General features: G+C 37.1%; 19 protein-coding genes across 27 annotated transcripts; 8 read left to right on the top strand and 11 right to left on the bottom strand.

Moving 5' to 3' along the window:
- Nucleotides 1-5,999: 5,999 nt before the first annotated feature.
- On the bottom strand, nt 6,000-25,778 carry LOC142981892 (uncharacterized). Its single transcript, XM_076128032.1, has 4 exons — nt 24,774-25,778; nt 24,127-24,628; nt 22,974-24,052; nt 6,000-6,056 (listed from the first exon to the last, which is right to left on the bottom strand). The coding sequence occupies exons 1-4, from the start codon at nt 25,251-25,253 to the stop codon at nt 6,000-6,002; spliced, it is 2,118 nt and encodes a 705-aa protein (XP_075984147.1). The 5' UTR covers nt 25,254-25,778.
- An 11,425-nt stretch (nt 25,779-37,203) lies between these two features.
- LOC142981421 (Fanconi anemia group J protein homolog) lies at nt 37,204-98,260 on the top strand. 2 transcript variants are annotated; one of them, XM_076127331.1, is made up of 19 exons: nt 37,204-37,804; nt 38,019-38,130; nt 72,264-72,416; nt 82,459-82,554; nt 85,052-85,193; nt 86,947-87,136; nt 87,514-87,747; nt 88,561-88,680; nt 89,023-89,108; nt 89,554-89,681; nt 91,222-91,335; nt 91,784-91,854; nt 92,456-92,629; nt 93,037-93,206; nt 93,944-94,037; nt 94,479-94,592; nt 95,072-95,196; nt 96,094-96,220; nt 96,656-98,260. In XM_076127331.1, the coding sequence occupies exons 1-19, from the start codon at nt 37,421-37,423 to the stop codon at nt 96,743-96,745; spliced, it is 2,724 nt and encodes a 907-aa protein (XP_075983446.1). In that variant the 5' UTR covers nt 37,204-37,420; the 3' UTR covers nt 96,746-98,260. The 2 variants fall into 2 exon arrangements, with proteins under 2 accessions (XP_075983446.1, XP_075983445.1); XM_076127330.1 differs by having other exon boundaries at nt 86,887-87,136.
- On the bottom strand, nt 78,007-81,737 carry LOC142981423 (putative fatty acid-binding protein). Its single transcript, XM_076127334.1, has 4 exons — nt 81,657-81,737; nt 80,156-80,325; nt 79,731-79,841; nt 78,007-79,005 (listed from the first exon to the last, which is right to left on the bottom strand). Exons 1-4 carry the CDS (start codon nt 81,727-81,729, stop codon nt 78,949-78,951), a joined length of 411 nt encoding a protein of 136 aa, XP_075983449.1. The 5' UTR covers nt 81,730-81,737; the 3' UTR covers nt 78,007-78,948.
- Nucleotides 98,261-98,291: 31 nt separating the features above from the next.
- Nucleotides 98,292-108,057, bottom strand: LOC142981422 (uncharacterized). The gene is made up of 11 exons (XM_076127333.1): nt 107,897-108,057; nt 107,386-107,662; nt 106,880-107,042; nt 105,396-105,472; nt 104,585-104,715; nt 103,959-104,104; nt 102,647-103,539; nt 101,721-101,884; nt 100,816-100,925; nt 100,488-100,586; nt 98,292-99,887 (listed from the first exon to the last, which is right to left on the bottom strand). The coding sequence occupies exons 1-11, from the start codon at nt 107,927-107,929 to the stop codon at nt 99,815-99,817; spliced, it is 2,166 nt and encodes a 721-aa protein (XP_075983448.1). The 5' UTR covers nt 107,930-108,057; the 3' UTR covers nt 98,292-99,814.
- Nucleotides 108,058-108,305: 248 nt separating this feature from the next.
- Tango2 (transport and golgi organization 2) lies at nt 108,306-110,730 on the top strand. Of its 3 annotated transcripts, none has more exons than XM_076127600.1 (7): nt 108,306-108,409; nt 108,967-109,115; nt 109,388-109,498; nt 109,574-109,694; nt 109,903-110,124; nt 110,266-110,364; nt 110,528-110,730. In XM_076127600.1, exons 2-7 carry the CDS (start codon nt 108,974-108,976, stop codon nt 110,667-110,669), a joined length of 837 nt encoding a protein of 278 aa, XP_075983715.1. In that variant the 5' UTR covers nt 108,306-108,409; nt 108,967-108,973; the 3' UTR covers nt 110,670-110,730. The 3 variants fall into 3 exon arrangements, with proteins under 3 accessions (XP_075983715.1, XP_075983716.1, XP_075983717.1); XM_076127601.1 differs by having other exon boundaries at nt 108,403-108,541; XM_076127602.1 differs by lacking the exon at nt 108,306-108,409 and adding an exon at nt 108,469-108,635.
- On the bottom strand, nt 110,722-112,132 carry Slimp (Seryl-tRNA synthetase-like insect mitochondrial protein). The gene has a single exon (XM_076127599.1). The coding sequence runs from the start codon at nt 112,130-112,132 to the stop codon at nt 110,783-110,785; it is 1,350 nt and encodes a 449-aa protein (XP_075983714.1). The 3' UTR covers nt 110,722-110,782.
- LOC142981592 (zinc finger protein 593 homolog) lies at nt 112,122-112,876 on the bottom strand. The gene is made up of 2 exons (XM_076127604.1): nt 112,692-112,876; nt 112,122-112,468 (listed from the first exon to the last, which is right to left on the bottom strand). The coding sequence occupies exons 1-2, from the start codon at nt 112,801-112,803 to the stop codon at nt 112,122-112,124; spliced, it is 459 nt and encodes a 152-aa protein (XP_075983719.1). The 5' UTR covers nt 112,804-112,876.
- A 424-nt stretch (nt 112,877-113,300) lies between these two features.
- On the bottom strand, nt 113,301-148,935 carry Chc (clathrin heavy chain). The gene is made up of 29 exons (XM_076127433.1): nt 148,796-148,935; nt 148,539-148,647; nt 146,783-147,008; nt 135,368-135,622; nt 134,511-134,699; nt 132,857-133,111; nt 130,999-131,195; nt 129,234-129,414; nt 128,545-128,738; nt 127,775-128,001; nt 127,239-127,410; nt 126,387-126,665; nt 125,795-126,013; nt 125,082-125,224; nt 124,589-124,723; nt 123,909-124,131; nt 121,550-121,724; nt 121,066-121,220; nt 120,473-120,697; nt 119,706-119,946; nt 119,013-119,170; nt 118,517-118,684; nt 117,953-118,102; nt 117,451-117,693; nt 116,983-117,097; nt 116,470-116,636; nt 115,900-115,986; nt 115,544-115,670; nt 113,301-115,276 (listed from the first exon to the last, which is right to left on the bottom strand). The coding sequence occupies exons 2-29, from the start codon at nt 148,578-148,580 to the stop codon at nt 115,155-115,157; spliced, it is 5,070 nt and encodes a 1,689-aa protein (XP_075983548.1). The 5' UTR covers nt 148,581-148,647; nt 148,796-148,935; the 3' UTR covers nt 113,301-115,154.
- A 439-nt stretch (nt 148,936-149,374) lies between these two features.
- Nucleotides 149,375-157,196, top strand: Ufd1 (ubiquitin fusion-degradation 1-like). 3 transcript variants are annotated; one of them, XM_076127319.1, is made up of 7 exons: nt 149,375-149,526; nt 149,598-149,718; nt 150,570-150,724; nt 151,512-151,641; nt 152,037-152,179; nt 152,617-152,835; nt 153,201-157,196. In XM_076127319.1, the coding sequence occupies exons 1-7, from the start codon at nt 149,524-149,526 to the stop codon at nt 153,363-153,365; spliced, it is 936 nt and encodes a 311-aa protein (XP_075983434.1). In that variant the 5' UTR covers nt 149,375-149,523; the 3' UTR covers nt 153,366-157,196. The 3 variants fall into 3 exon arrangements, with proteins under 3 accessions (XP_075983434.1, XP_075983436.1, XP_075983435.1); XM_076127320.1 differs by having other exon boundaries at nt 149,395-149,526; nt 149,604-149,718; XM_076127321.1 differs by lacking the exon at nt 153,201-157,196 and having other exon boundaries at nt 152,617-152,841.
- A 92-nt stretch (nt 157,197-157,288) lies between these two features.
- On the bottom strand, nt 157,289-158,406 carry Arpc4 (Actin-related protein 2/3 complex, subunit 4). Its single transcript, XM_076127322.1, has one exon. The coding sequence runs from the start codon at nt 158,282-158,284 to the stop codon at nt 157,778-157,780; it is 507 nt and encodes a 168-aa protein (XP_075983437.1). The 5' UTR covers nt 158,285-158,406; the 3' UTR covers nt 157,289-157,777.
- A 564-nt stretch (nt 158,407-158,970) lies between these two features.
- Nucleotides 158,971-165,887, top strand: Rab35 (RAS oncogene family member Rab35). Its single transcript, XM_076127394.1, has 4 exons — nt 158,971-159,193; nt 159,285-159,584; nt 161,127-161,275; nt 162,776-165,887. Exons 1-4 carry the CDS (start codon nt 159,142-159,144, stop codon nt 162,878-162,880), a joined length of 606 nt encoding a protein of 201 aa, XP_075983509.1. The 5' UTR covers nt 158,971-159,141; the 3' UTR covers nt 162,881-165,887.
- A 40-nt stretch (nt 165,888-165,927) lies between these two features.
- Nucleotides 165,928-168,152, bottom strand: LOC142981457 (uncharacterized). Its single transcript, XM_076127392.1, has 3 exons — nt 167,800-168,152; nt 166,736-166,863; nt 165,928-166,367 (listed from the first exon to the last, which is right to left on the bottom strand). Exons 1-3 carry the CDS (start codon nt 168,014-168,016, stop codon nt 165,954-165,956), a joined length of 759 nt encoding a protein of 252 aa, XP_075983507.1. The 5' UTR covers nt 168,017-168,152; the 3' UTR covers nt 165,928-165,953.
- A 351-nt stretch (nt 168,153-168,503) lies between these two features.
- Nucleotides 168,504-169,891, top strand: ox (ubiquinol-cytochrome C reductase complex subunit oxen). Its single transcript, XM_076127396.1, has 2 exons — nt 168,504-168,711; nt 169,773-169,891. Exons 1-2 carry the CDS (start codon nt 168,571-168,573, stop codon nt 169,809-169,811), a joined length of 180 nt encoding a protein of 59 aa, XP_075983511.1. The 5' UTR covers nt 168,504-168,570; the 3' UTR covers nt 169,812-169,891.
- Nucleotides 169,892-172,570: 2,679 nt separating this feature from the next.
- Lztr1 (Leucine zipper like transcription regulator 1) lies at nt 172,571-187,996 on the bottom strand. 2 transcript variants are annotated; one of them, XM_076127390.1, is made up of 17 exons: nt 187,749-187,996; nt 187,018-187,173; nt 186,577-186,748; nt 186,039-186,175; nt 185,406-185,520; nt 184,787-184,950; nt 183,995-184,165; nt 183,362-183,503; nt 182,616-182,779; nt 181,923-182,098; nt 181,059-181,254; nt 180,273-180,433; nt 179,432-179,607; nt 178,883-179,009; nt 177,789-177,946; nt 174,966-175,144; nt 172,571-174,482 (listed from the first exon to the last, which is right to left on the bottom strand). In XM_076127390.1, exons 2-17 carry the CDS (start codon nt 187,158-187,160, stop codon nt 174,467-174,469), a joined length of 2,397 nt encoding a protein of 798 aa, XP_075983505.1. In that variant the 5' UTR covers nt 187,161-187,173; nt 187,749-187,996; the 3' UTR covers nt 172,571-174,466. The 2 variants fall into 2 exon arrangements, with proteins under 2 accessions (XP_075983505.1, XP_075983506.1); XM_076127391.1 differs by lacking the exon at nt 172,571-174,482 and having other exon boundaries at nt 175,019-176,944; nt 187,749-187,993.
- Nucleotides 187,479-193,559, top strand: LOC142981458 (ran-specific GTPase-activating protein-like). The gene is made up of 5 exons (XM_076127393.1): nt 187,479-187,721; nt 188,126-188,306; nt 188,408-188,599; nt 188,803-189,037; nt 189,788-193,559. The coding sequence occupies exons 2-5, from the start codon at nt 188,295-188,297 to the stop codon at nt 190,024-190,026; spliced, it is 678 nt and encodes a 225-aa protein (XP_075983508.1). The 5' UTR covers nt 187,479-187,721; nt 188,126-188,294; the 3' UTR covers nt 190,027-193,559.
- Nucleotides 193,560-195,735: 2,176 nt separating this feature from the next.
- wbl (endoplasmic reticulum protein 29-like protein wbl) lies at nt 195,736-198,914 on the bottom strand. Its single transcript, XM_076127640.1, has 2 exons — nt 197,972-198,914; nt 195,736-197,787 (listed from the first exon to the last, which is right to left on the bottom strand). The coding sequence occupies exons 1-2, from the start codon at nt 198,521-198,523 to the stop codon at nt 197,575-197,577; spliced, it is 765 nt and encodes a 254-aa protein (XP_075983755.1). The 5' UTR covers nt 198,524-198,914; the 3' UTR covers nt 195,736-197,574.
- Nucleotides 198,915-199,469: 555 nt separating this feature from the next.
- LOC142981375 (uncharacterized) lies at nt 199,470-204,790 on the top strand. Its single transcript, XM_076127262.1, has 6 exons — nt 199,470-200,413; nt 200,713-200,802; nt 201,417-201,601; nt 202,635-202,773; nt 203,597-203,727; nt 204,173-204,790. Exons 1-6 carry the CDS (start codon nt 199,555-199,557, stop codon nt 204,731-204,733), a joined length of 1,965 nt encoding a protein of 654 aa, XP_075983377.1. The 5' UTR covers nt 199,470-199,554; the 3' UTR covers nt 204,734-204,790.
- A 188-nt stretch (nt 204,791-204,978) lies between these two features.
- On the bottom strand, nt 204,979-214,143 carry LOC142981374 (uncharacterized). 3 transcript variants are annotated; one of them, XM_076127260.1, is made up of 13 exons: nt 213,985-214,143; nt 213,613-213,905; nt 212,135-212,297; nt 211,598-211,794; nt 210,726-210,864; nt 209,684-209,811; nt 208,834-209,077; nt 208,475-208,756; nt 208,274-208,402; nt 206,883-207,178; nt 206,226-206,367; nt 205,701-205,834; nt 204,979-205,180 (listed from the first exon to the last, which is right to left on the bottom strand). In XM_076127260.1, the coding sequence occupies exons 1-13, from the start codon at nt 214,082-214,084 to the stop codon at nt 205,031-205,033; spliced, it is 2,397 nt and encodes a 798-aa protein (XP_075983375.1). In that variant the 5' UTR covers nt 214,085-214,143; the 3' UTR covers nt 204,979-205,030. The 3 variants fall into 3 exon arrangements, with proteins under 3 accessions (XP_075983375.1, XP_075983373.1, XP_075983376.1); XM_076127258.1 differs by having other exon boundaries at nt 204,981-205,180; nt 208,274-208,756; XM_076127261.1 differs by lacking the exons at nt 204,979-205,180; nt 205,701-205,834; nt 206,226-206,367 and adding an exon at nt 206,687-206,743 and having other exon boundaries at nt 208,274-208,756.
- Nucleotides 214,144-214,499: 356 nt separating this feature from the next.
- Nucleotides 214,500-238,420, top strand: LOC142981376 (retinaldehyde-binding protein 1-like). The gene is made up of 5 exons (XM_076127263.1): nt 214,500-214,656; nt 227,698-227,810; nt 233,362-233,556; nt 235,973-236,225; nt 237,229-238,420. Exons 2-5 carry the CDS (start codon nt 227,719-227,721, stop codon nt 237,586-237,588), a joined length of 900 nt encoding a protein of 299 aa, XP_075983378.1. The 5' UTR covers nt 214,500-214,656; nt 227,698-227,718; the 3' UTR covers nt 237,589-238,420.
- Nucleotides 238,421-239,028: the final 608 nt, after the last annotated feature.

Genomic DNA, 239,028 nt, shown 5'->3' with positions numbered 1-239,028 from the left:
GCGGGCCAGAGATAATCACAAGATACAAATATAGGTACATACTTACATAAATCACGCTTTTTTTTCCATAGAGGTAGGCAGAGACCAAAGACCTCTTGCTATGGTCCCTACAAACTATATCGGTCAAAATAAGGATAAAAGGTAGTAAATTCCTCAAAGTTTGAGCGCCACTGTTTCAGAGGTGTCACGTACGTAATTGGTGGTATCAGATCGTTCGCCCACTTAGTATTTCGTATGCTAAACTAGTTTGAATGAGGTGCAACGCGAAACGGCTCGCTGATCTACCCGCGATATTCACCAGATAGATCAACGAGATAGATTAACCACTGGTTATACTGAACCATTCATAAGTTGAGCTTTTAAAGCGTTTTGTTTGTCGTTACATTTCGCTATAAGCATTGCGGCACTTATTAATGGAATTCCCAAGTAGTGGTTAGAGGGAAACAGATTGAAATGTATATAGAGGATGTTTGGTTAATAGTCAATATGAGGCGCCTATAGCCAGTTGCGCTCACCGGTCGGCAACCCTTGGCACGGTCATTCCATAAATGGGTGACCGCATAGTTGAGCTGGGCGTCTCCGTGCTTCAGAGGGCACGTAAAAAGTCGGTCCCGGCTGTTGTCTACTAAGATAACAGTCGTTAAGCCATGTCAAAGGCCTCTCGGGCGGCTTGAACAACTTTGACATTTGGTTGACCACTAACTATACGACCAACAAACAAACAAACAATATGAGTAAGGTCTTAACAGATTTTTTTAGGTATTTGTTTGTGACATTGGTGATATTTTTATATATAGACTGTCTCTGTACTGTAGTCAGTAGTGTATTCGACTGCTGATCATAAGGTCTCGAAATCGATTCCCGGGTCGGGAAAAGTGCTATTGGCATTTTCCAATTTTTGTATGAATGTTTCTCAATAGTAGCTCATTTCATTCTAAATACATCTTAAAAAATAAAATTGTTGACGATATCTGAGATAATATCAGTTGACCACGTAGAGGTGCAATGTTATGAACAGTGGAATGTAACCTGCGGTTCACGACACCTGCGCTAACTCGTGATCGTAGATAGCAGTTATCTATCTTACTTACTCAGGGTTAGGCTACACTAAAGAAAAGAATAGAGTAGCGTTATTGAAATACCTACATTATTTTGACAAGACCTATTCTATAATATAAAGCGTTAACTATACAATATTTCACAATATAAATCCATAGCAATATTATCAATGTGAAAGTCTGTCTATCTGTTACGTAATTACAACCAATCGACTGGGCTAATTTTGATCAACTATAACGTAGAGTTAGTTTAAGATCTAGGATCTAACGACGGCTCTTTTTTCCACAATATGCTGCGCTCCAGTATTTTATCTAGGATTTTACGAAAACTCCTTTTTTTTTTTAAAAAAGACCTTAGTGAATGAGACCTATACAAAATTCATCCAAATTAATACAGCCGTTTGGTAGTAATACGTTGAACAGACAGACAAACTTTCGCTTTTATATACAGTAAACAATGCATTGTACCCACAAACGTTAACATTAAGAACAATGACAGTAGACAGCAAGGCGTTTTGATAATCTGCACGGCACACGAATGCTAAGTACACAGGTTCATTTCATATTCCCGGGCCGTGCGCTATAAATAATGATAAAAACTTACTGTACACTTGTATTTACATGATTATAACTGCTATAGTATGTGTCAGTTAAGTTTATTTGTCAGAAAAGACGACCAGCTGTTAAAATGCTGATAAAAAGATGCGTAGGAGAGAAGTGAGTGCCTCTGACTCTTCCCTCTTCCTCTCTTCGCGTACTGGCTTGTTGTTATAGAGACTGACAATTTAGCAGATAGCTTTCGCTTGCACAATGTAGGTAAAATATGACACGGGAAACCCAAATGAAGATAGCGGAATGACCTGAGGAGCTATCACGTATCTCAGTTGCCAACTATTTGAAAACTACTATGTTGTACATTGTATTCTCCCTTAGAATAGAGTGATTAACACGCTACATCAAAGGAGCAATGTACTTGCATACAAGGCTCTCTACTGGTTAGACTATTAGGTTCGTACTTTTATCTAATAAATAATTAAATGTTACCGAAAGTAGCCCCCAGAAACCCACCGCAATTAGCCCCATAATCTAAAGCCTTATTTTGAATTAAATTGTAATCATATTAATCATCAAATCGAAAGCATAAAAAGGTGTCACTTATCCAAAAAAATATCTTCAAGCCAAAACACGGAACGCAAACACCTCTAAAAGTTCTGAAACTTTATCCTATTCTTAACATTTCTACCAAATACCGGGAGGAACATTTAATTTATTTAAAAGGAGCCGAAACAAACCCTTCTCTTAACTTAGTTGTCAATTATAAATTCGGCGTGAAAGAAAATTTACGGTATTCCGATTCCTACCGCAAAATCGAAAAAAATACCGGTAACAAGCTAGAGTGGCCCATTATAATTAAATGTTACGGTTATTTGGTGATGCCGTCCTTGTCTTTTGTGTGTGAAATGTGTATTTCTGTCTCTTTCTCTCGTGAACGAAGTGTTGCCACAAATCACTTGAGACAATGAGAGGACAGTTCGTTTGCGAGCCATGGAGTGAGGAAACTGGATAGTCCATGGCGAATCTCTACTATTTATTTGACTTTAATATAATCTTCAACATTGTGGTACACACCTTCAGTTATCAGTAAGTATGCTACGTACACACCTTCAGTTATCAGTAAGTAGCATACTTACTGATAACTGAAGGTGTGTACCAACAAGGTGTGTGTAGTGAATAAAAATAAATAGAGGCATTATATAAATGTAAACTATTAGGCAAGGATCTCCTCCCAGAAAGAGGGGTTGGCTAGTCCTTGAATAAGGTGACCACGCTGAGCTAGTACGGGTTCGTGATTTTGGGTTTAAGTTGTAGCAAAGGGTGCAAAGTAATTTGAAAATAGAAAAAAAAAATATTTTTCAAGATCGCATAGATCTGGTTTGTTTTGATTTATCGTATTATTAAATTAATTTAAAGAACTTTGGTTTCTTGAACAAAAATACTGTATAAAATAATTTATGTATAAAGTATCGTCACCGGAAGAAAGAAAACAGGATGTCATCATGCATAGATTATAATCTACTACACGTAATAAACCTGATTTGCTTCAAGTATTTTTTTTTATCTATGGCAAGAAAAAAGTGGGCAGTCTAGTTTTTTTTTTGGTGTTGGCAATAATAGCCTTAGTCCTTACCTACAATATTGTTATAATAAATTATAATCTATCCCTTTATGTAAGTGGTATAATAGTGCAATTTGTGTGTAAATGATAGACATAAATAGATTTTAAGTGAAAGTATTTGTATATTCCTTAGTTTACTGTGCAGTGGACTTTTTTATACGTTAACAACTTTTGTGAAAATACCTACATGGACAAATAAACAGTTTGATTTGAATTTTATCCAATTTCGAGGAGGAGTTTGAACGTGGAAGGAAGACTAACAAACACATTGTCACGTACGTATATGATAATTTAATTTCTACCCGCAACTTCGTCTGCTTTAAAAGATTTCCGGGGACAAAAAGTATCCAATTTATTTATCCAGGTTATAAGTCATCAGTGTACCAAATTTGTTTAAAATGCGTCCTGTTTTGTTTGCTATATTTCGTGAAAGAGTAAAACATCTATCCATACTTACGAACTTTGGCATTTATAATACTAAGTAGGGTAGGACGGAAATTGAAAATATAAACTGGTAGGTGTAGGTTTGTAACGTCGTCAAAATTAAAATCAATTCAATTGTTCATTTAGGCCAAATATTGACACTTATGATAGTCGTTACGGAAAGTGGGTAGAGCCTTATGAGAAGAGCTAGCAAGAAGCTATCGGCCAATCTTTTCAAGCGCCAAAAGATTTTGTGTAGGTTTGTTTGTTTGTGGTTGATTTACAAAAATGCTCTTTCGATTAGTGAGAACAGGTATAGTTTATCTTTAAAAATGAGAAAGTTAGCAATGTGCAAAAGATGTTAACTTACACGAAGAATATTGCAATACTGGGATATAAGTGCACTCTAATTTCTTAACTTACTTCGACAAAATGGGCCTTATTCCCTTTTCCCTAGAGGCACGGAATTAATACAAGGAGCGTCATTGTTTCTTATCCAAGTGAACCATGGTCCTTGTTCAAAGGTTACCGATTTCGTTGGTTCGCAATTAATCGCTGGACCTCGAGGGTGTCGGCAGGTGAGGCGACTCTACCTCTATTTATCACCATTAAGAACTCAACGTCAATCCACCGCGGATTCTTCAAATACTTTCAAATTCTACGTGCTAATTGTTTTTAGCTTAGAAAATCTTTTCTCGCAAAGAGTAAGTAACGAGCGGATCCACGGGTTATTATAGTTTTGAAAGGCCGAAGTTTATGCTTTGAGATTCAACTGAGTAATAGTAATCTAGTTTTTAGTAATAATTCCTTTATTCTAGTAATGATGACTGCCTACGTGGCGCAGTGGTTTAGGTCACCACGCCGCTACCATTGCATCGGGAGGTCGTGGGTTTGATTCCTATACGGGACAATTATTTGTGCGATCCACAAAATAATTGTTTCGGGTCTGGTTGTACTTTGCGTCCGTTGTTTGTATGTTTGTAAAAGTCCCCGCAACAGAAGAACAATAATTCTTAGTCCGGGAAAAAATATATAATTAAAAAGAACTCTGCCTAACCTCCGCTCCAGTACATAGTCTACAACAGAACAATAAATAAAGCAATAAATAAAAAACTACAAATCAATGGAATGCAATGATATTAATTGTATTGTAATTGCATAGTTATTGCATTTCTTGCCGCCGTTCATAATGATGATTTATCTAAAGTACTTAAGAAGGCAAGATTGTTTTTATATAGTTAGTACCTAAGTTTATGTTAACGTTAATATAAATCTATATGTTGTCATACTTATAATATAAATATGACAAACTGTATATCTTACTGTGCTTGTACGACTTAACTACTGTGCCTGTTTTCATATAATATAGCACGAAAATAGACTAACTATCCTAGATTTTTTAAGAGAATTAAAAAAATTACGATAGGCGGTCTACTAAAATTTTATCTTATACATAATAATACAAAATTCTCGTGTCACAATGTACATTCGCCAAGGTTTCGGAGGAATACGGACTCCTCCGAAACGGCTTGACCGATTCTCATGAAATTTTGTGCGCATATTGAGTGTGTCTGAGAATCGGCCAACATCTATTTTTCATTCAGCGATAAGGGTTGCCCACCCCTAATATTTTTCCTTAAATTTTATATTATATTTCCATATTTTAGCTAGTCTATTTTTACGTTTTATTGCTACAGGGATAGAGTTGTGAAAAAGGAGCCGGAATTAACTACCCGTATGTCAAATTCCATCATTTTGGTTCAAGTGTGTTAGCAATAAAAGCGTCACAGACGGACAGACTTCATCTATATTAGTAGTATAGTGAATCAATTTGCGTTAGCGTGTGAGCAAGTGGTCAGGTAGGCGGTGTTTAATAAATACTGATCGATTGCTATCACTGGTTCAGTTCAATTGTTCATTATTATGACAATTAACTTGTTACTTTGTAGTTTTAATAGAAGTTTGTGCTAGTTCGTGGCCCTGGGTTTGTTCGTGTGATAAAGTATTTCCGTGATTGGCTTAGGTATTTATGAAATGTGTAAATATGTATTTGGAAAGTAATTTTGTACATAAGATTGTTACTTATTCGGATTTTCAAAATGATCTAACTCGTAGGATTTTTAATACAGCTCTCTCTGACTGCCTCTGTAGCTTGGTGTGATGGAACTGCCGCGCAGAAGTCTTGGATTCGAATCTCCTTTCGAAAGTGGTTTTCAAGATTTTCTGAAAATTAAATATTTTTTATTACATTTTAAGATAATATAATCCTATCATATAGTCAATATACTTAGTCATATTTATTTGTTCGGTGTTGGTACCCCCGCGGCTGCTAGATGTCGTCACTAGTGATCCGTTCTATCGCACGTCCAAATGTCTCCGAAGATGTTGCAGTCAACATCCTGTATAAGACAAAAGTGGCTTGTCTTATAAAACAGCGAATTGCGACTATTGATACGGAGTTATATCGGTTTCAGGCACTTTTATTGGGCTTTTCTAAAAATATATCGTACATAGTAGCCTGAACAAACATGCCCGGTTTATTGCAATACACTTACCCCCTATTATGTATATGGGATAAACCATAGCGCAATGCAGTTGTATAATATAAGGTGTGAATAAATAGATCAAAAATAGATATACAAATGCCTAGCTGTGTATCTTTTGCACGACTAACCCCCGGTTTCTGAGGTACGTTTAGCGGTAGTTTATATATTCAATAGCGTTTAAACTCATATGAATAAATCATTTTGATAAAAATTTACCGAGACCTGAGCTAGTACATAGGCTATTTTCTTTTAAGACCCGATAGTTGCGACTGTTAGATAACTAGTCAAAACTTACTATGTCTTTAAAACAGTTTCGCCTGCAACATAGACGTATGGCGGCAAGTCGTGAGCGCTACACAACGACACATCACGACTCGGGGACGTGACGTGCTCTCGTACGTTACGTTACATTTCAACTATAATAAAGTCTTTAGTCTTATTGATGTTTATTTTACTATCACTACATAAATATTACTAACTAACGCCCCGACTTTGTCCGAGTATGGTACAATGTTCTCCCGTTGATTCCAATTCTATGGGAATTTTGATTACATCGATCATAGGATCAATCCCTGTCCCGACAGTTAAAAATATATTTGAAAAACCAGTTTAGTTGTTGAAAGCTTATTTTGCGTAGATACATTTTGGTGGTTCATTTTTATTTATATAGATTTTAACGCCCTCCTTGTCGATATTCATCCTTGGCGTCCAGTTTCATTAAACCTTAGGCCCACAGGTACACTCTCTATTACATCATTCTCATAGCCCGGTGGAACAGATAATTGACACGACCAGCGTGACGTTTGGCGCAGGGCCGAGAGCTTTACGTGCTCTCCAAGACATGGAGGTCTACAAACTTCAACTTCTTAACTCTGGGCAATTCACTAAGCCTTTAAGAGACATACATAAAAAATACAGTACCGTGACCCAATTCTGTACCACCATCGACTAATGACAACTGGCTAGCTATCAAGGAATTTTACATGAAAATCTGATCAACGCCTCTAGCGGGTGTCGTGAGAACTATTTTCGCAGTACACTTTAATTGTCAAACTCTCGATACTCGATAATCGCGCTACCGAATGAGTCACCTAATAGTTTTAAATCAGCATTTTCCGTTGCCAAATAATCTGAGTAACAATGCATTAATTCATCACATCCCAGTTTTTGCATCCCAATTGTTTAGTCCACCAGTCTTGCATACGAACACATTACTAAGAAACTAATCGCACGGCAATTTAGATAGACATCCTGTGTCATTCCCACTACTTTGTCATGCATTATGTATCGGTTTTTGGGAAATATGCAACAAAAAATAAGGCAATCGAAATTATTCCCTACATACAGACAAATGCTGATGATCAAAAAACTACTTTGTGGTAGTCCTTTGCAAAGTGGAGGTTAAGACATTTGGAAGAAAAGTAGCGAGTTGAATCTTTATCTCTGAGAAAGTACATACAAATAGGTTCATCTGTTTTCGAATTATAGAAGGACAAACAAACACACATTAAAATAAATAAAATAAGTGTATTATATATACCCACGTTTGGCCATTTATAATGTTCCTATGCAAAAGGGGGTGAGTCTATTGCCATATACAGGGCACATTGCTTAACTCTGGGCTACTATCAAAGGGTACAATTTCAATGAAGTTGAATGTTTTTATTGAAAAGTTATTTAATCATTTTATTTACTTCATCAGGTATTTTTAAATGTAATCTAAAAATAGTAAAATTATCCCTAATATTGTTTATGCATCTCCATTGACCTTACATCAATCGCGATGCGCTCACGACGGGTGGCCCGATCTATTTCCGACAAGTGCCGAGAATTGCCGAGCGCTCCCGACCGCCAGATCTTGAGATAGTCTTAATTAATGGCTCTACAACCCCGATACTCGTCTAAAACATGTTAATATGTGCACAGATGCATCTTATCGAGATATTAACTCGATTCTGACTGTTAATGTTAAAGATACAATCGAGAATAAATAAAAATGATGCAATTTTAGTTAAGAAAATTAAATGTTAGAGCGTTAAAGAAATGATTTTTGCAGGCTTGGATGTATGTTTTGGAAAATAATATACCGTGAAAGAAACGATTTTTGAATATTTTTTTTTCAAAAACTATGCATAGACCTTAGTCCTTTAATATAAGTGCCTATCTTTCCAACAAATGAAAATACCTCTTGAAGAATAATTTGGTTCTTTGAAAACTAATATTGAGAAACAGTCAAAAAGTTCCTATGGTCCATCATACAAATATGTTGTTCTACCATCTCTGTGATCCGTACTCTACCAACGACACCCAACGCAACTTCTTCATCGTATAATATCATGATCCCTGCTATACAAATATAACGTGCATAGTAAACACAATTGAAATCGCTCAGAGTTCAAATCCAAACAGCAGCCGCGCACATAGCCACTGCCACAATCCGTCAAGCGACCACAAATAAATCGATCGCAGTACAGTGTCGACAAAAAACATAAGTAGGTAATTTTTACTCAAATCAATCACTGAGAAAAAACGGTCGGTGTTTGCGGGTAATTCGCTAAAATTCCACCAAGAGATTTAGTATCGAGTCCCGTGCTAACTCCCAACGATATAATGAGGGAGTCTCATTGTCCTCTCTTAAAAAGACCAGATAAATAACCAAATGAGAATGGAAAAACGGCAAAAATGGTAAAATAAAGGCTTCAATTGGACAAAGGCGCCGAATGAGTATAATTCGTTGAGGATATGCACCAATCGTCACTGTTTTGCTCTGTTTTGTGGCGGCGTCCTGACGCGACGCCGAGTGCCGATAAAATTGTCACGCTCAGCTCTTTGACTCCAATTTTATTGAAATTTTGTTTCGCTAAAGATTTTTGTTTTGGTTAGCAAATTGCGTGAGTGCGAATGATGATCTTGGGCCTGGGACTGGTATGTGCTAAAAGTGTGGTAATTGTTTGCAAGTTTTACGCAAAGTAATTAAGTTCTTTAAATTGAAACGAATTGCAGAAGAACAATGTTATTTGTAACAAGTACTTTAACACAAATCTCATTTCATGTATAAAAAGCACTTAAAATAGTTACACTACTTAGTTGTTATTAGGAGATCAGCGTAAAAATACAAGACGTGTCTTCCAATGGAATAATACCTTCTTTCAGATGCATAAAATGGCGTAATCAGATTTTAGAACTATGGTATTAATCAAATCAACCAGATTTTTTATGACAACATCAAGCGTAAGTAACCTTTACTCTTCCCCAAAATCAAACTCAAAAAGACAATCTTCAAATAAACAAACAATATCAAAAATACCAAATCAAAACAAGCAATTTAGAGCCCGTGACCACAATCGCCCATGACCAATCGTCATCTATTGCGCGTAACAGGTCCACTTTGTATTCAACGCGCTACTACAATAAATGTACAAATATTTGTCGCCGAACATTTGGCGAATTCAAATAAAACTGTGACTAAACGCCCTTAGATCCCTTCAAGACCGGTCAACGAGACAACAAGGGGGAAAAACTACTTTATACACAAATATTTAAGGTTGATTTTCATTTGAGTTAAACGGTGATAGCTTATTTCGGACCGTTACTGACCGTACGAATTTCAAACTTACCTTTTCTAATAACGAGATATAATTTTGAGTAACAGCGACTCTTAGACTATATACACGTACACGTACAAAGTAAATTAAACTTTACCCTTCAGATATAAAGTCGAAAATCGCTTGTTAAGTTTTCAGATGAAATTTCGGAGATAGAATTCGCAACGGGTAATATTGTTCGGTAATATTGGCCGAGAGATAGTGGGATAAGATTTATTCGCCACGAGCCCGTCACGGTGGTTTTCATATCAAAATTAAATATCTCTGAGGGAAGGAATTTCGCGGATAATACGTGTTTTTATTATTGTGGTTATTTGTATTGACACTGTGTTTAATTAAACGTTATAGGGTAGGGTAGTTCTACTGATATTTTATTGCGAAAGTTTGGTTGAATGGTTGTTACTTTCTGGGAAAACTACTGGATGTATGTATTTTAACTCGATGGCCTCCGTGGCACAGCGGTAAAGGTGGTTGTCACAGCAGTCCGGAGGTCGTAGGTTCTATTCCCACAGGGAATAAACATTTTTGTGAATCACAAATAAATTATTGTTTCGGATCTGTTTGTACTTTACGTGCGTTGTTTTTATGTTTATAAAAGTCCCCGCGACACAATATTAATTCTGAGCGAGTTTTTTTTTTAGTAATGCAATTGCGTTCTATGTTCAAATAGTCTATAATATAGCCTTTTTTAGCCTTGATTTTGACTTATAAATTAATAATTTAACAAAATTATTTTTACGTTGACGAAATTACGAGCAAAAACAAGATATCGAAATACGATGACGATTATTTAGAATGTAGGTACTAAGGCAAACAATTTTTGTACCTATATTTGTAGGTAGTAGTGACGTCACCGTACTGACAATTTCCGTGTCCCTAGGTTATATAAAAAGTCAAGATTATGCAGTATTTGAACAGCGCATTGCAGGGATTACTTTGTTATTTCTAAACGACTTCTGTTACTTAGCAGCAACTTTGATTCATCAATCAACTATCTTTATTTAAAACTAGCTTTTACCCGCGACTTCGTCCGCCACCTGATATTTCCCTTGGGAATGCGTCATTGCCGCGGGGTCAAAAGTAGCCTATGTCCTTTCTCGGGTATCAAAATATCTCCATACTAAATTTCATGTAAATTGGTTCAGTAGTTTAGGCGTGATTGAGTAAAAGACAGACAGAGATACTTTCACATCTATACTAATATACTAATAACTATAATAAAGCTGAAGAGTTTGTTTGTTTGTTTGTTTGTTTGAACGCGCTAATCTCAGGAACTACTGGTCCGATTTGAAAAATTCTTTCGGTGTTAGATAGCCCATTTATCGAGGAAGGCTATAGGCTATATAACATTACGCTACGGTCATTAGGAGCGGAGTAGCAACGAAAAATGTTACAAAAACGGGGAAAATTTTGACCCATTCTCTTAGGTGACGCAATCGAAGTTGCGTGGGTCAGCTAGTTTATAATATTAGTATGGATTAAAAATGCGATATATGTTCACGGCTAAAATGCTAAATCAATTTTGATAAAACAAAATGGTAAAGTCCATCCGTTATGCAGTCAGACGAAACGACCAAGGAAATTCGAACGAGAAAAATCTATGACTTTTTTCAAAGCCATACTCTATGAGAATAAAGTTAACACGAAAAATGCTGTCAAATATAATTACATTTTGGTTTTAGACAACGAAGACCAGCAGTGGTTGAAGTGGGATAGAAGCATCTCCTAGTATAGGAGGAGACCTTGCCCGACAGTGAGGCAGAAATGGGTTAAAATTTAGGTGAGTGGATGTTTGTTACTCTTTCACGCACATACTACCGATTACGTTAAAATTTGGTATATAGGTAGCTGAAGACCCAGAATAACACATACTTTTTATCTCGAAGTTCCCGAGAAATCGGAATTTACACGGGAAGGTTTTCCACGCGGACAAAGTAGCGGACGGCCTCTAGTAGATACATAAATAGCCCGTTGGCACCATTTTCATATTGTATAGGGACAGCGATCACACAGTTTAGCAAATCCTTTACGAATTGGCCCCGGTTGAGTCAGTGTCAGAGATCAGTATCAAACAATAGGTGGCGACACCGCACCGCAATGGGCTGCCGGCCACAAGGCGCGGCCACACAGTCAGCGGCCGTCACGGCGCACGAAGCGCGACAATGCGGCAATATTCACGCGCCATCGACGCCGCCTAATGACTGCGGACACTTCGCGTATTGTACACTGCGGCTGGTTATTGTGTGAAACGTCAATTGATGGCTGATTGCTCGTGTGGTCTCCAAGGTCTGTCTGGTTTGATAGGAATCTCTTTTATACGTGTTTTAGAGACGGAAAACAAGAGAAATGATAAAGTTTGAAATTATAAATCAGTGAAACAAAATTCGAATTATTTTACTGTTGATAGAATCCGTCAAGAATGATAAAAACTGTGAGAAATGACAATCTTTAAACGCTTGTCCCTTGGTCTGAACTAGGAACATATGTATGCCAGTCTAGCCGTTCTATTAGGTTGTATTTATTTTTGTATAAAAAGTTATACTTGACCCAACCATTTCATATTTACTTCTTATAATCTATCCCTAACTAACAATCACAAAAATTACAAGTCTTTTCCGTTCCAAACAAAATGAGTAAGTGTTTCCCAACAGCTCATCAACGTACACGTATCATGCACGAACAATAAAACGTATAATTTTCTAAAATGAAGTAATAAACGCATAAACACCCATTTCCTAAGGAGTAATGACGTCACGGCCGGTGGGCGACGATTTTACTGGCCATGTGACACTTGAGCACAGTGCACAGTGCACAGCATGTGTGTGTGCTGTGTGTGTGTGTGTGTGTGTGTAGTGGAACGCAGGAAGCGCGGCAATATTTATTAGCGTTTGATTTATGCATCGTCAATATAAGGCGCGTCGATGCGCTCCGCTTGTTTCGTGGACACACTGTTTTTGACAGATATTATTTTGAATTTCGATGTTTCTTTTTTTGTCTGCAAGTGTCAAAGTTACTGTAACTGCCAGTGCCAATTTTCTCTGTTCAAGCGTCTAGTCTCTAAGGCACTGAAGCGCCTACCAATACATAATTTCGAAGCTTTAAAGCTGAAAATTTATAATCCTATTAGGTATAATATGATTTTAGATGGTATTCTTGGTAGTGATCTCATAACCCAGGTAACTGGGTTGTGGAGGTCCTATAGGCAGTCGCTCCACGTAAAATACTGGTATTCAGCTCATCCAGTAAGACTGGAAGCAGACTCTAGAAGACAGAAAGGCTAGACTTATGAGATGATAGTAACTAGTCTCCACAAAACTTATTTTACGTAATCTTTCATCATTTGAAGAAACATTAGGCATAGGCTACATAATACCTTATACACATACACTTATAAATTAGCCATAGATAACCCGAACAAAGCCGAAGCCTCTAGTATTAAAATAATTCGTAACGTCTGTGTGTAGTCAGTTTTCACGCGTCGCTGCGACTATTAATATTCAAATTGGTGAGATCTGTCGCCGTCCACGCGCGGTGAGAACCTACCATTATTTATTTGTATCATACAACGGAATAATACACGAACATACGGCATTTTTTATCAAATGGAGATAAATTTAATTTCAACCACTTTTTAATAAGAATTGGTTGGTTATCAGGTGGAATTTTAAGAGCCGTTTTTGTGAATTTGCCGTCTTTTAACCATCGGATAGAGTATCTAACACTTAACCATAAGCCGTTAAACTAGCCATCAAACTAACAACAGACAGATTTCTGGACGAATTTTGATGTTCATAAGAGGTTTTCAGTAATTTGATGGCAGTTCCGCTCATTAGTCGGTAGCCATACAGTGGGTGTAAGCAACCCTTGGCGCGGACATTACTAAGATGGCTGTCCATTAGGGCAATGTATATCGCTAACTTCTACACATTACTTCATCCGCTTGAAAAGATTTTCCCAAGTTTTATCCATTGCGTTCCATTCCAGTTTATAAACAATCTCTATACGAAATTTTATAAACATCTGATCAGTATTTTACACATCACACCCTTAATTACTAACTTTCGAATTTATAATATTAGTAGGAAATAGGACATAGCCATCCCCTAACTAGCTAGGGGTATAAAACTAGGGGTTAGTAAGATAAGTGTAACGTTAGTAAAACAGTGAGTGTATCGTGTTTCACTCGACGGACAATGGCCATGTTTTTGTCAACGCACATTTAGCGCGAACACAACGTTTTATAACCTATAATTGTACAATGTTTATTGCTATGTTAGGAACAGGGGATACGTGGAGTCGCTGTTGTGAATTTATTTTTAAACTAGCTTATACGTGCGACTCCGCTCGTTTAATTTAGTTAAAGGAAGTGAATCTTCATTTATCATCAAGCACATTTTCTTAAATATTTGGTTCTGCATTTAGCAATGAAAATGTAAAAAGCAGTCACAGCTTTTTGTGAATTAAGTAGCCTATGTCTCTCTCCATGATTATTTATCATCCGAGTTAAATTTATCAAAAACGATGTAGGTAGATGTTAACTTTTAAAAAGACGGACTATTTTTCTATTTTTAACTACAAATTCGAAGTTTTTATTGATATTTGTAAACAAAAACGAAAAAATCAATCATTTTATAATATCATGACGTTCACTTTTTGAGAGATAAAAATAAATAAGTATTTGTACTAACACATTACAATTGGTACACTAACATTTTTGTCGAACACAGAACCTTCCTCTACCCAAGTCGGTTAAAATAATACACAAATGGGTGTATTTCAAACACCTCTATAGGCAAAAGCGAGCGATAATTTGCGCACAAAAAGTTAAAGACACGTTATAATTCGTGCAAGGGTGCTTTTAAACGGTTATTGATAGTTATAGTTACTTTAACTGCCACGTTAACAGGTGCTGGATAACTTGAGTTTTGTACGACAGCTTTAGGTTACGTTATGTGAAGATTGTATGAACTAAAGAATTGTTGGTTGTATGAATATGAGGGAGTTGTGGTGAGATATAAATAATATAATTTGTATATAAGCAAGAAAGCGTTAAGATAAAATTCTGTTTTGTTATTTTACTATACCCTTATTACACCTTAAGAAAACAATTTATTTATTTTTCTATCTGTACACGTCATAAACACTGAATTAATTCTAATGACATTTTCCATATTCTATTTTTCAACAAAATATTCTAGTATCGTTTCATTTTAAACTACGGTGATTCTAATTAAATGTTGCGTTTTTATAAAAAAAAACACACTCTTAAAAACCATTTTGTCACTGGTAACCTCAAGCGCAAGCAGTCTTTTAACGAATTACATAACATAAGCTAAATATGTCTCAATAGTATAAAGTGACAACTGTCATCGTAATAGAAGGTGTTGCCATATATAGAAACAATATTACCCTTTTTTATTTGAATGTAATTATGTAATAAAACAAGTAATATACGCTCCATTTGGTTTATTAATTTTTATACTATTTCACTTGCGAATATCGACGTATTTTAATAGCTTCAGCTAAATAAGTAATAATTTTGTATCGTCAGAATTATACACATATACATTTAACAGTCCTTTTTATGTTCAAAAAATTGTAGACGAATTTTTGTTTCGTTTTTTGGCTTACGACGCAATGGTATCAATTTGACCATCTCAACATCTGCATAACGGATACTGTTATATCAGACCGACTGCCTATCTGACCTCCACAACCCAGTTACCTGGGTTATAACACGATACCCTTCGGTAGGACTGGTTGTCAGACTTTCAAGCTTCTGACTAATATTAACGGCTGTCAAAGATCTTTGAAAATGATAGCCGGGATCCACAATAAAAGGAGCCTTCCAAAACACGGAAGATCTTGAAATGTATAAAATGGTCACCCACCCACAGAACAACCTCGATAAGCGTAGCTTTACCTTAGAGATCGATTACGGCTGTTGTTAACGAAACGTTAAATATATAGGTATATAGTTTTAAAAATAATAAACAGTTCGTCTCCAACAACTCTGCTCTGAATTGTCATAATAGATGTTGAATGTAAATGATTTGTTACAAACAAAACCATGTGAAAACGTCGGATCAAAGGATTGATTGTGAAGCAATTTGCCATTCTCGCACAATGCATTCATGTATTTACACAGAAAATTGTATTTAACACATCATTATGAGGGAAAAACTACGCAGGGCTGACACTCGCTCCCAGCGGTATTATAGAACTACAAATATGGATTTGTAGATACACTTTCCATTTAGTTATTTTCTAAGAACACTTGCATTGATTAGTAGGTAGTTTTAAATGATTATTGTACGTAAAAACTGTACTGTTTTGTGTTGGTTTGTTAAACAAACACACCGCATTACACTAATGCGGTGCGTTTATTTGAAGTAATTAGGGTTAGGCTTTAAAGAAGCTTTGATAACCGTATGGTAGAAATTGGTACCTCCGACGCATTTCAAGTGGTTGACAATTTGACTTTTTGAGTTGTGAGCGTGTGAGATAGAAATAACTATCACTTGCTTTTAGGCATGCAAGGTAAACATCGTGATGAAACCTTACACGCCTTAAAATTTGTTTAATATCTACATTTTTTGAAGATTTGAAAAATCCCTAACCCGCACTTGATGACTTAAACCAGCATGGAAGACTCAAGGTCTTTATTCGACTTGGCGAAAATTCTCCGTATAATATCGACGTCGCGAAAATATACGCTGTAGCGAAAAATGTTCTTTCGTAATTACGCGCCAGCCCTGGCCACACAAAAGCGTATTAAATGCACTGAGTGATTTTTATGAATTCAACGAGAATAGTCGAGAGAGTGTGGTCGATATAAAAGATGTTACTGTTGCCTGTCACGCTAAACTAATTATAACTGTAATTGTACCTAGGAAAAACTTGACGACGTGATCGCTAATTAGCTATAAGACCACACACCATATTACAGCGACGTAGGTATTATTTTCTCTCTAGTCGTATGATCAGTGGACCACGTAATCAAAGTAGTTCAACCCGCCTAAACTTCTGGTTGTCTCAAGTTGAAGCGCTCATAGCCAGTTGTACTCACCGGTCGGTAAACGATCTGTGGGTTAAGCAACCGTTGGCGCGGTCATTCTATAGATGGGTGACCGCATAGTGGTATTTGAACTGAGCGTCTCCATGCTTCGGAGGGCACGTAAAAAGTCGGTCCCGGTTGTTGTCAATTAAGACAACAGTCGTTAAATCATGTCAAAGGCCTTTCGGGCGGCTAGAACAACTTTGACACTAGGTTAGATAGTTTACAAACCGGTCAGCACAACTGGCTATGAGCGCCTGCTGCGCAAGGATCACGGGTTCGGATCAAAAAGTTATTTCCAAGCTTTTCCGCCAATTGTTCGGATTTAGAAAGTTTAGGTGGCAGATTATGCCTTTGAGAGCACGTTAAGCTTGTAGGTCCTATGCCTAATCTTGTTCTATAGTCTGGTGGGTCAGGTAATCTCGTGTGGGATACCTTTCCCTCCAGAACACAGGAGCTTTATTAATTTTCTGGATTTCCCACTTTTCATTATTATTTTACTTTACTTTAGGCAGGTACAGATGACCTGCCTATCTACAGATAGGTTACTGTAAATGCTATCTACGGCGCTTCAAACACCGACGAACCATTTTATTTACGGATATACCATAGACATTAAAAAATTTACATTCCTAATTTGAACATTGACAAGGTTCGTTCGTTCCAGTTCAGTGCACACATTCGCGACAAAATATAGCCTCAACCCTCGTGGGAATCGATTACGTATCGATACGAGTTGTAAATCGAATAATCGTTACCGATGTTACGATAACGATGTTTATAGGAATCGGTTTATTTGAATTTTAAAGGGACAAAGGTGCATCATAATTGTGATACTTATCTATTTAAGTACAGTTCCTGTGAAACTGTGTAAAGAGCAAATACTCTATAGCACTTGGGAATAAAGTCACTTCCTATCTTTCTATAAGTACAATTATTTTCGATTATCTAGCCAGTTAAGCCGTTTCTGAGATTGTATTCAAAGAAACAAACAATTTTTTCAGTGTAAGAAGGTACATTAGATGACACGTAATTTATTTTCTAGATCGTTTATAAAGACCAAGAAAACTCCATTATGTATGTCTTTCTTCCACTTATGCCAGAGAATTACTCTATATTTTATTAGAAACTCGGTTTCTGAGTACATTTAGCGGTAGTTTATCTATTCAATAGCGTTAAAGCCCATATAAAAAAACGCTATTGAATAGATAAACTACCGCTAAATGTACTCAGAAACCGGAGATAAGTGTTATCAATTTCATTATTTAAAATCGATTATATCAACTGAAATTTCTTGAACATAAATACGCAATCTTCTTCTTCTTATCGTATGGTTAGTGGTCAACCTAGTGTCAAAGTTGTTCAAGCCGCCCGAAGGCCTTTGACGTGGCTTAACGACTGTTATCTTGGCTGACAACAACCGGGACTGACTGTTTACGTGCCCTCCGAAGCATGGAGACGCGCTGTTGAAATAGCACTATGCGGTCACCCATCTATGGAATGACCGCGCCAAGGTTTGCTTAACCCGTAGATCGTTTACCGACCGGTGAGCGCAACTGGCTACGGGCGACTAATACGCAATCAATCACGGTACAGATCACCGGCGTAAACTTGTCAAACGTAAGACACCATGGTGAATCTCCCGCGGAGGCTGTGAACCACGTGATCAAGCCGTCAGACCTGGTCCGAGGGTTACTTAAAACAATGATAGGATAGAACACACTGAGCCACCGAATCAATATTGGGGATCAAACGAATCAACTGTATTTGTTTAGAGATGATATAACCTCCTTTTTATGGGCCAGTCAGTGATCGTCCTGGTGCTGCAAGATTTTTGAAGACTATAGACATTAAACATGATGTATACAATTAATTGGTTGCCAATTTATCTATATATCTAAGTACGTATTGAGAAATACATAAGTATGTTTATCAGTTATTTGATTACAATAGTACAAGCTCTGCCTAATTTGGAATCAAATGACCGTGTGAGAGTTGTCCAATCATATTTATTATTTATTTATACTATTTATTCATTTTTTGACCAAACAATCATACTAAGATTCGAAAAGTAAAAGTCTTGTTTGTTTGTCTGTCAGTTTCTTTAAATCTTTTGATACGATCATCTCAATAAAATCCAATCCGCCCCTATAAGAAATCGTTTCGTCTCGAGAGATAAATATGTAATCTTAATATAATTGCGTCCCGGCCGGTCAAACATCCCTCGTTCATTTCCCGCCCCTATTGACTCTCGCTCTCCGCTCGGCTTGTCACGACACACGACAGTAATGTAACACTGTGTGTCATATGCTACTGGTTTTATAAAACTTTACTACATTTTATTCAGAGATTGGTAGTGCGGCTGCTGATTAGGTCTCGGATTCGAGTCCCAAGCAGTGTCTGGGGTTTTCATTGATATCAGAACTGAATTTGACCTTTGCTTACATTGATGATATAGATGAAAAACACCACTCTTATCAATTTCTTAATCCAGCAACGTGGTAGAGCCTTAGAATGTGTCATTTTGATAGATTATAAGCAACGGACACAAAGTAGGTACAACCAGACTAAACAATTTATTTGTGGATCGCACAAATAATTTGTGGGAATCTCAGTGACCTAAAGCACTGCGCCACGGAGGCAGACTTTTTTTGTTCTTTTTTTGTTATAAGAAAGCGCCTATGGTCAATGACGATTGTCTATGTGCTCCTCTCAACCTTAGGGTCGCCACTAAACTGGCATATGACGTCACAAACAAGACCGCAACTACCGTCAGCTGCAAGTGATGGAGTGGGTTTCATGCGCTCCATGCGTCTGACGATGCGTTGCGTTAATTGACACGTCTCCCCATGCGTTTGAAACACACAGATACTTTGCTTGACTGCCTCTGTAGTCTGGACGGGATATGACTGTTGATCTCGAGGTCTCGGGCTCGATTCCCGTGTCATCTCAACTTTATATTTGATGTAAAATTTTTTTTTTAGTTTACACCTTGGCGCGATCATTTCATAGATGGGTGACCGCATAGTGGTATGTGAACTGGGCGTCTCCGTGCTTCGGAGGGCACGCAAAAAGTCGGTCCCAGTTGTTGTCAATTAAGATAACAGTCGTTAAGCCACGGCAAGGCTTCGAGCGGCTTGAACAACTCTGACACTAGGTTGACCACCAACCATACGATAAGAAGATAAGAAGAAGTTTAAGTCGAGTCAACGGTGTCATAGTCGCCTCATTTGTCTCCTAGTTGGTTTTTAATCACTGTTAAAACATATTGGTAGAAACCCAGGGTTTGGTTGTGTTCTCAGTCTAGGCTCACCGTTACTAGTTTAGCCAAATACATTGACTATATTTTGTAGAAATTTTACACTAGAATAATGATACATAGATATATTCTTCATCGGCATTTACTTTACGCAGACGAAGTCACGAATCAAAAATAATGCCTTTAAATGTTTTAAAACCTAAACACCTATTCTTTTTAACTGAAAGATCTTTCCACGTAAACGAAGTTGCGTTCGAAGCTAGAGTCCGTAAAGCCATCGACAAGTCTTCACCTACGGGGGTGCGTTAATTTGATGAAGTTTTTATAGGGTGACTAGCAAACCCGGCGAACTCCGTTTCGCCACCAAATGGCTTCGTTTTATGTAACATTTCGTTTTGTGATTAAGAGATGAAGAAACATTTTTTTATGTTTTATATTTGAAAAGGAAAAAAATATTGCATTTCACAACAGTAATGAATTCATTTTGAATACAAAAATGAAGTGTCATTTAGTTGAACTTCTCTAAGTATATGAAAGTGAATCCAAAGTAAATACTGAATCGAAGCGTTATACGTGTCCGCAAATTATTCGAAGATTCATTGAAGTGCTCTTTGGTAAACCACATTTTTTGTTTTTTGGTCTGACGTTAACACAAACAAAGCGGATGGTTTACCAACTCGTGAACACGCAACGTATAACTGTCCATGTGAAAAACAATGATTCTCTAAATTTATCCCGCAAACACTAAGCGATTGGCCTTGCGACTTGTTAATTGTCATTGCGAACGCAAGGCGAACTGGAAATTGTAATCGTTTGAAGTCAAACGGAAGATCGGTCGGAATCATTGGTATTCGAGGAATACATACATTTTCACCTGCGTACTTTCCGTTAATGATGGTTGCCTCAATCAAATTCGACATAAGTCTTTTTACCGCAAGTCGAGTACCGTTGCAAAGTCGCGGTGGATTCAAATTACGCAATATCATAATAACTGTACCAACTTTGAGTTGCAAGTTATGTGGTGGAAATCCTGGTAACTCCAGAGAGTTCAAAAACTCCGTCGGATAATTTACTACTTCATCGAGATTTGTTATAGAATCAACGGATTTGTATGTCACCAAATCGCCTGCTATTTTTGATTGAATGGTGAAATTCAGTGCGTGTACATCATTATTCTTTGCGGCAAGAATTGCTCGTTCACTTAACCAAGCATAATTCTGATAATTCTCACTAATGTTTGGAAAAACATTTTCAATAAGAGCTAATTGAGAGTCTACAAATCGACAAAAGTCGTTGGTAAGAGTAATTAATCCAGATGTCGCATCAACTGGGACTTTTCCATTTCCAACAGCTAACAATTGTTTGGAAAATTGTGCAGCACTTTGATCATTTTGAAGTTGAACTCTCATATTAATGGTTAGCGATAATGTTTTTACGTTATTCCATAAAGGTGATGCCTTCAGGCAAGCATTCAATTCATCTGCAGGCGTTCCACGGGGAATTACTGGCAAAGTCTGCCTGAAATCGCCTGCCAACAATATCATCAAGCCGCCAAAGATGTTGTTATTTCGCCGAAGATCCTTCAGTGTCAAGTTAAGTGCTTCAAGTGATTTCTTATGTGCCATTGTGCACTCATCCCAAACAATGAGCTTGCATTGCATCAACAATTTTGCCATTGCACTGGATCGGGAAATATTGCATGTTGGAGTATCAATTGTGTTTAAATTGAGTGGCAACTTAAGCGCAGAATGTGCAGTACGACCGCCATCTAGAAGAGTCGCCGCAATTCCAGATGATGCTAACGCCAAAGCTATGTCACATCTTGATCGAATAGTGGCCAAAATCAATGAAATGACAAATGTTTTCCCTGTCCCTCCAGGTGCGTCCAGGAAGAATAGACCACCAGTATTATTGTCCACCGCTTGTATTAATGTTTCGTATACTTGTTTTTGCTGTTCATTCAGTAACGGCACATTATTTTGAACAAATTCCTGAAATGTATCAACATTGTATTGCAGCTCTCGATTTAATTCTTGGTTGAATGCATCGTGCATCGATCGATTTGGCGCAATCATTCCTACTTCAATCAGTAGCTTGTTTGCAATAGTCAAGCATTGATCCTCAATCAGAATCAATCCTTCATTGTAGATTTCATCGGTTATTTGCATGTCAGGATTATTCGTTTGAATGCGCAAACGATGCAAGATATCTTCACATATGTCGTCTTTGTATTTGTTCCATAACTGCATTGGTTGTGAAGGAAAACATGTGGTGATGATAATTGCGAACAGCGTTCGTATTTGGTACGCATTTGATGAAACAACTGAATCGGCAAGTGTTAAATCCCAATGAGAATCGTTCTCCAGCAAACCCAATAGTTGACATGCTTCTCGATATGTTTGGCATTGGTGGCCATTCACAGTTTTCAAATGCGCAAATGATTTTGGTCCACGTACATTTACCAACAGCAGTCGCAAATAAAAACATTCATCATTTCTAGGATGAACAGTATACATACGACCTAGTGCATCAGAGGAAAACACCTGTGGCCAATCTGGAACTGGGGTGCCTTGTTTGCGACGTTGGAATTTCTTTGTTGATTGATTCCAAGTGTAATACTTGGGCATTTCAACGTACATCAGCGTCGCTGCGAATGGATCTGTTTCACACATTGAAAAGAAGCTAGTCAATGTTGTCGATGGTGGTCTCTCAGCTCGTTGTGCGGCATTAGCCTCAGTGAAGTAAACTCTTTGGCCATTTTCCAAATGCACTGCTAAATGTACAACTGTGGGATATCTTTCATGAATTTGAAATGACAATAATCGCCACAGTGCTTCATTAGTACTGACGTATCTGCCCATTTGGAAGTTGCTGATTTCGTCATTCGCATTTTCCGACGCAATACCAAACACAGCCATGTCGCTGCCTTTTGTGACGTACTTGCACAAATATTTGATTGATTTGGCCGAATGACAACTCTCAACGTTTGCATGTGTTTCGAAAATTCGTGATAGCAGCGGGCAATATGGTACAATGAATTCATTTCCGATCTCAATCTCTTGATTTTGAACTTTGACTTTAATAGTTCGACCATTATCTTCTTTTGAACGCCGACGATAAACTGGATATCCATCGTGCCCTGTGACTGTTTCAGCAACTAACGGTCGCGGATATCGTTTTGTGCACTTTCCATCAGCCATGCAAGGCGATAATGGATTCAAAGCACCGCACGGTCCATGCACCATCTGCGTCGTCACAATGTCGTGTAGATGGGGATCAGTGACTGGATCAGGAATTTCAGCTGATATGATGTCATCCACTTCATTTGAATGTAATTTGTTCAGCAACCAAATTAGGATATGAGCATGCGGTAGTCCACGCTTCTGCCATTCCACCGAGTACATATAACAACGTGTGTCACCAAAAACTCGATACTTAGTAAGCACATCCATCATAACCTTGAGTTTTTGCTGAAATACTCTGGCGATTATGTCATGGCGATCTTGCGGTTTTTGTCCCGGTTCCATCTCACGTTCAATTTCCATCCACTTCGGATTGCAAGTGAACGTAATAAACAAATCCGGAGTTCCATAATTTCGCACGTACGTCATAGCGTCTTGAGCGTATTCGTGCATGTGGCGTGGGCTTCCGATATATGATGATGGAAGAATCGTCAGACGTCCAACATTCTGAACATCGCCATCTGAATGAATAGCATCACGCAAGTGTATATAGTCCTCAGATCGTAGCTTTGCCTGATTGTATCGAATGAACGCTAAACGTTCGGTCTCGACTTTGACATACATGTCGACAGCGAATTGCTGGAATAGCCGACGGCACTTCAGAATGACATTCTCCTCATGTGTACGAATCATCAAACGATACGCATAGTAATTCATTGCGCTTAGATTTTTATTCGTTGATACACCTGAAAATGCAAAATTAAATGAATTGTTAATAGAAACCAATAATAGCAATATAATTAGTGTGTGAATATTTTACCTGTAATTGGATCGACCATCTTCAACGTGATGTCGTATCCGTCTTGCCCTTGCCAATAAATGATTGGATATTGTAACGCATCGTACAAACGATGTGTCTCGTTTACACGATGCATGATATTGCTTCTTCGCTGAACGACAATGTCTCGCGATTTAGTTGGATCGCCAACAATAATTGCAGCAACATCATTAACGGTGGGTGCATTGAATCTTCGCACGTGTTCACCTGTTGGGGTACAATCCGCTCTTATGACAAATTTGTGCGTATCCGATGGCATTTGTTCCAATGCTGTTTTGAACATATTAACCACAGCGTTATTAGCGTGAAAAAAAGCTTGCAAATGTTCTATAATTCGTCTCTTTAACTGTTGTGTTCCCTGTATATTGCAACGCACATTCAGCTGATCCACCATCGACGAAATAAAATATATTTGCAGAAATTGATGCGGCTCATCCGGTGATGGCACCATTGAACCATGCAAATGATATATTTGTCCTTGTATCTGTAATTGCAAACAATCATTTGTTGAAGAATACGGTGTAACTTCTGATCGTGTGATGGTGTAGTGTTTGGTGTATATGTAGTTTTTATTGTTGCAATTCATTTTGTTAGTGTGAGTGATTGGTTCTGTGTGTTGTATCTTTTACCTTGCAAGTCGGCATAAAGCCGCCTTCTCGAATGATATTAGCTCCAAAGGAAGTCATGCGAAAGCAGTTATTGTATTCAAGGATGTGTTGAAGAAAATGGTAGGAATCGTGATCACTTCCATCGAACAATTGTTTCAGTGGCTGTGGTGGTGTAAGTAATGGATCCAGTTTGACTTTTCCACTTGCGCAACACAATCCAGCCGTTTCTCTTTTAAACTTTAACGCATTACAATATCGGCATACAGTCGTCATTGGTCCAATATCTAAATTTTCATCATTACTGTAGTTCGCAGTGGGATCATATTGGAATGCCAAGCGATTGTATGATGCCAATGATCTTCGTGTGCTCACGCGCTGTCTTAATCGGGCATTTTCTCTTATTATATTTTGTCTTACTTCGCTTAAGTTCTGTGAATACACTTGTTGCTGGCTTGCATGTCTTGTGCGGCGGCCGATGTTCGCACGTCGTCCTCTAGGCATTTTGGACTATGGACAGAGTAGTGAATTTAACCTCAAATGCACGATCCACATAATTTACACAGTTTAACTTACCACCTTAAAGACAAAATGCCTGCTGTTGAAATCGAATAAAAATCTGCACAATACACGTAATTGATTTGTTGGTTTCCAATTAAAATGTTAGGAAACGAATAACTTATATTTTTTACTTTTTTGAACACAATACCGTTTTTTCACATGAAATTCTCTGTCAAACAATATATCACGCACCGGCACCATCTACAATGAGTAGCTGTCAAATAAAAATATTAAAAGAAATACGATACAAATATTGGTATGTAGTACATGCTATGTATCAGAGATGGCGCTGTATGAGAAAAATGATTTTCTCTGTTTTTTCGCCTTTCTGTTGAATTTTTTCCTGAATTTTCTTTGCTATAAACCTCGCGGAGCTCGAGACCTTTCCAACGAATCCAAAACCGTGGAAATCGGTTCGTGCGTTCTGGAGTTATAGCGTCAGGAAGGAAAACCCGACTTATTTTTATATAGTAGATAGAGGCATCAGCTGTTATACTATTATCGTAATGGCGTCGCTAAGTACCTATACTATCGGTATCTTTCACGATTTCGATGGATAAAAACTGTTAGCGACTGCAATGTAACCTGCGTTGAAACGTCGGGTATTAGAAAAATGCGTGTTCATCGTTATCCCGTATTCTATTATTATATAATACTAGCTGACCCGCGCAACTTCGCTTGCCTCCAATAAGAGAGAATGGGTGAAATTTTTCCCCGTTTTTGTAACATTTTTTACTGGTACTCTGCCCCTTTTGGTCGTAGGGTGATGATATATCACCTATGTCCTTTCTCGGGTATCAAAGTATCTCCATACCAAATTTCATGCAAATTAGTTCAGTAATTTATGCGTGATTGAGTAGCAGACAGACAGACAGAGTTACTTTCGCATTTATAATATTAGTATGGAAGTATGGATAATGTAATGCGAAAGTTTAAAAGTTAGGATGAACATAGTTTTTTATGAATAGTATGTGGTCGACCTAGTGCGAAAGTTATTCAAGCCCGATTTTGACTAGGCTAGACTGTTAAATAACACTTAATAACAATGTTAAAACTGTGTTTTTTAGTAGCAGTAGTATTTATTGACTTCTTATATTTTTGAAGAAAAATGTGCATCGCTGCTTCGCTATAACTTGCTAGCAATTAATAATAATATGTATGTCCGCCTTAATTGCCATATAATATAAATACAATTAAAGCACGTGGACTAATAACTTTATAATGTCTGAATTCACACATTTCAAAAAACAACATCACTCCTTTCAGTAAAACATCACTTACAAACCTATAAAAAAAAATTGTCGTAAAAAAAGTACTGAACATGGCATTTAACAGCAAACGTTTAGAAATACAACTCAATTATATTTAGCATGTAAGCCTTATGCGACCAGGAGCGAACCAGGTGTTGTACTGCCATTAATATCAATTGAACATTGACCATCCAACACCAACATAAAAAGACCTCCCGCACCCTCACATGCCAAAAGACCTAAAGAACTTTACGAAGGAAATCGAGAGCTCTACTTAAACTGGCCGCGAAATATTTTATGAGGCGTTCGCCGTCGTTCAAAGAGTAATGCGATTCTGATACTAATGCCCTTCCGTTCGAATGCTGTCGATTTCGTATTAAATGGGAAACGATATATTTCGCAGTGACACGTATCCCGAATTATTACTGTGTTTAACATATGTCAATTTTGTAGCATTTTAATACGCGATCAGTGAATGTTGTGCGATTTCACCTGTCGTTTAATGTAGATTAACGGCTGGTATTACGATCTCTGGACAAGTTCTGGTTAACTTAACAAGTAATAACTGTAACTTAGTATGTCCCAATGCTAAGTAAGGGTTTCCTCTCGGAATGGAAGAAGGGTTTAGTCTTGAGTCCACCACAAGTGCGAGTTTGTATCCTATGAAGAACTAAGTCGGAGAACTCTCAAGCATACAAGTTTTCGTCACAATTTTTCCTTAGAATAAGCGATATATTGCTCTAATACACTTATAACTTGGAAACGTCGCTAATGTCCTGCCTTATAAATAAGATAACCCTGGATCTCTTTCGTGGAAGAAATAAAAATTGGTTTGAGGAAGACAAAATTAAAGTTGCAACTTATTCTAAAGTTAACTTTTCAAATGAACTAGCTCTCGTTAGAAAATTGGTCAGTGTGTGATCCCCTTTTATTAAGTTAATGTCACGCATGGATGTGCCGTGACTGAGGGACATAACGGCAGCGTGACACCAGCCATTGTCACGGACATACATACACGCTGTGACCACGCGTCACACGTAAACTGGACAAGTTTTAGGGCCTTTCCAAACTTTGTCCAGAGGCCTATATTATGGTCGGTGAGACTGCACATCACGGCTAAAGATGTCGTTGTTTTTAGATAAAGGAAATTAAAAAAATATTTATTTTGTTAATTATTAATGGACACCACACATGGATGGACATCGTTGTCGAGGCCGACCACGACGATGGTGGCATGATGATTTAACAGCATTTGCGGGTCCATCGTGGCGGAACTTGGCACAGGACAGACAGATTTGGAAGGAAAGAGGGGAGGCCTTTGCCCAGCAGTGGGACACATAAGGGGCTAATAAAAAAAACAAAAAATATTAATATAACAAGACAACTAAAAATTTACTAATCACAATCAAACTACCATTATACATAGTCACCGTTCATTTTCTTAAGTGAGCGACGCGTACGCAACACCTACAGGTTTGGTAACGTGCTCTTTACGCAGTAGGTAGGTATAATAAGTATGTGGCACAATAGGCTGACTCACTGTAAAATAGGACTAAAATTACATTGGTGATACGCGGTTGTATTTCATACACCTCTGACTATACCCTGTACGGTAACAGACGTGATGCTATATGTATTTAACAACAAACTAAAATGTCTCAACAGTTTCCCAAATTGTATATATCCTAATCCTCTTTCATTACTATAGGTAGCAGACCACCTTACGGTCATATCATTGTTTGGCGCCTCTCAACTCATTCATTTATCCATCCAAAGCACAGCACATTGTCCCATGCAATTGTATCGAATAATACAGTGGGCGCATAGCTATTCTATTCGATTAATGTCCTTGCGCTATCGATTATCGAATAATTTATATCGATTCGTGTCCGCTTTGTTTGGGATTTGATTTTAAATGTTGTCTTTTGTATCGAGTGGGTGTGGGTAAATAAAGAATATGAAAGGGAGGCCTATTTTGGATGACAATAACTGCACGTAGTATAATGCGTTTGTTGGTGGATATTAATATTAAAGTTGTATGTACTAACTGTAGGTCTAGATTTTAATTTTATGAATATTATTTCACGTAATCGCTGCAATATAATGTTTAGTCTCTCTGAGGCTAATTTGTTACCTTTTTACTCGATTGAGCCGTAATTTTAGCAATCAAATTTAAGGTATAAACTGAAACCGAATTTAACTAAGAGGAACTAAACAACAGATTTTCTACAAGCAGGAAACAAAACTCATATACAAATAAAAGAGATTGTTGCAATACAAAAAAAGTTCTAAGTTAACTAATAGATACTATCAACAACATGTGATGAAGTTTTGTCGAAATAAACTGATTATTCGGAAGTTTGGGAGGTCGCGTGAGCGGGCTGGTGGTGGATAATGGCGATGTGATTATCTGCCACCAGGGGGCGCTGTTCTTTTTGACGTTTGTGCCATGTCGATACCCGTAAATAAGTCGATTGTTTTATTTTTTTATCGATATTTCATTATTGGTTTAGTCGAATTCGATGGGTTTGGTTTAGTGTAGTCTTTTTGAATTAATAGTGGGTTAATACTTCTTTATGTAAAACAACTTCTGCCTAGATTTTAAAAAGTAAGAATCTTACATAATATTTTTGTGATTTAAGGCTATTCAGGAACAAAGATACTTGTTTTTCTTTATTAAACATAATTTTCTAAAATAAGCTTCACTTTTAAGTTTAATCCACAAATTGGGTACCCACAATTTTTTTTGGAAATACCTACGTTCATCAATTTAGGTCTTTTTTTTCAACAAAAAATCTCAAAATAATCGACTAAATTATCGATAACAACACATAAACAACCCAACACTAATACATATTTAGAAAAAAAAAACAGCTTTAATAATTCAAAATAGGAAAAGTTGGTGAAAAATGAAAAATTTCGTGTCACCGTCTAACGAGCTATGTCTGTCAGTGTCGCGGAGTTTTTGTTTTTTTAAATGAGGCAAACGCATCAGCTATTATGCCTAATGTGAGGGGTGATGTTCCGTGCACGAAACTATTCTTTTGCCAGTCGTTTTAAAACTAACTGCCTACGTGAATAATATAGATACTTAGTTAATATTATACCTACGAAAATGAAATTTTGTGCAAGTCCAAATCGTACCAAATCTTTGGTCTCTGCTTAGTGCCTATCGCTATGGGGAAAAGGCGTGATATTATTTATGATTGTATTTATAACATTTTGCTTGCGTTATCACACCTATGATATTTCGTAGTTATGTAGACTCAAGGCCTAACCCCTCCCTCATTACGGGAGGAGACACTTGCCCAGCAGTGTCACAGTAGTAGGTAAAATTTATTATTTTACTTTTTCAAAATGATTTTTCCCGCGGCTAAAAGACGATGACAGTTTTTACGAAACGTTCTGTAAATTGTGTAGGTTGGCGAGTATTACATAGCTTTTATAATTACATGTCACGGATCTACAAAAAACGTGTTATTATACTAGTTAATACACAATACAGACTATAAACTAACCCATAATAGGTAAACATCATTAAGACACAATTTCATTTATTAACCTATCATTTCGTAAATAATTAAAAAGTCACAAGCGACACTTTTACACTATCAACGTTTTTTTATCCAATGATCCGTGAATGTTCGTGTGACGGGGTGACCAAATAAAGATAATTATAACAGGTATAAAAAGTATGTTATCTATTACGATAGCTATCGCCGACCTACAGGGTTGAGAGCAGGTGCAACCACCTCCATAAGGCGGTGGTCTCACTGATGCATAACAGCGAATTAATTATTCTTAAGCGTTTTATAAAATACTGTTCTCTTTCTTTAAATAATTATCTCAAAACGTTAAGCCCTTATTTTCATGACTACCAATACTTTAGAAGGCTACTTCGATAGGGTTAATCCATACAATCGAAAGGAATTTCATGCGGTTTTCACAAATAGAAAGATATTATTTTCGGGGAGATTTTATGGGTATATAGAAGAATTTCCTTGAAATTTGCCTTGAAAATAGTTGAAAAACTTGGATCACCTTTTTTCTATTGTTTATATATCACTGCACTGTAATGCAAATCCCTCAGTAAATATCACGATGTTTCATTTTATTATAACAAGCCTGTTAGGTATATAGGCAAGTGTATGAAGTACACACAATCTTAGTCTCTTGTAATCGGTGGTGAGCTGGACCCTATAGGGCTATTTTTGCTAATTCGCACTTATTCAAACAAGTGAGTGCTCTATCATAAAGTTTATGAAAATTAATACATACCTATGGTTAAGGCTTCATTATGATTATGAATCCTTTATTTACCAAACAAATAACGAACGATAAATCGCTAGTCGCTCCATCGGCCGCTATCATCGCGACCACAGGTCTACCACCTCGGTGTACAACATATTTTGAGCCTCAGCAGCATAGTTACATTACATTAGCACTACTAGGAACTGTCGTTGCTACATTGCAGTCGCTCTACTAGTTTTTGCCGTTTCTTTTCCCGCGGTATATTATACCCGTTGTGGGCGATGGCTGTTAAATCTTTGGAATAGTTTCCGAGTGAGAACACGGGTAAAAACTTGGACATTGCTGTTTAAGATCACACTGAACGACTTAGTACATTGCTTGGTGGTAAAGAGGTGTTTATGGCACAGTACACAGCATTTTTTGTAAGGCTTGACTTTCAGTACGGGTTGACATCGTTGTCGAATAAATAATCTTTTATTTCAGACTTTTAAGAGTTCGTATGTCTCGATTAGAATAAAATAAAATTGAAAGCATAAATATTTCTCTTTTGCACGAACTTATCACAATTTTACCACGCTAAATGTAATCAAAATTAGTTCAGCTGTTTAGTTGTAGAAGTGTAATAGTATATAAATAACACGTTTATAATTATTGTATTATTTCCTTCTTATCACGTCGTAAAGAAATTTTACCAAACCTTTCCCACAAATACTGCGACAGCATGAGAAGATGATTGTTCACATGTTACTCTTTTACTCAAAAACGACTAAATAGATTTTGGTACACACATATGGGTAGTCCACAACTTGAATTAACAGAACAACATAGGATTACTAAACTTTAACCCGATGATTTTTCTAAGTGGCAAGTCTCAAGCAAGAAGGTAGTGATAAAATAAAATTAGACTCTTTTACAATATACAAATTACTAATTCTACTTTTATATTGTAAATATATTGTATAATTGTAAATATTTTGTTTTTTGTTCATTATTTCTAGTTTAGTTTAGTTTAATGTTAAAAGTTATTTATAGTTTAGTTTTGTATAATATTAAAAGTATGTTATAATCTCTCGTTAATAAATTTTGTTCTTATATACAAATCAGTTAAACATATTATTGTTGAATTATTATTTCTATATATAGAAACGTCACCTGCATTCGTAAGAAGGCATGGTAACGAATTACCCATGTTCGGTCAAGCTAAACGATTATTGTGCAGCGCGTATGTCAGGAACAGGCGTCGGCTCGAGGGGACACGGCGACATGTTACCAACAAGCTAAACTTCGTTGGGGTTACTTTGTTTCCATAGTAGTAAACCAATTCTACTAAGTTTTCACTGGTAACAGTACCAGTTAGGTTGGTGAAGAATGACTACTTTGGGTTCGGTAAAATAAGGTATATGAAAAGTTTGCGTCCAGTTTGTGACTATACTTTATTTGCTTCTGACGCTGTGTTCACGTGTCAGAATTTATAATAATACGAGATATAATTTGTAGGTTGATGTTGCTCTTCTGCGACGAATTATATCATACGGTCCCGATCCCTACTGGCTAGTACTCAGTAGTGTAAGTCAAGTGATGCCTCCATCTTTGCTAAACTTCTAAACATACAAAATTCATAGAGCAGTAATGCATTTTTTTTTTAATGTTCCATTTTCAAAAATTATACGCTAAGGAAGCGTCTGATTAGAAACACGATGCGTGTGCCTAACAACAAAGAAATTAGTCGAGTTCACGGTACACTAGCCAACACTACGGTCCGACTGAGGGTAGCTTAGTCGATTTATAACGCACGGCCGCGCAAACTGAATCGAGTGATTGCTGAACTGAGCGGCGGACGAGCGCGGTCACACGCAGGAATACTGCTAATGTCAATAATATAATTGAAAAAATAACATTTGCACAAATTGCGTTACTAGAAACGTAAGGTTGAAGAGAACTTTGCTTTAGTAATTTAGGTGTCGGTATAAATCCATACTTTAATATTATAAATGTGAAAGTAACTCTGTCTGTCTGTCTGTTACTCAATCACGCCTAAACTACTAAACCAATTTGCATGAAATTGGTATGGAGATATTTTGATACCCAAAAAGAACATAGGCTACTTTTTACCCCTGGAAAATGACGCATTCCCATGGGAAAATTCAGGTGGCGGACAAAGTCGCGGGTAAAAGCTAGTTCAAAATAAACAAATTCAAATAGTAATACATAATAGTAACTCTGTGAATGTCCTAACGCTCCGACTGTAAATCCCGGGATTTCGTCAATGTGAGCATAGGGCCAAGAAAAGGTTAACATTTTTTAATATTTTCTAGAACTGTTGAAAAAATTGTTGGGGGAATTTGTAAGGCAAAGTTACCTTCGGACGACCTTTTCACTATATTTCTTGATCTCTCTCCTGCTAGGAAAATGGTCACCATAATATGTCTAATCTAGTATCGCTCTAGCGTCTTAAACATTAATTAACAATCACATAAGTTTTATCACACGTTCAATTCTCTAGATAAACGATCAAATTAACAAAAGCGAAATGATCATCCTCCAAATGCTATAAAACGTAAACAAATAGTCACAGTGGCATGTTTACTTTAAGATATCAATCTTGAGCGGCCATTGGCCGTCGAATCCGCGCGAACCCCAACTGATAATGTTTAGAAGTATAAATGAGCTCGATACCGAAAGTTTTGCCATCAAATTAAGTAGAAATAACAACGACTATAAAAGGTATAATACGTAGATTTTATTACAAGGTAATAAGGTTGATGTTTGTGTAGCTGTTTGTCTGTTTATTTTGGTAGTGGTATCGGTTGGAGCGACATACGTTGATAAAAGCGCGCCTCAGATACGCAAGCAATAAAGCATGTCAATAATTGGGAGGGACGCACTACTGTCCCGAGATCACGACACGTACCCAAATGTTGACTGTTTACAAAATAGTATTGTTATTGTTCTTTTTGCTAGAAATATTGCTTCCTAAATCTTTTGATGGTGATGAAAGTGTCTAAAACATCTAATGTTCGAGACGACATGTTTTATTCACGTTTCAAAGGTATCTGATAAAGATTGCAGATACTTTTTACTGAAGAAAACAATATAATTATTGGTGACTGTCCTATTGATAGCAAAGTGGGGTATTTTTCCTCCAAAATGCAGTAAAACTGGCCTTCAACCAGTAGCGAAGCTCTGATTAGTTATATAAAATTGATTTAAAATAACAAAACCCTGGGCTGTATAAAAAAACCAGAGATTATACGACATTTCCTAGCAGCGGTCAGTTTCTTCATGAAAAGCAACAGCCTGAGTAAAATTGAAAAATAATTAAAATTTGTCATGAACAACTTTGACTGAAACTTTTATTTTACCCCTGCTGTTACTTTTTATGAAAAAAACTGGCTGTAAGACAGTAGGTATCTATGTAAAAGTAATTCCAATATTGTTGCTAGTATCCAGTTGATATCGTATTATGAACGTAACCCGGCGTCGTGGCGAGGGGAACACGGTGTGCGTCTTCACTCTGTAATTTATGACATCTACCAATTTGTAGGAATCGTATTAAAATGCGGACGTAAACTGTTGAATGGCCCGAAAAATGGGGTGACATCCCTACACAATCGTTCTCTTTAACATTGTTTATGCATTTATTATTTTATTGGGCTTCCCATTTATATTATTATCTGTAGAAAAATGTCGCATGTGTCATTCAAAGAATTGGGTATCAGTAGTAATCTTGGTACTAAGTACAAGATAGGTACTTAACGTAACGAGTATCTACACATAGGTACCTATGTGTAAATTGGTTTAATAATGATTATGGTGGTTCATGGTGTCATCTATCCATCCATTGTTATGTCTCATTGCTTAAATAGTATGACATGAGGCAATAATTTGGTAAATAAAAGGCAGTAAAAATACTATAATTTCATTGCAATTTTTTTGCAAATTTGAAGACCAAATCGAACGAAAAATTATTTCACTACCCAATTTTTTTCCTGATAAAATAAAATATCTCCAAATTAAATGGAAGAAACGTGACATATTCACTAATTGCATTGGCTGAATATCGTAGTGTCGGGTTATAAACCAAATTATAACGCGCCATAACCTCTGCTGACAACTCACTCGTGTAATGGCGCCGAAATTTTGGCGGGAGTTGCGAAACGCAACAGCAACACCCTATACAGCCAGACACTTTGACTAATACCCAGAGCGTTAATGGTGGGTGAACGATAAAATACATTTATGCATTTTTATTAACGTACCAATAGATACATATGTATAGTACAAGCACTCTTGTAATTTTGATCAATTCACTTAACAAGTAGGTAGGTAATTGTCATCTTTAATCTTTACAAAGAGGAGCTCGTGGCTTAGTTAACAACAGCCGCACGGATCGATCTCTGAGGTTAAGCTACGCTTGCCGAGGTTGTTCCGTGGATGGGTGACCATCTTATACATATCGAGTTCCTCCGTGTTTCGGAAGGCACGTTAAATTGTGGGTCCCGGCTGTCATTTTCGAAGATCTTTGACAGTCGTTAACAGTAGTCAGAAGCTTGAAAGTCTGACAACCAGTCTTACCGAAGGGTATCGTGTTAATACCTAAGTAATTGGGTTGTGGAGGTCAGATAGGCAGTCGCTCCATGTAAAACACTGGTATCCAGCTGCATCCGGTGAGACTGGAAGCCGACTCCAACATAGTTTGGAACAAAGGCTAAGCGAATATATAATCTTTACAAAGTGCAATATGTTACACATTTCTCCATTATCGCCCTACGTTTTACTGTTCTTGATAAACTCTAAAAGTAGGTACCCTAATCAATAGGTAGGCACTGTAGGCAGCACGGTATATACCTACATGTTTTCTTAATATTTTCGATTTCATCAATAAATAAGTACATAAACTCAGTTAGAATTAAAGTTTTCCAAATATTTCCTAGGTACCTATGAAAGATATAGATAATATTGATAATTAGTTGAAAATTTCATTGTAATGTTGCTATTACCTACCATTATTTAGTAACACATATCGCAGTTTGGGTCCGGGCAGAACATTGTCATAGAGTTCTCCAAGAAGAATACATAAGTTTTTTTTTTAATTTAATCTCACTTGTAAGTATTAATTACTCTTTTTCAGTAAATCTTCTTAAAAATATACCAAGCTTTGTACAGGCCACAGGTACAGGCCACTTCCGAAAAAACCGTGGAAATATGAAGAAAAAACAAAACTTGTAATTTGTCAGAAACATTTCATCCTTTCACCAATTTATACAAAATTATTAAAAGTAAAAAAAATATTAAACAAAAAATTATAAAAATGTGCTGGTTGGGTTGGGCAGTAGCACTTTCTTTGATGTCATTCATTTTTAACACACCAAAAGAATGAGGAGACTAAGTTAAAATAAAAAAAAGAAGAGAAAGAAATGTTCCTACTGTCAAAAAAATACTAATTTATTCGAACTAAGTAAGTATACTTACCTGATTACTTATATTACTGAATCAAGGCAAGTAGCATGTTACTTTTGTTAGAGAGTCAGTTTGTTATGAGGCGAAATTTTTTTTTTTTTTTAAATACAAATTCGTAGGTATAGCAAAAATTCTGTATTATAGAACCATACCTACATTATTTCGGGCGATATTGGTAAATCTTGAGATTAAATGCGCTTTGGGTTTGTACAGTAATGTAATTACTACATAATATACATAATATAATATGTATGGAGATAAGTGTAAATTTCATAATAGTATCAATGATCTACGAGAGCCCTGGTGATTATAAATGTGAGCTTTAATAAAAAAATTAAATTCAACCAAACCCGTTTTTTATTCCAGGTAATCGACCATCAACAACTGCATGAAAAAAAATGAATAACACAAAATATTGGTCAGTAGTAAGACCAATGCGAAAAAATATATATTTGAAGTAACAGTTTATCGTAATGTTTGTGCTAATAAAACTTGTACAAGTGTTTGTTTTCGTAAATAATATGTATTCTAGTAAATAGCATTGTTTTATTAAATTTAAGTCGTTGAACAAAACATTTATATGATCTTCTTACCAACTTATGGCCGTCGTAAGACTTACTCCGGGTCATTTATTATGCATAATTTCGTGCAAATCGTTTGGCTGTTTTTACGAAAAAACGGAACAAACATACAAACGAAGTCGGTTCGGTACATTTTCTTGAAGCCGGGACGCGGAGAGCTGTCAAATCAACAAACAGAACCAGAATCCGCCACAGCAAGTTTAGTGTCAAAAATAATAATCGATCTCTCTTTTTTTGGCGTTGTGAAACGGTATATTTATCCCACTCTAACCTCAAAACATGCTTAAAAAAGCTCGCCGAGTCTATGGATCTTGACACGCTGTCATTTTGACATTGACAATTTATGAATACTCTCAGCTGTTATCATCGGTTTTATTTTTATACAAGACATGTTAGAATTTCCTGTTTGTGCATGTTTGATATGTATGAAACCAAGAAGACCGAACTGCAATTAAAACAAAAGCAGTAATCTTAGTGAATTATCAGTGCCGAGTCGGGAACAGCAGTGAATTTGTAAAGCGCGGGAACGCAGTATCTGTTTGTTTTGGTAGTGTTTTAAATCATAATAATGGAATGTTACGAGATATCTGACGATGATGATAGTTTTAACGTGTCTGAGTGTTCTGTAACAGCGTTGAAAGGTCCCAAAAACGAGGTAATAGCATTAAGTAGTGACGATGACTCTGAGGAAGCGAAAGAACTGAACCTTAAAGATTTACCTGAAGTAATTGTTAAAAAACAAGCTATAAACGCCTTATTTGCTCCTAAAGACACGCTCAAAGAAGATGAAAAAATTAAAAATGTTAAGAAGAAAGATATATTTGAAGAAAACAATGGTAAAACTGCAGAAGTGGAAACCAAACCTTCGCCTAGTAGAGAGATGTACTTTGCCGGTGTTAAAGTTACCTTACCAGTGTCTCCATATCCAAGTCAAAAGAGTCTTTTGTCTACGGTAAGAAAAAAAATACAATTTAAACAGATTTTTTTACAGTACCTAGTCATTTTTAAACAGTATTTATTTTCAAAACTATTTCCATAAATTTGAAAATAACTATAATTTGTCGCCATTACAAAGATATTGTAATAAGTAAGCTCTTTTTATTTCAAGTACGCATACAACTTAACTTCTGTGAACAGTTGATAACGTAGTACCATATGTCCCACAGATGATAAAAGGTCTGAAAAAGGCAGAGAACTGTATACTAGAGTCTCCTACGGGTTCTGGCAAGACACTGGCACTACTATGCGGAGCTCTCGCTTGGCAACAAGCAGAACATAGTAAGTTTGAAATATTATTTTTTAGATTTAAACTATTATGCAGACCTTAGCGTTATAACTGGCAGTCTTGTATGAATATAAATGAAGAAGTTTTTATAGAAATCATAGTATGCAGGTTGTGGTCTGTCTGCCCTGAGACAAGGTGTGATTAGATATACTTATGTATTTATTTCTATGAATTTCAAGCTATGTTAGTTTACACAATTACATAAATTTTTATCTGACTTTGTAGTTTCCTGTTCTACAAAGCAGATAATCTAAAGGACTCTTATTCACTATGCCTAACGCATTATTGTGACTTAGACTTATCTAGAACGAATTAGTTGCATCGGAGAAGTTTAAAAACGACACCAGCGGTGTGCATTAGATCTTGTGTATATGTCATTTGAATTATGGTGACCTAAGGTCTAACACATCCCTCATCCCCTAAAATTTCACATGCCAATTGCAGACAAGATAGGATGAACTTTCAAGATATGAGACCACTACGTACCCTATTTTGTGTGAATTAAATTTCATTTCATTTCATACATAATCCTTGCCTAGCAGCAGGACTGTCATGGGTTAACACCAGAATACTTTTTTATTAAAATCATAATATATGGATGCATATGATTATCAAGGAGGTAGTTATTGAATGTACCACATGTTTGTATGGTGATCACTGGGTTTTATAATCTGATTGAAATGTATTTAAACCTGCAGAATAATATCTGTTGTATGCCTGTAATTTTAATTTTATTCTGGTATTTAGTATTTGTTCTTAAAGCGACAACAGTAATACATCATCTGTGAAAATTCTATGTGTCTAACTTTCATAGTTCATGAGATACAGTGTGGTTACAGACACCCTTGGTACAGAAACTGTAAGAAGTATATTAAGTTTTATGTTAAGTCAGTCTAGACACAATATACTTAAACATTGTAACAATCAGTTACAAAAACCCTAGATTACTTGGTTGACATAATTTTGCAATTTCTTATGGAATGTTATAATATTGTTAATGATTATCGGTTTACCAAACAATTAACAAGTTACCAAAAGAAAACTATTGCGCTTACAAATCGATTAATAATCGGTGGGTTAAGCTACCCTCGTCGCGGTCATTTTATAGATGGGTGGCCGTTTAGTGTTTTAGTTTAGTGGTATTTGAACTATGCGTCTCCTTGCTTCGGGGCGCAAATGCATCGTAGAAGTGGGTATATTGATAAGTTATCGTTATCGATTATTCGATATCATTGTTCAAGGATTCAACGAGGTGCCGCAATCAGTGTTGCCTGTATCGCGTCGCATATTAATTGTAAAATTTAGCGGGAACTACCTTTAGAACTACATAGATTGGCGGCTTGACAACGAGATTTGCATTTTTCATTGCCGATTACAAGTAAAAAAATGATAAGTTGGTAATCTGACGTCTCATAGAACTGTTGGTTCAAAATCTTTTTATGCGACCAAAACATACGTTTAAGGGTTTTTTTTAATGAATAAGTTCTGTAGGTACCTACTACTAAGTTGTCCATACATATGTAGGAGGTGTGGTAGGCGATCAAAGAACGCCACATAAATGTACGAAACATTATGTCATAACTTGTCTATTAACAACAAAAATCTAAACAACCAATAATACTTAGGTGCTATAGTGCAGAAGTAAACAGCTCGAAACCTACATGGGTAAAACTTTGTGAAATGCACAAATACTTGAAGCGGTTCACGATCGCCCATCATTTGTCGAAATTGTCGACATGACGAAACGATCGCGGAACACCAAATATTTCCGTTTTAAAGCCAAAAGCGACAATTGATCATAAGTGTTCGCGTGTCTTGAAAGCTTGTAGGCTTAGTGCACATAAATCATTGTGCTTACTGTCGCACGACCGTCCCCAACAGCCTAACACGAAAATTGCGCTTCACCAATACTGAATGCATTTGTTGCATGCAATCCTCTACGTTTTTATAGAGGCGGAGCTGACTATTCTTTAAATTCGATGTATTTTACTAAAATATGGCCTTGCTTTTTTGTTTGAATTTAGAAAGCTGTATTATGAGACAATTATACTAGAGATACAAGTGTGTAGTATAAGATGTGCTAAGAACGATAATATACGCGTTATCATTAGGCATTATAAAAAGAGTTTTTAAAGAACCGAATATTATTCGTTCTAGAATATGTATGCAAGTAGGTACAAGACTGCCTCTGTAACGTGGTCGGTTCCGTATCCTACTCCAGATCATGTAGTTAACGGGTTGGGAAAGGCACTATTGTTCTTCTAAATAAAATGTTTCTGAATAGTAGCCCGGATTTTGGTAACATGTTCAATCTATGGCAATAGGCTTCTATTACATGGGGTAACATTGTTGATAGCGAAACGTTGGTGTCTTCCATACACTCTGCATACACCGTCGGCGTCATATTATGTGCTAGCTTTTGCTCGCCAATTCATCCGCGTGGTTTGTGTCAGACAAACACTAGGACAGGATTTTCATCAAAAATTTTCATCCTCCTTGGGCTAGAATTGATCAGAATCCTTTTTTAGCTGATGCCTACGTCATAACATCTACCTGCATGCCAAATTTCAGCCTGATCCGTCCAGTAGTTTGGCCTGTACGTTGATAGATCACTATGTCAGTCAGTCACCCTTGAGTTATACGTATACATGTAGGTTTGTACACTTTGTACTGTGTGCAAATTTCGCTTCACTCTCGTATATTACCGTTCGTTTCGTGAAAATGTTCACGTACCCGCATATCCGTGACGCGGGCACAGTCATTGTAATGCAGTTTTACACCGAAACTTGCGCACACTCGAACTTTGCCATCACTACAATATTTCGTCACGAACCAGCTCGAAGAGTTACGTCATCGGACGTCGGGACTACTTCAACGATATGTTAAGGGTATTTTGTCAATATCAACGCGAAAACCATGTACTTTGAGTACTTACTTCACAGACTATATAGTCTTTATTCGCTAAAACTGCAGTGATAAAGATAGGTATAATAAGTTGGCACCTTCCCCGCGAGTGGTCGAGGTTCAAACCCGAGATAACACTGCAATGACCTTTTGCAGTTTTGTATGAATTAGAAATAATGATCACTTGCCCCAACGGTGATTGAAAACATCGTGCAAATTGTATCAAAATTAATTTTGTAGTTTTTACTTTCGATAGTAATAAACGTCATACGACCATCCTTGTAAATGTCCCTTTATTATAATACCAAATAAATGAATTATGTACAAATATTGACATTGATGTCCGTTTGTGATTGAGGTTCATTACATAAAAACGAGTAGAACACCTCAGTTGTCTGATAAGAGATAAGGACTTGGTTGCGTAAATAAAATATAACAGATTACGTTGTACTTCACAGACTATTGTTTACGTCATGGTGTTACAATATAACACGTTTTTTCTATTAATGGCAACATCTTTTTACTAGTACATTTTTGTAATCTTATGTACCTATAACTTTTGTTCAGTTCGATCCAGAAACTATTACTTAAAACATAGACCTTTGTATCTTCGAGTATTTTGAGCCACCTTGCGTATACATACGTATGTAGGATGTTCTGAGAGTGGACTTGCCTTGCCTTTACTTTGCACATACATACATTAGGCAACCATGTAACTCCCGCGCAGTTGCCCGGTTTCAGTAAAATTTACCAGCAAATAGGTACGCGCCGTGCCTAAAGATCTACGGGTAATTATCTGACGCTAAAGTAACTGTTTTTGTGACACCACTGCCAAATACATTTTATTACAAAAAACTCAATATGTTTACCGCCAAGTAAAATATATTTACCATCTTTATGTTCAATGGCATAAGTACACATATACCCCGGAGAGTGGCAAGTTAATTATTTGAAACAAACTATTTGCGTGTCGAAAAAATACGACACCAGTCCGAAATGTACAAAAGTATATTATATACATGCGAACTAAGACGCTAGCGAAACTAGTTTAATGTGTACGAACAATTTTATTTCTTATTCCATAGGGGTATTAATTTATTGATGTTACATACTCAATGAGTTGTAAGTACTCTCAAGTATTTCGCACCCGCTTGTCAACGGTTTTTGTATCACTCGACTAAGATATTATCATTGAATTGTCCTCGCTATTACAAGCACCATTAATTTTATCATTTATAGTCATCGCATGTTCTTAAATTATTTAATGTAATATTGTTTGAAATGTTAACTAAGCTGCTAAGAAGCGGGTGTCATGCTTCTGCTGATTACCACTTAATTGGTCCTTGTTCGATTTCTGAGACAAATCATATGCAATTATGCCAAGAAATTGAATATTTTCGGACATTTTATTAATCAGATATTAATCCAACGCAAGGTTAATTAACGCAAAAGTGAAAGTTATCACCAGTTATGCAAGTAACCTAACCTTGGTTTATCTACAAATAAAGACGAACGAATAATTCACATTACGACTAATAATTTTCAAACAACATTAGAGTATGATAAAAGTTTGAAACAATCCGGTTGACATTTTAAAAGACGGCCGACAGTCGGTGAGAAACGCCCGACCGCGGGGCATATGGTTTTGGCGGGAGACAACCGCCACCATTTTTGGTCACGAAAATTTCGCGCCCAATTTTCTTCGTGTCAGCATTTTTGACGGCTCAATCGCGAGTTCAGTCTGGAAATCGGAGCACGGAAGTCTATGGGAAAGTTTTGACAGCTCCCTGAATTCGGCGACCTGCTGCTCTATGACAACACGATGAATTATGAATGCCTTTTTTTCTGCAAGGCCTTGATAAAAGTTATATAATTATGCATTTCAGTGATTCAATGTTATCTTTCTTATATAAAAATGTGTTGCTAAGCGCAAAACTCAAGAACGGCTAAACCAATTTCACTAATTATTATTTATTATTATATTAAACGTTAGAACTCACCTCGGTGTCTTAATATAAGTACGACAATATTTTCTTAGTATTTTTTTATATGAAGACCACCGCAATGAAGCGCTCGATGTTTGTCTAAAAAAAGTTAGTATTTCATCAATCACGCCGATGTTTACAGTATTGAGGGAATTTGCTCAACATTCCTCCACCCCTATCGCATTCACTCGACGACACCTAAAAAGCTATCTTAATCCAGAACGCATCAATTACCTCTGCGTCCCGCAAACCGCGCGACTTGACACGACGCCGCCCCTAGACATGTCTTTGAATTTCCTCTCCCCTTCTCCCCTGTCTCCCTTCACTTTTTCCCAGTATTTTTTCGTTCCGCGTAGCTGGCAACCCTTCTGCTAAATTGAATTAGAATTTGGCATCTACGACGCGTTTGCTACCCAACCGTTTTAGACGACAACTATTCTATAAAAATATGTTCAACATAACTTCCAATGATATTCTCAGCAACTCCAAATATGTAAAATTATGAGATTGTTATGTGCATCCTCCACTTTCAATACTCATTTAATATTGCCAAGGAACATAAAGGAACTGTTTTATGACATAATGGCCGCTTCTTGTGGCGCACATGTGATTACATCGTACGTTGGTACTATCCATGCTCAATATGGCAAGTATATTTTTACTTAATCTCGATCTTAACGTCTCGTGCAAACGTCGAGAGAGCTCGTTCTATTCCGGCACACCTCTCGAGCCGCCGCCCGCTTCCATAAATTGGCCTCTGCAGTTGCTTACTCTCAATCTTAATGTCAATTAGCCTAATTTGCATCGCGAACATCCAGGGCTGGTGGGAACCAGACCTTCGGAATGAAAATAAAAAGGTCTTAAAGTTAAACATTATAATTTTCGTACTTTATGGCGTAAATATATGTAGGTGGGTCGTTGTTTAGTTATGCATGCGGGTCGTTCGTTGTCGTGGGCCAGCCCTACGTCCTCGCTCCGGTTTATCACAGCAGCATCGGTTACCTCCCGCGTCGCGTTAATTCCCGGCAAGGGTTGCCGCCGATGTCGTCGCGTCGTAAACTTTATTTACGGCGCCGCCGGCCGATTATTGCCGCGACGTCGCTCTTCGCCGGCTCATTTGCATAGAAAATACGCGGTGGAGCCGATGATCAGTCCCCGCGGTTCGTATATACGTTTCCGGATGCTCGATAGTGCGATAGTTGGGGCGCTTGCTGCCAATTGGAATATTGATTGGCTGCAGTTGTGGAATTAATACGAACAAACGATACGAGTGCCAATTAACTTACTGTTTTAAAGAATATTTCAGTTGCGGTTAACAACGTTATAATATTGGTGGGTGTATCTCGTCACATTAGTCTGTTCGCACGAAACAGAGTATTGTTTACTGTTTTATAGAATAGCAAAAGCGAGGCGTCCCGAGGCTCGCCTTGCATTCTTCCATGTAAGGCGTGTGCAAGCGAGCTGGTTTCACCGCCTGTGATTTATTTATTGACTAACAAAGAAGACCAGAACATTGAGTGTTCTACGTCTTCGAGTCATCTAAAACTTACCTTTAAACTTGTATACTTAAATAAAAATATGAAGATATGTTCGAAATGCAAACCCACACGGAATATTTAATAAGAAATGCTTAGTGACGATAGAGTTTAAGTCAACCAATGACTTTAAACGTATGCAAAATGACATGCAATGCGACTCTGCGAAACAAATCTTCCTTCGTCTGTGTCAAGAAAAACTCGAAACTGAATTAAATCGATTCCAAAGGATAAACCATTTGAAGTAATAAAACAGCTCTATCTGGTCATTCCGTTCGTTTTCTCAGACTACCCACATAATGTAATGGTACGACGCTGTAACATCCCATTACATTGTTGTCGGTGTTAGTCCGTATGCTAATAGAGAATGTCGAAACACAGAGTTTTTCCAACCCAAGCCATATCATGTCCTGACGATAAATATACCTATGGACGATACGCGCGATTTTGATGCGATACTTTAAATAATAATAAACGTATTATTTTTTAGCGTAGCTGTATTTTTTTTTCATGCAAGTAGTGAAAACGCTGAACGAATTTTATGACTTGCGCAGACTTAGGACTTCACCCACTGAAAAATATCTTAATCACGAACAAAATTGACTTCTAATAAGTTTTTTCGATATTCTATACAATAAGAAATGTATTATGAAGAATAAAAATAACACGTCAGGAAATTATTCTTGATTTACACAAGACCTTAGTCATTTTATAGTCGTTTAATGTATGCATTAGGTGACATAAAGCCTGTATGATAATGCCTGTATAAGCGGTTTGAATTTAAAACTAGGTACAAATAAAGCTATTAAAGTAACGATTGTAATATTCCTGCATTCAGTGTCTTATAAGGAGAAGATAGTGGTAGCAGGTGTTAACATTAATCATTACTTATTTTACACGCTTTGAAAAGTACGAACTTTTGAGTTTTTAATTTCTTTCCTTTTTTGATTTTCTCCAACATAACAAGACGTATTTATTCTATACGATTAATCGATTCGTATAGCACATAAAGTTGCCACAAAATTTCTCTAATGATGTGGATCTTTACAACACAGGATTAGATTTGATGGAACGAGATCTTAGAAACATCTACTCAGTCTCATGGCACGAAAGCGTGCACTATCGACAATCGTGTAGTACATGCATAGTTTTATCGCTCACGGAAGTCGGCCCGTGCCGTGACAATAAAAGGGGTAGGCAAATTTTGAATATTTAAACAGTCATTTACTTTGTGAACCGTAGAATAAAAATAAAAATGAACCGATGGTTACGTTCGATAGTATTTTACGTGGCTTCCGTTATATTTTACTTCGACTCCATTCACGATTTATCGATAGCTGTAAAACGTAATCTTTGCGGTGCGATCTTTATCTATTGGTGTGTGGAGCACGCATTTAAATGTACCAAGATTTGTGTAGTACATGTATTGTGGCCGCGGTTGTAACCTACACGATCCTTACAATGACATTTTTTTTTTTATATAATATCAAAATCTGAAGTTTTCTATCCACTCTACATAAAGGTGGAGAAGAGTTGCGTAGACTACACAACTCATTACAATTTTTTTCTTAACTCCATCATGCCATAGATGTTACAAGACATTGTTTTATCTCGGGTTTGCTCACCATCCCCTATCAACATTCAAAACTAACTTTCATACATTCATTTTGTCATTCTGCGGCAAGAGGCTCCTCTCGATACCGTCCATCTTGCTGACGAAGTGCGTGTTAAGAACTCGACGTTCTCTTTAACAAAGGTTTAGGTCTTCTTCATCTTAGACGGATACATCACTTTCCATCAGGAGAGTTACGATCAAATGCAAACATTTTAAACAAGAAACATTTTAATACAGTCAACAAAAGCTCAAGGAAGTTTCAATAATTTCTAATACGCACTAACCTGGAGACAAATATTATAAGTTTATAATAAATAAACAAATCGGTAAACACTTTTAAATAGCCAATAATAACGCATGCCTTATCGCGTGACTTCGCTCATTAAAAAAACTGTTTTCTATAATATAAAAATGAACAGTAAATGTGTTTAAAAATCACCCATTTTGTCTCCTATCTACCCGTGTCGCGTGATTGACGGTAGAACGATATTTTAAAAGAATAACCGTTATCGTGATTCTTAATTTGTTTTTTTTTAATATTCTTTTCGGCTTGTTTAGTTATTACTGGCATATAAGGGAGTTCATTTGAAATATACTATGTTTATTTTATAGATACGAATCGATATGTTCTTTCGATTTAAATAAGTATTTTTTTAGCTAAGGACATCTATATCTTTTTCAATGTCAATGATGATGGTGATTTGAAAGTAACATTGATTAGGACATTCAGAACTTTACAAACTACAACTGTTTTGTTACAGTTTAAGACACAACAGAAGATGTTTATTATACATTTTTCTTCGCTTCTAGAATATTTGCGAATTACAAAATAACATTTTCTTTACAGCAGATTAAAACCTTTAAAAACCTACTCGAAAATACACAAAACAGTACTTATTCTAAACATTACGAACGCATTTGGTTCACATGAAATACATAACAGCCCCGAAACACATTTTCGACCCGACGTATTCGAACCCAACACAAACGCATACAAGGCTCACACCACTGAGCCAGTCTTACTTATAACCACAATATATTATGGAACATTACTCGATTACGTATAATTTATTGCGTGCCGGTTCATATCTAGTCTAACGTAGTCACCATTAAACGAAACAATTTATTACCTTCATTCGTACTTATAACAATTGATGTTACACTAACTATTAGTATTCTAATAACTAGTCCAGTTTCGAGACTACAACGTACTTTACCCGGGTTATTTATAAACGTGCGACCTAAGTAATGTCATAGGACTCTCCCTTGCACTTAGACATTGTCACGTATTTCAATAACTAGTCCAGTTTCGAGACTACAACATATGTATTTTATCCGGTTTATTTATAAACGTGCGAACTACGTCATGTTGTAGGACTCTCCTTTACACATTGTCGCGTTCCTAAGATTCTTTTGATTAGGTATGAAGTAGTCTGTCTTAAAATGTAGTCTTAAATTTTTTTTTAATGTTCGTTTGTCTTTCACGCAAAAACGACTTAAGGGAATTAGACAACAATCAGCTCAGACGTCAGAATTATACATAGGCGCTTTTCTTCTAAAATGAAATCCTTTTTGAACCGAAATTTAAGCCTTTAAATTTAAACTTTCTTCTCCCAAGCTATGTAAAGTGCTGAAATCGCACTTAGCGTGGTGGATCCAAAGCCTAGCCTCTCTTTTATTCTGAGAAAAGACCCTTGCCCAGCAGTGGGACAGTACAACATGATGTATTTTGTTCCACAAAAGCTGTATTGTGTATGCACCATTAAACACTATTGTAGTATGTTAGTAAAATCGATTACAATTCTTCTAAACTACTCCTTTTTTTTCTATAATAGTAGATACACATTGAATTCCGATAGACGTTACCGCGTAATCGATTCGAAAGAAAATTATAAGTCGCAAAGTCAATTACATATTTACAAAGAGAATACATGGAGTTCGCATTTTCTGATAAATAGTTCATTTTTAAATGAAAGTTATCCGTTTGATATTGTCGTAGGTGACTTAACCATCAGGAACTATGGGAACTTGGTAGATAAATTGCCATTTAAGAATTGCCATAAGCGGCATTATTTGCCCCAACCCACACTTAGCCCGCGTGGTGGACTCAAGGCCTAACCTCTCCCTCGTTTGGGAGGAGACCCTTGCCCAGCAGTGGGACAGTAATGAGTGAAATAAAAATAAATAATAGAAATTATACTTAGCCAAGCCTGACCTGATCATCATTGGCCTGTATTCATCTATTGCAGATGATTGAAGTGGCGTCAGTAGAATTAGTGCACTTTCGTTCGTGCTCAAAAGGCCTATGCGGGATTGGCAACCGCGACCACATTTACGGCAGGTAATAGTGCCGCATCTTCCTCAGGCCTTATAAACATATATAAATAAATGCTATTCGCAAAGAAGAAGTTAGTTTTCCTCGCGATCAGGCACCCAATTTCCATTCAAATTCTTGGTGAGCATAGATACACTCTCAGTCATAACATGATGGGGCAAAAGACAGCCCGACGAGATTTCAAGCGCGGTAGATGCGGTAGTTACATGTGGGTTTCCGTATTCTCCAACGTACAGAGGTCTACCGCCGAGTTCCATAAGGTGATGACTGAAAAGCTTATTCTTGGAAATTGGTCTTATTTTAAGGTAGTAACAAGCTTACTATTTGACCTGAGTCTTATTTAAAACTAGTTAACTTTCAAAACTACAGTTGCTCACAAAATCGCTCAGCCGCAGGAGTTTTATAGGAAAACATTGCTATTAAACCATGATTAAACACATTTATTTTGATATGCACGTATGATGTCTTTGCAATAATGTTCTAGTGATGTGAGTTTTCAGTCAAGAATTGTGCTCATGTACATTTTAGCGCGATTCCATCACACAATTCAAGTATTCGGCGCGATTTGAAATAATCGAAGAATGTTCGTTAAAGCGACTTCGAGCGTGGCTTCAAATATCTATTGGTGGCGTTTACAAGTCATTTAAATTATGTACGGGAGACGTTCGTTCCGTGAGCCCTGACGCTTAACCCCGCTAATCGTTCATTTCACGAAACTATTTGCTTTTTTAGGGTTACATTTTCAAACCCTTTTTGCGGTTTCACTTTTTCGATAACCCTACGTATCGATATATGTGGTAAAACTAAATTTCTTGCTGCGACTGTTCGCTATAAACTCAAAAATTGCTGAATCGTTTTTCACCAAGAGAAGAGTATTGGTGTGATTTGGTAGAACATTTGAATATGATTGTTGAAGATGTTTAAGTTGCGAGTTAGAGCGATTAATGTCTGCCGTTTTGTAATGCCATTCTTCAGTAATTGTATAAAAATAAATAAAGAAATATGACACCTGCTAATACGTGATAGCTCAATGGTAACCAGGATATCTCCACGCAGACAAAATCGCGAGAAGAAAGTACATAGACATTTTTCAATAATAAAATAATCAGTTTCATGTTTTCAACTTTGTTCAGTTCATCAAAAGGCATCAATAAGCTTGACAGACACGGAATTTCGCATTTATAATCTTAGTAAATATGGATATCAAAATATAATGGCGATATAGTACATTCGGTACGCAGGTAATCAACTTACGGAACCCCACCAATCAAAGCAGACAGTCCCTGACATATTTTTTAAGCATTTTCTTTCTCGAATCGCATTCGGAATGGTAATTTTACAGTTTTGAGCACGTCAATCTATTAATGTGATGGTTTGGAACCTTTCGTGACTTGCCTTAAATACAGAACTAGCTGACCCGCGCAACTTCGCTTGCGTCACCTAAGAGAATGAGTCAAATTTTCCCCCGTTTTTGTAACATTTTTCGTTGCTACTCCGCTCCTAATGACTGTAGCGTGATGTTATATAGCCTATAGCCTTCCTCGATAAATGGGCTATCTAACACTGAAAGAATTTTCCAAATCGGACCAGTAGTTCCTGAGATTAGCGCGTTCAAACAAACAAACAAACAAACAAACAAACTCTTCAGCTTTATAATATTAGTATAGATTAGAGTTCCGTTTAAAAAAATGTCCTACTATAACCGGTTAATGTACATTCTGGCTGTTTCGCGGTACATTGCTGATAGCTGATTTATATTAGGGGTGACTTTTATAGTTTTTATTCCTTTGATAGTATCGATAGTCTTATATTTAAAGTTGAAGGTATCGTGCTAAGGTTGTATTTGGATGGAGTTTAATTTTATGTTTTAAGTGCAATTTTAATGGTTGCATTCAGTTTGTGGTTGTTGGAAACTATTTTGATGAAGTATGCTATGTCTTTAAATAATAGGTGGTTCAAAATATCTTATTCGAAATTATGAGATTGTTTATTATTGTACGTAGAATGTCATACGCATATATCGCACTCCCGGTGCAACACTGTCACTTTTGTAAAAAAAAAACAAATCTATAGATATGTTATAAAGTCATTGTTGTGTGAAGTGTCAACGTTTTAAATGCTTCTCCTGAAAAACTACATTTTTGCATAAGTGACAGTATTGCACCGGGGATGCGATATACTATTATTTAAAGAAAAGTTTTTCTTTACTTTTACTCGAGCTTAAGTTCTTACCGTTTCTTTCTTAATTACTCTTACGTTTTCCAGACGGAAACAGCTTTATTAATTTTAATTTTTTTTAGTTAATAATATTCCTAGTTTCATTTTTATTTAACTATTTTTTTTACTTTTTAATAGACCGTTAATTAACTTAAAGTTTAATACGTTAATGTACCCTCTCTTTGATCCTCGTACCGCCATCTAGTGTCAAGTAGCGGAACTAAAACTCACTAACAAGAAAATAATAGAGAATTGCTGGTAGTTAGGTAACATACTTTAGTTTAATGTTTTTTGATATTTTTATTAATAAAAAATAATATATAACTAAAAAATTACTTTGGACAACTCACACATTCGTCTGAGAGCTTTTTGTCTTTGAAAATAGTAGTCAACCGAAATAATATTGTCTTTGATTAAAATACTAGACCCAAATTCGTTAGTAATGCTAATTTGTATCAGTTTAATATTAAAGCTAACTTTTATTTATTCTTGAAACAACAATAACATAATGTCTAAAAGGTGTAGCGGCAATATCGTATCTTTTAAATAAAATACCCTCCTAGGCCATGTTTGACTGCAACAGCTAGCAGCACGAAGGTCCATGGGCCTACTATCTATACTAATATTATAAAGCTGAAGAGTTTGTTTGTTTGTTGGAATGCGCTAATCTCAGGAACTACTGGTCCGATTTGAATTTCAATGTTAAACAGCCCATTTATCGAGGAAGGCTAAAGGCTATATATCATCACGCTGAGCCCCGCAAGCGAAGTTGCGGGGGTCTGCTAGTACTTTATATTAGCCTAGCCTCTCTTCCAACTATGTTATAATAGGCTTCCAGTCTCACCGGATGCAGCTGGATACCAGTATTTTACATGGAGCGACTGCCTATCCGACCTCCACAACCCAGTTACCTAGATTATAACACTATACCGTTCGGTACGAGTGGTTGTCAGATTTTCAAGCTTCTGACTACTGTTAACGACTGTCAAAAATCATTGAAAACGACAGCCGGGACCCACAATTTAACGTGTCTTCCGAAACACGGAGGAGCATAATATATAAAATGGTTATCCATCCACAAAACAAACTCGGCAAGCGTAACGAAACCTCAAAAAATCAAGATTCGTTAAATTTTAAGGTGTTTGTTTATGACCTTTCTCTATTTCATTTTGACATAGAGAAGGCAGTATCAATCAGATAAGCATGCTTTATGTTATTGTATCACAGTTCTACCGTCATTTTATAACTGATAGAATTGTGATAAGAAATAAACGAATACTTACCTACTCTTTTTAGATGAAAAGGTCTCTGCGACCTCAGTTTTCTAACTGGCATTCGCTAAGAATTTCTTGACTTAAAAATTATAGAATAACATTATAGTAATGGGTACCTTTTTTATACCCGTTACTGTCCCACTATTGGCCAAGAGTTTCCTCCCGAACTGAGTGAACCTTTAGGCCTTAAGTCCACCACGCTGACCAAGTGCGGGTTGGGGACTAAATAATATCTATACTAATATTATAAAGCTGAAGAGTTTGTTTGTTTGTTTGTTTGTTTGAACGCGCTAATCTCGGGAACTACTGGTCCGATTTGAAAAATTCTTTCAATGTTAGATAGCCCATTTATGGAGGAAGGTTATAGGCTATATATCATCACGCTACGACCAATAGGAGCAGAGTACCAGTGAAAAATGTTACAAAAACGGAGAAAATTATGATTCTCTTATGTGACGCAAGCGAAGTTGCGCGGGTCAGCTAGTATTATAATAAATTTCAACCATCAGTGTCCGGGCAAGGGTCTCCTTCCAGAATGAAGGAGGGACTAGGCCTTGAATTCACCACGCTAGCCAAGTGCAGGTTGGTAACTAAATCAGCCTAGCCTTTTTTACAAACTATGTTGGAGTCGGCTTCCAGTCTCACCGGATGCAGCTAAATACCAGTGTTTTACATGGAGCGACTGCCTATCTGACCTTCGGTAAGACTGGTTGTCAGACTTTCAAGCTTCTGACTACTGTTAAAGACTGTCAAAGATCTTCGAAAATGACAGCCACAATTTAACGTGCCTTCCGAAAAGCGGAGGAACTCGATATGTGTAAGATGGTTACCCGTCCACAAAACAACCTCGGCGAGCGTGGCTTAGCCTCAGAGATCGATCCACGCGGCTGTCGTTAACTAAGCCACGAACTCCTCAAATGGTGACTAAATTACTACATAATAATAAATTATACGATAATACATTGACAAAGTGTCATACAAGCTCGCCGCCGGTAGCTGTACGCAGCTGCTCGAGTTAATATTTGTAATTAAATCGCATTTATAATTATTCCACGACGGGCCACCGCATTAAGTAAATCTTTAATTTATGTACGTTTCATGTTCACACTTACGATTGATGTACAAATAATTACCTAACTTTAAATGAACTTATTTTTTTATGGTTTACCTCAGCTTCTGCTACGATGAGGATTATGAGATCTCGTGTTCTATTACCGGGTCGGCAAATGCTATGGAATTAGGTATTAAATTTTATTTTTGAATATTACTCCGATCTTTCTTAAGGTCACAGTTGCCCTGTTACAATACTGATGACCAAAAACGGATGTATTCCATGTGCCTCTGCATATACCTTTAGGTATATCGGGCAGAATTTTATATTATGAATTTTATTATTTCGGTCTTCAAGAAACAAATACGGCATTTTGTTACATTTTAATGACAACTTACTATTTAATCTTACCGGACCGCACCGATTAGATTAAAAATCAAATTTGTTAATAGTGTTAATTTCTCTCCAAGGCCAAAACTTTTTTTAAAGTACCTAAACGTCTTCCCGAGTTGGTATCCATCCATCCATCGCTAGATGACATTTATATTTGAGAACTACTTGTACAATATTGTGTATAAACAATTAATCGAGTATCCTATTAATAAAATTCTATCATCTTTTTACATAGATCTATCAAAATAACTTAAAAAAATATAAAAAAAGCTCTCATTACGATAGTGGAAAAGAAATGTTAGAGAGCTTCAATTTTATAACAGCGCCATCTCTGGATTTCGCTACGCACTAACTCAAGTACCCTTATGCTAAGACGCCATCTATTAGAATGTGTACGAACTACTTAGAATTTCTTGTTTCTGACGCCCAATCTGCGGTACGGCTTGAGTGGCTTGAAGGAACACAATGAGATGATAAATTAAGATCTTATTTATACTAGGCCAACCCAGTGGTTGGTTTTATTTTAATTTCTTTCGCTTTCAAAATTAAGTAAGCGAGTCCGACCCGTAAGTGCGAGTCCAACTCGAAAATTTCCGTAACGTCATCTATAAAAAAACCGCAAAAATATCACGTTTGTTGTGTGGGAGGACCAAAATGCTGGCCTAAACATTTTTATATACCTACCTACTATTAAATAAACGTTAATAACAGTATTGGCATAGAAACTGTCACAAACTGAATATGACAAGGGAGCATTTAGATTTAGGACACATCGGTAAGATTGGGCAATCTACTATGAGTTGGCCATGCTTTACACGAAAAATATGAAGAGTGGAAATAAGCTTATTTTACCGAACAAATATATGTTTTCATATTGATAAAGGTTGAAGATGCTTTCACATGTATTCCATACTTCGTCCGTTACTGTAAGTAGTCCACATTAAATCTCGGGTCTTCAAGTAGCTTCGTGTTGAATTTCATAGATCTCAATGTAGGGGTTTTAAAGTGCAACCGTAACAGACAGACAGACAAACTTACGAATTTTTAATATTCCATCACAAAATGAAATCATCTGTCTCTAAAAAAATAAAAACAACTGCCTCTGTTGAACTGTCTGTTAGACTGCATCTAATTATTTCTATTGAATATTGCATGTGAACAGAATTCATCACATCTACTTAACATCGGTCCCAGTAATAACACGCACCCCTTTACAAAAAAACCTTTTGTCAGCACACAATTGGCAATTTGGCATATCAATGGCGCCAACCTATGTATTAATTACAAAGCGGACCGACAACCCTGCTTAACGTCGTTCACAAGTACGGCACACCCCTAACAAACGGACCAATCGTTTAAGCGAAAATCGACATTAATAACTGCCACCCAAATTTCAAATTTGAACAACGTTCTATAACGGATTTACATTTCAAAGAGATGACTTCGACAATTGAATTTAGACTTTATTTTGATGAAATTAGAGGTGATTTTAGTTTGGGACTGTCAAATAGCCAGGGGTGTGAATTAAGATATTATAAAAGGGACACAATAGGGGGGAATGTGACACGAAAAGCGCTTAGTGTCAACCTCATATGTCTTTGAAGTTTCATGTAAAATAGAGTGGGTTGGAGCGTGTGTGCTATTTATTTAGTTGGTGCGACACAGGCGAAGCTGGGCGTTGTATATTGTGATACACGTCACAATGACATTTTACTTTGAAATTTACCCTTTGTAGTTCACAGATTTATTTATATTATTATCTGTTTTAATGTGTGTACCCGGATTTCGTGACCGTTACTCAATATGTCTGTTTTTAAAGGGTGCTGAACTATTAAACGGATTTTAAATAAAAATTCCGAATCATGGAGACAGATAGCGAAGCGTGATTTTGTTTAATACGACGTGGTGCGTAGCATAGTATAAAATACAAAGTAGATTTCCACGTTCTTTACATATCGACGATGAAGTGCCAATACCTCCTAACTGTCATTTTGTCGATTTTTTTATTTTTAATGCGTTGGACATAAAATTGCATTTTGTGTGTACTCCTCAAGACACCTAACTAAATATGTTGATAGTTTTGAGAGAAAATGCTAATAGAAATAGCTGCTAAGTCAATGTATGCATTCAGTTAGCAAGACCTCCTGACATTAGATACATCCTAAATTCAAGTGTAAAAAGCTTCTAAATTACTTAACGAAATTACTATAATAAAAAAATACTAAAAAGCTTCTAAATTACTTAACGAAAAATAAAAATGTGACGCGTTTTTTTCTTCTCCTGTAAAATGGTGATTTTGTAGTTAAGAGGTATTGGTACTTCATCGTCGATATGTATGCTTAGATCTTCGGAATCGATGAACGTAATAACTTTACTATTTATACAAAAAATAATTTACAATGCAGATTTACATCCGGACTGAGTTAACGAAAACTTATTAGAGGTTATGATGAGGATATGTTATTTATTACAGACTGAAACATTTTATTAAGCACTCATTTGTTACCAAAGAAAATACGAAACCGTGACGTCACTACACAGTATTTCTGTACTAAAACTAGCGGACCCGACAGACGTTGTCCTGTCTACACGTCTTTAATTTGAAAATTTGAAACTTTTTTAAATAAGCTAAAACATTGTCAAGCGGACAAAATTGTGAATCTAAACCATTCTCAGATCCCCTTGAACACACACAAAAATTTTATCAAAATCGGTCCAGTCGTTTAAGAGAAGTTCAGTGACATACACACTTACAGAAGAATTATATATATAAAGATGTGTTTTTGACGTTTCATAAAGAGTAGCTGATTTGACTGGTTGTCAACTGGCCTAGTATTTTAGCTACACCAATGATATGACCACAATATCTTACTAGTAACTGAAAGAATCTGAAAGTATTCCGTATTTTTGGAATTTTCTTCCTACTAATATTGTAAATGCGAAAGTTTGAATCTTTGGACGTCTGGTTGTTGTATTTATTACTTTGAACATAAATATGATAAAATATGGTAAACAGATATGTCGTTTATGACTTGAATTCACATTGTAATGCTTGTAAACCCGAAAAATCATTTCACGCGAGCGAAGCCGCGGGCTTAAGCTTGTATTATATATTTGTTAAATAATGAATGTCCTTATGGCACAGACTGTGAGTGCATGTCGTGCGTCAAGTAGGGAGGGAATTGAATCACTCGGCACTCCACGTCACTCACACTCGGAGGAGTCGGAGGGGACACTCGCAATCAATCGTGAGGATTACAGACGCAAGGCATCTATATAATACATTATATATTTATCCCTATATAGTTACGTCAGGCATGACAAATGAATACAGAATACTTAATAGCCTAGGCATCATACAGTCACAAGTTTTTTTTGACTGGTTAAGAGTTTTGACTACAACATATACAAATGAATTTGACTCCACGAAGAGCACCTGCCAAATATATTGATGGGTGCTCTTCGTGGAGTAGCCTAGGTGCTATTCGAACGGGTCTTCTAGATGAACTACCTCCTTAAAGTCACCAATTTCGTACTACGAACTTAATAATTGTTGTGTACTTTTAAAAATATTCACATAAAGAACAAGATTTTTCAGTGCTACTTATCGGCCATTAAAATCGGGACATTTTAATGGCCGATAAGTAGCATTTTGCAACTGTGTGTTACTAATCCGGCACCAGCGTCAATAATTAAGAAAAGGAATGCGTATGATATAGATGTAACAACGAAGGCTTCCATCCATTTCGTCACCTGAAATCTCCTAAATCTCTTGTTTCTTATCTTACACTTGTGTTCAGACTTTCAGGCCTATTCGGTTCGGCATTAATCGGCCTATCCGGGCGGCTAAACCGAATATAATATAATATATAATAGATTGCAGATGAACCCGATCGGCACAAGCCGAACAAGTGAGTCGTGTTAATTATGTTTTTAGATAAATATTGCCGAACCAAACGGGTGTAGCAAGCCTGTATAAATTTGTGTGTCTGAAAGTCTGAATACAGAAACAAGCCGCTGCGCTAATCGAATAATAAAAACAAGAGACGAAGGCATAGAGTGCGGGCGACGGCTTCCTTCTTTTCTATCATAGAATTTATACTTATTTCGTAAACAGAAAATTTTATATTTTCCCAATAACGAACGTAAAACTTAAATTAGGTTCTAACACCTTGGCGGCGTAGCCTTCTTTAAAGCGAAAGTGGTTTTTGTGACACAAATATCTCTGAAACTCGAATATCAATAAATGATCAGTTTGTTGTTTATATCACTAATATAACAACCGTTTATTGAATTACCAATGATATACGCACAATGAAACTACGTTCGACTAAAGAACTATAAAAAATAATTCAGTTGACATTAGAAGGATTGCAATGTAACAAATAGAATATTGTCACAAAGTCGACGCTCGCCGACAATAGGCGCTCGACTCATAGTTTTTTTGTCAGATGTAATAAAGTTTAATCCGAAAATCCCCTCGGGCAAGTGGATGTTGTAGGCCAATTATTTGTGGGTAAGACGCTCCTTCAACGGCGCTTGGCACAAACTTCTGTGGAGAGGATTTTACCATTATTATTTTACTGATTATACTTGATATACTGATATTGATAACTTTAAGGATCGTCAGTTTGTTATTTGAGGCGCCCATAGCCAGTTGCACTCACCGGTCTGACAACGATCTGTGGGTGAAGCAACCGTTGGCGCGGTCATTCTATAGATGGGAAACCGCACAATGGTATTTGAGCTGGGCGTCTCCGTGCTTCGGAGGGCACCTTTAAAAGTCGGTCCCGGTTGTTACCTACAAAGACAACAGTCGTTAAGCCATATCAAAGGCCTTTCGGGCGGCTTGAACAACTTTGACACTAGGTTGACCACTAACCATATGATAAGAAGAAAAAGAAGAAGTTTGTTATTTCGCTGATTGTTGGTAACGCCTCGCATGATCAATTATTGTATTAATCACATTGAAAGTCTTATGGTGATTGAAAAGATTGGCCGTGAGTTTCTTACTAGCTCTTTCATAAAGCTCTACAATTCCGAGCTAGTGTTAGATTCAGTAATCATAACGACTATCATTAAAGTGTCAACATTATTGGCCAAAATTAATAAATGATTGGATTTTGATTTGGCCATCACGGTCTGTGTAACCTGCAACGTCAAGTATTCCAAGGTGAAATGCCCGTATAATATAGTTTATACTACACAATACTGTGTATTGCACAATATATCTGGATCGTATAGAGTGTAATGTCCAATAATTTCGATAAGTGAGCCTTTCTTCACACATATGCGGTTCGGCATTAATCGGCCTAGTCATACCGAATATATATTATGTGAACCCTGATCGGCATAAATCAAAACAAGTGAGTCGAGTCGGTTTTGTTGTTCGACAATTATGCTAAAGCGAATATGTTAAGGCAAAATTCGTTCTGCAGTGTCACTGTAATCGCAGTTATAATATTAAAATGTGTAGATCAGCACTAGCTTTGAACCAGGATTTCACGAAAGAATTCTGGTTAAGCGGCTGTTAGACATTACTGTTGATATTGTGACTGATTATCTTCGGGTTTTAACTAATTGGTGTTACACTGGATCAAACTTAACAAATAATACACTAAAACCTTCCTAAAAAACACTATCTGTTGGTGAAAATGTGAAACTGAGTAGATTTTGAGTTTATCGCAAATAGTCAGATCAACTGATGATACGACTTTGTTTTTTAAATATTGTAGTGAGTGCTATTACAATGTGTAAAGTATAAATAGCCCATACATGATCAGAATTAAACAAAACATTTCATCTATTTATATTTAATTAAAAATTTGTAAAGTATTGAAGATACGAAATCTTAAATTTTACGAAACTCTGTCTCTGCATTGTCACAAACCTTATTACTTAAAAATAATATTATCACACCGACTCCAATCCTGTCTATATTCCAAGTTGCGCGAATCAACAAAAATGTCTTCCTGCTTTCCCAACAATTCCTTAGTTCAATGGCTCATTCATTGTTATCGACTGCACGATTAAACGCAACGACAAAAAAATCGCAAATGATATCGGCACAAGTTCTAGTGTTACTTCAAATGCTCTTATTATTGTGTTCATCATGGTTGTATTTGCAGGCAAACTTTACATGCTGTTTATTCGACTTTTTATCTATAGAAATAAGGTTTATTTTGCTTTGATTTTATGTATTTGGTTGTTGGTTTGGTTGTTATTCATTTTAGATTCCCGTCGCAGATAGTATTTTGACATTTTCATCCCATTTTGGTGCATTGTCACCGGCGCGCTTCGGGCTAATCGTTTGAAACGACAACGCACTGTTGTTGTTCGTCCAGCGTTTTGTTGTATTATGTGTTTAGCTATCAGTTCCACAAACTAAGTGCTTTTTTATACCATTCGGGTTTAGTTTTTCTGCTCGGAATTCGATTGTTATACTTCGCTTTGGTTAGACGATACTTTTGAGTGAAATTGACTGAAATAAAACCAGTCGTGTCTCATGAATGCAGTTTCTATGTTATTTAGAATCTTTATCTAGTTGTAGATCAGTTTGTAGGTAATAAAGTTCAAGGTAAATAATATACTCTACTTGAAAATCGCAACATAACGGTCTAAACCCATCCAGGTGCGCTCAAATAAAAGCATAAAACAACTCTCAGCCAACAAAACGGTTGATGTAATACAAATTATAGTAATAACCCAATGAAAAGGCGCCAAAGTACAACAATACGACTCAGTTGAAAATATTCTTATCCCTGAAATGAGATTTAATAACGTTTTGTTAGAGCCCAATGCTCTTTTAACAAACCTCTTTGTCGATCCTATTTGTAGCATCGACCATTTTAACTTGATCTCCCATGGTCTTAACATTTGTAGGCTTTCGTTGTTGTCTTGTAGCGTTTAACAGTTCATCTTATATTGGTAGTGTGTCAACAGCATCTTCCGTTTGATAAGTTGGTTTTTGTTATTAAAAATCTTTGAACACAATTGCGCTGGATTCGGGTGCTTCGGTATTGTTTGGAGTTGAGCCGATCTGTACGTTTTTGTTCGAATTGTATAGTAAACAACCCTTTTGTGAGTGATTTTATAAATTTATATTATAAGTTTTTTGTATCTGGGCTGTTAAGATATGTTCATGATTATTCTTACAATCGTCTTGCCGACTGACTGAATCATGGATTATAAACTCCGCGATTATTTCCTGCCCGGTACTGAGTTAAATACATTGATAAATTTAGCAGTAAAGATGCTATTTTTGCACTACTTATAGGAATAAGTACAGTAAAGTATAATGAATGTTTCGCAATCTTTTTTTTTTCTAGTACCAAATATTTGTATATCTGACGTTTGTATCTACTCTTTCAGTAAAAAACAAACGTGATAACGCAGTATTTGGAAGCCACAAACATGAGAGAGTGTATGTTAAACAATATGAGCACATAACTAGTTTGATGCGGTATTTATTTGGGTTGTCTGGAGCTGCGGCCGGGTCCGAACGCCTCGGGCATCAATATTGTCCCTGTGTTCCGTCCCTCCCGGATTACTCGTGTGTAGGTGTCTCTTCTGCGAGAGTGGGCGATACTACGGTATTTTGGCTATATATTCGCTGTACTGTAAGCCAATGTTTACATAAATGCGGTGGAAATTCGTAACTAGGAATGTATCAGACTATTGAGATGAGAGATTAAGACTTGGAGAAAAATAAAGCGTACTTAATTTCAGCATCTCGAAAAACAGTCTTGAAGTCCAAGCGTAAGAGTCTCCTCCGTCGCAAAAAGACAACGCAAACAGAAAAAAATCCCGTAGCAAATTACTCAAAAAATAAACTACAAATAAAGTAACGTACAACGTCAAAATTAGGCGCGAAATCGCTCACGAGCACTCGCAAAAACCTCGTTAGCAGACGCCATATTTGTTCGGCGACAGGGAGCACCCTCTATATACACAAGCAACACACAACAGTGTCCTCTCACACATCACTTCTGACCAAAAATCACCTCTATTTTACAGGCTATAAGGTTGATATTCATATGTATGTGAGTTCTAAACGCAAGTTGGTCTTTAGGGTGTATGTCGGATAGGGGTGTGGGCAACACCCCCGGTGTCGCGTTGTACGACGCAATAGCTCGTATGTGAAATGGATATGCAATACGATATGTGAAAGTGATATTTATGGGTGAACGTTTGCCAGTTCTTTCAGAATTTTTACTTTGAAGACTACACCACACTCTTCAGTCTCTCGTTATCGCAATTTCTTTAGCTTCAGACACTTCAAGAGAAAAATTATGCTGTATAATACGGGCTAAAAGGTGCAAATATTAATAGGATTGGATTTTTAATATCTACTTATAGATATTGCCAATACAGTATGTACCTTAACGTTTCCTTTACGTGTTATTGATTTCAAAATAAATGGCATTGCTTTGCATTGCTACTACAACATTCAAATGTTTATAACTTTAACGTAAACATCTGTCCACGGCACTATATACAGAAATATTTTTTAGCTTTAGTCATAGATATCTTAACCTAAGTAATTTTTTACCTCTACGAAAAAGAATATCAGATTAAGATCCTCATTTAAGCCTAGCAGCTAGGCATATTACAAGCTTTCGAAGATGTTATCTAAATGTTATTACTGGTTAAAAGAAGCTTACAGTTTTCCTTTAGCTATTGGTTGCTAACTACTAAATATTGTCAACTAATGGTAAATGGGAATTTCATATATATATATATATTGCCTAATATGAAATCCAACATCAAAATGGAATGAATCTAAAACGAATAGTGTGAAAAGCAGCCAAGGTATTTCCAATAAGTATCGGGGGAAGCTACGGCGTGCGGTAACGAGAAATTCCTGCGTGGAAAGAATTAAATACTTGTAGACAGTAGCTATAGGCCAACAACTTAGTAGGGAGCCTTGTGTGCAAGGTTCCCGGCCGGGGGAATAATACATAATTCAGATTTTTTAACTACCTGCAAGCCTTCGCAGCTGAAGATGGCCTGTTTGATACAGCTATTTTATTTTGGAATCTAGCTTTTACCCGCCACTTCGCCCGCGTGTGTGACTTACTTACTTTAGGACTGATTTTTCATACAAACTTTCATTCCCAAATTTACCCTCTTGGGGGTAGAATTGAAATCTATCGAAATAGATCAAAATTAGATTGAAGAGCGATGCCTACATTATGACATCTGCCTGCATGTCAAATTTCAGCCCGATTCGCCCAGTAGGGCTATGCGTTCACTATGTCAGTCAGTCAACTTTGAGTTATATATATTTAGATACATAGAACTATTAATTATAATCTAAATAAATCTTGCAAAATCAAGGTTCTGTATCATCCCGGTTTCGTATCGATTGAAATTAGACCCTTCAATCTTTACTCCTGAGGCTTGAAGGCCCACCCACATCGATAAACTGTTTACGATTGTATAAGAGCCCAAATTGTCCGCTGTAAAAGGTTTCAAAGAAACATTTATTGCAGTTTTATAAAAAGGCCAGGTTTCACCACTTGATTAAGGTACAAATAGTTTATCATAAATTTTGACAGTGGATTTAATATATCTATTGGATAGGTTACCAGACGCTTTTCCATAATTGGTTAAATTGGTCCCCAGTTTAGTCCTTTATCTTATTAAGACTTTCGGGGTCGATTGAAAGAAAATTAAAATTTTCTGATTATTCTGATATTAGATACGACTCTAGCGAGTACTATTATACTAGAGTGTGCACTGCACGAATTTCTTTTTAATTCTTTACAATTACCAATACCTATGTACTATATTATTATTATTTATTTATTTATTATTATTAAAACAGTGTTTCTTACATGAAACTTATACTTATGGTCCACAAAACTGTTTGAACAGTTTGTCTGTGGACACGGTCGAGTCTCATTTAATTATAGCAGTACTTAAGATGTACATATATGTATATATTGTATAAGAGCTTTGATTATATATTATAAGTTTATGTATTATAATGTATTTATATTGTATGTATAAGAGTAATATTATATGGTTCAGTAGCTTGTGTTTTATACATGTATATTTGTATATGGTTTCATAAACCGGAGTTTCATTTCCTATTTCTGGGATGAAGTCTTAGGGATTAATTTTCAAATACAAGTAACCTGTTTGATCCCAGATTTTTAACTATATCATCAATGTCGGCTGTGAAAGCTGTGAAAGCACAACAGGCAGAATTTTACGTGTAAAATATCGATGTAATCATCTGTCCAATACAAAAAAAATATTGGTTAAAGAGATCCAATGTCTCACCATATTTGGACTGCTGAGCCACCCTAACGCAGAGAGGACGAATTAATTCCAGCAATTAATGGAGGGTTTAGGACCGTGGTGATCCCCCTTCGGTAAATTCAATTATTGATGCCTCTACAGCAACGCAACGCTCGCATCGTTCGGCTCTCCCAAACCGCGGGGCGGGAGCTTTTTGCTGATTTTACTGACGCTATTGTGAAATTTATATCAGTAAATAATTACCGGGTCAATAATAAAAAAAATATACTTACTGAAAGGGATTGTCTTCGCCAAAGTCTGCCTTTATACAAGGCTAGGAAACGCTTCGTGACGATGCTCTCCTGCACTGAGTGATTAGGTACTTATTATTATTATCAACCCATATTGTCCCACTGCAGGGCAAAGGCCTCCCTTCCCTCTTTCCACCTATCTCTGTCTAAAGCTATTTCGTGCCAATCTTTAGTATGAGAATGAGAGTACAACTCATCTCTATTCTATATACTCACTATTTCTAATCCCTACACGCATAACTTCATCATATAATATGTAAAGTCTTGCTGATTTGCCTTGAGCTGAAACCCTCGACCACTTACATAGTACACGAATGCTTATACCGCTTTGCTCAGTAAAAACGAGTGCTCGAAACTAAAAAAAAATGTAAGCCGACGCCAATTAAACGGATAGTAAATTTTGTAAGTAAAAATCGGACACTCGTAGCATCAAGTAAGCGTCTAGGTAAAAATTTCCGAGCCTAAAACACGAAACACCAGTGGTGAAGCCGTGTGGCGTATAACAAGAGAAGTAAGGCAGGGTACAGAAGCGCGGGCCGAGCGGCGACAGAGCCGAGAGCTCGCTAATTGCCACTTGAGCGCCAATTACGACGACGATACGCCAACGATGCGCGGTGAGGTCTTGCCTTTTGTGCCTTTATAATATAAAATAATGAAGGTAAAATGTGAGGTGTACCGATGTAAATATGTATTGGTCATTATGATTGTAATGTATAGGTTTGATTACTCCTCCGAGCTTCGGAGATAATGTAAAGCCGTCGGTCCTGCGCCACACTTCGCACTGGTCGTGTCGGTTATGAGAGTGAGGGAAAATAGAGTGTATCTGCGTATTGTGCACACACTTAGACACTTTAAACAAAGTTCTGCACCGTTAGCTGCTTATATGCTGATTTCAATTAAACTGGCCGCCGTAGCCGGATATCAGCTTGGAAGACAGTAGTATAGGTTTCATTGAAAAGCTGTTAATAATAACTGCTTATAGAATAGGTATAACATGTTTATGTCATTTACTTGTATATCACTATATAATCAACATGTTAAAGTGTAGCTAATTCTAAAGCAAAGATAATTGAGAATATAGTTATTTACACATGTATGTAACGTATTTATCATATAAAACTACCCGCTTGAAATAAAGACACGCTTAATTCCGTACCAAGTCACAGTCTGACTTGGAGGGTCGGGAATGAAGAGCGAGCGAATGTGAAACACTTGAGCCGAGCGCGGATTACGTAGCGGGAGCGAGCCACTTTCCACAGTACGAGTCGACAAAAGATGTCGTTATGCTGAGCGCTTACGATCGTGTGCACGCAGCATGCCACTCGAGAAACCCTCTTTAAAAAAACTTAGTACCCACCGTCTAATGCTGCATTTACTTGTGTATTTATTTTTGTTTATGTATTCGGTTTTATGTACAGCTCGTTCAATCTAATAACGAGGCGCGCATAGCTTGATCAATTTCGATCTTAGCTATACCTAATAATAATATAATCTATACTAATATTATAAAATGGTAGAGTTTGTTTGTTTGTTTGAATGCGCTAATTGCAGGTAATTACTGGTGCGAATTGAAGAATTATTTTACTTTTGGATAGCCTATTTATTAAAGAAGGCTTTAGGCTATATCACGCTACAACCAAAAGGAGCAGAGCAGCAGTAAAAAATGTTACAAAAACGGGCAAAATTATGACCCATTTTCTCTTATGTGACGCGAGCGATGTAGCGGGGATCAACTAGTTTATAATATAAAGTTTCACATATTTGGCCGTCACGGCATGCTATATTAAATAACATTTTTATGTGTTATAGATTCATTAATCATTTTAGAATGGGTGGAAAAACCTTGATGCAGTCATTTTAGAATAGGTGGTTAGTAGTATTTGAATTGAGCGTCTCCGTACTTCGTTTGGCACGTAAATAAAGATAACAGTTGTAACACCATGTTGAATGCCTAAAGGATAGCTTGAACAGCTTTGACACTAGATAGACCACTAACCATACGGTAAATGCAATTTGTAATTATGCAGTTATGATATATTATATATGTCTATGTCTAAAAAACTAAACTCATGACTAACGTGTTACCCGATAAAGTAATATGCTGGTTTCAATTAAACACATTCAGAGAGCACTTTATCTAAAAATTACGCTATCAATTGCAATTGAAACTAACTTAAAGACTTTATTGTACTAATAGGAAGATAACATTAATCGTAGAAAATTATTATTTTCTTGTTTAAGCTTAAACTCATGTTGGTATTTTAATTGTTAATAAACAAAGCATGCTAAACTAGCTTCTGCCCACAGCTTCTGCATGAAAATGATTCTAGTAAAGTATAAATAGTTCTATGTGTTAAACATTCCAGATTCTCAAACATACATAAATACATCCATACATCCACCCATCCTCATAAACTTTCACATCTACAATATTAGTAGAATAGTATGATTTATGTTGTCAATAACCTTATGTCTCCATTTTAAATAGTTTGCGGATATTCAGACATTATAAAAATATGATGTTACATAATTTTCCTTCGAAAACAATCTCGTGTTATTGAAATATAACTACTAATAGGCCTTGACTTATTGAGTTCTTGGCGTGATTGAAATGTGCGTTCTGCAAATTCGTTCTACTTATGATCGTTATTCAAGGTTATACTTTTAACAGGTATTTGCGAAGGATTTGGCCATTTGTCAAACTGAGTTTTAAGACACTATAGCGAGTAGAGCAACTATTTACTTAGCGAAATGGACCTTACTTTTAAAATGCCCTCTGGCTTACTAGTGACTACGTAGTGGATGTAGAACGCTTTTTACTTTTATCCATTATAGATTACTTACCCATACATAATCATAGTACACAAATCATACGTCATAATATCAAAGTAAATACAAAATAGATTCAAAGCTAAATGATCAAAACATTTGAACGTTAAACGCGTAAGTACTACGATGAAACTCATAAACTACGCCATAAATAATAAACAGTACATAAACAAATCAAAATCACAAAGTGATGCGCGAAACGAAATTATACGGAACCCGTCCATGAATAATAGATGAAGCGACAGCGTGATCCCTATGTAGGTATCATTACTAGCCTCTTGTGCGTAATTAATCGCTACGGCTACCCATGACGAGGCTTGCTTTATTAAATTTTAGCGCTTTCCGACCCCCGGTGGGGTGCCATAGAGGGGTGAGTGGGGATGAATAGACCCATCACTTTTACTATTCACTGCGGACGGTGGATTAGCGAGATGAATTTCCTGATCCCCGAGGGGGTATAAATTGTGCGTGCCCCCCCCTCTCACTATTGATGCGGATTTGCTCCGATTGCGTCGCGATTATTCAGCGATCGTTGGAGATTTTTTGTTACCGAAATGATAATTAAATATTTGACGAGTACCTACCTATTCACATTTCTGTTTTGTTTAGGAGAGGAGGGTACGGCGGTGTCGATGTCAGCTCGATGTTGTATTTTGATAGAGGTTGTAGATAACAATCACAAAGTATGACGTGACTTTAGTTTATTTTCATTTTGTTTCGACCATTTGACTACTTACTGTTATGCTTTTTATGTTTAGTGGCATTCTGTGTGAAATTGAATCAATTTATGAAATTTTCATTCGTTTGGTAATAGCATAACGTGAATCGATATAATGCGTAACACAAAGCTGACATGTGCAGTGTTTCCTTTGTGAATATCCATAGCAATTTGCGATGCTAATCAAACTTTAATACTAATGGCCAATTCAGATTTGCAGCGAGGCTGACAGGACGCCCTTTTATATACGCTCGCATGGGTATGTGCGACCGCCCATACACACATACACGCCCGAGGGTGTAATATTTTTCACCCCAACAAAAACATACCACCGTTTTAGCTGGAAGCGAAAGTTTCGCCCCTTTGTCCAAGCACAATACAATACGCGTTCGTTATATTTTTTTTAATAAACCGGCTCGGTAAAGCACAGAATCGATGGCCGCCGGCGAATAGCAACCGAATCACACAGTTAATTATTGACACATCCGTTTTTTATTCCCCGTCATCAAAGCTCCATTGTGGTCGCCTAATATTATTCCTTTTGTGTGGCACGTTACTGAAACTGGCTATTTCCTTACCTTTGTGCCCTGTTACGTTTTGGGCACGACGTTGCCTTTGTTCCATGAGAATTATTGTTCTAAAATTACTGGTTATCAATTTTCTTGGAGTTCTCGTGCTCGGCTGTATCGGACGTCGTGTTTGAGGGTTTTAAATATATTATCGTTCTACTTGATCACGTTCATTCAATATGCTTATAGAAATGTTTATTCGACAGATTTTATAGACAAATATCACACGCAAGCTTTAACAAACGATCATATCGTAAAACATGCTGACAATTAGTGGTATTCGATTACTGCAGCAGAAGTAAGAATATTCGGAACAATCTAGAAAATACTAATAAAAATGACAAAGATACTCAATGATATGGGACACGTGAAAGAAGCATGTTACCCAAAATACTTTTATCTTTTAGGTCATATTTGTTAGTACCACGCATATTTAATACTGTTCATATAGACGAAGGAAAATGACTGTTTGCACAAACAAACATATTCAATTGCTTTGTATATCAATATGAAGGTTAAGTTCACGAGGATATGACAAGTTGGAAGTATCTCGAATAAAACAAAGCTAGGGCAGTTTTTAATCAATGATCTGTCGATGGTCGCAACGGGCTGTCGCGATGAATAATTGAATAATTTTTGTGGTAATGAAATGCGAAGCGGCGCTTACCGGCGACGGGACTACCTACCCCGATCTAGATAAAGGGTTGTATCGCGCTCGACACGAAAACTAACGGATACGATCGCTTTCCGATAACGTACATCGAGCACGGAAACTCGAGCTCTTAAAAAACTGCCATCACCAAATAAAAATCGGTTGAAATATTTTACGACTTTTTAAAAGGTCTTTGACAGCATCGATCAATAATATTTTATGACTGATTCCCAACTCGTTGTAAAGTCACCTTCGCAACCGAATATACAAATTTATTTATAGTCAATAAACGTATTAAATTAGTTTGGTGGGCTATAAAGATATGTTGATAGATATTTTGAGAGCCTAGTACGTAAAGGTAACACTCTAGGTCCTAACATAGCTGTATCAAGCGATTGTATTACTCAATGTAACTTGACTATTGATTGATTTGCAATAATTTTGAGAAGTTTTGTTTTAATCAAACTATTTAGCGTGAGTTTATACATCCGTGAAGAAAGGCGTCATCTTAGAGAAATACAAGTTTGTTAAAGTAGAAACTAGGGTGTTACTCTATTTTTTAAACCATGATAACGATAACACTAATTCGTACTACTTAATAGTATTTTTTGTCATTGCCTAGATATCAAACTCTGGTTTAAAAAACATTACTGGGAAATGTTGGACTACATCTACAAGATAAAAACAGTAATTATTCAACGACCTAGTCTTCGATCTAGTCACAGAATAAAGTCTACTAAAATAAGGTAACTGGAGGTATTATTGTTGAAATCTTAATATGACGATGTGAGAAACTAGCAGGAACACTCACAAAAATCGTAATCCTTTTGATTAAGTCGCGGCGGTAAACTCAAAGGCAGTGTAGGGTTTAGGTCTTTTCACAGAATATGAAAGCGTGCTATATGGACGTGGTGTAACGCGATACTCATACAAATCGGTGCAACCACAAAGCTTTGCCTCCGCCGCACTTCGCCGCCAATCATATCACCGTGCTATTCAAATATTTGAATCGTCTTTTTAAGTTTTGATTGTAGAGCTGCAGAGCTATCGACGTTATTGAGATGAGATGTTAGAAGTGAATGTAACTCAGATTTTATTGAGTAGTCTGATGTATGTTGGTTCAATTTTACTCATTGTTAGTTTCATCTTATTGCTGTTTTCGGTTAATAATTAAGAGTTTTGGGTGTGTGTACAAGTAAAGTTTTTAATTACGTTGCATAAGAACATAGATACTTTTATTCTTGACAGTTTTTCAAAGATTGTTTGAAGTGTTAAGTCCTGTCATAGCAAATGTAGCTTCTCATATCTAGTGAAAACTTCATCTGCTGAGTAGTCGTAAAAAATTGTATATTCGTCAAGAATTACATGCAAGTTAATTATTAACTGTGACTGTGAACTGTAATTTTAAGTGGTCAGAGTCGTTGGAAAACTTTGCAGTTATTACTAACCACTAAAGTCACTTATTCTCCTATTGGACATGATTTAGAATAAGGAAACTTTTTAATCGACGACACTTGGCTTTCAGAAACCGAAAATAAATCTCGGAGTAACAAGATTTCCTTACAATTTTTCTGCATTGATACTTATTATTTGTAATATCTTTGTAACTTAATATGGTCGTAGATATGTATAGTTTCCCTATAGCTGAGTCGTAAACTAAGCTTATCACCTACACGTAGTCTTAGCTGAACACAGTTTATCACGATTTATATAACCTAAAAATCTAATTAACGTTCTTTTATCTTGTCTTTTATCGTGACTCGGTGTAAAATAAAAGTCTTGACTACTTAGTTTGAGATCGGAACTTGAGTAATGCTAGGCCTCTTTAGCCGACGTTTATAACTAACTCACAGACCGTCAGTCGCTGCCTTAGCAATCTTTTTAATGCTTGTACTTCTCTTATACCCATTATTTTTATTTAGAGAGTTTTCTTTACAATACGTTGCCATTATTGAAAACCGCTATTGATACATAAGAATGTCGTTAGATATACCTACACAAAGTAACAACGCATCTTTGAGAATCTTTGTTGTAGCAGAAAAAAGGATCGCAACATTTTCCAAAATTGAAACGTAGCTAGTGGTTGTGTTGGGCAACTTTTCATGTCTAGCCAGGCTCGTGTAATGGAAATGACAAGTCTAATGTAACAAGTAACAACTGAAAACATCCCGTCGGACGGATGTAACAAAGCATTCATTTTCTGATGGCGGTAATCTCGCCGAAGGGCGGCATTGTTCGTCATTTTCTCTGCGGGCCTATATATTTTTTTTTCGTATTTTCTTTTCGAAAAGAATAAAAATTGTGAACAGTATTGTCGCGGCTGAGGCTCGCGCCGTGATCGCGCAAAAAGGAGCCCTGGATGACAACGAAATGACGGGAGCGTCCGCGGGTGGCCCCCTCCCCCCGCTCTTGTAAAAATGTCGCCGAGGGAGGGGCGGCGTGCCTACGACAAGACGGCATTTTTACACACCGCCACCGAACTGGCAGATCCTATACACCAATTTGGGATCAACACAAATTGAGCCGTGACACGTCGGGCGAGGCTCGAGATTGCCGCGAGGGGCTCCCGCTTGACTTTTTAAAACACGAGCCGTGTTTGCGATAAATCGATAAGTATATACGGTACCCGCCAGCGCCAGAGGGTACAAATTGCACGGATTTTACAATTCTTTGTGTTGACACGCTGAAGGGTGGGGCGTTTAGCGGTTTCCGACCGATGTTTTAGGAAATATTAAATTTTCGGTTTTAATTCCCATTCGCCATTTTCGTTTTAGTGGGTACTTAACATTTCCCTCGCTTTTGTCCATATTTCAATGACTATTTCATCCAATGCTACACGATTTGATGATCAGAGTATTTGTAAAATATTTTTACAAGCATTTATTAATAAACTACCCTGGTAGACCAACTCTTGTCTCACTGATAATACTTAAAATAACGATTACAAATCACAACAAATAATGCGTGTAGGATTTAAATAGATATAAAAATCTTAATTACAAATCGAATTATTAACCTTATTTTTGTTCATACAAAATATGGACACGAGCTTTTTATTAGGTAGATTGCACCGGCAAAGTTCAACAGATTACAATGACCCAATAATCTTCCAGATTTCAACCAAAAAAACAATAGCTTAAACCGCTAGTTTCATGACATGACATGACATACAGACACTATCTAACAGTTCATGAGATCGACGATCAGAGAACGCCACTTGCATTCTTACAAATTTCCCTTGCTTCATTCACATCCATACGTCTGGTCATACACCTTCGAGTAAAAAAAGGGTGTAATATTATAATAAACTACTACATTGCAGTCAACACAATTGATAAAGGTTTATTTTAGTTTTGCAAACTTTTATCAATTGTGTTGAAAAAATAATCGAAACTAGTTCAAATTCCCACTGTCAATGTTACCCAAATGATTCAAAGTTACCCAAATTGACCTTAGTAAGATAATTACAAAGACCGTCTATGATTGTCAGATCGTATAAGTCAAGAGAACGCTAAGCAGCAGGCCGAGTCATACTTCGCGGCACATCCTCAGCTGCAGCATAAAGACGTGACCGACTACATCGCCACGCCGACCAAGAGGAATGACGTCACTGTAGATGACCTCTTCACGAAGATACAGTTTGGTAAGTAACAACTCATTTACCTGTATTTATTTATAGCAGATGTACTTCTACTAGGAGCTTTGTCAGCCTCTAAAAGGTAAGGTCGTTAAGTATTGATATTCCATATTCTGTGAGCTAAGTGTGAAGAAAGACAGTTTTGCATTAATTTAGTAATAAATATACAGTATAAACACTCATCTTTAAATACTTTCTTTCTAATATCAAGAGGATTTCAAATTATATTAATACAGGTGTTCTACTTCGGGTCATGATCTATCACCTTAACTTTAATCTGAGCTAAATCGGCGATTTAAATCTGAATGATAAATCTGAATCTGAAAGCGTAAAAGAGTTTATTCTTTATTTTATCGGCATTCAATTTTTGAAAAAAGCATGAATGAATTTGTTGTCACTTAGAGAAGAGCACAAAAAAGGAGTGTACTAATCTGCTATCAGAATAAAAAAAAACATTATTACCATCTGCTAGCCAAAGTTTTCCTCCAGGAAAGAGGAAGACGTCAGACCTTCGATCAAATTTTGTAACAGAAATAATTATTTCAGTACAACAGAGAAATCTTCACGCATCAACAATCACTACAAGTTAAAAAAAAACACAATCTTACGCAAAGGCATCAAGCGTTCTGCCTCAATGCCTTCCCATATTCAAATTATCAGATCTGTCGATCAACGCGCGAACAAAACGCTATTACGCCTATTACCCGTTTTAATATTACAACTGTAAGGGCATTGTTACAAGTGCGCATCTGCTACTGTGCACCCTCGATTGTGTGCAATCGGCGTTAGATTTCATATCGAGATCAGTTTTTGTAGAACCTACCGCGAGGTTTTGGGGAACGGATTTTTATTTCGTGTTCCGACTTTTGGTACGAATGGACGTTTGCAATTATTTGGTACAATTATTCTTAGGTTCTTGTTATACTTATGCCTAGTTCCTGAGGCACATTTGGTAGTTATTCTATTTCTTTCTTCTCTTTCTTTAAAGCTACTACTCCCGCACTAAGAATTGCTCTTGTGCCGCGGGGACTTTTACAAACATACAAACAACGGACACAAAGTACAACCAGACTCGAAACAATTATTTGTGGACTGCACAAATAATTGTTCCGTTTGGGAATCGAACCCGACCTAAACCACTGCGCCACGGAGGCAGCCTTAGTTTTTTTGTATGAGATTAAACGCTATTGAATAGATAAACTATCTAACTGTGACTACACTAACCTGTGGGAGGCTATTGAATAGATAAACTACCGCTAAATGTACTCAGAAACCGGGGGTTAGTCCGATAACTTAGTTGAAAACCTTGTTTGCAAGGTGTAGGAGAATTTAGAACACCAGTGATGCAGGCTCATGCAGACGACCGTGCCTGTTTGGTACAGCTTCCTGATTTTGAAAATAATCATTATAATTTAGAAAAATCGTGCATGCTTAATGCTCTGTACCAAGTTGTCGGACTACAGTTATGTGGTGTTTTAATACATCTTACATTTCAAAGGGTTTACTGTAATTTATAAGTGTGAATAATATTTAAGTAAAAATTGTTTGATAGAAACAAGATTTCTGTGTAAAACAAAAATACCCGCATAAATAAGCCAATAAGTGTCAACGTTATTTTCAACAAGCGTTATATCCAAAATTGTTAATTTATTTATGTTCACATTAATTTTATATGTCGCCCGGTTGGTGTGACGTCATCAGTACAGGTTGTGTTTGTGTGCGTGTGCGAGCGTCGTCCAATCGTCACCTTTCGCGTGAATTGTAGGCGGGGCTTCACACCCAAGCTGCGACCACCACACGATCGATCTTATTTGAGACTCGAAAAAATACTAACCCGGTTTGTCACGACCCGTGTTAATAACCTATCGCTAGTCAAGACTACTGTGGTTTACTTAATTGAAGTAAACTTAAAAATGGGGTGCAAATGGGTCTTCACGTGATGAAAGTTTTATGTTTCGGTACTTTTTTTTAACTTGACGTTTTGGCCCAGTTGTATCGGCTTTGTTAGGTTAGGTTAGGCTTTAGGCCGATTTGCACGTTTTCATTTGCTTTGTATTATTATGTGTACATGTTGCAATAGTTTCTATGAGTTGAAAGCATTTTTTGCTAATACTGTCCAACTGACGAGCTCAAGCCGAGCCATTTTTTTTTAACTTCAAAATCAATAAGGTCATAATCATCAGTCGTTTTTTCTGCCCTTAATTTGTTGTTTTGTGTATTTTCAGTAATGTTTCAATTAATGTCCTAAGTTTCAAAACTATGGTTTTTATACATAAAATTCTCTTAAACTTAACAAACAGGGTATTGTAACCTTTTAAATTCTCATCTCGTTCAAGATCCGTATAATAATTAAGTATTATGTGTACAAACGCGATAGTTTAAAACCTTTAATAGGCTACTAATTTTCAAAAACATCCATCCAGAGTTATAAGTTTGAACACGAGCTTCACCGCGCAATATCTAGTATCAAATACACTGAATTAAGTGATGTGTTTCCGTCAATTTATTATAGGCCTATAGCAATGCTCACCCTTTCTGTATGTTAAATGTTATTACAAATAGGGTCTTAAAGACATTATTCGCGAAATAATATGTTCAACTATTTGTATTTGTATTAATTTGTAGTGTCTTGTTATGTGTTTTCTGTTGCTTTTATATTTCGACAAATTAGTAGAGAGCCTTGTATGCAAGGTTCTCGGGTAGTTGAAGTTTACAAAGTTTAGAATTTGGTACTTCTTATGCCCGGTTTCTGATGATTTAGCAGTGGATTATCTATTCAATAGCGTTTACTATATGAGTTTAAACGCTATTGAATAGATAAACTATCGCTACATGTACCTCAAAAACCGGAGGTTAGACTAGTCTCTGAGATGCTTATGCAGCTAATTATGAATGATTGAATTCTAGAAACTATAGGAAACGTTTCTCTGCTGATATAATTCATTGATAAATCGAATCAAATAGTCTTAAATGTACATTTTGTTACCAAATTCTTTACTTGAGGAATAATTTCGCCGTGTTTTTGACAGATTGCATGGAGAATTTTAAATTATTTTTTATACATAAACATACAGTATTTGTCGTACTAATTTATACAGCACAACAAATATCGACTTAACATTTTCAAAAATACGACCGTATACTAGTTTTTATCCGTCAACAATTAAGTGTTTTTAATTAAGATATATTTATGCAAATACCTTATCGCTAGTTTCTATCGTTTGAGAGCTAAGACCTGAAATCAAAACTGGTCAAGTCGATATATTTGCATACGCCTCTATGGATATTTTTTAAAACTCCGAAACCAAAGTGGTTTCTTCTTGATGTACCTATTTAAGGAAAATCTTAAACCTATATGAAGGAAGGACGGAAGGATAGGAACTGAATAAGAAATCGACCTGCTACGCTTCCTGCGTAAACATTAGTAGCTACAATTACTGATAAAATGTAATGAATTTAACTCATTACTGTCTATTGTCCGTGGATTTTTTATTGGACGTGTTTAGGCATTGAGTACACCACGCTGACCAATTGTGGATTAAAGACTTTACATCCCTACAAGAACTATTTTAGAAATCTATCGACTATACGTGTTTTGATCCCAATGTTTTCCTTTACGACTATAACAAGTGATCATTATTATACACAAATACAGTACAAAGCAACAAAACCGAGTCTTTACATCCATACCTAAAGTAAGGTACACAAAAAGTGAAAACGTGACATTTCCCTTCTACATTTAGCCACCTAAACCGTTTGCAAACAGCATTGAGACCGGGACGCGAGTAAATGAACGAGGGGCCGGAGGGGGGGTCCTAAACAAAAGGTGCGATGCCCCCCCCCACCCACTGCCACATCGACCCGAGCCGAAGGGTGGTGGATGTGGTGACCATGGTACCACTCGCGTTTTTATCTTGGGATAATTTACTTACTTTTAAACAACCGTAGACGTTTAAACGAGTGTCTAAAGTGCTATTGAGGGCAAAACTTCGGCTACATTAAACATACACTATCTATATTTTCGGCTTATCATTTTATGAACTGATTTGCTAGTTTTGCTGTCACCTTTAAAAACGCTGAACTATTTTTGCGTAAACTGGTGCTTCCTTTTCATGAATTAATTCGTTTAGACGCATAAAAATTGTAGTGCCTTAGCACTTTACATGCGTTATTTATTGTCTTGTCAGGATATTCTCAGCAGCAATCATTCTCTACATACATAATTGGAGACCGCAACTATTGTGATTTAGAAAATAACTGCCTCTGTGGCGCGATCGGTAGTATATGCGACTGCGGTGCGAGAGGTCTCGGGTTCGAATCCTGGGTCGGGCCAAAAAGTCTTTTCTGAGATTTTCTGTTAAGAATTTCTTAGAGATTGCCCGGAGTTAGGAAGTTGAGGTCGAAGACCTCCGTGCCTCGGAGAGCACGTAAAGCCGTCGGTCCTGCGCCTGACCTCTCACTGGTTGTGTCGGTTATTCGTCCCACCAAACTATGAGAGTGATGGAGTAGAGAGTGTACCTGTGTATTGTGCACACACTTGGACACTATAAACAAAGTCCTGCACAGATGGCCAGGTTCAATGAAACTGACCGCCGTAGCCGTATACCGGCTAGGAGGACATTATTATTTAGAAAAGTTGTTAATGATTATATCCAGCCTCTCATCTTGGCCTCGTGTCTATTTATCTCTTTTAACTATAACATACGTAGCAAAAACTATATTTGTTATTTCGCCTAAAAGCTGATATTTCGTCAATTTTGTTTGAGTAGTTGTTAATCACCGGTGTTCCAATAGGGGCTACAGTCACAGTTCACATCATTCCAAACTGCGACTCTTCCTCCAAAAACTACATATTTAACTAACTCTCACACATACTGTTTGTTTATTGAGAAAATCAAGTAAAAATACAAATTGTCCTGCTAGTACAGTTATAATGTACACACTAGTCGGCCGGGGTGGTTGTGCTTTTTCGCAGCGCGTGTCACTTGTGCGGAGGGCGCGGGCGCGGCGGCCGACACTGCGGGCGTCGGGATCCGGCGTCCGGGCGCCGTTGCCATGGCGACGACACCGCGACACCCCACACACCCCTACCCACCCCAATCAAACTCAACGACAAGCCAAAAGCACCCTTAACAACAACTACATACGAACCATTGCTCACTTATATACTAGACACATAAGGGGTCGACTACATAAGACAGTACGGTCAGGCGATGTAAATAACGCGAGATAACTTGAGAGGGTCTAATGGAATAGGGAATCGTGTTTTGGAAAGTGCCCCGGAGAGAATGTTCTGGGTTGTTAGCTCACGATAAGGGCCACCATCCATGTTAAGTGAAAGTCGATATGGGGATTAAGTTTGCCGAAATTTGATTATACAAACGTTCCTTTCATAGTTGATAAATTGAGATTTATAAAGTAATTGTGCTCTTTCGTTGGGGGTTGTTTAATGGTTAACTTTATGGAAATATTTTATTCATCAGTTTCGGCTAGATTATTTGCACAGACATGTCTACTTATTGACCAAATTGATTCTATCTAAAGGTGATACCGACCGTTGAAGAGAAAAATAACAAACAAGTAATAGTTTCGAATATTTATTTTGATAAAATGGTTACGATCATTTTATTACTACAGCTCTCTGTAATGTTTACAGAAAAACTGCAGAATACTAAAAAATACTATTTGTGTTTAACGGGCAGTTTAACATGTATTTTGGAGATTGAAATAGTTTAACCAATAAACTTTTTACTGTCCTTTGAGCCTACTCGTTCATAATAAATCATTTTAGCACAATAATTCTACCTTATTTTACGCATAGCATTGTTTACCTACTGCTTTCATTATTAAAACTACTAGTGACTAGAGTTATTTATATTTACAAGCATACGATTATGAAATAATAATAACATTAGATGTACAATTACTGTGTTCCGTGCTTACACGCTAAGCACTGAAAAGTTTTGCAGTATTTTGTCACTTTCAAACTGTGTATTGAAAAAGATTACTTTAACTTATCAGAACTTACACGGCGTACCTTGCTATGAAATTAGCAACTTTATTACGTGATATGGCTTTACAACTGAATTTTCAATACGACGCTGTCCCACTGCTGGACAAGGGCTTCCTCCCAAACAAGGTCTCTTAGGTCTTGAGTCCATCACGCTGGCCGAGTGCGGGTTAGGAAGGAGCGAGGCTTTGTTGTATGTTCTCAAGAAATGTATGTTTTCCTTCACCGTTAGAGCAAGTGATAATTTTTAATACATATGTAACTGCAAAGTCATTGGTGTGTTGCCTCGGGTTTGAACCATCGCCGACCACTTGCGTGGGAAGTGCCAATATAAAACACTATGCTATCACTGATTTTTTTACTCACTTACAAAAAATACATAAACAAAAATACTTATTTTTTATATTCTACTACATGAATATGAAATAAAAATCATCGCTCCTATCGTACCATCTAGCAAATAACAAATTTATTTTGTCAAGTAGTATAGATTAGCCGTTTCTGACGGCTGTACCTACTCATCTTGAATTATTCAGCAACATAATATCTCTTGACCGTCTTGCTTAGACCCTCCGCGGTTGTTGTCTGTAACAAATATCAATTATAATTATGAATAAAATATACTTAAAAACAAATAAAATCCTCGCGTTGACTACAAAATTGCTTCTAATAGTTTCTACATTGAATACAAGCGGAGTAAAATACGTGTCGAATATAAATAAAATCGGATCGTCGTCTGGAACATGGTAAAATTCTCATTGAAATGTAGCCTAATTTTTGATACTCTCCTCAAATATCTGCATACGCTCAAAAATTAACTCAGTAGTTTAACCGAACAGACAGTTTCCGAACTTCTGCGTTTATATTACTAGATTGGGCCCGCGTCTCCGCCCCCTTGAAAAGGTTTCCTAAGATAAAAAACATACTCTACGTACTAATCTACATTATAAACTATTTGTTTCGGCACACAGAGTATTTTTAAAATCCATCCTATAGTGTTAATATTTGTACTATTATTTAGTGGTTTGGTTTTCAAATTCAAATTCAAATTATATTTATTTGCAGAAAATATGGTACAAGAGGTGGTTTACAATATATGTAAATTAGTTGGTAGCACATATTTTGTCATGAAGAAGACATGCCAATATTAAGCACGCATTAAGCGTATCTACATATTTCTAAAACTTATATTAATTGATACTTTAATATCTAATATATTCTTTTTTTATTTTTAGCGCCAGAGTAACAAACATTTTCAAAAACTTTCTTATTTATAATATTAATAGTAGGTACCTATTATGTATACTTACCGTGGTCATACTATCAGCGTGGAATTCTCTCACATGCGTCGATTCTCTTCCATCAGAATCTATTTGTTTATGTGTCATTGTATTACCTTCTATCGTTATAACTGATTTCACCTGAAAACAAACGAACTTTCTTAACAAATCAACGTTAATGGTTATCCAAACGTTTATTCTTGGTAGATAGTACCTAAAGACATTAACATAATAAATAATATATCAACTATTGCAATAATTTCTGTAGTTAATTCAATGGTGTCAATAACAAACATACAAAACTTTTTAAATTATAAGACATACAAAGTATAAATTAAGTTTAAAAAATTAACAATTTCTCAAATAAAATCCCGTTCAAATCGATCCATCTATTTCTGAGAAAAGCCAAAACAAACAGACAAAATCCCATCTAATTATTTATTTCTTATCCTTACCTTAACTCCATCGGGTCTCAGCTCTTCAAACTCAACCCCACATTCGAAAACGATGGTAGAACAAGCCAACGGAGATACGAAATTAAAACTGTAGGTATTATCCTCGTTACGGGTTAACTGTACCGTCTGTTTGAGGGTTAACGCCACCTTTCGTGCGATGTAGCCCAAACCTGGAGACAAAAAAGACCATTCTATTAATACTAGGTATCCTATTATGGAAACCTAACTCGCTGTTACACTGTTTTTTAAGTGAAACTAATCAGAGGATTAATTCAAATTGCTTTCGTTTTAAATCAACGTTTGATCACGCGCTAGTAATTTAAAACTATGATTTCGACACAGCTCAAATCCTATTGAATTCGTGTTTGAGGATCATAAGCCGTCATTTAAAAAATATTTGAAATACTGCTGTACGTAAAAAGTTCACTAGGAATAAGTAAATAAATAGATTTAACCATTTAATGTCCCACTGCTGGGAAAGAATGAGGAGCGATTTTGTCCGAAGATCTGTTATAATCTCTCAGGTATGCAAGGTTGCATCACGATGTTTTCCTTCGCTTTTGGGACAAATATAAATTATTTCTAATACACACGTAAAAGTCATTGGTATGTTGCCTCGAGTACGAACCCTATACTATTAGAAATATGGAGCTCATCTTTTTTTCTATGCGGCTTTATATTGATTTGAAAAATAAGTGTAATTAGCCTACATTCGATGCTTTTTAACGTTTTATTTAGAGTAGGAATAATCGTTCATCGACATTTTGTGTGACAATATTAACGACCATTTGTCCTCTGTTATCAAAATATATATTGTTTTCGTGATTAAGTAAGTAATATTAATTACTTTAACGTCATCAACTAATTTCGCTACAAAACAATACACTATAAAGAACTAGAGATAATCACTGCACTGTTATTGCACTAAATCGTAGCTTAAAATACTAAAAACAACATCAAATTATGCCTATTTTCATAAGGGTACCAAAAACTGGCAATTGGTACGATACTTACAAACTTCCCTTGCCTCATTCGCATGCATACAACAAAACATTTATGTTATTATTTGATTGCAATCCATATATTTAATACAATATGTGTTACTTAATTCCGTGTATTCAGAGGCCCAATTTTTCTCAGTACTACGAGTAGTCAGTCAACCAAAATAAGATGTATGCGCGCGCGATATTTTTATATAAACTTTTTTTTATATTGGAACGAGATCGGCTGTCAATCCGAATAATATTTCAAATAATTTTTATTACCACTAGGTAACTGCATATGTTATAAAAATTTACTACACTTTACTTTTACCCCTCGAAAATATGCGTGGCAATGAAAATAGAACTCATTCAGAGTTATTTCAGGTTATGTAAACTGAATTTTGCATACAGATTCTGATTTGTATGCAAAATTCCAATCGAATGCATCCAGTATTTTCGCGTAATGATAATTTAAAACAAACATACAAAAAATTATCCAATACAAAGTAAAAACTCACCAATGTATATAAAATAATCTTCTAAGTTCTCTGAGTTAGCAAGAAGATATTTTTTATTCAGAAATTCGTCCATGTCACACGGCGCACAGACATTAAATGATATGAAACATTATCTGTGACCGATAACTGTTATCATATACATATCTGGAAACCGTTATCGCCGTTTAATTTATTTCGTCACATATTATTTACGAAGAGGCATGCTCTGCATGTTTTCTATACATTATTTATTTATTTATTTATTCGTAGAGGTACAATAGCTTAATCTTATTTGACAATAAGTTTGAGTGTATAACTTAAAGCCAATTTTAGGTCTTCACTTTTAGTTGCACAATTATAAAAATATATAGCGTTCTTTAAGTAAGTTTAAGATATTAACAAAAAACAAAAATAAGAAAGCGGGCTTAGAGTATAAGTATTGCTCCCGAATGTTTCGAAACTAACAGACGAAGTTTAGTTATTATTATAATATTAGGCAGAGTATTAGAGACACGGTTGTCCAAACAATTTAAGTACATGGTCTGGTCTGCTCCTGACACGATCATACTATTGAACTTTAATAAGATCTCATAGTTTCGATGATTACTTTGTGCTAGACCGGGCGGCCAAAATGAGCGTTTTTGACATATTTGCCATAGTTTTCTAATGCCTAAGTTACATATTTTAAAAGGGTATGAACTGTTTTTTTTTTCGGGAATGTGTACTCTATCTCTGTAACTGTCTTTATGTCGGTACAGTATCCGAACTTTTATACGTAGTTTGTTACTAAAAGTTTGTAAATTAATCCGGCTTATCTTTGCAGGTGACAGGAGCATATATCAAAATCCAGTAAATGAGGGGGAGTCATCATCATCTCCTTACAAGCGGCCAGCTCCATCCAAGAGCGACCTCGACGACAGTAAGCACAATACTCCGGTCCTATCTACTCTTATCAACTACCAAGTGTGTTAGACGTATAGCACACTACAAATCCTACTAATATTATAAATGCGAAAGTTTGTGAGAATGTATGGATGTATATTTGTTTGTTTGTTACTCTTTCACGCAAATACTACTACTGTTTATTTGCGTGAAAGTTACTAGTTTTTGGCGTGTTTTAAAACGTTTAAATTAACTTTTGTTATAAATCGATTCAGGATTTTTTGCGAGAGTTACATACTACGCACATTTTATAATTTAGCATTACATAAAGTATTTATGTTTGTAGCTGTACGCCTTATGTTATAATTCTTTAATGTCGTTACAATTTCTTTATTCCATAACTATCTTAATTGATCTTTGGTTTAGTACCTACCAGGGGCGTAGCTTTTGTGAAAAATCTTTACCGCCAAACAATATAAGGGCCCCAAAAGTATTTTTTTATACGGGATCCCGCCAATGCACGCTACGCCACTGGTACCTACCTACTTTCGCCAATGTTTTATCAATATCAAACAAATCTTCGGACCTAGCTTAGAAACAAATGAAACCACGGTAAGAAAGACTTCAAAATTGTATGCGACGACGTTTAATTTTCAATGAATTATAGAAACGATGCAACTGTAACGGAGGGAGTAAAAGTAATTATAAACAGTGTAACGAGTAACGAGTGTAATGACAATGTCTCAGGGGCCGTGTGTGAAGGAATGCGTGTTCATAATGCTGTTCATTAGTCAGACAGTCTAGCCTCATTGTTTCCTCGGAATTAAACCGGAACACGTTCAGCCTACGTTACGCCATACGCTTCACTTTTATTATCTAACAAATTGACTCATAATTTTCAACCTAAATCATATTAATTATATTCGTTAAACTATAAAAAACCAAAGAACTGCGTTCTGTAGGCCTAATTTTAGTACGATTAATAGTTTGGCCAATGTTTTTCTAATTTGTTGACAGATAGCAAAAACTTAGTTATAATTTGGTGAATTATTTCAATCATTCTTCATTCTTTCGTTTCTCTTTATATGTAATTTTAAGTGGTGATATCAGCATCTGTCAACCGTTTAGGCCTACTTTTACCATTAACTTAGATGTATTTTAACCCGTGTTTGTCCCACGTCTGAGAAAGGATCTCCTCCCTAATGAGGAATGGGCTAGGCCTTGAGTCCACCAAGCTGGCCTAGTGTGGTTTGGGGACTATGCATGCCCTCAAAAATTGTGTTAAACAACTTTAAGCGTGAAAGATTTCATCTAGTGAATGCAATCCCGATCCCGCGGGATCCCGATCTCGCGAGATCCCGTGTATTTTTTCGGGATCAATCCCGAAGCATAATATGACGAGATCCCGTTCGGGATTGTCGGAGAGGGCATTTTCAGCAGCTGGCTACATTGCAATAGACTTAAGATGCCGATTAGAAGCTCGTACTATTGATACACTTTGTATTTTAAGAGGCTTCTTTCAAAATGCCATGTGATTACTTTTTATTTTGATCTCCTGGAGCTACACCTACTTTTTTGATTATGTTCATGTTATTACACCTGTTAATTATGTTACGTTGTTAGTATTATTAAAAAACAAAGGCTTTTATTTTCTTTCAAATAATATTTTATTGCATTCACCACACTATCACACACATATTACATTAAACAAGCCGTTCGAATTGTATTAGTTTTACTTACTAGACGGGATCCCGAAAATCTCGGGATCCCGCGGGATTGATATTTCTGATCGCGAGGGATCTCGAGTTGACGATCTCGAGTCGGGATTGCATTCCCTAATTTCATCACGTATTCCTTCAACGTTTTTATTAGGTACATTTAAAATATGTGTTAACGAGTTGGTAAATGTCGCAACGTAAGCTCATTGTACATCGTAGTTTATAATGCGCCGGCAAGACAAAGGACAGGCGGATCGTGGAGCTATGTACTAGCTATGACATTTCCGGAATTGTATTAGGGATGCCGGAGACGCGGCGTGCATTAGTTATACTTGTGTATAATTCGCTGAAGGGTTAACTACGAGTTAATGTGGAATAAACGACTGTTTAAAAGTTGTAGTAATCTTACTGACGTTATAAAAGTGCAAGTTTGTATGTTTGTATGATGTGTGTTACTCAATCACGCAAAAAGAACTGAATGGATTTAGATTACCTAAATGCCTAAGTCTTTTTATTTATTTTAAATTTTAAGGCATTTTCAGTTACCCCCAACTTACACTTGACCAGCGTGATGAATTCAAGGCCTTATTAGCCTTTGTCATTCTAGAAGAACCTTGTCCACCATACAATAATGTGTTAAAACAAAAAATATGAGCTACCTTGCTACTAACGCACAGACGCGACAAATTTATGTCACTCTTCTTTTTACTGGCACTTGGCCAGCAAGGCCTACTCCCTCCCTCGTTCGTGAAGAGACCCATGCCGAGCAGTGGGACTTCCATGGGTTAAAGAATAAGTTGATGACTTGCTCTCCAGGTACCACGGAAGGTCTGGTGAGCATCCACAAGAAGGCCCGCCATGGCTCCGTGGAACGTGAAGGTGACTGCACTATGACTTTACCGGTCACACCTGAGAAACCTATACCAAATGATAAACAAGAAACACCTGAAGAAGTACGGTATGTATATCATAGAACATTATTGTATTATAGTCCGATAACTTAGTCACTTTGTAGTCAGAAGCTTGAAAGCCTGACAACCAGTCTTACCGACGGGTATCGTGTTATAACTGGGTTGTAGAGGTCTAATAGGCATTCGTTAAATTAATTATCGCTTTAGTAGGAATATAAGTGGAAATACCACGTAATTATGCAGTTTTGAATGAGAAATGATTTTTAGGAAGGTGTTGGGTTAATTTTTTATAAATCGGAACCAAAATCCGACGAAAATTTAGATCTGAATACATGCATGCACGAATCATTTAGTTATTAATGCTTGTGGAAATAATGGAACGTTTTTTTTTAAAACGCTGAACAGTTTTTAGTGAGAATGAATGCATGTTTATTTTTTTATTTGTCATTGTGGGAGCAGAATCTGTTGAGAATTGTTATTATAATAATATAAATTGGGGATTACTGTACAAACTGGGTGAGTGTGCTGTGGGATGAGCATGCAAACATTATAATGTGCTTACATATTTCTTATATTGTACTTATTTTTTAAAGAATAATGTAGCCATCGATTTTTAATAGTATTAATTGATATTAGTTTTGGTATACATTCATTTATTATTTAAATAATTTTGTAGCCGCTTTTTTCTTGTATGCCATGAGCCTCGCTTGAAGGTAATTTAGTTTAGTCTAGACGTCGAATAAAAATAATAAAATAGTCGAATGATAAAAATATTTGACTCCCAGCGTCAACTTTATGCATGCTATACATGCATTATATCACGCCTTTTCTCATAGGGTTAGACAGGAATCAAAGAATTCCACTTGGTACGATCCGTACAAACTTCATCCAACTTCAAATGCATATAGCTGCATACAAATATAGCATATATTTCATTAAAATTATAACAGTAGTAGCAAAAACAGATATGAAACCATGTGTTATATGAGTATAGAAACTCCTATATTTATTTTAAACTCTGCTTACCTCTGTGGGAAAATGGCATGATTTTATATGTATATAATAAGTATCCGTCTCCGTGCCTCGGAGAGCACGTAAAGCCGTCGGTCCTGCGCCTGACCTCTCACTGGTCGTGTCGGTTATCCGTCCCACCAAACTATGAGAGTGATGGAATAGAGAGTGTACCTGTGTATTGTGCACACACTTGGACACTATAAACAAAGTCCTGCACAGATGGCCAGTTTCAATGAAACTGACCGCCGTAGCCGTATATCGGCTAGAAGGACATTATTATTATAATAAGTATAAATGTATACTTAAATAGTAGAAATGTAAGACTTAATTTGCTAAGTAGATATTACATTTGCATGTTTAATATAAGTAGTGTCATCAACTGTGGCATCTTTACTTTGCCATATCAACTCTACCTACTGAAATATAAAGATATTTTCATAAGTAAATTTTTTATAGTTAAATTAGTAGCACTTTATCATCATCATTAGCATAGCTTTTCATACGACTATATTGAAGGCTTCAGCTGGATATCAGTATTTTACGTGGAACCACTGCCTATCGGTACTATAAAGTAGTAATATATAATATTAAACATTTAACTAAGACAAAGTTGTAATTAAATATTGTATAGGTAAAGCTACCAAAGTAAAGATTCCACAGTTGACTGTAGGTATATTATAATAGATGCATGGCGTGTTGGGTGTTAACAGTGGTGGTTGGTTACAGGAAACTGTACAGCCTGGTAGACAACCTGAGGGTCCGCACATCGATGTTTGTTGATTGCAGAGTCCCCACCATCTACTACGGCGCTAGAACACATGCACAACTGCAGCAAGTTATTAAGGAGTTTGGAAGGACTACCTACGCTAAACAAGTGACGATGAGCGTGCTCTCGAGCCGAGATAAGACCTGTATCAGAGAGTTCGACAGGAGTATTTACGCGTCACGGAATGATATGTGTCGGGCTTGTACTAAGGTAATCTTTTAATCTTTTTAACAGACTATATAAGCTTAGCCTCTCTTCTAACTAAGTTGGAATCGGCTTCAAATGGGCTGACTTGCGCATTTTTAATATAAGGTTGGATTAGTGGATACGAAGGTCGCCGCTTGCGTGTTAATTTAAAATTAAATTGAACCTTGATAGAAAATAGAAACCTGTTCTACTACCGATCTTTGACTTTCTCAAATCTGATTTTAAAATGTCTCGTTTAGCCGTGAATGCGAACACACCTACATTAAGTATAAGGCCGTAAGTCCACTCTTGTCCAGTGCAAATTAGGGGTAATAAACATGATGCTCCCTCCCCATTAGGGGCAAAAACAATTTTCTTTTAAATAAAACACATTTCCGCAGTCACTGAAAAACGATGAAATAAAAAAAGAAAATGCCAGCAGTTGCAAGTTCTACGACAATCGCAAGGCGTTGCACCACGGGAGCCTGCCGGCTGCCTTCGACATTGAAGACCTGGTCCGAGTGGGCAAGGAGAAGGTGGCCTGCCCCTTCTACGCGGCGAGGGAGATGGCTAAGACTGCCAACATTATCTTCTGCCCTTATAATTATTTACTTGATCCAAGCATCAGAAGTAGCGTAAGTAAATAATATACATCCCATATTTCGCCCTCTACAATTTTTGTACCAAACTGAACGTTTGGCGCATTGGTTAAAGTGGCCACCTCGCCACCCGCTTGTAGTGGGTTCGAATCCCACGTGGGACAAACATTTGTCTGACTACCACGAGTATCTGTCTCGAACCTGGTTGTCAATTTATTTTATCTATAAGTATGTATTTAGAATAATATAAGTATGTGTAACGCGAGAACGTTTCCGAACGTTCGCCATAACGGTTGAACATTTCCGAATGTTCGCCGGTCTCGCTCGCGTCCGGTTCCGCCACGCCATACCACGCGTCGCTCGCCGCTCGGGCAGTCAGTCGGCCTACCTCGCTCTAACGCGGCGCATACGCACGCGCTCTCGAATTTGATGGTAACTGTAACCTCTTATTGTTATCTCTTATAAGGTATTGTAATTTCTGTACAGTGTCGCCTTACTCGAATATACCTTGTTGCTACTAAACGTCTTAAGAACTTTATTTAACAACCTCCCTTATATATGTTTATTTATCAGTTATTTGGTTACTATCAATTTCTGAGTCACAATATTTATCGGCAGTAAACAAAATAGAAACAAAGTTTATAAAACTCTTCCATTAGACAACGCACAGCCAAAATTAAAGGGCTTAGAAAATTTAAATTGGGTATGAAGATTCCTTAGAAAGTGTAGAGGAGCACTTAGAGAGAATTTTTGGAAATTACCCCTAAAGGGGGTGAAATTCCAGGCGGGCAAAGCCGCGGGTGAAGAGCTAGTTCCTTTAATAAGTGAGATTGTGTTGTGTATGGACAGATGCAGATAAACCTGAAGGACAACATAGTGGTGATCGACGAGGCGCACAACGTAGAGAATGTATGTCGGGACGCCGCCTCCTTCACATTCACACAAGCCTCAATCAGCAACACTCTCAAGGTAACATCTTTATTTATCATTCTATAGCTAATTATTATTAGATACTTATATACGATACTAGTGAACGCGTATAAGTTACGAAAAATAATACTGACTTTCGTCATCTATTTTAACCCGCTAGGGGATGAAGGGGGCACCAATGACCTCAAAAGGTTATTTCATTTTATTTACTACGGCAGATTCTTATAATAAACAGTACCTACACGTTTATTCATTGATAAAATACATCAATTTCAAGATTTTTTTTGACAGAAAACCACTGCCTTGTATTCGTTTAACGTGTTAAGAAAACCGGTACACAATACACAAACTGAATTTTCAGATATTTCATGATATTTTCAGGAATTGGAGCACGTGGCTAAGTATCGTTATACAAGCGCGCCTTACATTGATGAACTGGTCATCACAATGAAATCCTGGGACGATTGGTAAACATTTTCTTTTTATTACAAAAAAAAATATCAGTTTCGACACAAGTATACTTTTATATGTTGACGATAATTTAATTTACTGCAAGAAACATACTTTTTCATTAAAATATCTGTATTCAAAGATTATGTCCTTATCCAGCACTTGCCGTATCCCAATAATTTTGTCGACTGCCTCTGTAGCGCAGTGGTTTAGGTAGCCACACTGCCACCATTGCGTCGGGAGGTCGTGGGTTCGATTTCCAAACGTAACAAATATTTGTGCGATCCACAAATACTTTGTGTCCGTTGTTTGTATGTTTTTAAAAGTCCCCGTAACACAAGAGCAATTCTTAGTGCGGGAGTAGTCTTTAAAAAAAAGATAAAAAAATTACACCTGCCTACACTTTCGAGTATAACAGGCGTGATATGTATTCTAGTGTCTTATAATAACATTGTATTTCAGGTTCAGAAATCAGAAGCCTCTGATAGCGAAGCAGCCAATGAACAATAACGAAAAAGAGCTGTGTTGGTACGTACGAGAGTTCGACAATACGTTGCAGAACCACAACATTGGCTATAGCAAATTTAAAGGTTAGTGATCAAGTTTAATATCCTTGTATAGTTTGCATACCTACGCCCGGGGGAGCGCTGGGGTATGTGGGGCTCTCCGAACCAGAAGGGCAAGGCCTACCCACTAAACCACCAAGGTGTTGCCTCCTCGCCGCTTAGTGCCGAGGCCACGGGAACGCCTTTAGGCACACATCCGCGGCCCCGACGCGGCCGTCCACAATGTGGACCCGTCCACAGTGTGGGACGACACCCCAACACACGGGTGCCGTCCCCCCACATGCCCCCTAGTGCAGTGGCCAGAAAACTCCCCCGAGTTCGCCAGCCAGGGGGCCTTCGGAAGCCGGGACAGGCCACGCGCAGATGCGCAGCATGTCCCGGCCGCCGGCGGCGGAAAGTTGTGTAGGCCGCCGCCACCTCCTCGTCGACCAACGAGCCCGAGAGTGGTAGTCTGCCCACTCCCAGGCCCTGCGGTCCCACCACCAGCCGCCATGGGTTAAGAGCCGGGTCCGACCGCCCGACCCCCGACTCCCCACGGCAGCCCCACCATTGCCGCATCACGCGGTGCGGCCCCGCCCAGTCGCGGAGGATAGGGTGCCCAGCAACGACACACTAGAACACCTCTTCCTCCGCGACTAGCCCCTCCAAAACCAGCCGGACCTACGTCGCCTCGGCCCAGCCGGCCGGCCGCTTTGGTCCCCCGGGTTAGTGCGGTACCGCCCACACAGGGAAGCGGCCTCTTCAATGGGTCTCTCTTCGCTTCACCGCGGCCGAAGTGCGCCCTCACCTCAAGGCTCACGGCTACTAAGCCCCCCCACCACAGCAAGGTGGAGACCCGTCGGAGGAGTGCATACCTATCCTGGGATTCCAATCCCAACCTTTAGTCTGCCTTTCCTTTATTTCATTATTAAATCACCAGTAGTAGACATATATTATTACATTATCTTTAAATATACCGAAGTGGTATAGGTTGACACGCATGTGGTCAACGGTTCGAACCCAAAGCAACACACCAATGACTTTTCCAAGTTATGTGTGTATTAGAAATATTAACACTTGTTCTAGGGCTCCTTCATAAACGAGGGAGAAGTCAGGCCTTGAGTCCAACGCGCTGGCCTAGTGCGCGTTGGGGACTTTGCATGTCTTCGATAAATACAAGTCATTAGGAATACATTAACTTCGAATTTCATGCGTAGGTGAATGCTTTGAATACTGAACTGATGATGTCGTCCTGGCTTTTTTCGGTTACGGCGACCATTTTCATTAAAACGAGCCAACTGTGCAGGACTTTGTTTATAGTGTCCAAGTGTGTGCATAATACACAGGTACACTCTCTATTCCTTCACTCTCATAACCCGGTGGGTCGGATAACCATCACGACCAGTGAGACGTCGGGCGCAAGATCGACGGCTTTAAGTGCTCTACAAGGCACGGAGGTCTACGACCTGAACTTCCAAATTCCGGGCAATCTCTGAGAATTTTTAACTGAAAACTCAAAAGAGACTTTCTATTGGGCTATAACTGCATGGTGTGTTAATTAATGATTATTTGTTGTATCGTGCAGAGTTCGCGGAGAACAGCTCGCTAGTATGTCGTCGACTGCGGGACGACCCGCGCACTCTGCAGGGTGTGACGCAGGAGTCCGGCGCGCTACTCGAGGGACTCGCCATCGTGCTCGGTACTGTCAGCTCAACAATTATTATTACTTTACTATAGTCTTGAAACGTAGTAGAGAGTAAAGTTGTTGCGGATGCCGATTTTTAGAAATCTACAGATGCGAATGCTTATGCAAAGTTTTCATTCCAAATATTGGTTGCGGATCCGTATGTCTGAATTAATGCGAATGTTCTGCGTTTGTGGATGCGGCTCACCCCTAGTAGAGGGCCTTGGCTTGCTTGATTTATCTAGACTCCAAAATAAAAAAGCTTTATAGAACAGGTTACCGTCAGCTGTATGATCCTGCGGGTCATTGATCATCTTAATTCTGAATTTTGTATATCTCCGCTTGCCTAGAACTGCCATACAATACTCTACTAAGTTGTACAGTTATAACCCGCGACTCCGTCCACCTACTGCCAGCATATAATAATAGAGTTAATAAATAACTGACCTGAATAAATCTACAGGTTATTTTTACCGAGAGGAGAAGCAACGTATGGATGACTACGCTCCCATACTGAAGGAGGCAGACGATAAGGTAAGTGCAGTAGTTATGTTTAAACAGATATTAAGCTTTTTTATTATTGTATTTAAAGATATTTAAAATGCATTTATTTAGTAGATTTCTAAAGGACTTTCATATGTGGTATGACATATTGACGACAATTGACCTCTTTTTATGTCCTCTTTCACATAGTCCATTCATCTTCTTTTTCGTTTTTTACTTCACTCAAGTGCTCGTTTACATTCATACCCACTCGTTTTGTAATATAGCATTCTTCTTTTTCATAATATGCCTGTGTAATCCCTTTTCGTCACGATGTTAAAGTAAACATGTCGTGAAATCTTTTCTTGGAAGGAAAAAGAGGTAGCAGAAACCATGAATATTGTGCAAATGTGACGCTTTAGGAAGGAAAAGAATGGACTTTCTAGGCTGCGGTTACTCCAAATCGGAAGATTATAGGCTACAACCGATGGGGTATAACAAAACTGAAAAATTTTGCTCCATCTCCTAACATTTAAAGTAGCAAAGGAGGAGGGTGATATGATATAAAGGATGGATCAAGCGTGTCAGCCGGTTATTAGCTGGCACCTTTCCCGCTAAGATTAAATAAGACAACACATTTTTCCTGTGTCAGTTATCCGTGCGCCTGCTGTGCCTGCACCCGGGCGTGGCCATGTCGTCCGTGGTGCGTGCGCGCAGCACCGTGCTGGCGTCGGGCACGCTGGCGCCGCGCGGGGCGCTGCACGCCGAGCTGGACGCGCCCTTCCCGCACTGCGCCGCGCCGCCACACGTCGTGCCACACAGGCGGGTACGGGGTGCACCACTATATCTACTTAATACCATGTCCAAAAGCACGGTTCTATTCTGTACGGTCCTGTCGTGTAAATGTTTGACATTTGAAATGTACAGCCAGAATAGTTCCTACGACGCCCGCTAGAGGCGCTGATCAGATTTTCATACGACATTTCTGAATTGAACTACGGAAGAGTCGAATTCGCCACGTTACCGGCGCGGTACTGAGCACCCATACCCAAAATACGCGCGAAACTCACACTCTTATAAACATAACGTTCACCGTTTAACGTTTTCGTTGTCTCTGAAAATAATGAAGGAACAAAATAGCTAATATTGAGATCTCAAATTCAAATCCTGGATCGGGCCAAAAAGTCTTTTCTAAGGCCTTTTAACCCGACTCAGGAAGAGTTGTTTGTCCAGGTGTGGGTGGGCGTGGAGTCGTCCCGGCAGTACGCGGCGGGGGACCGGCGGTCGCGGGCCGAGGCCGGCACCTCCCTGGGCGCGCTGCTGCTGCACGTGTGCCGGGTGACGCCGCACGGCGTGCTGTGCTTCCTGTCCTCCTACTCCTATATATACGACTTTATTAACACGTTAGTACTTTCTCCTATATAACAAACGAGCTGACCCGCGCAACTTCGCTTGCGTCACATAAAAGAGAATGAGTCATAATTTTCCCCGTTTTTGTAACATTTTTTACTGGTACTCTGCTTCTTTTGGTCGTAGCGTGATGATATATAGCCTATAGCCTTCCTCGATAAATGGGCTATCTAACAGTGAAGGAATTTTTCAAATCGGACCAGTAATTCCTGAGATTAGCGCGTTCAAACAAACAAACAAACTCTTCAGCTTTATAATATTAGTATAAATTAGCTTTTACCCACGACTTCGTCCGCCACCTGAATTTTCCGATGGGAATTCCCATTTTCCCGGGGTAAAAAGTAGCCTATGTCCTTTCTCAGGTATCTAAATATCTCCATGCCAAATTTCATGAAATTGGTTCGGTAGTTTAGGCGTGATTGAGTAACAGACAGACAGACAGAGAGACAGAATTACTTTCGCATTTATAATATTAGTATGGACTAGCTGACCAGCGCAACTTCGCTTACGTCACAAGCAAGAATGGGTCATAATTTTCTCCATTTTTTTAAACATTTTTCGTTGCTACTCCGCTCCTAATGTTTGTAGCGTAATGTTATATAGCGTATAGCCTTCCCCAATAAACAGGCTATCCAACAGTAAAATATTTGTTTGTTTTAACGCGCTAATCTCAGGAACTGCTGGCGCGAATTGGAGAATTCTTTGTTATGTCAATTGTGTTATATTTTAGGTGGAAACAGTCAGGCGTGTGGAAACAACTACATGATCTGAAACATGTGTTCGTTGAACAACGTGGAGCGGCTCAACATGAAGAAACTATGAAGGTACAAACACTAAATATTCCCCTGTTTGTCTGTCAATAATAATGTCTTCCTGACCGATATTCAACTTTGACTGCCTCCGTGGCGCAGTGGTTTAGGTCGCCACGTCGATACCATTGCGTCGGGAGGTCGTGGGTTCGATTCCCACACGGAGCAATTATTTATGCTTGCGTCGGGAGGTCGTGGGTTCGATTCCCACATAGAGCAATTTTATTTAAGTATGCAATTCACAAATTATTGTTTCGGGTCTGGTTGTACTATATACGCTGTTTGTAAGAGTCCCCGCGACACAAGAACAATTCTTAGTCTATTAAAAAAACAAAAAAAAAAAGACTTTTTTTACCCGACCCCGGATTCGAACCCGAGACCTCTTGCTCGGCAGTCGTATACACTACGGACCGTGCCACAGAAGCAATTAAACGATAGATAATGTAATATTTGCAGGATTATTACGAGTGTGTGGAGAGCAAGAAGGGCGCGTTGTTGTTAGCTGTGTACCGCGGGAAGGTGTCCGAGGGGATGGACTTCAGAGACAGGCAGGCACGGGCCGTCGTATGTGTATGTAACTAGTCTTTATTATGCTTGTGTTCATGAATATGTTACTGCCACAGTTGATGTCTTAATGCCATGATAAATTTCGTGAAATTTGGTTCATGAAAAAAATGCAATTTGGCTGTTTCCGTGGCACAGTGGTTAAGGTCGCCACACCTCTACCATTGGGCTCGATTCCCACATGGAACAATTATTTGTGCGATCAACAAATAGTTGTTTCGGGCCTGGTAGTACTTTGTGTCCGTTGTTTGTAAAAGTCCCCGCGACACAAGAGCAACTGTTAGTGTGTAAGTTGTCTTAAAAAAAGGAAAAAAAATGATATAGTAACGCATTTCGCTGCTTACCGCTGAGTTGGTTCCGATGAAATTTTGTTTAGCGATAGTTGCAAACGCGGGATCCCCCGGTCATTCCTTAAGTGGTTAAAAAAGGTATGAAAGGGGGGGAAGAAAAGAAGGTGTTTTTTAATATAATATTTTGTTTATCAGGTGGGCATACCGTTCCCAAATCCAACGGACCCAGCGGTGAGAGCGAAGAAGGAGTATAATAGGAAATATGAAAAGAGCCGAGGCTTGCTGAGCGACAATGAATGGATGAAACAACAAGCCTTTAGGTAACTACCATTGACTTCCGGTTTCTGAGGTACATTTAGCGGTAGTTTATCTATTCAATAGCGTTTAACCTTATATAAACATGACAGATTGTATAGATAAACTACCGCTAAATGTGCCGCAGAAAGACGCCTTTAAAAACTAAGTCAACTGTTTCTCAATGAATCAGCCTAGCCTTTCTTCCAACTATGTTGGAGTTCGGCTTCCAATCTCACTCGATGTAGCTGAATACCTGTATATTACATGGAGCGACTGTCTTTTGGACCACAACCCAGTTACGTGGGCTATAACACGGTATACCTCGGTAAGACTGGTTATGAGACTTTCGAGCTGGTAACGTCTGTTAAAGACCTCCGAAAATGAAAGCCGGGACCCACAATTTAACGTGCCTTCCGAAACATGGCGTAACTAGGTCTTTGAGAGCCTTCAAGAAATGTATTTAACAAATTTTAGGCATCCAAAGTTTCATCACGATGTTTTCCTTTATAATATTGGTCGTGAGTTTCTCGCTAGCTCTTCTCATAAGGCTTTCCCCTTTCCTAGCTAGTGGTAGATTCAGTAATTGTAATGACTATCATAAGTGTCAATATTTGACCTTTTATTATAATCCATACTAATATTATAAATGCGAAAGTAACTCTGTCTGTCTGTCTGTCTGTCTGCTACTCAATCACGCCTAAACTACTGAACCAATTTACATGAAATTTGGTACGGAAATATATTGATACCCGAGAAAGGACATAGGCTATGTATCATCACGCTACGACCAAAAGGAGCAGAGTACCAGTAATTAATGTTACAAAAACGGGGAAAAATTTCGCCCATTCTCTCTTATTGGACGCAAGCGAAGTTGCGCGGGTCAGCTAGTAGTGGATAAAGGGAACATATTGTGTGAACAGGGCACTGAACCAGGCGGTGGGTCGCTGCGTGCGGCACCGCCACGACTGGGGCGGCGTGGTGCTGGCGGACTCTCGCCTGCTGCAGGAGCAGTACGGACAGCACCTGGCGCGCTGGCTCCGGGACATCGTCAGTATTACATACATACTAGCTCTTTTATTCTCTTCTTAACCGACTTCGTTCTCAACTCGACAGTTTTTTCTAACACATACACAATCTCTATTATTATTTTTTCTCTAGTCAATTGCTAGTTAGAGGCCGTCCATTAATCACTTGATGATTTTTATGCTTTTTGTTACCCTCTTGGTGATATAATAATATAAGGTTTAAGACCAAAGAAGTTTTAGTACCTACAAAATGTTGTGTCTTTAAATATTCGGTCAGTGGGTATAAAGAAATTGATTACAGAAATAAGCTAGCTTGTCGTCAAGAGATGAACTAATTTTATTTTTTTATTCAATGTAATCCCCCGTGATTAATGGACGGTCCATCAACTGGTTGTCTAGTTGTTTCATAATTTGTACGTGAATATTCATTAATTATTAATGTAAATGTTTTGTACAGTTGGACGACACCAGACAGAGGCGGGAAGACCTCGCTGATTTCATGACACGAATGACGAATGAAGAAGAGGAGGAAATATTAACACCATAGCATTTATAGTTAGTTATGTTATAGAGCTCCGTAACTATAGTTTTGTTATTTATAAAATGATCACCCATCCACTGATCAACCTCGGCAACCGTAGCTTTACTTTTGAAGTCTTGGCTGTTGTTACTTAGCCACGAATCTAACGGATATACGAATTATTAAGTGGAAAGTCATGTCGCTTTTGAAGATAAATGAAGTCTTTCGCGTATAAATTTTTTATTTTTATTTAACGTAGTCAATTAATTGTGTGTATATTTTTCTGTGTGTTATTTTATTTGTTTATCTTATGGTTAAGAGACCAGCAATTGTCATTCAGCAAGTATCAGATTTTAAAACTCGCATAAATTTTTAATTTAACGGTGCGATTTTCTATAAGCTAGCAAAGATCTTTTTAAAATTTTGTATGAAAAGTTAAACAGCGCCCCAAGCGGATTGCGCGAGAACTATTTATTTGAAGTAATATTAATATGTCAATCGCTACTTGTTAAACTGAGTTTTAAGTATTGCTTTATTGAAACTCACAATTATCATGACAGTTTTAGCTATATTTTTATATTAAATGACTAAATTGTAAAACATTTTGATGTATAAAATACAGATTCGTTTTTCGCTAGACGATGGTTATGCATATTTTTAAGTCAAACTTAGATTTTCTTACAAATCAATTAAAATACTGTAATTAACAATTAAGCAAAATTGACGAATTTAAAATAATAGTGTAAAGTTAGTTAGCTATATGCAGCATTAGAGCCAATTTCACAACTTGTAGGGTACCTAAGTGCCATATAAATTGTTGCAAATTGCAAATGTATGAAAAGTGACAAAATTTCATTAGATAAGCTTTCCACCACTCATCCAGAAGTTGTGTGTGACCGGCTTAAACTTGAATATTTTGAATTATTTTGTACTTACCTAAAAAACAAACGTTTTGGTTTTTGACTATAAAATTGTGATCTCATGACATAATCTGCGTTAAAGCAAATTAGTCACAATGAATATTTATAAAATTAATCACTCATGTTACCCTCTGGTGAAAATGTTGTTTTACGTAAAACGTTAATAAAACGATGAAAAAATAAGGGGATGTCTTGAAGAAAGAACAGGTGCGTAGTACTCGTAACCGGTGGTCCTGTATGACAAGATGTATGGATGTGATTGTTGCAAAAGAAGTTTGTAAGGAACGTAGAAAGTGGCGTTCCTTGGTCTCTGCCTACCCCTATGGGAAGGACGTGTGAATTTATGTATGTATGTATCACAGACAAATATTTTAATTGTATTTTTACATACGTACGTAACATCATGCCTGTTACATCGAAGGTACTGACAGAGGTATATAAAATACACTCACGTCTCGCCATTAACATACCCGACATTTTTTTTACCAAACTTTATTTATATGTGTTTAAATAAGTGTTTTCTTTGCATGTAAGTTGTGGTGTTAAATAATAATTTAAATATGCATTTGTACAGTTTGTAATGAAATAAAAGCCATATATTTGTAACTTGTTTCATTAATTTATTGTTTAAACACGATATATATAAAATAACTTAATTTCTATATAAGCCTGTTGCCAGCACTATTTATATTTAACTATATAACAACGATATCTTAGTATAAAACGACTGAACCTATTTTAACGGCAGTTATGGTGATATAGTTCGACAACTATGTAGAGAGTCTTGTATGTAAGGTAATGTAAACATAAGTAAGAATTTAGAACGACATTCACCTGTACACCTATGCAACGGGCTACGGGCAACTGCGTGTTTGCTACGGCTACTTTATTTAACCCTTTGACCGCCACGGTCGGCTATACTCGACAAATCAGATCGTGCTCCCGACTCTTTCGTCGGCAAATGTCAATGAAAATATAGCGTCATTAGCACGTGGCGGTCAAAGGTTTAAAGGTATACAATAAATTGGGTAGTTGCCTGGGTTAACGAAAAATTATTCAACTCGTACTCGTAAAAGGTTCATCTAAAATGCTCAGACTATGTAGCTTTTTTCGTAAATAATGTTGAAATTGTAATTATTACAGACTGAAACATTTTATTAGCCACTCATTTGATATCAATGAAAATCTGCAATAGTGACGTCACTAGGCCGTATTTCTATACAAAAAATTGTTTTTGACATTTCATAAAGAGTAGCTGATTTGACTGGTAGGCAACTACCGTTTAATATTAACGAAAAAAAATTACATAGCCTGAGCATTTTAGATGAACCTTATATGACAAGTTTAAGAAATTTTTGTTAACCCAGTCAACACATCAAATATAAATAGTTCATTGCGATGCTCTCTAAGTTGTAGGACTATATTTTAAAGCTTTTGCAAGACCAACTGTTATATTGTCTTAAATCATTATGGAGACACAATTTTCTCGGCGAGAATAAGGTTATTTTAATGTTTATATTACGCTAAAATCTTGACATGCAAGCTTAAATAATACTATGATGAGTAATCTCGAAAATTGAAGCTATTGTAATGTTCTGACATGTATTCGGCCAATTTTTTTGGAACTGGCCACCTAGGTAATTGATTTAGTATGCAAGAGTGTGTACAATACACAGGTACTATGTATAATCTATCTTATGCCTGTACATCACTAAGAAGTTATTGACTGAAAACCTCTGAAAAAACTTTTTCGATCGATGCGCCAAGGCGGTAATAAAAAAAACATGTGAAGCAATCGTGTAAGTAAAAACTCTTACTGCTTCCCCTTACAGGAATTAATAGGTTTGAGATGAATAATAAATATAATAATTAATTCAACTATTTGTAGCACGCGCCAAATAACTGTGCCTGTCTGAATATAGCAACTAGCCACTATCTACTATCGACAAATTTTGTTCGAAAACTCAATCAGCGCCCCTAGCGAATGCTATAGGAACAAATTTGAAGTAAATTTTAATGTCAAACTTTAGATACTTGATAATAAAAAACTGTAAAAAATTGTGTTAAAGCACTTCTTGTCTAAGTCTCGTTTTTACGCCTTGCCTTTCTCGCAGTTCGTTGCTATATTCAGAGATACAAAGTTATTCGGCGCGTACTATTGTTAACTATCACAGTATCAGACCTCCTTCAGTTCCTTCTTGACTTCTCTGCTTTTGCCTATATTCTGGCTGTTCGTAGCCCGAGCTTTGCTGTAAATTAATAAATAAACAGTTTATATATAGCAATAAATATCTATACTTACTAATATAATAAAGCTGAAGAGTTTGTTTGTTTGTTTGTTTGTTTGTTTGAACGCGCTAATCTCAGGAACTACTGGTCCGATTTGAAAAATTCTTTCAGTGTTAGATAGCCCATTTATCGAGGAAGGCTATAGGCTATATAACATCACGCTACGGTCATTAGGAGCGGAGTAGCAACGAAAAATGTTACAAAAACGGGAAAAATTTTGACCCATTCTCTTAGGTGACGCAAGCGAAGTTGCGCGAGTCAGCTAGTATTGCAATAAAAGGTATGATTTAATTTGGACTCTTAGCAAGAGTCAAGAGTCATTAAAACCTTGTTTGCTTGTTGCTCTTTTTTTAAACTTCATTATATACAAGAGAGATTGAATAAAATTCATAATTCATTCAATATTATCATTTAGAAAAGGTGTGTCAACCAAGTGAGTGAAGTTCTGTTCCCCTTGTTAGGGTATAATATAGCTTGTATTAAGAAGTAACAATCCTAATTGATCTTAATGCTCTTATAAATGAATAAAATTATGTTTAGTGATGTCGTTATATACTTACTTGCAGGCGCTGGAGCGCATGTGCCTGTGTAGATGTGAAACATGAAGGTATCCGCGATTGCACACCTCACACTTGAATGGCCGCTCGCCCGAATGGAATCTGCAAATTAACATAAAAATAAATTCACTATTAAAAATAAAAGAAAATAACAACTTATACAGTAAATCTTACATATAGACCTCCTTTTAATTAAAAGATATACCTGTGCTAGGAGGTGACGTTTTTCAATGGAAAACTGGCTGTCAGACTTTCAAGCGTCTAACTACTGTTAATAACACACTATAACACACTGTTAATATAAGTAGTAGTGTCGTTGTATATTTATTACCTGAGATGCACGACAAGGTCGCCCTTCTTGTAGAAGCGCTTGCTGCAGCCGGGCTGAGTGCACGAGTGTGTCGCCACGCGCTCGTGGTCCCGCGCGATGTGCGTCTGCAGCTAAACAGGGAAATATAGATATTAGATATTGTACGAATAACATAACATAATAACAAAATAGCTATACTATGAAACTATGTGGTCGTTTCCACCGATACTAAGCTATGTAGCGGTGCGAGTAAGATGAAGATGCGTCGTCGCAAAGTCGCTCAGCAAGGAAGATGCGCAGCTCGAGCCATGTGTTGATAGAAGAGAAGCTGCGTACACATCAGACATAGCAAGCATCTAGCACACATCCTTCCATATAAAAAACATTAGCCCTCTTTACACACACACATACACACTCAATCGGCATGAAACAATAATCGCGCGTGAAAGAGCGTGCGTATAAAGGCTGTGCAAGGAGAAAGGAAAGAGTGCGCGCCGCGCGCATCTGTCAAGCCCGCGAAGAAAATCGCAAGCAAATAGCGCGTCGTCTTTCCCGTACGTAATCCTGTACGCGTCTAAGAACGTGCGATAGAGCGTGTGTGTAAAGGCGGTTATTGTCTTAATCTGAATCCGTTTCCACCAGTGCTAAGCTATCAATGAATATGATTAGTGTATTACATATGTATTTGACAGCCTCCGTGGCGCAGTGGTTTAGGTCACCACGCCGCAACCATTGCGTCGGGAGGTCGTGGGTTCGATTCCCACACGGGACAATTATTTGTGCGACCCACAAATAATTGTTTCGGGTTTGGTTGTGCTTTGTGTCAGTTGCTTGTATGTTTGTAAAAGTCCCCGCGACACAAGAGCAATTCTTAGTGCGGGAGTTGTCTTTTAAAAAAGAAAAAAGGAATATGTGTATGTACTGACCCGCCAGGCGGCGCTGTAGGTGTGGTGGCACAGCGGGCAGGCGTGCGCGGGCAGCACGGCGGGCGTGTGCGCGGCGCGCGCGTGCTTGTTGAGCGACGAGCGGTAGCTGAAGCGCGCGCCGCACACCGCGCAGCCGTGCTGGCGCAGCGACGCGTCGTGCACTCCTGACACACACAAACTTTATTAACTCCTGTATTTTAATAAAAGGAAATCTCCTACTGCTAGACAAGAGCTTCCTCTCGAAGTAAGGAAGGACCTCACTACCTATAATCCTCAGATATATTAAATACTATCAGAATTTGAGCAAGATACGTCTTTTCATTATTTCAAATAAAGGCTCCTACACAACGTGCACGTAGCGGCATGCACAGCCGCACAAACGAGCCGCCGGCATGTGCGTTGCCGGGATGCGCCGTTACGCGCGGGTTACGAGCTTGCCGGTGGAATGCAGCCCTATTTGACACACCGACGTACCGCTTTTTTTACTTTTAACATATTAAGTACGTTTAGTTATCAGCACAAAGAAAAAGGTGTAGTCTTGTTTATTAAAATGTACTTCGTAAATGTACAGCAAAGGAAATACTAAACGTAACAGTTTATTTCAATTATTGTGATATTTGAACTCACACTAGCGTTCTATGGCACTGTCACAACTGGAATAATGATTGGCGGCATTGTGCGGCTTGTATTGCCGGCGGCACAGACTGCAGCACCCTCAAGAGATCAGCTTATGAATTTAGTTCATGGCAAAGATAATATTTATACCTAATATAGTTTACGAACTGGTACATGCAGTGTATCCTACAAAATTACCTTCTACTACTACTATTCCATAACAACTGTGATATGAAGTATTCATTAAATTTAGAGGGCCTATGAAACTACATCTTCGTAGTTTTTTTTGTACGATTATAAAATAGACTTACCTCTATGAGATTTATAAGTATCCTTTTTACTAAACACCTTGTTGCACTTCCTACAGACAAACAACTTTAACACTTTTGGTTTGATCTTCCTCGGGGGCTTCTGTTCTGTGACCACCACTTTATTTACCTCTTGTATAACTGCACTATCTATCTGTGGCGGCTCAGTAGTCAAAATTAACGGTTTAACATCAACTACCGGCTCCACTGGCTCCTGTTTCAATAACCTACATATATTTTCTTGGTTTTCTTGCAACGCTATCTCCTCTCCAGGCTTATTAACTAACTCTACGCCTATATTTAACATGTCTGTCAGCTTTTCCGCATCAATTTCACTATTTAAACTAATTATAAACGTGTCATCGTGCTCAGTAGATATATATTGCACACGATTCTCTCCAATAAGCTGGTTTAAATTCGCAGCTAAATTAGTACTGGCTTCCAGATCGACGTCGCTTTCGAAGATAGTGGCGCATTCAGCCACAGGATTGTCTATTTCATTCGCTCTAGGGATATTTAAAACATCAGTGTTTAGTAATTCATCGGTGAAGTCAAAAAGTATCTCTCCATTTTTGTCTTGTGCGTAGTCCATATCATTCGTATTTGTGTTAAAGATATGGCTGGGTGGTATGCTGTCGAAGTCTAAGTCATTGTAGAGTAGTTCTTCATCGGAAATCTGGAACTGGTTGATGTCTTTGAGCAGTTCTATCTGCATAACGTGGTCGGGGTGTTGGTCTGTTTGGTAGTACACGCTGAGGGTCTCGTTGTGAGCGCTCATGGTCATGTAGTCATCTTCAGCTGATAGGATGTCGTCCACGATATTGTCTACTATTCTGTTAGCGTCGCTGTTTTGATACTTGTCATCTTTGTCCTCTGATGAGGAGGTGTTGTGCTGTCTGTAAAGAAACCATTAATAAATTGTCTAATATAAAATTGACTGTTGTATAATGAGTTGAAGGGTTGATGACTTATTTTTCCTATATATCCTATATATTATATGTCCTATAGATAACTTATTCCATGCTCGTCTATCTTACCTTAACAATAAATAACAGTTACAATTAAAAGTTACGTAACGCTACGGATATGTACATTTTATTCTGAGTTTATCTGCCAAAAATGAGGTGAACTAAAACGTTTTTTCGCTAAATCTATCCCCTAATCTGACGTCACGTGAATCATCTGCAAATAGATTAGTTAAGCATAATGGAACATTTGCGGAGGTAGTACCATGTAACATCACTATTTAGTTTCAAAAAATGTCTGCAGTACTGCTGCTAACTTCAAGTCGGTCGAGATGGATACGTGCACGTACCTGACAGAATGTTCTAAAAGTGCGCTCTTGTACTGGAAGCTGAGGCCGCAGACGCGACAGTGATGTCTGCGCACCGTCTTGTCCAGCGGCTCGTGAGGAAACTTGTTCAGCGGACACTTCGCCACGTGACGCTTCTGAGACGCCAGCTACACATACAAACATACATACAACATTTTAAACAACACTAGCCCTTTATCTGGCAAGAGAAATAATTATGAAAATATGTAATTGCATCTTGATTTTTTGATGCATTTTCGGCATCACTAGGAATAGTAAGGACATGGAAAAATAAAAGTGGTCTCTAATTCATAGCAAAACATTTTTTAATTGCATTTCAGAGTGCAATAAAGTGACCAGTATACGGCGATAGGCTAGTCCCAGATAACGTGGGACTAACACCATTAATGGTGAAATGTGGATATATTTTATATAACTGCCTAAACGCCTCCCACTGCTGCCTGCAATCAATGTCAAAGACCTTTGGGTTCACACATCTTTTACGCGAAATTGACTTTTCTTTAGTGTTAATTTATTTCGATTTTGTTTTTATATCATATCGCATTTAGATATAGCCGACAAAATGTTTCTTAATTCTTTAAACTAATACATGAATAGTAAATAGTGACCTGTTTAAATCGATGCCTACATCCAGGACAACAGAAGGGTTTCTCGTCGCTGTGCTTCAGCATGTGGCGACGCAAGTTGGAGCTGTTGTTGAACCGCATGTCACACTCCTTGCACGGATACTTCTTAGAATCTGAAACATAATGACACAATGTAAAAAGGAAAGGAAAAAGGAACCAAGCATATAAAGAACCAATTTTTATTATTTTACTAGCTGACCCGCGCAGCTCCGCTCACGCTTTCTTGTTTTTATTTAATACCGCGCATTTTCAAATTTATTACACCTTTTATACCTCCTCTGGACTTCCACAAATAATTCAAGACCAAAATTAGCCAAATCGGTCAAGCCATTCTCGAGTTTTAGCGAGACTCACGAACAGCAATTCATTTTTATATAGAATCATTAGATAGATAATATAGCACCTAACAATTATTTTTTTTATTTCTATGAACAATTTATGACAATTGTTCATTCTCAAAAGTCGCATGACATTCAGTGGCGTATCGTGCATTGGCGGCACCCGTATAAAAAAATCTTGGGGGCCCTTATATTGTTTGTGGGTAAAGATTTTTCACAAAAGAAAATGATATTAATTAATAATAAAAAATATAATAATTATTATTATTTATTTTTCCTTACACACTTTTGGGCCCCCCCGTGGGCTGGGGCCCCCGTATAATTGATACGGCAGATACGGCGGTAGCTACGCCCCTGATGACATTACAGTTTTGTCAATTAAATACGAAATTCTAAAGTAAACTTTAACTTTATTGAGGAAGGTGTGAAAATATGTTTTATAAAACTAAACTTACTGGCATGAACTTCTTTATGCTTCTTTAAGTCTGAGGGCTTGTAGAAAGCCTTCTCACACTCATCACACTTGTATGGTCTGAAACAATTACATTAATAAAATGCATGCAAAACACAAAATACATGTTCGTTGATTATATATTTATGGTTTGTGGTTGTCAATAAAAAGTTATAAAACCCTTAAAAACACTTTCACATATAAAAATATAGAGTGAAAATAAAGAAAATATTAATGAACCAAAACTATTATTACCAACAATAGCCTTAAAATCTTAGTCAATGTAATTTGGCAATAAATGAGATATTGTAACCTTTAACCCGCGAGCACACGCGCTATGAGCATTTCCCTCACGGTGAATTTAAAATTCCCAACATTTATCGATTTATTTGTCTACGATTGTCATTTTCCCAATAGCTGAGTTTTATACTTTCCCCGTCCCGTGCATAACGGTTTTTTTATGTTAGTGTGCATCCATCGGTCAGTAGAGGTGGTTTGTCTCGGCGAGTCTCGTCGCGCGGCATTTTGCTCATCGCGCGACTAACAGCGTAAGTACTAATTTTTAGTACCTTTTTTTTTTCCTTACAGTATTATACCTTATTTAAAGTCTTTTTTTTATATTTTATTGTTAAATACTGGTGAAATATGAGTTTATTAAGCAGTTTACATACAAATATCAGATATTTTTTACAGATAGATTGAAAAACAACTAACTTATTGAAAGTGATGGAGAGAGTGAGCACAGCGATCACAACACTGATACTGAGCAGTCATCTTTCTCATCCTCTTCAACAAATTATCAAAAGATTCACAAATGAACGTGGCTTTTCAGAGGATATGAAACCTGACGGTGTGCGATCTGCGGGATCTGTCCAAGGCGTAAAAATAGCACGAGAAAAAAGACATACATTACATGTAAAAAAAAAAATGCACTGAACATGCTTTTACTTTGTGTGACATGTGTAAAGCTCGTGCATTTGATAAACATAAATGATTTATTGTTAACTCCTTAATTTTTTGGATAAAAGTTTATTTTTTTTAGTTTATACCAAAATTGCACTTAAGAAATGCCAATTTAGTTCCTGTTTTTGTAATTCAAATATTATAGTATAACTAATGTTAAATATTAAAAATAAATATTTAATTTGATTAACACTTTCTTTTTATTATAATTAAGCAGTAAAATATATAAAAATACTATAAATTGTGTATTTTTTGGTTATTTGTAAACGTGAGCAAAATGCTCTATACGCGAGTGGTCGTGTAAGTTTTAAAGGCGCGAGTGCTCCCGGGTTAAAACATGAACTGTATATAAGATATAAGACCTGTTCTGAATATTAGTAGGTATTAGCCTGAGAAATTCATGAGTTCATGTTTATGATTAGTTTCAGTTCATAACTCATTGTTTAAATTAACTGCAAAATAATAATGAGTGTTGATGATGCTGAAAAGTGACATACAAGGGCAGACAATGTCAGCCTTAAATACCTATGATCCAGATGTTTATGAAACAAGTGCTGCTGCAGTTTATAGAGTGCTTCAAATGCCATAGCACAGTGTGGACATTTCCATATCAGTTCCAACGGCTTATGTATCAAACTGTGCTTCATCATCTGTTGTTTAGTTGAAAACTTGAGGTTGGGACACTTGTCTGAAAAAAAAACACAATATTAAACAATATATTGTCTTATGACATTTGGTTGTCTGAAATGATGTATGGAATGAAAGCACTAATTAGCGTTATTCTACCAAAATAAAGAGTAAATAATACTACAGTACAGAGTACACAGTAAATAATAGTACAATGTTTTTTCATGTCCTATTTATGTACCAAGTTTTTTTAAAATTATTGATAATTTGGTTTTTATGATGTGTGTTGTCTTACACATATTTCTTTACATACATAGGTATTAAGTAACAAATATATAAAAGTAGCGTTACGCTGTTCAAATAGTACTTTTATAATATTACAACTATTTTATAACTGTACTCACCACAGAACCAAAGGTTTTCTTTAGAATGTACTCTAAGATGACCATAATACTTCTTGGCATTGTCAAACTGTTTCCTGCAGATCTCACAGTGTAAGGTCGTGGGACCATTGAGGTCTGGCTCCTCAAGAGGCTCATCCCCCGACAAGAACTGTGCCAACACATCGTCGGGGCCTAATAACGCATTATTCGGCGGCAACGACGGATTTAAAACGTCGTACACTGAACTCTCAGTCTTTAACTTGTTAAATTCTAATTCGGGTGTCTCTGAGTCCACGAACTGCAATGATATTTATTTGATGTGTTAGTAATAACAATGGACGTCGACAATATTAAATTCGTTACTTTAGGACGTATTAGGAACTATATAAGCTTATTGTATTGTAAAGGCAGTCAAAGTATTAGTAAAATAATTCACGAGTATGTTATGACACAAGAAACTTAAAAAATCACCACAAGCACCAAGTTAAAAGAGAATGCAATAACATACATCGCGAAACGAAATCACACTTACTGGTAGACTAAAAAACGGTAAATTAGAATCCATTATTGAGGTATTATCTATCACAGAAGGAAAACATAAAAAATATGTCGTTCATTACAACAAACTGGAAGAAATTATTGCGAAATTGATTCCATTCAAGCGTAAAGTTGGGGTTTTTGACAGACGCTTTGACAATTTATTTTGTCGAACTAGAGGTGACCATGTGATTTAGGGGAGATTGTTGCACAAAGTCAACTAATTTATATAGAGCATAATCTAGTTACAATACAATCGGATATATTAATGTACAGTTGGTACAATTAGGTCTCAGCGGAAAAAACAGCAACATCCTTCTAGAGTAGGTACCCACATCGGCATTGAAACACACAGTACAGTGTACACTTAGCTTTATACCATAAAGTTACTAAAAAATAAATACCTAGTCACTAATTCGTGGTACCAACTTAATGATAAAATGTCAACATTTCAACTTTCAACACATGTTTATTTTTATTATTTATCAGCTGATTCTATAGTTCAAAGGTGACTATCTGGTTATTGTAATATTGTTAAATAAATATAGGCGGGATTTCATTCAATCCTTATGTGATGGTGAATTATCTAAAGACAAGGACCTTTCACTACTTTTGTTAAACTTACCTAAGCGGCACATAGGTATTTTAATTCATTTATCATGTAAGGTCTAAAGTATCGCTGTTTACCATCACACTATAATATTATTTTCTTGCACCCACCGGCTATAAGATATGTAAGTGACAACACTGCTCACATGCATTTTACTGCCCCTTTATGTGCATTTTCGTAATTCTACATAAAAATAATAATCACCCATAATCATCATCATACCGTAATCATAACGTATACAACTTTACCGGCATAAAAGAACTGTAGAGCGCGACGATGAGAGCTGTTGCTCTAAGATCACTCGATAGGTAGAACATTCAATTGAGTCCTTTGAACTAGCTCTACATTCAGAATGCTTTCTTAAACACTTACTTTTGTTCAAGTAGTTTAGCGACTAAATACTTAAGTTAAGGTCCAGTTTGTATAAAAATATTCTGGTTTCCTAATTTTTTCAGATAAAAGATGTGCATCCTCTTTGCATACAATGGAGCCTGTGACGACAATAGTGACTATAGCTTGGTACTTATATCAAATAGAGATGAATTCTATGATCGACGGACACAGCAGATGGAACAATGGAGTGAAGACACCATCATTGTCGGAGGTCTATAACACTCATTTGTAAATGTAAATAAAATTATCATTCATGACCATGTTATGTGTAATGTGAGTGTAGATTTATTTAGAGTGTTTGTATGCATTATTTATTTATTCCATACCAAATTTTCATGTAATGAAGAAGAATAGTATGTTCCAAATAACTTTGTGTTTGTCTTCTTTGCAATGACTAGCTGCTATATTTAGACAGCTTGTATGATGCATGCTATGGCTTTCTATCACAGGTTTTACATTAAATTGACAATTGTTTTTATCCAGGTAAGGATCTAGAAGTTGCTGATGGAGGAACATGGCTTGGGATAACACCCACTTATAAAAAACTAGGTGGATTGCTAAACTTGCCTGGAGTTAAAAAAGATAATGCTAAAAGTAAGTAAGGAAAATCTGTGGTGAAGGCTAAGGGCAAAAATAGTTTTTATATTTGACAATTGTTTTTTTTTTTAGGTAGAGGAAAAATCGTAGCAGACTATGTAAGAAATAATGAGCCTATAGAGAAATATGTTGAAGGTATAAAAAACTACACAAAAGAATGCAATGAATTTATATTTGTATCCATTGAATTTGGGTATGTTTCTTTTATTTTTTTATGTATTATCCCACCTACTATGCGCCACTCTGATCACAGATGCAGTTTAATTTTATCACTTGATGAAAACAATTTTTTTAAGCATGCTTTGATTCAGGACTTGAAAAAATACACTCACCAACTAAAAAACGTATTGATACTAATTGTACAAAGAAAAAGCTATATTTTTTACAAAATATTGTTTCAGAAAATCCTCTCCTATAATACACTCATACAGTAATGGCAATGATCAACTGAAACTCCACGATGAAGCTGTTGTTGGCTTCGGCAACAACTTGCCTGATGAACCACTAACAAAAGTCGAGGCTGGCCGAGTTCAGATGGAAGAAGTCTGCAGAAAGTTTAATAAAGAAACTATGGAGAAAGAACTAATTGAAAATCTTATTGCACTATTGAAGTCTGATGAAAGGTAGGTAAGTCCCCATCCCACAATTGGCCAGCATGGTGGACTCAAGGCCTTACCCCTTCCTCATTATGGGAGGAAACCTTTGCCCAGCAGTGGGACATTAATGGGTTAAATTATTGTTTATTTTACTTTTTGTTTTTCCAGACACCTTCCAGACCACCAATTGGAGACTCGCAATCCAAAGGCATATAAAGAATTAAGTTCTATTTATGTGTGTATACCACTGGGAAGATATGGCACAAGGTTTGTATCACAGAGCACTTTTTTAAAATTGTAGATCTGTCTTAACACAGCTTGAGCATATAGAATGCATATATTTTATCCTATAATAATACCTACATCTTTTAAAATCTGTAATCATATTATCTGAGTGGTACATATAATTTATTTATTATTTTTTATTTAGGACCCACACTATAGTGTTGCTTACAAAGAAAGGTCGACTTTATGTTTGTGAGTATACTCAACAGATGCCTATCGACCCAGCTAGTCCTAAATGGGACAAAACCGAATTCACATTTGACTTAAATGCTACAAGTCAGCTTTGAATACCTGTACTGTACAAAATGATTATAAAAAAGTATTAAATAATAAAAGAGATTATTTCAAATACAACTGTATTTTATTTACTTTTAACAGGGTAATGTTCGAAAATAATTGCTCACCAATTGTGAACTTTGAATAAATCTGGTACAGAAAAATCAACATCTTGTTCCAAAACACAAGCCAAAAGTTTAGGAACATTCAACAATGTGCCAGACACTATGTGAGGGAACTTACTCTCCTTGTTTTCGACATATGTAACTAGTAATCTTTTGCTAATAAAATCTCCACTCAAAGAGACATTTGCTATTTCCACATAATCTTGTAAAGATGATGAGTACATCTCCACTATTACTCTATGTGATTCCCACATTAATAATTTATCAGATGATATTGCACTCAAGCGAAAATGATATCCAAGTGGACTGTATAATTCTTTCAATGTTTCTATCAGAGCATCAAGCAATTGGTCTGATTCTGTGGCAGTTTTTGTCATTCCAAACATTTCTATTACTGAAGATTGACTGACATGAAATAAGCTGTCTTCATCCGATGGAGCTGGAATATACTGCCTTCCCATTGTAAAGTATTTCAATGGAAAAGCTTTAGGATACAACACATTCTTAGCATGGTAGGCCAAGAAAGAACACAAAGATGCACCTCCAGTTAAATGCAATCTACTGTCAATATTAACTTTAGAATCTTCATCATGATGCAATATAAATGTACTGTCTGAGCTTGTATGGTCTTTACCACATCCCTCCACTATCAAACTCTTCACAAAGTCTGGATTAGAGAACTGTATGAATTTATTTTGCCTCAATATTCTGTTGAAATAGAATTTAGCGCCAAGTTCAAATATGGCAGCATCTCCTTTCAAGTAGTAATTTTCATTCTTTTTAAAATCAATGATATTGAGTTCTTTGCCAATTTTAAGATGGTCTTTGTTATTCTTTGGACAATTCAAGTGGGTATACAATATTTTGTTGCTGCCATCTGGTGTGCGGGAGTGTAAGCTGTTTGGTAGTTTTAACACCTCAATCATGGCAGCTTCTTCAGCCGACCATAAAGGAACTTTCAACTTCTTTATATTATCTTTCAGTAAGTCACTTTGAATTTTAAGCTTTTTAGTGGCATCACTATCCGGGTCATTCTTGATCAACTTTCCCAGCTCTCTTGAAACTTCATCCTTCCTTTTAATATACTCTACTTTTTGTGCATTAAGATCTTCATAGAATCGCCAGAGACTTTCTACTTTCTCTAACTCAATGTTGGCTTTCCTCCTGATCAATTCTTTCTGTAATAATTCTCTCTGTTGGATTCGCTCAGGAAAGTCTATATGTGGTGTAAGGAATACAAACTGTTCAGTAGCTTTTGCACCATTCACAAACAGTGCAGAATGTCTTAGTGATGTGATTTTACTGTCCCACACTTTACTTAGTACATGGCTTAATGTTTTACGGATCATTGTCGATTTTTTCTTCTACTTTTTTCTTTTTATTCGGACTGACGTCGTCTATGATCGCATCGCCATCATCATCTATTTGTTTATCAGTATTCTGTGTTACTATTTTCCTTTTAGTAGGCTGTTTGAAGTTGCCGTGACCTGCCGCGCGTTCAGACTCCTCTATGCTGTACGGTTCCAATTCTAATGCTTTCAGTCTTCGTTTGTGTACTTTCGTTTTAAAATGTTCACTCAGTGCCTTCTCATCAATGAAATACCTCGCACAATGTAGACAATAGTGTTGTGCTGCTCCAGGCAGATCTAAGTCCACACTTTGATTCAGTAACTTATCCGAATTGCCTGAAAATAAAGGAAGCAGTTGTTAACGATACGCTACAACTACAAATATGATACTATGAAATCTCTCCAGTAATAAGAGAAGTATTTCTCCAGAAATTTCATTAAGAATAACTTTAACCAATCTAATATTTAAAATCTATGTGGGCTTGTTACAAAATGTTATGCTATAACCTCAAAATCAAACGAACCATGTGACGGCACTTATTTTTTAAAGAACACTAACCTTCTTTTAAATCGTCATCTATTTGGTCAAGATCCTTCTTCCTATTTCTTACTCTCCACCGTTTTTTGAGATGAGTGTCACCGTGGTGGTACTTTTTCCGCTTGTATGTCATATTATAGTAACAAAATAACAACACGTTCAATAATGCCTGTGTGTTCAAAAATTGCGCCTGTGTGCATCTGTCATCTGACAGTTGTTTAGACAGATGACAGGTAGGTATCATAGAGCAAGCCTACAATGTTTTACATTACAGATCTTGGGGTTTTGAGTCGACTCAAATTCCATTCACAACATTCTGGTAACGTTCCCGGTGCAGTAATACGACGCGTGGCGCGATTACCATCTTTTTCTATCTAGAACGATCCTAATTTACCAATACTGATTCGATATTCATGTGAGCGCTAAGTTACATACATATGATGATTTTAATTTTTCTCTCCGAGCTCTGCTGACTCGTCTGCCGTGAGCTGAATCTTTGGCAATAACCCCAGAGTATCAACTTTACCATAGGTGGTTTGTGGGAAACTTGATATTTGTAACTAGATATACTAATGTAAAACATGAGCCGTGGTCTTAAGGCAGTCAGGGAAGGGAACAGGAAAAGAAAAATCAAATTAAGTTTCATTTATTCATATAATATAATCTTACAATAATAAAATTCAGGGAAACAGTATCATACATGAATAAATACAATGCTAATAATAAACAATGAACTTTCTTTCTGTATTTTAAGTTAATAAAATTTCAATTACGAAAGAAAGAAAAAACGTAATACAATAATCGATAGATTGTAATAAATGTATCGATCATAGTTAATGATAGGAATGATTTGAATGAATCATTTAACATCAATGATTATATTATTTGCAACTCGCAACCGTTTTACATGACGTAACAATAACTGCTACCCTAACGGCGTGCACCGGCTGCCGTTACCGTTCAATGTTTAATAAAAATATTCTCTACAAATAAAAGAAAGAATGGGTGTCAGGCGCCGGCCGCCTGCATCACTTAACTAACTAGTGAAGGCATATCAATGTGTAGATGACAACCAAACTAAGCACTCAGTAGCTTGCACACGTCCATGCACACTTTACACAAAATAACGCAATAACACTAGTACCGCCTAAACTAAACCTAAACGTATCTAGATATTCATTTACCGTATAAACCGCATCCGGTAATATATTTCAATTTTCAACTGGCTCGTATCAATGTGGAAATCATTATATACATATAACAATATTTTTATACTTTGATGTTAGAACATTTTGTATAGCTATTGGCGAATTCAACCCAATTATTGCACGACAACTATGTTGGGCAAAACAAGATCTGCTCAGTCTATTTCATACATTTTATATTTTACTATTTAAAACTGTTTATGTTTATTCTTAATAATTTTCGACGACATAATTTAAATTAATAACAAACATTATTCTAAATTGCTAATTTCAAATGTAATCTTTTCAAACATCGTTTTCAATATTGAATAATAATAATCTGTCGTGTTGTACCACTATATACATAAACAAAGGTATATTACATGTATATGCGAGAGTGGCGATATAACACTACTGTCGGTCACACGATTGTTCATACTGACGTGACTGCTACTACACATACACCAAGTATTTTACAATTCATTTATTTTATCTAGTGTTCCACGCATAGGATTGTAACGATAACATACGATCACTGTTTAAGTATATAAACGTCTATGTGTTCCGTCGTGAAGTAATATGTATAAATAATTTAGATAGCTACATGTCTCGTTACAATCCTACAGAATGACAGTTACATGATTGCTGAACATATAATCGATTAGTAATCGCATTAACATATTAATGTGTAAGTGTTACTACACGAATAGTTAATATTATCGACGCAAGCGACAATTTCGATAACCTCTATATAACTCTCATACACGATTAAAAAATAAAGCACTTTGTAGTAATGAGAGCTACTTAGCAATCAAATATATTAATATAATTTGTACAGGCTAACAATATTTAGTTCAGTAAACTTTCAGTGACGTGCGGGCTCCGCGAGTGCCTCGTCGCACGCCCCACCGGTCATAATACTTTTATATATTTTTTACAAGGATATCTGTGTAAAAGAAATTTTAGGCCTCGGCGTCTATCCTGGACCGCACCGTATCCACTAGAAAACACGATTCATTACCAACATTAAAAATGAATCTACGATTTACTGCTTTATATTCGTCCAACTAAGTCGAACGGATGAGTTCGTCGAGTATATAATATTTTCTAGCAAATACTCGGCTACAGGCTCGCATTCACTAGAGACAGTCGCGTATGCGGCCTGTTTCACTTCACACGGTACGGCCATCTCTATTGAATAGCGGCCATATAACCCGTGGAGAAACTTAATCTAGTTCATAAGACGTGGGCGTGCGTGTGTGTGTGGGGGGCGCGCGGGGGGCGGGGGGCGCGGGGGGCCCTACATGCCGTACCCGTGGTAGGGCGCGGGGGACGGCGCCTGCGCGGCGTAGGCGTAGGGCGAGGCCTGCTGCGCCGCCACGCCCACGCCGGGGACCACGCCGGGGTACTGCATCGACGGACCTGCGGGACCACAATTCACTTTTGATAACAATATAAAAGACGAGCAAGTGAGAAAACCAATATCAATGAATACTTAAAAATCAGGCCTAAAATTTTTAGGCTACACTGAATAAAAATCAGCCATTATCTCCAAGTCATATTAGAAAGGAAATTAAAAAAAATGGATCATATAGAACTCACAGACATGAAGACTGCTAGAAAGTTGTGTATGAAAAATGTACAAATAAATAAACTAAGTTTGTCAGTCATGCACATGTGTGTACTCACCGGCAGTCAACATAAGTTGTGGCTCCATGATCATGGCAGGCTTGGCTTCGTGTTCCGCACTCTCCGTGCTACGCTTAGCGTCGGCTTCTTCGAGCTTCTCTACCTTCGTTGTTAGCTCTCGGACAGTCTACAATCAAGTAAATATTCATGAAGTATCTACTTAGTCATATTAAGTTACTATACAAAGCAACATGTAAATAAAGATGTACTCTGAAATTACAAATGTATTATTTACACATGACATGAATCATTGCACATGAGCTAATCATTTGTAATTTAAAATTATTCAGAAGTGAAATTTCTTTAAACAAATAATGTAACCTATGAAGTTAGTTTGTAATTAACATTTTATTTACCTGGATAAGGAAAGGCATGGCGAAGTCCATGATGTTATGTCTCCACGCGAGCTCGATGACAACGTCGGGTTTCAATAGGTCGTAACACTGTGAACACAATAAATATTGTTTAATATACTGTCACTGTTGACAATATTGTATTAAATAAGTCCCAATCAGTTTGCTTAACACACTGATTGTTTGCCAACCGGCGAGCCCAGCTGGATAAGAGCGTAATAGATGGTTTGTGGTTCACTGACTGTACAAACTGGGAGTACACTCGGACGAGTCTATTACCATGTACCGAGTACGTTACTAGACTCCGAGCTATAGGATTCTGCCAGACCCAGGAATCTAACCCGAGACAGGACTGTAGTCGTTTACACTAACATTCGACTTCAAATGCATGCATGCATATAAATATCATTTGGCGATTAAAAAGCGTAGCCAGGAGTTTCTAGCCAGCTCTTCACATTGGCCGTACCTTCCGAACTGGCGGTAAATTCACATTCTGTATTATTGTCTGTCAGAAGTGTTTTTTGCATTTGACCTAAATAATTTAATTTCTTAATAATATAGTGGTGTATATACCTGGTAGAGGCAGGCAGAGAAGCACTCATAGTTGTCGCGCTCCAAGAACCAGTTGAGCAGTTCCTCGGCCACGTCGGGCTGGCGCGACTCGGCCGCGTACTCCATGGCGTCCGCGTACAGCGCGTCCTTCTTGCACAGCTCCACTGACTGCTTCCATCTGTTGTTGCCTGGGGGACAAACGCAATATTAGTATATGACATCATATGACGTGTAATTTCTATCAGGCTACGGAAGTTAGTCTCATTGAAACCAGTCAAGACGTGTGCTTATAGAGGACACTTATCTTAGGGGTGGGGGATGCCGGTTAATGTTTGGCTGCCAATTCAACCATTCCCGATTCTTTGTGTCAGAATATCAATGTTATAGTGACTCCGTATTGGTTTGTGTCATTGATATGACCCAGTCAGACCGTGCCCTCTGTGGCACAAAAGTCTACTTTAGCTTCCTTACTTCGGGGAGAGTTTCCGTAATTCAAAGATATTAAAATGTATGTATTGTTGTATTAATAATTACCTTTGTATAGGTATGCGGCGATTCTTCTGAACTCAGTGAGTTCGTGTTTTTCTAATTGTTGCGCGAGTGCGATGGTGTCGAAGTTGTCAAATGCGTCTATTGACGTCCTCAGGCCCTGCAATAAACGTACACATGTTTACATATTTGGTACATAAATTACCTACTTTGGAGATGGCAGATGTGTCATCTTCCGAGTAATAAGTAATATATTATTTTTTTTTTTAATTATTACTGTCTTCTACTAAGAAAGGCGTGTCTTGTTCCTTTAAGAGGGTTAGACCTTGAGTCCACAAATCTGACTAAGTGCCGGTTTTGGGACTTAACATGCCCCTAAAAAAGCGAATAGAACTTAAAAGACGTTAAATTCTGCAGTAAGAACAAATCCAAAGGTTAATCGTTAGTAACAGAGTTGTCGATCTCAGTTTAGAGGCGATAGTATTCGTCATGTGTTAGGGAGAGACGTGGTACCTGGTAGTCCTCCTCGTCGATGAGCAGCGAGTTGAGCGCCTCGTTGACGGCCTTGTTGTTGAGCGACTGCACGGAGCGCAGGTAGGCCTTGACGAGCTGCAGGTGCTGCGCGCGGCTGAAGAACGTCACGGCGCGCGTGTGGTCCATGCGCGGCGCCAGCACCAGCAGCAGGTCGTTCAGCAGCAGCGGCTTGTAGTCCAGGTAGAACTGGATGGCCTTGTAGTACAGCTCCATGTTCGCCACCTGCGACAAAACAAAACATCATCAGAAATTATAGCGAAAACATCCCAGTTCCGGGCACACGTGTCCATCCGAAGAAGATATAGGCCTAAAGCCCAACAAATGGGCCAGATAAAGGACCTATTACTCACATATTTATTATTATTTCATGCATTATAGAAAACAGGAAAATTAAAATATATTTTTCGTTTTATGTTCATTCACATCTTTTATAACATCAAAGTCACAAATGTGATGATATAATGCTGTGTGTGTGCTGTACCTTGGTGATGATGTCCTTGAAGTGTCCCTCGCGCCAGGCCTCGGTGGGGTGCTGCATCATGGTGAGTGCGGCGTTGTCGTACTCCTCGTACTTGTCGTACAGGAACACCAGCTCCGACCACAGGTGCGCTTGCTCGGCCGCGCGGAGAACCTACAAACAATATTAAATTTGACCATTCAAAAACTACAGTGATGATGTAAGAGTTTTATTTAGATTCAGTGTCTTAGTTTGAGTTTTTAATCAACACACAGAAACACTTCTGAAGTACAGATTTATATCTCCCTAATTCTTCTATTTCGTGCAAAAAAAAAAACATTAAAATAAATTATTTTTTCCTTTTATTAAAGAGAACTCCCGCACTAAGAATTACTCTCGTACTCGGGACTTTTACAAACATACAAACAACGGATACATTGTAAAACCAGACACAAAACAACTATTTGTAGATCGCACAAATAATTGTTCCTAATGGTAATCGATCCCACGACCTCCCGACGCAATGGTAGCGGCGTGGCGACCTTAACCACTTCGCCACGGAGGCAGTCAGTTAAAATTATTCTTTACCTTAGGAATGTTAACTCTGGACCAGAAGAGTTCGAGATGTTCCCTCATCTTGGCGGGCTTGTACTTGGAGTAGAGGATGGCCAGCTCCGTGAACATGCCCATGTGAGCACGTTCTAGACCGAGAGCGGCCTCTAACAGGCTGATCAGCTCGTCGAAGTGACCGCGGTCCTGGAAAATAAATCATAATTATATGTAAATAGGAATTACTTTGGTATATTACCGTTCAACTGCTAAGCATCTATCTTTTTTCGGCCACTGAACTAATAGACTTTTCAAGTATTATAGCTTAGCAAATAACATTTTCTGCTACGCTTTAGCGCTAAACAGTCAGACGGATGTTAGGCAATATCAGACTGTACTTTTTAAATTCAAACTACGGCGTCATCGTTCCTGATTCGCTAGTTTGTAATTAAAGAGCACAACTTAACGTGAACTCGGGTCTGACTTGCTCGGATTCATGTATGTTGGGGTAAGGAGGTACGTAAGTGGCAGGTACCTGGTAGTAGTTGATGAGGTCCTCGAGCTCGTCGGCATGCACCACGATGTGCAGGCCGCACATCTGCGCCAGGCGGAACTCGCCCGCGTCCACGCACGCGAAGCACACCTCCTTCCACGTGCGCGTGGAGTTGGCCTTGCGCGCGCTGTCCACCGCGCCTGCACACAACCGAACCAATTACTTTAAATACTAATATAACAAGTCTATTTAGTTTTCGGAAAGTCTGTCGGTGAGGACAGGCAATAAATTTGAGGTTCCGTTTAAAAATGACCTCAGAATGACAGAGTTTCGACTACAACACACGCAAGTTACAATCCACACTTATCCTAATGGACTCTTAGATCCATTGCCTAGTAGCAAACAAAAAATTGGGTGCCTATAAAGATATGTAGCAACAACATCTAATCATAAACTATCCGTTTAGTTTGTCGCCTCCCACCAATAAATCCTACTAATATTATAAATGCGAAAGTTTGTGAGAACGTATGGATATTTGTTACTCTTTCACGAAAATACTACTGAACCGATTACGAAATTTAGTATAAAGGTAGCTGAAGACTCAGAATAACACATAGGCTACTTTTTATGCCGGACTTCCCGGGTATCAGGATTTACATGGGAAGAGTTTCCACGTGGACGAAGTCGCGGGCGGCCTCTAGTTAAGTATAACGTGAAAAGATTGCGTCTAGTTACCCTGGAACTCCTTGAGGTGCACGAGCGTGATGGCGAGGCGCGCGAAGTTGCTGACGTTGTTGTAGAGCAGCTTGGCGGCGTTGTACATGTGGTCGTCGAAGCAGCGGTCGCCGATCTTCTGTATGTCGGCGTGGTTGGGCCCCGAGATGAACTCCTCCAGGTCCGCCAGCCGCCCCGTGCGCGCGTACGCGTAGATCAGCTCCGACTCGATGTACGACTCGCGGGCCTTCTTGCGGGCCATCTGTACACACAAGTGTGATACCATTACTGAGTAATCCGATATAACCGTACAATTAAGATAACTATTTATATATTCCTCTCGTCGAATATTTTATAGTATTATTGACTTAAGCCAAAGATACACTAGATGTCCTCACGTCGCCATCAACAACGGGTGATGTTGTGCGATCTTCCCTCGACATACTAGTCATCCCTATTACTTGTAACTATGGACATAAGTCGCGCAATATCGCTAGATAGCTAGCGAACTCGCCCGGATTGGCACTCCCCACAGCTATACATATCGTGGGACATATTCTGGTGTTGGAATAAAAATGGCCCTTGCTAGGTTTTGGTTTTGGACAGCCGATTTGTCCTCAAGTGTCGTCTGTTTTTTAACCCCCGACGCAAGAAGAGGGGTATTATAAGTTTAACGCGTGTGTCTGTCTTTCTGTGGCATCATAACTCCCGATCGGATGCAGTGACTTCAATTTAGTTTTTTTGTATTAATTAAGGGTGACTTATTTAAGTGAAATGAATTGCGTTACCTGTAAGTATCTGACGAGGTCCTCCCAGGACTCCCGGTTGGTGGCGGTGTCAACAACGTCCATGTAGGCGGAGGGGTCATCGGCCTTGATGTAAGAGTCGATGGCCTCCTTGACCAGGCCTTGCTGCAGCTGTGCCTTGGCCAGTTGCGACCAGACGCCCGGCTCGTTGCATCGTTCCGCGAACTCGTATGCGCGTTCCAGATCCTTCACTTGCTCTATCAACACCTGGAGCAAAAAACCACTGTTATACTAGTTTGTTTTTACCGTTTTTTGTGCTAGTTTTACTGATTAATACATCATATACAGTGAACTTACATTCTAACTCAGAATAGATACTCATTTTCAACACACAAGTATTTTTCCTGGTGAGATTAATACCACACTCGGCGCGGTTAATATTAAGGCAAGATGGCTACCGTACGCAGAAATGCTTTTATGGAAGGTATTTTTTTTGTCTAAACAAAGTGAAAAAGCAACGGCATGATACTGAAGACTCACTTACATTGAGGGACTAATCTGACTTAAGTTGTTTGTCGAATAAATTATTTTCATAACTTTTAAACGTTCAACTAATTTTCAGTGTTGTTTCATACCTGAATGGCAGAAGTGTTGACGTCAAACTTCTTGAAGATGGCGAACGCCTCCTCGTAGAGTTCGTTGTTGATCGCAATGTTGGCGATGTCGGGCGCGTCGTAGTTGTCCAACCGGTTGATGTACTCCATCACGCGGCTGCGGTCCGCCTTTATTGCTGTAGTCAAAGTTTATTTTAAATGGTGTTCAAAATGCTTAGTAGTAATTGTAATCATGTATTTTTCAGTGAGTTGATTGTCAAATGTGTATTAGTTTAGTTCTTCTAGCCAATAATCAGCTATAACGGTCAATTTCATTGAGACTAGTCAACTGCACGGCGGCAACTTTATTTGCATAAAACCTAATATCAAGTTTTTGAACTATACTGGGATTTTAGAAAAGTTAAGTTTAAGAAGTAAGTTTTGATCTATTTTAAGTGAATTTCACTACTATGAAAAGGCAATCCGTAGTATACTTTACAAGGGTAGAATATTGTTGTATACTGACCTGTAAGTATGAGCAAATTCTGCAGGTTTCTGTGGTCAGAGAACACCGAGTTGTCGAGCACGATCTTCTCCAGCAGTTCGATCAGTTCGTTGGGCAGGTCGGCCGTCATGAATGCCTTCACCGTCACTGAGATGTCCTCCGGGTCTTGAGTCTCCGATAGAGCCGTTTGTACCACCTGGAAATTTGAATAAATTAGTAATTTTGAATTAGATTGTCGGCGCAAAGATTTTTTTAACATAAATATAAGTGTTTTTTTTTCTCGTTTGGCAACTCGTTGCAATTCTACTGACGATAACGAATGTATAAAACAGTGTACCCGACGGGGTAGCCGCATGTGGCCGTGAGCGCTTCACTAATATTGAAGTGATTGGATGAAAGTTTAGTTTAGATGAAGTTGTTAAGGTATGCTCTAGCAAAATGATATCTGTGCAGCTTGAATATGTAGGCAGAGTTTATGTTCTATCAATAAAGGTGGGTTTCCCTGTCCAGTAAGCTTGTACCTGGTCGATGAGCTGTCGCTTGTAGGGGTTGGCCTCGGCCAGCACGTCGAGCCACAGGTCGGGGTCGCGGCGCCGCACCAGGTAGCGCGCCTGCGTCTTGAACAGCGAGTTGTCGTTGCACACGGCGATGAGCTCGCGGTCGCACTGGCCGCGGTGAGCTAGCACGTACCTGGTCGATGAGCTGTCGCTTGTAGGGGTTGGCCTCGGCCAGCACGTCGAGCCACAGGTCGGGGTCGCGGCGCCGCACCAGGTAGCGCGCCTGCGTCTTGAACAGCGAGTTGTCGTTGCACACGGCGATGAGCTCGCGGTCGCACTGGCCGCGGTGAGCTAGCACGTACCTGGTCGATGAGCTGTCGCTTGTAGGGGTTGGCCTCGGCCAGCACGTCGAGCCACAGGTCGGGGTCGCGGCGCCGCACCAGGTAGCGCGCCTGCGTCTTGAACAGCGAGTTGTCGTTGCACACGGCGATGAGCTCGCGGTCGCACTGGCCGCGGTGAGCTAGCACGTACCTGGTCGATGAGCTGTCGCTTGTAGGGGTTGGCCTCGGCCAGCACGTCGAGCCACAGGTCGGGGTCGCGGCGCCGCACCAGGTAGCGCGCCTGCGTCTTGAACAGCGAGTTGTCGTTGCACACGGCGATGAGCTCGCGGTCGCACTGGCCGCGGTGAGCTAGCACGTACCTGGTCGATGAGCTGTCGCTTGTAGGGGTTGGCCTCGGCCAGCACGTCGAGCCACAGGTCGGGGTCGCGGCGCCGCACCAGGTAGCGCGCCTGCGTCTTGAACAGCGAGTTGTCGTTGCACACGGCGATGAGCTCGCGGTCGCACTGGCCGCGGTGAGCTAGCACGTACCTGGTCGATGAGCTGTCGCTTGTAGGGGTTGGCCTCGGCCAGCACGTCGAGCCACAGGTCGGGGTCGCGGCGCCGCACCAGGTAGCGCGCCTGCGTCTTGAACAGCGAGTTGTCGTTGCACACGGCGATGAGCTCGCGGTCGCACTGGCCGCGGTGAGCTAGCACGTACCTGGTCGATGAGCTGTCGCTTGTAGGGGTTGGCCTCGGCCAGCACGTCGAGCCACAGGTCGGGGTCGCGGCGCCGCACCAGGTAGCGCGCCTGCGTCTTGAACAGCGAGTTGTCGTTGCACACGGCGATGAGCTCGCGGTCGCACTGGCCGCGGTGAGCTAGCACGTACCTGGTCGATGAGCTGTCGCTTGTAGGGGTTGGCCTCGGCCAGCACGTCGAGCCACAGGTCGGGGTCGCGGCGCCGCACCAGGTAGCGCGCCTGCGTCTTGAACAGCGAGTTGTCGTTGCACACGGCGATGAGCTCGCGGTCGCACTGGCCGCGGTGAGCTAGCACGTACCTGGTCGATGAGCTGTCGCTTGTAGGGGTTGGCCTCGGCCAGCACGTCGAGCCACAGGTCGGGGTCGCGGCGCCGCACCAGGTAGCGCGCCTGCGTCTTGAACAGCGAGTTGTCGTTGCACACGGCGATGAGCTCGCGGTCGCACTGGCCGCGGTGAGCTAGCACGTACCTGGTCGATGAGCTGTCGCTTGTAGGGGTTGGCCTCGGCCAGCACGTCGAGCCACAGGTCGGGGTCGCGGCGCCGCACCAGGTAGCGCGCCTGCGTCTTGAACAGCGAGTTGTCGTTGCACACGGCGATGAGCTCGCGGTCGCACTGGCCGCGGTGAGCTAGCACGTACCTGGTCGATGAGCTGTCGCTTGTAGGGGTTGGCCTCGGCCAGCACGTCGAGCCACAGGTCGGGGTCGCGGCGCCGCACCAGGTAGCGCGCCTGCGTCTTGAACAGCGAGTTGTCGTTGCACACGGCGATGAGCTCGCGGTCGCACTGGCCGCGGTGAGCTAGCACGTACCTGGTCGATGAGCTGTCGCTTGTAGGGGTTGGCCTCGGCCAGCACGTCGAGCCACAGGTCGGGGTCGCGGCGCCGCACCAGGTAGCGCGCCTGCGTCTTGAACAGCGAGTTGTCGTTGCACACGGCGATGAGCTCGCGGTCGCACTGGCCGCGCTCGTACGCCACGCACGCCAGGTGCGGGTCGCGCTTCTCGCAGTAGCGACCCACCACGCGGGAGTCGTACCTGCACACAAAACAATCAATCATGTCTACTGATGCCATATCCAGTTCAGTGTCCCAGTGTGTGCACAATACACAAGAACACTCTTTTCCATCACTCTTACAGCCTGGTGGGACGGCAACCGACATAATCGATGTAAGGTCAGGCAAGACCGATGGCTTTACATGCTCTCAGAGTAACAGAGAGCACTAATTTAACTTCCTAACTATGTAAAATTCATTAAGAAATTTATGGACGGAAAGCTCACGAACAATAAACACCGCTATGCAGTTATAGATGCGTCACGTAGGTAGGCGATTTGATGAACTATACTCGGGCCATTTCAAACGTGCGAACTAAGTCATGTCATTTTACCGGAGTCTCTCGCTCGCACTTACACATTGTCACATTCATTTCATTCTTTCGATTATGACGTAGTTCGAACGTTTGTAACGGTCTGGTTATAGTGAATAGTACTAACCATTGGTTCTCCTTGAGGAATCTCTCAGGGTTGTTGTTGGAGTCGATGTATATCTTGGCGAGCGCGTTGTGCGTGGCGGGTTCGGTGCTACCCTCGTGCACGCGGGTCTCCAGCCACGGGAGTAACAGCTTAAGTCTGGACAACAAATATATAAGAAAATAAGACATTTTGGTGAGAACCGTCTCTCATTAGCAGTACTAGCAACAAAAGAAAGCATATGTTTGTCAGAAGTTAATACCGAAAAGAAAGAAAGGTATCTTTATAGCAAAGTAATTGCAACTGAATGTCCGAATTTCGATACTCCAACCATCACATAACTGGCTACTAACTAAGACAGGGACATTTTCAGTACCGATCTGCTCGTACATTTGAAGTAGTTCTTTCGGACGCTAAAGGCTTTTTTAGGAAACCACCCCCTGAAGCAGCTTAAGGGGATAAAACTTTGTACGTAAACATAGTCGCGCGCGTTAGCTAATAGTAAACAATAACTTGCCTGTTTCTCTTCTCGACCTCAGCGACCAGTTCGTCAGTGGAGAACTGTCCGCGCACCACCAAGATCAAGTTCTTGATGATGTCTTCAGCGCAGTCCACGTCCAACAGACCTCCCACTACTACGGGCAGCCGAGACGGGTTCACCTAACAAACACACACATACATGAGCTACGTGATCAATATCTTTGGACAAAATAACTATCCAATGAGTAAGATGTTACCCATTGGATAGTTATTTTAATCTTTTAAAGATAATGAAAAACCTGTATTAGGAGTATAACAAAACATTGATGTTTCTGGCAGAAATGGTAAGTGAAAATTCAGATAATAAAATTTAACAGGCCTGTGTAATGAAAAAGTTAAGTGAAGAGTCTCTCTATTTTTCTCGTTCCTTTAAATCAACTGCTGTTTTTAGAAAACATCAGTGTTTTTTTTTCTGAAACATTGGTTTCGTACAATTTTAACTGCTATAGTGAGGACGTCAGCAAAGTACCTTCTCCGTGGCGCAGTGGTTTAGGTTACGCCGATACCACTGCAACGGGAGGTCGTTTCCCACGCGGGACAATTATTTGTGCGATCCACAAATAATTGTTTCGGGTCTGGTTGTGCTTTGAGTCCGTTTTTTGTATGTTTGTAAAAGTCCCCGCGACACAAGAGCAATTCTTAGTGCGGGAGTTGTCTTTTAAAAAGAAAAATGAATAAAATTCAACATACCTTTTGCACATAAATCTCAATGTACTTCTGCAAGCTGTTCCTGTACAGGTAGAGTACAAGATCGTGCACAAAGTCGAAGCGATCGCACACGATGATGAGCGGCAGCTGGTCCGGCAGCTTGGCCTCCTTCAGGAAGTTCTTCACGCGCTCCGCGTTGTAGCAGTTCGATTCCCGGCAGATGCGCTCCACTTCTTTGATCTGACCGGTCTTGCATGCCGCCTGGGGAACACGTTATTGTTATAATACTAGCATAAATTGTTTTGTTTTTGTAACTAAAATCTCTTCTTTGTCTTAGGTCGAAACTTTAGGCAACTTTTAACATAATGCTGTCATAGCGCGAGAAATATTTTTATTGATACAAAAGTAGCATAATAAAAGTTATATTCAAGTCTAGTACTAGCTGATCCGCGCAACTTCGCTTGCGTAACATAAGAGAGAATAGGTCATAATTTTCCCCATTTTTGTAACATTTCTCAATGGTACTCAGCTTCTTTTGGTCGTAGCGTGATGATATTAAGTCTATAGCCTTCCTCAATAAAAACTCTTCAGGTTTATAATATTAGTATAGATAGGTTGATAAATTGATACATACCTGAATATACTTGAAATGTACTTCAGGATCTTGACTGAAGTTGACAATAGAGCCGAGGAAGTAGAACAATCCTTCGTACGTCTTGAAACTTTCGAACAGTTCTATGAGAGACTTAGTGGTGAGTTGTTCATGGTACTTGGTGGCTATTTGCACGCAAATCTGCAGGTTCTGACGGATGTTGGCTTGGAGCATAGCTTTCAGGCACTCTAGGGAGTCTTCCACTGACAAGCTGCCGAAGTAAGTGACTAACCAGTCGGCTGGGAGAAGATGGGTGTGCACCTGTTGAGGAAATTAAATTTTTATTTATACATATACAAGTTTTGTTCTGTGGTTCACACACGTGCATGCTTGCTATTGAATAGTATGTTTTCAAATGCTGCAACCTATGTCCGTCCCTATATTTGGAAGCACGGACCCTATGTCGCTCCTTAGAACAAGTATATCTTTTTTTATGAGTCCTACTTGAAGTTCAAGAACGTTTTGGGTTACTCTCTTTCTGCGCTGACGTCGACGGCGTACGTCGGTCAAGCGCATGAATTAACACGATAATGCATGACAGTGTATAGCGATGCTGACGTTGACCTCTATTTTTCTACACCATACGTAGGCGACAGTTCGCTCGACCGAGGTACGCAACGAGTTCAGCATTGCAGGATGGTGTTAAGCTAAGAAATGGTGACAATAAGTAGTAGTGTGTGAGTACGTACAACAGCACGCTTGATATCGTAGAGGTCGGTGTAGTGCTCGAGCGCGCGCTGCAGCAGGCCGGCCTTCTCGCACAGCTGCGCCACGTGCGCGCGGTCGTAGTGCGTGTGTGTGTGTATGTGTGTGTGAGAGAGAGACAGTACGTACCACGGCACGCTTGATGTCGTAGAGGTCGGTGTAGTGCTCGAGCGCGCGCTGCAGCAGGCCGGCCTTCTCGCACAGCTGCGCCACGTGCGCGCGGTCGTAGTGCGTGAACATGGCGTTGCCCAGGATGGCGTCCGCCACCTGCGGCGCCGACATCAGGTTCATCTCCAGCAACCTGCACAACGCAACATACATAATCGAGTATAGAGTAGAAGTTCCCTACTTCAACTGTCTTATACAGCCAGACCTTTGCCACAAACGTACGTAGAACGAAAGGCCGTTTAGAGGTATTTGAGTATAGCGTCTTCGGGCTTCGAAAGGCTCGATAAAGGTCGATTTCGGTTGTTGGCAAATATGATGAGTCTTTAATTCAAAAGCCTTAAACCGGTTGGAAGAAGATTGACAGCAGTTTAACCACAAATTACAAGCGATCTGATAGTACCGTATACATAAGTTCTTCTCTAACAATAGTCTTGTTTCGGTATTGTAAAATTGAAGTACTTTTTTCAAAGCTAATATGAAACATGCACAAGCTGTACCTAGTTTGCAATGGTCCTTCCTCAGGGCGGTTGTTCTTGAGCGCATCGAGTAAGAAGGCAGTGCATTGTTGAACCATGTTCTGTTCCATGAACACATCGACTATCTGGTTAATGTCGGCCAGTGGAGGCTCTTCAGCTACCAGCATGCCGGCGAAGCCAGCGCCTTGCTCCGGGTTCGTCCTCATCACGGAGCGAAGGAGGTAGATGTAGTCTGGCGTGTAACCGACCTGGGAAAATGTAATTTTGTATAAAATATTGTTTGTAACTGATGCTTGTTATTTGATGATTTTGCATTTTATACCTTAGCTTAGTACTCAATGTGAAATATAAAACAGAAATTTTTAAATAACTAAATCCCGTTCTATGAGACGAATAGATTTCTATCACGTTATTTAATTTATATGATGCAGGTAATAATTTAATATCTGATAACTTTGTATGGTTATACCACGGCTCAAATTAAATTTCGGAACGAATGAAATTGTAGTGAGCAAGAAACATCTCATCGAATATTGGTTGAATTATAGTAGACTCACGTTGTTAGGTCAGATTGTTTATCTATATAAATAAAAATGAATCGAATGTACGCGAATAATTTCAGAACAAGTACACCAAATTGGATTATTCGTTTTTAAACGTGATCATAGTACTCAGGACACGGTTTTTACAGGATCGACGGGATCCATATTCCCACTAGAAATGGGACTACGACTACGACTAGAAAGTCGAGCTGGGCCGCTAGTTTTTAATTAACATCATGTGTAACTAACCTTCTTCGCATAGAGAACGATTTTCTGGAACTGTCCAGTTTCAGCGAAGCACTGAATGACCTTGCTGGCGACGTTAGCTCTCAGGTACACGGACAGGGCGAGCGTGGGGTCCACCTGCTTCACCAGGTCTCCCAGCTCCTCGGAACATTCCAGTTTCTCCTCTTTTAACCATTTCTCAAGCAGCTGTTTGCGTCCTACAAAAGAAAACAATGAAAATATTACTAACACTGTAATTTTATTGGCTTACTAAACAAGGATATGATTGTGAACTATACTTTTATTTACAAAATATTCAAATCTTTATTTTTAGAGGGGAGTCCTTTGCCCAGCAGTGGGACACATAAGGGGCTAATTAAAATTGACTTCGAATTCATTACATACTGTCGAAGGTGTATCTTTTCTTCCATATATTTGTATTGTGACAGAGAGACAAGGCTCATACGCTATCAATGGCTAATTCTTGTCACTTACGTTACTTCAATAGTCAGTTACAAGAACCGATTTAATAAAATCATATAATAAGTAATTAAAACTACGAGAATAGGCTTCAGAACCTCTCGGAAAATCGATGGAAATTGACTAAAGCATTCATTTTTTTTTTACCTAACCAACCTAAAAAAAGAATGAAATAAAAAATTAAATATATAAAATATAAGGTTTTTTTTTTTAATTTTTATTGTTACACGTACCTTGCAAGAGCACAGGGCGGCACAGTTCAAGGGACTCGAACTTGTTGAGCTGCGCCTGGTCTAGTAAGATGCCGAAGTATTGCAACAACGGTGACGTCTGTCCCGGCTGCGTGGGCACTTGCTGGAAGCGCTGAATCGTTTGCGGAGTACGTAGGATGCCGCGGGGAGCCATCGCTGCCACCTGAACAAATAACATTATAGTTTAAATATATTTTCTTATGCATTTATTACATGTTTGTTTTTTAATATTGTCATGTTTGATAGTAACATGAAATCGAGAATCGAACCTAAGGCAACACACTAACGACTTTCTAAAGTTACGGGTGTATATACTGTGTATCAAAAATAATAATCACTTGTTCTAACAGTCATTGGAAAAAATGTTAAGTCAAAAAATGAGTTAATGGTTAAACCAAATTTAGTGAACGTGTTAGACTAGTCAACACATCCCTCCCTCATTTCACAAGGTGATCTTTACCCCAACAGTGGGATAGTAATAGGATACAAATCGTATTCAAATTGGCATAGACATCATCTCAAAAAATCTAAGCACAGTCAAAATACCGAACCACAAAAAGCATAGCAGAATAGTAGAATATATTTTGGCAAACTGTTTGTATAATAAACAATGGACTAAAGATATAACAGTACTGACACTTGTCTTTTGTGGTAGTTCATCTCGGCATTATATCATACAACAATCACTATTATTGAACAGTCGCGTTGTTCTCACGGCTCATACGCGTATGACGTGTCTTAGTTTCAATGACTGTATTTTATAATCGGGATATTTGTAACTTTGAGCTTCAGCAAATAATTTAATGAAACATTTAAAACGGCAATGTCTCTAAAATATATGTTTAATAAAAGCGAAATACGATAAAACGCTCACTTAAACAAATAAAAAAAAATTGTAACTTAATGGTAGCTTAAAAAAAAATATTTCAGAATTTAAAGTTTTTGAACAGCTACAAAGCTGCAGGAATAAATTAACGCCTCATCTGAGATACGTTAAAAAACCTCCCATCGCCATAGATTAGATTCAGGTGCTAGCAAAAACTCTTACTGAAAAGGATTTTTTGGTTACAATAATCATTATAAAAAATAGGATCTACAGCCTACCTACAAAAGGCGTTAAAAAAGCCATCTTCATAGTACTACGGTGCAGAACGGTATGACGTCACATATCGACCGCTCCGCCCACCTAACTACCGCTAGTTTTATTACTCATGCCGCTGAACAGCTAACGACACGACCGTATGAATGGAGCATCACCGCACAAAACATATTTATAGTACCGTGTTACTTTTTATATTTATTATAGACTTGTTGTGGGGGCTTTTTATAGATTTCCAATAATATACTTGTTTCGGTATTGTTATGTACTTGCTTCAGAATGCTTGTTTGTACCTACGATATTCATCTACCAAGTTGAATTGGTCGACCAGAGGAGGGTGCTTTTGTGGTTTGTTATTTTGCCACACAAATAAGATTAGCAAGGACGAATCAGGTCTTGAGGGGCCCTAGAGTTGACCGAGTCCACCTACCCTCGTGCGTCACGTCGTACCCTCACAATGAATTTCTTTGAGTCAAAAGCCACGTAACAGCCATTTTTTAGTATTCTCGGAACTTCGAAAAGTCATTGTCCACACCAAACCTTTTGAACAATCGACCACTTTCGCGTGCGATGGTTTCCTTTAGGCAATCGTCCGCAAAACTATGATAATACTTGCAAGTGTAGCTTAAATTTAAGTAATAATATTACCTTAGCCGCTTCCCCATACTGTCCATTAGTGAAGAGCATGTTGAACTTCCTGACGAACAGCTCCTCGGCGCCGGCGAGGTTGTTCCTGACGGCCAGCCGCAGCGCCAGCTCCGGGTTCTGTAGCACCGTGTTGATGTACGGCACTATGGAGTCTTCTTCAACCGTCACTGACAGCACCTGGCCTTTGCGGTTCACGCCTATAAAGGGAATAAAGTCAGGTTGGTGGTTATTTAAAAAGGTAAATATTGATATTAATTTTAGGGGGTCAAGTCAAATGGGCAAGAACGACTTCTCAGCGTCCTATTGTGCAAAATTGTTTTATTTTATTAGTTTCGACTAGCACGTAACAGATGGACGGGACACCGAACAAACAACCTTCCCCCACTTCCTTTTTTTTTAAATTAATTAATTAAGTAGCGTTTTGGATTAAAAACATCGAATCATGATGTCGATTGCTCCAGAAAATAACATTGACATAAAAACCGTGGACAGAACCACGGGCAAAAAGTAATATGTATTGATTTTAATATTATATATCACTTACAATATGATACTTCGCTGTGCGCATATTGTACCAAAGTTGCATTAATTAAACGTGGCAGTCAATGATATGTGACTCGTCATGTCTTGCTATTTAAGGAGTGGTCGTTTTACTACGAGTAGGTAAACTTATTGGCATCTAATACCATCTTCTTTTAATAATATTTCAAAGAGAGAGACAGAGAACCAAACGCATCGAAGAAAAAAGCAATAAATGAGAGAAGCTTGCTTGGAGATCTGTGTCTATAATAAATTATCACTGTATAAAGATATTGGAACAAGTCAAGGACCTTTAAACTGATGTGATTTACCTTCGCTTAAATAGTCTCGAGGAAGAAAAAGACCTTTTACAACAAAAAAAAACATCCTAAAACTTGCATTTAGAACGTTTTATAGAATACCGATAATTTAAAAACTAAATATGTCCAAACTGCACTTGGCTAGCGTGGTTAACTCAAGGCTTAACCCCTCACTCATTACGGGAGGAGAAAACCCAGCAGTGAGACATTAATAGGTTCAAATTTAATTCAAATATGCCAGTCGTTCTATAAATAAATATCATAAAGATTTTTTACGCCATGACTAATCAATTATGCTCGTACAAATCTATAACACAATGCATTATAATTCATCGAACTCTTAATGTAAATAAACATATTATTATTTATTATAATAGTTGTTTTATTATCCTAAGTACCGCCAGACGGTATAAACATATGTGATAACCTCTTGTATACGTCTGCCGACCTCAATCAAGAAACTGGTATTTTGTCTGAAATTCCGTTTTTGTTATGACGTAGAATGTGCGATAGTTCAAAACGCGATTAGTAAAAACATTACTGGGTTTTGCTGTTGACAAAATATTGGTTTATTCGGAAAATCCAATGGATATCATAAAGTCAGATATGACGTGTATTTAATATTTATTTTCATGTCGAATAGGTATGCCAATGATAAACGGCAAAGTGGCCTATAAATTTATTTTGCAGTGAAACTTGTTTGGATCAGGAATGGTAAAATGTTCCAAGTAATCGTCCTCCCCGTTAGTTCCTAGTTTATAGGGGAGAGTTCGTCTACAACCCCATTATATATAATCTAAATAAAATTAAATAATCTAAATAAAAACCCCATTATATAAAATCTAATTTCTGCAAAACATGACACTTGACAGGACTGCCGTTCCTAAACCAATATCCTTGCATTAACAATAAAAAACTACATACATTTCTCAGGATCGAAACATGGGGTTTTCTCTGATTTTCGCCTACCAGCTCAAGAAAAGGGTGTTTTTTTTAGTAAAATATCAAAATCAACTCACCAATAATACCGCCAGTGGCTTCATGGGGTGCCGTCACGAAAATAGTGTCAGACGAGATCCTGTTCATGTAGATACACGTGCCCGTCTCAATGTCATACATGTGTATGTACCCGTACTTGGTGATGAGGTATATGACGTCATATTTGGGCGACACTTGCATGGCGACAGGGAAGTCGTTCTGCGCTTCAGCTGGGAAGAATACGTCAACTGCTTTCTTCGGGAACGGCTGGTTACCCGCGGGTGTTTGGCCGACCTCTGTGGATTGATGATTGGTTATTAGTTTCATTCGTATGAAAGGTACTTAAATCATTGTTTTACTTATTACTAGGCACAAGTTTCTTCCGGAATGAGGGAAGGCTTGGCTTAGGCCTTTAGTCTGTCAAAGCAAAAGATGGATACAAAAGAATTATCTTTTTACATATTTGACTCTAAATAATTGCTGCTATAATTTCACAGACTCTTCCTTTAAAGTATTTTTTATCATCTGAATTAGATTGCTAGCAAGCTAGCTCTATACATATTGGTTGTATACTTTTTATAGTAAGCTAATATTCAAAATAACGTAAGTAATAAAATTTGAAAATAGAACATGCGATTTCCCAAAGGGCAAAATTTTTAACGTCGGAGGCGACATTTTCAAAATTGCATATTATTATTCAAAAGTCTCTCTTCATTTAAAAACTTGTCATACGTATCATGAATATGTGATCAAAATTACTAGGTCAGACAGTCGTCAGTCGCGTCATGTAATATTATCCAACAAACTATTCATCTGTGTGTGAAAGATTAAAACTTGCATCATCATTATGTACTGTGACGTCATCGACTGTAGTTGACGCGACTGCGAATAATGTACGCAAGATATTTTTATTTAGGTAAAATCTTCTTTATTTGAACACTATAATAATATGATTTACTGATCCAGTTACTAAAATTCGTCCCTATCTTTATCCCTACGCAGCTGAATTGTCCTGATTGAAGGAATTCGAAGCGGACGATGCCGCGAGTATTCAATACATGTAAATCTCTTCAGTTTTTATAATTATATTAATAAAAAAGTACATTATAATTGAGTCTGTGCATGTGTTATTTATAATAATCTTTCGTAGTAGCAACATTTCCTCTCTGCGTGAACAAAAAGCTACCATTGATATTTCTTACTTATTATCTCGAGCGATTACTAATATATAACAAATGCCACGTTATGTCGTATGACTCATAACTTACTGATATAATACTATTTGAAAACAATATACAATATCAACTTTGTACTACTTATTTGCTTTGCTTTTATAATATTGTTTCCGCACACTTTATAAAACTTATTATAAACCGTATACGTATCTATACGTGCGAATGTTTGAGAGTACACGTTCGTATACGAGTATTGTGTGTGCTCACAATTCATGTTTACGTGTCGAAATAAAATAGTACAAGTATAGTAAGCTTCATTTAACTATTTATATATTCTGACTATATTGCAAATTGATGAAAAAAATCTGTAGTACAAGAGACTTATGCAAGGAGTGTGATGGAGTAAGAAGGACGTCACCGTTAGTATATTTCCATCACATGCACTCCTTGCCTATATTTCTTTATCTACGTTCAGACACACAGAGCCTGGCCAAGTAAATTAGGCAATGAGGCAACTCACCTATGATATGCAGCTTGCCGCCCTGAGCTGTTCTGACGGCGAAGCAAAACAGTGTGGAAGGCTCCGCGTTGCCCTCCGCCTTGAAGGTGGCGAACGAAGCTGCGTGCCCCTCAATGGGCTGTGAGCACTTGCGCTCTACTGAATAGAGCTGCATAGCACCCACTACGCGGTTCTGCTGAGCTGAGATACCTAAGAACAAATACGAAACATACTAAAATAATACATACACAATACACAAATATTAGTCAAATTGTTTATAATACACGCAATAAATAAATACTAGTCAAATTGTTTTAACAATAGACTTGTCCGTCAAGTTTCCTTTTCTAAATGCTGTCATTTATATGGAAAACCCCTCTATCTCATAAAGCCCATAGCTTTAAAGGGATTAAGGGTGTACAGGAGTGTCCATCCAATTCAGTTTAAGACAATTTTGAGCAAGATATTTACGAAGATTGCAGTGAGTAAGATTTGTGGTAAAAGAGTACCCTCAAATCGTTTTGATATATTCGTATTCATACGAATATGTAATTTTGATATTCCACAATAAAATGAGGACGCCGCGCCGACTAAATTGAATGTGAAATGGAAGGAAACTCAATAATCGACTTTTATATAACCAAAAGCTACTACAGCTTTACGAAGAAAGATTTATGCCACCGAATTTCTAAGGTAAGTACACTGTCGGCTAAGAATCTTCTAGAAAGTAACCTGACAGTTAAGTTAACCATCTACATGTACTGGTGAAAATAGTAGTAAAGTTGATATGAGTTAGTGTCAGACTATAATCACACAGCAACCATTAGAATACTCACAACCTCATAACTGGTTCCTTCATCTATAAAATCACAACTTACCGACTAGCAGCAGCCATTGTTGTTTCGGATCAGTCCTGTAATTGATGATCTGGCAGTCAGCAAGTGAGGAATGCCTGTCAAACATCTTTACTGGCGTAGAGTCACCCTCCATGGACCAATGGTACACGGACATTTTCGTGACCAACGCCAGTGTATTTAACGAAATCCACTTCCAGAAGACAATGTCTTCGGTCATCGTGTGAGCCTTCATTTTAGATTTCATTTCGATGTTGAAGATCTGGAGGGTCTTTTGAGCTGCTGGCAGAATAAAGAAATTATAATTTAGACGCTTTCTTCACAAGTGGGTTGGTCTTATTGTTAATTTATTGTGATATTGAACCGTAAAGGAACTTAGAATGTGTTGTGAACTTTAGTATAGCCGTAGATTGAGTAAAGAAGTTAAATTGACTGAGATTGCAGGTTTGTTCTAATGGACAGGGCTAGTAAATTATAATAGAGTATAGAATCGAAATCACAAACTGTGTCATGTACAATCTGTGATATATACCACAACAGTACCTTCGTTCAACGACTACCTTTAATGGCATATCATGAGGTTTAGGAATAAGGATATCAGGTCTAAGACATATATACAATCACGCTTCTCTCCCATAGTGGTACTCAGAGACCAAAGAACACTATTTGCTACGTCCCTACAATCTAACCCTGATCCATACATCTTGTCATCAAGTCTATTAATTAAGAACAAAGACGGCACAAGTATAATTATGTAGCAAAGTAATCTCTGACAGGAACATTTCAAATAAGATTACACCTCAAACGGAAATATTGGGAACACGTACAATAGTATAAGCTAAAGGAAAACACCTAAGTGGGACTAAAAGGCATTAGAGGCACTTTCCTAGCGGTTTTCCGTTACTAAGTCTCGCCCACGGACGCCCACGCACGCGTTCGATACCTAGAGGCACTGACATATTGTTCGAAGAACTAAGTATTTTTCAAAATGTGAGACAGGTAAAGATTTTAGAGGTGGTATGTTTTTACCGAGGAAAACTGAAGTATTATAGGGTAAAACACCATTTTATTTTAATGCATCATCATTAAGGAATTGCTTTAAGGTACACATGGGTAAATGACAATAGTAGCTAATGAAATGTCGCACCATGTTGAAAGATTTTTCTTGATTACCTTCTTACTTGGGTCCCACATCATAGGGCATTGATCACCCATTTTTTTACTCAAATTCAAACTTATTCATCTAAGGTCTCAATTTCTCACACAGAATTCCACATTGACACTACGTTTTATCCCCAATATTTTACGACTTTGAACTAAAATTCACACCAACGAACATAAAACTAGCGTAAAAGTCGAATGGTACACGAAAATGGAATCAGACATAATAGAAAGTCGATATGCAGGTATCAAACTAAACAAATACGGTATACGTAACTTGAGATATAATAGCTGCAAATGTAATGATAAATGCAATTCATTCGGTCATACTATGAGTAATACAAATCCTTTTATTGCAGTTCACATACACGCAGGTAGAACTTAGCTCAAAACTAAACTAAAAATGTCCGACTTCTTCCTGGCTATTTAACTTTATGTGCCGCCTACACTTTAAAGTCTTTAAATACAGCGAATGATCAAGACTTAACCATTAAATGATATAAACGATGAGCTAAGAAAACATCGAAAACTGTCAGTAACAATGTTGAAAATTATGTTGTATCCGCCGAGGTCTACTAAACTCTGGTAGCTGCTAAACGTTAGAAGTAAACTACCATCAACCAACAGTAGATAACTAGACCAATAGTTTAAGACCAACAAAGAAGCGAGACAGGAAACAATATGTCATTACTCAATCCTTTCTCCTCAAGAGACGTCGGTGTGCAACTGTGCAGTGACACTAAGCGATCCAGATTATATCGCGTTACGGGCATGAGCCGGCAAATTGGCCAGCACGCAAGTTCCGTACGTTTACATAACACAGACTGTACGGTGCATTCAAGTTGTTCACTCAACTCGTTTCATGTTGAACTAGACACTGATTCTCTTGAATCGTTCTTACGTAATACGATTGATCTAAAGCAGACGATTGATCTAAACTAAAGGCTATAAACAGAAAAGTTTCCGTTTGAAAGCATTCAGTGTCGAAGCGGAAGGGCTGAATGAATATTTAGTGGGTAAACCCGACATTTATGGAAGTCTTCAAAATCGTAGATGTCGTAAATAGGACTGGGTATATTTTAATTGGACGCTCAAAGACCGTTTTAGTACCCACTGATAGTGGTCTGGTTAGCTTAGTAAATGGAATCCGGCCAGACTTTTCTTACATTTTATATTACTTTCCATAGTATATTTTCCCTTAATTCGTGACATCCTTACTAAAGAAAAAAAATGTTTATTTAAGAAATAATAGAATAAGACATTCACACGCATCAACTATTAGCTTATAGCTTTTATGTAAGTTAAAGTCGTCATTATTTATTGTTCATATCGATAAGAAGTCATTTAACTTCGTTTTAATCATTTCCAATTGTCCGATTTATTTAATGACTCATATTGCCTATTACCTATCAATAAATATGGTTTTCCCTAACAATACGCAATTATCCTTATTTAATTGAACCATTCCGCTGATCGTTCGGATGTTTCAGTTTATTTTTAATAGCTGACCCGCGCAACTTCGCTTGCGTCACTTAAGATAATCATAATTTTCCCCGTTTTTGTAACATTTTTCACTGTTACTCTGCTCCTATTGGTCGTAGCTTGATGATATATAGCCTATACTATAGCCTTCCTCGATAAATGGGCTATCTAACACTGAAAGAATTTTTTTAATCGGACCAGTAGTTCCCGAGATTAGCGCGTTCAAACAAACAAACAAACAAACTCTTCAGCTTTATAATATTATAAGTATAGATTATAATTTATTTTATCACCTAAAGCAGATGTATTACCGTTATTATGTTGTCTACTATAAATAAACAAAATAACAACTTATTTCTATATCACTACTGGGCTTGGGTCATTTCCCGGAATGAGGGAGGAAAAAGGCTTTGAAATAGTACCTACAATTTACAATAGCATCCAACTTGAAAACTTAAAAGTATGCTCCAGTCCTAGTTTTATATAAGCTACAGAATTGCGAAAGTTTAATTACCAGCTGCACGATTTCTGAAGATTTATCGGTTAACATCAAATAAAACATTATATTGGATAGGTTACCCAACACTTATCCGTAAGACTGTCTCCAAGAACTTCGATTACTTTAAATACAAACGTATTACTTATTAATTCTGTTATCACCTTCAATGCGTACATTGCGCCGCGTTAGTAACCCACTAATCGATAAACTGAAACACCCTCTATATTAAGTTATAATCGCATGACGCCCCCTAAGCTACAGAACCTTCCGTTTTATTTCAACACTGAACTAAACAGCTGATTGATATAATATAACGCATTTCATATTTTTTATGAAGAAGAAGAAGATTGTAGATAAATCAAGGTCAGGTATTCACATTGAGAAGGGTCGTTTGAATTTGGCAAGTAGGCCTCTTAATACTCCTTATACACAAGGATACCAAAAAATAAATGTAACCCATTAATGTCCCACCGCTGGGCAAGGGTCTTCTCCCGTAATGAGAGAGGGGTTAGGCCTTGAGTCCACCACGCTGGCCAATTGCGGGTTGGGGACTTTGCATACCTTCAAGAAAGTCGTATTAAAGAACTCTCGGGCATGCAAGGTTGCGTCACGTTTTCCTATTCAAGGATAATAATTAATTGAACCAAAACCACCACCTACTGTAGGGGGAGGACTATACAATAGTAGGGCTCCTATAGTTATGTATTGGATAGATAAGCATGTGTCAGTTTACTCATAAGTCTAATTAAACTTATAATGTTTGATCCAATATCAAAGAAAACTATTAGTAACCTAATATCGACTTATTGTCATGACAGTCTTGCTAACATAGCATCTTAGTATAGTCCAATACTTTATCGTTGAGCAGTAATAAGGTCAGTGAATTAGGTCGACACGTCAAATGTCAAAGTTCAACCTTTTAAATTGTGATATCGTAAATTCACCCCTAATTGCGGAAATTGCTTTCCTTCGACTATCGAATACCGAAGTTATTATGGCATACATATGTTTTTAAAAGGGAAAAACCCGTATAGTTGGGAATAAATGTATGTTAAATTACTATTAATGACATCTATACTACCACAGCTGGACATAGACGTAATCCAGTGATTTTATCTAAACCAGTTATAGCCTAGTATTACACGCTTTATTGTTTCTTTTTTATAAAATGTTGTTTTTTGTTTTTAAACCAGAACTTAATACAGTTTTTTTCGAAGGGTACCTTTTCGGATACTTACCCGACTTTTCAAGGGGAAGAGCCGAGTTATGTGGTGCTGGCACTAAAAAACACCCCGGTAACCTTTTTATGACGTATGGAGGGAGGAGCTCCGGGACCTAAAAAACCTCTCCAGTGAGAACTTAATACCTACCAGTATCTACTTCTTCAAGAAACTGGAAATTTTGAAATGCAAAAAGTGAAAACCATTTTGATCTCTCTCTTTTACTCATTATTCCTATCACTTCTAAGCCGGATATATTCATCCGTATATTCCTAGTTGGACCCATCGATCTACGGGATCTACCTACTTATCGTGACTTATGACGTCACCATGAGCATCAAACAAAAGGTTAACGACCTCCATTGATTGACAAAGGTCGTGAGAACGAATTTATTAATGTTTTGTTATCACTTTGTAAAGGAACCGATTTGTAAAGGCATCACGACTTTCCCCGTAATTATGTTCTAATTTTAGAATGATAAATTACTGAAACTGAAACGGCCATATCAGAAATTACGTAGAACGGTGAAGAAAATATCTTGAGATAACTTAAATATCTGAAATTATTGGTTTTATAACTTAAGAATTATTTATACACGTATTAAAAGGGATCCTTCGCGTTAGAAACGAAATTTTCATGGCAATTTAGTAGGGTTTATTAGTAAGACAAATACATTTAAAACCATACATTATTTTGCGTTTATAATAGTAATAGGTTTATACTAGTTTATCAATATCTATCTAGATCTGCGTTTAATCATGGCCTGAGTCATGTTTATAAAAGTTTTGGTGACTAACATACAATTTAAATACTAGAAGAAATAATTATTAAATAGTCGTTTGGTAGACATTCATTTATAAGGAAATCGCCTTGCATAATTACGCTTCTAGTCGCGTCAATTTATGCATTCTAGACAATAGCTAAAAAAATGTGATATTTGCTTAATAGAAGTTTGCTTACACAAGGTATAGCATTACTGTAGTATCAACTAAATTTAATATCATTATTACACTGCGTCTACGTATCAATTTGCTGATGCTTAATCAGCGTATAGATCAAAATACACAGACATGAAGAAATTATGTTTCCTAAGATTTTTGTAATCTACCGACCATTTCTGGTGGAATAAATAGGCAATATTTGAGAAAAAATATGATTATAGGAGGCACATGATTAAGACTGGAAAGTGCGCCCTTCTATGTTGTATGCTATAATTCTCATATGACTTTCAACCTGTGCTCAACCAGCTGCTAGCCAGCGTGGTGGACTCAAGGCCTAAGTCTTTCCTTACTCCGGGAGGACACCCTTGCCCAGCAATCGGACACTAAGATTAGACTAACTAGAATAACTTTATTTTATCAAAATCGAATCATTTAATAATTTCCGACACTAGTTGACACCTGGATGATCATAACATTTACTGAATCTATCACTAGCTCTGAGGGCAAGGCAGAGACTTATGAGAACAGCTAGAAAAAAACTCACATAGGCTTTATTTTTCTATACCTACAATATCTAAATTTCCCAGTTAACATTGTACATAATCCCTAACAGTGTACCTACGTCACAGTTCGTGACGGCCAGTAGTCGACATCACACTAACGTGTCAAAGACTTTCACTTTTACAAGTCACTATCTAACAACAGCAGACACCCGCGTTTACGTACAGCGGCGAACAAATCAATGAAATACGGAGGTCAAGGATGTTGGCAGACCGTGACGTCATCATAATTATCACTTTAGCCCTTAAGTGTTCACAGGCTGGTGTTATTTTAGATTCTTTATGAATATACTTGTGTGACAAGATGTATGGATGTGAATGAAGCAAAGAAAGTTGGTATTGATCGTACCAAGTGGCGTTCATTGGTCTCTGCCTTTGGAAAATAATGTATGTATGTTTGTAAACACATTAATTTATTTATTTCTTTGATTCATTATTAGATTATAATTATTTTATTATAATGTTAATGTTTATCTTACAATGTTCTATAACTTACATGTTTAGTATAAATATGCTGTTAATGTAAGGCGGTAATAAATAAATAAATTAAATAAATAGTAGCTTTCTTTACTGTTTGTTCTAATGATCTTTATAAAGTTATAATTATTCTATACTTTGGTTGACACCTTGATTTTAAAGAAAGTATCAATTTAAACTTGTTTTATAAAAATAAAAGACATTTTTTATAAACGTAATATCGCGTTAATATTTTCCAAAGGCGTTGTTAACACTTAGTTCCAAAAGAAGCCTTGTTTTACTTCTCTTGAACAACTCATAAACAATAGAAAAGTTTGCAACTTTCTACAGGAATAAATAACAAATATTGTTGTTTGTGAAAATAGCGTAAAAACACTGGGAAGGAGACGTATTATGTAACACTCGATTTCTTTGGCTTAACATTATTATTAAGTCCAGTGGAGTTCTCCATACTATTCCGGAAGGTCAGGCAGACACAGACACACATATTTTCATCCCATAGAAGATAGGGCAACCAGGCAAAGATATACAGGTTTTTCGGTTAGGTATCTAATCGTTTTATCTCATCCCACTGCTGGGCAAGGGTCTTCTCCCACACGAGGGAGGGGTTAGGCCTTGAGTCTACCACGCTGGGCAAGTGCGGATCGGGGACTTTTCATGCCCTCAATCGGCTTTCACTGAATTTTCGTCATATCCTTATATACTTATTTTGCTTCATAATAACACGGTTAAATAAAAGTACTACCCAGTTTTCTAAAAGGAAATTATGCCAAAATATATTTCTCTCGTAACTAAAACTGAATAGTAAGTGAGTCGGAATTGAACCGTGAACACTTTACACGAGGCAGCGGTGCGATGATGCGCGGATGTACTCGCAACCTGTCACTTACGTTACACAGCCGACCTTTACACCCACTGGGCTGTTGCTACCTTTCGTATTCAACAAAAAAAAAAACTTTTTTAATATGGTAGATGTACACGTGGATTCCAATTGATACAAAAAAAGTTAATTTTAATAAATTTCAAGCGAGAATACTACTGTTATTAGACAACGTGCTAGCTATCGGTAAGTTTAAGATAGCCTATTTAATAGAACTAGCAGAGGAAATAAAAAGACAATAGGCCAATATTCGACAAGTTCAACAAACAAAGTGGAGTTCAAAAAAGGGGAATATTCTATAACTTCTAAACTGCCATTGTTCCCATTGATATAATTTATTGTGGTTATGAAAAACAGTGACGTAACATCGAGTTTGGCGCACGAGTTAATTCAAAATAAGGTCACATAATTCGCTTGTCATCTCATTGCTTTTGTTTTGTGATATAAGCACAAAACTTACAAACCGAGGATAATCCCCTAAAAGTCATATTTCAACAAGACTAGTAGTCATACCTGGTAGTTTAAAGGAAAATACAGTTAAAAGGTCACGGGACATGACGTCAGACTTTTAAGACAATGGGAGTAACATAACACCATCCACAGAAGAAGGATTTAAACCGAGAAGATTCCATATTTTCCTTAACATTCAGTCTAGCTATCTATCTCTTTCTTTAATACCACGATGTATGCTATCCGTTCATCAAGTATTTAAAACTATAATCTTAACACTTTCTAAGGTACAAAACCTTAGTAGTCAATAATTCCATCTCGAGAGCCTTCACATCACCGAGTGCATCGACTCCGTACTTCATAAAGTTATTTTGTTATTGCCACTTCCGTTGGTGCTTTGTGCCAAGAATACAGATCCATGTATAATACACATGAACGTGAGTCACTGCCAGAACTAACACTGTGGACGCCTCTATGCGTGATGTAATCAATAAATGAAAACACCGCACTCGTTTTAATAACTGCGTGAAATGCCCTTGTCTCCTAATACGGAGAGAATTTTAACATAAACGTGTAGCGACGCAGTCGACGACACGACTTCGCAATATTAAATTTCACGTCGAATACATGAAATTTTCATCAGCAGCGCGATATTTTACTTATTTGGAAATTAATAGGCTACGATTTGGCTTTAAATTTTCTTTTTTTTGGGAGTAAAGTGTGGCACGGTGCCCAAGGCCGGCGGCATCTTGAGTCCGCAGTCTGTGCAAATCGAAGTGGCGGCGCAGATTCTCACACGATCCAAGTAAATGTAACGTTGTTACTGGTTTAATACTTGGCAGGCTAAGGATTCATTAACAAATAAACTGAGAAGAATTTTAGTATAGTTTAAATTTAAGGAAAGGTATTTAGAAATAACGAATCAGACACAAACAAAATTAATCACGCTTTCTAACCATCAATAATTTAATCGGTCAGAGGCCTTTCTTATCGAAACAGCTAATGAAGGACATCTAGCAACTGATAGCCTCTACATCAATTTACTTACGAAATTCAGACTATATACCTGTCTTGAAACAAAACAGCTGTCTAAATAAAATATATGACGATAAAGTATGTTTCAGAACAAAAAAAAAATTAGTAAGATTTGTTATCTATAGAATAAACACGTCCGCTGTCTGTTTATTATTGTGCCAACAGAACAGATAAAACAATGGATTTTTGTGTTCGCATCCGAGATATTTTACATTGAAATGTTTTGTCATTATCTCTTTACATTTATTGTGATTAGTTGAACGAGTGATCTGTTGCCGAGGCTGGCTCATTGATAAGTGTATGTGAATTCGCAGGTTTGGGATTAATGTCAAAATAATGAGCTGTTTAGAAATAAAGATCAATGCTGAATGAAAAAGAAAGATATCCTAGAAAAACAATAGAATCTGAACTTAGCTATCAGTGCATTATAGTGTTGTCATTATAAAACTTCGAATTTTACACAACGTCATCTCCGGGCATTTGTGTGTTACCACGAAACGCTTATTTATCTAAACGTATATTTTTTCACGAATTCACAGAATTAGATGTACAAACAATTTGATAATTTGTGAAGAGAAATATAATGTTATCTTAGACGAACAATGACTATAACTATGTTGGTATTCTTTGTCAGCGGGTCTTGTCTCAAATATGGAAGGACGTGTAAGTAATAATTTCAACTCTTTATATACACAATGAGAATAAATAACAATAGATCTATTTTTAGCGTTCATCTAGGCTATAAATAGACATAAATATATAGCGAAAAAAATACATAGAACAGTAATGAGTGCTTAAATATTTAAATCGTTACATAAATTACCATAATTCATAGCAACAACATAAAATTGTACATTGCAATTCATTCATATTCGTCAAACGTCTATGAACTCGTTTGAACTTGAAGACATAAAATCTTATTTGACCTCTTTTGAACTGTAGTAATTAAGATTTTTGTATGCATAAAATCATCAGCTACTCTTTACGAAATGTCAAAAGCAAATTTTTGTATAGAAATACAACACAGTGACGTCACAATGTCCTAATTTTGTTGGTATCAAATGAGTGTCTAATATAATGTTTCATCTATCTTATTTACGAAAGAAATATTTAGCCTGAGCATTTTAGATGAACCTTTTACGAGTACAAGTTTAATAATTTTTCATTAACCCAGTCAACTACCCAATTGAGTACTTGCTTATGTAGGTATGGGAATAAGTTGTATGTGATTGTGTACAGGGAAGCGACGCGTGGGCCGACCACCCACTGCATGACATATGGCCTGCGGGATGAACCGATCGATCGAAGGTCATGGTGAACATTCTTTTTGGAATAATTGGAGCATATTCCTTTATGCATAAAGTCACTTGACTTTGAAAATATTGAATGGTAGCGCATCAACACGGGTTCTTATTTCTTATGAGTATGAATAATTTCTTCGCGAAACTCTGCTTTCTTACTACATGACTGTTTTAATATTATTCTTCCTAAAATGGTTTTATTTATGTAAAGAATTCGTTAAAATCATAATAAATGTATGACAACAACTTATTTGTCAAGGATCCTTTTGCCAAGATTTGAAAGCATGATCTTGAAATCTTGAGATATTGCGTATCAATTGGTATATGGTAATACCATTAGCGACAGTCAGTGTTGCCATGACAACAGAACGATGTCGTAAACTCTATCGCTAAAGTAGGTGTTCTCGTGGTAGGGGACCGACTCGGTGACCCATATCGCACTGACCGGAGCAAACAATTATTTGTAAAATGTGAATCGGACTGCACTTAATTTGTTTTTTATCTTCTCTCTTAATGCATCTAGTAGATGTCGTTTAATTAATTTAGTTTTTTTTTTATTTACAGAATTATATTCCACAAATTCAAAGTATAACCAGCTGGGGCATAACGGTACAACTAACGAGATGGTGGACTCATTTATCTACACAAAAATATAAAGATTTGTAATGGAACATCCAAATGTTTTTTTCATATTTCCTAACAGGCTAGATAAATCTTTGCCGAGGAATGTGACGTCTGCAAAAAAGGACGAACTATTTGCTAACTATAAAAATAATTAAAAGTTGCCTGACACAAGCTAAGATTCTAAGAAGAATTTCTATATAAGAATTTAATATTACTATGTCAAAACCCACAGGGATAAACACAACTTCTGTTGGCTGTAATCGGATAAATATACAAATTACAATAGTCGGGTCGTTAGCAAGCGTCAATATTTTTAATGACTGAGATAGCGGGCGCCGACAGAAGAGGGGGCGGATACGTAATGAGATTATGTACACAACATTGTGCTGGACTTGCGAGATTTGCTAACAGCTGGCCCGAGAATGAAAAAAAAAACGTACCATAAGTGTAATTTTTACAGCTGTTTTTTAAATTCCTATATTATTAAATAAGCAGCTGTCCTTAACAAAACTGATGAAAAATGTTAGCAATATTTGTGAACTACAATAATTTGAACACATTTCATCCAAATGCATATGAGACCTCCAAATTTATTGGCACCCACCAAGGACTAGTGACTTGGTGACATAATATGTAAAATTCATACCAACAGTTCCTTCAGCAGTTCAATACACAAACAAAATCAGTTACCCCCTTATTCAAACGTATTTAGGCACATCAACTACAGTGACTTTTGCTTTATTTTTAAAAACTGGCCTATTTTAGATGTTATGAGTAAAGAGGTAACAAGAAACTAGAATTGACATACCTTCTACTCCTGCCTTTCCTTTGAGAGCAATGACCTTGCTGGCAGGGTTCATGATAGCGGAGTCGGCGCTGATGGGCCGGCGGATGGGGTTCGTGGGGTCTGCCATGTCAATGATGACCACCTCGGCCGTCTCACCCACTTTCTCGCGGACACAGATGAACTTGTCCGACTCCATTGTGAGTGTGTTGAAGGATATTGAGGCTGGATTGATACCCACATTTGTGAGCTGCAACAAATTTATTGTTTTATGTCACATGAAAGTATATAGACTATTTAATACGCACTAAGAGTTCATTAAGGTCAAACATGGGTACATTAGGCATAAATAATAAATGCCATGTCTTTAAGGACATATAATGGAACTACTCTTCACTGTTAACAGTTAATAATAACAACAAAACTTTATTTCACAAACATATATTATGACAGATATATGTAGGTTGTAAATTAAAACATCACAGATTTCCACTTGTATACCAGCAAAATCTGAATAAAACAAGCAGTCCAATGACTGCCTATTATTTAATTATTTAAACCTATAGGCTTGTTACTATGTGTTCAGAATGAAGGAACTAGTCTTAACATTGTCTGCATACTTGCTTTATGAAGCCTTCTAACTATTATTTTCACACTTATTTTTAAAACAGCTTAAAGTTTCATTTGGTTCTAATTCAGTAAAAGAAATTAAACATAATTTCTGAGAACTATGTATCACTTGAAAATGTAATATTATGATAGTTTTGAAGTTAAATGCTATTTCTAAGAACTAGTTATCACTTGGAAACTTAGTAATATTCTAATCACAAAAGGTTGTTACAGGGAATGTCCCTAATCAGGAACTTCTGATACTAAAACTAAAATGGAAGTACTTTCATTAACAGGGTTATATTATTGTATAATAAAATATGGGTACATCCTATCATAGGCAGGATGCAATTCCACGATTACATTTATAAATAATTCATTAAAATATATTGTTATATCAGTGAAGTTCAATGTTTTGTTTCATAAGGATATAATCTACTAATATAGTCATCTGATAATGAGAGATAAGGCCAATGGTATTTTTTCTATGACTAAATATAATTTTGTTCATCAAAAACTACAATGTTTTAATAAGTATTGACATTATCATGTTTTTTAAAGAAGTTAAGATAGTAAAGATGCTAAATGTCAGCCAATGTTGTATTATTATATGTAGGTAGTTGTGAGGTGACTCATATAAGATTATTTACATGTTCTGACATTAGGGTATTCTCTCAAAAAATTACCAATGTTAACACATAATCTCCTGTCACAAACCCTATTAGGTTTCTTCAGATCAGATTCTAATTGGATTAAAATTTGTTATTGGACGTATTTGAGTGACAACAGCAGAGTTATGCCATGTTAAAAATATCACAAAGAGAGAGCATTATTACTGCAACTTTGACTCATTCATGATAGTAGTATGCGTATCCTAGTTAACTTCGACCTCAATGAATGAAAATTTGGCATTCGCTCGCAGACCATATGATCCAGACGGGAATGTGGAACAAATCAATACCGGCCGCTCGTCCCGTGGGCTCGGCGGATAGGGGGTGGTAACTGTCACTGCGATAATTGCGCAATGCCATTATAACCGCCACTAAACCCCCACGCACAACAAAGAAATGCACCACCGTACCCCTGAGACTTCTCCCCGCCGTAAACTGATAAATTGCTTCCTCAGAGGAAACGCTATCGGCAAATCCAATAAACCGATGGGCGTACTCACCTGTAAGTGCTCCTGAAAACGTATCGGTAATACTTGCGCCATCGTTGCGTTTACCCACGCCCCAAATAAAACGAATCGGATAACAAGCGACCCTTTGATATCACCAACTCTGAAAAAATTTCACAAATCAATTCACTGCTGTCTCATCCGAAAACACTTTTGACAATCAACATGGCGTTCATGATCGTAGAGAAAATGACAATGACCGGAACGCGATAAAATTAATTATAGACAACGATTTAACTGAATTTACTCACAATTTTTAAATACTACATTAAGATAAAATGGGGGTCAATGAGTTTTGCTATTTCGGAGAAATATGACGAACAATCTACACCCGCGGCTGCCACATATACAAATGAATGAAATGGCAGATAATGTCAGAAGAAGACAGCAGTAACACTGAATTTTTACTGCTGCGTTCAGAATTAGAACTACACTAGAGACTATGGTATGCCACTAAAAAAACCACAACAATAAAAATATGTAGGTACTTTTATTTACAATCATGGTTAATTCAAAACTTTTCTCAATTTCAACCTTAACTTGTAGTTAGTTATCATTTTACTAGAAACCAAATTACCAATGAATATCAATTTAATTGCTTTATAATAATTTTCTTATCGCATTTTCTATATGAGATTTGAATATAATTAAATTAATTTAGCTTATTGCCTAATCGGTGCTTTAGTATCTTGCTTTTTTAGAAATCTTAAAACTTGATTGATTTATTTGAACGCAGACCTTAGTGACATTTACGCAACTACGTACATATTTAGCGTAAAATTTGCATTCTTTCTCACTCAGTTGCGAGAAAATTAGTCCTCTGTCTCGCTTTAATACTACAGCAGTCAAATTAACTGACTGGTTATAAATTTGACAAAGTGTCAAATCACAACAAAAGGTTGACTTGAATTGTTTTGAGTGTGAATTGCATGATTTGCATTTATTTTTCGAACCAACAGATATACCAAAATCATTCACAATGGTAAATTTAGTGGGCGTATACAGTGCTTCATCGAGTATTTTGTTAAATTTGCTTAACGTACACTACCTTAGTTTCAGTTTGGCTTCAACATGTTTCACGAGATCAGCAGGCCTTTTAACATGACCTACAAGTGTTACTCGGTTTCTATGTTACCTGGAAATGAAAGACAAGATGTGGAAAGAGGAGGAAAGAGTAAGGAGCAATTCTACGATATTAGAAAATTGAAATTACGGGGAAGTTGGGTGGTAGTGACCTCATGACACATACCAATTTAGTGGCTCGTTCAGGGATTTTGTGTGGAAATAAAAAACAAACAATAAGAAAAAAAAAACAATAGGGGATCAATAGCTCCTTGTTTACGCGCACCCCCTCAGTATCTTTTGTGTTTGAATCTAATGAGTGGAGCACTCAGAAATTCAGAAATGTTTTAGATTCTTAAATAGCTTCAAAACGTAAAAAAATCTGATAAGTGCAAAAATATTTTGTTTATTATTAGCTCTTGAGACTAAATAACATTATGTAAACGAGCTGGAACTAAACACATTCATTTAATGTGTAGTTTTGGAACAAAATCTTGAATTATTTGTTTTCAAGATTTGTCATGATAGCAAACTTATATCAAATAGAAATAATTGATTTTCATCAATGATTATTTAAGCATAATACCTTAATCAATCAATTTCATCATTAAACTTTGTAAATTGTAATCTATTGTTATAATAGAATCAAAATGAAATAGTATTAATGAGTATTTCTGCACAGTCTTCATTTTGAAGTAAATCCCCAACAATTTTCACTTTTGAATTTGGAAATAACCATGACAAATGAAGATGTCACAGACTCAACTATAAATGCCTTAAAATCTTCTTCATATTTCTTCTTCCAGGATTTCCAAACTCTATGATTAGTTGCATATAGCCATCAAAGACCATCACAAGTTGAAAAAATAATTCTCATAATTGGATTCTGCCTACCTTCTTGGGAATGAGGCATACTTTGATACATTTACAAAAAATAGTTACATGAATTGTTTTTTTTTTCAGTTATAATGCCACCTTCAGCCCTTGAACAGCTTACTAGACTGAATATAGAATACCCAATGATATTCAAGCTCACAAATAAAAAGACTAAAAGGATCACCCACTGTGGTGTCCTGGAGTTTGTGGCTGATGAGGGAAGAGTGTATCTACCACATTGGGTAATGTATTATACAGATTATCTATACTACTAACAGCTTACATTATGTTTGGATGGAGAAGGTAATATCTGAAACTAAAGCACTAAGCCTCTTATTCATAAACACACTATAAACCTATTTTAGTTAAAAAGCTACTATAACATTATTTTTCATTTCACTAAGGAGTGAAAGAAACAAAACACTTTATAGGCCTTTCATAACTTCTTATTTTTATGAATAAGAGGGTATGTTTTTATCTTTATTAGCTTGTTAATGTAGGAATGTTAAAGGCATTTTTCCCCAACCTATACTTGACCAGAGTGGTGGATTCAAGGCCTAACCCCTTTCTTGTTTAAGAGGAGACACTTGCTAAGCAGTGGGACAGTTGGTTTAAAAAAAAGGGCATTTTAGTATGCTCTGCAGTGGGTCTAAAAACTTGCATATACTTGATGATAGGTAATATTGAAATTAAAGTGTATGTGTAATATCTATTGATTGATTGGCAATTGCTGCTATACATATAAAGTAATAATAAGGTTTAAAAATTTTGTGAGCAGCAACTCTGCTAAGTAGAATAGGTCTTTCATAACAGACACAGAAGATTGAACCTAGAGCTTGGACTATGCTGATAAGACAACTGATAAACATACAAAATATATACATCTAAATACACATACTTGTACAGGTGAATTTAACCGGCTCAAAACAGATAGAATTAAAACTAAAAAGTTATTATTTCATGATATTATGTCATTTCTATGCAGATACTATGTTATTGTCAACTGTACTTACTACTATTTTCTTACAGATGATGGCCAACTTAGTTCTAGAAGAAGGTGCATTACTTCAAATAGAAAGTGTATCTTTACCGGTTGCAACATTTTCAAAGTTCCAGCCTCTATCTGAAGATTTCCTAGACATTACTAACCCTAAAGCAGGTAATTACCTTGACACAGTACGCTATTATTGAATTAATTAGTGAATCACTTCTTTGTTTACAAATTCAAGTAGTTGCTAATTACTATTTGGTTTTCCTTGTGTCTGTCTTATAATATATTATAAAGAAAAATAATGTTGGTGGTTCAGTGATTACTATTCTGTTATTACTGAGAGCATGGGTTCAATTCCCACAAGAAAAAAATATTTATGTAATTTTATACATTTCATTAATTTGTTTGTGTTAGTTGATTTTTTCGGATCTGGTCGTAATCTGTCAGTCTTTTATTCGCAAAAGTCGATGCGACATAAACATAGTTCTTGTACTGCAGTTGTCTTTGAAATCTAAAGATTTGTCTTTTGTATGTATGATTTAAATATGAGTTATTTGTTTCAGTATTGGAGAACTGTCTACGTAACTTCTCATGTCTAACTACGGGCGACGTGATAGCTATAAAGTATAATTCTAAAGTGTATGAGCTATGTGTGTTAGAAACTAAACCAGGGAATGCAGTTATCATTATAGAGTGTGATATGAATGTATGTATATTTTATGTTATTAAGTTTAAATAAGAGTTTATGATTTTATATTCTTACATGGAAAGAAGAAACTATAATTGTTATATAACATTACAACTTTTTCAGTGGACATTTTCTTAAAAATTTTCTTTTTTCCTGCGCTGAATCGATCGCGTACGTCGGTCGAACGCACTGTCGGTTACGTATAACATAGAAAAACACTCACACACGTAAACGGTTGTAATATACAACATTGTGTATATTCATACGCTCGACATACGTACGCCAGCGTAGGAAGAAAGTAACCCTTATCCTGCGTACAAAACTAAGACTAAGTAGTTCTAGGATAGACTAAGCTGACGCTAGTGGCGCCACTTCCCTTACAAATTTGCTAGACTTTCCTGAAAAACATATTGCTAATCTAATTACTATATAATTATATATTTACCCTCTTTTAGGTGGAATTCGCACCTCCTGTAGGGTATAAAGAAGATGAGCACATTCACCGGTCAGGGGAGGACGGTGCTGGCGTGGGCATGGATGAAGACCCGTCCAACCTCATGCCCGAGCCGGCCGGCTTTATTGCCTTCAGTGGAGAAGGCAATAGACTCGACGGCAAGAAGAAGAAGCTGATCAGCGAGAGCGAGAGTGAACCTGGCGCTTCGCAGTCTAGACAGGTATGATATTTTACTAGGTTAACTATTATATGAGTACAAACCCTATAAACTTGAGCTTGCTTGGGCACATTGAATAAGGGCACATATCCTACTTCCGTATGATATCCGAATAAACGTAAAACCAAAGGAAGGTCGATTGTGTTAATTTTTGTTGTTGAATGCGATTCAAATCGGATACCGTTACCGTTTTCGAATACCGTTCTGATGTTAAATTACACAGACAAAATTCAGCTTTGCTGGGTAAAAAATTGCTTTTTTTGCTTCCACCATTATCTTTCTTTCTTCTCTCACCACACACCCTCTTAAACTCTCACCGTCTTTTTAATTCTCAACAGCCAAATAAATAAATAATGTGATTGTTCCAGCCTTACGTCCGAGGTATCCCAGACTACGACTACGTGATAGGCACGCTGAGGTTCATCAGAAACTCCCGTCCGACCAGCGCGAAGGAAGACGCGCCGTCCGACCAGCCCTTCGAGGCCTTCAAGGGCGAAGGCTTCACGTTACGAACAGCCAAGTCTAAGAACTGAATAGTTAATGTTAGATTTTTTACTTATTCATAGTATATTGTGTGATTTACGGACGAGGTAATATACAGAGACCTTATTCTCGACAGAATTAAATCGAATCCGATTGAAACGAATTCGAGCTTATGTCAAAAGTACTTTTAAACTCCAAACTAGCGCGTGATCAATCACTGGCTTAAAATGAATATAATTTATTAGTTTCACTTTAAACCAGCGTTCAATCACGCGCTATTTTAAAATTTAAAAGTACGATTTGACATTACCTCGAATCTAATTCAATCGAATTGGAATTCTTTTCTGCTAAGAGTAAGTCAGCAGTTCCTGCTTTATGACTGTGTGTGAAGCTTGCATTATTTAACTAACTTCCGTGTACTGAAACATGTCAACTAAAGCAATACTTAAATATTATGCTGTCTTTGTCACTTTCATTTGTATCGTAGCGACTGAAATACTTTTGAGCAGCACTTACAACTTTAATGTAATTTTTTTTCTTACATCTGCTTACACATTTACTAATGTCAAGTAACTTGGATCACTTTTACTCTAAACCACAAGAACTTAATGCGCACATACATTCATAAACTGCAAGAACTAAACTGATATTGTAGTTGTTCACGTCGCGTTTATTTATCACTTAATAATAATTTATAGTCAAAATACAAACAGGTTTTCAATAAACATTCCTTGCGTGCCTTCAAATTGAACAGTTTGTTAACTGTGTCCCAACTCGCTAAAAACGCGACTAAAGATTAATAATGTACCTGACAGTCGTGCCTTTCTCCTCTGTGTAAATTATATAATGTACCTATTCAAAGCCGCTGGCTCGGCACGTAAACTGTAGCGCGATTCTCTACAGTCAGTCAAGTCGAGTACCTAGTTTGACATTTAAAATGAACTTAAAAATTTGTTACTACGACATCCACTAGAGGCGCTGATCAAGTTTTTAAGTAAATGGTTAGTCGTCTCGTATAATTGTCGAGTCTAACAATTAGATAGAGAGCCTAGACATACACGATATACTATATCTAATGTATCTACAATATAGGTATTTCCAAATTAAATAAATGTATCAAGCAGGCCATTGCGCATATTGCCTACTTGATATTCTAAAGTCCGAGTTAACTACAACTCCGTCGACCACGAACGGCTACAGTCGATAGTAGTAGAAATCGCGCTACTAATTAAAGACGATAAATATAAAGGTTGCTAGCAGGCCTGTTTATAGTTCCATACATATGTATATCTCGCGGCCCTTTTCTTATCCACCTTTATTCGATAAACTATAAAACTTATCTCTTGACAAAAACAAGTCGAGATAATCGTAAACTCCTAAACGTAAATTTCGCACTTCGCATTTAGATAAACTTATCTTAACGATATTACTTCGTCCGTAGAACACAAACTGTAGAATGTTTTATAATGTTGTGATTGTCCATGAGCATTGAAGCTTGGCGTTCAAATACCTTGTTGCAGTTATAACAGGTTTTAAACAGAACACCTGGTGTAATGTTCAGCCTTGTATGGACTATGCATTCACTCATTCAGCAGCAGTACATACCTGCAAATACAGGTACAGAGGTTAATTCAGGTACGAACTAGTAATCCTGTAAAGTTCGTACTAGGTACCTGCAAGTACAGGTACAGAGGTTAATTCAGGTACGAACTAGTAATCCTGTAAAGTTCGTACTAGGTACCTGCAAGTACAGGTACAGAGGTTAATTCAGGTACGAACTAGTAATCCTGTAAAGTTCGCACTAGGTACCTGCAAGTACAGGTACAGAAGTAATTACAGGTATGGACTAGTGGCCCAGTACAGTTGCTACAAGTTTGAATTAATATGCCTGTTAATACCGTGCGGTAAATAAATTTGTGTGTCTAAATATAGCCGCAAGTAGCTGCGAAAACGTAAAAACGAGAGATACAGGAGAGGTTTTGAACGTGATGGAGACCTAATGATGGCGTCAATTCGTTTCGTTATCTGCAATCTTCTAAATTGCTTGCTTTCATTCTTCTTTGTAGCGGTTTGCGGCAATTTTCAGGCACACAAAGTTATTTGCCGCGTTGAGATGAATGTTTAGTCCATGCATCACTGAACGTTTTGATAAAGAGCTGTGTATGTGTTAACTTTGAAGGGTAGTATGCTAATATGAGAACGAGTTTTGAAATTTGATGATAAAACCTCGCGTTGACCGCATCTGTTAAAAAAATTGTCTGAAGTTATATTATTACACTTTTCTTTCACATCGAACTGCAACTCCAAGTACAGACGTTATTGAGGTTACAGTTCGAATTGTGCGAAGAGAAGTGGAATCCCACTAGGATTCCCATAAGTGCTAGCGCCCGAACTTACATATGCCAATTAAATGTTTTTTTGTTATTTATCATGTCTTTATACCTACTATCACCCGAAAGAAAATAGAAAGTTCCGTACAAAGTGGCAATAAGTACAGCTAAATTTAATGCTAACAGTGGAGTATTTACTTTTGAACTACCTCAAACACCTCTGGTGAAAATGTGACCTAGCAATATTTAAACAAACTCAAATTGCAATAATGCATAGATCTTCTAATCACAAACCACTTTGCAATTCTTTGGATGCATTAAACAGCTAATATACATGAATATACAAGGGGGCTTGCCGCTTGGAGAAATTCGTAATATAATGTAGTTTCAGACAATTTTTTACAACTTATAATACGCCTCTGCAGCTTACAGCAGTAAAATTCTAAATAGCAATACTATTAGTTGTAGAAGAGCTAAAATTATACAATTATAATAATTGAGTCATTTTTTAATCAGCATTAGGAAACTCGTGTGGTGTTGCAAAGTATTGAAGTTTCACTAACCTTAGGGCCTAGCACCTTAATGACCAACAAAGACCCATCTACGAAACCAAGTCAATATGGTGATACAGTTATTAATATGGCTTAATACTGGATGATAGAAAAGCAGTGGGAAAATAGCTCGTTTCAAGTACATGCATAGATTTTACTGCTGGCTCCTCTGTCATGCAGATATTTTTGAGCTAAATCGGTACATTTGAATGTAACATACTTTGTGTCAATCCTTCATGATGCTGTCATCCAGTTGGAGCTTAAGTTACGTATCCACTGTTGCTTTACACCAAATCCTTACAGTATATACACTGTGATTCTGACCCAGTTACTAAGCAACAGAGCCTTACGGTTGTACACTCCAAACAGACCAGTGGTAACTTAATAGATACTTATTACAGGCATAAAATGTTACAAGCCCAAAAAATGTATCAACATAGAGACCAATATAGCAATACATCACAAATAATTGAGTCATGACTGAATGCAGACTGAACAAGTCATATTTTTTGTTGTGATTTCAAATGATTTATTGAAGTTTTTGGTATTTCGTCAGCTTATTTAGTACTAGTAGTGGGACTAATGAGTTTGGTTAGACCACATGATGTAGATTATTAATCATTAAATTATTTCAAAGTGTATATTTTGTGATGAAAGTTTATTCATGTTGTGTAACTGTCATGTGGAATTTTCTAAGCCCTATGGTGCACTAGCAGTTAACTGAAGAAATAGCTAACTACTCTTAACTTTTAATATTCAATCCTCTGAAAATTAATAGTGGTTAAATGTGGTTATATCACAGGCAACTGCAGATTCAACTACTGCTAGTGCATAAGAGGCTAAGAACAATACTTCAAAATGTTATGTTTCATTATTACATCTCATTTTTTGCCATTTGCTCAGTTGAATATAAAATTGGATTTCTAATTATTGTTTCACAATTCCCTCATTTGTTATAGTGAAATGAAAATTATTTAAATAAACATCCCATTTAAAAGTGTATTTGCTTTTATTTAACCTCCTTTCCTACATACATTTGTTATTTGAAACAGTACCTTGTATTTAGTAAACAGTGTGAAATGAAGACAAACATTGTTAAAAAATATTTTATTACAAATTTATAATACAATTAATCATTTACAAGTCAAAAGGAAATGCTTTAAGTCCATAAGGTTTTTGGAATTATTTTTTTATAATATAATCTATATTTAACTTAAAACTCACTATAACTCACAATATTTGAAATTAATGGGACCATTTAATATAACTAGAGTTACTATATTAAGCTAGAATAACTTTGATATCTTTACAGACTTAAAAGAATACTGCTTAAAATTAAAAAACATTACCAACATAAGAAACTCATTGGATACCTTATATATTGAGTGTACAGCTTCATGTGTATGGTAATAGTACATTAGGACTCCCATACAAAGGGACTGTATTAATGAATGCCCATAAACAAACAATAAGGCTCACAATATCAGTCATAGGGAAAATAACACTAGATCACCATTAGCACTAAATTATTACTTGACGCTTCGTGTTAGTCATACTTCGACGTGAGCACAGACGGTACGCTTAGAACCGCTTCAGGAATTCCTCTGAACAAATCCTGGCGCGAGCGTTCACCGCCAGTTTCATTTCGCTTATTTCCTTATCGATCTCCTCCATGAAATATATCACGAAATCAACCAATTTATGTTTAAACATCTGCTCGGTATGGAAGTTTGTTATTAAGAAACTGATATGGTATCCGTCCACCGGTTTCCGCCTCAGTACGATAAAGTTTTCCGCCCTCATCATCATGAAGCGCATAAACTTTTTACACAATATCTTTTCGATCTCGTCCGCTTGTTTAATCATAATGCTGACCCTTATAGAGTTAATTGACGACTCAATCAACACTTTCTCGTTGGCGTTACGAGAAATTATCACTGGATTCAAAAGTAGCTCTTTGCTTGTTCTAACCTCGACCTCCGGTTTGTTGTATCTCTCCACTACTTGTGACGAAAAGTGTTCTAAACACATAGCCGCTGTAAGCGTGTGCCGAACTGCAGTTAAATAAGGTTTCAAAGTAGCCGACATTATATCGAAATATAATAAAATTTAGATTATCCGTACCACACCTAAAGAATTTGACACAATATTTGACAGTTTTGACACATATATTTGATTACTCATACAAAATCGCTGAGACACACATCACAAAATAGGTGCGTCCGTAAGTAATAGCAATGTTGCCACGTACGTACGTAACTACCTACCACCTACCTACCCTATTTACTTACTTACAAAACAAAACTCTTTTATTTTTATTTTACATGGAATCAAATATTTTATCTATTCCGTAATGTGTTTTAACGCGAATATGATCTCAAACTTGACCACTGGATAGTCAAAATTCAGTATCTTATTAACCACAACGGCTGGTAGAATTCTTATAATTCTTATGATCATTTTACACCAGAGAGTTATTTATAAATTCAATCTCGTTCACAAAATTCGTTCACGAATCCTAAGCCCATCCCATAAAAAAAAACATTCAAAGTTATATTGCACGCGGGATTGCACGAGTGAGCAGTCCGTTATTTTCAAGAAAATAATGATTAATTCTACTGCGTGTCTATATATAAAAAATAATATTGCAGTCCATTATTATTCCTAATATTCATATTTGTGAAACTTGATAAATTAACGAATTTTAATTTACATAAAAGTTTGTTATCTGCCATAAACAACAAATTATGATTTTTCCTTTGTCAATTTTTTTTCATCTGGTAATTGAAAACAATGATGGCGACCGAATGTAAAGTGATGAGAGTTTAACGATAACGGCATGAGTTTTATTAACATTTCTGTAGTTAAAGTTGTTCTAAATACATTTATAACAATACTAGTGAACATATGACCAATTAGTGTAATAGTTATAACAATCAGAAACCATGGCGCGAGAGTTTGACCACCTTTTCAAATTGCTGATTATCGGTGACAGTGGTAAGTGGGCGAGGCTTGTGATGTTATAACTTTACAACCGATATTTGGGTCTGTGCAGCTTACTCAACGGTGTGATGTTGATATGTTTTAGGTGTGGGTAAGAGCTGTCTTCTCCTGCGGTTTGCCGACAACACGTTTTCCGGTAGTTACATTACCACGATAGGGGTCGATTTCAAAATAAGAACTTTAGAAATAAACGGTGAGCGAGTGAAGCTTCAGATATGGGATACGGCGGGCCAGGAGAGGTTCAGGACGATCACGAGTACATACTACAGGGGCACCCACGGCGTCATCGTCGTGTACGATGTCACGAACGGGGAGTCGTTCGCCAATGTCAAGAGGTGGCTACATGAGATTGAACAGAATTGTGATGTTGTTAATAAAGTCTTAGGTGAGTTGCTCTTTTACGTAAATTAACTCATATTACGCTTACTTGGTTCTAACTGTCAAGTCAGTCATATGATCTCAAGGATAAATACATCATCATTAAGTTATTTGATCACAACAAAAGCCTAAGAAGTCAATAAAACTAAAACAATTACAAAGCATTGGTACACTACATAACAAAGTACTGGCATGACATTAAGATGAACAAAATGTTAAAACTATAAAAAGTATAAGTATATAGTCACAGTCTAATTACTGTGACACAGACAGTTAATTCTTTTAGGTAATGATTATATAATTCAGCTTTCTAATGACTTAGTTAAGCCATGGTAATGTTTAAGTAATAATATACAATTTTTTTTGAATAAATTTGCTATTCTGTGCATAATTTGTTTGTATGATTCATTTGTTATCTGTTGTAGTGATTCCGGAAGAATAAAATAACTACAAATTTAAAGGATAATGTGGATTTGCTTGATACAGTTTGAAGGATATAAACCATTTAGTATTGTATTTTTGGATTTGAATTTTAAAGAGGAAATTGTGTTGTTAAATGTGTGGTTAGGTATTTCACTCTTGTATCATAAATGGATGATTAATTAACCAGCAGGGAATTCAGAAGTTTAATAACTTTTCTTGTTGTAGGGTGTAAAGTCATTATTACTTTGCAGTGACAGGATATTTATTTTACCTATAATTTTGACACAATATATTAATATACAAAAATTGTTTAAAACTTTTACACATTGTTTTTACATTAGTAGGTAATATTGATAACAAATATCCAACAATATAACAAGTACAAGATCTTTTTCTGAATCTATATGCATAAAATGATGTCATTTATCTAAAATCATCATACAAACATATACATATTTTAAAATCAACGTTCAAATACTATTTCTTGACGATAAAAATACTATGTGTTCTACAAAGCTTTCTCACAATGAACGCAAGTCTATAAAACATAACATGTGTTGTCCATACAGTTAATATAAGCCCTTAGTCATCGCTGACAGGCTGTAGGCTATTTATAGCAACCCACTCTCATATGGCCACAATGAAATTTTGCTTATCCCTTTACGAAATTACAAAAATAATAACTGATTCAACAAACTAGTTTAGGTACCTTAGACTTGACTAGTTTGGAGATTCTGATGAGTGTGTTTATAAATTTGTAGTAATGTAGAATTATGGATCAAATTTTATTTGTATTATGTTTGTTAATGGTTGCAGTTTTTCATTAAACTAAATTTATCAATATTGGCATTTGTATAATAGTGAATATTTGTTTACTCATTTGATTTCAAAACCATACCCTAATATTTTTATCTAGAGTGCAACATCTGATCATCAAAAGCTTTAATCAAATAAAAGAAAAGCATACTAATAAGTATGTGCATATTATTATTTTTGAGGAAGATTGTATATTTGTTACTCTTTTTATCATATAGGGTCCTGTTCTGGTAAAACTTTCACAGTCAAAATTGCAGGTAGAACCAAGCGTAAAATAAATATACTAATGCATAGTTTAATTTCATTTCAGTTGGTAACAAGAATGACTGTCCGTCGAGAAAGGTGGTGGTCACAGAGGACGCACAGAGGTTCGCCAATCAGATGAACATACCGTTGTTTGAAACAAGCGCAAAGGAGAACATCAATGTCGAGGAAATGTTCCTTACTATTACGAAAATGGTAAATAACTTTAACTTATATTCAACATAGACGCTATGAGCCTTGCTACACACATATTCGTGTCGGAACGGTCGGTTCGACAGTATTTATCGAACTCCAAAACCGGCTCGGAGCAATAACTGATCTTTTTCGTCTTGTGCCGATCGGGTAGTTCCTTCTGGCCCGGCAAGGTCGAATATTGTGTCGTGTGTAGCAAGACTAGCAAGTCTTAGTCCTATTGATGAACACATTCAATAAGATTGTAGAAGCATCACAAATGGCTTATTAGTTACTAGCTCACCCGCGCAACTTCGCTTACGTCACGTTAGAGAGAATGGGCCAAATTTTTCCCCGTTTTTGTAACATTTTTTACTGCTACTCTGCTCCTACTGGTCGTAGCGTGATGATATATAGCCTATAATCTTCCTCGATAAATGAGCTTTCTAACACTGAAAGAATTTTTCAAATCGGACCAGTAGTTTCTGAGATTAGCGTGTTCAAACAAACAAACTCTTAAGCTTTATAATATTAGTATAGATTGTTAGATTACAATCTCTAGCACATAGATTTATGTATGCACATTTAAAGAAAGCTACAATAATTAATTATTTATTATCAACAAAATTGGTGATATGAATAATTTTAGAGTTGTTTGCAACATTAGTCCTAAATAGAAATATCAATTTAATTTTTTTTCGTAACACATTGCCTCGCTTCAACTCAATCCCAATCAGAATTGTTTATTTTTACATGTAATTAGTCATAAGTGTAATGGTAATGACTTATAATATTACTTAATTATTTTCCTTCCTTCACAAGAAAGAACGAAATTTATGATAAGTAATTATATGTAAATATTGTGTTATAATTATGCATAATATATAGAGGTAGGCCTTCATAGACAAGCAATGATTAGTGCTAATGAGACCTTGCTCTATTGTTCTATATCTATGATATGCCATGGTGAAGGTTGAAAATTGTTACCAGATAACTGGGTTATTTTAAGTGTACTTTATCTGTTGAATATTCATAGGTAGTTTATAACACACATTATAAAACAAAGTCGACTGCCGCGTCTGTCTGTCTGTTCGAGATAAATTAAAAATATACTGAACAGATTTTCATGCGGTTATTACCACTGAAAATCTGTAAAAAGTCTGGGATTTCGTAGCTATGTTTGCAGTTTGATTTGTGATGAATAACCCAGTGTTACCAGCAAAGTCGCTAATAGATTATGAAATAAATGAATGAATTAGAAGACCATACATGGTTTTCTACGTCATCAAGTTTTGCCGTCATATTTCGGTAAATTTTACATGAAACAGCAAATATTTATGTACGAAACCTTCCTCATAATACATTCTGGTGAAAACCCATTCATTTTTAAGCTTATCGTGGACACTTCACCATAACAAAGAGGAAATAGATAATTGAATCATTCATCCATAGTAGCCAATGAAAGATAAGTGTACAATAAATTGCTAAATTTATTCTAATAATATATTATTATGTTATTTCCAGGTACTAAGATCAAAGCTTGAAATGAAGGAGAGGCAAAACGTGACATCAAACGACACCGTACACCTTAAGAAGAATCACAAAACTAAAAAGAAAGCATGTTGCTAGTGGTATGCGAGACGCCATTGTGCCACGGACAATGTTCTCTATGCTCAAATATGCAGAGATTTGCCACCTAGCAGGTTAAACAGAGGTTACGATGATTACAAAACTTTGTGGTAACACATCTTGTAAGTGAGCTTAAGATATGCAGCCTAATTAAAACATCTATAACAATGTCACTGCAATAATAATAAAAATGCAATTGTGTATGAACTGCAATATGGTATAATATTTTTTTATTTCATTGTTAAGTGGAAATGCTTTTTGTATTACACAGACTATTTACATTGACTGTTGTCTATATGTGCTGAATTATTTATCGACATCACAATGTTTAATAAAAACATAGCAATATTTAGAATATGGAACAGATGCACCAAGAGTCGATGTGAAACTAGCTAAATAAGAGGTAATTTAAATTAGGAATTTGAAACATAGAGCAGAATAATTTTTTAACATGACCAAATAGTTTTATCATACTGCCAAATACTCGAAAGTGTATAGGCCAACTTGCTAGGTTGAACAATCTCATATTTTAAGAGCATGTACATACTATGGATTTATTTACTCCAAAAATTATTAGAATATTACGAATGCCTAGATAATGAATGAGTGTAATCTAATTATCAAAATTAATGTGATGGAGATGAAGTTCGACGAATGTTAGTGTAAGGAAGTATACCATTAATGTTATTTTTTATTAAATGATAATCATTGAATAGTAATGAATTTTTATGGGTCACACGATGAGTGTGCGTATAATGCTTTCAACGTCCGTGAATTGCCGCAACATGCATTGGCGTAACGTGCCAGTCAAGGCTGAAGTAATTAGAAATGAAAACGCAGAGTTCGTGTATTAATTACATTTAGGTTCAATTTGTTAGTTTCAGAGTGTTTATTTGTTAGTTGCGTGACTGCGTCAAGAGGCATTCGTCTGGCGTTTACGCCCTTGTATAGAATACTCACGCGTTGCCGACCACGTGGCACTTGCACATACATTACTATGAGATGAGGATCTCATTCGTGACGTCACGATATCAAACGCTTCGCACACAACGGTTCATTAAACACATTATTTAAGAGTATTATTTTATAAATTGCCATTTGATATCATGTTCTGGCACTTGTGAACTTTTTGCATTTGTGAAGTATTGTATGGAGAGCGAAATTAGAGAGTACAATAAACATGTTTGTGCTTGAGGGACGCAATGTGCAGCTGAATGTGCTATATTTTATATATAGGTGTAGCCAAACAACTGATACATCCTGGTAAACGATTATAAGGTCCGCTTGGTAAGATTTCCAGGACGCGAAGACGATATCGCTCTTCGATCGCCTGAGTAGTAAAACAGTCAACCGAGTGTCCTCTGGCACTGGGTCTAGGTTCTGTTAGTTTTTTAATACAGCTATTTGTGTTCTAGTTGTTTGGCGACATCTATACAAAGCACAATAATCAAGACAACTTACATATTTATATGACTTCTAGTTTCACTCTTCATACAATATTCTCTAATGCACTTATGAATGGGTTATCCAGTGTGTTTCAGTGAGATATTTATATTTTTTATTCCGATATTGGCTCGATGTTTACAGTATACTGTATCCTAAATTCCAAATTATTTATTTAAGATGTCTAGGAAATTATTTTAAAACATTAACTTCACACGAACCGTTATTGTACAATTTGTGTTTAAAGTACGAAATGTATTCATACAACTATTGGTACATATCAGAATTTAATGAAAAAATAATGTTATAATATAAAGTAATTCAGTCGAAAAATCGGTGATTTCGGATCTCTGATTTCGAAATGCATACCATATTGTTTACTAAACGAGGTTATTTCTCAGGTTTTGTTAGACAGCTAATGTTTTACACTGATAGTTAATTCTCGATACCTCGTGAAGCAATGAAAACAATAATTAAAATATTCGTATTGTATTATTAACATTTTTGTTGTATTCAAAATGTGTGGGTCATGAAGAAGTGCAGTCACCTAGTTTTCGGCTAGCTCTCAACGAGATTGCATTTTATGTATGTTTTAATTGAAAACTAATCAAACTGTCTGTCTATTATCTGTAATATCTTGTATCTATAATGTCCGAGAAAAAAAATCTGTACATCATCTCATGTCATCTTTTTGACAAAGAGACATGAGATGTAACGACTAACGATTATAAGTGACGATAGTAAAATTGTCATATTATATTAGCCTCATGGCTGAATACAAATTGTGTTCTACTGTGCATGGAAATTATATATTATATCTTAAATATGTACCATTTGTCTTTCGTAAATTAAGTTCGAAATAAATCGTTTTATTATTTTTAAAACGTTATATCTAAAAGACGAAAGCGAAATGTTATAATTGATATTATAAGAGAACATTTTTAATTGTAAACTGTAATGGATACTGAAAAATTAAAATGCGTCGGAAAGTTAATTCGATCAAAAATAAAAGTAATGTTTGTCTTCCCCGTGTTGATTGTAGTCCTTTGTTTCATGTCATAGCCGAGTCACTACTTGTGTTATTGACTCCACACAGTAGCTGTCACGTTCATTGCATGAACAATATGTCGAGTGCATCGACGCTAGTGTGCGGGGACCATAATACGTGATTTAACACATTTTTACAAGCCTACATGTATCGCAAAATATAGTTTTAGCTTCGGACTGAATCTTATTTAACTACAGTATATAATATTTTGTGGCATTTTTATTACTTTAAGAGTTTTCAACTGTTTATTTCGATTTTAAAATAATGTATACTTGTCAGGAACATCAAAAATTCATATTGTGTGGGAAAAACCAAACAACTGGTTGTTGACTATCATTCCGTACACAAAGTTTGTACAACATTTATGGCGTTTTTATTATTATTTAATAAGCGTGTATGTAACACGCCATTACTCATTATTATTTATAGAAAGTATTGTTCATGAGTCATCATTTTGTTTTAATACATAGTTGTAAATATATCCCCTATTTTCATCATAATAAATTCAGTGTTTTATTGCTCCTGGAAAGGTCAGATCAAGATTAAAACAAAAATGGGTAGTATAAAAACATAATATAACATTTATTCCATATCTTTCTGGCTTTGAAGAGGATCGAATTTGCATTCTCCTTCGCTAATTGTATCTGTACTAGGTATAGCAGCAGTGTATTGTTCCAAACTTTCCAAATCTAATGCGTACAATATTTTATTTATTTCATATTTAGCTCTAGATTGTAATGGCGGGGAGAGTTTTTTCAAATGTGCTGCGATGTATAAACCGTAATTAGTGAGTTCATCAGACGTGTCGTTCTTATCTCTCATCGCTTTTAAAGTTTTGAGTGCTTCGTTGTAGAATGAAATAGTGCATGTAGTGCTTTGAGGGTTTTGTGCGACGCTCGTAGTGTCCTTGCCGTTGTCAGTGCTTGTTACTGCTTGACGAGACCCTCGAGCTGAAGCTGCCGGCGGTGATGGCGGACTGTTGGAAGAATCTTCATCCTGGAATAATATGCCTCAATTACTGACTGAAGCAATTGTCTCTTCTCATCTCTGATGTGTTACGCGATGCTGCATAGTATATTTTGTGCTTAGGTTTACTTAGGTAGTTTAGTTGAAAAAACCATTAGACTAGGGAGATTGTCTTAATCTTAAAATGGTGAATTTATATTTTGACTATTAAATGTGAATGTGTGAACCTTTTTTAAATATTTATTCAAAGGGAGATTAGTCAAACCTGAACATATAGCCTTATATAACGAACTTAAATGGAATTTTAAAGCGGTATTATCTAGAACATTAAAATAGTTGATTAACAAAGATTTGCGTAGAATTATGTACAAAGGGCCTTATAGTTAAGAGATACTTACGTCGGATCTAGACTCCTGAGTCCAGAAATTCTGTAGATAATTAGTCAGACGTTTGTTACGCGACAATAACGCATCCATTTCACTGTACGCGTACCATTTGGTCACGTATGGGGTATCACTCGTGCATTCTATGGATAAAAAACGATTTATTATCAATATACATAATACGCTACATAGTTAATAATATACATTAGATAATACAAGTTTTCAGGTAGCTCATTGTAACTAAAACATTATTGTTTTTTGCCGCGTTATTCGTACCTACCTACCCGTAAGTGGGTAAGTAACCACAGGTTCATGTACATAAGACTTGTAATTATCTCTTCAGGGAGTGGATGATTACGTAGGCTTAATTCAATAATCTACTTTTATACCTTTGTAGGTATTGTTGACGAAGAACTGGCGACCTAATTATGAGTATTTTTTTGTAGGCACATAATCAACAAATAAGACACCTTTGACTGGTATAAGGAGACCCGATGACTTAGAGATTAACAAAAAGGTTTTATCATGTTTCAACTAAAGATGGTAATTAAAATGTCTCTATGGCCTAGGCGGTAAGGTAAACTACGTCTGCTAACTACGAGGTCATGGGTTCGATTTCCAGGTCTTTACTGATTTATTTCACAATATTTCTCAGAACTAGTCTGGAGTTAGGGGTATTATTTCTGTATACAGATAGGTTCGTCCTCATTTTATGGGACTTACATTGTAGATGGTGGAAAAAAGGTGCATTTCATACATCTCTACTAGCATCCTCGGGTATGGCAGGCGTGTTGTTAAATATGTATAATGATTTAAATAAGAACTTACTTACTGAACTTACTTAATGAAGTGTTTATAAACAATTCGATTCGAAACATGAATGTTTTGCTAATTTTTGCAAAACATTCAACATGTTTCGCACTTGTGACAGTGTTGATCAACAATCATTGCCAATGTCATTTTACGAAGGAATTAATTAGGAAATGACACGTTGGATTATTGAAATATGGAATGCTAACATTTTTAACACGGTATGACGTAATTGCAATAGAAATACATTATAATATCAAAAAGATAACCTGTAATTTTTCTTCTTTCCCGGCTATACTGGTTACGGAGAATAACCCACTTAGTGTTCACTTCTTTAGGTGGTATACCCATCAGTAGAGCTACTTCTTCTATAGCCTCTTGTCGTTTTCTCTTTATTTTATACTCTGGTGATTGATAGTCCCAAAACGCACGTCGTTCTTTTACCAAATTTATAAAATGCAGAATTGTATCTCTACTCCACTCCATAATGATCTTATAAACGTAGTTACTTAAGATTTATGTTTATAATACTATATTGATTTGTTTTATGTAACACAAAACACGTTTTGAAAAACAATGTTTCACAAAACAAACGCGTTACTCACGACACTCACGTTTTGACATTGAGTGAACAACTGAACAATGTTTTTGGTTTACCGTAACCAATCAAAAACATCAAAACATTATCCTCTCGTCTGGCAACTTTTGGCGGGAAATGTAAAGAACAATTCGAATGCAATAAACATAGATACCTATCTAAATACCAAATTAAGCCTTATTGCATAAAAGTACATCTTAGATATTATTTCTCAAAAAATAACCGTCTAACTTGTTTAACGTTCATTTTAAATATTGTAATTCCTACCAAAAGAATAGACAAATATTAAGACGGCTCGCAGCTAGTTTTATAATAATCTGAAAAGACTTAGTTTCAAACACTAAAATATTTTGACAGTTGACAAAAAACTGGAACAGATTTTGTCTATAGTTCATTTTAGGCAGTTCGACAAGGAAAGCAATTTTCTTGAAAATTAACCAAAATGTCTTTGTGGGCGACTTTAAATCGCACTGTGTTCAAGCGCACATCCACCTTCTTCTTGGCGGGTGCTGCTGGCACTTTCTTCTTCGAAAGAACCTTCGATGTCATCTCAGAATCCATATTTGAGAGCATAAATAAGGGAGTGAGTATTTTGTTATGTAATTTCTACATGAGCTTCCTTTGATTTGATTGTTATTTGTAAAAACTGGAATAACCTTTTAGGAAAGTGGTGATTGAGTGAAAAGATTCGATACGTAAAAGTTAATTTGCAAGTAACCTCAATTTTATTTTATTTCTAACAGGACTTACCTTATATTCATAATTTGTCATGAAGCAAGAAAACTAATAATTGAGTCCTTAAACATCTTGACCTTGATGCCACCAGCAGTACTTCACTATGGAAGGCTCTGGATATTCTATGAGTTGCAAACTGAATGTCAAGAGGGAGTTTGAAGATTAAAACTGTAAATGGTTACTATACATTCTTGTATGTGTAAGTCAATGTTAGCACCATTGACTAGTCTATAATATATGCAAAGTATTTCACTGTCAGTTGATTAGAAATCCATAATTAAATGTGTAAATTTACTGTAGAGAAGTTAATTATAGAGTACAGAAACATGATTATCATATTTTTTTATGAAAATTGGTAGTCCATTGATTGATTACCATAATTTGGTTGAAGTGTAGCAAAGAGTGTAAGGTCTTTCATATTTTAGTGTTTTTGACTATTGCTTACTTAAAAACCTCAAGATATTAATTTAAACATGTAATACATTATCAGTTACTATAATAACACATATTTTATTTACCTACTTTACATAAGGTTATCCTAATATGGAGAAATTTATGAATTAATTTCATACAATCATTGTTGATACTTATATTTGACAAGTAATTAATTAATTCTGCTCCTAGACCTATGTACAATAATATTGTGTAATAGTAATGTATATATTAATTATCGGCAGCCTCATCAACATTAACTGTCTTACTAATATCATTGTGCAAGCTCATATTAGTAATACAGTGTTTTATCCCTTTCAATCTACTTTTAAACTGTATATGAGTGAAAAAGACAAAACACAACATCAGAGCTTACACATTGTTTTTCAGTAAGACAGTATTGTATTAGTAAAGAAAAAGACATTTCTATTGATAGATTTCATTTTTAAAGTTTCTAATACTTTTTTTTTCTTGCAGAAACTCTGGAAGGACATCAAGCACAAGTATGAACAATAAGAAAAACCATAGAGATCATTAAAATGTTTAATTTATTAGATAATTGTTAATTTACTTGATTAAATCCATTTAACAACAAATATTGTTTTTATTTTAAATCTTTTATATAAATAATATTGATTACATTGACTAGATAGTATTAAAACAATTAATTCTTATGGACCAAGATCCCAGAGCTGCCAGACCTACGTCATTTTAGCAAAGCTGAAATTTTGAGGATTGTTAGTATAAAGGGTCTGTTAAGAGGTATGCACATCCACTACCTTGAAAGCGGGGCCGTTTCTGAGGTAGCGCGGAGTGAAGGTGCGTAAAAAACGACCCAACCTACGTTATAGTAGCAAAGTTGGTTTTCAGATATGTTATTAATGATATTATGTAGAATTAAAATTGACTATTGCCAGACCGTTTCCCGGGGCCATTACTTCTGCCAGACGCCTTAAATGTTGTCAAAAAATGAGGTCAACTACGTCATAGTAGCAAGCCTAAATTTTATATATGTTATTAAAGGTACAATTTTAAGACCCCCTGTATGCGGACAGACCATTCCGCAGGGCCCTTTGTCCCCTAGACGCCATTAAACTTTCCCTATGAGTGCGAGAGTAAGAGCATTATTCATACGCATAAATGAAAAACAATTGAATTAAAAAAATAAAAATTGAAAAATTATTGAATACTAGCTGACCCGCGCATCTTTGCTTGCGTCACTTAAGAGAGATAGGTCAAAATGTTACATAAACGGGTTATGTAACATTTTTCACTGGTACTCTGCTCCTATTGGTCGTAGCGTGATGATATATAGCTTATAGCTTTTCTCAATAAATAGGCTATCCAACAGTAAAATATTTTTTTATTCGCACCAGTAGTTCCTGAGATTAGCGCGTTCACACAAACAAACAAACTTCTCAGCTTTATAAAATTAGTATAGATTAAAAGTACTTGGAGTGTTTAGGAAGATAAGTAACATTATTTTGGGAATTATTTTAAAAATAGATATGGTTTACACTATTCACAAAAATTATGAAAAAGAAATTGTAGTCATTCATCATCATCATCATTATCTGTGCTCTTACTTCCCTCATCAAATTGAATATTTAAATCATCTCCACCATCGTCTTCATTGTTACTTGAATTCTCTGTAAAAAAAAATGTAGGTAATGATGTTGAAAACAGTTACAAGTAGGTATATTGAAATAATTTATAGTTAAAATAAAATACCTAATTCGTTTTCAAGTGATTCGCTTACGAAACTTGGCAATTGGTCACCATCAAACCACTTAAAATGATAATGGTTATCCTTTAGAACCCACCCTTTATTTGCTGGGCTTAAAATGCTAGGACGCTTTATATGAGGATTACTCCAGACACCCGCAATATAATTTGCTCGTCGAAATTGTTGAAGCAATTCAGATTTACAAGGAGGTAAATTACTTGCGTCGAATTTTTTTACATTTTGCCGGTGGAATTTCTCATTCACATCGCCGACTGTATACGTGTTAATGAAAAGTTGTAGCCGTGCAGCATCTACATCAATTAATCCGGGAACATTATATAACTCGCAGATAAATTTTTGAATTACATTAAATATATTTTGTTCCTTCGCTTTATCAATAGATAATTCAACTTCTCCGAATTGAACAAAAGCTTCTTGATATTCTGGCGATTTCTTCAAAATTTTAAATGGTCTGAGCTGAATTGATGTAGCATTTTAAGCCCAGCAAATAAAGGGTGGGTTCTAAAGGATAACCATTATCATTTTAAGTGGTTTGATGGTGACCAATTGCCAAGTTTCGTAAGCGAATCACTTGAAAACGAATTAGGTATTTTATTTTAACTATAAATTATTTCAATATACCTACTTGTAACTGTTTTCAACATCATTACCTACATTTTTTTTTACAGAGAATTCAAGTAACAATGAAGACGATGGTGGAGATGATTTAAATATCCAATTTGATGAGGGAAGTAAGAGCACAGATAATGATGATGATGATGAATGACTACAATTTCTTTTTCATAATTTTTGTGAATAGTGTAAACCATATCTATTTTTAAAATAATTCCCAAAATAATGTTACTTATCTTCCTAAACACTCCAAGTACTTTTAATCTATACTAATTTTATAAAGCTGAGAAGTTTGTTTGTTTGTGTGAACGCGCTAATCTCAGGAACTACTGGTGCGAATAAAAAAATATTTTACTGTTGGATAGCCTATTTATTGAGAAAAGCTATAAGCTATATATCATCACGCTACGACCAATAGGAGCAGAGTACCAGTGAAAAATGTTACATAACCCGTTTATGTAACATTTTGACCTATCTCTCTTAAGTGACGCAAGCAAAGATGCGCGGGTCAGCTAGTATTCAATAATTTTTCAATTTTTATTTTTTTAATTCAATTGTTTTTCATTTATGCGTATGAATAATGCTCTTACTCTCGCACTCATAGGGAAAGTTTAATGGCGTCTAGGGGACAAAGGGCCCTGCGGAATGGTCTGTCCGCATACAGGGGGTCTTAAAATTGTACCTTTAATAACATATATAAAATTTAGGCTTGCTACTATGACGTAGTTGACCTCATTTTTTAACAACATTTAAGGCGTCTGGCAGAAGTAATGGCCCCGGGAAACGGTCTGGCAATAGTCAATTTTAATTCTACATAATATCATTAATAACATATCTGAAAACCAACTTTGCTACTATAACGTAGGTTGGGTCGTTTTTTACGCACCTTCACTCCGCGCTACCTCAGAAACGGCCCCGCTTTCAAGGTAGTGGATGTGCATACCTCTTAACAGACCCTTTATACTAACAATCCTCAAAATTTCAGCTTTGCTAAAATGACGTAGGTCTGGCAGCTCTGGGATCTTACTCTATTAATCTAACAATCACTTTATATTCACAGTACCTAGAACATTTTTAGATTCTAAAATAGATCTTATTTATTTAATCTTTTAACAGTTTTTTTCCTACACTATACTGACACTGCTGGGTAGGGTACTCCTGCTGAAAGAGGTAAGTAAATTCCTTCCCTCTTTTGTGTGTGGTGGTATGCCTACAAGGAATAGGCCTTGAGTCCACCACGCTGGCCAAGTGTAGGTTGAGTGGTAGACTTTATATTCCCTTTACAATTTTTAATTTCAAGACAGATTACCTACATTCTGTTGTCAATATTTTCGACCTTTAGCTAGTTTTAATAAAACTAATAGGATTTGATCCAACTGCTGGGATACAAAACAAATGCCTTATAAGTAAGTTATTGGGCATTCCAAGAATCATTAATATGAAACACCAGCAAAACAGAACATGAAAACAGTATATTTTCAGAAAGCTTATCCGAGATTACACAGAGATTTCTTACCGCACCACTAAACACACAGCCTTAACTTACAATACTATTAGCTAGGAAATACATCCTTTATGTAGATAATTGACAGTCTCACTGATAAAAGGGAGTAGAGTTTATAATAACTTAGTCGGGAACCTTGTATGCAAGAGGCGTAAGTGAAATAGGCTCAAATCAAGATTGGGTTGATCAGATTCATACTTAAAGAATTCTAAATTTAATATAATTTAGTAATACCATCTCATTATGATTAGTGCCCTAAACTTAGACTTTAGAACTTCAGTCACCTGCAAGTTATTGCAGCGGACGGTTACCTGTTTGCTACGGTTCTTTTCATTGGATATACACAGAATTACTAGAAATAGTTTTTAGATTGTTCTAGATAATTTATGCATGCTAAGGCTCTCTACTAAGTAAAAGTATATGTACATCATGTATCAGTACATGACACTTATTTTTATGCAAGGATCCGACAGGATTACAAGTTATTTTAATAACTTCATGTATGTTATCCAAGATAGACCTCATGCCATATTTAATACCTAAATTGCGTCAAATAAGGAGGAAATGTTATCCACTAAAACATTTCGTCCTATGAACAGAGCAAGCAGAGATTTTCTATTCAAGCACGTATTTTTCGTAAAATTGCCTTTTTTGGCACTCAATCAATTTAATATTAATATTTTTAATTCCAAGATTTAATCATTTGTATTAAAATAAATATAGTTTATAAAAATGTATTAATATTAATACATTGTTGATTAGAAACCTACTTTATGTACAATTTATTTAACAATTAAAATGTGAACTACTAACCTGGCCAATTTTTAAATGAACCAGGAATTGTGTAGTTCCAATAATTTATCTTTAGTCACAGATATGAGCTATAACTGAGATATTAAAATATCAATAAAACTGTAGTATCCCTCACCAAAGGCGGGTTATTTAAAGATAGGATATAAGATTAAAATCAACAGACTTTTTCTAGGAGTACATTTTTTTATATGGCAACGTTACTGTTATTACAGTGTTGCCATGTTACAAATGTGCCGTCACTAAACCGCGTATTTTATTTGAAATTAAAATCTCCGCAATCGCGTTTTGTGTGTTGCGCCTAAATCTTTACAAGATTATTTAACGCGAGTTCTACTTGTACCCGCGAACTTTTTTACTTTTGTCGTCATATTATGATCTTTTCGTTTTAACTTTTGTCGTCATATAAAGACGATAATGATCAACCAACTGCTCACGTCAGTCTACCCGTCGGCCGCAGCTCTTAGTCCGCCTGAACCGAGGGTTTTTGCTTCTATCTTATGATTTCCCACACCTGCAAACATAAAAACATATTAACTCATTCATTCATTCTCAGCCAACCTAGTGTTAAAGTGATTTTGATATGACTTGCCTGGTATCTTAATAGACAACAACCTGGGCCGACTTTTAGTACTCCTTGAAGCACGGAGACAGTCCTCAAATGTTACTACGTGGCCACCCATCTATTGAATGTCCGTGTTTAGGCTACTTAACTCATTGACCGTTTACTGACCGATGAGCGAATGATAACTGAATTATAGGTTGAGGGATATCGCGATCGTTGTGTTTTATAAGAATTTGTAAGGATTGTGCAAAGTATGTTTAGATATTGTGGTTTTATAGAATGAATTGATCAGCCGCTTTCAGTGTAGTGTGAAAATGAGGTGTTTGGAATCGATAATCGGCATCAGTGTGGTGTTTTCTTGGTATTTGTTTGAGCGCGTGTGTGCGTGTTCATACGTGCCCGTATACGTGCGTATGTCGGTGTGGTCGGTACCTGTTCCGGTGCGCCAGCGAGTAGTCGGGGTCGTCGCTGAGCGTGTCGGCGGAGGCGGAGGGCGGCAGCGCGCGGGCCAGCGGCAGCGGCGCGTCCAGCGCGCGCTCGTCCGCCAGCTGGTACAGGATGTCCACCAGCAGCGGCTGCGACAGGTTCTTGATGGCCTCCTGCCGCGCCACCTGCACGGACCGACACACGACACATATAACTAATGAGCTGGTACAGGATGTCCACCAGCAGCGGCTGCGACAGGTTCTTGATGGCCTCCTGCCGCGCCACCTGCACGGACCGACACACGACACATATAACTAATGAGCTGGTACAGGATGTCCACCAGCAGCGGCTGCGACAGGTTCTTGATGGCCTCCTGCCGCGCCACCTGCACGGACCGACACACGACACATATAACTAATGAGCTGGTACAGGATGTCCACCAGCAGCGGCTGCGACAGGTTCTTGATGGCCTCCTGCCGCGCCACCTGCACGGACCGACACACGACACATATAACTAATGAGCTGGTACAGGATGTCCACCAGCAGCGGCTGCGACAGGTTCTTGATGGCCTCCTGCCGCGCCACCTGCACGGACCGACACACGACACATATAACTAATGAGCTGGTACAGGATGTCCACCAGCAGCGGCTGCGACAGGTTCTTGATGGCCTCCTGCCGCGCCACCTGCACGGACCGACACACGACACATATAACTAATGAGCTGGTACAGGATGTCCACCAGCAGCGGCTGCGACAGGTTCTTGATGGCCTCCTGCCGCGCCACCTGCACGGACCGACACACGACACATATAACTAATGAGCTGGTACAGGATGTCCACCAGCAGCGGCTGCGACAGGTTCTTGATGGCCTCCTGCCGCGCCACCTGCACGGACCGACACACGACACATATAACTAATGAGCTGGTACAGGATGTCCACCAGCAGCGGCTGCGACAGGTTCTTGATGGCCTCCTGCCGCGCCACCTGCACGGACCGACACACGACACATATAACTAATGAGCTGGTACAGGATGTCCACCAGCAGCGGCTGCGACAGGTTCTTGATGGCCTCCTGCCGCGCCACCTGCACGGACCGACACACGACACATATAACTAATGAGCTGGTACAGGATGTCCACCAGCAGCGGCTGCGACAGGTTCTTGATGGCCTCCTGCCGCGCCACCTGCACGGACCGACACACGACACATATAACTAATGAGCTGGTACAGGATGTCCACCAGCAGCGGCTGCGACAGGTTCTTGATGGCCTCCTGCCGCGCCACCTGCACGGACCGACACACGACACATATAACTAATGAGCTGGTACAGGATGTCCACCAGCAGCGGCTGCGACAGGTTCTTGATGGCCTCCTGCCGCGCCACCTGCACGGACCGACACACGACACATATAACTAATGAGCTGGTACAGGATGTCCACCAGCAGCGGCTGCGACAGGTTCTTGATGGCCTCCTGCCGCGCCACCTGCACGGACCGACACACGACACATATAACTAATGAGCTGGTACAGGATGTCCACCAGCAGCGGCTGCGACAGGTTCTTGATGGCCTCCTGCCGCGCCACCTGCACCCACCGACACACGACACATATAACTAATGAGCTGGTACAGGATGTCCACCAGCAGCGGCTGCGACAGGTTCTTGATGGCCTCCTGCCGCGCCACCTGCACGGACCGACACACGACACATATAACTAATGAGCTGGTACAGGATGTCCACCAGCAGCGGCTGCGACAGGTTCTTGATGGCCTCCTGCCGCGCCACCTGCACGGACCGACACACGACACATATAACTAATGAGCTGGTACAGGATGTCCACCAGCAGCGGCTGCGACAGGTTCTTGATGGCCTCCTGCCGCGCCACCTGCACGGACCGACACACGACACATATAACTAATGAGCTGGTACAGGATGTCCACCAGCAGCGGCTGCGACAGGTTCTTGATGGCCTCCTGCCGCGCCACCTGCACGGACCGACACACGACACATATGCAGCTAGGGACCTTCAAGTCCTCAAATTTCCACTGAGTTCCCTCACTATTCCCCTAAAAGACCATGTATTCCGAGTTGTCACCCCAGGGTGATAGAGGGCATGCGACTTGCGGTTCTAAGCGCAAGCAGTTATCCCGTTGCACGTTACACACGCGGAACAGGCAGACACTCGTGGGGTTTTAGTGGTGTATGCCCGCCCTTCTGGCGGGAGAGTCCCACATAACCCTGTGCTTCACCCAGGGCATAGGGTATGCGTAATGCATCTCCTCACGAAAAAAAAAAAAAGGTGATAGAGGGCACAACTGGGAATATACCTAAAAGACAACCAAACCCACCATTGTCTTTCTCATTACTAACAATAATTTGAAGCTTTGCAATGCAACGTGGAGATAAACGCGAAATAGAATCCTGCACAGCACAGTTTTCCTACCGACGCTTTAGAGGCTGAGGAACTACACGGCAGCGGACTAAGGTCGTCCGAGGCCCGGAGAAAACAGACAAGTGAACAAAATAAAACAGGTATTTTTTACTCTAGTGTTTACATGGGCCGCAGCCGTTTTGACAACGAGTGTGAAAACTTTACTTTACTTTAAATTAGTAATTTAATTTTAATTCGCTATCGCTACCTACTCGGAATGGGCAGACTCAATTTGCTGGGTGGAGTTTCAATGAAGCAAGGTGGAAATGTAGGGACACTGATGTATTTTTGAATCCCATGGTTCCTTTCCACCCACACATCAAATGGCTGGTTTTAGGGCGATTCTTACCACATTGAAAAGATATTTACCCCTAAAAAAAGGTTGTATAGTAACTCACGCTATTAAAGTGGTGCACGATCATCTTGAGCGCGTACTCCTTGATGTCGACGGCTCGCATGCGGTCGGCGGCCTGCAGGATGCCCAGCACGTTCTCCGGAGACACGTTCGTCTGGAGGTTGTGCTTGCAGAACACTTGCAGACGGTTGTTTGTGAAACCTATATGTACATTGTACAACATTATTAGCCGCGTCCAGACTAAGCGAGCAGCCTCGCGAGGCAATATCTCAGTCTCTTTTCTTTCAAATCGAAATAAGCGAGACCGAGACATTGTCTCGCGAGACTGCTCGCTTTGTTGTTTGTCGTATGGTCAGTGGCCAACCTAGTGCCAAAGTTGTTCAAGCCGCCCGAGAGGCCTTTGACATGGTTTAACGACCGTTATCTTAGTAGACAAAAGCCGGGACCGACTTTTTACGTGCCCTCCGAAGCACGGAAACGCCCAGCTCAAATACTACTATGCGGTCACCCATCTATAGAATGACAGCGCCAAGGGTTGCTTAACCCACTGATTGTTTACCGACCGGTGAGCGCAACTGGGTATGGGCGCGTAATACGTACATCTGTCTGTTATTTTTTTATAGCTTAACCACACAAACGACTACGATGGGGCTAGTCCATTAATCGCTTGAAACATGAAAAATTAGTGGAGGGTAAGTATTTGACAGTAAAAGTAAGTAAATGACATAGGTGCTAAGGGTAATTTTCCAGATATATTTAACATAAAAAAAAGAATTATAAATTTCTAAGATTTCGTAATAGCAGTGATAGCCGAGTGGTATAAGTTGACACCTCCCACGCAAGTGGTCGCAGGTTCGAACCCGAGGCAACACACCAATGACATTTCGAAGTTATGTGTGTATTAGAAATAATTATCACATGCTCCAACGGTGAAGGAAAACATCGAGAGGAAACCTTGCATGCCTAAAAATTTGTTAAGAACATTTATTGAGGGCATGCAAAGTCCCCAACCCGCACTTGGCCAGCGTGGTGGACTCGAGGCCTAACCCCTCCCTCATTACGGGAGGAGACCCTTGCCCGGCAGTGGGACACGTTAATGGGTTAAACTTATTATTATTAAGATTTCGTTATAGTTACCGTAATAAATAGGTGCTTGGAACAAATACAGCGAGTCCTCGGTGGGCATGTTTGTGTCGCCGTAGTAGATGTACCGCAGTAGGGAGTCAAACGCCTCTTCCGTCGGTACTATGTCGCAGATCTGGATCTGTACAACACAACACAACTATTTAGTAACAATCACACAACGTCGGAGTAGAACGAATTACTTACTTTTACTTTTTTTGTCTTTTCAATAAGACCATTAAATCGTTAAAAGTAGAACCCATTTCGAATCGTCAGCATGAAAAGGTTTTATTTTAGCATATTATTAGCGCCCCGCCAGTGTGCTTTGATGTGAGGAAACGGTAGGCACGCTGACGGCGCGTTCACTGCGTGCTTTCAGCGCGCCAGACGTTAGGGAACTTGCGGCTGCGGGCAAGCTTGCACCTCATGGACGATGCTCTGGTCGCTAACGATAGGTTAAAATCGAAACAGCACCGCACTGCAATGGCCCTAAATTGGTTCCAATATTCTATGCTACGGCCTTAAGTGCGAGTTAATAAGTACTGTATACACAGTATAACGTACGTTGACGATGTTGTCCTGCGGCGAGAAGGAGCGGAACATGGCCTCGAAGTAGGCGGCTCGCGACGCCAGTACGGAGCGGTGCGCGGGCCGCAGAGCTCCCAGCACTCGTAGCCGTACGTCTGCCAGTTCCGCGCCACTGTTTAACAGCACGCTCATGTCTTGCTCCAGCGTCGTGCCTGACAGACACACGCACATATAAGCCCGGTTTATTTTTTTCCACCAACAAATAGTCGGCAATTATGCAGTTTGTGCTAGCGAGTTTAACGGAGTCATTAATGGGTCTACTCCGCTCGCAGTGGGAACCGGGCTATATAGCCAGTACAAAGTGGTACGTGCACACGTACACGTATACGATAAGCGCACGTACATACACACAAATAGACATATTTGATATTTATTTGAGATTCTTCTCTCGCGCGAGTCTTGAATGACTTTCCAATAAAAGCCTTCTATCCAATAGGTAATAATTTTAATTAAAAGAATTAAATTTGCTCCGTAAAATAAACTACAAAAGCAAGAGTAGTTTTCCTTTATCCCCTTGAAAACAAAGTATCTGAACCTCTTACATCATTCCAGTTATGCCCCTTGGGTAAAGCCCACCTAGGCCCCTTAGACGTTCTTAGTCAGTTATATAAGGCAAAACTCTTTGAGTGTGTACTGAAGTCGTTTGGAGACAAATATTGTCGTGTATTGGATATTGTCATAATTCAATATTGTATTATGTACGAACGGTTTTAGATTTCAAGTTAAATTACTATAAATTTCCCCCATAAAATTGTCAAACGTTGCCTAATACGTGTCCCAAATCTATAAGTTTAGTGTGTATTAAGTAATATGTTACCTATAATTTCTTCATCACACTCGTGCTGCGCGACGGCGCTGGGCGCCTTGGGCGGCGGTTGCATGCGGCGCCTGATCACTTCCACCATCAGACTCTGCTCCATCTCCTCGAACTCGCGGGACATCACGATCGGCGTGAAGTTGTAGTCCTTCACCACGAACCTGGACGATTACAGTTCAATGATATAGCACGCGATACATTTATGTGTCTGAATATAGCTGCAAGTCGCTGTCAGGAAGTAAAATAAGAAACTAAGATATTTAGGAGAGAAGTGCAGGAGTTTGGGCCGAAAGAGCAAAATCGTAAATACGTCTCTTATATTTATTTTCCAGAATGACAGTCAGCCTGGGACCACGGCGAGTGCAACCTGCGCCGAAACGTTAGGCATTTTAAGGTAAAATGCGTGTTCGCGTTAATTCCCGTATTCTATTATACATTATTCCAGAATGACTTGCTGTTATATTCAAACACACAAAGTTAAATTTCTGCCTCTGAGACGCGGTCGGTAGTGTATCTGACCAATGATCATGACGTCTCAGGTTTCCCGGGTCAGGCTTACTTTTGATCTTTGCATATTTATATTTAGATTTTTTCTTAATAGTAGCTTGAAGTCAGGTAACATAGCAAAAAGCTTGCCCTCTATTACATGGAACATTGTTAAGGGTTTAACTTAACTTAACAGTAAACTTGGAGGTAAAACCTCTGCCTAGCCCTTCGGGTATAACTTGCGTTATTTATGTACAATAGAATTTTAATTATTATTTATTTTAATAATTATGTTTTTACCTGAGACAATATTCTTTGATACAAGTGAGGTTGGCGTGGTGCGCGGCGTGTAGCGCGTGTAGCACGTTGCCGTAGCACAGGTTGGCGCGGAGGAAGCGCGCGCACAGGCCTCGTAGCCGCGGGATGTTCAGCCGTAGCGCCAGTCGTAGCACTTCTAGTACCAGCAACACTGTCGCGGGCGACGCTGGGTCTTCGTCTACACAAATTAACAACTTTTGAGTAATAACAATAGTCTAAAGCCCGGTTTCACCACTTCTGGATAACTATCAGATAGTTTACCCAAAGAAATTTTGACAATTGTTTTTATATATGAGGTCGGGGAAAAGTCTCTTCGCATTATAGTATGTATGAACTTGTAATAAAATCTCTTTGGCTTCAAGAATCACAAATGAGTACACGGTTCATTAGGTTTCTTTCAGTGAGCTGGTGAGGTACCCAAATATCGAGCTTTTTTGTGTAGAGAAAAGATTTTATTACAAGTTCTTTATTACTAGGAGGGATACACCGGGGCATGAACACCGGCGCGGCTCCCCGCGACGGCTGCCCGCGTGGTTGTCCGCAACGGAGCACTTTTGTATGGGACCGCGCGGTCCGCTTTACGCAGTTTCAGACCTAAAGAGCTCAATAACGTTTGATGCTCATAACTACATGCATTCACCAGTCGGTAAACGGTCAGTGGGTTAAGCAACCTTAACGTGGACGATTCTATCAACAGGTGACCGCTTATTTGTATTAGAATTGAGGGTATTTATGCTTGTGAAGGCACGTAAGAAGGTCGTTGATAATTAAGAAATTTGAAAAATTGCCTTTTTAATGAGCGGCATTAACAAGTTGGACACAAGGTTGTTAAGTGAATGTACTGACTTTTCTCGGTGGGGTCTATGCGGTCGGTGTAGATGTAGTTGAGCACCATGCTGAAGGCCTCGGGCGTGGCCTCGGGCAGCAGCACGGCGAGGCGCGGGCTGTCGCTCCACACGTACACCTCGCTGGCCTCCTCCTCGCCCGCCGCGATGCGCTTGGCTTGCTCGTCGCGGGCTTCTCTGTACGACAATGTTACTATATTACTGACTGACTGACTGACTGACTGACTGACTGACTGTCTGCCTATGTGGTCTAGGCAGTAATACATACAACTATTAAGCGCGAGGTCTCCGGTTTGATTCCCGAGTCGAAGAAAACAGGCGTGATATTAAATGCACATGTTCTTAATTTATATTGTTTCATTCTTAATAGTATTCTGGAGTTTGGTACTTGATAATGTGCTTTGTAAAAGGGCATCGGCTTGCCTTATAATACATGATATCAACATTGAAAGTAGTAGAACCCGAGTGTATTTTATAAACCTCTGTCTACAGCTTAGAGTATAAGGCTTGCTACACACATATTCGGTAGAAGGGCGGCAAACCAAATATGTGTAGATAAGCCGAATAAGTGAGTCCGTCGAATATGTGGGTAGCAAACCTAACAGGCCTGATACCTATTTTATGTATGAATGTCTATAAAAACAGAGGAATCTTTTAAAAAATAATATAAAATAATTTATTTATGTTTGCTCACTTGATCTTGGCCCGCAGGTACTGCGAGCGGGCGGCGAGGATGGCCTGGTGCGCCAGGATCACGCTCTGCTCGGGCCCCACCAGCAGGCGCACGTCGCAGAACTGCCGCGACTTCAGCACGCGCCCGAAGTCGTCGTGCAGCGTGCAGCGAGGGTAGTTCGATAACTGACCAACAATTGAACATTTTTTATTTTTATTTTTTTATAAGGGTCGATAAACAATTTGAATGTTAATTAGGGTTTTAGAAAGCAAACTGAACTTAGACAAAGTGCAGATTTTTTTTTGATAACTGACAACAAATTGAACATTTTTTATTTTTATTTTTTACTAGCCGACTCGCACAACTTCGCTTGCGTCACATTCGAGAATGGGTCAAAATTTTCCCCGTTTTGTAACATTTTTTATTGGAACTCTACTCCTATTGGTCGTAGCGTGATGATATATAGCCTTCCTCGATAAGTGGGCTATCTAACACTGAAATAATTTTTAAAATCGGACCAGAAGTTCCTGAAATTAACGCGTTCAAACAAACAAACTCTTCAGCTTAATAATATTAGTAACAATAGTATAGATAACTTGAATAGATTTTTTCTATTGTGGAGCACATATCTCCTATCATATCAATAGGAGCAAAGTACCGAAAAAAAATGTTACAAAAACGGGGAAAAATATGACCCGTTCTCTCTTATGTGACGCTAACGAAATTGCGCGAGTCAGCTAGTTAAAAGTAATACTACATTTAGTTACCTGAAACTTAAACAGTTCGCCGCTCCTAACGTTGTTGTCGACAGTACCGCCGAAGATGTACAGCGCGTCTTCCACCACGGCGCCCGCGTGGAACAGACGACCAGACGGTATCTGAGAGTCGGCTGCTGGCTGGACCACCGACCTGTAACGTCAAATGGTATTGGTCGTGAAAATTCGTTTTAGAATGCCAAATGCTAATGATGTCTCATTCATTTCTCAGTAATAACTTAGTCAGTAGGTTAGTAGTCAACTGCCTCTGTGGCGCGGTCGGTAGTGTATGCGTCTGCCGCGCAAGAGGTCTCAGGTTCGAACCTGGGTCGGACCAAAAAGTCTTTTTTGAGATTTTCTGTTTAAAAATTCTCAGATATTGCTCGGAGTTAGGAAATTGAGGTCTTAGACCTCCGTGCTTCGGAGAGCACGTAAAGCCGTCGGTTCTTCGCCGGGTCTCTCTCTGGTCGTGTCGGTTTAGCCGTCCCACCAGACTATGAGAGTAAAGGAACAGAGAGTGTACTTGTGTATTGTACACACACTTGGCCACTATAAACACAGTCCTGCTCAGTTGGCTGGTATCAATGAAACTGACCGCCAGACTGACCGCGAAATCGGCCAGGACTATATCATAGTGAGTGTTACCAGATTTGCGTGTCGAGGTCGTAGCAGTGCAGGTCGCTGGGCAGCGTGTTGTCGGCGGCACCCCCGAACACGTACAGATGTGCTCGGTGTGCCACCATCACGTGTCCGTAGCGCCGCGCCGGGGCCCCGCCCGCACTACGCAACAGGTGCTCCGTACACACACGGGACCAGCTGCACAAAAAAATAAAATATCAAATGTTGGTAAACGGAAATATTCGATTGTAAAAAAATATTTGCATTTGCTTTCTTAAAAAGAAGAACTTAACTGTCTCAATCGATAGCTTCCACAATAAAAATAACATCTTCTGAACAAACTGACTATAGAACACGTTGAAATTGTAACAAATTTGCTCATCATTTAACATAATGTATCCAAATATAAATAAAATATAAATAAGTCGTCGCACATAGGCAACGCGGCGACGGCGTCCCTCCCTATCGTCATCTGTACACCGTTGTAAAGTTTTTGTAAGTATATTCAGACACACAAACTTAATTGCCACGTACTTATAGACTACTAGCTGACCCGCGCAACTTCGCTCGCGTCCAATAAGAGAGAATGGGTGAAATTTTTCTCCGCTTTTGTAACTTTTTTACTGGTACTCTGCTCCTTTTGGTTGTAGCGTGATGATATATAGCCTATGTCCTTTCTCGGGTATCAAAATATCTCCATACCAAAATTCACGCAAATTGGTTCAGTAGTTAAGGCGTGATTGAGTAGCAGACAGACAGACAGACAGAGTTACTTTCGAATTTATAATAAGTATTAGTATGGATATGGATAATACTCACGTGCGAGTCTCGAAGTCGAACTGGAACAGTGCATTAGTGATCTTGGCGCCGCTCTGTCCACTGAACACGAACATTTTGCCGCGAGCCACCGCCACGGGGAAGTTGCAGCACGTCGGGGGACACTGACCCTTCTGTTCTACACGCTCCCATGTGTGGTTCTCACCCTGCAATAAATATATTTGACTAGCTGACCCGCGCAACTTTCCTTGCGCCACATAAGAGAGAATAGGTCAAAATTTTACCCGTTTTTGTAACATTTTTCAATGGTACTCTGCTCCTATGGGTCGTAGCGTTCAAATCGGACCAGTAGTTCCTGAGATTAGCGCGTTCAAACAAACAAACTCTTCAGCTTTATAATATTAGTATAGTATAGAGTATAGATTATAATATTAGTATAGATTAATTAATTTACAAACTTAATTCCTGTATCAGATTAAGAAACTTATTTCCCAATACCGGGCAAGAGTCTACTGCCGAAAATTGGGAAGACCTTGAATTTGCTATACTGATCAAATGCAGGGTAGGGCCTTTTTACTCTTTCAAGAACTGTTTACAGATTTTTCAGAGACATGAGGGTGTTTGCAATGATTTTCTTCTGTTGTGTGTATAGAATACATACCACTAAGTTAGTAGTCCACATATCGTTGAGGCGAGCGTTACCGTCGTATCCAGCGAAAATCCACAATTTATCGTCATATACAGCCGCGCCGTGCGCTGAACGAGGCACCGGCTCTCTACAAAATTAACATAATTATAATGAAGCTTGTACTAGATGCTTATATTCTTATGGCATACCTATTGCCTTGCCTGCATTTTGCTCCTCCTTGCCTTCTCCAGACAGTTCCGTTGCTATATTGAGACACACAAATTTAACTGGCGCGTACTACAGGCTGATTGTAAGTTGCAATCGTGATGATTACAACCTGCATCGAAACGTCAAGCGAAAATTGAGGTGAACTATACATGATTGTGTTTAGGTCATTATAAAACTAGGATTAATATTTTAGTCTTGTGTCTATCCCTATTTAATAATAGCCGCCTTTACACACACACTCTATCGCAAGTTTATAGGAGCGTACAGGATTACGCGCGGGAAAGCAGCGCGGTCTTCGCTCGCGATTTTCTTCGCGGGCGCGGACAGATGAGCGTGGCGCGTGGTCTTTCTTTTTCCCTTACACGCGCGCTTGTTGTTTCATGTGCAATAGAGTGTGTGTGTTAAGGTGGCTAATGTCTGATAGTAAATAAGTCTTACTGTCCCGTGAACTTCCACTGCACCCACTGCGCGCTCTGAAACTTGTATTCGAAGAGATCATTCTTGTTGGTCAGGTTTGAGTTAGCGAGGATGTCGCCCGTGTAGCCGCCGAACACGAACATTGATGAACGATGTACCTACCACATCACAATTGGGATTAAATTGACTGGTTATAAATAAATATTAATAGATCTCACAGTTGGGCATGGATCTTTACACATAATAAGTTAGGGGCTAGGCCTTAAATTGGCCTTGTCAGTCAAGTTCTGGTTATAGATTTTGTATTCCTTCATGAACAGTTTTTGTGAGCTCTGAGACTGTATAATACAGACAGAATGTGCAATTTAATTATCTTCTACTGGTTCAATGAGTTAAAAAAAATATATCTATGTATTTATAGTTTCCTTAAATATTGAAGTTCAGAACAGATGCATGCTTCAAAGAGTACTATCATGCAACACTTTCTTCACTCATCAATCATAATTTTTAGCTTGGCTGCCATGCCCTTAACATTCCTGTAGAATATTATTTTACTCACAACAGCTGAATGATGATATCTCGGTGCTGGTGGGACTCCCATACCACCAGTCTTGGTCCATGACTTCTCGTTAATATCAAATCTGATGAGGTCATTCAGCATTGACTTGCCATTGTCTCCTCCAAACACATATATTGCATCTTTGTATGCCACTGCTGTGTGTTTACTACGTCTGGAAAGATTAAAGATGGTCTAAGTGATAATAACAAAATTAAAAAGTAAGAGCTGCATTAACACAAACATACTCTATATTTTATCAACTTTTAGTTTTGTGAACACTGAGACCCGGTTTGTATTACTCTGTAAAAAACTTAACTTTAAATACTGACAAATTAATTGTAGTTTTTAATAACTGATCCATGACCTAACCCCTCTCACAATTCATGAGGATCCGTGAGAAATGAGTTGAAAAAAAAAGCAAAATGATACTGGTAACTTTACCTGGCTCCAACAAATTCATAGCATTCAGACATGCGTTTCCATTTATGTACTGTTTCAAACGGTCCGAACTCCATACGCAAATTTATATCCAATTCATTTGGATTTCGTAGCTGCTCCGTTATCATGTTACCTATGTCTTGCATTTTGAAAGCTTTTCTGAAAAGTAATTCAAGAAAATAATTGATTAATTTAGAAATATATGTAGGACGTAGGTATATATTTAGCTATAAATATGAATAATAAATATGTTATTGTCTACAGAAAAGCTAAGTACAATGTATATAAGTTTAATTCTCTCAATTTCTGACCTGTTATAGAGTAAGAAAAGAATTTGGTCAAAATCTAATGTGAAACTTAAAAAACATACTTTAGTTAATACTTTTTAGGTTCAGACTTTACGCGAAAAAAATAACCACATAGATTTATTGTTTCCTTTTAGTTGGCTAAAACACAGGAACTGTTCAATCAAATTTAACTTATTTTTCCGGCACTTAGTAAAACACTGGTCGCTAGTTCGCTAAGGATTGAAACAGGAAAACCTATTGGCTACGTTGCCATCAGTCTAATATAATGGCGAAGCAATCCGGAACTGATCTAAAATAGGAAGAATTCTCAAAATAACCAAGCCGAAAATAGGTCGCCTAAATAATCTCAAATGAAGTCATTGACTTTTTACTTTCTGAAAAATATCCGCACTGCTTACGGTATTTATATCATATCCATATTCTTACCTTGAAATTTTGGAGCTCAATAGAAGAATTAGAAATACTTTCAAGAAAACCGTTTCGATATTACTCCTTTTTGCTTTTACACATCAATTTATTTGTGTATTGTAAAAATATTTGACATTATTTTACTGAATGAGTTTGTTTATATTGTAAGGTGAATGGTGGTGTGATGAATGAAACATCTTTCATTTAATATGACATTATATTTTTGTATGTGGCAATGATTGACAAATTATGGCAGATTCTTTTGAAATACACCCATGAGCTGATTCTGCTTACTGCCTCTAGTTAAATGTTATAAAGAAAACGTTTTCACTTTCTCATTAATTGTTTTGCATTGTGTACATTTTCATTTAGTGCAAGGAATCCTTTTGTTACAGATAATATATTATATCAGTTTAGTTCATTCTTGGGTCCCCTCAGAAAACATAATAGTAATGTTTAAATTCATTCATCGCTCATTCATTAACCGAATACTTCAACGAGTTCCGAGTTTGTTTATAATTTTCCGAACATTTCCTTGCAATTAAAATACTTTAATTCGAAACCATGTCGTCACCGGTGAGTACACATGTTCAAAACTATAAAGTTGTTTCGAGTTATTGTAATTTTAGTATAATTGTGGCTATCAACAATTATGTTTTTGTTCGTGTGGTTTGTAGACAGAAGAAAGCGTTCGGCGCAACAGCGAAAGCGAAGGAGGAGAGGCTGAAACTCCAGAGCATGATCCTCATTACGACCCGATCGTAACATTACCGCTTGTGGAAATTCAGACGAACGAGGAAGAAGAAGAAGAGCTGGTTAAAATACGCGCCAGGCTCTACAGATACGACACAGGAGACCATGAGTGGAAGGTAAAGACAATGACAAAAGCAGTCACTCGTTTCTATGCACTGAGCAGTTAATTTGATTACGGAATTTTACTTTTCATAGTTCAATGTTTTGTTTAAAAATACCACGATAAAAAAAAACAGTGATTTTTATTGTAGGTTAGGCCGAAATTTAAATTAACGAATGTCAAGATTATCTATTAAATATATATTTTTTATTTATGTAGGAGCGAGGCACTGGTGATATAAAGCTCCTACGTCACAAGCTAAACAACACAGTCCGTGTAGTGATGAGACGTGACAAGACATTGAAAGTATGTGCCAACCACTTCATCACACCAGACATTAGGATGAATGTTCACTGTGGTTCAGACAAGGCATTCAACTGGTCAGTCTTTGCCGACTATGCTGATGAAACAATGAAACAGGAGCTACTGGCTATCAAGTTTGGAAATCCTCAAAGTAAGTTGAATTATTTACTCTGATTTGTAATTGAAATGATATCTTTTTCTGTTACACAGAGGTCAGAGAATGGCACTTGCTTCTTTCCCTATAAATTTCTTTTGTCTCATACATCTGTAAATGTTGTCATACAGAACCAGTTAAGAGTACAATTACTGTGATAAATAGTAACTTTCTTATCATGTTCAGATTTAATTGCACAATATTGCTGTGATTACCAATTTGCTGTATATGAACATATTTTTTCAATTCAACTCTATTAGGTTGCATAAAACAAATGTTTCACTTTACAATAGAATAATGATTTAACAAGTGGAATATACTTGCAGTCTTCGTTATTTACTAATTACTATTTAATGGTACTGTGGTACTAAAGTGCTTTTTGATGATACTTAAAATAATCATAATAATAAATAACATTATATGCATCAAAAATCTTTACTTGGGCATAAGTTGGTGTCTTCTGTATAAAAAAGTAACTTATTCAATAACTTTTTTTATGTAAGTTACCTTTGTATCATCACAAAGTTTATGATGTTCTATAGAGATTTTTTTAAGCTGTGGCTTCTGGGATTGTCTTTTCTCCCAAAAAAGGGGAGGGTTGAGCCTTGAGTCCACTGTGCTGGTTAAGTGATGTGCAATACTTGTTTTTAGGAATGCAGTGTTTCAACAAAATATTTTCCTTCACTGTCACAGATATTAATGAAAATATATATTTTTTAATATTATCTTATTTAATATTATCAACAGATGCTGAGTTATGGAAGACAAAGTTTGCAGAAGCGCAAGAGATAGTCAGGACAAAGTGCAGTCTGTATACACAGGACCAATCATCTGACGATGAGAGCAGTATCACAAGGAGTGAAGACACCGACACTCCAGAACCTAAGACCACAGACAAAACAGATGATACCAAAAAGGCTGAGAGCACAGACGGAGTAGTCTTAAAACTAAAAGAATTAACAGTGGACAGTGATAAAACAGAATAATTCCTTTTTAATTAACAATGTTATAAGAGGCCAACATGTAATATTTTACTTTGTTGTCAGACAACTATATTTTTAAATATAATGCATTTATCCTATATTTTCTTTTAATGTGTGACTAGAATATTGATGTGATATAAGTTTTAGCATCCTTACCCACTAGCGGTTGCACACGGGAGAAGCTAGGTCGCGCGGTTACTGTTTAGTATGAAACCGTAGAAACCGGGGGCTAGCCGCTTCCACGGTTAGTCGCTAGTGCGTAAGGTGCTATTGTCTTGGTTTAAGTAAATGACTATTTTGGCATTGCATTCCAAGAAACGATACATGTTACTAATCGTTTTTGTAATACAGTTTCATTGTTATGATGTTTAAATTGGTAATATTGTGATTTGAATTTCGTTCTGATACCGTTTCAAAGCATAATTAGCATTATAATTATATTCAGCATAATAGATTTTAGCTATTAAACTAATATTGCGCAATTTCGTGCAATACGAGGCTATAGTTCTTGATGAATAATTTTAAAATGAACCAAATTATCGATAGAATGATAATTTTGGTATTTTTTTGTTTAGTACTAGTTGTATACCTACTTTTTACAGTTGGCAATACTTATAACAGTAAAATGTTATAGGCCTGGACATTGTTCTTTAGGATTTGATATTTCATAGAAATTTTAATAAGTGTTTTATGTATGTACTATTAAAATGTGGCTTCCTAGGGTCTACTCTACAAGGTTCATGGCCCTAAATTTAAATCTGCTTTGAACATTTTGTATGTGGCAATCTAGTAAATTACCGTTTATTCTATGACGGCAACACTATAATAATGGCAGCTAGCACATAATAATATGTTCCATCTAGCGGATGGCAGCAGAACTATTAAAATAAGATTGAGTAAAAAAAAATAGATCAATTGTTTTTGATTGAGTATTTGGTTAATAAATATTACTTTAATTTAAATTAAGTGTAGACCCTAGGCTACTGTAAATAAGATCTGATTTTGAGTGAAACAATAAAATGTGAACATTTCTTGAAGAAAGAGTTTAGATTGATGTCTTTGAATGTTCACTGTTATTGTATCACTCGAAATAAATTAGTTAATTTTATATGTCGACATAAACATTTTGCATATCATCTTATTTTCTTACATAATATTTAGAATTTATTTGATTGTTCTGTGTCGGGAGTATAGAACTTAATAAAAAGCGATGTGCGTCTGATGAGTACCAAGAAACATCAAAGCTTTTTAAAATTTTTCGATGTGGGCATGAATCTCCTCTCAGAATAAGTAGTAGCTTATACGTTGACTTTCATGTTGAGTCCACTCCATGGCGCAGCGGTTAAGGTAGTCGCCAATCCACTGTCAGTTCGTCGTGAGACCTTGGCTTCAATTCGGAACAAATATTTGTGTGATCCACGAATTGTTTCGAGTTTAGTTGCACTCTGTGTCTGTTTATAAAGTCCCCGCGACACAAGAAAAAGTCTAGTAGAGCGAAAGTTGTTTTATTAAAGAAATAGCCCAACACCTTAGGATAGAGTCTTGTGTGCAAGGTAGGGAGCGGTACACAAAATACAGGATTTAGTAGATCATTGACGCTTAGGCCTGTTTGATACAGCTACTTTATTTTGGAAATGTACATAATTCTTTATTATTATCTAGTTACATTATGCATGTTAAGGCTCTTTACTCAGTTGTCGGACTATACGAAAGCGTTTAAAACAAATTTAATGTCATAAAGAATCTATAGATGTCGCTAATTGGGCATGTGCCATTGACAAATGACATGGTTGTGACGTCAATTTTGACTTGATATTAGAGCCGACATGTTAATACTGTTACGGCAGGTGTTGATAGAACTTATTATGATATTGGTTACTGAGTCACGGTTCATGTCTGGTCAATGACCTTATAATATGCATTTAGTCAAGCGACTTTTTCCCTTTTTGAAATTGACTAGAGTCAGTGGGGATATATCAAGTACTCAAGTAGGCTAATGCACTATCTCCCTTTCTTTCATACATACATACGCACATAAATAACTCAGCTTTTATTCCCGAAGCGAAGCAGCGGTGTATGAAATGCTTTCGTGTTTCGCCATTTAAGTACAATATTAGTCCTATCTTATGAATGGCGAGTCTATTGCCATATACCGGTCACGTTACGAAACTCCTAGCTACTATTGAGAGTACTCTAATATAAATAAGAAAACACCACTACCACCTTCTGATCTGGCTACCTGAGACCTGACAGTCGTATACACTAGAGACCAGACTACAAATGCAGTGGAATGATAACAATTCATTTTTATATTGATGTACTACAAATCCTAACTACTTACCTATTGCTTTGGCTGTGAATAACCGAATATATACAAATACAAAAGTGGTAAAGCCTGTACTTGCGCCATTTTTTTACATGTGTAGATACTGCTAAACAACTTGAACAATTTCTCTACATCATAATTAATTATCTATAGGTCCGCTCGTGAAAAATTACTGGATGCGATAGCGAGGACTATTGTGCTTCGATCCTAGAAAAGTGAACCAAGAGTTCTCTGTACTGAGAATACGTTCAGTTTACTTTCTAAAACATTTCCTTGTGTTCAAGTAGTTGGTGACACCTATTCTTATGGCCTTAGACCTATATATTTATCTATACTCTCGACACGTAGTTTTAAAACATTCTCATTATTTGCGTCGTGTAATTTTATTATGCTATGTGCGGTCACAAGTATAAATTATGACATTTTTAAAAACTTTGTGTTTTACCGTAAAAATAACTGAAATATCGGTTGTTTGTTTCAAATGATTAGTTATCGTTATCTAGTTACAAATGTAATAATCAATTTAACCCATTACTATCCCACTGACGAGCAAGGATCTCCGACCCGGATTGAGAGACGGGTTAAGATGGCCATTTTATGGTCTAGCTCCCGGTTTCTGAGGAACATTTAGCGGTAGTTTACTTATTCAATAGTGTTAAAACTCTTATAAAAAAAACGCTAATAGCCGGGTCTGACTGAACGAGCAGCCTCGCGAGGCAATATCTCGGTCCCGCTCATTTCGATCTGAAAGAAAAAAGACCTACATACCCTAGCTATTGAATAGAAAAACTACCGCTAAATGTACCTCAGAAACCGGGGGTTAGTCATGCATGCATAACCAAGTTTCATAGTACCGATAACTGTACAGTTTTATCACATGCACGCTAAGGTTTGTCTGTCGATTGTACATGTAAGGTTAAAACCATCATGCAAAATCTTACGTGTATAGCCACCATTAGGCCTTAAGACCACCACGCTAGCCAAGGCGGGTAGTTAGATACAAATGTTTTCAGAAAATATGTTGTGTATTTATGCTTATGACTGTACTATAAATGTAACCGTTTTGTCATAAATAACTGTGGCGTGTTGCATTCCGTACGTTTCCTTTGTTTTATAAAATAAGCGAAAGTTATTTGTGACGAAACGGCATTTCAATTTTTATATTATTATTTTATACATTTCGAAATCCGAATAGACGTATTTCATGAAATGTTTCGTTTTTATTCCAGTTTTATACCTACGATAACTATTTTATTGATACGCTGTACTAACATAACTTTCAGATTGTAGGCTGACAGTTAGTTAGTAAATCAGTTATATTTTAAGACCCATAAGATGATTATCAAAATCAAAATGAATTTAGGCACCAATCGCTGGTCCACCTAAAAGTTAATCTTAATGCATGAGCAGTTAGTGGCGCACGCTCAGCTCGTAAAATAAAGTACTCTGTGGGCCCGGCTTCGACTGCCGGATGATGTACTTACTTAGTATTCTCTCTTTAACTGCTCTTATATAAATTATTTCACCCTTTCAATGCAGTTATAGTACCTATTTTAAAGCTCAAAACATATAACAATAGACGAGAGATGACAGAACACAACAAAACGGGACTCCCTCGGTCAGTTGACAAACCTTGCTATAGAAGACAAGTTGCTACTGCTAGTTAAGTAACGGTCACCCGAAGCGTTAAGTGGTCTAATCAAGCCCTTCGCACGAAGAGACAGTCGTTCCGTTTTGTGATAGCAGAAGGAATGTACCTATGGAAACTAACAACTATTTATACTTAGTCCAACAATTGAGTAAAGAGCCGTAATTTGTAACATTAGTAACCCACAGGCTTATGAAGCTGTCCCTGATCATTTGATCGCTCATAGCCAGTTGTGCTCACCGGTCGGTAAACGATCAGTGGGTTAAGCAACAGTTGGCGCGGTCATTCTATAGATGGGTGACCGCATAGTGGTATTTGAACTGAGCGTCTCTGTGCTTCGGAAGGCACGTATAAAGTCGGTCAATTAAGGCTGTTGCCGGCTGTTGTCAATTAAGATAACAGTCGTTAAGCCATGTCAAAGGCCTTTCGGGGGGCTTAAACAACTTTGACACTAGGTTGACCACTAACCATACGATAGATAGATCATTTGATTCAGCTTCTTTATTTATGAATTGAAATCAAGATAAATCGTGCATGATAAGGTTCTCTATTAAGTTGTCAGACTATATCAACAATGAATTATCTCTTGTTTTAAATCAAAAGCTGCGTGGGTAGGCTTCCCGAGATAGATATCGCTTCCAGTTAATGTACATTGTAATAAAATATGTATAATTTAGTCCAAATCCGTTTTCATAAAAATGTAGGTACTACATATTGACTGTATCGCAATGGAGTAGATACAGTCGGCAGCAAAATAAGTATACATACTTATAATATTTAGCAAAATACACAATAGTTTAACAATATCAATTTTAATACTAAATAGATTATTCTGTGCCTTTATTTGCTAAGCATATTATACAATTTTGTTCTTTGGTCTCTACCTTATACATACGTATGAATATTGGCAATACCCAAGTTGACGATTAGTTCCACATAAGCTAATTTGGATTTACAACTTTTAAGTGTTATTAGGTTAAAAGAGTTACATATTTTAGTTTGTTTAGAAGTTGTCTGTTGACTGTACAACATAATGAGTTGGCCTACTTCAGTTGGATGTAATGTAAAATTTTGATTAATCGCACGCCGTCATGCATGGGTGAACGTAATAAGTAGGAAACTGAATGATATATATGATTACTTCAGTACTTATACAATACCTACTTACAATATAAACTTGAAAATGGTAGAGGCAATGGTCAATTTTATAGATACCCAAAATTCAGGTTAATTCAGTAAAAATAGCCTGCTTTTAATCAGGACATCGGGTATCAATTTTATTTATTTTCACACAGTCTTCCGTCAACCTGATCAGAAATCGAACTGACGACACGCCGCTGTTAAGGCAATACCTACTTCACTTTTCTTGTCACTCAATACTGTACAAGACGGTCAAACAACTTCGGGTAATCTTTGTGTCTAGACTCACAGCCAGCACATGAAGCAAAAATGCGTTTTTGCAATCAGAAACATCAAGATGTACCTTATGAGACTAGACACGTGACAAAGTACAGAATTCCGGAACAGGATAAATGCAGAATGTCCCAGCTGTGGGACCCATGTGGTTAGCCTAGCCTAGGACCTCCGAGATAGATATCGAGTATTCTGTGCTGAGAGAGCCATGAGGTTCTTGCAAGCGCCCAGGGTTGTAGTGACGCCACTGAATGTAAAAATAAAATAGCAGGCAAAGACATTGCCTTGTGTAATCTGTTTCAATGTAAATAAAACAAAAAACGAATCATATCGACAATTTATTGCAATCTTACACACATTTGTGCTTTAATAACTTAACACTATATTCATTTACATAAATTAATAATACGTAGACTCCATATTGTTTGGAAAACAAAATATACAAACAATGGCTAACATCAGGTTTCAGTTGAAGGTGTCATTTGGTAGCATTCATGTGTAATGTAGCAGTACATCTGTACAAACATAATTAACGTGAACATACATACCTAGTTTGAATTCAATTATCTATGAAATTATCAGTGCATAAACTAATAAATTTTGAGAAAAATAATAAGTTATGATCCCCTTAAACCCGTACGCATAATCCCCTGCAACAACGGGAGGTCTCTGCGCGAAGCGAAACTGCGAGGTTCTCTAGCCAATAAATTAAAAACTAAAGTTTTTCTTTTAATACTCTTGTGTAAAGAATGAGACTTGCTATTTAACGCCATGTTCATAACATACAGAAGCAGAGTAATCACCATTCTTCTTAGTTACATTATAATACTGAGGTTTGAGTAGCATTTTTTATTCTCCTAACAAAACTGTCTGCAACCATTATCTTTACCAACATGGTTTGAATTTTATGTTCTATAAATTGTTTAGTTACACAAGTTCATTATATTAATAATAATCATTATTGTAATGCATATCTGTACTGTAACATTACACACAAAAGCATACTTATGCCTGTAAACGCTACCTGCATTCAATAACAGAAATATATTTCACTATGTTGCTAAGTAAACCTAAAAAATAGAAAAACAAGTGAATTTTACCATTACATGGATGTAAAATTACACGTAACACTCATAGCTACCCATCCGTGAAGATTATTTAGACATGCATTACAGATTGGAAATTGAAAACTACAGATCAAGTGAAATGATAAATGTACATTTTGTAAAAATTATATAGGAAATTATATTTTTCACTGACTATTCATGTTTATGTATTCAGTCAGATAGATTATTCGGCATTATAAAGTTGATATACTAAATCGCTTCATTTATTGTGTAAGTTACAATATGAATAGGACAGTTCTTTTTCTTGTCCTTATCCCAAGTTATGTGGGGTAGGCACAAGGAGATTTCTATTAAAAACATGCTGTAAAGGGGATTTGGATAATTATCTACTTAATTTTTTATTAAGGGATCTTTTTGTAATGTGGGTATTGTTTCCTACCATTATTTGTCCCAATTAAACCTAAGTATAGGGTTTTAAAATCGAGGTTTTATCTCTGCTTAATGAGGCAATCATATTTCACTTAGTTATAGATAAATATAATAAATGCATGACTTATAGTCTTCAAGTTAAATACTGGAATGCTGTGATAAACACAATAGGAAAGACTGGACATTTTAAACTGATAGCTTAGTCTGTAAAGATAGATTTACCTAACTTAAAAAAGGCAGAGGAATGATTTTGAAATATACAGATACATTACAATATGGCAAAATATTTGAAGTCCAACCAAATAACAATCTTTGGTGGTAGCATGTTTAAAAGAATGTGTGTCAGGTAAAACTATTAGTTAATTATAAATAGATGCCTATTTTATACCCTTCAAAGTGCTGCAAACATTACACTGGTGTATTTTCTAGTTTATATCAATCTATCCACACAATAGAGGTAAGAGTAACCATTCTGATATGATTTTGGAGATAAATGTTCTTCTAAAACGTTAAGTACGATTTCAGATAGTAGTGTAGCGTAAAAATCGCACTCATCATCATTATTTTTATGAGGATGTTGCTAGTCGCAATATTTGATATTCAATAAAAATAATGCACCCAGCTACTAAAGTGGAAACTTTGGTACCATACCTAAATTTTTTAAAGAATCAGAGTTCCTCATTTTCCACCTTGCTCTTCTTATCGTAAAGTAAGAATGTCTGTAGAATATTAATTCTAATGATCAGTTCCTTCTTCTTCTCATCGGATACTTTGCTGCTCAGTACTTTCTTCACTCTCTCATGTTCCGTCTTCACAAATTCATCACCCTTCTCTAATATCTTCTGCATAATCATCTTGTAGATCTTTCCAGAATTTGTGTCCTACAAAATGATAATATGGATTAATGATAACACATTTGCATGGATTATAATGTTATCAAAATACTTTGAGTCAGAAACATATCAATTCATTTACTAAAAATATTTTTATTTCCTACACGATATTCGTGACGTGCCACATAGGCGCGCTTTTGACCGTAAATAATTTGAAAAAGCTGAAACATACCTTGCTGGCTAATTTCTTTTGAAGATCCTCTGTCTTCTTGAGTACCTTCTTTCTGTCATCTTTCTTGGATTTTATGAATTCTATAGCGAGTTTGTCGAGTTCTTTCACACAACCCGGCAAACTTAAATACAAGCCGGTATTTTCACGCACGAAGCGGCGAAGCTCGTCACTCGTAAATCCTTTAGAATCATCGAATGTTATTGGCTCGCTTTTACCTTTGATGAACAGCTTAACCACCGGGAAGTTGTCTTTAGTGGCTCCGTACTTCGACGCAAGAGCTTCATTGTCTTTTTCGCCATAATCTTTCACACCGACCTCAGCAACTAAAAGCTCGTCCACGTCTTTCGCGTCTTTTGCCAGTGCCACGAAAGCCTCATGCTTGTCACCATATGGGAATGCCACATCGAACTTAACGAGAGATACATCGAATTTGTTTGTTATTTTCTCGAAAGATAATTCGTTTAATTCAACGGAACCGGTCGACGTCGGTGATGCTTGATAAGCAAAAGGAACTAACAGAACAACACTAAAAAGTAATAAATACAGCTTCATTTTAAACTTATTTGAGTCACGACAGGCTAGAATGTTCTTTGTATCCGCACTGGACGTAATTTACTGTTACACTAAATAAAATAGTCTGCTTGTGCTTATCGTTTACAGAACAATTTTATTGACATATTTCGTTCTGGTTTGTTTTCCTTTACAATTATCAATATTTACAATTACAACCCGACTACCGGAATGAATATTAATTCCGTTCTACGTTGTTATAAATACGAGGTGTGAACAAACTAACATAATTCTGGGACTAAAATTTATTAATTTACACTGTTTTTTATTTTTTTCCACGAAATGATTGGTTTTGCAACTTATATCTTTTATATATTCTTCGTAAATAATAAAATTTAAAAGGTTCGCGTATGCAAAACGTACAAAATCGGAACGTATTGAATCCCCCACTACTTTTGACAGCTGACCGTGGGCGCTTGTGATTGGTTGGAATAGTTGTGATTCAATTGTTTGATTTTTATTTGAGGACTGTTTTCTATTACAAAGCTCAAATTAAATGCAGCTTAGTAGGAAATTAGTTTAGTAATAAGCTAGATAGCTAGCTAACTTCACTAGCCCACTAAAAAAGTTACATTTATGCCCTTTTCCGATATATTTTCGCATATAACTACTACTATGTAGACTTCAAGAATCGTATAGATCTGGTATCTTGATAGGCTAAGATACTGCGCTATCAGATTATCAGAATAATGTGATCTCAGTTGGTTCATACTGACAGACAGCAACTCTATTTTAGATGAAACATAATATTCTATTGAGATCTGCGTAAGTTCTGCTGAAATCTGAAGTATTCTAAGTTAAAACAAAAAAACAAAGGCATTTAGATTTACTTATGGTAGAGTCTTTTATTCAATTTGCATTATTTTTTATTACGAGCAATAAAATGAATCAGTATAGGTAGGTTTATGAATTTCACAATGATTGGTTTAAAATAAATATTTTATTCGTTTCCGATCTGATTACAATTGACTGCCATTTTCTTTCGAGCAATTTAGATACCATTTCAAAAGGAAATGAATTTAAGTTACCGCTGCATTTTGTTATTTATTATATTCGATGTGTTATCTTCTGGAGAAGCTGGTATTATAGAAGTGACACCAAACAAAGAGCTATTAAAAACTAGAAATCCTTCTGTACAGCCGACAGAAGACAATGAATTGTCAGAAGGCGAACCGAAAAAGGGAATATCTTCGGCTGATCATGTTCTGTCGAGCGTTCACAATAAACAGGTAGTTGTAGATCCAGATTTTTTTGCAGACCATGCTCAAGCATTGTCAGTAAAAACTGACAAAGACAATAGAAATCAACGATCAAAAGGTGGTATACGAAATTTTAAGGGCAAGGATATTGCTCAACAATCTGGCAATGGTACTCAAAAATCTGGAGGAAACGCTCAAAAGCCGCAAAGTGGTACTCTAAGGTCGGGAAGTGATGGAGAACCGTCTGGAAGTGACGGTTCAAAATCTGCTGTTCCATTATCCGGTGCTGAAGTAGCTCTATCTGGTAGTGATGCAGTGGAATCAGGTGGCGAGTCTGACAAACAGGAAAATATAAAACCGATTATTGATGAAATCACACCCTTAGGTAGTGACTCTCAAAAGTCTGGTAATGAAGGGATAGTGTCTGGTGGGGACGGGCAGGTATCTGGCGGTGACGGGCAAGTATCTGCTGGTGAAGGGTCAGTATCCGCTGGTGAGAGGCCAGGATCTGGTAGTGATAGGCCAGGATCTGGTAGTGATAAGCCACAATCTGGTAGCGATTCTCAGAAATCGGGCAACGATCGTATTCATTTAAAAGGTAAAGAAAAACAGAGTTCAAAAGAGACAGAAGAACTTGAACTATCAGATTCTGATGCAATTAAAACAAGTATTGGTAAGTATCTCTTTACAAGATCTTCCCGCGTCCGCGAACTGGAATCTTGGTATAAAGATAATTAGGTGTACCTACCTAATTATCTTTATACCAAGTAAGAGTCGAGAACTCAGAAAGGGGATGCTATAAGTTTGACGTATGTATTTATGTGTAGGATCGTAAACGAAGTCCCAATTTTGATATGGTGTTTTTTGGTGTCCATACTTGAAAAAGAGACACGGTGATTTAGAATGAAAAATAGACAACTATGTTGTGCCGTGTAAAAGATATAAATAAGTAAATATTTTATTTACTTTCAGAAAAAGAAGAAAAGGAAATGATACAAAGTTCTCCATATTTCAAATGGCAGAGGGCAACTGTGCCATATTTTTTAGATGAAAACAGCTATGGTGTGTATTAGTTATAAGCATACCTAAGCACTTTCAAAAGTCTCAATTCATTCGAAACCTGGGAAACTGCTCATGAGAGATTTTAAAAGATTTTAGTTTTCCGAAACTAACTTTTACCGTTATCGTGACAATTCAAGTCTAACAGAAACCGGGGGCATGATAAATAATAATTATTAGTTTGAAAATATCCACAAAACATTATAAATGCCGTGGCGGCTATCATGGCAGTATGCTAAAGCTACTGATCCTTTTTCTTTATTTGTTTCATTCAAATAAGTACAGCTTGTCATACAGGATCGCCGGCTACGAGTACTACGTACCCGACATTTTTGAAGGGCCGTTAAAATTTGTGTACTTCGAGTTCTTGTATTATTTAGGTAGCATTTTAAACAGTTATTTTACAAAATAAACCTCTACAACTTTTACACATAAAACATCCTCTGAAATCCACCCTATTAAAAAAAAAACTGCATTAAAACCCGATGCGTAGTTAGTAGGTAGATCTAAGCAGCGCTTTGCAGGGAAGCGCCTTTCCTTTATATAATGATTTCTTTGTAATTTCTTATTTTCAATGGCAATACACGGGATAACCAATCGCATATTTCACATTACAGATGAAATAATTTTTACTCGAATTAAGAAAGCAATGAATGCCATCGAGAGCGTTTCCTGTGTGAAGTTTTATGAACTTAAAGGGATACCATTTGGGGGGTTCCACTATTCATATCTACATATAACGAACCCCGACAAGATTAGAGAATGTGTTCACGAATTAAAACCAGGAGTGTTATCAGAAATTGTAAGTTACCAAAGAGACTAAAGATGAAATTTCTTCATTCATCTTGGCTTTATCCATACTTACATATACAATTACTAACTTTTGCCCGTGATTTCGTGTGGTTTGTGACTTAGGATAGAACGTTCATACAAACTTTCGTCTCCTGTTTTATCTCCTTGCGGGTAGAATTGATCAAAATCCTTTCTTAGCGGATGCCAAATTTCAGCCCGATCCGTCCAGTAGTTTGGGCTGCGCCTTAATAGATCACTGTCAGTCACCTTTGAGGTTTTATAAATAAATAAGCCAGTGATTTTATACATATGAAAATATATTTACATGTTGCACATAAGCAACAACTTTTATAAAAATAAATATTGAGATAGTTAATGACTGGGATAAAAAGCTACTTTGATCGATTTACTAGTAAACAGGAGTTCCCGGTAGAGCTAGTAGATACTAGCTTAGCTTAAATTAGTAAATACTAAAACAATTAAACTAACTGCACGTTTAGCGCAGCGGTTAGTGTGGTCACCTCGCCGCAATAATCGTAGCTCCGCGTGTGGATCGAATCCCACCCGGTACAAAGATAAGTGTGATGAACACGAGTATCTGTTCTGAGCCTGGTTGTTAATGTATCTAATTAAGTATGTTTTTAGAGGTTGCGCTGTTGCGCTCACCGGTCGGTAAACGATCTGTGGGTTAAGCAAACCTTGGCGCGGTCATTCCATAGATGGGTGACCGCATAGTGGTATTTGAACTGGGCATCTCCGTGCTTCGGAGGGCACGTAAAAAGTCGGTCCCGGTTGTTGTTAATGAGATAACAGTCGTTAAGCCATGTCAAAGGCCTTCGGGCGGCTTGAACAACTTTGACACTAGGTTGACCACTAACCATACGACAAGAAGAAGAAGAAGAGGTATACAAATATGTTTATCAATTATGTGGTTACTATTGTACAAGCTCTGCTTACTGTGGAATCACTCGACCGTCTTTGAGTTGTCAAAATGTTTACTTATTTATTTTAATGGCTTTTCAAACGTGCGTGTATTTGCATAGATGATGATTCTGGGCTTCGATTGTTTGGGATCCCGCGACATCCTGCATTCGTTGATGCATGCATTATACTTCGAAGACGAGGTGAGGCATCCTCAGCGCGACCACTACGTCAGAGTGTTGTGGGAAAACATACAAACAAGTAAGCATTATATACAACGTGTCCCAAAACTCAACGTCAAAACGAAAACCTGAGCTAGGCCGAGTGGTGTTGGCTCTCAAAAAATATTTTAAAAAAATCTATCTCATGTAGTTTCAAAATGACAACCATTTTTGTAAATTGTCACCCTCTGATGAGTTTACTTCTACTGTGGCTACAAATGACTTCTTTTCTAGTTTTTTTTTTGTGTGGAGTATTCCTAAGTAACGTTACTACAAATTTTAATTCATTATTTGCACACAACTTCATTGGAATTTCTGAAAATATCTCTTTTATGGCGAACTATGCCTTAAAAATATTTCATCACTCAACTTCGACAGTCTGTCCTGAAAAATAATTGTACTACGCTCTTTCGGCATATACCCTTAAAAGTTGGCGCATTTAATGGGCTTTTGAAAATGGTATAACACTTACCAAACTATTTCATAGACGATGAGAAAATAATAAAAATCTTAAGATAGTCGACATTTAATTTATTATTAATTCGTCATAAAACGTTCGTCAACGACACGTTGTATACCTACTATACTGGCTTTTGCCTGCTTTTGACTTTATTCGCGTGGTTTGTGACTAGTGGCAGAATTTTCATACAAACTTTTATCCCCTATTTCCCCTTGAGGGTAGAATCGATCAAAATCCTTTCCTAGCGAATGCCTGACGTCATAACATTTACCTGTATACAAAATTTCAACTTTCGGAAAGTTTGGACATCTTCGAAACTTATCATACGATAAGATAAAAAAACTTTCCATGTAGCCAATAGAAAAGTAAGTTATTATTTCTTATGAATTAAATATCATTTCAGAATACCGTTCTTTATACGACATCCATGAGGGTGGTGCTTTCAAAACGATGGTCGAGTATGACACGCAGAGTATTATGCACTTCCACGACCGGGCGTTCAGTGTTAATGGGGGTGCCACTATCACAGCTGTGGTAAGTTATGATATTATGATAACTTTGACTTTCGATTTGCTGATCAAGCTTTTGACAAGTAAATAGGGTAGTTGATCGTGTTAACGAATTTGTAAACTTGCACTTGTAATAGTTTTATTCTAAATTGTAATGCTGCAATGTCCATTTTTTTCACTAATAATGTTAAAATTGTTACACACTGGCTGAAACATTATACGAGGCATTCAGTTGAGCCAAAATACGAAATTGTGACATTACTATGCCGTATTTCGATTCAAAAATGTATTTTGGAGATCATAAAGTGTTCTACCTACTAGTCAAATAGACTAGTAGGTAGTAAACTATCCTTTTATTCTGACTTTTTTTTTAACTCGATGTGCCTTATAAATTTCTTTCAGAACATTTCAGAACACCCTAGCAATCTTGATTTGAATTCCTAAATTCAAACTCGAAATGTTATTTCCAGGTACCCGGCTTAGTCATAAGGCCATTAGACCGTCTCTCACAACTGGACATCATGAAGCTCAAACTGATATACGGACAGGAATGTAACAAGCGTAACGTGGACACTCTACTAGAAACTTGTAAGAAAACTCTAGTCGGAAATGACGTTGCTACGGATCATGAGACTGGATCAGGGGGTAAGGGGGATGAAACAGGCAGTGGGTCAGGCGGTGGGTCAGGCAGTGGATCGGGCGGTGGATCAGGGGATGAAACAGGTGATGATGAAGGCAAAGATGAAAAGACAGACAAAGGCGAAAAGACAGACAAAGATAAAGATTCTAAAGAAAATTCTAAAGAAAATTCTAAAGATAAAGAAGACGGAGACGATTCTAAAGGTGGCGAGAAAACGGATGAAAATGGCGGTTCTGGTGATGCATCTGGCAGTGGTGGAGGTTCTAAAGGTGAAGGTTCAAAGGGTAAAAATAAGGAATCTGGCAACGATAATAGCGTGTTAATCGGTGAAGGAAGTAGCGAAGAAAAAGTAGGAAAACAACGTTTGGTATTCCGCCCTGTACCTATGTAGTTCTACAGTAAAAAGGACTGGCCGAAGAATGTTTTTAAATATAATTATTAAGCAATACTTGATGATTATTTTTTTCTTTAATGTATAGACAGTTTATTTAGAATGTAGTTCTTTAACAAATTTTTGATTTTTTAAGTTTACCACTACTCTAGAACTATTTTTTTAGATAATACTCGAATTTGAATACCATGTGAAGGTCAAACTTTTGCCTTATTTTCAGTGAAGAAGTAGACATTTTTTTTCTAATATAGACCGTTTCATCCGAGAAGTAAAACTCATTTTATACTGATTCACATTTTATAATGTTTTTAACGTCCTTGCATTTGGTTTCGCCGCTTGCTTTGCGTATTCTTTTCGTTTAAGGCATTGTTGACGATAGATATGGTTCAGTTTGGAGACGTCCGTAGAACTCAGCCCTTGCCAGTGACCCATAGCCCAGCCGTCGTTCTGAAATTCGTTTATATTTATCTTGAATCATTTAACTTTACATGTCTGGCGGCCAAATATTCACACAACTTAATTACAACTTAATCTTGTGATTTTTACGAAACAAAGAAAAATCATGTGTCGATTTAAATAGTAATCTACCAGACGGATAAATACGTAAGTATTAGTCATATTTCCTGTAAGAAAATACAGCATACAAAACTTAATAAACTTAATAATCCCATGACAGCAAGCCATGTCAATTTATGTAAATACATATTACAGACGACCTGTAGCTCAATTCTCTATTACTATCGACTACCGACAACCGATCTGTCATCGAGAAATTTTGTATGAAAATCTGATCAGCGCCTCTGACGGGTGTCGTAGGAAACATTTTGGCAGTACATTTTTAATGTCAAATGTCGATAGCTAGCCGGTTGTCGGTAGTCGATAGTGGTAGAGAATCGAGATACTGGTCTCTACCGGTCATTCCGATAGCCCTTAAATATTCACTTTATACCAACTTCACATAACTTACCCAAACAGGGTACATCAGGTTAGTGCGTCCATTTTTGATCTGTAGCCAGGGGTAATGCATCACACTCTGATAGTCATAGGGGAAGCCGACTGATGCTGCCGCAGGCAATTTCTCTTTCATTTCTTTCTTTATATCTGAAAAATATGATTTAACAATTCGAAGAGCTCTTAGCCTGAGCTTGCTTTAGTTAAAATTTGTATTGAGATAATTTAAGCTTTTAGAAAAAAAATTGTTGGTTTCGGCAAGTGCGCAATTGCAACAGAATCAAAAGGACGCTTTTTATCAACAATGGACTGTCAGCAAACGAGTAGCTATGGACTAAGCTTGAATGAAAAGCAGGGGAGAGCACCTTTTTTATTAGGCAAGAATTATTTCTTCAATTAATTTCAAATGTAACCATTCAACAATTTACAGCAACTACACCGAGTGTAGAAAAAAGCACTACTGGTAAACAGAATTTCCTATTGAATCGGCCGGGAATGTTTGTTAACTTAGCCCTTAAGTGTTGCAATTCGTGTGTTTTACCGTCAGTAAGTTGGTCCCACACGATGTGTAGGAAAGAGTCTCTGTCGTGGCTGTTGTGTTGATGGTCCAGACCGAGGGTGTGCACGAAATGATGCAGTAACACATTGACGGAGCTGAAGCAGTCACCGTTGATGTACAGGGTCTGAATGGAGTTGGAATCGTCAGTTTGTTATGTATAAGCATTTGAATAATAAATTAAAGGAAGACAGAATTTTTTATACCTATACATGAAATTTACGAAGTTATGTACTAAATAAATAAGCAGTTAAGCGCTGTAATTATTGTTTTCTAAAAGGCTTTCTAACAAGCGATTTTTTTTTCCAAAATCCATACTTAAAATCCGGTTTCCAAAGTACATAATTTAGCGGCAATTTATCTATTCAATTTGTTTTTTTTTTAATATGGGTTTAAACGCTACTGAGTAGATAAACTACCGCTAAATGTACCTCAGTAACCGAGTGTTAGTCGTTTAAGAACTAATAAAGTAAATAATTAATTATGATTTGATACTTAACCGCCTGAAAAAAGAAAAACGAAAATTAACATTTAAGTCGAATTCACTAAAATCTAATAATTTTATCTTACAATAATGTGAATCATAATACAATGTATGAAGTTTTTATAAAACGAATAATGAAAAGCTGAATAAGTACTTACAGGAACTTTCGTAGGTGCTCCAGATCGTTTAGGACACGGGCATCCAGGCTTAGCCGACCGAGCAAACTCCAAGTAATGTTCAGCATGTCTTCTAGAAGGCGTTGGTGGTTTACCGGCCGGCTTTTGAGGTCTCTTCCGTTGAAATTTCGACATTTTCCCGAGAGCTTTGGACATATTCTGTATCGGGTTACGGATGTTCAGTTTTGTGTTTACAGTTTTCGGTTTTGCCCCTTGATTATTCGGCTTGGTTTGGATATTCGGTTTCCTCACGTTCTGCTTGTTTGATTGGTTTTGTGCTGTTGTAAAGGTTTGTATAAAAAAAATACAAATGCGATTAACTAATCATGACTAGGTACAGTTGGGTAGCGTTACGCAATTAATGAAAAAGTATGCTCAAAAATAAATAAATAAAACCAGAAGGAGTATTGTATGGGACTGAAATAAGATCTAGTTTACGTTAAATTAAATTATGAGAGATGGAGTGCGTAGATCCAAAAAAAAATTACATGTTTCAAATTTCAGTTTCTACAATATAATAACGATTTCTGTAGTGTAATGGATCTTTTAAGGCTTTACTTCATCCTGTACTGAATTGGTCGCGTACGTCGTCAACGCGCACCGTAAGCTTCGTATTCATTACATACAATCTGCCGGACACGCTATGCTGTACAATGTCCCATACAATATCGTGTCCGCGTACTCGTCCGACGTACACCAGCGTGCAAAGAAAGTAAGCCTTAACACCAACAAATGGCGTAACATACGAATTCCTATTTCAGTTACCGTTGCAGAAATACACAGGCACATACGTAGAGGCTAACGTAGACATTGGAGCGTAAAATAATCAAATAAAAATGGTAACTTTCTTTTGTCTGATCGCGTGAGTGTAGAGTACATAATCGTGCTCTTACGTCAGATTGCGTTCAACGTAACCGCATATTTACGATAACCTGATTATTTACAATGCATTCTGAGCTGTTTGGATTTTGTTTCATCTATTTAGCTTTTATAGTGCGTTTATTTATGCTTCTAACATTTATGAGTAAAATAAAAATATCTGAAAAAGTAAGTGACTATATAGACAAAACCTAGTCATGAGAAAAAAACCATTTTTAACTTTTCTACTACCCGCAATAGGCCAGCGTGGTGGACTCAAGGCCCAACCCCTCATTAGGGGAGGAGACCCTTGCTCAGCGGTGGGACAGTCGTGGGTTAAATTTATTATTATTTACTTCGGACTTCAAAAAAGCGAACATTTTAGATGAAGTATTTGCAGCAAAACAACTTATTATTTGATAGCTCTACAGAAGCAATACAATAGTTGTTAAGGAGCCGAAAAAACCAACTTATGTCATTCCTGTAAGTGGCGTAAAACCAGTATCAAAAATTACCTTTAGGAGACTTCTTCTTCCTGACAAACTTCTTGGCGCTGGTCAGTTGCATATTGTCAGGTATTCCACCACGAAGAGATCTCCTCACTTCGTCGCCTTCCACCTCATTGTCGTCTGACATAGGACCGTCTGTATCCAATTGTACCGGGTCATTATCTACTACATTCGTATTCTTATCACTAGCCGACGGGTCAGAATTACCTTCATCTTTCTCTGAGCCGGGGTCTTTTCCGGACTCGGGGTCTTTTCCGGAATCAGGGTCTTTTTCAGATACGGGGTCTTTGCTTGGACCTTTAGTAGTGCTATATATATCATCATCATCATCATCATCTGAATCACGACTTCTATCCATGTCTCCTTTGCCTCCGTCATCACCCTCTGTGTCTTCATCGTCATCATCTTGGGTCATATCTCTGAATTCTATGCACGTCTCTTTTTCTATGTGGTTTATTACTGCTCTTATGTTATCCATCTCTTCTAGGGCTGTGGAACAAGTTAATAGTTTAATTGAACTATGAAATTTCGGAAACGTTTTATAACAAAACAAGTCATGAACTTACTGAACTCTACATCATCTTTGAGTTTGTAGTTAACAATTCCGAAAGGCCATATTCTGTCTTTGAAGTACTCTTCAATATCTTTTTCACTGACTTTAGGTGCACCAGATCTAGTTTTGACGACGCTAGGACAGGTCTTCAGCAGGTAATCTCTGTTGCGTTTCATACATTCGCCGGAGTACAAAGTGTTGATTTTCTCTACGTCGATCTCGCTGAGGCCTTCTCGTTGTCCGACTTTTATGTCGGGCTGTGTAGGAATTAGCGTGTTACTGACAAGGACTATTTCAACTATTATGTTTGTATGCATTAGCCCGATTCTCTACTACTATCAAGAATCGACAACTGGCTAGCTATCGAAAAAAAATGTATGAAAATCAGATCAGCGCCTCTAGCGGACGTCGTAGAAACTATTTTGCAGTACGTATAACTCTCTATACGAGACGGTTCCGATTGTAGAGAATTGCGTAGTAGTATAATATCTAAGTATTCGACAAGCAGGTACATATTATAATGGAAACCACATAGTAGACTATTCATCAGTATAGCCAGAGTGGCATAATCATTTAAATCATATGAAGCAGAGATTACAAGAAGCTTCGTTGAAATATCGATGTCTAGTTTGGTTTTTGAAGTAACTGTTCAATGTCAAGATGCTTTTTTGAGAGGGTCCACTTATGTGGTCAAACCTTTAATACGTTCCCAGCAGACATTGACATAGACATCGTTTTTCTATACTTTCCATTAACTGCGGTACGATTCGTGTCCTAACCAGCCTTTCTTTCATTGCCGCACTGCAAGTACGACATAGAAGAGGTCTTACAGGCCCTGTTCCGCACTCAAAGTGTTGACTCACCTCCGTCAATATAGTCATCTGGCCATTCCTGGAGAAGGCTCGTGGAGGGTAGTGCAGAACGCTCGCGTAATCGTACGGCAAGTTTTCCACTGGCCGCTTAGGAAATATCTCGAAATATTTCTTGTAGCCTGGCAAAGGAAACATAAATATATAATGATTTTCAAAAGATTTTCGATCGTTCTTATCCGAACGAGGAAAATAATACAATATTTGATGATAAATTTCACGTGCAATTTCTGATAATTATTTAAATTATAATGTAATAGTTTTTCAGTTTCTATTGTTTCTATTTAAATACTTAATATAATTTTGGTAACGAATGCCACCTTAATCAATCAACAAAAATCTTTTGTTTGAGTGTACATAATAGGTCCGGATTTTTCTTTCAATAGTTTCTATTGTATTAGACCAACATTATTAAGAAGTATTTTCTAATCCGGAACACTTACATACATATGTCCACATCTTCAAGTATAAAGCGTGCTTAGTATTAGGTTGTTCGGAAAGTCTTTAGTTTTTTCGTGAAAATGAAAGACAGTTTCTTACTTTGAGTATAATCCCAGGCCTAATATTTAAGAGTAAGTTTCGCACTACTCTATCAAAAATATGAGCTTAAGTTTAGAGACATGCAAACAGAAATAATAAATAAATAAATATCATTGGACAACACACAGTCATATGATTCCTAACTAAGCAGAGCTTGTACCATGGTAACCAAATAACTGATAAACACAAATAAAAAAAAAATAATAATTAAAATTTTGGGACAATTCACACATGGTCATTAATTGATTCCAAACTAAGCAGAGCTTGTACTATGGTAACCAAATAACTGATAAACATACTTATATACTTCTAAATACATACTTATATAGATAAAAATTAATATCCAAACACAGAACAAATACTCGTGCTCATCACACAAAGATTTATCCCTGGTGGGATTCGAAACCACCACACGCGGCGCTTTGGTTATTGCGGCGAGGTGACACCTTAACCACTAAACGTGCAGTTAAATACCGAATTCTTTGGATATCCTTACCAGGTTTGATATTGTCCCAGAGTATAGTGATGTACTGGTCTCTATCAGGTCTGGTGTGCTCGTGGGGGAAGCCCAGCACGTGCATCATCTCGTGCAAGATGTCGCCTTGCGTCATGCACTCGTAGCCAAACACCACCATCTGCATACGTAAGTTGAATGACGTGTCAGTCTCGAGAACGGCTGAACTGATTTGGTTAATGTTTGTTGTTGAAGTATATATGTATAGTATGTATATGGAGACCAAGGAAGATTTTATGGAAGGTAAGAAAATACGAAAATATTTTAAAAGTCGTCAGTAAGTCTGTTCAAACCAACGATTGACTTCAATTATTTTATAAAACCTGAATTATAAATACATTTCCTTGACACAGGTAATAACGATGATCTACGTAAATCTTGGTTCAACGTAGCTTTGGAAGTTATCTTATAATGTTTAACAGGCTAGGGGTCAGAACTCGTGTGACAATCATGACTACTTTTAGACAATGAAGTGTTTAATATTCACGAGAGAATTCAAAACGTACTACTAATTCAAAACTTTATAAAAAAAATATATCTATGTAATTTAAATCAACATAATTATTCACGTTTCTCGTGAATATGTATATTGGTGATTGTAGATGGTTTTGGTGGATAATTGATTAAGGATTTATGTAAATTAGCTGAAATATGACGATTCTTTGAGATGACGAAAAATAAATAATTAATTGAACTGAGCGTCTCCATGCTCAAGAGGGCACTACTAAAAAGTCTGTCCCGGTTTTTGTCAATTAAGATAACAGTCGTTCAGCCATGTCAGACGGCTTGAACAACTTTGACACTAGGTTGACTTCTAATCATAAAAAAACAAATTTATATAAATTATGCCCAACCTGCACCCCCTTAATATCAGTATGGTCATTGCTATGAACACATTGCTTGATTCCCGTAGGATTAGTGATGTATATCCATTCAATGTCTCGCAAAGACTGCGTGTCTGTAGGCCTCTCTCGGAGACGTTGTAGACGAATGCAGGTTGCCTTCTCCAAGTAGTCAAATGCTTTCATCATTATATCTGATAGATGAGTGTCTGGAATAACAATAGTATATTATACTAGGGACTAAGAGGAATAGATGTCTGCTGAAAGGCTTTTTTGAAAACTTTTACCTGATTTCAATGGTAAGGAGGTGGTTTTTACAAAGAATTAATAAACAGTAAAACCTTATCTTGCTCCCAATAAGATGTAAAGAAACGCTGTTACTTTAATTATATTTTGTCTAGTCCAAATAGTTTCGAAATAAAGCGACTGTGAGTTGTGACACCCGGACAGACGGACAGACAGACACAACGAATTTATAAGGGTCCTGTTTTCTGCCAATCGACTACGGAACTAAAAAGCTTTGCCTCTTTTGTAAAAGTCTATGATTACCGTAAGTCTTGGTGTCGATGAAATAAGGTATGATGCCTCGCTTGAAGCGCGCGGGCCTGCCTTCAGGGTACGGGGTTTCGTTCCGCAAAGGAGTTGGCCCCAGAGGACCGAGGAGGAAAGAGGGAGCAAAGTTGAACCTCCTGCCAGACATCTGCGTACCACTCTGCCAAATAAATAAATATGGTCAACTCAGACACCGTCATCTGATTCAAAGCAGTTTCAATGAAACCAGCCAACTGTGCAGGACTTTGTTTATAGTGGCCAAGTGTCTGCACATTACACAGGTATATAGCCCAGTAGAACGGCTAAACTGACACGGCCAGTGCGAGGTCAGGCGCAGGACGGCTTTAAAACGTCACGGGCGTCTACGAACTCAATTTCCTACTCTGGATAATCTCTGAGATTAAAAAAAAAACTCAGTAAAGACTCCTCGGCTCGACCCGGGATTCGAACCCGAGATCTCTTGCGCGGCGCTATGAAGTATTAAGAAACAGTAAAAAATATTATCAAATAAGAATTAGCTGTTGGACCTCCTTAAATAAATAAACAGATTGCTTGCACACAAAAGTCAAGCAAAAGTTAATGGTTTCAGCGATTACTTAAGATATATGTATACACCCGTTTCTAATTTGTCGAAAAGATCAGCAAACAGTAGGCCAATTGATTTTTTTTACGAAGAAAATAAGTTTAATTTACTGACTTTACGTAATATTGACTATAGAGTCAACGGCCGAAATCATAGAGTGGCCTATAGATCCATTTAACTATCCTTTTAACTTTATTAAAACTTAGCCTTGGCCCTTGTTTCACAGTTCATATCAATCAAACAAAGTATCGATTTCGCGAGTTTTCATGTACAAATTTATATGTTTCGAAATATGCGGTATAGTTAAATTTCTACATATCGTAACTGCGTGATATCAGATTACGGCTTTTCATGATTTCTAAAGTCGTATTAAATTCTCTAGTTCTGAACATTTTTCAAGTGTTTTCGGGAACATAAATTATTGCCTCGAAACTGATAATGTAGGTACAATTGGTACTTTTTAATCGACTTCAAGAAAGGGGTCAAATCGACTGTTTGTCTTTTTTTTAACAGTAACTTAAGCTGCGACCGTTTATAGAAAATGTTTCGACTATAAAATATTTGTGTGTTTTCTCAGTTTGCTAAGGGGTGGTCAGGCCGTATTTCTCTCTCTCAGTAATCAGTTAAAAAATGGTGACACTAGAGAGTTCAACGGTAAAGGTTTTCTTTCAAAGCTTTCCTTCATGCGAGTATAAAACGTATTACTTGATGTGGCTGACACTACGCCGATAAACGACGTACTTTTCACCCGTCTTCACTTCTAAATCAAGTATCTTTACTACCGAAAGTGGTATAGTGACGTTGCGTCGTAGCGACACTGGAAGACTCATTTAAAGTCGATTTTCCATTTATTTCATGTTTTGGAAATACTTTTGAATGGAAATATACTTACTTTTTTATTCTTCGTCTTAGCCGCTACATTACCTCGTCTGTAATTGACCTTCTGACCCTGTTCTAACAAGTCATCATACAACTTGTCCACAATGGTCTCCACTCTCAAAGCATCTTCAGGGTTCAGGGCAGGGTTGATGGCATTCAAATTAGTCTGTCTTTTAGACCTGCGATGTCGTCTATTGTGATGCTCCTGCATTTGGTTCAGTCGTTCTAGTTTTTCAGTTTCTTCGTTGAAAATACGACACATTTCTAAAGTGTCTTGTCGTTTTCTATCGATCAGCTTTTTGTCCTCTGAAATATATAAACATTAACAATAAAAAATAACTACCAACATTAAATCGCCGTCTATAAAAAAAAAATGTTATCAAACCTCTATGGACGCTTAATTCGGGGGGAGAACCTGGGATTAGACATTCTACAGCTAAGTTATTAAAATGAACTAAAATTAATATCTGTAACACTCCCAACATACTGTTGGGCAAAAGTAAACTACAACATTTTATTGCAAACAATAACACGACTAGGAAATTGAATTGTAATAAATATTTTATTGTTTTCGTTTAAATTTATTCAAAGATTATAATATTATTTTGAAATAAGTCAAGTCTGAAAACTCTACATCAATATGCACACGTAGTTCTATAGTCAGGGATCAATTCAACACAATGTATGATGAAAGAGATTTGAACTTGTGACCTCTATTGTATACAACTATAGACAATAAAACCCCTTTCTCATGGGCGTTGTAGTACACGCGATGTTACCGTAGTACTACCATAGATAATGATCATTAGGTCGGTGGAACACTGGCCTCACCGACTCACCTGTCCGCACGATGGATTCGCAAATTCGAATTTAGAAAGTTAACTTTTTATTCCGGCAGTTTAACGAGGTTGGAGGTGTGGAGCGCAGTGGCCAGTCGCGTTTTGTGTGTCAGTGAGCAAACACGTGCGCCGTGCTCAGCGATTAATAACAACTGTGAACGAAATAGTTTGACGCGCTCGTGTTTTTGTTATTATTACTAAATAAGGGATTTCTAAACGTAAGTACTATTTATATATATTTTATTGACACAATTTTGCAAGGTTTTTAAGTTATCATTCATTGATAACGTGGATGTGTGAATTTTTTACCGGCGTCGTCAGTTTTCAGTTTGTTGACACGGCAAAAAAGTTATGCGGTTAGCTTAGTAGAAACTGTTTGATATAAAAGTATACCTGTGTGCCGTTATGTTGGGGATTTAATTGAGCCGAGAAGCTGGCAATGGCGAGGTCGATTGTAATTGAGCTCTTGACTTGTGTCAAATGTAATTATATGATGTTTCTTTGTATATAGTGGTCAATCAGCCGATCAGACTATCCCGCCATAATGGGCCACGCGATTATACGTTCAAGGAGAGGATCATAAGAGCTATTTTTGCGTGTTAAAAGAAATCCGGCACATGCAACATGGTACCGCTGTATCTATGAATGAACAACTAGTTTGATGTTCAAGCCGAGCCTCAAGAATTATTCAAATAATTACACACTTTCACTATTCGGTTTTTTTGACATAAAAAGTCTGTACTTAATGCAATTGTATTCTTTAATTTTTGATTATGTTATTAGAATTATTAGTTATTTCAAATACGTATACTGGAAAAAGAAATTGCCACAAACTTCGCAAATTCTTGCTCTATCAATTAATATAACATCAATGTAATTTTGGGTCAAGGCTTAAAATGTATAAAAAATCGGGATAAAAATATGTATCACTGTGTATTTATTTATCCCGATTGAACCTTCAAAATTCGGACTGTCCCAGCAATATCGCGACTGATGGTAACTATATAAGTATATAGGTAATAAGGTACTCTTAACACATAGTAATATGGCATACATATGTACATAATTGTCAGTTGTCAATAGATGGACAATTTTACACCACTTATAAGTATTTTATTATGATGACTAGAAAAATTCTTGAAGCTGTTCTTAGGGATCGAGTTCAATGTAGCTCTACTTAGTGCATCTATTACGTACATGTAGAGCTACTTACTTTATAACTTATTCTAGTCTATATCTGAGTGACTGCTGACTACAAAGTTCTTTTAGATTTTGTTCCTGGGAAACGCAGACTTAATTGCTATTGATGGTTTTCCTTTAAAGCAGTGGTTCCCAACCAGTGGTCCGTGTAAGTCAAAATATGGTCCGCGGATGACTTTAAAATTAAAAATTTTCAGGTTGATTATTACACTCTATTATGAATATACTTACGAAGTGGTCCCTGCTAGCAAGAATAATATAAAAGTGGTCCCACACTAAGAAAAGGTTGGGAACCCCTGCTTTAAAGTAACACAACTAATGAGCACACAGAAAAATTAAGTCCTGATTCCTGAAATAAGTTTTTGTAGACCACATAAATTTGATTACTCGTCTCTCATTGAAACTCAGCCCTTACAAGAAAAATTGTTCGTGCAAAACGACTCTTGATACTGATCAACGTATTTCTGTAATTTGTACATAGATAAGAATAATTATTATTGTACATGGGAATCGAAGTATGGAACTCACGACCCTTCGTACAGTGGAAGAGGCGTGGTGACTTCTATAACCACTGTACCGAAGACGTCTTCATAAACGTGACCTAGAATCTCCACTCGAGGTCAAATACTGCGTGACATTATTGGAACTATTTAATATCTCGTTTTCCTTAAGATATTAACTAATCTATAATCCACTAATGGCTGGTGTAATTAATAAGTGTAACGCACGCGCCTGCATCTCGTGATTAGAGAATAGTTTCCTACCAATATTGTATCTACTACCACCGGTAACTACCAAGAAGCTGTGATCCTAGCATATTTTGAAGGTTGCTAGCTTCTGATTATTGAATTTGAAAGTACATAACATCACGTCTTCTTCTCATATGGGTAGGTAATTAGGCATAGACCAGAGAAAACAGAAAAGCGATGAGTGTTTTATAATATCATTTCACTATTAATCATTGGGTTTGTGGGAATGTGGGATATAATGGTAAAAATGGAGAAACAGTGACTTGAAAAAGTCCCCAAGTATTTTCTATTAATCTGTGTAACAGAACTCAGGCAGTGAACTACTGACGACGCAACGAATGGATGATTGGATCACTGTAATTCTCCTAAACTAACGGGATCCTATATTATTTTGTCGTTTTGTCAAGCGTCCGGGTGCATCGTCTTACAAAAGTTTTGTTATTGCTAAACTTTGGTAGGATTTCTTCGGCCTTCTGTTACATCGATATATAAACATGGCGGACGATTTCCCACTGCTGTTGACTTTGAGCCACTGAGAGGTTATCTAGAAATGTTGTCTATGTAAAACTAATCGGAGTCTTTAGCGTATTACGCCAAAACTTTATTACTTAAATGTCAAGCACTCTCTGTCCGATAGAAGTTACCGATAAAATTACGTATACTTTACTTGCTGGCAATTTTATAAGTTACGTATAAAATTGCCAGCAATTGAGGAAAGCAAAAGCAAGTAAAGAAAGGTCCATGGTGCATTTAATGAAGTTATTATAGCGTTTATTTAAAAATCAATATCATTTGAGGTAATTTTGAAATGTGTTTAGTCGGCCATTAGATAAGATTTAAGATAATTTCAGACAGCCCAGATGCGCAAGATTTCAAGTGCGAGTCATTTAAAAGTCATTAAGTACCTTTCTATTTTGATCAAGTCTAAGTCCATTTGGTGATTTAAGAGGCCTAGGCAATTAGTGGCTTATTACTTCAACACTGGATTCTGTATAAGCAAAATAAAAAATAATACTCACGCATTTTATTTTGGTGCATGCAGCCTCAGGTTCAAATCATTGGCTCCTTGCGTGGGATACGCATGCTAAGACCACTTGAATATCATGAAAGTTAATATTAAACGACTTGACACCTAATCGCTAAGTAATCTATGGGTAGTTATGTGTATAGCTAGTAGTATCATTGACTATCATAAGTGTCAGCATTAGACCTATATGAATAAATAATTTGATTTTGATTTTATAGTAGTCACGGTGCTAGAGGCATTGAACAGTTTTTTGTTATTAAGATATAATTGGAAAGGTCGAGGTTTATATTTTTAATTAATTATTTCACACAAAAACTACTGAATGGATTGAAATGAAATTTCAGTCACCCGGATTAATAAAAGGATACTTTTTATCACGAAAACTTTTCCACGTAAATGAAGCCGGTACAGAATTCCATTAATTCAACCTTGAAAATGTTGCTTTCTTAATATTATCTGAAGAGTCTCATAAGCAGCTTAGGTTCTCACAAATCATCAAAACTTTCGCCGAAAACTTAACACTCTTGCAACGAGTATCTTACGTAGAGTTTTACCGCTAAAACGAGGTAGGCGTGTGTACGGTAAACGTCCACGTAACTGTTACGAGACGATCACGATTACGTGCCGGAGTCGTCACGCTACGTATCGCTCCATCAGGGCTGAGGGGGACGGCAAAAACTAGTTACCGTTTGATACCAGTTTGTATTACTGCAGTTTGATGTATTTGATGTTTGTGAATTTACTATTTAAGTATTATATTAGTATTTTAGGCGCCCATAGCCCGTTGCGCTCACCGGTCGGCAAACGATCTGTGAGTTAAGCAACCCTAGGCGCGGTCATTCCATAGATGGGTGACCGCATTGTAGTATTTGAACTAGGCGTCTCCGTGCTTCGGAGGGCACGTAAAAAGTCGGTCCCGGTCGGTATCTACTACGACAACAGTCGTTAAGCCACGTCAAAGGCCTTCGGGCGGCTTGAACAACTTTCACACTAGGTTGACCACTAACCATACGAGAAAGAAAGAAAGAAGAAGTACCAAAATTGTTTATTCACTAACCTGCGGGCGTATTAAGTCTTTCAATTGACAATTCATTGATAGCTTAGTCACTTTTGCAGAACTTTTTTTTGCTTAACGAATGGTGGATAATAGTTATAGATTGTCGGTTAATGTGAACTTTTTCAAAAATCTTTGAATGCAGTTATGCTTATTTAAAAAAATAAAATTATGTTTCGTTTCAGTGAATTAAGGTATCTCCATGTCCACCCCGTATATTAGACGGTTTATAAAAAAATGTTTCAAGGAACAGAACATTATTACTATACATTATATTTAAAGTTCCATGCTTCAGAAAATACTCAAAAAAACGAGTATTTTGTTTCCACGCTAGCGATGTTTATAAAGAAGAAAGACAAAATACCATATTAATTTACTGTTATACAAATTGGATTGAATTAATTAATAAAAAAAATGCAATTTGCATCAGTTTCTCTACGACATGTCATAGACATTTTATTCCCACCGATGCAAATATGACTGCGACATAAAGTTCCCACGAACAACGTGATGAAATAGTTCACGGTGTTTTTACAATGTACAAGATCATGTTGTTCATTTATTTTGTCATCATCATCTGCTGTAGCCATTATTCTAACATAGGATTATATGCCTATTCTGCAATCTATCCGAATATTATAAAACTGAAGAGTTTGTTTGTTTGTTTGAGCACGCTATTCTCAGGAGCTACTGGTGCGAATTGAAAAAATATTTTACTCTTAGATAGCCTATTTATTGGGGAAGGCTATAGGCTATATAACATCACGCTACCACCAACAGGAGCCGAGCACCAATATAAAAAAACGGGGTACACGGTTCATTAGGTTTCTTTCAGTGAGCTCGTGAGGTACCCAAATATCGAGCTTTTTTGTGTAGAGAAAAGATTTTAATACAAGTTCATACATACTATAATGCGAAAAGACTTTTTCCCCGACCTAATATTTTATTGCCTAGAAATGATGAGTTGATGTTAAAGGTTAAATAGTTTAAGTTACAACCGAACACTACTGAATCGTTTCATAACGGGTCTAGCTTGCTTGATTATGTTTCAATTTCCTTACGAATTATTACCAAGCAACAATAAAAGTAAAATATATTAAAGAGCGAAGCTCAGAGCTAAATAAAATGTAGATATACTTCAAAACTTAGCAACTGGAATATAACTTACTATGTACATAAGATATACTAATATTATAAAGCTGAAGAGTTTTTTTTGACCCATTCTCTCTTATATGAAGCTAGCAAAGTTGCGCGGGTCAGCTAGTATAAGATAAGTTTCACAGTTTAAACTTAGCACCAATACGGAACTTTTGAAACGTAACATACTAGAGTAAATAAAATACCCGTATCTTGTACCAGCCCTATGTACTCACCTTCACCAGTTGCATTCCATAGGTCACTGACATTAGGCATACTGCAGTAAAATTGTAAGAACATACCGGATACTGCCGGCTTTCTAGACTTTACTTACATACTAACTTAACTTTTTATTTACTCCAAGTGGTTAAAGATTTACCCTCTTATTCATAAAAATATATGAAGTTATGAAAGGCTTATAAAGTGTTTTGTTTCTTTCACTCCTTAGCGAAATGAAAAAGAGAAAACATATTATAGTAGCTTTTTAACTATAATAGGTTAATAGTGTGTTTATGAATAAGAGGGTTTAAACTAAGGTAATTAGGATAGTTCAAGATAAGTTTTCGAAGCACATCTGAGTATATAGAATAAATAACGAAGTTTTAAACCGACTTCAAAAAGAAAGAAATTATCAATTCAAATCTTTTTTTTGTTTGATTGTTAAGTGATTTTTTCTGTTGACCTATGGCTGTGCGGATTTTTTTTTGTACATTAGGTAAATAAAGTACCTACAGCAAAAAGCAAAAAATATACGAGTTTGTCAAGTCTCCAGCGAAATATTTTTTGTATATGAGAACTGTATTTTTAGTGATCGTAAAACAAACTTGCTATCTATAAACTCTACACTTTTGTCGCTAACGAATAATGGCTAGATGAAACGAGATTTTTTTCACGGAATAAATTAATGATTAATTAAATGACAAGTAACTTATATTGTATAATAAAGATAGTTTTTTTTGGACACGGTCAAGGCATCCATTATTAAAAAAAAACGTTTTTTTTTATGGAACCAGTTTTATTTATTGGCGTAGCTTTGAACACATGGCACGTATATAAAGCCTTGTAGGTGTGCGATTTATTTATAGGTTTTGTAGTTAAAATTTATATTTGCCCGATATACGATCCGCAATGGGCTCATGGTAATTTAAAGTAATTTATTTACGATTTTTGCAAGTGAATATTAAATATTTTTTATTTTAACTTATCTTTATTATTGTGGTTTTGCCAAAAATAATATTTTCATAGTATTTATGTTGTTTCGACTAACATAGTTGTTTAACAGTCGAACTAATGTGTTAATAAAAAAAATACCGTGTAGAATTAGGATCGCCAACGAACCGATAAAAATTATAACTTTTTCTATAAGGGATTAAGAATAAAACTAAAATTGATACATACAAACCTTAATAAATAAAAGATATAAGGGCCTCCTCTGTGTTTTATCATACCGACCTTCAAATACTAGTTTCATAAAATAACATGTGATTATGTTATCTTATTATGATCTGAATGACATAACGTTTCTACGAAAATATTGTAATTCTGTGAGATAGGCCAATTTGGGTACTGAACCAATTGCTTGTTTCCTATGATTACTAAAAATAATAAAAAAAAGAAAATCCGTAATATATTATATTTTCTTCCTCTTTTATCCATAATGAAAAATAATATCCGTATTGTGAAGAAACATAGTCGTGATTTTAAGTTTTTTTATAATAGCAAGTTCATCTACCATCGCTTTATTAATGTTTTCGTAGAAATAGATTATTATCTGATGTTATATAATTATATGGCGTATGCCATGGTATGTAAATGGTACTTGGTTTTGAAGGTAACGGGGTTAAAGTCAGTATTACATAATATAAACTTATAAATGCGATAGCAGCTTCTTCTGTTTCATCTTCCTGTCTAAATCACAGAACCGATTTGGATAAAATTTTGTATCAATAGATTTTGAGACTCGGGAAAGGACATAGGACAGTTTTACTCTCGGAAATATAATAGGAACGGAAACTATATGGATAATCTCTATATATTAAACTCTCTGTTACTGAGTGACTAATTGATAGATAAGGCACAGCTGAAACTATTTAAGGCAAGAGCTGAAATATGGCATGTTTGTTCCTTGAAGAGTGTAGCAAAGCACTAAGAGAAGATTTTTTTGACATTTCCACTTAGAAGAGAGTAAAGTGCCATGCGGGCAAAGCCGCAAGCGGGAAGCAAATAAACCATATAACTATGTATATTGAGTCGTGGGCAAGAGCTGTCGTGATAAATCATTCAAGAAACAGACAGTTTAAGATGCAATTACACAATTATATGCTTGTCTGTTTGTCAACAAACTAGATGATCTTATTTAATTGACTGATATTATTATTATTTATGCTATAATGCTCAATGGCGTGCATAAATGTTGCTATTACTTGACTTATTGTTGCTATACCAGAAACATCGACATTTTGTTTTACATATATATATCTCTTGCTATTTTTCACAGATTTTTTTTATGTTCTAGTAGGAACGTAGGTACAGTAATTATTACTTACTGAGTATTGTTTCAGAAATGTGAGTTCTTTTTAGTGAATTTCTCTATCTTAAAACTTAACAACATGCACGTCTGAGTTCAAATAATTATAACTTATCATTGAAATTGTACGAGTCTTCGTGGTTCATAAAGTCTTAAAACGTGTGAAGACATATTATAAACTTAATCACGATCAAGCGTAGGTATTTTAATGATATTCTTATATGTACGTACCTACTCTGACCCGTTTTGCGTCCATTATCGTTTGAATAAAACCTTCTAGAGACGAAAAAACCGTAATAAATCATTTAAATTTAATGTTTTACTTTTTTTACTTTACTTAATTTATGGATACAGGGCCAGTTTCTCGGCTTACGAAAAAGAGTTTTACAACGTCCTATCTAAAAGATAAAGATCAGTAAAAAAATTGTCAATTTTCTACGAAAAAATTAATCGATATTTATTCAGAAGTAGTAGTTTATTGCGTTATTATGCAGGTCAATGCGGTACCTGTTGATAAATCAAAGTATTACGTTATAGTAAATATCTATGAATGAGAGCGCAATCCCAGAACCGGCTTTCCATACGGCACTTTCTAACGTAGAAAGCGAGTTTCAAACATTACGAGATTGTGCAAATAATGCCTTTAATAATTTTAAAATAAAGTAAACAGAAATGTAAGCCGCCATTTTTTAAATTGTTATTTTTAAGTGGCAACTCTGAGTCATAGAATGTCAAAAAGAAAAAAATTAAGTTCCTAATTTAAACCGCGAACGTGCCTATCGCTTGTTAATTATTTTAAAAATGGTTGCTAATTGCGAAATATGACAGACTTTCTTTTTAATTATCTGTGTGCTTATGATGAAGTAGGTAGTTAAAATTAGACAGTCTTTGCTATATATGGTTAGCATTCTGTCTTAATTCTACTTGTTATGTAAGATTCATATTTAATTCAAGTTCACAACAAGGGTAAGCAGCAGATTTAATGAACAGTTTTGATTGCGCTCAAAAGATGGTTGCATGAACCATTAAGAAAATAAATCTCCTTTACTAAGAATCTCTACTATATTATCTAGGACAAAAAGTAAATGTAAAAGTTTAGCTTGATATAGTTTACTTAACTGAAGATAGATAGCTTGGCACTCATCACCGGTTGCAATAACATATCTCTAGATAGTCAAGTGTGACCAATTTCATTGGTTACTTAGCAACATGACCAATCACTAAAGTATACGTGATTTGATCTTGTAAGTCAAAATACAGCGTCAACCATTTTTGAAGGTGGAAAAAATAAAAACAAAGGACGGAGGGTCTCTTATTCTTATTAAAAAAAAAGTGGAGTTTCTCGATTTGTTTGCACTTATTTTGATGTTGTTGTTGTCTCAATTTTTTTTTAAATGGGCTGTTCGTTTTTAATGATGCTTTCTTTCAAAGGTTGATCCATATAATTAAATCATAATTTGACTAGCAATTTTTGACATAAGTATAAAAACGCGGCACTTTGTATACATTGATGATATAGCAGCAATGTAATATCGTAGTGCGGATGAGGAGACATTTTGCATTTTACATGATAAAGAATTGCTATTTTTCAATCTCGTGTCAAAAAGCTAAACTGCAATATACCTCCTTGGTGAGACAATTAAATATTAATAACCCGTCTTCTTTTTCTCATGTAACGATGGTTTGATGTCTTCGTCATTTCCTCTGTAAAACTACGTTAATGAGATAATTTTGTGTCCGCGTTTGAAGGCAACATATCATTCAAATTAATTAGATATCTGTTACGTGTAAATGTGATATCTTTACTATGAATTTGCAGTAATTAATTAGGGGCTAAATATTGCTTTATACTTTGGACTCGAAGTTTTGGGCTTTCGAGTCAGGCACGGGTTTCTTCCTTAACGAGATGGCAAGGGGTAGGGTACCAAGCTAGTTGGGGATTTTAGTCTTTTAATGAGAGGGGCTAGGCCTGAGTTCATAATGCTGACCATGTGCAGGATGAACTTTCAGACAGACTCTTAGACATGCAAGACTTTAGAAACTGAACTGTCAGAACATATGATATTCTATAATTAGCTCTAATACACACGAAACTTTGAAGTTATTCGGTGTCGTCTAAGTTTTTAAATGTTGACCATTGCAGGTGGATGCTCCTAAATCGAGAATATTTTTTTTTATTAACATTTAAACAGACGCTCATAGTCAGTACCTGGTAAACCATCAGCAAGTTAAGCAAACCTTGTTACATACAGACCATAGATGGGCAGCCACATAAAAGCGCAGCTGACCTCTACTTCGGAGGACATTTTGAAAAAGCGGTCCGCGAATATAATAAGCAGGTTTTTTAGTATTCAGCCATTTTGTTTTTTGTTTTAAAACCTGTAAGCTCGCTCGTACTTGACCTAGTGCAAGTGTCAAGGCGGTACAGATAATGTTGTCGAACTTCTTCTCAGTACTTATTGATTATTAATTATGTAGGTCAGTGTTCCGAAGACAATATATTATTGAGCTTACAATTTTTGAAAGGGTCTTGTATTACATATGTAGGAGACATATGCCCTTTTTATATCAGCTTAGCCTTTCTTCCAAGCTATGTTGGAGTCGGCTTCCAGTCTCACCGGATGCAGCTGAATATCAGTGTTTTACATGGAGCGACTGCCTATCTGACCTCCGCAACCCAGTTACCTGGGATAACACGATACCCTTCGGTAAGACTGGTTGTCAGACTTTCAAGCTTCTGACTACTGTTAACGACTGTCAAAGATCTTCGAAAATGACAGCCGGGACCCACAATTTAACGTGCCTTCCGAAACACGGAGGAACTCGATATGTATAAGATGGTCACCCATCCACAAATCAACCTCGGCAAGCATGGCTTAACCTCAGAGATCGATCCGCGTGGCTGTTTTTGAATATTGTAATTTCAAATTATATCACAAAAAATACTTAATGTTAGACATCGCGAATCATTGTAGAAATTTTGCTTTGTTCTTTAAGAGAATTGCTAGAAAATAGAGGTATACAGGAATCGGTTTTGCAGTTGTCTGGTTGAAAACTTTCAATTATCCAGTGTTATGTTTTCCTTGCATATTAGCAGATAATGAACAGACCCTTTTCATTTTCACACCTTCAAAAATCATTATGATATATTTATCCATTTGCAAAAAAACTTATTAAATGAAAACACTAATATCTTGCATATAGATCACTGCACCTATGCAGAAGCGACCCCCGGTTTCTGAGTACATTTAGCGGTAGTTTATCTATTCAATAGCCTTTTTATATTAGTTAAAACACTATTGAATAAGTATTAAGTATTGGAATTGGTAAACTACCGCTAAATGTAAAAATTAAACAGTTAATGTATTATCACGCAGTTTAACAAAAAAGTCGGTATCATCATAACGTGTGAAGCATAACCACATTTAGTAGTCGATTGCATAGATAGCCGAATTTCACGTAATTACCTACGAATACCGTGATCTAACCGGGTTATACATACAGCACGCGCCACTGCACATGCTGTAACGATATCAATGCAATAACCGGCTCATATTGCTATTAGCACTACTGAGCTCGTTTGGATTAAGTGAAAACTGCGCTAATAAGTAATACTTACTGTTTTGCACTGCGAAAGACCACCGAACCACAAAATCTTGACATCGAAAAAACGTAATATTTAATTCATCATTCTCCCACTATTGGGTACGGGCTTCCTCCAGAATTAAAAAAGAGATTATGCTTAAAGCAGTGTTGAGAGTATGCACTCCTGCAATAACTATTTCATCAAGGTGTTTTTATTCATCACTAGCTGCGCACCGCGCAACTTCGCATGCGTCACATAAGAGAGAATGGGTCAAAATTTTCCCCGTCTTTGTAACATTTTTCACTGGTACTCTGCTCCTTTTGGTCGTAGCGTGATGATATATAACCTAACCTATAACCTTCCTCGATAAATGGACTATCTAACACTGAAAGAATTTTTTAAATCGGACCAGTAGTTCCTGAGGTTAGCGCGTTCAAACAAACAAACAAACAAACTCTTCAGCTTTATAGTATAGATTAGAACAATTGATAATTAATCAACTTCGGCATGGGAGACGACAACATCGCTGTTACGGTCCGTTTTGATTACATATACCACACAAAACCTCGCGACTTACGTCTCCACGGTTGTTGTAAATCGATTAATTTAGTTTTATAAATAATCTTTCAAAAATAATCATAAAAACGTTACAAAAGATGGTATTTACAACCACAAAGCTTGTATAGTTGAACAAAAAACTATAAATCCTTCGCTATAATATAATAGGTTGTATGTTCGTAATAACATAAGGATCAAGAAGGTCGTTTCTATATAATTACGTGTTTAATAATATTCTGCAGTAATGTTATGTGTTGAGTGATATTTTATTTATAACTTGCGATCTATCTGGTTTTGTACGATTGAAAAGATCTATTCTTAAAGGTTTCCGGCTTCTTATAAGATCTATCACACCTTTCTTTATTGTAGTATGTTTAGTAAGAAATAACTCTGAACCGACGACACATTTTTGTGCCGGTATTCCCATGGAGGGTCGACGTCAGACAGGCGGCCATTGCGTCAATTGTAAAAATATTAGACAATTTTAGACAGCACGTTTTTGAAAAAGAATACTTGATGTGTTATCCCCACTTAACATGGGATAAGTACAAGACAAAAACTTTGAACGGACCCGGATGGTAGAATAATTTAAGATTAAAAGTGTCTATCATACAAAATTGCGGTAGATTTCCGTTTCCGTTTTTCAGATCTTTGTTTAAAATATTATTGTTATGATACGAAACAGCGGCAAGTAGTTGTTAAAATAACTAAGCTGATTTAGCAACCTTGTTGCTACTTAACTCTTTAAAATAAAATTGAAAGAGCCTTGTGCACAGGATATACTTAATAGATAATGCAACATTACCGATCATTTGTCTGAAGGATGATTAATTGTATTCAAGTCTTGATAGATTATTTTGTTGGTTATTTCGTTTTAGTTAATTGTAGTACAATGTTTGGTTAATGTGCAGGTAACACGAATACATCAACCACTTGATATTGATTACTTTAAATGAAAAAGGTTGTAAGTACCTCTTAAGAATTTGTATGAACGTTCGTCAACCGACTTACTATTGTGATGTGATCAGCGCCCCTAGCGTATTTTGTTAGAACTATTTCAAGTAATATGTAATGACAAACTTTTTCTTCCCGATGCTAACGAGTGTAGGAAACCGCGCTACAGGTCACGAGCCTTAAGAAAAATGTTACTTATATATTTGTTTTTATATTTAAAAAGACAACTCTCGCACTGGGAATCGCTATTGTGTCGCGGGGACTTTTACAAACATACAAACAACGGATCCAAACTACCATACCCGAAACACCAATTTGTGGATCACACAAATAAATAATTGTTTCGTGTGGAAATCGAACCCACGACAATGATATCGGCGTGGCGACCACAACCACTGTGCCACGCAGGAACGAAAGATAAAGTATAAAGTTTGAGTATCATTAAGGTGGTGTTTGTATTGTTGCAGGTAATCGAGGCGGCACTAACAATGTCAGCGACTAAGTTCCTGCACCCGTTTCTGCGCGGGCTGAAACCTTTGCCCGAAGGTCACGAGGATGAACTGCAGCAGGTCAGGGAATGGTAAGTAGCATTTGTCCGCTAATGAACTATTTTCAAAAATGAATACTTTACCGTAGTTGAAGATGAGAGGTTAAGGGTCAGGTTCTTAGTTAGACGAATAAAAGTTTCGGTTAACCTATCTGTTAGATAAAGTGAGATGTATGAAATGTATGAAAATAACTGTTAAAGTTTCGTCTAATGAGCTATCTAACAGTTGTCTGAAGTGGTGAAAATGGATCTGAACGTAGGGAACTGTAGGGCGCTGGACTATTCATTCATTGTTTAAATAAGACTTTTGAAGACCGGATATTATTACAAAAGAAACTTGATAAAGCCTGTCGCTACACAAGGAGTTGCAGTTAAGCCAGATAAATTACTTAAAGTTAACCTAAGGACAGTAAAATAGATACCTACCAATCCATCCCACCTAAGTAATATTTACACAAAATATAACTGCAGCAACAATAGAAAATAATCCTAAAAAGCGTTGAAAAAAGTAGATATCTATTAAAAAAATACTATTTTCTATAAATTCCATTAAAATATCTGCAAATTTCTAAATAGGTCTGTAAATATCATAGTCATTCGTTCAGTGAGATGCTCTCAATAATATGGTAATGTGGAGTCCTTTGTCCTAGAATGTAGGGCGTAAACTGTGACCTAGATCTTCCATACATATACCTCGTATAGAATCGCCCTTGGCCCCGTGCAAGAGCGAGAGGTCCGACAATTTCTGATAGAATCGAGCGAGAGGCACTGGGTTTAATATTGTAACCTAGTTTGAATTTTGTAAACTGTACTTGATGATTATTTCTGTGCTCTGATTCTCATAATTCCCGTACAGATTTAAGTCTATCTGAAAATATTGACGCTGGCCAGCTCTTCTTCTTCTTGTATACTTACAAGTAGTTTTTTGCAGCAATGACGTTTTGCACTCAGATTGTTTATAGTTTTACACTACCGTTCCGAGTAGAGCGACACGGAACTGAAAAAGTTCATAACCTAGATTATTACAACACCATACCACATCCAAAGCGGGCCGTCACTGGCTGGGACGCGGAGTATCCAATTGGAGGTACCGATTCCTGGCCACTTTATGGTGACTGGTGAAGGAACACCGTCAGGTTTTAAATCGGTATGCCCAAATTTAAAGCCGGAACGCCTAGCCGGCGGGAGAGTCCGACAGACCCCCGGTTTCTCCCTGGAGACATGCAGTAAGCAGTATGGAGCATTTTCCTGACGCATAAAAAATATAATTACAATACATTCTTACCTCGGGAAATATTTTCACATGGACGAAGTCGCGGATATAAGCTAGTATAAAATATACTAGCTGACCCGCGCAACTTCGCTTGCGTCACCTAAGAGAATTGGTCAAAATTTTCCCCGTTTTTGTAACATTTTTTATTGCTACTCTGCTCCTATTGGTCGTAGCGTAATGATATATAGCCTATAGCCTACCTCGACAAATGAACTATCTAACACTGAAAGAATTTTTCAAATCAGACCAGTAGTTCCTGAGATTAGCGCGTTTAAACAAACAAACAATCAAACAAACAAACAAACTCTTCAGCTTTATTATATTAGTATAGATGGGTTATGTACCTCTGTCCTTGAATAATTAATCAATCAATGTAAAGACTTTTCAATGTCAAATTAATATTAGAAACACACAGTAACTTGTTTCTTGTTTTATGTTATTTACATAATATTAATTATTAACAACTTTAATGTTAATGATGTCAATGACATTAGAGTTTATGATTAGAATAATTATATCTGAAGACAAAAAATGTAATGTAAATATTTTTTCTAAATAAAATAATATATTTACTTACTGTATTTTTCTACAATAACTTTGTACATTATAATTAACCACTAACAAAAGCAGCCGTGATTTTTAAATTATTACTAGCTGACCAGGCAAACGTTGTTTTGCCATATAAATAAAAAAAAATAGTATCACATAGGGATATGAAAAATAGATGTTGGCCGATTCTCATAGATACCGTATAAGCACAAAAAATTTCATCAAAATCGGTCAAGCCGTTTCGGAGGAGTATGGCAACGAAAACTGTGACGCGAGAATTGTATATATTAGATGACTTATTTGTGGTAGCTTATTATTATCGTATGGCCTAAAGGCCTTCTGGCGGCTAGAACAACTTTGACACTAGGTTGACCATTAACCATACGATAAGAAGAAGAAATATACAATCCAAACTTTCGATACGCTAGGTTGTAAGAATTATTGACCGATGTACATACATACATAGTTTGTCACGGCCCAAATACTGGGTAATATCGTATGATGTTTATTAGGCAAGTATTTAACACGAAGAAACGCGTGCATGAGCAAAGGGAGTAATATTTGGCATGCAATACACTCATACGGCATACCGGTAATATAGAACAAAGTGAATACTTGCAACTGTCTACAACTTTTATTACGTGAATTATTTTGGACTAGTCTATTAAAATTGCTTTAGCACTTTCGTCTCTCATTATGTTATTTTATAACTACTTTATTAATAAAATTTCTTTACAATGTATCTAACAGTACAGGGGAATTGCGGTAATACGACAGTCGTCCTTGATTTTCTAGACGTTTCGTCACAGGTTACAATAGTCGGTCACGAGCTGAATAAAAAGTGTCATGAACATTGCTTTAACAATTAAAATTTAAATATTTGGTATTTTAGCTGAACTTAACTATATTAATTATACAAAACATAAATTAAGAAAGAAAGGGAGACTGTTATGCGTCGAAGTAACCTTCAATACTATATGATTATTATGTTTAAATGATTTGGTTTAGGTACATGTAACGTCTGTAAATAAAAAGATCTTAAATCAGTCTGTATCTTTATTTTTCATCTTAATAAATATGATAAAACTAAATGTTAATGTACTCAGAGTACATTGACCTTACAAGAGTAATGTATTGTCGAAGTCTTTGCCAAAAACCATAAAGACATGCGTCTACATAATATGTACATAAATATACGTATGTTTTTACCAGGGCTGTTAGATAGATGGGAAGAAGGAAATTATCCCGAAATTCTCTGCGATATCCCGTGTCCAGAAATAAGACCTTATTTCATACCACATTTTTGCAGTTTATTTTGTAGTCGGTTGGTACTATGCCTCTCTCGTTGAAATTTAAAATTATTAGTATAAATAGTTCGCGTGGTAAACGCTAGGGGCGCTGATCAGTTTTTCACCTGAGTTTTCTCGATAGTAACCCGGTATGCAGTATTTGCGATAGATAATAATCGGCTGTGTGTCTGGCAATTCCTTGTTCCTTCCTTATTCCTGTTACCTTACTTAATGAGTCCTTTACCCTTCAATTATTCTGAAAATCGTAGACTTTTTGAAGACATGCTGGCTTTGTCCTGGGCTCAAGGCAGAATCTGGCAACCCTATGTCCATCAGTGTAGGTACTTGGGAAAGTGTGTAGCGCAGTTATAGCTTTAAGTCTATGTCGATAGTCGCCCAGACTAATATCCTACAGTTTCTGAATTGCTCTTTGATGGAAAATGGTTTAGTACCAGAGGATCCATCAGCTTGTATACTAGTCTACGGTAAACCACCCAACTTTGCACCCTTCTGGCAAGATAATGGTATCAATTATTCATATAAAGTCACAATCGCATTCAATTAAATTTTAATAAGGTGTAAAAAATACATAATAATTAAATCTAATTATTTTTTACGAGTGCCGTAAGTTTCTTGCCGTTTCTTCTCACGAGCAACAGCTTTTCCGAAACGGTGGTAGATAAAAAATATTATGACGATTTCAAATACATGTTAAAAGTTCGTCAAATAAATCATACTTGACTTTGTCAATTAATTTATTTGAGTAAAAAGTATTTTTTTTAATTCACTCTCAAACAATACCCCGGATAAGCCTCGAAAAATATTAGAAATAGATACATATTTTTGCGAAATACATCATTTAAAATTAATGCTTTGATGTTTTCTATATTAATTGACAGTAAGCACTACAACAATGGTGTTCTCTACCAATACTTTCCAATGACGTACTGGCCTTTCAAGAAACATTTAGTGAAATTATTCTTCCCGAATGTTTTCAACAGACTTTGGCACCGTATAAAACTAATAAAATACATGTACAGTTAATTCTCGTTACAATGCAAATGAACAAAAGAAGTAACTGAATGATGACTTGTCAATTTTGGAATTACGTAAGTTGAATTCAAACGTTATTAAAAAACGAATTTGGTTGTAAAGAAATAACAACTAATCACAAGCTGAACAAGAAATCATTGTATTTGTTTGTTGTTTCCATAGATTTTCTTGAATTCGCACAGTAAATTTCAATTACCAGAAGTAATTCATTACCAGATGACTTAGGTCTATCAAAGAGTGCTTTGAAAACTCGCGCTTGCTTGTCACAAGAACTACTAATAATTAGATAATTTTACACAAAAAAAATATATATCTATTTGTTTTTGTGTAAAATTATCCATTAATTGAGAAAGACTTAGCTACATTTTATATAACATCACGCTATGACTAATAGGAGATAGGAACAGCGATGAAGAAATGGGCAAACTGGAGTTCACGCGAACGACCGCTAGTTCAACAGAAAATCTAGGCTGCTATATGCTCAGCAAATAGTTTCTTATCTATACATCATTACGAACTTGCAGAGCAATCAACTTGTAATAGAGTATAAGTAGGCTGAACGCGAGAACGCCTGTGCCCTCGACGTTTTTACAATGAGGTTTTGTAATGGCGGCCCTATTTCAACTGTTTGTCAATCTTATTTTAAGTTTGTTTTTATAATACGTACGCTTATTTAAATTGTAATGTACCCATTGTGCTTTCAGAATTAATTGGTTCTGGGTCATTGGTTCAATATCACCGGCGTTTCTGAATATTCAATAATTATTTTGTTTGTTTCTTGTTAATTTAAAATGTAGTCTTTATCTGATTAGAGATCGCTATAAATTACACAAAAACGTGAAATAAAATTTGGAGACCATTATTTTAATTTGATTTCGTTTAAAAACCTACTGTCTATGCCCGGTTTTTTACTTAATCATTTGTTATTTGTTTTCATTCTATCTATCGGATAAGTTGTGAACCTGGCCCTTTCTCTATAGCCCTACAACTTAGGTGAGAACCTCGGCATGCACGATTTATCTATATTTTAATTGAATAATATGTATTTTCAAAGCTTTACCAAACTGGCCAGACTCAGTTGCATGGGCTACTGATGTCCTGATGAATGTTTTATACCTCCGACAGTCGGGAACGTTGCACATACATACATAATAATCTTTATATATATAATTCTTCTGTAAGTGTGTATGTCACTGAACTTCTCTTAAACGACTGGACCGGTTATGATGAAATTTTTTGTGTGTGTTCAAGGGGATCTGAGAATGGTTTAGATTCACAATTTTGTCCGCTGGACAATGGTTTTAATTAATTTTTAATTTATTAGACAGGACAACGTCTGTCGGGTCCGCTAGTATATCTATAATTTTTGAACTATAGTTTTTTTATCAGTTTTTTTGAACTCCACCTTTTATAATTGCAGGATGAAAAGCCAGCCTCACTTGCCGCACATATCTGATGAGTACGTGTACCTGTTCTTGCACTCCAACTACTACAAGGTGGCGGAGACGAAGGAGACCATAGAGCATTACTTCACTCTGCGCGCGGTGGGGGGCGCTGACCTCTTCAGCAACAGGGACCCTCTCTCACCTAAGAATAAAACTATTATGGATATTACGTATGTTGTGACCATATTTATAATATCTTCATATTTTTGCCAAATACATTTGTATCTGCGTGAAATCCTGTAGTATGGTTAGTGGTCAACCTAGTGTCAAAGTTGTTCAAGCCACCCGAAGGCCTTTGACGTGACTTAACGTTATCTTATCTTTTTACGTGCCCCCCGAAGCACGAAGACGCCCAGTTTTATTACCACTATGCGGACCGCGCGAAGGGTTTCTTAGCCCACAAGATCGTTTAATGACCGGTGAGTGCAACTGGCTATGGACCTATTTACTGTCCCAATGCTTTGCAAGAGTCTCCTCAATGTAGAGGTTGAACCTACCATGCTAGCCAAGTGCTGGTAAGATACCTTGTAGCCGATTCATCGCTACTGTTTCTTTTATCGTAAGATTATTTAACAGACTTGTCTCCGAAAAGTCATAAGTGTGTCTGCTTCTTTAGTTATACTACTATCTATTCAGTGTTAGATATTTCCATTGACAGATAACCTTAATCAGACAAATGACATAGATCACGTAACAATCAAATAGTTTTTTTGTGATAAAATTATCTTAAAATAATTTCCCGACATTAGAAAAATTGTGACTTTTGCATCACACAAAATTAATTGAAAAAATAGAGTAGTATTTGAGAATCATTGCTTTAAAACAAAAACAACAGTAGTATGTGTGTAAAAAGTAAAATTTGCAACACGTCTCGGGTCAGAGGTGAACGTATGGCCGTGCTATACATTGTGGAGCATACAAATTAGCATACAATGCTTCAAGTGCACTCACTTGCTAATATTGTGTCACCACGTGGTCTTGGACATTATAGAAGTCGTTTATATCTAGTAATATGTGAGGGTTTTAACTTTAAATGAAAATTAAACTGCTTTTATATAATAGAGTACGGGAATTAAAGCGTACACGCATTTTACCTTAAAATGCCCTGAATTTTTACCATAAAAGGCATTTTAAGGTAAAATGCGTGTACGCGTTAATTCCCGTATTCTATTATACATTAAACATGCAATGCGAGAGTTTAAAAGTTATAACTGCTTTATAGTCTGACAACTTAGTAGAAAGCCTAGGAATGCGTAGTTATAGAGTAAAATGTAGATTGAGGTGTATGTTAAAAAATAAGCTGTAACAAACGTGTTCCCGGCATAAGTCTGCGAGTTGAATGACGTTATAAATTCTACATTTTATATTACCACCTTGGATACAAGTCTCCTTATAAAGCTGTTGGACTATAGTGTTATTAAAAGTTTATGACTTCACAAAAAATAACACACTCGTAATTAGTTTTTAAGGAACATACATATGACAACAAAAAAATAACCCAAAGCAGCTGTGCAGGGTTCCTCCCGGAAAGAGAGACGGGTTAGGCTTTGAATCCACCACGCTGGCCTAGAGACGGTTGTGGATTCAAAGAATAACCAGACCTAAATTAATAATTCTTTCTAAACTAAATATATAAGCCCTATTGACGCTAGCCGATCCAAGCAAAATTTTGCATTAAAACAAGACTCTACTCGTACATTGGGAATGGTAAAACGGATTTGTAATAGAAAGCCTCCTTGCGTGTTCCTAGTTTCACATTACGTAAAATTAAAATAGAAGCACATAAACTAAAAGTGTGATAAATCTAGCGACTAGTTGTAAACTGGGACTAGGTAGTTTAATTAATTTCACTCATTAATTATGTACTGTTGCGTAAACGTTAACGTTTGCGTTCGTGGTTTTGTATGAGTATGACTCAACTTAGACTTTCTACTGAAATATGCGAATTATGAGTCTAGGCTTCAAGCTTATGATTATGAATTACCATTATTCTCTATTTAATAAATTTTAATACACTTTGGACGTTCGTCGCAGTGGTTAATATGGTCACTTCTGCATTACTACGATTATTGCAAAAGTGACCATATTAACAGCATTCTAGCTATCACGGTTTATGAGATACAGCCTTGAGGCAGACAGGCAAACATAAGTTTTACACTTTGGGTACAGAACCCTAAAAAGATACTGTAACAAACGTGTTCGCAGCTTGGACGTTCGTCGCAATGGTTAATTTAATATGGTCACTTCTGCAATAATCGTAGTGCCGCGTGTAGTCGGTATGAATCCCACTCTGAATAAAATATTTGTTTGATGAGCACGAGTATTTGTTCCGATCATTGACGTCAATGTATCTTTAAAAGTATAGAGTTAGAAGCATATAAGTATGTTTATAAGTTATTTAGATACATTCGAATCGTATGACAGCCACTGAGAGTTACAAACGTACAAACAACAATTGAGGATATCTCAAAAATGTGTAACTTTTAATACGATCAAATCGTTTCATGTGGTACTTAAGTGATATTTTAGAGAAATTCGGTATATTTTTTAACAATTACTTAAGTTAAATATTTATATTTGTTGCAGGCACATGGTAGGGTTCCCAAACAAGACGTCGGAAGGCTACCACGTCCTCCTGTACCGTCTCTCAGAGTTTGACTACAGCAAGCTGAACTTTGCCGACGCCGTGCGTGTGTTCTGCATGTTCAACGACGTCAAGCTGTCCGAGGACCTGCTCTCTGATGGGTACATCGTCATCTTCGACATGAAGGGCTGCAGCCTCGGACATCTCACGAGGGTCACTCTGCCCGCGCTGAGAGCTTTCATGCATTATATTCAGGTAAGTTTCGCATACTTAGTTCTCTCATAGCAGCATCTAGCTCATAGATTTTTAACTTTTTTTGGACTGTCGCCTTATTTCTGAACTAGCTGCCCCGCGCAACTTCGCTTGCGTCACATAAGAGAGAATGTTGCCCGCTTTTTTAACAAATTTTACTGGTGCTCTGCTCCTATTGTAGCGTGATGATATATATCCTATAGTCTTTCTCGATAAATGGGCTATCTAACACTGAAATAAATTTTCAAATCGGACCAGTAGTTCCTGAGATTAGCGCGTTCAAACAAACAAACAAACTTTTCAGCGTTATAATATTAGTATAGTATAGATAATAGTATATTTTGTTGTTATGTACCATTTGTTTTTAGACTCGCTATCGCCCTCTTTTCCCAACGAAAAACCCTAGCGTCCCCTAGGGGTCGGCTAGTTAAAGCTATTTAAGCCGTCTAAAATCTGTCATGGTTTAGCAACTGTGACTGTGACCGCTGATCAGATTTGATTAACTAGTCAAACAAAATGTGTTTTTACAATTCCTTATAGAATATCCACAATTTGCTCGGAGTTTGATAACATGTTTGGTCATATTATTACCTGTGTTTTATCAAGACAAAAAGCATTAAAACCATAATTAAGCTATTTATAGACTCGTCATAAGTTTATCTCAGTGAATAATCTTTATTTGTGCTTATTGTGCGGAACATCAATAAGTAGATAATTGAAAATATTTTTTTTATGAGAAACACAAAATCTAATACACGAATTACAACGAAATACTGTAACTATACAATTTTTTTTAAATACATAACTAGCAAGCAGTATTGATCTTCTATTTGGTTCTTTTTCAAGTTACGTATAGCTACTAGATCAATCATAAACGCAAATTTTAGCATTCATCATAGTATAATCAAGTTATAAAATCATCCATTCCCAAAAGGATAATACAATCATTTTTTGTAAATAAACTAATGTAAAGAGCCGAAATAACTCTAAAACCTTCAATTTGCAGAACGCTCACCCGGCCCGCCTCAAGAAGATCCACGTGGTCCACACCGTTTCCTTCATCAACCAAGTCATGTGCCTGGTCAAGCCGCTCATACACTCCAATCTCCTCAACCTCCTCAACTTCTCCTCTGAGGGCCCCGAGTCTGTCGTCGACAAGGAACTCCTCCCAGAAGACTTTGGAGGACCCCTTCCCTCCGTCAAACAACTACACGAAGAACAGCGAAAGAACATGGAAGAAAACTACAGAGATTGGTTGATTGAAACTGAAATATTCAAAGCTGATGAAAAGAAAAGAATTAAGAAGCCTAGCAAAGGTATGTTTGCTAGTTTCACGAGTAGTTTCAAGAGTTTAGATATTGATTGATTTGGTTTTTTTATAGACGCGCTAGGGACCTGACATTCTTTTCGTCTTTCAAGCCAAGACAAGCTACTACAAACTAATAATATATATTGGTGGAAATGATGACTTGGTGCCTTGAAAGACCCTTTAAATAATTTATCTTGTTGTGGGATTTAGTGCTGTTTTTTTTCTTGTATTTTTGTAGTGTCATTTAAATTAAGAGGTTGTTCACCTCAGGTGCAAAGAAGTGGGTTTTCCATTCATCGATTTTTTGGGTTCTCTTTTTATTTTTAATTTGATGTTTTTGTATTCGAAGGTTATTTTTAACGAGTGATTTTATTTTTGCCTATGTTTTTGTTGTATCCGATGTTTTTAATGATTATGTATATTATATCGTTAGTGAAGTTAAGAGGTTTTGTATACATTTTAAAAATTTTATTGCTCAATTTAGAATAGTGTTGTAAGAGTTTAGAGAAAAAATAAATATATATGTTTGTTATTCGGCGTGGTTCAGGGTCCCCGTGCATGTGATTGTAAAAATAATAATTTTATAAATTTATACGTAAAAAGGTGTGACTTTTTATAAAAAAGTTACCATATTTTTTATAATTATTATACTATACAGTTAGTAATTGTACATATTATTATAGGCACATAATACTCTATGCTAAGGTATTTCTTAAACTTGAGCTTACTTTTTAAAAAGTCTAAGAGCAAATTGCGGCCTTATTTCTATTTTTACAAAATTGTGTATTTTACAATATATGCAAAATGTAACAAGCCAAATCGTTATATTTGTATAGGTATATAATATTGTAAATAGTCAAATAAATATATTGTATTATGTAATAAATAATTTGGTTTTATTTACTGTGAAAATGACGCTCCTAAAGACTGAAATACTGGAAAATCCGTATCCTATTGAAACACTGGTTAAACCCAGAAACATTCTATTATAAATATATGCATCGTTTCGGTCAGTTTTTTTTAAACTAGCCATAAACACATAAGATTGTTTATAGAACCTAAAAAGTACGAATGTTCACCGGGTACACTCCCCGTTCCTTCGCTCCCATAATCCTGTTCCTGACTAATTAACGTATTACACCATATCTCAATCCGAATCAGGATTTGAACCTGAGACTGCGATACGTCATCTGCACTATTGATGCACCAGTAAATGGAAAAGTAGTAGAAAACATAGATGTTGTCAAAAATATACTAAACAAAAAACTTTTTCTAGAAAACCAATAATCCAATCTAATCTAAATAGCCTTATCGTTATTTGATTATCAAAATAATAAAGGACTTCTGCCAACGTCAATTCAATGAGCTTTACGTATTTGTACAATTAGTTGGTGATGCGTTTTACTACGGTCAGTACCTACTGTTGACCAGTCAATGAAAATAGCTCTTGCGATTTAAACTAAGGGCAGTGTTAAGCTATTTAACGAACATTTTAAG

The sequence above is a fragment of the Anticarsia gemmatalis genome, chromosome 20 (assembly GCF_050436995.1).
Source record: "Anticarsia gemmatalis isolate Benzon Research Colony breed Stoneville strain chromosome 20, ilAntGemm2 primary, whole genome shotgun sequence".
Lineage (NCBI taxonomy): Eukaryota > Metazoa > Arthropoda > Insecta > Lepidoptera > Erebidae > Anticarsia > Anticarsia gemmatalis.
The sequence above is the reverse complement of the archived record's forward strand: the minus strand, read 5'-3'. Positions and strand labels throughout refer to the sequence as shown.

Bases quoted from the DNA above. Each gene is read 5' to 3' on its own strand.
- LOC142981892 (XM_076128032.1), bottom strand. From the start codon at position 25,253: ATGCCTAGAGGACGACGTGCGAACATCGGCCGCCGCACAAGACATGCA. The intron at 24,629-24,773 runs GTAAAAGATACA...TTGCAATTACAG, and splicing joins GCTTTATGCCGACTTGCAAG to ATACAAGGACAAATATATCA. The intron at 6,057-22,973 runs GTCAGTACTAAT...TGTCTTATACAG, and splicing joins ACTTCCAAATGGGCAGATAC to GATGTTGACTGCAACATCTT.
- LOC142981421 (XM_076127330.1), top strand. From the start codon at position 37,421: ATGGAATGTTACGAGATATCTGACGATGATGATAGTTTTAACGTGTCT. The intron at 37,805-38,018 runs GTAAGAAAAAAA...TATGTCCCACAG, and splicing joins AAAAGAGTCTTTTGTCTACG to ATGATAAAAGGTCTGAAAAA. The intron at 91,855-92,455 runs GTAAGTGCAGTA...TTCCTGTGTCAG, and splicing joins TGAAGGAGGCAGACGATAAG to TTATCCGTGCGCCTGCTGTG.
- LOC142981423 (XM_076127334.1), bottom strand. From the start codon at position 81,729: ATGGACGAATTTCTGAATAAAAAATATCTTCTTGCTAACTCAGAGAAC. The intron at 80,326-81,656 runs GTGAGTTTTTAC...TTTTGTCTCCAG, and splicing joins AGATTATTTTATATACATTG to GTTTGGGCTACATCGCACGA. The intron at 79,006-79,730 runs GTAAGTATACAT...TATTTGTTACAG, and splicing joins ACGCTGATAGTATGACCACG to ACAACAACCGCGGAGGGTCT.
- LOC142981422 (XM_076127333.1), bottom strand. From the start codon at position 107,929: ATGGATTCTAATTTACCGTTTTTTAGTCTACCA. The intron at 104,716-105,395 runs GTAAGTTTAGTT...ATTATGTTTCAG, and splicing joins GCATAAAGAAGTTCATGCCA to ATTCTAAGAAGTATCCGTGC. The intron at 101,885-102,646 runs GTAAGTCTATTT...TGTGTGTGTCAG, and splicing joins TACTTATAAATCTCATAGAG to GAGTGCACGACGCGTCGCTG.
- Tango2 (XM_076127600.1), top strand. From the start codon at position 108,974: ATGTGCATCCTCTTTGCATACAATGGAGCCTGTGACGACAATAGTGAC. The intron at 109,116-109,387 runs GTCTATAACACT...GTTTTTATCCAG, and splicing joins AGACACCATCATTGTCGGAG to GTAAGGATCTAGAAGTTGCT. The intron at 109,695-109,902 runs GTATGTTTCTTT...ATATTGTTTCAG, and splicing joins TTTGTATCCATTGAATTTGG to AAAATCCTCTCCTATAATAC.
- Slimp (XM_076127599.1), bottom strand. From the start codon at position 112,132: ATGATCCGTAAAACATTAAGCCATGTACTAAGTAAAGTGTGGGACAGT.
- LOC142981592 (XM_076127604.1), bottom strand. From the start codon at position 112,803: ATGACATACAAGCGGAAAAAGTACCACCACGGTGACACTCATCTCAAA. The intron at 112,469-112,691 runs GTTAGTGTTCTT...CTTTATTTTCAG, and splicing joins AGATGACGATTTAAAAGAAG to GCAATTCGGATAAGTTACTG.
- Chc (XM_076127433.1), bottom strand. From the start codon at position 148,580: ATGGCGCAAGTATTACCGATACGTTTTCAGGAGCACTTACAG. The intron at 124,724-125,081 runs GCAAGTTATTGT...TTTGTTGTCCAG, and splicing joins GAGGTCGAGAAGAGAAACAG to ACTTAAGCTGTTACTCCCGT. The intron at 121,725-123,908 runs GTACGTGCTAGC...TCAAATTTCCAG, and splicing joins AGCGACAGCTCATCGACCAG to GTGGTACAAACGGCTCTATC.
- Ufd1 (XM_076127319.1), top strand. The intron at 150,725-151,511 runs GTAATGTATTAT...ATTTTCTTACAG, and splicing joins GAGTGTATCTACCACATTGG to ATGATGGCCAACTTAGTTCT. The intron at 152,180-152,616 runs GTATGTATATTT...ACCCTCTTTTAG, and splicing joins TTATAGAGTGTGATATGAAT to GTGGAATTCGCACCTCCTGT.
- Arpc4 (XM_076127322.1), bottom strand. From the start codon at position 158,284: ATGTCGGCTACTTTGAAACCTTATTTAACTGCAGTTCGGCACACGCTT.
- Rab35 (XM_076127394.1), top strand. From the start codon at position 159,142: ATGGCGCGAGAGTTTGACCACCTTTTCAAATTGCTGATTATCGGTGAC. The intron at 159,194-159,284 runs GTAAGTGGGCGA...GATATGTTTTAG, and splicing joins GCTGATTATCGGTGACAGTG to GTGTGGGTAAGAGCTGTCTT. The intron at 161,276-162,775 runs GTAAATAACTTT...TGTTATTTCCAG, and splicing joins TCCTTACTATTACGAAAATG to GTACTAAGATCAAAGCTTGA.
- LOC142981457 (XM_076127392.1), bottom strand. From the start codon at position 168,016: ATGGAGTGGAGTAGAGATACAATTCTGCATTTTATAAATTTGGTAAAA. The intron at 166,864-167,799 runs GTTATCTTTTTG...TTTTATCCATAG, and splicing joins GGAAAGAAGAAAAATTACAG to AATGCACGAGTGATACCCCA. The intron at 166,368-166,735 runs GTAAGTATCTCT...ATATTATTCCAG, and splicing joins CTCAGGAGTCTAGATCCGAC to GATGAAGATTCTTCCAACAG.
- ox (XM_076127396.1), top strand. From the start codon at position 168,571: ATGTCTTTGTGGGCGACTTTAAATCGCACTGTGTTCAAGCGCACATCC. The intron at 168,712-169,772 runs GTGAGTATTTTG...TTTTTCTTGCAG, and splicing joins TTGAGAGCATAAATAAGGGA to AAACTCTGGAAGGACATCAA.
- Lztr1 (XM_076127390.1), bottom strand. From the start codon at position 187,160: ATGCAAGACATAGGTAACATGATAACGGAGCAGCTACGAAATCCAAAT. The intron at 182,780-183,361 runs GTAACTAAATGT...ATTGTTGGTCAG, and splicing joins GCGAACTGTTTAAGTTTCAG to TTATCGAACTACCCTCGCTG. The intron at 182,099-182,615 runs GTGAGCAAACAT...ATTGTCGTACAG, and splicing joins TACCTGCGGGCCAAGATCAA to AGAAGCCCGCGACGAGCAAG.
- LOC142981458 (XM_076127393.1), top strand. The intron at 188,600-188,802 runs GTAAAGACAATG...TTATTTATGTAG, and splicing joins CAGGAGACCATGAGTGGAAG to GAGCGAGGCACTGGTGATAT. The intron at 189,038-189,787 runs GTAAGTTGAATT...TATTATCAACAG, and splicing joins CAAGTTTGGAAATCCTCAAA to ATGCTGAGTTATGGAAGACA.
- wbl (XM_076127640.1), bottom strand. From the start codon at position 198,523: ATGAAGCTGTATTTATTACTTTTTAGTGTTGTTCTGTTAGTTCCTTTT. The intron at 197,788-197,971 runs GTATGTTTCAGC...ATCATTTTGTAG, and splicing joins AAAAGAAATTAGCCAGCAAG to GACACAAATTCTGGAAAGAT.
- LOC142981375 (XM_076127262.1), top strand. From the start codon at position 199,555: ATGAATTTAAGTTACCGCTGCATTTTGTTATTTATTATATTCGATGTG. The intron at 201,602-202,634 runs GTAAGTTACCAA...GTATTTGCATAG, and splicing joins CAGGAGTGTTATCAGAAATT to ATGATGATTCTGGGCTTCGA. The intron at 202,774-203,596 runs GTAAGCATTATA...ATATCATTTCAG, and splicing joins GTGGGAAAACATACAAACAA to AATACCGTTCTTTATACGAC.
- LOC142981374 (XM_076127258.1), bottom strand. From the start codon at position 214,084: ATGTTGGGAGTGTTACAGATATTAATTTTAGTTCATTTTAATAACTTA. The intron at 212,298-213,612 runs GTAAGTATATTT...TTTATTTGGCAG, and splicing joins CTAAGACGAAGAATAAAAAA to AGTGGTACGCAGATGTCTGG. The intron at 205,835-206,225 runs GTAAAACACACG...CATATTTTTCAG, and splicing joins GTGGGACCAACTTACTGACG to ATATAAAGAAAGAAATGAAA.
- LOC142981376 (XM_076127263.1), top strand. From the start codon at position 227,719: ATGTCAGCGACTAAGTTCCTGCACCCGTTTCTGCGCGGGCTGAAACCT. The intron at 227,811-233,361 runs GTAAGTAGCATT...TTATAATTGCAG, and splicing joins CTGCAGCAGGTCAGGGAATG to GATGAAAAGCCAGCCTCACT. The intron at 233,557-235,972 runs GTATGTTGTGAC...TATTTGTTGCAG, and splicing joins AAAACTATTATGGATATTAC to GCACATGGTAGGGTTCCCAA.